Here is a 276943-nt window from a genome sequence, read left to right as displayed (position 1 = left end):
ATATTTTTGTATCTTTCTAGTGATACTTTTTTTTTTTTAAACTGCATTGTATTGTGAAAATACAGGAAGTGGTTTATTAACAATTAAAATGTTAGAATTAAAAAAAACCATTTCCCAAATCTGAAAACGTGTCTGAACCACTTGGCTGCTCAGCATCCCAGGGCCCTTCCCTCTGATAATCAACACTTAAACATTTGACCTCTGGCCCTGCTCCTCTTATGACCTGTCTAGAAGCTCTAGTGACAAAGTTGGAATTAACAGAGAGTTACTGTGTTCTTACCACCTGAAGGCCCAGATATCCATTTGTTAATGCCAGTGTCATATCACTGTAACACCAGTGAAACCAAACGTATTTTTATACGTAAACCATTAATTGCTGAGACAAGCATCTCCTATAATTAAAAACTGTTGTTGCAATGTGAGTTGGACCTTCTGACTCAAGCACCAACAAGATCCTTTCACTTAGATTTTCCTGGGTGGAAGACTGTATGAGTTTATGAAAAACACATCTTTCCTAGCTGTGTGTTCCATAGGCTTATTAAGTGCCTCCCAGTATTTTATTTGGATATTCTGGTCCATTTATTGTTGTAGCTCATGCAGTACCTTCTATTTCTCTTGTGGCTGGAGAAGGTAGTCTGCTATTTGTATTTAACATTTACTTCTGTCTTTAATAGTGTATCAACCTGTGTTAAGCTTTATTACTTTAGCAACCAGAAGAGCACTAACCAGAAACACGCTTCCTCCCCTGTGAAGTAATTATCCCACGTTAGGAGATCCTGCAGTCTGGGAAAGTTTTGACGATTGATCTCTCATGCACACAGCTAACCCCCTTTAGGCACATTTGGCTTTGCTCTCTCTTGTTTAGGAGAAAAGTTGTTTTAAATGTTGGAGCTCTAGAGAGTGTTGGGATTTCTGAAGAGTATACCTCTTTGGAAAAGAGAATCTGCCAAACTAATCTCTCAGAATGAAGATGCAGCAGCTCAGGTTGAAGCGTGCATTAACAATGAGAGAGTCCAGGACCTAGAGGAGGTATTTAATCACTGGCATCTACTAAATCCTATGTTGTTGTGTTACCCATGGTTCCTGGTGATGTTAGAGCAAGAATGTCAGCACATGGTTTAACCCAGATGAATTCTGGTGTGTTAATGTGTGCCATATAATTTATTTTTCATTTGCAATTGATTTATAAATAGAAGAATGTGTTCTCTATCCGCTGACAACTTAAATCTCAATCTGGGAATTTTAGAATCAAGTTATTTTGTGCATTATACTCATTAATAAAAATATTGTGGACTAATGTGTGTCTTCAGTGAGCCTTGTATAAATTAATGATCTTTGATCTTGTTGAGGCAGAACATGTTGCAAATGTTGTGGAATGCCACAGTTTTTAGTTCTATAACAATATTAACTCTGTTTTGGACAGAATATTGTGAATGTTTAGATACTATAGCACAAAGGCTTTGGTAAAACTGTGTCTGTGTTGAACTGTATTTTCAGTCTTCAAAAGTATTCAGAAGCTAGAGGAAAATGTCCTTATTTGCCCCCAAAAGATGCAAAGTCAGAAAAGTCAAAAGAAATGGACAAGCAAATTTTGCTTTGATTAAGGGAACAAAGAGTGGAAACAATCATAGAACATTAGGCAGTGATGAGCTCAGGACTGGTGGATAGACTGTAAATATAAGTCCTAGCTCAGCTTCTGCAAAATGAACAGGTGTTATGGCCTCCAGTCCATTGATTCCCAAAATAAGACATGTGGAAAATTGCTGATCCATGAAACTCCATTATGAGCTTGGCAGAACCCTTAAAGCATAAACAATTATGAATTTATTGGTTAACAGTTTGATGATGGTAAATGGTGATCGGAGAAATTTTAAGACTTGGTGATGGTCTATTGGTACAAATCCTTTTTGTTAAATGCTGATGTCATTTGTCAGGAAATTATGGTTTGTCTATGACTTGAGTAATTGGCTCTTCTTCCTTCTGAGTGTAGCTGAGAAAGAGTTGTATTTTTTTCCTAGCAATATATAAGTAGTGTCTCTTTTTTTTTTTGTATCTGTAAACATAATTTACATGTTTTAAATCATCCAGTTGTGTCTTGTTACAAACCATTGGCTATGAATCTAAGGAAAGGATGTGTACTGATCACTTAAAATTTTGTCTTCAACAGGATGGCTGGGGGTTTTTGTTGTTGTGGTTGGCTAGTTGGTTGGTTTTTGTTTTGTTTTTTTTCCTGTAACAGAACAAAGAAGATGATGTAATATGCCAATTAAGAAATTTAAGGTAAATGTTTCATTGAGAAACTTAATCTTGCTCCTTGCTTATACATGTGAAAATTAAAACCTCTTTCTTCATGAAACATTGCAGAGTAATGTGATTTTTTTTGTGTTTTTCAAGCGTACAATAATCCACACTCTGCCGAAAGCCTGATTAAATTTTTTAGCAAGTTCTACTTTCTTCAGCCCTTACAGTAGCTTCTGTGATGGTCTTCAAGACATTAAAATGAGACTGATATGAAAATGAATAATTTAATATATTGTATGGATATTGTTTTATATTTTATTTGAACTTAAAATTTTGCACTTCCTTGCTGCATTTTGGGCCCTGACTAGATGACTTCCATCTAAAAGGAAAATTTTTGTCAATTGGAAGTGGAACAATACAAGATTTGGGAAAGTTTTGGAAGGAATTTGGGTGGGAAAAGGAAGCATCTAAGATAAGCGTTGAAGAGCCAGAAATGAAAGAAGTAGTACTTTGATAATTGATGAAACAGTAATTTTGTGTTAGGGAAGAGATTTCTGTATATTTTTTTTCTTCAGTGGTAGAAGCATGAAGTATTGAAATTTGAACTTAGAATTTAAAATACAGTTAGGATAAAAAAAAATTGTTTAAAACGCATTTTTTGAGAATTGTGATTACATAGGCTATGAGTATACCAGTTGCATATTTGAATAAACTGACCAAATGTTTAGAATATCAGGTACCATCTCCATGAAAAGATGGTATTTTGGGGGTTGCTCTACTCATTGTAACTGGTATCTATATTATAACTTTTTTAGTTTGAAAGTAAAAGGATATTTCTTTTCATCTTACCTGTTACTATACAGCTGAAAAATTTCAGGCCAAATTAGGCACTTAGTATTGCCTGTTCAGGAGTTGTTGAGGGAATAATGTGAAGAAAGAATGATATAGGAATCATTAGGGTCTTCAGATTTTTATGGCAGTGAAATATCCCCATTAATTTTGCTGTAACTTATTCAGTTTCATATAATGTGATATAAATAATTATATGACTCATTAATGGCTATGTTTATTTGCTCTTTGTTCTATTGTGCTATTTCTTTGTTCAAGCCCTGGATAAAATCTCAGATTTTGTGCCATCCAGTGAAGCATTAAAATATAAATCCTGTCAGGCTCAAAGAACAGAAGGAGACTATAGAGGTGTTTATATAGCGATTTTTATGTTGATTCTCTTACTCCATGGATCCTTATTCATCATATGTCAATAGCTAACTTCCTAATTTTTTTTTTCTGTAGCCATATAAAATTTTGTAATTACATATTATTGCCACTTGAGGTCAGCAGCTGCCGAGAAAAAGAAGTAAATAAATGGTCACGCTTCGTTGCAATCCGTTTTCATTTGCTTTATTTAGAATACTTAAAAATCAATACATTCTTCAGATATGTATATACATTGTGAAAAACCAAAGAATTTCTTTTGAACGCACAGCAGCTTCAGCAAAAAGTCTTGTAAGTTACTATGAGAGTGAAAATCTAGAGTGGCTTTAGAGTGGTCGAGTAGCGTTGGATAATCACTGTGGCAGAGAATGTTATTCAGTACAACGTGATGGTGACAGGGTTTCAGCTTTATTCTTTTTATATACTAAATTAGTGGTAGTAAATCTGAACAGAATAAGGTATTATTGCTGCAGAGAATAATTTGGAATCCAGAAATAGCAAATATCCTTCCTTTCTGTTGCAGTAGTCATCAATGTTATGTCAAGATGTGGGGAAAATATTGCCTAAAAGTGACTTTCCCCCCACTCCTTTAATTTTTTCTAAAATAAATAAATAAAACCCCAAACAATAAAACCCCAAAACAAACAAAAAACACAACCAAAAAACCCAACCAAACAAAAAAAATACCACAAACAAGCAAACAAAAAAACCCCCACAACCAAACCATGAGCTTGGTGCCAGAGTCAGGGAACAGGATTTGGGAAACATGTTTAGCTCTTGGCTCTGTCATAGGCTTACTGTTGGCTAGTCATTCCCTTAGCTTGACTTTCAACAGCTTCCTGTATGTAAATCAAAGAAAGATATTCACTTATCTGGTGAAGTTTTAGAATAAATGTTTCCTGATGGAATTTTTTAATATATTATTTTAACATTGGGAGTGTCAACAGTAGAATCACACCTGAATCTTGGTGTCCCCTTTCCTGAAATTCATACTGTTTTTTCTTGTGAGTATTCCATTCTCTCTGTCCTAGAATGTTGTGTAACACTGCTAGTAATATATCCTGTGTTTCAGAAATGACCACTTTTTAATAGTTTATCAAGTTGTCCCCATGCATGATTGGCACCAACTGATATTCCTGTCAAACCTTTTATCCAAAAATCTCCCTGCATCAGGCAAATTTAACAAATTATACAGACAAGGATCGATTTACTGATCACTAAAATGCAGCAGGGGAGATGTAGGTTAAATATTAGGAAATACTTTTTAGCTATAATGTTGATTAAGTCAAAAGAACAAGCTGCCAAATGAAGCTGGGTAATTGCCATCACTAGAGATTTTCCAGACTATGAGTATGCATCCATTTAGCAGGGATGGCTTAAAAATAATGCAGTCAGTTTTGCCACAATTCAGAACTTGGACTGAACGACTCATTATATGCAGGTTTTATCCCAAATAATGTCTTAAATTTCTTCCCACTTTACCCTAGCTAGGGATAAAGCAGCAGGGATGTCAGCAATAAAGAGTGAAATTTTCTCTCAGCATGTGCCAAGCCTACATGAAGTAAGAAACAAGTTATAGTGAGAGAGAGTAAAACTCAGATTGATGTGACCTTTATTATTTTAACAGTGTCTTTCAGCACAATTACAGAGTTGCAGGATTGCAGAAAACATAGCTGGAGTATAAAATAACATAAATAAATAGAACAGGAGCCAAAGCAGCCAGCAGGAGGTGGTTAGAATTGGGCAGTGAAGGATGGGTGAAGGGTTTGCATTGGTCAAAGCCTTTATGATTCAGCCACCAGAGTTGCAAATTCTGGAGAAGGGAAAAATTTTTGAAAATATTAAGAAAGGAAAATGTAAAGAAAGAAGAAGCATATTACAATGATTACAGAGTCACTGGTGTAGCAGAAACATCACAATAACAAAGGAACGAAGAAATCCAAGTTAATTAAAGGGGAGGTATGACTTGGGAAATCTTACAGTGAAATGAAAAGATTTTTTGAGGGTAAGGAGGAAATGCTATACATGCCAGACTGTCAAGACTGTCCACTGCTACTCACCTGAAGAACTTTATCAGTTCCCTGGGTTTTTTTGGTGTTTTTTTTTTTTTTTCATCTCAATGGGATGAAGGCAAGAAGTGGAAATTTAATTTTGCAGAGAGATAAATTTCCTTTATATCAGAGTTTGGCAAAGTGTCTCATTAATGAGTCTTTCAGAATATTCATGTCCCTATGTTATAAATATATTACATTTACACTCAATTTTGTAATGGCAAATTGACTGAAAATGACAGATTACAAAACCAGACAGCTGATACAAACCTACGTAGCAATCTTGACCACATTTGTGATAATGAGAAAAATCCCTGTGATCTCAGAGGGCCAGGATTTTACCCTGTGGCTTTTATTAGTGTTACATCTATAATATTTACATAAATGTATCTATTTGTAGCTTGGGGTTATATAACGCCTTTCAGCAGAGTGACAAAGTTATCTCAATGAATAGCTGGCTGGCATACTGCACTCTGAATAATGTACTACCCAAGGAGGTTATAATTCCGAACTCCATCTAACCTTGGAACAGTTACACGTGAGAATACCTTGCAAAGTTGTGTGTGCCTCAGAGTGTTAAAAATGACGAATGGAGGGAATCCCAAGAAGGGCAACAAATATGATAAAGGGATTAGAGGGTATACCGAGAGAGGGGTTTGTGAGTTTAACATAATCAGCTGAGAAGAAAATGCCAAATAGGGAGGCAGTCATCTGTAAAGGCTCAAGAGAAAATTACTGAAGTTTGACATAATGAAAAATAATGTCTTACAACTAAAAAAAAGATAGGAGATTCTTTAAAGATCGTTCTAATGTTCAGTTGAAAAATGCTAAACTCTAAACAAGTGAGATCTTTACTGACTGGTGTGTGCAAACGGAGAGTACTTTTGATGACACATCCAAAAAACATGTTGCCAAATGCTGACAAACCAGACTGAGAAATAAAAGTGCCAGAGGGTTTAAATTGAATCCAAATTTATCCATCATTTTGAAAGATGCAAATCCAAATTAGGATTAGTGATGCAGATTACTTAACACAAAACGTGTATAAATCCTGTACATGGTGGGTACATAGATTGAAAATGTTGCAAACTGAATTTAGGAGATAACGTAAAGTACTTGTGATAGAAACCCAGACTATTCTGGGCAGAAAAGGAAAAAGGCTATGATTATTAAATCACTATGTGAATAAATCCTACAGAGAAAAACTGCAATGGATGAAACCTTACCAAAAGGGAAAACTAAATACACATATTCTGTTAGAACAAGTTGTCATACTTGCTACAGGTAAATTAAGTCTTTTTTTATAATCATTTGTCTCTATGGAATATATTTGGAAAAGGTTATTCAAACTTGCAGCCAAATAATTTCTATAGTATGTTATGATATTATCACTTAATGGTAATATATTTCACAGATACTTTCTGATAGCCAGCAAACCATAAAACACTCCTTCATGAATAACTACTATAAGCTTTCTACTATTTTTAAAGGATTTTCAATATACTTTAAATATTTCAAAGATATTCCAGATCAATAATCATGTAAACTAGTTCACTATTTGTTTTCAGATGAAGGTTATCCCAACCACTGGTGTTTTGTGGAGGCATTGTTATAAAGTGCATTCATATATGCAAAACTTCTGAGATAAGCCACTGTATATTGGTCCCTGTCTCTTGGTCATTCTTGTAAATGTTTATTTCCTCTGACTGGCCTGTTAATAAGGCAGTCCTTGAGACTGACTACATGCTCTTCTCCAGCTATAATTCTCCTTCCAAACAAAACTGAGTTATACCTTGCTTTGCACAAATAACAGTTTTGTAGTAAAAGGATTTAGACTATTGTGTCATATAAAACAAAGCTTTGTCTTAAAAAGGGAGGATTCTTTCACTGTGCTCAATATAGTTTAGTTGTATAGACCAGACTAATGTATACCCTGTATTATTTTACTGAAATGATGGATATCATTACAGAGAACATGTTGTAGGCTAGTGATTTCTATAATCAGATTGTGGTTTTTACATTACCTGTAAAAAATCAAATCTGTTTAGGAAACTTTGTAAATAATGGTTCACAGTGATTTATTTTAGAAGATACAAAAGCACAAAGAGAGGGAACAAAAGTAAAACTTCCAAAAGATTTTTTTTGTCATGACTTTTACCTATGGCAAGGTCATGACTTATCAGTTGTAATTTTGAACGCTTGATGTCTCATTTTTACAACATTCAAAGAAAATAATTTAAACATTTTAAAACATTTGCAGAAGTTGAGCAGTATCAAGAGAAAGATTTTGACTTACTAGGATAAAAATTTGGATTTGTTCTGTCTTCAGTGCATGATCTTTGAAAGTTCTCTGTGTACTTTCTCAAGTTTATTAATATCAAGAAACTGAAAGGCATGATGTACATTTCCAGAGCTGATGCACAAAATAGATTTAAAAAAAACATTCTGAGCAGAAATCTGAATTTTCTTTTGTCCTCTTATAAACGTTCTCCTGAAGTGGACAGAGCTGCTTCAGCATCACATCCCAATCCAATCTGGAAGCTAACATTTGCAGTTTTATTAGGTAGCCTGGCCTTGACCTGCAAGTTTTTTCAGATTTGTCATCTTCTGTTCACATCAGTGGAAGATGGAGGGGGCTTGACACCACACAGAAGATGATCACGTCTTGCATGAACAGGCTGCAAGTTTCCAACTGTTTGAAACTGTGGATCAGCCACAAACTACAAATCTTGATCTAACAAGAGGTAAGGTGGTGGAACTATTTCTGAGATGAACGGTCTTGCAGGAGTGATAAAAGGTTTAAAGCAGGAGACCTGAGAGAAAATTTATAATGTGAGACCTCTAACTGGAAGAAGGCTGATTAGGTTGGGATTAATGTTTGTGATGATATGTGTGAGAAAAACGGCTCTCTGGTGTTAAAAATCCATGAAGATCAGTTCTTACAACTGCAATGGGCTCCTGAGGGATGGCGTTCAAGGGCCATCTAGTGAATTAACATTAAGTCCTGTGAAAGGCTGCCCGTTTGTGATCTTTCAGTGAAAAGTGATACCTGATAACTTAGTTACAGGGAAACAAACAAATGGTTTGCAACAGAAATACAGCATTGCAATACTGAATATGAATGTGATATACATTCATGGCTCTAGAGTTCATTTACACAGGCAGTTATATTCTGGAATTAGATTTATGAACTAAAGGAAAAGCTGGAAAGTATCTGTCATCCTCATCCTTTGGCCACTGTCCCAATTGATAAATTTGCATGTATTTCAAGCCTTCCTGGTCTAACGATTTGCTGTCTGAATCAAATTTAAGAAGTGGAAAAGAAAATGATGATGTTGTATAGTAGGGATACGGCCAGAAGAAGCAGAAGAAAAAAGCCCTTCATTATCTTCTTGTTATTGCATATAAATTCAGAGTAATTCCAGTTCAAAGTTTAAGGAAGGGTAAAAGTTGCAGAAAAAAGAGATAAGGAGAAGAAGTGTTTCATATGCTTTCTTACAATGTACCTGCTTTTAGACATTGTTTCAAGTTAAAAAAAAAAAGTTACGGTCAATCTTAAATAAGTTAATGCTGTATCCTCTTGTATAAGGCATAATCATTCTGCAATATAGTTCTTTTATTCCAAATGATACTGCTTTAGTTTTGAAGCCTTCTGGGAATAACTGAGAATGTATCTGATGTGAGGCTGGCAGATCAGCTGTAAGCTTACTTACATGAATCAATTTTCTTCTGAAAATCTTACCCACTGATTTTAGTACTGCTGCCACTAATTTTAATGGCGATAAGGAGGACCAATATAATAAGCATATGGAATCTCAAATAATGACACACTCCTTGGGTTCAGTAGCACTGCTAAGGTTTAGCAGGAACTTCCTCTACACGCTTCACAATTGCTCTTCCGCAACTGTAATATAATAATGATGTGAGAAATTAAGACGCTCTGGGCTAGAAAGAGAATCATAGTCACTGATATGCCAACGTGCTATGGACAGGGAGTTTAGCGAATACATCACCTGACTAATATGTCAATGGGTGATTTTGTATGCCATTTTTTTAACATCTAAATGGGGAAACTATGTTAGTTAACCATATTTTGCTTTTTATTCATTTTTTAATTGCTTTTGATTTGGAGATGACATTTTTTACAAATCCCAGGTGTCAGGTAACACAGAGAGATGTGAGGCTTTTTAGATATTCCTTTATTTCACCCTATCATATGGCTTGTCAGTGTGGTGAAAGCTTAGCAACTGCCTGCTGTCTAGGTGATTTAGTACTCTGACCACAAACCTCGCTACTATCTCCTCCAATGAGGAAGCATTGAATTCAAAAATGCATCTCTTCATAACTGTGTCTCAGGGATACAGAAGAAAGAGGAAAAAGGATAAATTTGATATGTGGGCTAATATGATCCATCCAAAGAGACAACAGAAGACAGCAGTAGTTTTTAAAGCAATGCTGTGAGAGGAAAAGTTGTTCTTTTATTGTAGTACTCATATTTAGTAAAAGGGAGTGACAAACTTTCTCAGCTGTAAAGACCCACATAAACACTAGCAAAAGCTGGATAGACAGCTATTGTAGAAAAATTACGTAGCAGAATGACTGTACTTTGAATTTTTAGAGTGTTGCTTTGCTAAATCATGGATTACTTTCCTATGTACCAATTATCAAGCAGAAATACTGGTATTCAGCTTTTTTTCTTTGTATTTTCTAAGTTTTATAGTCAAGCCCGGGTCTTTGAACTGTCAGTGTCTCGATCCTCGCTTCACTGAAAGAAACGGAAAACTTAAACGAATTGGAGTAGAAGCCAAATTGTTTCTTAGTCCTGCGCTGTAGTGTGCCGTAACTACATCTCGCTTTCTGAAACTCTTGCCCCCTCTAGTGTCAAACCTCGGTTGCTGTTTCCCCTGAAGCCTGCAAGCAAGGTACGGCAATGTAGCAGGACTTCCCATTTCATTAAACCCAAATTGTGTCCTTCAGAAGGTCACAGCCCCCAGTGATTCCTAGATTTCCTCAGTTCTTGTATGTAAGAGTAACGTTTGATTGTTACTGTCAAAGTTTACTCCTCTAATCACATACCATCAGCGCCAATTTTACCATCACCATCCTTATCTCCAGCAGCCAGAAGAGCCTTCGTTTCTTTGTCTGATAGGTCTCTTCCATCTGGGGTAAAGCCTTTCAGTACAAACCTAAAGAGGACGCATGGGGGAAAAAAAAGAAAGAAAGTGGTGGGGTTTTTGGTGTGTGTGGTTTCTTGTTTGGGTGTTTGTTGGTTTGGTTTTTCCCACCCCCCCGCCCCGAACAGTTTCACTTTTTAGTTCTTTGTACCACTGATTTGATATACGAGTCGGAATCCCAGGTTGTATCTTCTGTTGACCTTCTTTAACACTCAGGAAGAGTGCTGTACTCTGAAACTTCATTTGACTGAAGAGCTATCTGTAAGGTATTGATGATTCATGTGTTTCAGGGTCCTAGAATGAAAGCTACAGCTAGCTATCTCCAGCACACTTTAGATCATGTAATCTGCAAACAACTGATCATTGAACACAAGTACTAGTCAAAGACTGAATTGTATGCTGTTATCTAGAATCTTGTAAAATAGAAAACAGGAAATTAGACTCTTACGACAAGGTTGTTTGAGAAGGACATATCTTTACTTACTTTAATTCTTCCTCTTCGATGAAGCCACTTCGATCTTTATCAAGAATGTGGAAAACCTTCTTCACATCTTCTGGGCTCTTCTTTTTCAGTCCTACCATCTCGAAAAACTTCTTGTAGTTAAAAGATTCGGCCGCTATAAGAGATGAAAAGCCAGCTTAGAAAAGTGATCGAAACATATACCAACACATACCTGTGGTTTTCTTCGTCACTGCTGTGTGTCCTGCCCTGGGAGGCACAGTCGAGCCCAGCTGTGGTAGGAGCTAGATGTATACACTGTAATTGTCCGTTCTTTGCAGCTGCTAATTGAATTAAACAAAGTGGGAGAAGGGTAGGGTATCTGTTTTACAGATGAAGAGCTGAGAGCTACAGAGGGATGGAGATTTGCCCAAGGTCACACAGGATAGAGTGATAGAGTTGGGAGCTGAAGTCTAACCTGCTCTGTCTCAGTGCCTTAATCCCTTTTTTTCTTTCTTTTCTTTTCTTTCTTTCTTTTTAACACTAAAACCAGTAATCTGAGAGCAGATTCGCTGTCAATTTTTGACATTTCCACCCCTGGAAAACAAACAAACAAGCGCTCTTGCTCAACCGCGGAGCCTAGCATTGATGAGAAGTGTTTCAGAGCACATGGCTGTTTCAGCTCTGTGTCGTTTTTCCTGAAGACTTCCTAGAAATCAGTGTTGCATTTCGACCACTAAATTTATGTGCAATCGTTGTCTGTAAGCTCAGGCGCTGCAAGGGAGTGCTGTACGGCACGCTGCCTGCGAGACCTTGTGAGGCACGATCGCCGGGGAGAAAAAAAAACAGAGCCCTTGAAATCGGAGCCGAGGTAAATGAGTTTACCTGCTCCACCTCTCCTGTCCTTTAACCGCACCCGCTTTTGTTCCACCCACGTAGCCCAACGACTACAGTGGGAATTAGAAATCCAATACAGTGACTTCCAAAACGTGCTGTGGAGTTTTTTTTTTTTCTTCCCCGTGCATCCTTATTCCCGTCGCAGCTTTTCCTATGACATAAAATTAAGGAGGCTCAGTCTTTTGGGATCTGCTTGACTGAGGTCTGCTATTAGTTGCTGCTAATTGCATCTGCTCTGGGACTTGGAGATGGCCCCAGAACAATGAAAGCTAATGAGGAAAACAGCTGCTGGATTGAGCAAAGCAGTTTGTTGGTCCCTTCGACTCCCCGGCTGCGGAGTTTATTAGGGCTCAGCGGGTTTTGCGCGGCTGTCTGTCTGGGAAGGTCATCGCACAGAGCAGGACAGACAGAGGCTGCTCTCCTGGGTGGTAGGTCAGCCAGGTAGTCTGGGGGGAGGGGGGAGATAACACGCACCCCGGAACACGGTTTCTGGCGTTTCTCTGAGAGCAACCTTAACTACATGCATCTTTGTAAGCACGAAGAGGGTTTGCTGTTAGTCTAGGGGTCGCGATGAATAAGAGGAGTAGGGACTATCTGAAACCCGGAGCAGTCTTAGAGGGAGGAGTGAACCGCTGCAGCCATTCGTCCTGCAGAAAGCTTCTGCAGTCGAGCAGTGCACCCGCTTGCTCTACTGTTGCCTTCTGCTCCATCCCGAAAAGCAAAACCCACCCAGGGATTCCGCATAGGAAGTAAGAAAAGAGCGGTGCCGAGAAACGGCAGTTCTGCAGTACCTGAAACTGGATTTTGGGGGTGAGTGGGAAGCTGCCGACATCCACGGCTGACTTCCCTGTCCCACATCAAGACATAATCCACCCTGGTTGGCCGAGGGTTTTATTCCTTTTGAAAGTATCCTGTCGGTAGAAGCAAAGTCCGTCCGCAGTTACTGCTTTTCTTGCTTTAAAAGAAATATTTCACCTCTGTAATGTGCAGGGTAACTTTGCTGAGGATGCAGCCCGGCACTTGGTAAACCCGTCATACTTTCACTGCACTTCTGAAAACACATCCTCATTTGATATTTTGTCTAGCCGGATCCTCTAATCTTCCGCGAGTTTAAATAAATGCGCTCTTATCCTAAGATGAAGAAACGAAAGAGAGGGAAGGAGAAAAAAAAAACCAAAACACTCACCTGAAAAGGCTCCCACAGCCTTCTTGATATCCTCAGCGCTGAGCACGTCAGTCATAGCCATCCTGCAACTGTTTGAACAGGAAAGCAAGTGCGAAAAGATTAAAAAGTGCTTTTCTCATCATTTCTGCTCATATGACCAAAGCTGCAGTGCTGTGTGGGGATGGCACACCGGGAAAGGCTGGACCCGTGCCAGCTCTATAGCTCTGCGTGGAGGAGTGCCATGAGCTGTCGCTCTCCAGTTTGCAGAGCACCAAGTAGTCCACGAACGCCAGGGTTAGGCTAAAGAGAGGGGACGGGAATGCCTTTGCGGGGAGCCGGATGGGGGAGGGCGCGAGTGGGGGTCGCTCCCTAGAGCTTAAGCCTTACTGGAGGAATGCCAGAGTCTGTCGTGATACCGGCTGGATAAAGAGTTGTGCCAAGGTCAAGTTCTCAGGTGCGGTGGAAGAGCTAGTCGTGCAGAGAACCTTTTCCTTTAGTTAGTCGGGACGAGTTTTATCGCTTATTTTCGTGATCAGTAAGGAACTGCAGCATATGCCAAGCTTCAGGCTGCTCTTGAGGTCGGGAAGCAAACGTAATGTAGCTTTTGAACATTTGCCTTATCGTTCAAACGCTTTAAACATCTCCCCCTTCCCCCTCCCCTTCACACACATATTCCTTTTAGACCTCGTTTCTTTCGGGCCAGTCCATATTAAGCATCATCCTCGCTGAATTAATTATCACATCCCTGAGAATCCTACAGATCCCGTTTGTAATGCACAATATGCTGCAGAATCTTCTGCGATATGATATGGTGAAACGAGATGCGAGGTGATAACATACTCATGTGGAGCTCCTGTGCAGTGGTGGGCATCTCAGGCGGGACCGGGCATTTCCCGACATCGCCAGAAAAAGATGTAGGAATTGCAATGTGTTTTCTAGGTTTTGTTTTCTTCAATAAACTGTGCCCATATGGCAAGTCGTCCAACTCGTTCTTGGAGTTTGGGCAGGAGCCATTGGGCTGAGATAGGCAAGGTTAGGGCCCAGTAGTAGGGCAGATCTCTGCAGGGGTATTGGCATCGCTGCTTCAGGAAAGACGGGGGAGCGCAGAGCGGCCGCAGCGAGATCCCCACGCTGCGATCGGCGGGTACAGCCCGATCCCGCTGGCGCGATCGCACCCTTGTCCTGAAAGGGACCGCGAGAGAGCGGCCTTGAAAAGGAGGCGGCTGCTGCAAAAACTGGGGTCGCTTTGTCAGTAATTCCTCGGCGCTTTTAAAAGTACGAGCCCCCAACATTTTCTCAGCGGCCTAAGTTCAGCTATAACGGGTGAGTCATTAGCATGCCACTGAGCGCAGAAGGACGGAGGAGGAGGTGACATTGGGGTCTCCTTTTTTTTTTTTCTTTTCTTTTTTTAAACAGGGACTCTGTTGTGGGAGGGACTGTCGTTTTTCTGTCGTTGAGACTTTTTTTTTTTTTTTTAAAAACCCATTTCCGTGTGTTTCTTGAGCTACAAGAGAGACTTAGTCTTCTCCAAGGACAAACAAGGAGACGGTTGGAGAGCCGAGTCCCTCTCCCTAGGGTGAAGGCATCTTTCCCTGATCCATAAGGGAAGTGGAGCTTTGCGCTCGGATGCTGAGCCGAGATAAAGTGCAGCCCCGCAGAAGGGCTCTGCGCGCCTTCCCGCAGGGGTAGTTCTCGCTCAGCTTTCCCCGTTGTTTTGGCGCTGGGAGATGAAAGGGTGCAATGCAGCTTGGAGAAAGGAGTTGAAAAAAAGCCTCGTGTAGCACAGGTTAAAACTCGATCGTTAGTGTGTTTGACGCTTAGGTTAAATGTAGACTCATCAATATACAGCTATTTACAAGATAAATCAATGTGCATGGTCTTCTGTAATTGGCGTCCCTTTGCTTGTCCTTAAATGGAGGAAGAGAGAAGAGTCTTTCCTTGTTTCCAGTGCAAACACCTCCGGCCTGATAGGACATGGCCATCAGCTTCCCTGCTTTGTAGCTTTCCTTCCCTTCAGTATCGGTGCAGTCTGCAAAGCAGCTGGGCCTCAGTTTCCAGTTTCTTTCTCACGAAGCCGTTGCTGAGGTTTCCTCGTTCTTGGGGCCACAGAGCCTCCTTTGAGGTCCCTACAAACGAGAACGCTCCTGCCCATCCACCAGTGAAGATGCTCTCGTTGCGGGTGGACTCGTGTTTCGCTGTCAGCCCCGCTCTGCTGACCGCGCAGAGCACATTTGGAGCGCTGCCCCCGGAGGCAACTGAAGCGGGAGCTGGCAACGGCGATGCGCGGCGCTGCCTGCTGTGCTGGCAGACGCTAATCAGGTTAACTAACCTCATGGCAAGCAAACCGGCCAGCGGCGCGTAGCTGCCTGCCGTCTAAAGCCCATTCCGTGTCCTGAGGATGGGAGCCCGGCAGCTCCCTCCGCGTCCCGAACGATGCGCGAACGGCCCCGCTTTCCCTCGTCATCGGATCCGTCAGGTCGCTGAGGCCTAATCATGCTGTGAAGGCGAAAAGTGAGAGGTGCAAGAAAAATGAGGCTTCAGATCAAGTGGAGCCGTTTGCATAGCGTAAATAATATTTCCCCAGCTTCCCGACCCCTGCTTGTCCATGGCGAGAAAAGTGAAAGCAGCTGCATAGAAGTTTACGAAGTGGACAGTTGGGAATCTAACATGCAGGAGTGGCAGAGGCCCGTCTCTAATCTCAGCAGCGCATCCGTTTTAAGGACAGCTAGCAAACTTCTAGAAGCTTTTAAACACCAAGTTGTAGTCAAAACTGTTATGTTATTCTAATATGAAAGGCGTTTCACGAATTGGCAGTTTCACACTCGACCCTTCACCTTTTTCTCATCACTCCTGCGAGATGACTGACACGTTTTTCTTTATTTCTGAGATTTTGCCAATTTTCTTGCCCGGACTATTTGCAAAATCCACACCGTGGATTTCCAAGTTGTCTTCACCGAAGCTTTCGTATAGATCAACTCCTCTTTCCACTAGCCCCAGAATGGTAATATTCTTAGTAGGTAAATCAAGTAGATTAAGTAGAAGTCAACCTCCCCTTGTCAAAAGCAAATAATTCACGGAGTGACAAGAAGCTCCCACGCCAAAAGCTGAAGGAAAAAGCCGTGAGTCCTGTGCAAAAAGAATGACACGTTTCCGTTATCTTCCTAATGGCCACACCAAGGAGAGCAACTTCATCCCATCGGTTATGATCGTCTATGCATAGAGATGTCATTTCTGCGATGTCTTTTTTTGGGGGGGGAGGTTGCTTTTGCTTCACGACTGAGCATTTCAGTAAATTCTGTTCACTGAGTCCTTACTCGCGTTCTCGTTCACTTTCTCCTGTTCCCTGCCGTTTTGTTATTTCCATTTTTCACTTTCTCCCCTCCTTTTCTCCTTATTCCCCCCTCAACGTTTCCACCTATTTCCTCCTTTTAATGGCCCTTTCTCCCCTTCGGCGTCTTCTCTGCGGGAAGCCATTCCTCTCTGTTAGGAAGATTTACACCTCTTTTGCCTCCGGGCTTTTGTTTGCGGGAAGGGGGATAGGGTGGGAGTGATGGTAGATATCCTTATTTGCTTTCCTTCCGGCGAAGGTTCTGGGTTCCTGCCGGCAGCGGGCGAATCCACCTTTGCTGTGTAAGTTTGAACATTTTATTGCTACTTACCTTTTGGATCTCTCCTAAGCACGCTTGAAAAGGGTGTTAGGTATGGAGATGGTCTAAACGGGGTGGAACTCGGGGTAGGAACCCCACTTATATAATGTCTCTTGCTCTTTCTATTTTTGGCAGGTGATACCCACTCCTCACTGGTATCAGATATTCAGGGATTTTGGTGGCGGTGTCACATTTATCTTTCCCTTAACTAATCAAGGAACACTATTAATAATCCTTGGCACTCACCCTCCCCTGGCTGTGAAAACCTATTACCTCGGCAATCTGACGGTCCGCTTGAAACTTTATTGTTAAGGGTAGAGACAGGCGGTATGAATCAGCTATATGGGTGCAAATAGGCGCTTCATGGTCCATCAAATGGAGGTGGCGTCAGGAATATCTGTGACGATGAATCAGGAGGGTCGGTTCTAGAGTTGGGACTCTGCTCAGAAGGAAGGGAATAAATAGGAAGGTGCAACCTCCTCATCAGAGTGAGGGAAAGTAAGGACACTCAGGAGTTTGTTGTTTTCTCTCTTTAGCCCTGACAGCTACTACTCGAAACTAAAGGGAACAGCCCTAAGCTTCCTCCCGCAACTAAAGCTGCAACATCGAGCTTTACCTCTTGGCCTTGAAGGAAGGCAGAAATAATTTTTCCTGCAGGCAACAGCAAGCTCAGTTGTGTAATTCTGGTTTCTCATACTTACAGGGACATCCAAAATCTCCATTCTGGGCCCCAATGGGCAAGGTGCTGTAGAAATAAAAAAAATTTACAACCCGAGATTTCTTAGTAGAGGCAGAAAGTTGTAAATGAAGAGATACTATATATACAGTCACAATACATTGACTGTAACCTTTTCAGCATATAAATTCTCTTTGTGCTGAGTTGCTTATTCCAGGGAAAGACACCTTTGAAGACACCTCTATTTTCAGTCTGTCAAGCAATAATAACAACAATAAAAATGCCTTTGAGACCTATTTGCCATTCTGTAATCCATTTGGGGACACTTTTCCTGATATTTAATGTTTTTCTGGCAAGGGGAATCATTTTATAAAGGACTATGAATCACACTTATCTGGAATATATTTGTGAGTAAAAAAATATGAAATAATTCTGTTTCAGGACTCAAACTCACCAGTTCTTAGGTTGAAAAGCAACTCAGTCTGTTGTGATACAACTGAAATTAACTTTCAGGAAAGGCAGGTGCTGCAAAAGTGAGATTTGATTTTACTAGCTTGATAATTGATCCTAGAAGAGAGAAAAGGTAATTGAGGTATGTATGGGATAAGAATATTTTAAAATATTTCTCTACTGCCAGTGTAATCTTGATGCTGAGTTCTGTGATGAATTGGAAATTCTCCAGCAGCTTTAGGTAATATCTAAAGAGGAAGCTTCATTGAATCAAACATGACAAAAGTTAATTCAATTAGTTTCATGCTCTTTCTTGTATTTATCTTTATTACACTTCCTGTAGTGGTTTATGAATTTTCGGTGTGCTACAGTAGTAGGAGAAGTAATACTACCTTTCAGGCAGCCTCCTTTAATTATGGTAAACACTGTGTCTGTTCCCTAGCTCTGACAAGGTGAGACTTTAATTACAATGCGAGATAGCTGACTCTTGTGGATCCAAATGTTTCAACAAACCGGTGTGTTGCCTTTGAAACAGTATGATTCATAGTATTTTGTTTGCGAAATTCCGTGCAGTGGGTTTTGCACTACACTTTCACATATATACCCTTGATGCAGCAACAAGATTAGATTCTGGTTTAGAGATACCAGTATCTTGTGGTTGTTGGCTGGATGCTCTATTTCCATTTGGTAGCTGGCAGAACAACTTTTCTCTCTCACCTTCTATTGGCAGCTTAGAAAGAATAAGGATTGTAGGGCTGTCTTTTTGGCTATTGGAGTGTGACTTACATTTCTGTCTGCTCTGCTGGCATGAGTGCATTTGTCCTCTGGTGAAAGGAGAGCAAGTGCAGGGCTAGTCATTGTGATTCCTGTGTGTAACTCAGCCTCGTGAAAGCAATCCTGATTAGTGGAAATCCTTTCTTATCCTTTTAGTTCGTTCCTACTAAGGCTTATTTACAAAGAGAGAAGCAGATTTATGACCTCATTGGGCATATAGTGAGGTCTTTGTTACATGTAAAGTATTTAATTAATTAAAAAGGGGGGGTTGTTGTTGGGATTTTTTTTTTTTTTTAATTAGGTAAGAAGAATACAATCAAAATCTGACACCTCTATGTTATTTGTACAAATCTGCCTAAAGCTGAAAGACAAGGAGAGCTGTGGCAACAGGATCACTGAGAGTTCACCTATGTGAAATTAATTTAGGGAGGAGGATTGTGTTACTGCACTAATCAGTTTCACTAATGTGGTTACATCTTTACTGTCATCTCAATCAGGTTCATTCAGGAAGAGGTGAGGACTGAGCTTCCCCTTTTGGGGAAGCTTTCTTTTCTTTTCCTCTTTCCCACTCCACATAAACAACTCTAATCTGAATAATAAGGTGCTCCAGGTCCATATGAGCCAACGTACCTGAAATTTTTGTTGTTATCATCAGAGTGCTAGCTTTGAAAAGGAAGCTTGTCCTGCTGCTATCCCAAATGTCTAGTACGTGTGTTGTGACAAACACCATCAGTCTTCAGGGGTAGCAGTCAGCCATCTTTCACTTGCCCTGCATTTCTTTTCCTATTTATTTGTCGAAGGAGCCATATGACTTCCTTTATTTGAAAGCATATTCTAAAATTTAGAGGTTTTTCTTTGATGAGAAATGCTTCTTGGTCACCAGTTAACATTTCTCTTATATATATTTACCTCATCTATACATCATATAAGTCTCTGGATCAGCCTTCTTTTTCACTGTCTTCTTGGTGCTTATGCGTTTAATTTGATTTTACAAACAGTTATTATATCCTTCAGTCCTTGGGTTAGCCAAGATATACAGAAGTATTTATTTTACATATTTTTTCATGAACCAGCCTCCCAAGACCCGTAATCATTTTTTTCTTAATTGTTTTTAGTATTCCTCCAGTTTTGTTGGCATCATTTTGGTATATACCCAGCATAATATGGAGTTACTTTGCTGTCTGGGCTTGTAGAGTATTCTGAAGTATGTTACCTTCTCCAACCTGTTATATAAGCCAAGAATGATAAATCAGGTTGAATTTATTGCAGTCCAAAACATACATACAATCTAGTACCCATCCACATTGCATTTAGATTTGGAAAAATAATTGACACAACAATTTTAAATATTTTAAAAAATATTTTGTATGCTTGCAGCATATTTTGGTTAAAAACATTTTGCAGCATTTTATAGCCGCCATTCATTATATAGGAACTCCTTCATTTTCCTCTAAGGCAAAGCTCAGTGCCAGTCTCACCTTTGTTTAGAGGAAAGATAGGAATCCTTACAATGGCAGTATTTTATCTGGAGTTTTCCCTGTAAGTTATGACGTAAGTGTATGTTTCTTCCTGCTGCTGCTTCTCACAAGGCCCTAGGTATTTTGTCCTCTTTCATCTTACTTCTAAAAAAAAGGAAGAAATAATATATCCTTCTTAGCTGAAATGGAATACCGTGGTGCTCCATATAACCATTGAAAGTTACCAGATTCATACATGACATATCCAGCTTGTGAAGTTCCTGAGCTAAAGTGGTTTGGATTTGGGAGACAATTAGGGGAAAGTGTCATGTGATCGCCCTGTGGTTATATTCCTCCAAAGGCTTTTGTCTGGGAACAGGATACTGGATTAGAGCACTAGAGGAAACTTATTTTGATCCACTATGGTAGTTCTTAACTTATTTTCCTCAGTGGAGCTCATAATACCACACACGTGAAAAGTGGGAGAATCAGATGGACAGAATTTATATGAAAAATAAATCAGTTAAAAGTACTCGTAGAAACAGTACTCACGGAAAAAAAATCCTCACTAATATGTAATAGGAAACTTCAGTCCATGTTTACTGTGACTGTTTATACGCTGCTCTTGGGTTCATATATGCCCTCTTTAGGCTGCATATGAGCATATTCGTTCAGGTATATGTATATTTTAAACTACTACCCTGTGACTGAAAATGTCAGGGTTTTGTATATACTAATTATAATTTCCTTCTGCCAGATGGAGTATATCAGATTGATTTGGGCTTTTTAGATTCTGTTACTTCTTCATAGCCCACGCAATGGACTTTTCTTTGTTTTGCCTGAGAGAATTCTGCATTCCTAGGATCAAAGCTTAGTGGTTCCATTTTTGCACACAACTAGTCTGATAATTGGCTCAAAAGCTGGAAATAGCAAATGGCTACAAGAGATACCCTGGAGGCTAGAAGTAGGTCACTAATAGTCCATGCTATCAGTGGGCTTTGGGGACTCTCCAGCTTGTACTGCAAATGGTGTGGAAAAGAAAGTGAAAGGTCTTGAACAGTATCACCCAAAGGAGATAATACAAATGAAAAACAGCAATAGGTGTTTCTGTGTAAATCCCTGATGAGGGTTAGGCTCAGATTACCTAACAAGAAAAAAATTTAATGCTGGAGGGTAGGTCTGTGTATCATAACACCTCCTAGCAACTCTCAAATGGATACTTAGAGCAGGAGAAAAAGCTGTTAATCCCAGTGGGAAACCCTGACCCCAAGGTTAAGAGAATGGAAACAGTTGCTTTTCTTCACAACAGACACTTCTGGGTATCAGACATTTGTCATAATTGACACTTCAGTGTTGTTCACACTGGGATGGATAAACCCATGTAATTATTACCACAGGGGTTATATTCCAGGAAAACTAGCACAGCAGAGAGATGGCTTCATTATTAATTCCCATTTATACTAGATGGCTGGTAGGAGAACAGTCAAAGCATTTAGATCAGGGTAAACAGCTTTTGTGGAAATCCAGTTTTAGCATTGAAATCCTGTGGTAACCTAAATTTTGATAGTTATTCTTCAATGAATCTCTGTTCTTTTGTATTTTGTTTTGTTTCCTTTTTGTGCTCTTATTTCTTTCAGAGCTGTTAGTGCACATGTTAAATGGATTTAGAAGTCAGAGGTTTGTAAAGGAGTCATATGCTTCTGGGTAAACAGCGAGTGGGAAGAATTTTATAGCAGTGATGCTCAAATGGCCAGTTGGGGCTTTTCCTGCCAGCATCCCAAGTAGAAAGTGCTGGCTAAGAAAGTCTATAACTAGCAGCAGAAAAAGAGCAGGGTTATGTCAGCTGTTTATTTATTGTCAATATTTCATTGACATTAGAAAATAATTCTTCTACCTATAGGATTGCTAAATGAGATATTTTCTCAGGTTTGGGTCATGATTTGAATGCAGCCAAGGAGAATCCCAGCAAATAAAAGTCATTATTCTGTAGTAGTGTTTCAGTCATCCTGATTAAATGAGTTGAACAGCCCCAGTCCAGTTGTTAAAAGACAAATACACACAAACCAAAGTTACTGGGACTAAAAGAATATCTCTATGTAATTCATGGCCTGAATCAGACCCAAACACTGAATTCTCCTGTACTTTCTCTTCTTTATCTCTTTGGATTGCAGTAAGGACTGCAGTAAGGAAATCTCTACTCTTGTTATCTATGCTAAACTTCTTAGGAGAATGGATGGACATTCAAATGTTAGCTTGTCCAGCAGCATTCACTTCTGCTGCATCTGCGATTCCCTCAGGTAAAGGTCAAATTTAAAATTTGAGTTTATCTTTTGTAACATTCTTATCCTCTGTCTTCTGGAGAGAATTTTATTATATAAGGACTCACTGGCATATCCTAAGAGAAGTATATCTTCCCTGCCGTTACCAGTGTACCACAACTTCTTTCTACAATTACCTTTTAGATATTCCTTCTGATAATCATTTTAACACCTTGTTCGTCATTTTATGGACGATGATTTCTTTTTTTCCCAGGCAATGTGAAAAAGTTGATTGCCATGATTTACAACATGATTTGCAAAAAAAAAAACAAACAAAAACCAGTTTTATTGGGGTAACCCATTTTATAGAAACTTACATTACTGTTTTTTTATTCTGCACATCTGAATTGATGCTCATTTTGGGCATTTTTTTTTTCTTGGATGCATTTATTGTTTCTCCTTCCTGAAAACGGTCACAGTGGTGATCTTGTAGATAAACCACCTTATTGCAGAGCCTTTTTGCACTCCTTTTAAACCTTTGTGAATATTCCTTGTGTAAGTAAAATAATAGAAGTGGAATATTGATGTAACATGTGGTACAGATCTGAATGATATACAGCAGCACTTTTAGCTCATGCTATGGTATTTTGACTGTTATTTGCAACTGGCAGTAGCCCTCAGGCTCTTTGAGATTTGGTCTCAGTGGGACACAGAAGCTGCTGTATTGAAGAAGAATGAGATATTTCAGTAAACTGACCATTAGTATCTTGCTTTTGGATGAAGCAGAAACTTGCAAGATGCAAGTGATTTGCTGACTGGCAGTATTTTGCCTCTTTGAAGTGTACCATCTCTGATATTCTTCTGCACTTGTGTTGACATTTCTGCCTTCTAATTAGTGAGAGAAAAAACAAGTAGCAGGGCATACTAAAAACCTTGTTGATCTCTGAACTAGTGTACCTCATGTTTTCCATTACTATTGTCTGCCTGTCTTGGTATTTATTTTTCCACCAACACTTCCTCCTGTTAGAGGGCAGACAACTGAAACACCCACAAATGAACTGTTTGCATGAGACCACACACTATAGTGGCACAAGAAAACCCATATTGTATCCTGTCCTGGCACAGTATCTTCAAAATTGGACCATTCTTTTCTTTTTTCTTGTTGCTCTAGATTTTGACTGTGAGGAGTACAGCCTGTGTTAGCAGTTTCACTTGAGTGGAGCAAGAGGATCCTCCTTTTCACAGAAAGGATCTGTTTGTTACTTGACCTCTTCTTTGCCACCAGGTTCACCCTGTGTATTGCACAGAATCTTGTCTCTTTTCAGTTGAACTTCTCTTTACCCTTTCTTAATAGAGCTAGATTTTTTCTGATTATTAATATTATACATAAGCATATTTATTCTAATAATGCTTACAGCTGTAGTCACAAGAGGCAGGGGAAGGACAGTGGTGCTTCCTTCTCCCAGGAGAGGGAAAGTTTGCTGATGCCCTGGGAGGGAATGGCAGATGATTTCTCTCTCAGGTTACACTCACTCTAAATCCTCTTCACCATTTCTTTCCAGCAATGAGGAGACAGATGCTATCGTAGCAGGACAGAACTTGTGTGAATCCCTTACAAGGACCTTTTATTACTGCTATGAGTAAAAACAAATGATTTTCTCAGCCTTTCATCCTATTTTTAGAGAGCTTTACATTTCTGAAGGGTGTATCTGATTCCCTTACATGGCTTTGGCTACTTTTCTGTTGTTGACATTTTTTTTCATTTTCTTTTAGGGTGACATGGGAGGATGAAGGTGGGAGAAAGTAAGCGTCTGTTTCTCTGAACTGTTGCGTTGGAATTTGTTAACCTGATATTTCGTGTGCTGTGATGTGGCCAATTCCCTTCCTAGCTGTTTCTAGTAGCCATGGGGATACAGACAGCAGAAATCACACTTCCTCTCCTGAAAAAAAAGCTGGTGAAAATGAAAGACGAATGATTTTGGAAACAAATCGTCGATGTGTCCTCAGAGTAAATACTATTAAGTCTTTGAAATGGAAGCTTTTTTTATTTCACCAGTTTACTGTAACCTGGTTTGCAATGATTGAATTTATATCCAGAGAGCTGTAGTCTTGACTCTGTTGTCTTTTTTAGGACCTGAGCCATCTTCCACAGTTGTCATGAGGACTCTTTCTGGTGTTTTTAATTGAGATTTCACCAGGCCCCTCTTCTAGAGCTTTTTACAGAAATTGGAAAGAGATAGGGATCAATTAGTACCACTGAGTAATTACTGTGTGGGGAGAAGGCCAATCTGTTAGTAATTTGATTGACACCATTGATCTATGTAGGTACTGATCTCTTGTTAGTGACTTCTGAAAACTACTGATGATTTAGATTGCAATTACTGTTCCACAGGTAAAAAAATCTCTATCTTAGCTATTTTCTCTTAAGCATCCGTATTTTTCCTCTATGCTTTTTTCTTTTTAAGAAAGAGTACATGCTGGACTGTATCTGTTTACGTTTGTTTTGTGTGGTGTTTTCTGTGTGTGTGTAAGGAGTTCACAGTTCTGGAATAGTAAGGGACTATCATATATTGTCATCAAAACTAACCAGCTGTTGATGTTGACATGCAAATTATTTAGGACACTATATATTTTACTACTTACTAAGAGCAGGAGGGATATATGTCCTGATAATTACTTATGAGTGTGAGTGAGAGAAGTAAACAAGGGAATGATTCTCTGTGTGAGGACAAAGACTGGGCAACAGATACACACACACACACATATATATATATTTGCGTGTATGTGATATACATATATATCTATATATACACATGTCTATATATATCTACATATCTACATTATCTATCTATCTATCTATCTATCTATCTATCTATCTATCTATCTATCACACACACACACATATATATGTAGATAAATACCTTTTCACTACATACGTGTCAGTTGGACCAAATGTCTCAGGAATGCATGCAGCCTTAACCTAAGCATGTGTGTACCTCCTCTGTATATAATGTACACACTTGTAGAGGAAAGTAGGTACCTGTCTGCAAACTCGTGCAGACATATGCATGCACACACCTAGTATGGAATTAAATGACAAGTTGTTTCAATAGTTGAGTTCCTGTTCTTATAAAATCAGGGAAATTGTAGTGAGCTTGAAAAATGTGTGGAAGCTTTGAAACACCGTTAGAGAAAAGCAGGGTTCTCCTACCTCTTGGTAAGTGGAATATTTGGAGCTTTCTGCTCCACCTCCTCTAGCAGAAGAGCATCTGATACACTGTACAGGGATTTAAAAGTTTAATTTAGCTTAACTCTTGGCTGCAATCAACTGCTGATAAATTTAGTTGGGGGATTAGGGAACCTTAAAGACTCCTTAAAAGGAGCCTGAACATGAGACAGCAAAACAAAAACATCTGCTAAAGTCTCCCTTAGAATGGTATCACACCATACAGTAATAGCTTAGAGAAATAAATAGATTGTTTTAGGGCGAGATGGGATTTTTGTAGATGTAGAGACTTTGAGAAAGAAAACCAAATGTGTGAATATTTAAGAGAGTTGTTGCCTCTACTAAGTGAAGGAAAGGTTATCCTGACTGGAACCAATAGTACATAGCAAACACTCTTCTGTAGTTCTAGATAGTTTGATAGCCCATAAAATAGCTATTGTTAACTTCTTTCTCCCATTACATCTTTTTTTAAACACTGTCATCTTTAGATAAAGTTTTTGCACTTCTGTGGTAGCATTAATTCAAATTTGAATTCTTAAGCATGGCTACCCCATCTTCTTAATGCTGTCTATGGAGAGTAAAGTGGATGTGTTGAGCAATTTTCACATGTGCAATGGAGACTCAAACCCAATCAATACAAGGAAACTCAGTCAGGTATTTATTTGGAGACAAGACTTACTAAAAATTACTAGAAGTTTATTTTCCTAGATGTTGCTTTCTCAGTTTTTTTTTTGTACTGCATCAATTTTTGTAGATCCAATTGTAACTAGGGCCTTTCATAAGTATTGTACTTATATGCCTCATAGCAAGAAACAATTCTTGTGCCAAAGACACTGTGATCTTGTGCAGCCTTCTGCTTTATGCTTAACTTTCAAACTATGAATAGTTCCTCTGAAGGCAGATTTGAAGCCTAAGTGAGAATACAGTAACTATTTAATGCCTTTTTCATTTCTTGCCTTCTTTACTCCTTCTTCTGCTATCCTACAGTTACATTTTTAGTTTTTCTATTGTCCAAGGGCCCAAGAAAGAACTTAGGTGAGAAAAGGTTAAAAAGAAAAAAGTATTTGAATAATTATTATTCAAATTAAGTTGGAGTAATCATTTGATAAAATGTAAATCTGCTTAAAAGGAATGTCCTTTCACACAGTGTTTAATTATCTTGTGGGTTTAGCAGCTGGATGGTTATTATTTCAGCAAAGAGTTTATTGAGATTTGAAGAAGGATTATATGTAAAAGTAGAGTATCTGCTGTCAGCTTAGCTAAATCTGGTAGACTTTGAAAGCATAAGACAATCATCAGAAGGAGTAAGAATAGGAACTAAATTGCCAAGGCAGGCAACTGCATTTTCTATTTGGTTTTATTTTTTCTGCAACATATTGAATAAAGCACTATTGGAAAGTATTCAGAGTGGGAATACAGATCTGCTCTGATGGATCAAAATATGTATTCAAGAGTGAGAGAAACTAACATTTTTTATAGTATAAAAATTTCTGATTTCATAAACTCTTTGTATAGTTACATCATGACAGAGATCGATGGGTAAGCATTGTGTATGGCATTCAAACATGTGAACAGCAACTTTTCTGTAACTGAGAGCAAAATTACACTGAATTTTCAGATTATATCATTCAGGACACCAATTGGATTTATGTAGTTAGGTGGTGAAAGTGTTCTCTTCTGTGATTCTTGTTCTCTGCAACCTTTCTGATTGGTTACTAGGTAATGGCCTTAAGACTCCAGTTTCAAGTTGTGTAAATTTTTCTTCATCCTTTTTTTCACTGTTTCAGACATATAGACAGGCATGCTAAGTTTCTGTAACCATTTTATTTCTTACAGTAAGACTCTTGGTGTCTAAAGGCCACAGCACAAACAACAATAAGGATACTAAGGGTAATGAGACCCAAGTTACTGAAGAACTATATTTACTGCTCACAAAATCAGTGCAGGTCTAGTGCTTGTGCAGTGCATACATTTAATCTCTCTATTCATTTTCATGGTGGGTGTATTCTGCACCTCCCCTCCTTTCAAATACTGAATACTTGATGTGTCAGGCAACATTTGAGGAAGGCTGCTCTAAGGTACTTCAGGCATCAGACTCTCTTGTTTATTTTGCAAGTATCAGTAATGCAGATCAGGCTTTCCCTGGGATTACCAGGTCAGTTTATGGGTTTCTTGGTCATTCCAAAGCTTCCACACACACTTGTTGACAAGAGAGATCTGACAAAGCAGGAGCAGGCCCAAAGCCAAATAATTAGCTGCTCTTTAGGGGACGTGCCTTGAAGAGTTCTTTTCCAACTTGGGATGAGAGATTTAGGAAGAGAAGAATAAAGAGTGAGACAGGGCTCAAAAAAACAGACAAAAAAGGTGGTGTGGAAAGGAAAGCAGGTTGAGGAAGAAGATGAGCTTGGAGAGGGATGAGTCCCACAAGGAGAAAATGGAGAGGAGGGAAATGTTAGTGTTCCAAGAGGAAAGAATTTGCAGATGCGTGAGGAAATCCAGTCCAAGAATATCCATCAACATGCTTTACTACGAAGTAATTAAAAGTAGCATTTTTTTAAGTCTTGTTTTTCAGGGAACTTGTGTTCCTCCCATTCCCTTTTTCTTTTTATACAGAAAGTTTCATTTTATAGCGCAGTACTATAAACTGTCTGAAATGCTCACAGTTGACAACTGCATGAGAGCTTTTAAGTTATGTCAAGCAGATTGTCCTGGATAACGTGACCAGTAACTCAGATAGAGACTTTGGTTAGCTGAAGATAGCATCTGGTATTTGAACAAAGCAAAAATAAGGTTAGAAGAAGCCACTGGATGTTGTCTACACAATGCCTTGCTCAAAGCTTGTCTAATATGAAAGTTAGATCAAGCTTGTGTAGTGAAAGTTTGCAAATCTCACTGGATGGAGACCCCATACTCTTTCTGGGCCCCTATTTCAGTGTCGTATTCAATAATTTTTTCTTATGTCCAATGAGATTTTTCCCTTGTTGCAACTTGTGATTCTTGTCTCCCATGCTTTCATTGTGCACCTAGGAGCATAGTCTAGATATATCTCCTCTTTAATCTCATTTTGTTTTATTTGATAAGCAATTAGATCTCCCTTCTAGTCTTCTCTAAGATAAACAAACCCACTTACTTCAGCCTTTCCTCATATATCATATACTCCAGCCTTATTTGTCCTCTGTTGGAGTCTATCCAAGTCGTCAACATTTCTCTTGTTTGGGGGGGCTCCAAAACTAGTGATAGTATTCCAGATACAGTCTTATATGCATTTAGTAGAAATGAAAAATAATTTCTCTTGACCTACTGTTTTGCTAATTCCAAAAAAAACCCCACAAAACATATGTAGAGAGAAATGAAGGAGATGAGATAAACAATTAAGATACGTGAAAAAAAAAAAAAGAAGAGGAAAAAACCAAGGATTTGAGCAAATCTCAGTCAACAAAATTGCAACTCTTGTGCATCTGAAAGTGTAGTTGTGCTAGGCAGCCATGCTGTCAGGCAGTGGAAAAAGGGTTCTGATCTATTAGCTTTTATAATACAGAGGTTTTGGCAAGGAGTATTGCCACTTCAGGACACCTGCAGATTTTTAGGTGCTCACAGAGTATATCCCAGGCAGTGCCCAGGAGGGCAAGGGCAAGATTCTTATGCGTCATTTTCCTCTTCCTCTCTCCTAATGTAAATCATCTTGGCTTATCTAAGAGATATAATTTATGGCCAGCCTGTTGGCCGGTCAGCTTCATGTCTCTCATAAATCAGATAGCCAGACATATGTGGGTCAAGTTTGGACATGCAATTCATGTCTTTAGAGGAGGGATGGATTTTTTCCAGTCCTTCTTTATATTTGATTGTTTCCACACATCCCTCTTTATTCCTTTTTTGTTCCTCTTTTTGTCAACTGTGTTTTGTCCCTGTTTTTCTTCTCATTCTGTTCTTTTTTCCCTGGTGAGCATGCTGATGGCTGTACCAGATTAGTATCTGAACTTATCTGACTTTTATGCCTAATTTTTCATTTATCCCACACCCCAGATACAGAATAAAGGCCTGTGTTCTTCCTCCCAGTCTTTCCTCCCTTGTTCTCACTACTTAGGCACTTATTTCATCATGAGAGGGACTGCGATGAAAGTTCTCCGGATGTCAAAGCTCATGATGTTCTGTTGCAGCTGAACAGCAGTAGAAGTCCCAGCTCTTCTCACATTCTCAATAAATATTTTATTTAGTCTCAGATAGGTCTCTGGGCTATAACAGCAATTGCTGTACATCAAGGCCGGAGATTTTTTTTTTTTTAATTTTTTTTTAGATGAAGTCTTTAGGTAGTACAGTTTATTTTGTTCTGGCATGAAGTGTATACAAGAGGAGAAGTTACTGATATAATTCTGTTATCAAAGTCCTTTTTTTCCTTTTTAACCTGTAGCTCCATCACTGTCTATTGGTTGATGTAGTCAAGAGAATGAAAAGTTGGAGTTGGGAGAAGTCAGTCATATGGGGTGTTCTCCTTCTTGTAATATCAGCAGCAGAGTATAAGGAAGTAGTATTGAAAATGGATCTAATTAAATACTTTCTCTACTGTGGAAGTGATTATTTCACTAAAAGGCTTCAGTAGAATTTGGTCCAGTTAGCTGGAAGCAAAAAGGGGTGTCTGGCACAAAGGCTTTTCTAGTCAGTTAAAGGGGATATATCCAGTTCAACCCCCCTTTGAGTATGATCAGGCCAGGTTTTGAAGGTTACTTGCCCATTTTCATTTTAGTGGAATATACTACAGTGCAGATTGTGAGATGCAGAAATGTTAATCATGGTGGGGTAAAAGATACACCAGTTTCTCTTTTAAGTCCTCTATTATTATCTTGCAGAAATCACTTCTTTTTCTGTCTCGTGGCGGTATTAAAAGAGCCTTGTGGCCAACAGCCTGATTTAGTATTAGACCAGCCAGGTAGAATCGAACATAGGGAAAAAAGGGAGAGAAGTGAGCACCTTAAGTTGACTGAATCTTTGTAATTACTAGCAAATCCACAGGACTGGTCTGTTGACTAACAAGACAGGGAGAGCCAGAGGTAGATCCCTGGTAGATAACAGAGCCAAAAATCAGCCCAACACCTTGGATAAGTTTGGAAGCTTGTTTGTCTGGCTCATTTCCTTCTCCCTGCCCCCATTTCTCTGCAGCAGCAGCAGTGTTGAAGGGTGTGTACTCTGCCTAGCAGGCTGTTGGAGGAGTCTCTGGCCTCAAATTACACAGTATGAGAAGTCTGTGCATAAAATTAGCAGCAGAGTTCTGTGTATTAGGCGCCAGGGAAAAATGTCACATTCAGCAGAACTCAGAGGCGAGAGGTGGAACAGAAAGAACTGGAACGGGACATCAATCCCCCTCCATCTCTTAGTGTTTTGCAGCAAACATCTGAGAGTGTCATAACCAGCTGGCTTGGAGCAAAGATTGAGTAGGAAATAGATTTTATTGAGTGTCTTAGTAACAGGGATATTTGATTTTTCTTCCTCCCCTATCCCGCTTCACTTGCTCTTTTTCGTTTATTTTGAAGATTTCTTACTTTTTGTCTTTTCACAAGGAAATCACTTCTCAATCATGAAGAAGTGCTGTTGACATACAGTTTTGTGTCCCCCTTATCACCTTCCTTTGGTCTCATTCCTGGTGAGAAACCTGTTGTAGTGGTACTACATTCGGATTGTGAACTGTTTATACAAGTTGTTTGTAGTGAAATCTGGAAAACTAAATAAAGTACTGGCAAACAGAGCAAAGGCACGAAAGCAGAGAGAAGCAGCTATTCAACAACGGGATTCTTTAGCTACTATCTCAGTAGCAGCTATCTCATTCAGAAAAACTATTACAGAAAAGGTCATGGTTTGAGGGTGTGTTTTGGCTCCTTCCTTACATCGTAAAAGCCGTAAAATCCTTGCTATGCCAGTGTTAGATTGCCCTGAAGCATATGCATGAAAGAGGCTGCATTAGGATCTGTATGTGGAGATGGATTGTCAAGAGACATTAATGTACACTTGCCTGAATTATTTGGGGATGTACATGTACACACGTACATTCACTGGGTTGTCAGAGTGCTTTTGTAAGACAAAGTTATCAGGCAGCAATGCTGGTTTAATGTATCCCTCCCCATTTGTTCTCCATATCGATGTCTGTGGTGTGAGCTGGGCTGGGAAATTGATCTGTGGCTTAAAAAAATGGTTTTACAGCTGGATTAGTTAGCTGATGTATTTTGCTGCACAGCCTCAGATGTGCCATCCTGTGGGGCAGGAAAAAGCAGGAATATGCAAGGGCAGGGAATTTCCCAAGCTGATACCATTGCCATATACTCATTTATTGAAATCACAAATTCTAAGTACCCTATTACCTTTGTTTGGCTCAGATTATTGAAGCAATCTGCAAGGAGGATGGTGTATTCCCAGATTAGATAGCGCTCTGGGGCAGAAAGCTGTTCTTCGTTTTCTTTCCTTGTTCTTTTCAGTAATAGAGCAGGTCCATTGACTACTTCTGTTTAACATATGTGATAGTTTAGCAACTACATTCTTTTCTAAGGGTTTGGGAATCAATTCTAAGACCTGGCATCAGAGCATCATGGTGCATTTTTAAAGAGCTATGTTTTTATATTGTTTTCAGTTGGCACTGTGAGTGATTTTGAGTGCAAGTGAGTTGCTAAGGATAATGGTTGTCGTTTCTCACTTTTCACCTGACTTTCCCAAATAATTATATCTCTAGTGAGCCTTTTTCCTCCTTGCTCTCCCCCCATGAGAAAAGTATTACTGTCAGCCCCATTTTACCAATGGCAAAGCTGAGACATAAGGAATCACTTAGCAAGCCCACAGCTGAACTGAATGCAGTTAATTGAGAGGTCTCTTCTTCAGACTCAGCTTCACATAGCAAGGCAGCCTTCTGCCTGTTGAGGTATGGGAGACACAAGCTCCAGCCATCCACACTTGAAATGGACAGACTGGCAGCTGTCTTGAGATCAGATGGCTTATTGGTATTGTAATAGGTGTGTTCATTCCACAAGTCTGTCTTTCAAGGAATGAAGACTGAAGTGATAAAAGGCCAGTAAGTGAGGCAGCAGGTGAGCCTGGCTAGAAGTGTATGCTGTGAGGAATACTGACGGAACTTCGAAAGTTACAGAATTTTGATATTTATTGTCTCTTTATTTGCTACTTGCCTGCCTATCCTGATCTCTAGCTCCGTTGTCCCCCAAATTTATTAGGGAATATTGTCCCAATTTATGAACCATTAGAAAATGAGCCATAAACTCTCTATAATGATGGATGTGTCTGCACCAGAAAATTGTGCTTCTTTGACTATATTGGTGTAGCTTAAGTAGTACAACTCCCCTTGGGTAAAGACAATTATACGAGTGTAAAAGTGCATATCCAAATATAGCTGAATCCCGAATGGGAAGGTACCTTTGTACTAGTAATAACTAGGTCCGCAGTAAGACACAGATTTATTTCCTTAAATTTAGGAACCTGAGGTGGCAAAATTGGGAATATAGTTACTTTATAATTCATATATATTCCAAGGAGATAGATAAAACCTTCAGAGGGGGAGTTGGTCCACTTGAAGTCTGATTTAGTGGCCAGTTGTGCCTGTCTCTCTTTCCTGTCTATTCAGAGAACTTCCACTTAACTAAAGTCATTTATCTAAAGTTTCTAAATTAAGTAAAAGGAATTTGGTCATAAGATTTCATAAAATACATGGGGAAATTAAACTATTAGGAACAGTTTAGGATAGTTTGAATGTAGCACTGCACAAATTTTAGCAAATCCCAACCCTGTTTTGAGATTTAGGAAAGTTCAGTGAAAAAATTGAGTAATTTTTACAGGCCTTTTGAACTTGTGAAACAGATGAAGCAGGGGTGTTTTTTTTTTTTTGGTTTTGAGCAGCGATGCTTTTTGACTTTCAAGATGATTATGGAAACTAAAACACAGAGACTGTCCTGCCACAAAGGGTCACCGCTGGTATGCACTTAAAAGGAGGTGTTAAGCTTCTGGAGGAATGGTTGTAGGCATAGTTCTCTCAGGAGTTCTGGATGCATCTGTCCTTCTTTGCAATGGCCAGTTGCCACATTTTGACATTGGTACTTGACTGGAGTGTATGGGTCCACCTCCAGCCCATGTCTGTCATACACAGTGGCAATGGCAAGCTCTGCCCTATTTCTTCCCCATTTGCTTCTTGTATTCTAGAAGTGATATGCTGTCTGAGTGAAGAAATATTCTGTTGCTGTTCCTGAGCTTCCATTTTTCTCACTTAGCCTGGTCTTAAGCATCAATATCCGTCTGAGCTCTGCAAGAGCAAAAAAGCCCTATTGCTCATCAAGGAGAAGTTACAACTGTTCTGGTAAGACTTCCTCTAACTCTTCCAATCTCAAGGGATCCTAACACATCAGAGAGAAATCCCGTATCTTTTTAGAAGATTTTTAAAGGAAGCAGTTTTATTGTAAAGGGAGAATTATTTTTCACAGAGAGGAAGACCATAATACTATTTGTGATACTACTCTGCATAAGAAAAGCTTGCAAGATCTAGCTATATCGTCATGAACTGACAAAACCCAGAATGATACTGTGGAATGCAGATTTCCAAAATAGCTGATGGCTGAAGAAAAACCTCACTTTTGGGGGGTATTTTTTTTCTGCAATACTTATTCCTTCATGAGTTGTTTTGCTCAGGCAGTTGAGGCACAAGAGCCGAGATTCAGTTATGGAATTTAATTTGGTGTTCCTAGAAAAATGTCATTTGAAAAAGAGGCTGCTGTTTGTTTATTATTCGGTTCTCTAAAGCCTATTCGTGTTGAGTAACAATTTATTCTGCAAATGACACCATCAAGTTCCTTATCAGGAATAGTGGTAGATACTGACCTTTATTTTTTTTTTAGCTCAAGATGGATTGCTTAGTTGTATTTCGATCAGGAGGGCATGATCACAGTCCTTCAGTCCTTTTCTGCAAATGCCTATTAGTTACTTTTCACCCTAAACAAGCAGTCATGCAAACTGTCTCTAGACTTAAATCAAAGCAAATTTCCAAAGTTCTATTTATCTACACTCTGTGTCTTTTTTCCTCCCAACACTGTGTGACAGAGAAGGTCTCCATGCACTCAGCCAATACGGATTCAGCCATTATCTAACGAAGAATATATAAAACCCATCAGTTCAACTTGACTCCTTTTTATTTTTTTTTTTTTGAGAAGTTTAGAAAGATAGGATTTTTTTTTTTTTGTGAGCTTGTTTTCAGCTGTCCTGAAAGCATATATTGATTAAAGAGGGTCTCATTACTTACCATTGGACCAGCTGCCTTCTAAGAATTTTATAGCACCATCTGCAAAAGAGCACTGAATATTACAAGACAGACAACAGTATCTTATGTAATTTTTGTCCAAAAATTTTGCAGAGCTGTAATTCATTATTCATGTACTATTATAATAATGATAAAGAGTTAAAACATTATTGTATTTGAAAATACATATTGTAAAAGTTTATTAAAGCATTCCATAAGGCTGATGGTAACCATAAAAGAAAAATCTGTACAAGTATGTAATGTGAACGGAAACTGGAAAATAGCCCCAAATCACTTTCCCCAAATCAGTGTTTTCAGTTGCAGCTCAGCCTCAAGCAACCACAGAAGAAAAGACACTCAACTGCTAATGATGTGTATGCTACAGAAACAAATATTCCTCATATCATTTGAAAATAACAGGTTGGATGAAAGTATCTTGCAAGTCAAGTCTGCGGTATGTGTTTCTATTTGATGTTCAGCTTCCTAGCAGTGATTGTTAAAGTGTTATTTCCTTTACGGATTAGTCTGTGATGAGACCAGACATTTTTAAGAATATTATGTTTGTTCACTTCATTTTGTCACCGAACAAGTTCATTCTATGGCTAGGGGTTGAACATAGCTATGCAGCACTTCTCTAACATCAGGTGCATTAGAGAGAAGCCATTATTCTGGAGCGTGCAGATATGCACAGCCAAAATAATACAGTAGCTGCTACCCTAGTAGACCCGGTATGTAGTGGTGTCATAAAAATTGATTCAGCTAAGTATTTTTGTTATGTTCCTTTGATTTACCTTTTATTAGTGGTTCATGTATCTTCAGTGATTTGGGACTACATTCCCATTTTCTGTTAAAATTCCATACTTGCTCTGACTGTTTGCGTGTAGCTGATGCTCTGAGATTTCCAAGGTGCTATTGATAGAGGGAACTAACAAACTAACATTTTAAGGGTTAACCACATAATGAGTGCCTAGTTTAGAGCTTTATGTAACCAATTATATTAAGAAAAACAAGGCCTCATTGAATGCAAAGATAAGAAGTCTTGCAGCACCCAGCTGTATCCTTGAGGAGACGAGATAACAAAGATTTTCAGCAAAAGGGGCGCACCAATCTGGTTTCAACTGACTTGGCAGTTTGGGTTCCAGCCAATTCAGCATACTAAGCCAAAGGTAAAAAGGTCACAGTGAGGAAGCTGAAGGAGCCTTTATCCAAAGACCCCCAAAGACCCCTTCTCAAGACCACCAGTTGGCACCGTGCAGGTGCAACAGGGAGGGGCCAAGGTCCTGGAACTCATTTTAATAAGAACCACCTTCTCAGGGAATGGTTATGAATATGAATATGTACAGGTGTTCCTGGGGTTATTGTGAATATGTAACACCTTGCTGTATTTAAACACACCTCCTATTGTTAGAGGGCACGCGCAAGATTAAAGGAGCAATCCTTCATGCACCCGACGTCGAATAAAAACATACCTGTTTTATAAACCTGTGAGTTGTAAAGCTTTATGGCTTTATAGGTTGCAAAGTTATTTCCATGCATCACTATATGTATCCTTTTACAAGTATTTTCTAACAACATGCGTGTTAGACAGAAGGCTGCAATTTCACAGCTCACAGGCATACATTGCTAAAATAATATAGTATGTGCTGAACTGCAAAAAGGTATGTAATTGTGCCAGCACATGGTCATAATTCAGTCATCTGAGGATTTTCTTAATATTCATTAGTATTTCTTGCAGCTGGATTCCTGCTTTCTCTTGCACATGGATAAGGGTCAGTGCATAGTGCCATAATGACCGTGCAACCCGTGGCGTATTGGTGGATTTTCTCAAAACTGAAAGCTGACCATGTCAGCTGATGAAATGGGATACTTTCCTAGTGCAGACATATCTCTTGGCATGGGTACTGTCACTAAGGTATCAGTTTTGTAATGGACATTTATTTCGTTCATCAAGAATAAAGTAATTATTTGAGCATTGAGATAATGGGGATTTGACTAGACTCAACCCATTTCCACAGGCCAAATAGTAGAAATTGCTGTTTCTACTATAGTAGCACAATAATAGAAACCTTGTAGTTGAGGCACAGATTTGGCACAGAAGAATGTGGCAAAGCAGTGTTTCAAATCTTAGTCTCTCATAGCCTAGGTGAGCTCTCTAGCCAGCCACCTATCCACTCTTCTGAGGTAGGAATCTGCCTTTTTCTCAGAAAAGATGATCTTGGGTTTGGTTTAGTTCAGAGCAAGAAAATACTGCAGAATCAGAAACTTTCTTAGCAGGTTTAGCGTTATTCTGTCAGATCATTAGTATTACTGGCTACAATCTCTAGTAGAGAGCAGTGAAATTCAGGAGCTGCTCTCAGTTTATTTTACTCAGATTGCAGCAAAGCCGTTGCATAGACAGTTTGTCTGTGGGGTTGTCTGTTGACCTGTTATTGAAAAGCAAGATAAACAATGAACAAGTATTTTTGCGTTGTGTCATATCTTCTGTCTCTTAAAAGTTGTATCTGGATTGTATCTGTATTATCTTCCAAGAGATTTGAAAAGATTAGAGTATCCGTTTTATGATTTTCTGGTCAAAATGATGGTATGCATCAAATATGAACAGTCACCTTAAAAACACCCCTCCAGGCTTTCTCTTTCACTTCTATTAAAGTTTGCCCAGTTCTTGTGCTTTCCACAATCTTTTTGCATGGGTCAGGAGGGCCCTTCTGAATTTTCATGAGTTCATATATATTGATCTTGTGATTAAGAATTCTGGTCAAGGTTATCTGTTCCTATTGCCTTCTGAATGTCAGGAGAAAGCAAGAGGATTGCAGTTAGAAAACTTGCTTATTTGTCTCTCTCACTCAAGGTAAAGGGAAGAGAATAATGAGCCTGACTTCAGGTTACATGAGGACTGCACATTTAGAAAGCCTAATCAAGAAAACAGAATACACAAACAGGGTGTGAAGGTCTGGGGAAATACTTACATCCAACATCATCACTTAAAACTATTCTGCTAAGTCTGTGTGGGTGGCACAGAGTAGCAGATTGCTCAGAAAATATAGTTCAGAATTTTGTAGCTTTCCTTGTCCCTTTTGATCAAGAGAAACTATACTTCCCCTCAAATTCTATAACGGTGCCTTCAATTATCCACAGGAAAGAGAAGGGTGAAGAATTTACTTCATTAAAATGCAATGAAATGCAGTTTACTCTCAAGGTTGATGATTACAGTTGTAAATAGAGTTTTATTTTGAAGGATGCTTGTTGACTTTTGCTCCATTCAGATAAGAAGTTCTGTGCTTGACAACAGGAGAAGGAGGAAACAAATATATAATGAACATGAAAATGGAAGGGAATCAAAGAGTGAAATGGGGAGGCAAAGATACTATGTGACAGCTTTTGACTGATGCAGATAAGCTATGCTGCAACTTATCCACAGTGTTAGGAAATGATGGTTTCCTCATAATTTTCTCCCTTCTGTTTTCTTCTTGAAAAATTGTTCACTGATGTTATACAAATTCTGTATCAGTACCTTGTGTGTACAAGGTGGGGCAGTCATGATTCTCTTTGGGTGAGCCATGATCATGGATTTGTAGGTGGCAAATGTGGATTGTTTTGAGCATATGGAGCTGAGAAGAGCTCTTTCAAGGACTCATGTCTTACTTGCATTGATCCATCCTTCAAAGCTCATTTCCTAATTTCTTGTGCCTGATTTCCTGATACCCATATGTTTGACAAGGTTAAATTTCCTGACCACACTTTCTGCTCTCACTTGAAAATTTATTCTTTGGCTCCACCTCCTGGCTTTTGGTCCATGGAAAGGAGGATTCTCTGGAATCACAGAGACTCAAGACAAGATCAGAAGTATTCATCCTTGTTTACAAATGTTAGTGTAGAGGTGTGTGTTGAGACATTTTGGCTGGAGCAAAACAGAATTTGTTGAGCCCACTCATACTTGGTTTCCACAGAGGCAGATGTTTTGGTGAAGAGGTGGACAACGGAGTGTGTGGCTCATAGTTTCTACTTTTTTTGGGGCTTTTGGTTTCTTGACGGTGGCAGTTTCAATACATGACAGACACCACAAACCAGCCTTTCTTTATGACTGTTTTTTCTCTAGTACTTCCTCAATCTCATGGGGGTGGGGAGGTACAGAAGAAGTCGTCTGACACTGCAGCATTAAAGAAAAAGATCTCTGAGGCCTTGCAAAGGAGTCTTGATTCATGCAGGGAGAATTACTTTGACTGTGTTTATCCTATTCAAGCAGGAGCTGCCCAAGAAGCTGAGGAATAGATTTTAGCAATCTGGATTTAAGAAGGTGAAATATGTCTCTTCCCCGACAGCTGCGAGAAAAGAGGTAATGTGTCTCTCCCTCGTCCCACTTCCCCACAAGCCTCCATGTAGCTACTGCAATTTTTTAATTTAATTTAGATGCAGGCTTCTTTGCTGATTCTAAAAGTGTTCTTGTTGTCATAGCTTCCAAACTATTAGGCTGCTCAGTGGAGCAGACCATTTATTAAGTTGGAATGGGCTTGCTTGCTTCTTTTCCTGGGGAATATTCACCACCTAGGACAATAGTGGCTCATTGTCCTCTTTAGAGCTGCAAATGGTTTCCCTTTTACTGTTGTTTGTGATATGACTAATTATGTCTCTTGATCTCCATAGCCACATCCCTCTTCACAGTAAGTGGTAGTATTTACGGTGCTGTGGGTGGTGCTGATTCATGTCATTCTCGTACAGCAAGCTATTGCAAGACTTTGCATCATTACTTTAGCATTTCAGATGGGCTACACATTGTAGAAGCCCCTGATTTGAATATTCTCCTAGCAGAATAAACTGAGCCAACTGCTATTTTTTTAGTATTATCAGAATATTTAACATTACTTCAGCTTGGCATATCTTAAATGTCCCTTTTTAAGGTTTCTCTTTCTCTCTACCTCATTTTTTGTCCTGTATTCCTCATTCTTGATCCTTTTTACTTAAGTGTTAATACCACTCTAACAACATTGAGTTGTAAGATTGAAGCAATGGTGAGTTTGTCTTCTGTTTGTCAAAGATGTTGTACCAAGGAGAAGGTCCCAGAGGAAAAAGCACCTGCCAATCCATGCTGTTTCATTGTGTGGACTATAAAGACAAGAAAACATGACAGCATGGTCACGTTTCTGGTCTTTAGGTGTTCCTCCAAGGATCCTTCCTTCTCTCTTGATTCTAACACAGAACTTTCTATAATAGGATCCACAAAGCTTATTCTAACTTGACCCATTCTCTTGTGTTCCTTCACACATTTTTGACATTTTCAAACATGTATGTTTGTGTTTGCTTCAGGTCGTCTGCTGTGGCTGGGAGGTCTCATAAGTATTTGCTAGGCTACTGCTTTTTTCAAAGCCTCTTAAAGAGTCAGCTTTACTGTGTTGTTTACAAGAAAACTTGACAATGTTTTGACAGCTGGTGCAGGCACCACTGGTTATGATATAGAACAATTCTATGTCTTTGTTTCTTTGCTTTTTTCCCCCTGTTTTTGCTTATCTTTCTGTTGTTTCTTATCTTATATGTATAAGGTACATTGTATACATCTTACACATAGAGTGCAAGTATTTCAGGAATTAGTTTTGTGCTGTCAGTTTCTACAGCACCTAGTACAACAAGCTCTTTTCTCAGAACTGTTTCCTATTCCCTACAGTAATACAGTAACAATAACAACATTAATGGTATATAACTATCTCCTTAGAATAAGGGATACTGCTGCGGAGTTATTGTTCTAAGTCTATTTTGATCCCATTTGTCAGGAAAAGTTTACCATCTTAAGTATTTCTTTCGTAGCCTTGCTGCTTTAGCAAGCCTAGAATTGACAGGGATGTTTTTTAGGACTGACAAATCTTCACAATGATCATTGGCTTAGGCTGAACATAAAAACTCGACATCTCAAGATCAGACCTCCAAATGAAGAGAATGACACCATGAATTTCTAACTTATTGGTTTTGACACTAGATAATGTGATGTTGCCTAACTATCTTTTGTTCTGTGTGGCATAGAGACCTCCAAAGACTAATACCAGTATGAGTAACCTAAATCTTTTATTCTTGCTTCACAGTGATTTTGACCAACTTCCTGATGATGTCCCTGTTTCAGCTAACATTGCAGATATTGAAGAGAAGAAAGGCTTTACTAATTATTATGTAAGAAAGGAGATTTATCCTGTTTTTATGTGCCCTCATCTGTGACTGGTTTGGTTATGAGACGCAAAATGCAGTTAATCAATAAGTCATGAAATACTGTAAGGGAAAGTAATAGTAGGGAAAAGCCCTGTGAGATTTTCTGAAGAAGGGTTTTGGAAAACATGAGCTTAGTCTGACTTCTGCAGGATATGCTGCTTTTGCTGGAGACATTGCTTGTAATGCCTTCCAGCTGCAGTGTGCAGCTTTTACTCTGGAATATAATGATATTTGGTTGCTCTGTCTTTATGTTTTCTGAAGGAGCTGGGCGCAACATGACTCAGAAGTCAGTGCATGGAAATCATGGGCTCTTTTACAGGAAAGCAATTTTGGCAAGAGATAAGAAATAAGATAGTGGTTGAAGGAGGGCATTAGAAGTAAGATGACTAAGTTATTTTTCTGGCCTTACCTTTGGCCAGACCGTAATTTCTGAAATTTTGTACTTTAAAGTCAGAAAGAAGTAGGAATACCTGCAACTCTGAAAATAATTTCATTTAGATGTCTGTCTATAGATTTAGATGTCCAAAGCATCTTACTGTAAAATATTTGTATTTACCTCCCTAATAGATTTTGATTGTCACGGAGGGAAGGTATGTAAGCATAAAGTAGCATGTAGTCATTTCAGGTTTTCCTTTAAGATTATGTAATAGAAAGCAGCCACATGGAAATGATCCATGGGAAAGCTGGACCCACACATACACCACAATGCCTGGTGCTAACTTGGTATTTTCTGGTACTTGAGTCTGAAGACATTTAACTTCAGTCTTACTTTCCATTCTGCCTCTAAGACAGTATTCCCACTGCTGGAGCACTGATCTTATGTTCCTATTGTATGCCTCACTGTGATTTTTTAAGTATTTATAATTATGAATATCAGCCTGGTTACCCCTTCTCTGTTTCAGCTGTTTGTCATTGAAGTAAAGCTTAAAGGTGGTGGCAGATACCTGATTTTCCGACGCTATCGTCAGTTCTATGCCCTGCACACCAAACTAGAGGAGAGATATGGGGCAGAGAGCAAGAACAGTCCTTTTACCTGCACACTCCCTGTATTGCCAGGTAAGCTACCAGTACCAAATCTGTGCGGGATTAGCAGCTCAGTCCTGGGTTGTCCTAAAGAGGAGTGCATTGTAGGGAGGTACACAGGATTGTTACTTGTGACAAGGAACTAGTTCCCATCTGTGGATGCTGGAGAAGTCAAGTTCCATTAGCAGTCCCTCCACTTGTGGTAGAGTTAGTTTAGAAATCTAAAATGCTGTAGAAAATATGTATTTTCTTGGACATCCTACTTTCTACTGATTGCTTCGTTTCTCTGACAGCCTCCATTTTTTTCTTCAATAACTGTCACAGGTTTCATATTTTCCAGGAAAAGTTTATGTTGGGTCCAAAAAGGAAATTGCTGAGAACAGGATTCCTATCCTAAATGTCTACATGAAGGTAAAAATTAATTTTGAAGTAGAGATCTCACTGAGCACGGGAGATACTTACCCCTTGAAACCATCTAAGAGAGACAATACTGGTTTAGCCCTAAGTATCTGCTTCTCTCTGTACTGTTTTCCCTGAAGACACAGTGTCTGCATTGTGGGACAACCTGCAGTCCTAATCCTGAGATTGTTCAGACTGTAGGATCTGCTGGAGAACACAGTTCACAAAGGTTCTCTCCTTGCCTTTGTATATAGATAGATATCCATACAAAAAAAAAAAAAAAACAAAAAAAACCCCACACTAAAAAATATCCCCCCCGCCAACAAACAAACAAACCAGACAATCAAAAAAACAAGATGTATGAGGAAATGGTGAATCTCCAGGTGTTGCGTGAACATGGAGTTGGTGTGCGCATCAAAGGGACCAGGAAAGTGAGGTGGGCTTCTAGTTGTACCTACTCTACAGGGAAGACACAGCCAGTAACACTGAGAAGAGAAATTCTTTTTGTACAGGTTAACTGGAGACCTGACTTTAAATCAGTAAAAGTCTGAGGCACTGGCGAGGACTTCCAGTACTTAAGATTGCCTTTTTTCCACAGTCATTCATGTTCTGAAGGGAAACACAAAGAGCAATTTACTCCTTCTGCAGTAAATCAGGCACAAAAAGAGTGAAGTAATACATTGGCCAACTTATGGAGTAAACAGGAGAAACTGTCAGCTGTTCAGCTGTGTCCTGCTGAGAGAGGAGGGAGAGTTCTGGCAGTAATGAATAACCTTCATGATCCTGTAGGTCCAAGAGGCACATTTGTTACATGTAGATAAATAGAGAATTGATCTCTCCCACTGTTATATTCTGCTTCCTACTTGCTCTTGGCACAGAACCTACTCTGCCTACCTGCTTGGGTGTTGATGGATGAAGAGGTACGGCTGTTCTTCTACCACTCAACCTTTGACTGTGAACAAGTGCCTCACAGATTGAGACGGCTTCGCCCACGGACACGCCGAGTGTAAGTGATTGACATGTTTTTTCAGCATTGCTTGCTGTAAGAGATGCTGTCCACTTCTTGGGGGACAGAGAAATGAGTATCACCACTGTGTTTCCAAGTGAATCCATGAGGTCCTAATATGAAGATCTTTATAGTAGAGCAGACACAAGATATGTCTTGTTTTGAGTAGTCTCAAATTTTTGAAGGGGATGTTGTACTTGCATTAAAGGAAAATTCCAAAATGACAGTATAGCTTGCTTTAAAAAAAAATGCTGCACAGGTCTATCTGTTGATAATTCTTTAATGGTAATATCTGTTATAATGTACAGAATATAGAGGCCAAACTGAAGAATGTAGTTTTGCACCACCAAAGTCAATGTGAGTTTTGGCACTGAATTCAGTGAGATCTGGTTCAGATACTAAATGGAACTGAATATGTAATTTGTTCATGTCTTTTGTCTAAACAGGGACCTGTCCCACATAGCAGTATTGACACCCTTTTGGAGAACTGCTAAGTAGACATTATACTTCATTACCCTTCAGACAAATTAATTCTCCTTTCAAAGATGCACCTGCTTCCTTTTAATTTACCTCAAACTGCATAAACTGCATGTGTGTACGCATTCTTGGATGTGTGTGTGATGGCAGAATTTGAACTGAATGCCATAAATGCTAGAAACAGCGATGCCCAGAAGGCAGAGTAAGGGAGGCTGAGCTGTGCTGTGGCAGAGAGGTCCAGGATACTGACTGTATTGAAAATTCTGTCTGTTCTCAGCTGCAGACATCTTCAAATCACTGCTGCTCTGCACTGAAACCAAGAGAAGTAGGGCAATGTTGTTGCATCCATATTTCTTTACTTCAGTGCTGCACACAGATTCTCGTGCAGTTTCTCCAGTGATCTATGGCTTGCCTACCTATTGAACAATGAAAATGCAGACACGGTACTGCTGGTTGCATAGTATTTTTGATGACTAGAAAGGCTGTTGTCTCTTTTCTTTGCAGTAAAAGCATTTCACCTCAAGTGCCTGTTTCTGACCGTGTGGCAACTCCACGGGCTGAGGTGAGTATTCTGCACAATCTGTCGAGGGATAGGAGATTAAACTCTGTTTTACTTTGGCATCTCATCGATCAAGTTGCCTTTTCCAATTAGAGTTTGGGGAAAGAGGAGAAAGTGAAATCGACACAGGAAAACAACTGATTTTTTAACAACAGGGAATGAAACAAAAGATGGAAATAAGTGTTCTGTTCCTCCTTACTTGAGTAAATAAGAAGATCCATTGTGAAGTCAGAATGACAGGAGGTTCAAAATTGAGACATGTACAGCTTACTGCCAAATGGTCTGCATTTACATAAGTGATACCCATAAATTAAATTTAAAACAAGTACAAACTTCAGTCTCATTGACTTTAGTATATGTTTAAAAGCTTCACAGGTGAGGCATCTTAGTATTTTCTGTAACATAATTGTTCTACTGAAAAACACCTGTACCCTTTTATTTTGCTGTATATTGTCTTGGTATTAAGCACATGGAACTGCTTTGTAACCAGCACTTACCTGAGTATCATCTTGTATCCTGGAACATGTGACTTTGCCATGTAAGTTTAAAAAACCATGCAGGTGCTTTGAGGTTTGTTTGGTTTGTTTTTCACACTGAGTATGGCAGATCTTGTATCAGTCATATCTCTTGGGTTTTATCTATTAATTTATTAATATTGAATGTACCTTCAAAAACTTTTCAATAGACCAAAAAAGACTTTTGAAAGAGCTATTAAGTAGACATATGAACTACTGGCACAACAGTAGCCATTGTCTTTTTTTTTTTAATTAGTAGAACTCTTGTCATTAACAAACCCAAAAGAATAATTTCAAAACGGAATAAAGAGTATTTTTAAATTTTTACATTTCTAAAAGCATTTAAATGACTACCGTGTTCTCTAAGGACAGTGGGGGGGATATGTATTTTTGATTAGTCAGCCCCTTTAATTATTCAAGAACAGCTCGTTAGGGTGGTAGCATGTGCTTACCTCTTCTACTTTTTTGGTTTTTTTCCCCCTGAAGGGGGCATCTGAGTTCCATTTTAACTACATGCCAGTTTCCCAGACTTCCCCAAATCTCTCATTTCAGCCATGAACAGGCCTGAAAGCTACATATAAAACCAACAGTTAGTTACCCCTAAATTAAGACACAACACTTCCGCAATTTTTTAAGACTCTCTGTGATACTTTGCAGCAAGTCTGAAAACTGCAAAACTGCAGCCAGAAATATTATATATTTTTTTGATAGTCAGGATTTCAAGTTGTCAGGTTTTCAAGTTGCCTGTTGTCTTCGGCTCTGCCGACTTACTTACTCTTAAGTGTTTTCAACTTTCTTTTCTGGTGCTCAATGTCCTGCCGCTTTAAGAATCCTAGCACGTAGCCCTCTCAGAGCCATGTTTATTTTAGTGCTTTCACTACTTTCTCAAAGCATTTTTGTGTGTGCTGAGTAGAAGGAATTGTCAAAACTTCAGACTACGGTCATATATATATATGACCTTACCCCAGAAATACAGCTGCGATTACAAAGTACATACTATTGTGCTGCTTTGTGGTCTCATCCCAAGAACAGAACATAAAGAAGGATTCACTTTTGTGATTCTGTGAATAAATACTTACAGTGTTAATGCTTTCCATAGGCTCTCTTTGATTTTTCTGGAACCAATAAACTGGAACTCAGCTTCAAGAAGGGGGCCTTGATCTATCTACTCAGCAAAGTAAACAAAGACTGGTTGGAGGTAAGACTGCAATACTAAATTATTGCATTATTAGCATACTTTGAAATATATGAGTAGAAAGGGCTCTCCTACTCCTTGTGACCTGCCTTCTTTCAGTGAGAAACTGCATCATAATCAGGTCTTACTGTCAAGAATAAATCCTTGACTCCAAATTTGAAATTGTTTCCTTCCTTGATGGTTTTTAGCTTACAAATTTTCTGCCCTCTAGACTACAGTTTGCATTTGCATTTGCTTCTGCTGGAATGTTTTTAAATTCTTTGGAAGTGATTAGAACATAAAAAGGCCACAGAAAGGAGATGGAAACTCCATTTCAGTGATTAATTGGTTTCTTGCCTCAGGGCAAGTTGCTATATACTTTATGCTTCATACCACAACACACGTCAGCTTGATTAGAGAGAATTTGGGCAATGCGGCAGTGTTCTGAAAAAGAACGAGGAGAACATACTGTGTGTTTGCTGATAGGATATCTCTGCTTGCTCAAACACCACAGCCTTCCTTGGCAACCATCTGACTTTCATTTTTTACACACTGTTTCACTCCCCTGCCTTTTATTTGACTAAGCAATTGTATAATCTTTTTGTAGAGATGCCATCAGGTCATTTCCATAGCCTTTCTTTTCTTGATTATAGTAGAAAAATTCTTACTGTTGTTTCCATGGAAATTAATTGAATTCCAGAACTTACTGTATGTGACCAAAATGGCATGTTTTTCTTTATTCTAACAACTCTTATCATTCCAGGGGACAGTTGATGATGCCACTGGAATATTCCCATGTGCTTTTGTGAAGATCATAAAAGATTTACCACAGCAGGAAAACACAATTAATAAAATTCGTTGTTATTACCATGATGAGACAGTGAGCACTATCAGGTAATAAGAAGCAGTTTACTGCTGAAGAGATGCTGACAAGTCTTTTTTGCATGATATGTAATGATTAGATTTGCTCTTGTTACAGGGATATCTCAGTGGAAGAGGATCTGAGCAGCATTCCATCATTCAAAGATCTCACGAAATTGATGAGGTACAGTGCAAACAGTTAGTTGTATGTTTAATATCATTTAAGCTTTTGTCAAGTTCCTTCCAGTCCTAGATTTTCTATATTCTATTTGGTTATCACCATGTTTTGGGTGTGAAGTACTTTTCAAGCGTCCTGAAGAAGTTGTGCTTTGCCTTGGACCAGGGCCATCTGAGCAGACACTAGTCTGCCTTGAGATAGCCAGTAAGCGTGGAATGCCATACACTTCTGACTCATTTAAGCTGGGCAGAAGTTTCCGTTTCTTGTTCTAAGACCAGAGCCGTACTCCCATGCAGGGATCTTTGGTCCAATATATTATACCTCTGCAGGATGCAGGACACTGCCTTCTAACACCTGTTAAACTAGTATTAAACTAGATTAATCTGCTGTTAAACATCAAAACATTAGAACATCAAATATTAGTAGTACCTGTGTTAATATTCTTCCATTCCTTAACCTGCCCTCCCCTCAAAAAAAGCAACCATAAGTAGGCAAAAGTGGGTAGTAACTATAGTCAACTGTTATGTATAGGGATTTTATCAAACTCACAGATTAATTTTGCCATGCAAGTTATGTTACTGGAAATAGGTCTTGGTTCTTACAGATTTCTCAGCTAAAATGCAACACAGCATGAATGTGGCTGTATGATTTCTAGTACTAGCTGTATCAAGAATGCCAAGACACCCAAGGCTTTGTGTGGCTTTTAGCAGAATTAAATAGATTGCCAGTATATCGTTCATCATGCAACACCTCCCAGGTATTCCTTTATTTCTGGGGATCAATCAATTTCTTTTCTACCAGGCAGGAGTTTGACCAAGATGACATTGTTTTGAATTACCGGGACCTTGATGGTGATCTGATCCGGTTGCTGTCTGATGAGGATGTTGAACTCATGGTGACTCAGAGCAGAAGGAGGCCATCTGAGAAGCATTTCTTCCCTTGGAAGCTGCACATCACTCAAAAAGATGACTTGGGTGTCTACAACACTAGTCCAGAAATAGGTCTACTCAAGCAGTAAGAGCAACATGAGTGCTATATAGAGACTTTCCAGTCGGTAGCTATACAGTCCTGCCATAATTCCTCTTTGCAGACAGTTTCCTTTAACAAGCCCTTGAAGTGATCTTGAAAAGAGCAATTTTTAGTAATGTATTACCTTTCAATGTAAAATCTGTACTTAGTTAACTTCTTCAGCTTTTTAGCACTCCTCTGTAATAGACACAACTACATAGAGACCAAATAAAGTGAGGAACAGAGAAATAAAATCACTGGCCGTATTTGCCAAGCAAGTCAGTGTTAGCTTGCAATAGAGGTTTAGTGTCCTGAGCCCTAAGAACTGCTCTAATCTCTGTTCTTGCTCCCAGAGATAGTTAATTTGTCCAGAATGTTTTCATAAGTTTTTTTCCTAGACCGCCATAATTTTCTCTTCACTTGCTGATATGAAGGTTTGTGTGTCAGTGCTTACGAACATGTAATTATTTCTGTCAGGTTGGAGTCTACTGGGCATTCAGAGTTTGTTCTGGAAACATCAAGAAAACCCTTTCATATATCAGTGAAGAAATTGCAGCCTACCTTTGCTTTCTTTTTTCCACTGACCAGTGTTCTGAATTCTGTGAATCAAACCTGGTACGCCTGGGGTGTTCCTTGGAGATGTTTTTGTAATTGTACAGGCTACTTATTTCCACGTTCTGTGAAAATTTGTGTGATGCCTATTCAAATAGCAATTTCTTCTTTGTCTGCCTTCTGCTTTCTCACACCTCATTGAAAAGCAGAGCTAACAAGAAATTACTGTGTCAGATTCTTCAACAAATAAAGTTACATATGAGTTTATTTTATCAGTTTCTGTACAAAAGGAGGTTTTTTTGGGATATGAAATAATTTTGCTCCTTTTTTTTCTTGAAAGTGAGATAATTTTGAAGAAGAGTCTGAATGTCACCTATTCAGCTTTCCTTAAGGAGGAGTTATATTATTGCAAAAGAATATATCTTGCAATAATTTCTTCAATGGTCATGCAATTACAATATTTTCTTCTTGAACAAACTTACTGTAAGAATTACAAGTTATGTATGTTTTGCATATATTGTTTGATACCTAAAACACTGCATTTTGAAAACACCATGCAGTCATTATGTTAAAGAGATACCAACAAGTATAAATATAATCAGTAAAAAATAAGAAGTTAAGAGAGTGTTCAAACACCATGCTTTGCATTCAACTGTTAGTTTCTGTGGTACTAAGCTACAATTCCTAACGGTACAATTCCGTGGTACTAAGGTGCAATACAAGAAGATTGTTCTTAACCTACTGCTAAAATTTGTACAGACAAAAGGGAAGATTAATAAGTATCTGCAGGTACTAAGAAACAGTTAACTATCAATGAATAAATAATTAACCTACCCCTCCCCAAACTGGCAAAATAATGTTTTCTCTTTTTCTTAGATGTTACCTGTAATGCTATCACATAACGAGATCTTCAACAACAACAGAAGTATTTAAGGCAACTTATACTTTAAACTTTTTTTCTTCCTGATGTATATAGATAAACTTATTTATATACATAAGCTTTAATATTGTATTATCTGTGGCCTTGCATTTATGTGTTTAAGTGTATTGGAAATAAAGGAAAAGGTTTATATTTAAAGTTTATATTTATATTTAAAGATAAGCATGTCATTTGCTAATTTGGATCCATAAATCATTTCTTACTTGACACTCTAGTAAGTGCACAGTTCCAGCACTATACCAGACCTCTACAGACTTGTCTAAGAAAATGCACTCTCCAAAGAGTTGTTAGATGTGCTACAAGCCATATCTGCTTTCCAGGTACAAAGGTTCCACCTGAAGGATCCACACATACTAAATTTCGGAGGTAGATGACATATATTCAGAAGAGATACAGATTGTATCTTCCTTTGTACTACTGATGAAAGGTTTTAGTTGACAGTATTTTACTAAAGTGTTACAAAATGTAACTTCCCACTTCAAAGGCGTTGTAGCAGTGTGGTTTAGGAAGGAGGTGAAGAAATGTACCATAAGGTTAGTAATCTTACATCTTGTGATACATAACAGAATGCATTGTAAATTAGAAGCCTAACTGGCACGCGTGGCCTGCAAAGCTGCTGGTGTTCAGGGTTACCTGTTACCTGTTCCTGGAGTTCAACAGAGCAAATGATGTCTGAAGATTTTTGCTGACAGCTAGATCCTGCCATGTTACCAGCAACTCAGCAAATCTGTTTGAAGATGAAGGAGCAGTTTGAGTGAGGAAAGAAAGGAGAATGTCTTCTGGGAAATAAGAAACCTTTTTGCTAAGCATGGGGGAAGAACATGCATGAACTTACTGGCCTCTGAAAATCGGAGTAGCAGAATTCCTTTCTGCCTTTATACTGTAATGCAAAGTCAATTCTGCCCATCCAGCAAAGTCACATATTCCTCCCCATATTCTTCCTCCCCCCCATATTCACCATATATATATTTTTTTTCCCCTTGTATTTTGATGTAGTTCTTGTGAGATCCTAACTGCACTAACTATGGTTTTGGTCAGTATATAGGGATCTACAGAAGGTGTAGCACCAGTGTAGGACAGACTGGCAGTTATATTCTGTATCTGGGGACTCATCTTAGTCCCTTGTAGTTTACCTTTGAAAGTGCAACCCTGTGTGTGTCTGTCCCTTATGGCTACCTAACTTTCCTATAAATCTTACTGTTGAAGGCTACCGGACTAAGTTTTGAAGCTGGATTTGAAACAGTGTGCCTGTCACGGATGTAGGATAACTTCAGATCAACTCTTCTCACCAGTTTTCTTTTGTTTCCTCTATGTACTAGAATACTTATAATTTGTCATTGATTGTTGTTGAAATAGGTCAAACTTTTAAAAATATTACTCAAAGGCTTACAGAGATAAAACTATACTTCACATCATGCGTTGACCAATTCAAACTCATACACTTGTGTTCCATATGTTGACCGATAAAAGTATAGAATTATCCCTGTCTTGAAGATTTACTCACCTAGAGTAAAGCAAGAAACAGTGCTGAAGTAAAAACCGGATAATTATTTCTTAGTCTTTCTCACATCTGCTGCAGTCAACCCTCTTCTTTTATTCTTTTCTGAAAATAGATTAGTCCCATGATCTGGTGATTGTTAACGTGAAGATTGGCAATGACAAATTTCCTTTCCCTCCCTTCCCAGTTAAGCAGTACCATCTAAGTGCGTGCTTTGGGGCCTGAAATAGGAAGTACAGACTTCCTTATTTTACAGGCAAGTACACAGACTTTCCTTGAAATGGCGTGGTCTGCTTCTTTGAAAGTGACTTTTGGAGTGCATATAGCAGTTATTTTGAAGACTTACTTGCCAAGAAAATCCTGTGGTCAATTGATTGCTGTGTCTCCAGTTCTAGGGAAGTGTGGTTTTGCTGGTTTCTGCATCAGAGGATTCTGATGCTGTGGGGGGAGGCTGGGCAGGGAGTCACCCATCAGGTTGAATCATCTTCCTCACAGACGGCTCTGGATCCAGGTAAGGGAACGGCTTCATCTGTGGGGAAAGCAAAATGGCAGAGAGTCTGCTCTCATACAAGGGCTTGTAAGTAATTCTGGGATTCCTTAGCTGTAGTGATTATTCAAGGGCTCAGCCAGCTCTTTCTGGCATTCAGGAATCTGAAAATCAATAGGAATTTAAAAGCACCTATTTTCATGCTCCTCTAAAGTAGAAGAGAGTCTCAGCTCTGTGACATACCTGAGTAGGTGAGTTTATTAAACTTTTGAGAGAGCAATGACAGATGACCAAAAGAACTTGAATTCCAGTATTAAGCAATGTGGTCCCTGGTCTTTGGATCACTCAATCTACTCTCAGTCTCAATAATAATGATAATGATAATGATAATATTAATAATAATAATTTAATTTGTTATTATCTCTGCAATTTGCAACTTGATTGAGGAGTTACTGGAAAAGTAGCATGTTGAAGAGAAATCTGAAGGTGAATGAATACAGAAATTCAAGCCCTGTAGCTCCCAGGAGCTATGTAGTTGGAGATCATATTTTTAAGGAAAGGTAGAAAAACAGAACACCATTGCAATTCATTAGGAGGGCTTTGAGCACGAAGAGCAGAAGGATGAATGAATTTGAAAGCTGAGTTCTCTTCAGATTAGGATTGTTTCTTGTTGCTACTCAACTGAAAGACTCTCTGCACGTCCTTGGAAATGTGCATTTACTTCTTAATTCTTTGCTCATATTGTAAGCTCAGACAATACGAAAACACGGATTTCATCCTACAATAAGCACTTGGTAGAAGTTCTTCCTGAACGTCACTCCAACACGAAACCTAAAGAAGTTCCCTAATTCAGTTTTACTTCTCTTTGTGTGAAATGGAAACAAGAAGCCTCACCATAAACAGAGCAAGAGAGTAGCCAGTGAGAAATGAAAACAATTGTCTTCTGAATTAGGATCAAACTTGTGCGCAAAGTACTGTATGAACATGAGAGAGATTTTCATCCTTCTGCTGAATCTGTATTTGGTCTTCGGTGTCCAAGATATTCGAGGTGAGTTTCAAATTTATGCTTTCTTTTATCTTTCCATTATTGCCTTTCCTTTTTTATCTATCTCCTTTCAGCTAATGCTCTTCCTCATTTTGTGCTTGCTTTTTCGCTTTTTTCTGACACCATCTTCTATACTGTAGGAGAACGGACATCTTGGTCAAAACCAGTGTGTAGCAGATGCATGTGCAGACAAATCACTTGTAGGCTGGTGGAATGGACAGGTGAAATACTGGAAAAATAGATGAGATGAACAAGTTAACTGGTCAATCAGTGAACAGGAAGGAGGAATAGAGCCTGAAAGTGAAAACACACGAAAACAAAGGGCTGAGTGTGTGATGCAGGTAGTGTACAGGAGCAGAGACAGTGTACAGGACAGACACAAGATGGGGAGGGGTGTGGGGGGGCTACCAACAGCCCCTTAGCCAAATCGATAGCAGTTCTTGTCAAGAAAAATTTAGAGAGCACACTCATGTTTGCATGCTGACACCTCTGTCATCTGAAGGTCATATCCCAATAGTGCACCACAGATATTACCTTCAGAGAAAATAAAGAAGGAGAAGAAAGCAACTTGCTTCATAGTGCATGTACCAGAGGAGGCATCTATTTCTCCACTTCACAGTTGTGAGGTTAGGAAAAAAAAGTTATCCCTGGTAAGAGGTGTGGCCATTTCTGGATCATAAATCTAGTTCCAACAAATTAGCCTGGGCATTCTTCTGAGTCATAGCAAGATTATTCTCAGAGTATCTCACTTTTAAATACACCTTTCTAGTGTCATAACCTCTGCTAGGGGGTTAGTGGCAAAGAAGTCCCATGCAGGAACACACAACGATTAAATGATTACCATATGCCTGCTGACCGTGGCATCTACTAATTCCTGGAAGCACTCAGTGATTGAAAAATTATACCTCGGATAGAATTAAGTACCTTGCAGGCACAGAGGTCTCACTTCATTGTTGTTACTTGTAGCTTGGGTTGGACACTTGCCTATTGTAGAGATGTGCAGAATGGCCACAATTCTGTACGTATTTTCACCAAGAATCATTTTCTGGTGCCATGAGGAGAGTACTGTTATCAGTGCCTTCCCCATTCTTCTGGCAGAATCTGTCACTATTTACATTTGCAATCACTGCAGGTTTTGTTTTTTTTTTTCCCTGAATTCCTTTCTCAGAGAGCATCCCTATGAAGAGCTTGAGCTGCTACAATGACTACAACTCACAGGTGACCTGCACATGGATGGAGCATTCTGAGGCTCATGCCCTCGTTGGTATGACTCTTTACCAAAGGGATAATATTATAATGTGAGTACCTGAAATGTGCTGTGCTGCATAAAAGTCCAAAGGGAAATTTGCCACAATCACAGGGACCTGCAGTCAGGTTTTCAGAAGGCATGGCCACCTCCTTCTGTCATCGGGTTAAAGTAAAGGTTGTGCCAGCCTCTGAGGCCTCTTCTAGGAAGAAAGGAATGAATAAGGTGCCCTAATGGAGTTATTTTTATCACCTTTACAATTGTTTTCCCATAATTTCATTGTGGGATCATAGATACGAAGCACGATGGGGCATATAGGTTACTATTAGTGGGGTGAAGAAGACGATATTAGTACAAGTGTGAACCTGAATATTGTTTATGAACCTAAAAGGGGGGAGAAATTACCCCCTTATTTCACGTGTTTAGGAGCATCACTGAGTGTGATTTTGATCACTTCTGAGGAACATGTATAAACTGTGTGTTTGTGAGATAGAGAAGGCTGTTAAGTTCATCTGTGCTATCAGTTTTCCTCCCAGAGATACTGGTCTGTTTCTGACAGTATCTCTCTGTTACACGTTTCCTTATGAAAAGGGAACTGAATCACCAAACTGGATCGATTGTGAGGATAAGAAAGGAATAGTCAGGGGAGAGAGGAAAACAAAGACAAAAAGCTGAGAAGAAAATGAATTAGAGTCTGGGGATACAGGAAGGAAAGGAAAGAGAAAGAACTCTTGATTTTATTCTAAATAAGAGAGAATTAATAGACCTAAAAGCAGGTGAAATCAGTGGAAGGTCTTTTGAACAGAAACTTGAAGCTAATGCTTCTGGGAAAAGAGGGTATAAAATTACTTGGACCTTTGGAAGATTCTCTGAAACATCTTTACATGATGGAGTGTGTGGATCACAGAGGAAACATGATAGAAGTGAACTAATCAGACAAGCAAGTATGAAGTGTGGACAGTCATGCAGATGAAATGAAAGTGGCCAATGGTTAAACTAGCTCATCTCATAGATGAAGAATAGTTGACTAAATCCCAATCTATAAGGTAATTCTAGTGAACAGACAGAAATATCTTCAGGACTTCACAACCCTTTGACTGACTCTTTTGTTTAAGGGTATGCACGTGTATCGTCAACGCCAGCCATCTTTAAGAATATCCCTGTTTTCCTTGCTAATACAAAACTTTAAAAAATAACAATAGTGCTGAATAATGCTTGCTGACATAAAGTTGGCCAGGAGACTCCATCCTATCCTGGAAGACAGTATTTGGCCTTAGATATTCGCAACTTAATATTCCTCATCTGAACTGGAACAATGTAATATACTGGGTATGAAACCATAAACACAAACAAAATTCCTGAGGGTACAAAAAGAAGCAACACATGTTTCCAGCAGATCAGGCTACTGCAGGCACACAAAGCTTATCCTCTCCTGTCTAATTTAAAATATTTTTTTAATTTTCATGATGGTCCTTGGCCTGGAGAAAGGCTATCATCTGAAAGGATGATTAACATTCTGAATAAAATCTTCAATGAATGCATAAGGTCCCTTGACAGAACAGAACTACTAAGTACATAGACGTACATTTTGGTAGGAGAATTATTTTTAAGTGTCTTTCTGTGACTGCAAAATTAATGTCTTCAAGAAGCTAAGGATCATCAGAAACTAGCTTTTACTTTGAGTAAAAGGTATATTTCCATGACATTATTTTTCATCATATCATTTCTCAAATTAAAAGTAAGAGATTACATAGAGTTAGGCTAAAAACTAATGAAAATAGGCTGGTAGCAAAATATACTGCTGCATAACTTTGAAATGGGAAGGCATTTGACAAAAATCCTGGTGTAAAAAACGTTTGTCCTATTAACTGAGGCAAAACAGGACTAATAGGTACGGGGAGGATATAAGTGCCTAAGGGAATTACAACAACAGAATGGGATGGAATTGGTTTCAGGCATATAATTTTGCATTAACTATAGGGCTCCAAATCAGACCTTTATAGATCACTTTCTGTATAACAGGGAGAACAAGGAGATGTTTTGCAAACGCCAGACAGAAAACGACTTACATGAGGCTCCAGACTCCTATGTGCACTGGATTTGTCTCAACACTACAGACAATTTTGGAATAGGAGTAGATGATATTTACAGCTTCAGACCTGATAAGATGCTTCAAGCAGAAATAAATGTTGACCTTTTCCAAAATGGTAAGGATTAAATACAAAATATCATTTTCCAATTAATATTAGGTATCTCTGAGAATGTATTTGCTGTTCAGTCAGGAAATGAATTCCACTTCTATTCTGAAAATTGCCAAAGAGTATGACATTGAGAGGATGGGGCAGGGAGGGGAGAGGCCAAGTTTCTGGGAGCAGCTGGACCTGTAAGAGGGAATCAAGCAGGAGCTACTTCGTGTGGCAGGGATAAACTAATCTGGAAATGGGGAAATTTACCTAGGCTTTTTCTCGTCCTTTTCATGTCCCTGTCCTCTCATTGGTTGTACCTTCACCTTCCAGTTCAGACCCTCCCACCTCAAAACCTCTCAGTCAGCTTGATGACATCAGGAGACTTCTTGCTGACCTGGAAAGCAGCTGATGGAAGCCAAGGGCTGGGCAATGCCCTGGAGCACGAAGTCACTTACAAGAGGGACTGGGAGTCCTGGGAGGTAAGAGCGGAGGAGCTGGGCTGCCCTGGTGTGGACTGCACCCTTGTGGCCGGCTGGGAGCTTGTGGAACAAGCTGAGCAAATGAATGACCTTCCCCTTCTTAGGCACTGTAAGGAGATGCAACACATGTTGTTTCAGGTCAGGAGGAAGGGGCTCTCTTTCTGCTTGCAAGTGACTTGCCCAGTGAAATACCATTTATCCTGAACTGAATGCAAAGATCTGTCCTTCACTGAAAAAAAAAAAAGCGCCCTGCACTTGATTTTGAGTTGGAATTGATTTTGCCCTGAATCCCTCCCAAATGGAATTAAAGCATGTTCAAACAGGAGCCTGTGTGTTCATGTGGGAAACCAGCAAAATACATTTGAAGCTGCCTCCCCTTCCAGGAGGATAGGTTATGGCTTTTTTTTTTTTTTTCCCAGTTTTTAGGACCCCATATCTTTTGCCCTGTTGTTTCCCTAGATCTGCCTGTTGTGTACCTGTCAGCTTGATCTTTAGTTTTTAAGAGAAGTATCTTGTCCAGATTCCCACAAAGTTCTGCACTGAACAGTGTTGTGAACTTGTATAGCTGGAGCTGAAGACAACCAGGGCTCTGCAAGCTGCAGGAGCCGGCCCAGCTGCTGGAGTATATTTTACCCAACAGTGCCTGTACCTCACCCTGCCTGCACTGTGTTGGCTCACTGAAGACCCTCTAGTATGTGAGCAAGGAACACTGCATGGCAGCGTGTACATGTACCGTCTCATGCATGGGACTGCTGGGAGATGCAGCCTGGCAGTCACCTCCTCTCACTTTTTCCCTGTCTTCTACCCCTCTTCTCTATTCCCCAACTACCCAATTTCCTCCCTCCTTTCCCCCAACAACAGAAAGCTGCCTCACTTTTGCTCTCCAACACCACACGTTGCCACCTCAGCTGCAAGGACCTTGTCCCAGGGAGCAGCTATGTCGCCCGTGTGCGAGCCAGACCGGGGCGATCCAGTGGCTTTTCTGGGCAGTTCAGTGAGTGGAGCACAGAGGTGTCATGGGAGACCCCTGAAGGTAGCGTGGGACAGAGCGGGGATGTGCAGGGGTGAAACTCTGGCTGGGACGCCAGACCTTTCCTGTGACTTAGCTCACTCTCATCTTCTCTGAAGGTGGTCTTCAGCCCAGGAACCTTCGCTGCCTCTTCAATGGTGCAGATCGTCTGACATGCAGCTGGGAAGTGAAGAAAGCGATCATCACCTCTGTCATCTTTGGCTTGTTCTTCAGGGCCACTCCAGCATCAGCGTGCGTTCTCTGTCCATGGCAGCATGCCTGTGACTCTCCCATGCTTGGTTTCATTCCCCCTGATCTCAGCTCAACCTCTTTTTCTTCTCTCAGGGAAGAGGAGTGTTCTCCTGTGCAGGAGAAGTCTTTGCCTCATGTCCCATATGTGGTCCAGAGCTGTGAGATCCCTGTCAGCAACTCCAGCAATCAGAACCAGTACCATGTGTCTGTCCAGGTCAAGACAGAAGAGAAGCTGATTGAAGCCTACAAGAACAGTGAGTTGCTGTGTTGTCTTGTTTCTCCTGGTTGTTTCCTGGAGAGACACCTGGCTGTGCAATTAGGGCTGAGGGCAGTGGTGCTGAGGAGAAGTGGACGGCAAGATGAAGTGAGCTGGACTGATGAAGAAAGGAACTGGACCTTGTCTCAGGTCAGAGGCCTGGGTTTGTAGGTGTGGAGATCCTCAGTGGCATTTGCTGCTCTGAGGAAGGTGGCAGCAGTGGACGCTGCTTTGCAGAAATTCTGGTTGTGACCCAGAGCTTCCTGGTGAGTGGTTGTCACCCTGATGACTTCTCTATGATTGACCTTCATGGGTACCACAGGTTTCAGGGAGCTGTGGTGACAGGGATTGTGGGGAGTGTGTCACTATATGATTTCTCAAGAAGCCAGTGACACATTGTGAGGTTGTGCAGTGACTGCTGGAGCACTGGATGGGTCAGGACTCATCTGCTGAGTGAGGTGTACCAGGTGGATCATATCTGCCTGCATGTATCTGGAGGTACAACTTGTCACAGACTAACACCGGGAGAGCTCCTGCAGTGATTGAAAATACCAGTACAGATGTTTCAAATATTACTTTCCTGCTTTTCTGTACACAGGGAGTGCTGTCAATATTAATGGGTATGGATTTTCTGTTATTTCATGTCTCTATTCCTTTATTGTTTTCGACAAGAAAATGAAGATGTGGGAATTTAATAATTGTTAAAAAGCTGAGACTTCTTCCATTGCATAAAACAACATTGTTCTCGGTCTCTGCAAACTATTAATAGTCACAGTGGTGAAAGGAAGTGCTGGACCAGTGTGTTGATGAACAGTCTGAGACATTCTTGTGTGTTCCAGTTAAGGTGATGCCACCTACCAATGTGTCCGTAACAGTGACAGAGAACCAAGAGTATGAACTGAGGTGGATAAAACACACTTTGGGATATGGCTTCATAAAACAGAGATATGAAGTCAAATACTGGAAAAACAACCAATATGAGAAGGTGAGCCTTAGAAAGTACAGGAGTCCTGGATTTCTCTTTGTTGGCCAAATGGGTAAGACAGTTCCTCTCATCTCTGTCATTTGTGCTTCTGTCTTCTCTCCAGACTCTCCAGACGTTAAATATCAGCAACGATGAACCTCCTTTCACCTTCACCCCACAGATGCTGGCATCATCTACAGAATATAGGGGGAAAATGCGTGCAAGAGTGAATACGCCTGTGGATTATGAGGGACCTTGGAGTGAATGGAGTGAGGAGTTCACCTGGAAGACTGAAAATGGTACTGCTCATGTAGGCTACTTCTGTAAGGTTTTGTGGACTGTTAATGGTTCAAGTGCCTCTATAGAAAAATACATTCTCTCAGCCATGAGCTAGTTGGGGTCACTTCACAATGTAGTTGTCCTGTCTGCATCCTTGCAGTACAGCAACAATGCTAATGAGGGAGCTGAGCAGAAATGACTTCAAACTTCTTCCCTCTGTCCCTTCACAAGGTGTGTGCAACCAACCATAAGGGTTTCCACATGAAGAATCAAGCAAAAATCCTGTCCCAAAGATCATCCTTGTTTCCTAATGCCAGTAGTGCATTGTGCTCTCGGTGACTGAAGAGCCCGAAACTGCAAGAAGACACAATATAATCCATCAGACTTTTAAATTTGCACAGTGACTATAGGGTGGTGTAAAACACACAGTAGAGTCTACTGGAGATCAAGCTTTTATGTGTGTTTGCTGTTTCTGGACTTAGGGGCAGAATGTCTGCTATCATGTGGTCTTCTGACCAAAGTAATGTGATCTTGCATGATTTGTCCTGAGGAAGCGTGTAGTGGTAAGACAGTGGCTTAGGCAATTCCGTTGAGTGTACTCAGGAAGAACTTGGAATCTTGTTGATGATCAGCTGTGGTCACCAGCAGATGAAGCTCTTTCTTAGAAAATCCCTGAAATCACCATCTCTTCAGAACTGTACAGACTAAGGCAGAGCTCAGATGCCTGAAGATGTGTGTTATTCATGGTGGAGTGAGGTACCTAACCATCTTTTTATTAGCATCATTTCTTTACTCTGTTGCCAGTAAAAAACCAACCAACCAAACAAACAAAAACAAACAAACAAACAAACAAAAACCAACCAACCAAACAAACAAAAAACCAAAAAGAATCAGTACAGGAAACAACTTGTTTGGTCAGGAAGCTGTTCAGGCCACTTTTAGTCTCTTACACCCCGGTGGGTGTCACAACAATTTGAAGGCCTCATAATCAATCCTGTCCCTTGACCACCTGCATTGCCCTCATCTGCTTGCATGTGACCAGAGTGAAAAACACATTGTGGGAAGCAGCCACTCTGCAGGTGGTTTCTTATTTCTCTTTCCTCTGTTTCAGTCCTGCCACCAGTGGTTCTCCCAGTGATGCTCCCAGTTCTCATCATCACTTTGCTAATCATTGCTTATTGCAGCTACAGGTATTTCCTCAGGTAGGTTTGCATTGTGAGCAGATTTAGGAGGGTTTTGGCCATTTGTGTGGCATAAAGTCCTAGGCACTTCTTGTCCCCATGAGAGGTTGGTCTTTGTGGAGATGAGCTGTAGTGTGTGACGGTCAGCCCTGTGCATGTCTGCGAGTCGGGTGGTGGTGTGCCAGGGCCTTGGTGGTGCCTCACACTGCAGAGCAGTGCAGCGTACGGGGTGCAGTCTTGTCTGGTTGCAGCCACATTGAGAAGTGAATCTTGAAAACTCTGTGTTGTTGTTTCAGGAAGAAGCAAATGTGGGAGGAAAAGATTCCAAACCCCAGCAAGAGTCTCCTGATCCAGAGCTACCTGGAGGTGAGAGGGCACTGTACCTTGAAGGGTTCATTATTTCTGTCTTTTTCAGGACTTGAAATAATCTTAAGAGCATTTCTTGACCTCTAGTCCACAATGAACAGATATCATCATTAGTCTATGCCTAATATTTCAGAAAAGTTCTGGTAATACCTAACATAACTGTGTTCTTATTTTGATACTAGTATACTTCTTCGTATTGTGCTTGTCAGCATTGCTGTGATTTAAAATCCAGCTAGAAAATATTCAGTACTTCAGAATTTTAAGACTGAAATAATCTAGTGCCATTTGCAACGTTCATCAGCTGGTGCTTTTGTTTGTCTCCATATAGTAATCAACACTAATTCATAGCTTTTTAGAATGTGATGGTAGCCCTAGTAGAGACACTTTTATTTTAAGGAACTGGATTTTCTGGAATAAAGGTTACCACATGCTTGTCTGTTAGCAGGACAATAATTCTGTATTGGAAATAGAGCAACACAGTTAGATAGCATTTGGTCAAAGTTATGTAAATAGAACATCCTTCCTTCCTCCCTTCCAGAAAAACCCAACATCTGGATATGTGGTATGTACATCTCTAGATTTTAGTGGTAAAAGTCTTATAGTCTTGCAAGAATAGCTAATTCAATAACACGCCCAGCCCAACATACACATACACACAGAAACATACTTTTGTATAACAGTTGATTCTATTCTGTGTTCACGAGGGATGGCTCACTATAAGTTTAGATTTGTGGCAATCCAATTAGTATAATTTACAACATGGCCTTTGTGTGAAGCGAATAAGCACTTACAGTAATTTTACCATGAACTGAGGTTAGACTAACAGGCTTGTAGTTTCCTGGGTGTTCCCTCACTCCCTTCTCCCAAGTTAGAATGACACTGGCAAGCTTCCAGTCTGCAGGGACCTTTGCACACTCCCAAGACTTTTGGTAGATGATTGAGAAGTGTCCTGCTGTAACGTCCACTAGCTACTTCAGTACTCTGGGGTGAATCCCATCAGTCCCCATGAACTTGTGAACACTCAGCTGATACAGCAGGTCCCTTGCAATTTCAGTGCCCACAAATGGAAAACCGTTGTTCCCACACTCACAGTCCTCTGATTCGGGGGACTGGGCAGTCCAACCTCTATTAGTATTATTAAAGACTGAGGCAAAAAATCATCAAATGCCTCTGCTTTTTCTTCATCCCTGTTAGTCTATTAGACTATGATCAACACGTATTGGTCCAGTGTTTTCTTTAGACTTCTTCTTGTTTAACGTACTTAAAAAAGCCCTTCTTGTTGTCTGGTACAATACTGGCAAGCCTCAACCTAATTGAGCTTTAGCCTTTCATGTCTTCTCCCTGCATATATGAACCACGGCTCTGTAATCTTCCTGTGAAGCCTCACCTTGCTTCCAGAGATAGTACAGTTTCCTTTTCATCTTGAGCTCCACAGGGAGTTCCCTATTCAACCAAGCTGGTCTTCTTTCCCGCTTGTTTGACTTATGCCACAATGGTACTGCCTGCTCCTGTGCTTATGAAAGGTAGTTCTGAAAAACTGACCAGCACTCATGGACTCCCAAACCCTCAAAAGCAGATTCCCAGGGGACACTACTGAGTAACACCCTGAATAACTTAAAGCTTGCTTTCTTGATATCCAATGTAGCAACTCTTTCACTCATTACTCTGAAAATTTAAAACTCAACCATTTTGTGATCACTGTGGCCAAGATAACCATCTACTATCACATATTCAATGAGTCCTCAATTCACGAAGGGGGCATCTTTCCTAGCCGGCTCACTGAGTACTTGTAGTTAGGTCAGTGGAGGGCAATAGGAGTTTGAAATAACCATCTTCCGGAGAATAGAACACACCTTCTAGTCATTTGTGAAGTTGTATCCCTGTTGCTAGTTGCTGTAGTCTCTCCTATTTTTTCTCTTTGTCCATGGGTAATTGTTGCAGTTAAACCCCAGCAAGCAACTAAGCATCACCCAGCTGCTTGCTCATTCCACCAGCGGTGGGATGGAGGATGGAATTGTAAGGGCAAAACAAAACAAGGGTTTCATTCACTACTTTGCAGTAGCAGACAGGTGTTCAGCCATCTGCAGGAAAGAAGGGCTCTGTCACATGTAGCGGTTACTTGGGAAGACAAACACCATCACTTTGAACATACCTTCCTTCCTTCTTCTTCTCACAGATTTATACACTGAGCATGATGTCATATGGTACAGAATATCCCTTTGGTCAGTTGGGGTCAGCTGGCCCAGCTGTGTCTCCTCCCAGCCTCTTGTGCACTCCCCACCATCTCACTGGCAGGCCAGCATGAAAAGTCAAAAAGTCCTTGACTGCTCAGCAACAACTAAAACATTGATGTGTTATCAACATTATTATCATACTAAATCCAAAGTACAGCACTATAGTAGCTACTAGGAAGAAAATTAACTCTACCCCAGCTGAAACTAGAACAGGAATGTATCGTTCTTGGTTCTACTGCCAGTGAGACACTGCTCTCTTCTCATATCTGCCTTTTCGTTTTCAGAAAGTACATTTAGGAAACTGTCCAACAAGCAACCAACTGGACTTCAACAAATATAACGTTTCAGAGAAGATGGAGCAGGCTAGCTTCCTTCAAGTTGTGGACAGGTGAGTGAACAGCACATTATAGTGACTCTGTGGATGACTGACTCAAAGAGCTCTGTAAGTCATGGCAGGATATAATCACATGTTCTGTCATAAAAATGCCTATACAAGTTGCTTTTGAGGAAGGGATACAATTTTTTTTTTTTGCTATCTAGGTTAGCCTGTTTCCCCAAGAAAGATTTTTTCTAACCCTATGTGTAGCTACGTGTGTTTTCAACTCAGCTTGTTATATATTTATTGTTTACCAAAATAATATCTCTCACGAGCAACTTTTAACTTTCTCCCATTCAGGCAAATGAAGAGTTTGGCAGAATACCCTGAAGGGCAGGCTAAAAAGACAGATGTTTCCCCTGTTGCACTGGACCTACAGAACTCATACCATGCTTTAAATGAGTCAGAGCATGCCCCAGTTATCTGCTCAAGTCAGATTGCTGGTCATTCCTTTTCTCTTTCAAGAAGAAACAGTACTGATGCAAGTATTGCTTCCCAGATGGCAATCCCTTGCTTTGCTTTCAATGGTCCATACTTGTACAGCTCAATGATGTCCTCCCAGCCTGATATGCATCAGACCCTGCAAGTGAACCTAGCAGGACTCCGTGAGAAATCACTTTCCCTTCAGTATGTGACCCTCCCAAAGGAGGACTGTCCCCACGCTCCACAGGGGCAAGAACAGCAAGGAGCAGGTCCTTCACAGCCCTTCCCAGATCAGAAAGAAACAATGCAGCACCTGAGTGATCAGAAAGAAGTCCCATTGGCCCCACCAGCTTGTGGGCAAGACACAAACATGAGAACAGAAGAGCAGAAATCTCCAAAAGCTCTTAGCTGTATCACATCTCCTCAGCACTGCCCCTTGGAGTACATCACCACAGAGAGCCTGTTACTGCCATCAGCCAGCAACTCAACCCATCTGCCACTTGTCACTGCAGGGGAGTCACCTGGTGTCTCACAGGAGCCCCAGCTCCCCAGTGACCACTCTTACCCTGGGTTTTCTCCTGGGAAAACTGGTAGGACACCAGTTTCAGGTCAAGAACCAACCTCTTCTCCTGAATTGCACCCGGATGTGTTCAAAGACTACCTTACTGTCCCTTTAGGTCTCCATGGACTTTCAGAACCACCACAAATTTCTTTTCCTGTCTTACAGGAGGGAAATGATCTTCCTAGAAAGCAGACATTGTCAGAGAGTAACTTGGTGGTGTTAAACCCTGACAGCACTGAGCCAGTTTTCCTTTGCCAGGTTGGTGACTATTGCTTCCACAGCCTCAAGTCCAGTGTGAAGATGGATATTACTCAGGAAGACCACCAAGTCAAGAAACCTTCTGAAGGCAAGACAATGCCTGGAAAGCCTGTATCTGATGACGAATCCATCACTGGCAAGGAAAAGGATGTATCAAAAATGCAGGCTATTCAGCTTTTCAAAAACCTGAAATCAGATGATTACTTTTCCTGGCAACAATCTTTAAGGATCACAGAAATCTGTTAAATGGGCGAATATTGATGAATACCAAAGCTACAGGTAACTGAAAGAGTTTGCAACTGTCTGATGAAAATGAACCTTCAAACCTAGGAAAAAATAAACACTTTCCAGCTTCCTACCCAACATGTTGAAAGACTTGAAGTAGCTCAATATCCTTCTCAATGATCTTCACAGATCTGGCATGAAAGACAATCCAAATGTCACCCTTTGGTGGTTTTTAAACTTTTTGGCTTATTCATAATGAAGAGTTCAGCCTCCTCATGATTCTGTGACAGATTACAGTCATCTTGCAATAATACCAGATTGACTGGGGCAAAACTCCTGGCAGGAAATACAGACTTGACACCACAAAATGCTACCAGAAGAAGACAGGCTTAGAAACTTGGGAAAGAAAACTTGTATTCTTAAGAGAAATTTTGTTGAACTTCAGTATAATAGATTTTAGAGTCACCAGGGTGCTTTTATATCTCTACCATTCCACTACTGGCACGAAATAGGTATTGTCTAAGTTGAAAACCCACAAATCTAGGTGTTCCTGCTCCATCAGGGAGATTGGATTAGATGATCTTTCGAGGTCCCTTCCAATCCCTAGCATTCTATGATTCTATGAAATATTAATAGAAGGGTAAACCATTCTCAAGTATATCACAGTGTATTCTAAGGGCAAGAAGTAAACATTACTGGGATACACAAGGCAGGCTGCAGAGAACCACGGGGAGAAGATACATTACAGAAAGAAAACTCAAGGACTTGTAAGGTGCAATGAGAGGAAGGGAGTGTGGATGGTAACAGAAAATGACAGGCAAGAAATGCTGTGAATGTGCACAAGCTCGCATCTGCTGAGGTTTTTCTAAGTGTTCAAGCACTATATATGTTCATTGGCTGTTTTCTGCATTGTAATTATTAATTTTTTTTTCTGAGCAATAAGCTTTTTTGAGAAAAAGGAGCCGTTTTTTCCCAGTTCTGTTGTAAAGAAAGAGCTTCAAAGTGAAAGTATCTGTTCAGAGCTGCCACTCTGTGATCAGGAAAAGGCATCAGTTTCAGATGGGAACGTGGGCTTGCATTCCAAAAAAACACATTTATTTTTTCAAATATAAGCCTTGTACTAATAAAAATATTATTTCTTCCTATAAATCTTTCTTTTCATATGGTAAGAGCATTATGGTTACAATAACATTACTATTAGCTCATCTGATCAGGCCTTGAAAAATTCTGTAGGTTCAGCTATGTCACCTGTGAGTTAGGATGTTTTCTCCTGACTTTGCTATATTATTTGACAGAGATAATGGGAAGCGGTTTTGTGTTTGTGCCAGCTGATTCCTCCTAATGGGTTAATGGGACAGTGCTGATTCAGAAACTACAGTGAAATGCATCATATTTTTTTCAGAATTTAAATCTTTATAAATACGATTGAAAATCTGAAAGGCGCACAAATTCAGTTTGGTGTTCTTGACAGCAAAAGGCAGGCAGTTGCAGCCTCTGATAGAGAATACTGAGGAACACTTTGAGGGATTTTCAATTTACTTCGTTCCTCCTGGATTTTTTTGTTAGCCTCTTCTTTAACCTTTTATGAGTAGCACACACAATTTCTTCCAGATTGTATGATTGTGCTCTATCTAGTCATTTGCTAAAAGTAGATGTTCAAATTCTTATGCAAATTTGGTATCTGGATTTCCATCTTAGATATATGCCACCTTGCTTGGCCTTGAATTGCTATGGGTTTAATTGCAAGAAAATAGTGAGTGGTAGAGCTTTTGCTCAGCTGAGTTGCTTTTGGGTGAAGCCCATTTGCATTGTCATCAGTACTCTAAGAGCTGTCTATTGCTCCTGTCCTTCTGCATTTGTTTGAGAATTTGCAAAGGCTGTTTTTGGAGATAGCATTTGTAGGTAGAAGAACACTGGATATGATCCCACAGAGCAGATATTATGACCTGAAGATCACTTCAGAAACCTGGAACTTGCAGAGTAACATGCAAGTGTCAGGCTAGGGGAGTTGACAGTGGTTTTCTTTTGCAACTCTAACAACTGTTTTAGGGCAGAGTGAGTTTCTGCTGCAGGGACTTCATCAATATCCACTTAAGCATCATTAAATAAAATATGTAATGAACAATGGAAGCAGAGGTCACAGCCTACAGCTCTGCTGTGCCAGAGGAATCCACTTCTTACTGGGTTACAGAATCAAACCTTCCATAAACTTTGGCTGTTGCTGATCCTATAAATCTTCCATTCCCTTCTACATGAGATCCAGCTGCAGTGGGGGGTGGTAAAAAGCATTTTACAACCCTGTAGCCTGTCGAGTCGAGACTTAGGAACTGTCGTGAGTTCCATGTCTTCAACTTCCTGATGATCAGCTTGAGCCACAAAGTTACTGTGCAAAAGGAGGTGGCTGCTACCTTATCCCTGTGCTACGTATTGATATGTAGGAGAGGCATCATCTTTCTGATGATTCAGGAGCTTATGACATGCTCTTCTCTGTGGGGCTTCCTACTAAGTAGTTTCAGCCCCTCAGCCTGTATATCTGAGTGATGATTCACCAATGTTTCCTAGGTAGTCAAAAAGGAGAGGTAGGCGACTCAATTAGTACTGGTAATTGTATTTTACAAATCTCTATTTACACTGAATATGTAGTTATGAGATCTCTGCAACCCTTTCCTTACTGTATGCTCAAAAATCAAAGATTCTGCCTGTGTTTTAACAGCAAGCAATTTTCATTGCTCCGAGGTAAATCAGTTTATTATTCCCTTATCATAATCTTCCTCAGCCAGAAATATATTACCTGAATTTGCATGAGATAAGGGTAGCAAGTATATTGTGATCTCAATAGTTCTAATAAAGATCCATGCTGAACTAGTTTGTTATTCTGTTTCTGCTAGCCTGGGGATGTCTTTTATGTAAGGAAGGAAAATGAGGCTGAATGGTTTGCCAGAAAAGGAAAACCCTCCAAGGTCTCAGGGAACAATAGCTGGAGAATTTCTTAGAATCCTGTATGCCTGCAGGATAAGGGAAAACAAACCCAACCCATCCTGCCAGTCCCCATGTAGTGTTTTGTTCATTCAGTTAAACACATTTGTACACACAATGTAATTCCCATACAACTCCCTCTGCTCTCACTACAGAGCTGGAATTTCCGTGAAAAGAAACCTCACATGGCATCTTCTGTACATGGGGAACAAGTTACACAAGGACTTCTTGCCTCTTTTGGCCCTTTTTATGTCCTTACAAGTGGCTGCCAGGATTCTGTATGCTTCAGCCTTGATCCTAATAATTCCTCATACTACCTGATGGATGTTTCACCATGGTGTTAGGTGGGTAGACCCAGACTGCAAACTTACTCAACATGAGCCAGCTTTAGGTCAAAAGATTTGTAGATTAATTGTGTGCTTTCCAGATTTTTGGTAGAGGAGCATATTGTCCTTGTTGTTGAAGGCTAACTTGTTTGTCCAGAAAAGGAAATGTAAAACAATTGGATGTTTTACATTTTACATTTACATTTTTCTATTGTCCTTTAAAAAATTTTCCAGCTCCTTGTTCACACTGTGCATATACATTGCACACTTTTGAGATGAGTATTTTTGCACCTCCTGGAGCCTTGTAGTGTACTTCTAATCTGTTAGTCCTTCTGCTGTATTCAGAAATACATGGGATGTTTACACACATTTTTAGTTTGTTTTATTCACTGCAGATTGATGGATTCAGGATGCTGTTTCAGCGCCTAAAGACACTATTTTCTCCCCTTCTACTTGCAGCAGAGACTGTAATACAGAAAGGTAAGACTAAAACACTGGCTATAAGCAGTCATTCATTCCATCTTGCCCACTATTGTGTCTCTGCCAATATTTACACTAGATAATGAAAGCCAGGCTGTAGTAAACATGGAGAAATACACAGTAGATAATTAAATCCTTAGGTAATCTATTTACATGGTATCTGTTCCAGAGCCTACATGAGTTGGAGGTGACATCTAAGCTGTTGCAGCTAACGTGTACTTAGCTCTAGCCTTTAGAAATTTAACTGATCCCTTTCTAAAACCACTTAACTTTTGACTTCCTTGTGTCTGATACTAAAGCATTAATAAATTTGTTTATAAATAAAAAAAAAAATTTAAAAAGCACCCATATTTTCCTGGACTCATTTTGTGCTAGTTGCATGGTAAGTTAATCCTTCATTCTTGTTCTAGAAGGATTGATAAACCATCATTCCTTATTCACTGTCTCCTGTTTGATGAGATGAGATGAGATGATACAAACTTCTGTCAAATCATGTCTCAGTTATTTCTTTTTCCAAGCTGAAGAATTCCATAGTAATTAGTCTCCCTTCCCACAGATCCCATATTTCTGATAACATTGCTGTACCTGTCCTGTTTTTACAGCGTATTCTACAGTATTCTTTCAGACATGAGATGACAAGAACCGAATGTGGTATTCAAGAAACATGGTTTTTAGCCAGTCTGGGATAACTGGACTCTCCCATTACTATTGTCTGCTCTGACAGGTTCTTTGATCTTGTTGTATAGTTAGAATTATTTTTTGTCATGTGAATTTCTATGTATTTATTAACACTGAATTGATTAATTGATTGAGAGCAGCCCTACAGAGAAGGACATTGGTATAGTGGAGGATGAAAAATTAGACATGAGCAAGCAATGTGAGCTTGCAGACCAGAAAGCTGATGGTATCCTGGGCTGCATCAAAAGGAGCATGGCCAGCAGGTCAAGGGAGGTGACTCTACCCCTCTGCTCTGGTGAGACCCCACTTGGAGTCCCGCATTCAGCTCTGGGGTCCCCAGTACAAGCAAATCATGGACCTGATGGAGAGGGTCCAGAGAAGGGCCATGAAAATTATCAGAGGGCTGGAGCACTTCTCCTGTGAAGAAAGGCTGAGAGACTTGGGGTTGTTCAGCCTGGAGAAGAAAACTCCAGGAAGACCTTATTGTGACCTATAAAGGGGGCTTATAAGAAAGATTGGGAAAGACTTCTTGCCAGGGCCTATAGTAGCAGGACAAGGGACAATGGTTTCAAACTGAAAGAGCATTTAGATTGAAAGGAATTTTTGACAATAAGGGTGACAAGACATGGAAACTTGCTGCCCAGGGAAGCTGTGGATGTCCCATCATTGAAAGTATACTAAGTCAGGTTGGAGGGGGCTTTGAGCAAGCTGATCTAGTGAAAGATGTCCCTACTCATTGCAGAGGAGTTGGAGCCTTCTAATGCAAACTATTCTATGGTTCTGTGATTCTAATTTCATACACCATTTATATCTAATAACTTAGTGTTTTCTCCACCATCATTAGATTGGAGCACCCTAGATAAAATTTTGTCTTTCTCAGTCACCCACATCTCTCCTCTGAGAGATTTCTCATCAGTCAGTCTTCCAGATCATTTAAAATGATTGCTTGTTGAAGATTATAAGTTCCTGGAACAACTCACTTAAAGTTTTCCTGCAACAGAAAAACTAACCATTAATTTCTCTCACTTGTTTTCTGTCTTAAACAGATTTTAACCTAAGCGACAATTTCCTTTTATCTCTTAGTTTGTTGGAACCACATTTTTGAGGGTCTTCATCAAGATTTTTAGACATCTAGGTATAATACACTAATTGGATAACCCTGTATCTGTTTGCTCCTGGAATTCTTCCAAGAACTCTACCAGTTTCACGAGGCATGACTACTCTCTACAAAAGCTGTGTTAACTCTTCCCCAGAACATTTCTGTCTGCTATTTCTATTTTTCCTTATCGTTTATATCACAGATCCTGTACAAAATCCAGCCTGATTGGTCACTGGATTCTTCTCTGAGTACCTGTCAAACACTTGCATTTGGTACTTCTTTTTCTCTCATGCTGAGACCTGTTAAAGCCTTGGATAATTTACTACAATTACTAGTTCAGCAATTGAATTTTTAAGTTCCCTTGCAGATTTTATTGCAAGAAAGCAATTGAGTAAGAATGTAGGTTATACAAGGTTTGTAAATAAAGTAATTATATTATATTATATTAAAATGAAATACTTAGTTGAAAAAGATCATTGGAAATTATAATTTTTCTCTATATGCCTTGCCTCATTTGTTTTTTTCAGAACATTAAGGCTACAATAACCCTACCTTTATAGTTTGGCTAGACTTGCAAAAGGCGTAAGTTCACTTTTGAGTTTTTAAAAGATACTTCGGACAGTCCCTTTGGCACTGCAAACATTCGACCCTTTTAACAACTTCTTGGGCTTATTTTTTGCCAGTCTTGTTATTTTTATGTATTCCCTTAAAACATTATTGTAGTAAACTTGTGTCTTTTGTTTTTTTCAACTTGTACTAAGTCTTGCATGTTATCCAGGACTAAATCAGTTTGTTTATTTTGCTGCAGGTGCTTTCACAAATAGCTCCAAGAAGCAATCATTTATAGTGACTAAAAAACCCAGAATCTGTCACTAGATCCATACTAGCAAATAAGTAGACCAAGGTCCATTTCTGGCTGTAAAAGCAATTTGATGTGGAGCAATCTAGGAAGATCCGTGTATCCAAGCTCTCTCCTCAACAGTAGAAAGTAGCCTATTTCACTCTGTGTATTGGAAACTGTCCCTGGCTTGCTCATTGACATTGATAAAAGGCGTGTCAAAGAGTTCACTAACTATTGATCACAGTCTATGATCTCATTCCAGAACTCAAACCTTTGCCTTGTCCTGGTTTAGCCTACTAGTGCAGACTCATCATGGTTCACAGTGATGTTTACCTGGTCTAGTGGCACTGGACTGTCCTATTTTTACTGCCTGTCTGCCCTTCAGGCTCCCTGATTGTCTCCAGCATTTCACTCCCCTCATTTTGGTCAGATGATTGATAAGACAGCACTAACAGCATCCTGTTCCTTCTAGCATGGAATGAAATTCTGCAGCCATGGAAATTCTGTGGTGCAACACAACTGTTGACACATACTCTCTTTGACACTTTACTTTCTTTAACGTGTAAATGCAAACTACACTCCTTGTACAAAACGTATTAGTGTTCCACTGAATATCTTCTTTTTTGTCAAACTTCCATAATGCCTTTAACTTTTTTTTTTTTTTTAAATGCTTTTGCCAATTGTTCTGCCATTTAAACCGTATTTTAAAACTGAAGTATTTGTATAGATATATTTGGACTATCCTCTTGATCTAGCTGCACGTTTCTATATGCTCTACTTACCTGTGATATTGTTTTTCTTTTTTATCTTTTTTTTTTTTCCCCTTACCTTCTATCTATTTTTCTAAGACATACGCTTTCTGTTTTTTCAGACTACACAGATATATCAATCTGAAAAATTTGCTTTCCACAGCTGGCAAGATTTCCTTGATTTTTATTTTAAAATTGCCTCATAGCATTTCTAATCTTGAATGTCAGCAGCACTGATTCTGTTTTGATTAGGTGGAACCTGTCTTATATAAATTTCATCTGCTTCAAAAATTTACCAGATACTAATAAATATAATCCCCTTTTACCTACACAGTTTAATCAATCATGCACTGAGCCTCTGTTATCTGACACAGTGCATAAAACCAGGACCAATGAAGAATGCTCCTATGTAGGACAGCATTTTTAGCCTCCTGGTTTAAACTTTGCTTTCAGGACCTCTTGCTTGCTGCTTGTTTGTTGGTGGTGTGCATATGGACCATAGCTATTGGGTCTTTTTTAGCACTCACTAAGAGTCTAGATTCCTTGTGGTATGTGCCATCTTTTTAACTGCACACATCTTTTCTAGTAAAATATTTGTCAATATTTTTATTTACTTGGTCACGATCTTGATTTTATTAGAAACGAAGGAGATATTTTCCTTTTTCTGCTCCTGAAGGGAACTCATCCTACTAAAGACACCTGTCAGCCTTTGTTGCACATGGTATCTGTTGAGTAACTCATGACACATCATTGGCTAGTGTTCATGTCATCCAGGACCACTTTTTGAGAGGTGACCTACTCCTGGAGGTGAAGACCAGATCCAGCAGATGAGGTCCACTCAGCTCAACCAGGGATACCTGGCTACTGTGATATCAGTCTGTGACATCACATGCCAGACTGAACTTCCACTGAGTGCAAGAGAGACTATGGATGGCCTATACAGATATGACAAGACCCAAACAGTGTCTAAAGGATGGTTTGGATTCATCCTCATGTCCTATGTTGGAGCTGAAAGGCTTGAAATGTCCATACACTCAGTCAAGTTATATCTCACTTTGGGTTAACTGACCAACAAATGACCTGTTGATGTCTTGTCAATTCATGTTTCTATGTTCTCTGAAAGGATTAATTAAAGTCTTTCTGGTCAAAGAGCCCATTCTAGTAGTCCTGAAAAGATTACCACTAAATTTATGACAATCTGCTCACTCCTTTTTATATATACCCTTGAAAGTTGCTTCCACTATGGCTCAGCAAACAAAGCAAGATAAATCCAGGGATTTAGAGTCATCCCTCCTACCTGATCTTCGTATCACAAGAGTTTTCTTGAACCTCTTCTCTAAGTTGCTGCTAGAGGTTTTTACTGGATTTCACTTTAGAAAGGGAATTAACATACCATTTAACTCCCTCTGTGAGGCCTTTAAAAAGAAAGGCATTGCTTCACAATCTGATTATATAGAGGAAGTTGTCTTTCAACTTTCTGAAGCCAAAACTCTTCAGGCCTTCGTAGCATATATATGTCTTGGCACAGTGACTTCTGTGCAAACTAACAAGGTGTCAGACCCTGTCATGAGACAAGCACAGTGAATTTACTGTCACCGATTCAGACACACTCCATGCAAGCTCAAGTGACTGTAGCAGCTTTGCTGGAGAGGCAATGCCTCCATTCCATCCAAGGGAACTTTAGTCTGACATTCACAAAGCATTGCTCTATTGCAGAAGCACTCCATCTCATAGGTAGATCCTTTGTATCTTGGGATGCCAATACCTAATTGGAGTAAATTAAACGAAAGGAGTAACACAATATTGCTTGGAATCACACACAGTGTGAGGGTGCTTAACAAGCATGAAAAGAAGAAAAAGCAATTACTTATGAATGACTGAAGTTTCAAGAGACATGATGCATGGGTATTCACTAACAATTCTCATTTTTTTTCCACTGTGGCCTCTGCATGTAAGTGGAATAATTCTTCTGCCTGTTAAGAAGAAGCTGAAGGGATAAGCTTACACGTCTAGTTGTTGTTGTTTTGTTTGTTTGTTTGTTTGTTTGTTTGTTCTATGAAAGAAGCATGAACAGAAGGAGAGTGCATGTGTGCCCTTTGGGGACTGTGAAGACAAAAAGTCTTCATTCTCAAGCTCATGTCCATGCACTGTGTGCAATCTTCACTTTCACAACATATCCTGAAAATTATTGCCAAGTATTTTTCATTAGATCTTCCTCTCTTTGGCTTACTCTGCTTTTCTTTTAGGTTTTAAAAATGTTTCCAATGTACTTCCAGAAGCCACTGATTCATGAGAAATTGTGTAGTAGTCTCTTCACAGAGACTGCAGTCTATGTTAGAGAAAGCAGTAAGAAACTTCCCCGCCTCTCACTTCTTTAGATGCCACCACTCCCCTTCCTTTGTTTCCTGAGATGAAAAATAAGATCTAAATATATGTTAAATTACACTGTCTCAATTTGAGTGTATTTTCCTCACTTTTACTGATGCAGAGTGATATTATGACTTAAAATATATAATCAGACCGTGGATTGAATTTTAATCCCTTAACAGTGTGGGTTGGGTTAAAGCTGAATCCACACTTCTAGTGCTACTATTTGGATGGAGACTGTTTTATACAGGTCAGGCTTAGCAACAACAATGTATCTTTAAGACAACATTCACAATGTAAATGAATGTTTTATTTGTTGACCATTTAACTTTATGGCAATTAACTTTCCTTTCAGAAAATATTGCACACAAGGACAATGATGATTGAAAAGACAGATTTTGAGTGCAGATCAACAGAAAAGAGAAAAAGCAGCGAAGTTCAGCCTCTGTTAAGAGATCACTGCATGTTATTTGAGAAGTTAGTCACATTTCTTGGAAATTGTTTAAGCAAAATGTAACAGTGAAAAATACTTCCCTTTTCCTCATAATTGTATGATATCTGGTTAGGAACCTAGTTGCTATAAAGAGGAAGGGCAGAGAGATCAAGTCAAACATGTCTCTGGTGCTGAAGACTTCAACTGCACAACTGAAAGGGAAATAAAGCACCAGCTCATTGGAAGGGGTGGGGCTGTGGGTGTCCCCAGTAGCTGCATTTTCATCGACCCTATGTGAGTGATAAATGAGAAACTCAACCACTTGCCGTGAAGCACTGGCCTCAAAGACTACTCAGCATTCAGGTAAGGTTGTTACTGTGGGGAAGGAATTGGCAAGGAGCCCTCCTCAAACAAACAAGGACTTAAAAGCCCCATGAAACAGGTTAGAAAGTGAAGAAATGGAAGGACTGGATCTCTCAGTTTGCCAGAAGTACATTTTTGTGAGTAGGAGTGGTAAGAGAGGCAAGGAGGTGTTTATTTTTGGACAGGTTCATGATTCAATGGAACAGCAGGATGTGCTTTGTTTGGATCGGATGGGTAAACTGACATGGATAATTAATTCCTTCTCATAACTTAGGGGTTATTACTTACTCTTGAGGTGAAGGAAGGAGGTGGAAAATCCTAACATTAGTTCCAAACAGCAAGCTTTGTCCTTGTCCCCTGGGGAAGAGGCAAAAAGCTTTCCCAATAAATAAATTATCTTAATATGAAGCTATTCTGAGAGATCATGTGAGTGTTGATGGAAGAGGTGGTTTGGGGCCAGCAGAAGGCCCAAGACTCTCCAAAATAACCACATGAGTTTTGCTTTCAGGTACAACTAGTGCCAAAGAAGGAAGGCCGGTGGCTGTTGTGCATGTTCCACATGCATTCGAAGAAAACCAGCCAGTGATGCAGGAACTTGTTGCCTGACATAAAGTGATGTTTGTGTGCGGATGTGGAAAGATGAGAGAGCTCATCAGTCTTCTTCTGGCTCCATGCTTGGTTTTGGGGGTTGGAACTACTCAAGGTGAATGTCTGACTCTTCACCTCTATGTTTTCCTCCTTTCTTTTCTACTATAGTTTCTTTTTATTTAGCCTGATATTTCTCCATCCTCCCGTTATTTTCTGCTTTCATCTTGGTGACAGAAATAGCAGGGGATTTGGTGAGTGTACACGTAGGTAGTTACCAGGGTTATGCAAAACACTCCAGATGTATGTCAATGGATACTTGCGAATGGTATTTTAGCAAGACCCCAAACTTCATGAGCTAGACAATGTTCAAGGTCTGTTAGTATTTTTACTTGAATTGACTAGCCATTAAGTTTCATATCTGAGTATGCCTGACTATTACCAGTATGAGCAGTGACTTCACCCGTCCCATTGTTAGATATTGCTTTGGTTTATAGCAAAACTTTTTTTTCCCCAACTTACCTTTTTTTCCTCAACAATAGCTGTCTCTTCATTATATCTATTGACATGTCCTGCCTTCAAGTTATAGCTCCCTTTTCTTTAGAGAGCTGGCTGCTTCCTAAGAGAGAGGGAGCTGAAAGCTGGTTGATAACACAGCTGGCAGAGCAGAGGCACAGCACCTGTGCAAGTGAGGAATTTAGTAATTACTTATGTGTTGGAGGCTCTGAGGTATTGAATAAAAGGTATTGAAGTAAAAGGTACTGAAAAATATACCCATTGCACACCTGTCTTTCCAGAGACAGACATGTGTCTGCTACTTGGGAAGATCATGCTCCCTTGCCTAATGTGATTCGCAGTACTGAATGTCATGAACTCCGTGATGTCTCAAGCATTAGCCCTATGATGACTAAAACAATCTTGTCTTTAAAGCATATTTCACTTTTTGGATGTGAAAGTGACTTGGCTTGGGCACTGTTGTTTCTTGCATGATTAGGCATCAGCTGCCCTAGGCCTGGTGGGAATGCAGAATCATTCCTCGTCATTTCTGATCTGCTGTTTCTGAAAAAAAAAGAGCTCTCAACCAAGCTGACCCTCGGTCTGTAGTTCCCGTCATAGAAGGGACAACTCCAGTGCCTGTTGTTGGAGTTTGAATTCTCAGGGAAAGGCACATTCATTTTCCGATGTTAACAGTGACCTTTCCTCAACACAGACACAGCTCTTCCTTGCACAGAGCTTTTCACAAAGAAAAAGGTTCTCTGTAAATCCACCTGTGAGGTATGCTCATTGCTGATAGAGTGACACAAATTTTTCAGCTGCTGGATTTTTAAACTATGTTTTTCTTACCAGGAAGCTTTCTTCTTTCTGTGACTTAAATGTCATTGGAGCTAATCAGAGCGGGTATCTCTCACTTTTGCATTTGACGTCTTAGAGGCATAACTCTTGCTAAGGCGAGTGGGCTTATTTGGTGGGCACATGAATGTATTCACCACCATGACAATAACCCACAAAGGCAAAACTGAATGTCCTGCTTAATGAGGCATCTGTGGGTTTTTTTTGTTTGTTTGTTTGTTTTGTTTTGTTTTGTTTTGTTTTGTTTTTTCCTTAAACAATAAATCACTCACTCATATCCTGCACTTACCACCTTTCTACTGAGATATCCCTGGACTGCTAGAAGAACAGCAGATTGGTTTTGTTTGGATTTTTGAAATCTATAAACATGTACTTAGAAGTTGTTTTTATAAGTGCGTCCCAGATTCCTTTTTTTGTTAAGGAGTACAAAGGTCAACACTACACTACTTTGGTCCTGGACATCCTCCCATTCAACTTGGACCCTTGTTTATTACAAAACTATGCAGAGGTTTACCAGGACTCAAAATCATGCTGATACTGAGACACTGATGTTGATGTGAGTGGTCAGCTAAATAAATCCCCATTCAGGATTGCCCAGTTGGTCTTGGTACTCTCATTTCCTCCTACTGGGAATGTCAAAACATCATTCATAAGAGAAAACAGGCTTCTTATCAGGGAGAGCTGTTCTTTTAGGCTGTGTTATATTCACACTTGCTTGACCAGCTTTCCATCTGCATTGGAATTTCATGGAGCATCAGGCCTCTGCAGTTTGGGAAGAGAAAAAGACATTCCATCTGAAGTCTTAGATCGTAGTTCATTGTATCAGAATGGCTGTGATTCCTGTCCAGGTGCAGGGAACGAAAAGGGGAAGATGTAGTTTGAGGTTTTAGCCAGCGTAATGAGGCCCTTTTTCTTCAAAGACATGAAGCCCAGTGAAGCTTAAAAACACTAAGCTTAACCCTTTGGACTTATCTTTTGAATTAGAATATTTCTTGAAAATTAATTTTACCTATTACAAAACAACTCCAGCTTTTCTTCACAGGTTGTAGACCAGAATCCTAATTTTCTTGCATGACCATTCTGATTTACAAACAGAGTAAAAAAGATGAGTATTTCTCTGTCCGAAGACTCACAGTAAAATTCTAATAAATGGCAACTTAATGACAGTCCAGCCTACTCTAAGAGCAGCAGCTGCTGTTGGAGACTTCTTACCTTCAGGCTTTCCCATGAAGGACCAAATTTTATTTGTGAAATCCACACAGTATGAGCTGAGCAACAGGGGATATTCCCAGGAGGTCTCATCACCCAGGTCCTCGCTTTGTTGTCTCTGCCTTCTCCAGCACAGTAGCAGACCTTGTGTTCATTTTACCATTTCTTACTACCTCCTTTAGCCCCATCTCTCTTCTTATTGTTTCCTTTTTTTCAGTGAGCATCCCAATGCATACCCTACAGTGTTATAATGACTATGTGTCTCTTACAACTTGCACTTGGATGGAGTGTTCGGAGGCTCATCAGCTCCTGAATGTGACTCTGAACCACGGCTGTGAAAAGTAAGTGCCTGACTGGTGTTCTGTGAAGGGTCTACAGGGGCTCGGCTACTGAACCTAAGAGGTGGAGCTGGGCAAAAGGACAGTGGACTGGGCTTGCAGTCAGAACAGTACCCAGCTTGCAGACACCAGTGTTATGTCCAGGCTTGGGAGAAAGCTGGATCTCTACAGGATGAAAAAGAACAGGAAGAAGAGAATATTAATACTAATCAGGTTTTTTCATTATGTTTTCATTCAGTCTCCCCTGCTTTTGCTGTGAGAGCACATGCACAAAATATGCCAAGCCATGTTAATTGTTGCGCCTGAGTGGAGTGGGATGTGTCGCACTAGATGCAGTGGTGATAATAACTTATCAGAATGGCAAAGAAGGCTTCTTCTTCCTTATGCCAGCAAGAGCAATGGCTATGTTGAAATAATCTCTGCAAAAGAAACTGGGAGAAAAACAGAAGTTGTACATGTTTGTTTGACTTACTTGGTTTCCTCTCAGAGATACTAGGCTATGTCTTGCATTATCTTTTTGCTCCTTCTGCTTCCTTTCAAGAAAAAATAGAGAACAGTCAAGCTTGAGAGTATGGGGGAGAAGAAGGAGCAAAAAAATAATGCAAGAGAAGACAGAAGAGAGGGGAAGGGGAAAAAGAATAATAGTAGAAGCAGGAAGTGGAGGAGTAAACAGCAGAGAGATTGGAATAGGAAGAAGTTATTTTGGTTTTTATTTTTGAGAAAGAGCTCTAGGATTCATTCACTATTTCACCTGACAGCTGTTGAAATCAATGGAAAAGGTGCTCTTTACAGTCTCTACAGTATTGCTGTGGACCGAAGTCTACAAAATACGAAAGTGTTTCTGTGGCACAAAGGACTCCACAGTCTGCATGGATTTTTTTGTTTGTTTGTTTGTTTTTGTTTTTTATAGGACTGCAGAACCCCAGTCCTCACAAAACTTCTGTCCCAACTGCTGGCTGCTTTTCTATGGCTTACCTTTTTTAACTTCTCTAGTGTCTAACCTAGCATAACATACATATGTACACATGTCAACTGCCAACCCTACTGTTACAGAAACAGCAAGTTTTGCTGGCTAAGGGAAGGTGAACTATGAGTAGGCAGTGACAGTGAGGCATTAACGTCATTGATACTGGCATAATCCCACAGTAACAAGAAAAGCAGAGCAGTGAGAATAGCTAGGATCAGCCATCAGTCCAGATCCCCAAAGGAGGTCCCTATCCAGCATCCAAGCTTCAGGTCAAGCTAGGAAGTCAATTCCTCTGGTCACAAGCAGCAATGTGTATCACCAGGCACAGACACGGCTGCCTCACAGCCCAGGTAAAGACCAAACACAAGGGCTTGAAATCAAAAGTAGATTCTGAGTGAAGGTGGGGAGGCACTCAGGCTAATTGCAGCTTAGACAGCCTTGAGCAGGGGAAGCCAAACCCTTTATTGGGAGGGCGGTGAAAGAGTTTGTGCTCAGGGCACAGACACCTACCAACCCGAAACAGTTATTGTGAATGCATCTCCCTTGGAAGAAAGGAGGAGACAATAAAGCAGATGTGCTTGCTATTAGAGAATTTATTTTTGTCACTTTATGAACTACAGCAGTCTGCCACCATAATTCAGTGATAGACATTGATATAGAAACAGAATAAAATAGAATGTGAGGAAGGTTTCAAACACCACAATTTGGGCCACTTAGTGGCATCCTATTCAGACAGTCATGCTTTTTTTTTTTTTCTTTCCTTTTTTTTCTCTCTGTATAACCAGGAACAAAGAAGTGACCTGCAGGTCCCACAAAGGTGAAAACCATGCTGACTGCCAGAACTTCACACTGCATTGGGTCTGTGACATCCATGCATGTGATGAAGAAAACTACAACTTTGAATTTGACCTGACATTGGAGGCAGAGCTAAATGTCTACTTGTTTCAGAATGGTAAAGATAAACCACTGAGTCTTGTCTCTATTCTTGAATATTTAAGAGTTTTTCAGAGTAACGTATTGAATATCTAATCCTAAAAAACCCCCTTAGGTCAGCCCTTAACCTGAAATGTAAGAAAAATTTTAGTTAAACGGCTACAAGGCCACATTACTACCTGCACATTTATTTGGGGTATGCAAAATAGTCAGTCTTCAGTGACTACAATGGAAAGAAATGGGGGCAGCTAACCAGTCCTGGCAGCTAACCAGTGTCTTAATTGGGACTGGCGGAAGATATCAAAAAAGCCTTCTGTTTCAGCACCATGCTCTACATGCACTGTGGTATATTATTTCATAAAGTTACTATAAAACAGCAAAATGGCACCACTCTCTCAACTTTCCTCTTCTGATAACGAATACATTTCCCAGGTCTTGTAGAGTTCGCACTTTACAGTGAACAACAATCATGGACTATTTGTAGCAATCCAAGAAAATTGTTAAATATCCAGATTCTGCCATTCAGAGAACATCCGCAAGGCATTTGCTTCCTCTCTTCACATCCCTGTCCTCACTACCTCCTCTCATTGGTTGTACCTTCACCTTCCAGTTCAGACCCTCCCACCTCAAAACCTCTCAGTCAGCTTGATGACATCAGGAGACTTCTTGCTGACCTGGAAAGCAGCTGATGGAAGCCAAGGGCTGGGCAACGCCCTGGAGCACGAAGTCACTTACAAGCGGGACTGGGAGTCCTGGGAGGTAAGAGCGGAGGAGCTGGGCTGCCCTGGTATGGGTTGCACCCTTGAGGCCGGCTGGGAGCTTGTGGAACAAGCTGAGCAAATGAATGACCTTCCCCTTCTCAGGCACTGTGAGGAGATGCAACACATATTGTTTCAGGTCAGGAGGAAGGGGCTCTATTTGCCCAGTGAAATACCATCTGTCCTGGTTTAAATGTAAAGATCCGTCCCTCACTAAAAAAAAAAAAAAGCGCCCTGCATTTGATTTTGAGTTGGAATTGATTTTGCCCTGAATCCCTCCCAAATGGAATTAAAGCATGTTCAAACAGGAGCCTGTGGGTTCATGTGGGAAAATGGCAAATTACATTTGAAGCTGCCTCCCCTTCCAGGAGGAGACACTATTTTTTTTTTTTTTTAGATTTTTTAAGTATGCATATCCCTAACTCCCCAAATGCCTCCCTTCTATTCTCCCTCCTTTACCCCAACAACAGAAAGCTGCCTCACTTTTGCTCTCCAACACCACACGTTGCCACCTCAGCTGCAAGGACCTTGTCCCAGGGAGCAGCTATGTCGCCCGTGTGCGAGCCAGACCGGGGCGATCCAGTGGCTTTTCTGGGCAGTTCAGTGAGTGGAGCACAGAGGTGTCATGGGAGACCCCTGAAGGTAGCGTGGGACAGAGCAGGGATGTGCAGGGGTAGAAACTCTGGCTGGGATGCCAGACCTTTCCTGTGACTTAGCTCACTCTCATCTTCTCTGAAGGTGGCCTTCAGCCCAGGAACTTTCACTGCCTCTTCAATGGTGCAGATCGTCTGACATGCAGGTGGGAAGTGAAGAAAGCGATCATCACCTCTGTCGTCTTTGGCTTGTTCTTCAGGGCCACTCCAGCATCAGCGTGCGTTCTCTGTCCATGGCAGCATGCCTGTGACTCTCCCATGGACTTTCTGCTCTGTTTCATTCCCCCTGATCTCTGCTCAACCTCTTTTTCTTCTCTCAGGGAAGAGGAGTGTTCTCCTGTGCAGGAGAAGTCTTTGCCCCATGTCCCATATGTGGTCCAGAGCTGTGAGATCCCTGTCAGCAACTCCAGCAGTCAGAGCCAGTACCATGTGTCTGTCCGGGCCAAGAAAGAAGTGAAGCTGATTGAAGCCTACAAGAACAGTGAGTTGCTGTGTTGTCTTGTTTCTCCTGGTTGTTTCCTGGAGACACCTGACTGCGCAAATGTGATAGAGGGCAGTGATGCTGAGGAAAAGTGGGTGGGAAGAGGAAGAGACTTGGATGTATGCAGAAAGTAACAGGACATTGTCTCAGGTCAGAGGTCTGGGAGAAGTGGTTTGTAGGTGTGGAGATCCTCAGTGGCATTTGCTACTCTGAGGAAGGTGGCAGCAGTGGATGCTGCTTTGTAGAAATTCTGGTTGTGACCCAGAGCTTCCTGGTGAGTGACTGTCACCCTGATGACTTCTCTATGATTGACCTTCATGGGTGCCACAGGTTTCAGGGAGCTGTGGTGACAGGGATTGTGGGGAGCGTGTCACTATATGATTTCTCAAGAAGCCAGTGACACATTGTGAGGTTGTGCAGTGGCTGCTGGAGCACTGGGTGGGTCAGGACTCATCTGCTGAGTGAGGTGTGCCAGGTGAATCATATCTGCCTGCATGTATCTGGAGGTACAACTTGTCACAGACTAACACCGGGAGAGCTCCTGCAGTGACTGAAAGTACCAGTACAGATATTTCAAATATTGCTTTCCTGCTTTTCTGTACACAGGGAGTGCTGTCAATATTAATGGGTATGGATTTTCTGTTATTTCATGTCTCTATTCCTTTATTGTTTTTGACAAGAAAATGAAGATGTGGGAATTTAATAAATGTTAAAAAGCTGAGACTTCTTCCATTGCATAAAACAACATTGTTCTCAATCTCTGCAAACTATTAATAGTCACAGTGGTGAAAGGAAGTGCTGGACCAGTGTGTTGATGAACAGTCTGAGACATTCTTGTGTGTTCCAGTTAAGGTGATGCCACCTACCAATGTGTCCGTAACAGTGACAGAGAACCAAGAGTATGAACTGAGGTGGATAAAACACACTTTGGGATATGGCTTCATAAAACAGAGATATGAAGTCAAATACTGGAAAAACAACCAATATGAGAAGGTGAGCCTTAGAAAGTGCAGGAGTCCTGGATTTCTCTTTGTTGGCCAAATGGGTAAGACAGTTCCTCTCATCTCTGTCATTTGTGCTTCTGTCTTCTCTCCAGACTCTCCAGACGTTAAATATCAGCAACGATGAACCTCCTTTCATCTTCAACACGAAGATGTTGGCATCATCTACAGAATATAGGGGGAAAATGCGTGCAAGGGTGAATACGCCTGTGGATTATGAGGGACCTTGGAGTGAATGGAGTGAGGAGTTCACCTGGAAGACTGAAAATGGTACTGCTCATGTAGGCTACTTCTATAAGGTTTTGTGGGCTGTTAATGGTTCAAGTGCCTCTATAGAAAAATACATTCTCTCAGCCATGAGCTAGTTGGGGTCACTTCACAATGTAGTTGTCCTGTCTGCATCCTTGCAGTACAGCAGCAATGCTAATGAGGGAGCTGAGCAGAAATGACTTCAAACTTCTTCCCTCTGTCCCTTCACAAGGTGTGTGCAACCAACCATAATGGCTTCCACATGAAGAATCAAGCAAAAATCCTGTCCCAAAGATCATCCTTGTTTCCTAATGCCGGTAGTGCATTGTGCTCTCGGTGACTGAAGAGCCTGAGACTGCAAGAAGACACAATATAATCCATCAGACTTTTAAATTTGCACAGTGACTATAGGGTGGTGTAAAACACACCGTAGAGTCTACTGGAGATCAAGCTTTTATGTGTGTTTGCTGTTTCTGGACTTAGGGGCAGAATGTCTGCTATCATGTGGTCTTCTGACCAAAGTAATGTGATCTTGCATGATTTGTCCTGAGGAAGCGTGTAGTGGTAAGACAGTGGCTTAGGCAATTCCGTTGAGTGTACTCAGGAAGAACTTGGAATCTTGTTGATGATCAGCTGTGGCCACCAGCAGATGAAGCTCTTTCTTAGAAAATCCCTGAAATCACCATCTCTTCAGAACTGTACAGACTAAGGCAGAGCTCAGATGCCTGAAGATGTGTGTTATTCATGGTGGAGTGAGGTACCTAACCATCTTTTTATTAGCATCATTTCTTTACTCTGTTGCCAGTAAAAAAACAACCAACCAACCAAACAAAAACAAACAAACAAACAAAAACCAACCAAACAACCAACCAAAAAACCAGAAAGAATCAGTACAGGAAACAACTTGTTTGGTCAGGAAGCTGTTCAGGCCACTTTTAGTCTCTTACACCCCGGTGGGTGTCACAACAATTTGAAGGCCTCATAATCCTGTCCCTTGACCACCTGCATTGCCCTCATCTGCTTGCATGTGACCAGAGTGAAAAACACATTGTGGGAAGCAGCCACTCTGCAGGTGGTTTCTTATTTCTCTTTCCTCTGTTTCAGTCCTGCCACCAGTGGTTCTCCCAGTGATGCTCCCAGTTCTCATCATCACTTTGCTAATCATTGCTTATTGCAGCTACAGGTATTTCCTCAGGTAGGTTTGCATTGTGAGCAGATTTAGGAGGGTTTTGGCCATTTGTGTGGCATAAAGTCCTAGGCACTTCTTGTCCCCATGAGAGGTTGGTCTTTGTGGAGATGAGCTGTAGTGTGTGATGGACAGCGCTATGCATGTTTGCGAGTCGGGTGGTGGTGTGCCAGGGCCTTGGTGGTGCCTCACACTGCAGAGCAGTGCAGCGTATGGGGTGCAGTCTTGTCTGGTTGCAGCCACATTGAGAAGTGAATCTTGAAAATTCTGTATTGTTGTTTCAGGAAGAAGCAAATGTGGGAGGAAAAGATTCCAAACCCCAGCAAGAGTCTCCTGATCCAGAGCTACCTGGGGGTAAGAGGACACGGTACCTTGCAGGGTGCTTCTGCAGAAATACAACATGGAGTTTTCCGGGTTGAATAGAGAGAAGGGAGGAGTGTATTGGGATGTCTGGTTGAGGGAGAGATGCCAGCTCATGGTCTGGACTACCACTGGACAAACTGCCGTTCTGTCTAGGAGGATTATGGATCCTGGCTGAGCCTCATGAAACCCTTCACTACAGACTTTGGTCTTCTGTCTGTTTTCCTACCTTAGTATACAGGACCTAAGAGTTGAAAAAGAGAACAAACTTTTGCCTGACACATCTGGTCAGGTTTGCCATCCCTTTCCTCTAGAATGCCTCCCAGACTCCTCATACATGAAACCCATTGCCCCTAGATGCTCTTGACCTTTCTCTGTTACTGGTCAGGATGTTGCCTGACTCTCTTTAGTGCTGATTTCTGTAGTCTTTGCATCTTTACCTCCCTGTATACTCTTCTGCAATTGCTGGAGGTTGACTTTATATTGTGAGATATATATTTCCTACTACATACTATAGTTCCCAGATATGGACATCTTCTTTTATGCAGGAGAGGAGAGGGCAAAGAAAAGGAAATTTGTAGTTTACACAGTCGTATCTTTAAAGGCATTTTAAAATGTAAGTGGCTTATTTTTTACTCCAGCCCTCTCCCTCACCCATTTCCTGATTTCATCTACAAGGGCCATGCAGATCTTGTGATCCAAACCAATTGTTACCCAGTAGGTGCATATCAACACGAGGCACTGCGTGGGCCATACTTGGAGTTTTATGAAAAGAGTGGCTAGGTTCCTTCCTGGAGCTGACTCTTTCATGTTTCGTTTTCTCACTATTGTAATTCCACAGCCTTATCTCTCTGCAATTCTCCCCTGGAACCATTTGATTTGTATTTGATCTCACATCTGTAACGTCTCTATCTCCTTAAGGCAATGCTGCTAATCTCCATTCTACAGACAGAGAGCTCATGCTATTTTTGCCACTATGTTTTATCTCCTACTTAAGCTAAATGACTTCCACCTCATCTCTGGCTCCCTGCAGTGCAAGCAAGTGATGCACAACTCCAGGGAAGAGTGGCCTTTACAAAGATTAACTTAGAAGTTACTTATCCAATTGCAACACTTTTAGCTTTTCACCCCTCTCTCCTTTGTCAGCTTCACCCTTTACCTTGAAAGTCCTTTTGCCCCAATTTATATTTTCACCTTAAGTGGAGTGCCTGATCTTAGCATTGTTCTTGAAGGTGCTGAGCATGGTGGGCTGTCATGGTCCTCAGCTAAATGTTCATTTGGCAACTGGTATTTCTCAGCCCCTCATTCATTCAGCAAGCAACATCTCTCAGGCATGCATCTAGTCAGTAGCTGATTCAGGGGAAGTGTGTTACACCAGGCTGCTCTACATGACATGTATCTGCATGTTTTGCAGGCTCTGATAAATCTCCCTTGCATATCATTCATTTGTTCTGATTCATTTGGCTGTCAACAGACATCATCAATTTATTTTTCTGTCCACACACAGTAATCAACACTATTACAAAGTTATCCACCACTTTAAAATGCATCACAGTAGTGTTGCTACCCAATATGCTCTACAGCTGCAATGTTGCCCAGAATGTCCTCATATGCTGCTGAATCAGAGCGGGCATTCCACAAAACAGCAACTTTGAAGTTTCTTGTGGTGGGAACTGCAGTAGCCCCTGACTCCTACGCTGCGTTAAGGTAGGTCAGGGATAGGCAATGTAGAAGAGAAAGGATAGTTTTCTGGAGGACAGGACATTACTTTGTAGCCACAGCCGTGGGATTGTTTCCACATTACCATCCATTGTGACTGGAAGACTGAAGAGAAATCAAGCTCAGCTTCTTCTGACTGGATAATGAAGGATGAAACATGACAAGATCTGCAGATTGGGGTGAGGATGAAGGAGGGGAAAGCTGATAGATGTTAGAAAAAATCAAAGTGGTATGAAGGTGCCAGGAATACACTCAGACTGGCAGTTTTTTAAACCTGCATCAATCTATTACAGATTGCCTGTAGCAATGTTACTGCTGTGTTTAGGAGAGGAAACAGCACAGCCCTAAAAATGAGAACATCAAGGTTGTTGGAACAAAAGTTATTTAGAAAAGATTACTTCTAAAACATAGGCTGATAAACTGGTAAATGTGAATGCCTGGAAGCTCGTTCTTGCACTATCACAAATGTGCTGCTAGCATTCTTGTGTCCATGGCTCCCAGCTCTTTCTGGCCTTAACATGACGTCCCTTTTCTTAGAAGTCTTACAATCTTCATTGTTTCTCTTCAGAAAGCTGTCAGCCAATGTCCAGCCAGCCAGGTTGGCTTACATAGACAGAACACTTCTGAGGAGCTGGAGCAGATTAACTGCCTTCAAGTGCTGGATGGGTATGTAAGCAGCTCATTCCTTCTTCCTTTCTTGAAAGGGTCCTTATTAACCATGGAGTAAGAGCAGGCTGTGCATGGATATCACCATTGCCATGGGGAGGACAAAGCATTTTCGCCTGTATATCTCCTAAGTCTGTGCACACCTTCCAATCATCTACAGAAACTGTAATTGCTGTGGCTGCAGACCTTGACTTTCTTGGCTGGAAGTCCAAGGATAAAAACTACCTCCTTTCTCCCTCTGTGTTTCCTTTGGAAGTAGGTTTGAATAACCACTTAACAGGGTGGAAATCTGGTTGGTTGAATTCCTCCCAGCCCACCTGACCACAAATTCCCTCCCATGAAAACACATGTATTCCCTTACCTCATCATCCTCTAGAACTGACATATTTTCTGCTCCTTGAAGGAAAGTCTGAACTTGAAAGTGGAATATGAACAAAGAAGGGCTGCAGTGGTCCTGGCCAGTGTGCAGCTATCCTGGGTTGCAGAGCAGTCAGGGAGGTTGACACAAATTAAACTGACTCTTGGGTTTCATTATAATTGTCTGCCTTCTAGGAGAGAGTGTCAGGTCTTTTTAATATATACTTTTGTAAGCCATGTGAAGGAAAAATGGATTATGTTTGTTACTTCTTTGAAATCTCTGTCTTATCCCCTTGTCCAGCTTCACATTCAGTGCTTGTAAGAGACAGACGCCCTTTATATTGAAGAAGTAACTGCAAAATATTACTGAAAGCTTGAGAGCTGCATAAATGCTGATGTTAGCAGTCATACTGCCTGAGTCTGAACTGCTAAATAAATCAGGGCCAAGATGTAGTATCAAGCACTGCCTTGTAACTGCTTGCCCTGCTTTGTTGTCAGCACTCTCCCTGCCATGGTTTGGCTTGTGCCAACTAGTGCTCTCCAAGATGACACCCTGGCACAGTCTGGGAGATAGCACAGGGTAGCAACCGTTTCCAGTGGGCAGCATGAACATGACTGTACCAGGTTAGGCTGTGTCCAGTGTTCTTCAACAGTATTCTAGCAGGGTGTGCACCCAGGCTGGGCAACACACATCCTGTTTCACACTACGAATACACCTGTAACACAGCGGTCACACTATGTCGTGCACTTTGAACCGAAAGAAACAGACACAAAACCTTAGCTGTGTTTTAGACTGCAGTGGCAGGAGGCCCAGAAGATGCCATGGCCATGCAGTGTGGACACAGCCAGTCTATGCCATTTTACCAGAGGGCCAAGGAATGGTCCCTGTCTCTGTTTTCCCAAAAGCTGATTTGTGCTTGGCACTGAGAAAAGTTGGCACTAGACAGTTGATCTCTTGCTGTGGCACAGAAAAGGATGAGGCTTGCATCTTCTAAGTAAGGTACAAGAGATGTGGCCAAAGGTTCCTTTTCATTTCCTGGAAGATAGTGTACCCACTTAGAGCACCTCTTGTTCATATGCAGTTACCACCTTAAAGAGTTGTCAATTAGAAAGCTGTCAATAGCAGCTAAAAATCCTGTGTTTTTTCACTTGAACAGGATGACTAAGAGCCCGGCAGAGTTCCATGGAGCTGAGGCAAAGACAGTGCAGACTTTCCATGATACACTGGCTCCACAAAACTCCTGTTGGAATTCTGGAGTGCCACATAAAACCTCATTTTCATCGTTCGCGCTCATCTGGCCATTGAATCAGACTGCTGGTCCATCCTGCCAGTTTGCCAGGCACAGGAGTGCTGCTCATGCAAGTATTGTTTCCCAGACTTGCTTTGCTTTCAATGGTCCATACTTGTACAGCTCAATGATGTCCTCCCAGCCTGATATGCATCAGACCCTGCAAGTGAACCTAGCAGGACTCCGTGAGAAATCACTTTCCCTTCAGTATGTGACCCTCCCAAAGGAGGACTGTCCCCACGCTCCACAGGGGCAAGAACAGCAAGGAGCAGGTCCTTCACAGCCCTTCCCAGATCAGAAAGAAACAATGCAGCACCTGAGTGATCAGAAAGAAGTCCCATTGGCCCCACCAGCTTGTGGGCAAGACACAAACATGAGAACAGAAGAGCAGAAATCTCCAAAAGCTCTTAGCTGTATCACATCTCCTCAGCACTGCCCCTTGGAGTACATCACCACAGAGAGCCTGTTACTGCCATCAGCCAGCGACTCAACCCATCTGCCACTTGTCACTGCAGGGGAGTCACCTGGTGTCTCACAGGAGCTCCAGCTCCCCAGTGACCACTCTTGCCCTGAGTTTTCACCTGGGAAAACTGGTGTCATGGTCCCAGTTTCAGGTCAAGAACCAACCTCTTCTCCTGAATTGCACCTGGATGTGTTCAAAGACTCTTCAGGTATCCATGGACCTTCAGAACCCACAAAAATGTCCTTACATATTCCTTGAAAAGGCAAGGTTCCCAAAGAGCCTGTGTTTGAGAACAACATAGATAAATTTAATCCTACCAGCACCATAAAAGTTTTCTTCCACTATGGGCAGTTGCTACTCTGTCCCTAACCTGAAACCCAGTAAGAAGGTGGAGACAAGTCAGAAAGATTCCCAAGTGTATTTGGTTTACAAGTAGAGTTTTTGACAGCAGGGAAGCTACAGGGGTGGCTCTCACATGATGTTAGAAGCTTCCCACATGTCCAACAAAGTTCCAGCCAGCTCCAAGATGGACCTGCCACTGCCTGAAGCTGAGCCCATCAGCGATGTTGGTAGCACCTCTGTGGTAACGTATTTAAGAAGGGGTAAAAACTGCTCTGCAACATTATTGCTATGTACCTGCTTTAGATAGGCTTGCTTCACATTCCTCTGGTAGGTGCAATTGGCAGGGGAAGCAGACATTTAGCCAGGGCTTCTTTCTAAAAGTAGGTAATCAATTTCTGCTCAAGCCTCTCAGGTTATAGGAAAACAAAATTATTTTGCTTGGGTATATAATAGGTCTGGATAATCAGTTTTGCAGCTCAGCATAAACACTGGTAGGCCTGTTTACTAAAATCAGCAGTACAGCCTGAGAGCTGCTTGGTAATGTGGCCCATTCCCCTGTTTTGCCCAGATCTGAGAGAGTCCATTGTCCATGAGGAGATGTTGCTTCTAGATCTCGCTTACTGTTGCCAAGTGCAGTGATCCCACCTCTGATACTGGGTCACTGCTCTTAGCAGCTTCAACCCATGAAGCCTTGGTTCTGTCCGCAGTCCCACGTTCCCCCCTCAACATTTCAGATCCTCAAAGGGGAGTCTGTGACAAACAAAACTCAAAGAGAACCCTGAGGAAACACCTTTTTTTAAAAACTATTATTATTATATTTCCTCTTTTTTTTTTCTCGCTTGCTCCATGGCTTCTTTGCTCTACCACTACCAAGGGGAACACCACAGGTAATTCCTAGCCCTCAAACCACCATTCTCTCTTGGTGGATGTTTTAAATACCTTTAAACTTAAGACACAATTGTATTTCAACCACAGTGCCAAAGAGTGGAATTCACTGAAGTCAGTTCAGTTGTTCCCTCTCTGCTGTCATCTCTAGCCACTTCAAGCAGCACTGGATTTCTCTTTTATCCCATTATGGGCAGGATCAGCAGTAACTACTCCATTCTTTTAGGAATACTGGGCTTACCTCCAGATAGATGTAGCTGCAAATTCTTTTTTTTTTTTTTTTCAATGCAAGCTTTATAGAATAAAGGATTGAATTTAAGAGCAGGCTGAAGACACTGGTAAGAGTTCTTGCAGTGATTGTCATCTCCTGTTCTTACAGCTGTTACAGTTTCTTTAATAAGCCTTTCAAAGTCATTTGCAGTGGAAATACCAAAGGTTGGAATCATTCAGCATAGCATGAGATAGGCAGAAGTCAGGGGAATAGATGAAAAGAGATTGGCTGGAGAAGAGGAAATATTAAAAGTGATACCCTGCAGAATGGTCTGTGCCTCAACTTCAGGGATTCATAAGCCTAAACTGGGAAATACCCTTTACTACAAGAAATAATAGAAGGTATGAGGAAAAAGCTGCAGAAGCTTAGATGTACTTGGTCTCTTCTACCTCAAATTGCTGTAGTATGATTATCTGTATTTCAAATGCATTGACTGTTCATAGATGACTGAAACAGTTCTTAAATAGCTGTATTGGTGAAGGTTTTTCTACACCAGATAACCCGTGTTTTTTTTCTCCAAGTTCTGCCCTGCCAGATAGAAAGATTGGCTCAGAGCTGCCACCCAATGATCAGACGTTGCAAAATCACTGAAGTACAGGCTGCCCATGTTTTCAAGTGCTGAGTTCAGTGAGAAAATATAGAGACCAACTAATTTCTCACTGCAGTGAAAGGCCATTTCCCTCTCCACTCCCTTTCCATTACTCTTCCTCAACATTTACATACCCCATCATTCTCATTGCCTCACCTGCAACAATGTCCTTTGCTTAGAAGATTTAATTTGTTAACTTGTTAACTTTGGTTTTTTTCTTCTGTATTAATTTTCTGCTGGTTTATCAAGTTCAATCAGTTCAGATTGTGGGCAGGTGTGCCAGCACCAGCACAAACAAGCAAGAAGGAATGAACTGCTGAGAGCAGAGGGATGGCTAGAAGGGAGATTTTGGGGATGTGAGCACTTATTTCAGCCCTGTTCTTGTCTAACTGCATCTGACATGCTACTTGGAGATCCAAAACTGGCGATAAATACATATGTTTGGATACTCAAAGCACTCCGGTCAACACAGAGTGCCATACGGGGTAATGATCCTTGCCAAGGTTCTGGCTAAATTAGTCTGCCCAGCACTCAGAGACTGCAGGTATTGATTGCTCCCAGTGGCTGCACTGCCTCATGAAAAGCCATCTCAGTTATCTGTGCAGTGTGTCACCCATCAGAAAGTGCTTGCCCTGACTGAGCTGTAACATTTGGTAAAACAAAGAAGATGAAGGGGGATTGCCACACATATGTTCATCTGGCACCAAACTCCTGTCCTGGAGTCTGCCTGCCCTAATGTCTCTTTAATTCTTATGTCTATGAGAAATACATCTGTAAGTCTATGTGCTGATTCAGCCCACATGTTACGTTTTGTGCATTAGCTAACTGTGCCCTGAACTGCCTGCTTCCAATACGCCAAACAGCATCAGTAGACTTCTGTTCAGCTCCGTGTTTTCTGGATTAGGGATTACTGCAGTCTCAGAGGACAGCATTTGTTATGTACCTGGAGTCACGCTGGTCATCGGTGCTGTATGCAACACAGAGAACAGGGTGTTCTACAGAGCTGCACTGTTCAGCTGGTGTATGCTCTGACAGGAGCCACGTGGTGCTGATGCACAAGGAAAACCCACAGGGAGGTTTCTACAAGCTGCCATTTGGCCTGTCTCCCTAATTTGAAAGACTTGGACATGTGCCTGGAAACATCTAAGTTCCAAATGGTTAATTATTGTTGATGGAAAATGATTATCATTTGATTATCATTAGTTACATTTTAACCTCCTTCACTACTTTCATGAAGTCAGCATATCGTTATCTAATACACCACTAGTGAAGGGAGAAGTAACAGTCCTAATTCTGCCCCAAAATGGTTCATATTAGGGAGCAAAGCATCAGCCTTTTAACATGGTGAAAGCTTGGGAACAGATGGGAAAGATCAGGGCATTGCTATTCCCAGACACGTACTTGGTGATTGCTGCATCAAACTGCTACGCTTGAAAGCTGGAAGGCAGGATCCTGGAAAAGGGGCCATTAAATACTGTGAGAAAAACAAATCAGGAAGCCCTGAAGACCCTGCATGTCCTGCATCATTCAAGCCTTTGGGTGGTCCTTGGTTATCGTCCAGATATACCCTCTGAACTTCAGATTATGTAGACTGTATGGTGAATGCACATGCTTCTCGCTGAGAGACGTTTATCTTTGAGTTAAGGAAAAAGCTGACAGGGATGACTATGGCTTATGAGAGCTTCTCTAAGTGTCCATTCACATAGTGGGGTGATTTGCAGGTTGGAAAAGTTCTGGGGGTTCTTGCAGATTTCATGTTTCCTTTAGGGGGGATAAACCTTTTGCATTGGCTTGGCCTGCAAATTGTGTGGGCTATAGTGAATACCCCAATGTCTCCTCAGGTGAGTTTCTGTTTTTGCATGCCAATGCTGCTCCCTGACAGGGTAAGAGTTTTCCCTGAAATCCTCCAAGTGGCAGATAATACAACAAAACCAGAGTGGTGGGCAGAGAGCCCTTCTTTCCTATCCCACATAGGCACCTGGTGCCAATCGTATGAAGTTGTGCCCAGGTTATTGAGTGGACACCCTTTGGTATGTTGCTGGCAGAGAGTCCAAATTCACCTCAGAAGCATCAACAGGGAGCTGAGTCTTTGCTTGGTGTGTCCAGCTGCCACGTACACACAGCTCTGAAGCTTCCCTGTGTGGCAGTTTTACAGCCTGCAGGGTGGGGAGAGGTAAGCAGCATTCAGGTCCTTGGGTGGCTCCAGTTCATTCCCAGTGCATCTTCTGTACTTCTCTCTGGATTGCTGGTCACCCCCACATCCCTCTGCAAAGGTGTGTGTTTCACACACTAATCAAGACCACCTAACCAGTGACCAACAAAGTGATTATTTTTTTGTATTAATATTCAGATTTATCTTTCATTCTTCTCCCCAAGTGCATCCTAATTAAGAGGGGAAGAGAGCACCAGCAACAAATATGTTGTTGACAACTAGCAAGTAATGAGCTTGTGCTTTATGTGAAGGTTTATTAGACGGCTGAGGAAAAAGATCACTCGCCGAATGTACTCCAAACCTCAGCCTTCATCTTCTAAGGCTTCTCTTTTTTCTTCCCATATTTGTCCTCCAGTGCTTTCTGTAGTTTAAGATTTAGGGCATTTTTCTGATGCCATTTCCCTGTAAAGAAGGCAAATCACAGTTCAGTCACAGCTTCCCTTCTAATGCTATTATCTCTCAAGGATTTTTCTTGCTGTAGAGCTCCTCTCTTGTGAAAATGCCAATTTCTAGCCCCCCTGCACATTTGCCCAAAACCATCCATTGTCACTGGCAGAAGCAGCACCCATCTCAGGAATCCAGCAATGCACTTTTCCTGGCAGAAGCCATACCTAGCTCATCGGTCCTCCTTCCATGCCAATTCTTAGGATCCCTGATTGCCTTCTGAATTATTTCAGGGGTGTAAGAATCTTTCATCAAGCTTCGGCTCTCCAGTGGGCCACCTGCAAGAAAGAGCAAATAAAGAACTGTACGCAGAAACCACCCTACTGTGGTCCTGGAATTGAAGCAGGGGAACAACATCAGCAGTTTCAGGGGCTAAAGGCATGTGTTGACTGCAGTACCTTTGGTCAGGTGTGTGGCTAGGTGCTGAATAACAGCTTCATCATCATCAGGAGGGAGCTCGTGTTTGCCAATTTATCTGCCTTTCATCCTCAAGTATGAGACACACACAGAGGGTGCCACAAGTTACCATCTTTATTTGTATCCAAGTGCCCTTTCTTCATTCAAATGCCCACTTGTCCCCATTCAATCCCCTCATTCATGTGAGTAACTTCCTACTCAGCAGCACAGTTCCACAGAAAGTACCATCTTACCACTTCAGACCTTCTTGAGCTCCTTTTTCTGCCATGATACTTACAAATAATTCTCAACTGTGACTTCTCTTTTTATCCCCTCTTGACTTTTAGCCATTTGAGGGGGCTTTATTTTAATCCCTCAACCTTTCCTCTTCACCCTTCTTTTTATTGTACCTTATCCTTGATAATAACTATTTTGGCTTCCCTGGGGAAAGATGTCCTTCCTTTCTGAGTGACTGCATAAACCCAGGACAATGCAGTCTTCAATACCCAGCAAGGTCTTGTCATGGAACATACTGTATAAGGAAAATGAATCTGTTTTATTCTGGTACATGAGAAACTAGAGTCAGAGAAAATTATTTCAGAGTTTCTTGGATATGGTGGTAACGATAATGGAATGGAAGTGTAGTTCCCAATGTTTGTTTAGATGGAAGGATCCCTGGGGACCATGGAAACAGAGGTTTGGGCAAAACATCTGAGAGCCCCACATCTCTAAAGGTGTTGAAGAGAAATAATGTTGGTATTGGAACCAGAGGTAAGTTGAGACTGGAGATGACAGGGAACATTGAATAGCAAATGATGTTGATTTGGACAGCTCTGAACATGGAGGACAGGGGTGAAGATACACCTGCGCTTTTCACATCTCGGGAAAAGAAGAGTGAAAGGAAAGAAAGCGATAGAATACATAGAAAGGGGGCTCTAGCTTTCATTTCCTCAAGCACCACAGCTTGGAAAAGCAGTGAATGTGGACAGAAGGAATAAGAGGGGAAAGTGAGGATCACCTACAGTCAGATCTCTACCCAAAGCAGTATGGCTGCCCGGAGCCCAGGCAAAGTGATGATGGAATCAGCTTGAAGGTCAGGCATAGGTATGTATGGTCCCTCACCTTGGAAGATATTTGACCTCAGGTTAAAACCCAGCTGGTTGTAATCAGCAAAAGGTGTACAGTTCAAGGGGTCTTTCAGCATTTCAGTACGGTCGCTGAGTCTTTTCTGTCCCATGATTAATGCTGCCACGCACAGAGCTCGCCGTTCCTGAAAACACAAATAACAAGGAACCACTGTCAGTCCATGTTCCCTAAATGCAGCAAACTCCTGGCATCTCCACCGCTGCATAGGTCTTTCAGCTATGACTTGTCCCTGGGACCTGGCTCTGTCCTCGAGCCTCTCTCAGCAGCTTCTGTAGGCATTGTAATTGCATGGGACAACTAGGACTGGTAAAAAGGCGGAGAATTAGAATGGGATGATGGTTTTGGGCCCCAGTCTGGGTCTTAGCACCGCACTGTTTTGCCTTGCTCAGATGGGACTGGCTACAGGAACCTTATAAATGAAAGATGGATGGAAAAACAAAATTTAAAAAGACATGGGAAAGGCTGTAGAATGTGTCACTGCTCCATAGTGTGAAGCCCAAATCCTTCTGCATGTCTTCTAGAAACTGCTAATATACTGCTGATATCCCACCCACTCAGCCCCCTGCTACACCATAAAAACAGCCTTCAACCTGCCACAAAGGATACATGATATGGCTTCCTCCAATACCTCTTCGTCGCTAGTAAGTTCATCTGCATTGGCAAATTTATCTTTGCTGTTTCTCTTCTCCAGAAGTTGCTTCCATTCTTCTTTCATATCTGACTCTGATGACTCTAAGGACTCTTTGGAACTTAATCTGATGCAGGTCCCCTTGGCTTTTTTGTAGCTGGCCTTGACAGTCTTCTGGGAAGATCCATGTCCTCTAGACCTCAGTGTTTGCTGCTGGCCTGCTACTATTTCTTCGGTATTTGAGGTGGATTTGATGTCTTCTGCCTCCGTCTGCTTGGATATTGCAGACAGATGAGAAGTGCTGCTGCTCGGTATTGGCTTCTGCACCACTACGGGGTCTTTGGTGGCAGAAGTATCTTCTCTTTCCTCTTCAAGGCTTCTTGAATGAAGACCCTGTGTGGGGGGAGTTTTAGCCTGGAAACTCTCTTTGCTCTCATTTTCAGTCTGAACACATTTTGCAGAAGGAGATGCCTGGGATTTAATAGAAGTGGAATTCTTTGCTCTTCCTTGAGCCACTGGGTCCTTGGGGATCTTCCAGGAGGCTCTGCTGGAGCTCTTTTGGGATGTTCTCTGTCTGCTGGGACGTAAGCCTTTTGGAAGAAGCTCCTTTTTCACTTCCTCGGGTTTCACTTAAAGACAAAAATAACAGCTCAATGAATTTGATACTGTTTTGATAATAGCTGGTACTGTAAATGGAGCTGGAAACAACTGGACATGTCATTGTGTCATTGTCAGACAACAGAGACATTAAAGGTCTCAGAGGGAAAGAAAAAACCAACAACCTTCTTGCTGAACTAGGTGAATGTTTCTGAGGAGTCTTAAATGCTCTCGTGAGATGAACATGCACAGAAGCATAGAAGTAAAAGCAAAGGTCTGTATTTTCTTATGTGTAGGGCCCCTTCCAACCCGTGATTCATTCTCATGAACAAGCAGTTATTGTTTCTGTGGCTCATTGAGTTTACTCAATGAGTTTACAGCATGTCAGTGCCTTATTGTGCTTGTGCAGGGAGGTAGTAAAACAAGTCCTCCACTGGACTTGGGGCGGGGAGATTTTAAGCACATGGGATCCCTCTCCAAGTAGTTTTCACTCACAGAGGTACCTGCATGAAGGGACAGAGGGAATGACACACAGCTTCACAAACTGCGCTGCAAAGCAAGATCTGAAGGAGGGACACCTTGTCTGCCATCTCGCTTACCTGAAGTACTGTTGGTCAGCACAGAATCACTTTTTGCCACGTCAGGTGCACGGGAAGGTGGAACTTCTAGCACCTCCTTGGAAGAGAAACAAAGGCTGCGTCAGGCTCAAACACAGGAAATAAAGGGATGGTGGCCCTGCTCATCTTTAGATTATATAGGTTATTCTCACACAAATGTATTATACACCTCCCCAGATAAAGATTGAGCTATCCCTGCCTGCCTGCTTGGTTGGTCCTACAACCCACGATGCTCTTTAAAAAGCATAGAAGTCCTACAGGATTTCACATTAACAGCTCACATGGGCCAGCCAGCCTACAACACGGTCAACCAGTGCCTCTAAGGAATACCAAGCTGCAAGAGTTTTCACAGGCAGTGGTGCAGACACAAGCCAAAATGGAAAAATACCTCAGTGAAAATGTAATTTTTTATTTTGAAGCACTTATGAGATGTCAGATCTGTCATGTGCTGTGCAATTACAACAGTTCCTTCCTTTGGTGCCAGAAAGGCCAGAAAAAATTGGGAGAGGAGTTGATAAACAGAAAATGCCTGTGCAATGCTGTCTAGGCAAAGGAAGAGAAACCAGCTGGAGACACAGTTTCTTCCCTGATTCTGGCACAGACTATCCTGTTTTGCTGTGCTAGTCCTGCTGATGTGATTGATCCAACACTCAGCCTGTGCAACCTGCCTCCTGCACTAGGAGGAAGCTCAAGTCTTTCCTGCAGAGGGAATGTCTATGTAATCCTCAGTTGTCTCCTGCTGATGGTCTGTGTTCCTCAGTCCAGCAGGACCTGTGACAGGTGACAACTGAAGCCATGGCCCACAGTGGTGAATATGGTAATTGTGAGCCTGCTGGCACCAGCAAAGGTACACATGGGATCTGGATCAGGTAGGGATATATGTTTGCATTCGTCAAATTAGCTCATGGCATGACATAAGATGCTTACCTTCTGCTCTGGAGGCTAATTCTTGGAAGTAAGACACGATTGCTCATGGGGCCGGAAGCCCACTGCTTTGAAGTTAACTCACCAGGGGTGACCTGAACCAGCAGTTTGTATTTTACATTGTACCACTTCACAGCAGCATGTCTGGTACAACGTTGGGATCTTGATGCTGAAGTTACTCTATTAATCAGACTCCAGGAGTCACTGCTGTGTGCTCTGCAAATGTGTTAAGAGACAGAACCTCTCCCACAAAAAGAACAGGGCCACAAGAGATGAAGAGAGGAAACTAGTTGTGGCTCACAAGGCGTGATCTGTGTCTTCTCTGCATGATTTTTCATTCTTTTTAAAGAAAAGCCGAACATGTACACATGACCAAAGTACAGGAATCTGTGTTGCTAAATAAACTGTGTTAATTGTCTCCTCCTACTTAAAACAAAAACATGTCCGTCTGTTATTATTACTACGTTCAGCAGAACGAACTTTCCAGCCTGCTGTTGTAGAAAATTCTCCTCTCACATTTCTTCCAAAAAAGCAGGATTTCTGTGTAATGAGGCAATGTGTTCATTTCCCAAATCCTGTTCACTGGTAACTTTCATTTCCTCAGTTCCTCCAGGACAAAAGTACACTGAATCCTGCAACTGTTTCTACTTTCTAGTTTGTAACTGTGTATAATGTTACTGTTACTGTTTATTGTTCATTTTACTTCTGAGCCTGAAGGTCCAAAGTCAAAACACCACTCTGAGACTCCTGCATATCAATGCCAAGAAGGACTTGAAGGCCATTTTACCATCCTTCTGGATAAAAGAAACCACACAACTATGTCTAGTTATTTCTTCGCTAAGGCAGTGTCAGAGACTGATAAGGGTAATGGCTCAAACATTGTGGCAAAACCAGCTCATCCAGCCACAGGAGATGGTACATTCAGTATAAGGTGAATTATGATTTACATATCAATGACAAGCTAAGGAGCCACAGACCAGGCCGGCTGGCTGATACACCTTCTGATATGTCCAGCATGGCACTTAGGGAAAAGCTGAGACCCTTCAAGATGGCCCGAGGTTTGTCAATCTTTCGCAATCACCCCCCTCCTGACTTTTCTATCTTATGCAATAACACCTCCACAAAAGACTAAAAATTACACAAGTGGGGGCAACCCAGAGGGCTATAAAGGCCCCACCTTGTGCAAGTACTGGTGGCACCCACCCACCGTCCTGAGAACCACTCTACCCGCCAGTCTCACTACATGAACTGAACAAGACACTGGAGGATGCTGCACATCACTGGATCCGAGACTGAAAACTCCATCACACATAAAGAGGAACCAAAAAGATGGTGAAATCTTTCTCCCTCTTTTCTTTCCCATATTTCTACTTTTTTTTCTTTCTTTTTTTTTTTTTTTTAAATAAGTAACATAGTAATGTAAAATTTACAGTCCCGCATTTGCCACAAACTTTTTATGTTTACCAGTTGAACCTACAATAACATAAATCCTTCTGCTACCAAACCATATACCATTTGGGCCGAGCTGTAAAATAAAAGCCTTTTGTTTGTGGACCTTAAGTACTGTGTGTACTGTTTTCCAACCCATGAACCTGAGTAGCTTCTCCCCCTCACTCATACCTCTGGGCAGGACAAGACTGGCAGTTCTGTGAGAGATGACACACCAGAAAAGACGTAACTTGATCAAAGAGCTAGAAATTATTAAACTGTGTATAATTTCTTTTGAAATGAAAAAAAAAAAAACACAAAAAACCTCAAAAATGTATGTTTAGCATAGCCTAGCACTCTGAGTTTCCTGACATGCAGCTATGGAGGAAAGAAGCAAGCTGTCCTTCCCAGGCAGAGAATTAACCTCCTCAGCCAGGTGTAGGAATTGGTATGCCTTTCTCACCAGCCACGAGAAAGGTCTCATGGGCCTTCCACATCTGGTTGAGCCTCCAAAATATGAGATTTCAGTGACTCCCCAGACCTGAGAAGCTGCATGGGTGTCAAAATGACACCAGATCTTTTATCTTTTAAATTTTTTTTTAAAACAAAAAGCTCCAGGGTTTAATAAGCGACAAAACCTCTTCCATAACTACCTCTGTCACTTGGTCCATGATCCCTGGTGTGGTGCCACAGTGATTCGTACAAGCAGGCAGGTCCTGCTGAAGTCCAGTCCAGGTATGGAGGTGGGATGAAGGCTGAACAGGAGAGATGGTTGCTAGGGAACAACCCTCCCTCTATTTGTGAGCTGTGGTCTCTACGGGAACTAGAAGAAACATGGTAGAGATGGGGGTCATCCTGGCTGATTGAAAAAAACAGGCATGGAAGAGTAAAAGGCTCATGTCTCATGAAACTCCTGTGCCCAGAAGCTCTCATCACATACACAGGATTTCTTGGAGACTTTTGTAACACAGTCGCAATAATCCAGCAGAACTGGATCTTCTAGCACCTCCAAATGCTTCCCATGAGCTCATTAACGCCCATCAGAGATAAATGGGAAGGTGCTCCAGTTTTCTACTTCAGAAAGGTGAGATGGGGAGCTGGCAAAATATCTGCCATTGAGCCAGTGACAGAACCACAGCTTGACCCTCCTGTGTCCAGCACCCAGTGTTGTATCTTAGTCCCAGACTTTTCATCCATTCTGCTTTCACCAGGCCACCAAAATCTCTGCAAGTCTACAGGGAAGAGTGCAACTCTCCATGTTGCAAAGCTGCTTTTCCCGTCCCGCATAAGTAGGTCACAGGTAACAAGGAAGAATTAGAAATATTCCAGATGCATCATCTTAGAAGTAGATTTTATTCACTATGAGAAACCGACAGATTGATAGAAATCTCATTATCGTTATTAGAAAAACTGACAAAATATAAATCAGCATGTTTTTTTCTGTACTTCCATCTCCTGCCTTTCCCTGTACCCTGGGCTGGAGACAACTGGTAGATCTCATTGTCCAAGAACAACTCTTCCTTCTCTAGCCCTTGTTGCGCTTCAACTCAGAGACCTTGTAGTGAGGTGGGGCACGGTGGAACCACTCTGACCAGGAACCATCATAAACAGCCACATCGCGCTTGCCACACAGGTAGGCTGCCAAGGCAATGTGACATGCTGTGACACCTTTGCGGCATGTGGCTGTCAGCGGCTTTGAGAGATCCACTTCATTCTCACGGAATATTTGTTGAATCTCCTCAATACTCTTCTCGTGGCCAGTTTCTGTTAGGAATGAGTGGAAGGGTATGTTCACAGAGCCAGGGATGTGACCAGATTCCAGCCCTGAAAGAGAGAACAAGAAAAGTAAACATGAGCAAGGAGACATTAACATAAGTGATGAAAGACACCTACAGAAGAAACATCAATGAGACATCACTGCAGATACTTCCACTCTCTCCAAGATATTAATACTAATTTATTTCAGATAATGATGAAGACGCAAAGCAGTATGGGGCTAAAAAGAGAAAGACAAAGATTGTTCAACTTTGCTGAAGTCAAAACATCCAGAATATTTAGCAAACTATTTCTCCCCTGAAAGCACTGAGAGGTAGGAATCTGAAGAAGCCCTAGATGTGACAAGAATCAAAGAATCACCACAGAAAAGATGCTAAAAAAGGCATTAAGGGGTTCTGTGTAAAGAGAAATGCAACAGTGCATTTTTGACCTTCCTCAAGTGTGCCAGCAGCGTGTAGTGACAGTTTTCAGAAGCAGGAAGTATGGCTTGTATGTATCATTTGTGACAGTAGCTTTTTGATCTGTGTTAATTCCTGTGTCACCTTAAAATTGTATTTTAGAAAAGTAATGCAACCTTAAAGTCAGCCACACTACTGCTGAGGCAGATAACCTGGGGTAATGGGGTCAGAGAAGCAGGAATTTAGATTTTGTACTACTTTTTATCCGCTCCATGGACGAAATCAGCAGGTATTCTGTTTTTCTACTGGTATAACTGACCACTCCAGGCAAGTTGAAAGTTGCATCTCAAGAACAAGGTCTTTTGAGAAATGCAGATATAAAAATATGGTGGATAAGATTTTCATCAAATTCAAACTGTCACTGTGGGCTTAATCAAAGTCCATTACATTTGTTGGAAACTTTTCCACTGACTTTGAGAGGCTTTGGATCAAGCCTCCTTGGAGCAGGAAACATTACATATTACATTGAAAATGCTTTTTAGGGAACGGTTCCTTGCTAGGTTTGAGTTTCTAAGAAGACAGCCCTGGGAAAGCCACATAAGTAGTATAATCTTTTTCACTGACAGCTTTGCATGCGCCTAAGTCATCAGGGCAACTGATCTCAGAGATTGGGGCAGGGAACCTTTGTCAGTCAAGTGATTGGAGTACAGCTAGTCAGAGATTGACATCACACATCATAACGATACTGTGGTTTCAGCGCTCATGTAAAGTGATGTCACAATGCCATGAGATATGTCACAAGGGGAAAACAGGGTTTTGGTTGGATATTGAGGAGGGGATTTTTGCTCTGCTGGACAAGGACTGAGAGCCTAAAGACAATCAAAGCTACCCTGAGTCAGTTCCATAAGATCTCTCCCTGTTCCAGATGGACCTTCTTTGTCTCTTAATTCACCCTCCTCGAGTGTCTTACAAATCTCACACTGTTGTCTACTAGTCACCTCAGGTACCCTTCAGTGTTTAGCATTACAGCGAGAAGTCACGAGAAAAACTGCTGACTTCTGGAGGGACTAACATTAAAAAAAACCAAAACCAATGTTTTGGACTGATGCTTTCATCACATTTTTTTCCAGTTCCAGAAAACAGCTCATCACTTCAGTACAGGGAACTGCAAAACCTACATTCATTAATATTGTGTCTGTATGACAGAGGGGAAATAAAAGTAATCCAAAAAATGAGTATCAAAAAAACCTTGTTTGTAGTTCTCAGACTGCAGATCTTCTTATTGGAGACTTACATGTCAGGGTTAGGCTACCACTTTCCCAGAGTGAATGGTCCTGACCCTGTCATTTGGCAAGGGATTTCTGCAAGGCTCTGCTGCAGTGCTGGTGATCACCCCGCAACGCAGACAAGTCTGTGAGCTGCAGAACACTCTCACACCATCCCAGGGCACTGGGAAGTGCACGGAGATCAAAAAGTCCTGGGGGCTGAACTAGAAGGGCCAGCTCTTGCTCACAGAAGCTTGTGGGGCCACCAATTCAGTTCTTAGGCATCCCAGGCCCCATGGTCATGATTGCTTTCCTAGACTGTTCAAACATCTTAAAATAGGTATGCTTGTGACCCTTCTCTTATTGGGAACTGCTGTGACAGACACTCACCACCCTTAAACAACTCTTCAGTTAGGAGCTAAGCAGATGTGAAAAGAACAGACTCATTTTAGAGTATTTTTGAGTTTGATCTACAGGGAAACTTTCCTTGCTGCAGAGATTCAAAAGTCTGTTGGAGCTGGAGACCAGTGCTTGCACTCTGCAAAAGCTGGGGAATTCTGTAGCAACTGCATTTGCTCATGTATGTGAGTGTTCAGCTGAAAGAAGGAGCTGACATTGCACAACCACAATCTCTTGGACTGCCTAGGAAGTGCTCTTGAGTGGTTGAGGAAGTTTTATCAGCTCTCTCTGCTAGGACAAGAGCAGAGAAACACAGGACTGGAAGACAAGGCTGGATGCAGCTGGGATCTGAATGGGGGAGATGACACATCTGCTCCTGCCTTATATGACACAGAGTAAACTCCCTGCCAGATTCATGCAGTAACCCTCAGAAACTCCAGGAAAGAACCCCAGGATTACAGACTCTGGCTCCCAGCTATTACAGGGATCACCTCATAGGCTCCTTGTCATAAAAGCATCCATCTCAGACCCAGTTTGGATTCATGCCATGAAACTTCCCACCTCGTTGCTCACGTGAGGAGGAATATGCATTTGCATTGTTAAGTTTGTCACAGTCAGCCCATACAGCATTTATCCTTGAGCTGACATTGCCCTGCAGCTGAAATAGTTTTTCTCCCTTCCTGCTATTGCTCCAACATACTGGTAGTGAGTGCTCAGCGTATCCAACAGCCTCAGATCCTCAGCCTAAACCCAGTAAAAACTCGTTAGACGCACTGTTCATTGCCTTGGACACCCTAGAAACAGCTCTAGGTGACCACCAGGCTTCTGGATAAGGCAGCGGCATTTCCTAGTATCTTGATTGGTAGAGAGGAGGATAATAATTGCTGTTGTCAAGGCCAACTCACATCTGAGGATCTTGCACCAAACTAATTCATCCAAGTCTTACCCTCTTCTACTGCTTCCAAATGTGGCTCTTTGGCTTGTAAGAGAAACACAAGTAATTAAGTGTTTTAGGCTACTAAGCATCCAGCCTTGCTCTCTGTAGCATTATACTTCTTGGTACTTCCATCACTGCAGGTGGTACCTCACATAACACTCCCCATGTGATCAAACCTTCCTTAGGCTGTGCCAGCAGCACATTTCAGTAGCAACTCCCTCTTGCCTCGATGATTCTGAAAAATACGAAATACAACACAGAGGCATAATCATGGGACGATGCTGGCAACTTCCAGCCCCTCAGATCTGCTTTTGGCACAAGCTATTCTTATCCTCCTCATCTCCCTTCCAGTCAGCTTTTTGGGAATCTAACAGTACGTGTGCTATTTGCCCTCTTCTCACATTGAACTAAAAACTGCCCCTCTAATATTATGTCCAAAGTATTAATGAAGTCTGAATGGAATAAGTCTACCTGATAGGTACTTCCAGTGGCTGGAAGATCAGACATAACTTCCAGGCATGCATGTTCCCATTTCTCTCATATGGCACATCAGTTCTGTTGGCAAGGAAATACAGCCCCTAGGTGCAATGCAAGCTTACCAAGGTATTTTATTCAATTTTGCATTAATTTCAAGTATTTTTTTTCTTGAATTGTTTTTGAAAGCCTTCCAGTCTATCCATGTTATGATAACAGATCAACAGCTGCCTAGGTTGTGTTGTATCTCCTACCTTAAATACAAATACAAACTTTGCTAGTGTTTCTGTCGTAGGCATGCTCTGATTAAATTTATTAAATTCTTGCCTCATGGGATTGCAATGTCACAACTGATTTCTGACACATATTTGGGATGGAGATTGTCTGCCTCACCAATGAATATTTTTTGTTTATACTCCCTCTGTAGACATTATCATTGCTCCCTTCTCTTTTTTTTTGTTAACCCTCTCCCTGCTGTGTAGACTTCTCTGCAGGAGAAAAAAAAAAAAAAGAAGAAAAATGGTAGCACAGCCTCAGTATAATTCTGAGGCAATACCAAATAATCTTTCATCTAGAAACCCAGTTAACTGCATAGCAACCCTATTTACTCTTTCTTTCCTTGTTGCCTTTTTATCCACTTTGGTCCAGCAGTTTTTGTTATGTTTTAATTTCTTTTGCCAAGCCTCACTCAGCTTGGCTTTTGGCAACCCTCCCTCACAATTTTTAACCTGTTACATGTTATCTCCTACAGTTTAACCCTCTTTTCCACATCTGTTAAGATTCTCTGCTTAAATATATAATTTTTGTTGGGTATTTATCTAGCTAAGATTACAGTGCCTTCTCTCTAGCTTTTCCCTTTGCGATGAAAGCTCCAGATGGAATTTCCAAATGTCAAAAAGATAAAAGATAAAAGATGTGCCTTGTCCACATTCAACTCCCCGTGGTCTTGGAACTGGCTGGCTGCTGATAGCTGCTCCTTTCCAAACACTTCCTCTGTTGCCTCCTTTTTTATCTTGCTCTTCCATTCAAATTGTACACCTCAGAAAGGACCATTAGTGATCTCACCTAACCTACCATGAAATCATTGGAAGGAACACTTTAAGCTTAATCCTGGCCAGCCCTTTGAGAATCCCTCGCAGTCGGATGAATAAGCCTTTGCCACCAATGTCAAAATACTGTGTGCGTATACAGCCAGAAGAGTCAACTTTAAGAACCAGCAGGGCCATGGTGGTAATCCTGGAAGCTGATGTTTGTCAACCTCAGCTTTGGATTGTAGGTTCCTGTGAGTTGAAACAGACTTGGATAAAGTCTCTCACTCTCCACATTGTGCTATGAGTATTACTTTATGATCAAAGTAGAGCCAGTTCCACTCCCAGCTGCAGATTCCACTTGCAGAAGAGAGGAGAAGAACCAGCAACATTTCATTCTCACACTCACTGCCACTGAACATTCAAGCGGAGCTTTATGTTTGGGGTAGGGAGGACTGAGAGCTGGGAAGATGGGCAAAACCTTAAGCTTTGCGCATGCCCAAGGGAGAAAAGGATGACTCAAGGGCTGAGAATAAGAAGAAAAATAATTTGAAGCTCATTAAATTACTTTGGATTTGCTTTTTTTTTGGATGACAGATTTTTTGTCTGGCAACTTTTCCCCTCGTCTCTCAGGTGTTTGCAAAAAAATTCAGAATTTCACAACTTTTCTGTATGCATTTGTTCAGCCAGAATTCTTGTTCCTCAGTTTTCAGAACCCAGTACTGCAAGAGAGTCAGCACCGGTAACCATTATGTATTTATTTTTATCACTTGCCTGTGGACTGCCTGGGATTGTCTCAGTTCAAGCTGGTTCCATAGCCCTGTACCCTACAGCGCCTGAGTATAGACACTGTGGCAGAACCTGGTTGAGCCATTGCTGATCACAGGTAGAAACACAGCACTGTGCAGGGACACCTTTAGTCACTCAGTGCATGGGTCAAGGTTGCACATCTGATGGGCTTACGCTTCACACCATCCATGAACATCCAAGCTTTTTCATCCAAATCAATAGCTGTATTTAAGACCTATGAGACCTGGTTAATAGAAATGACATCTATTTTTTTCCACCCTGGCAACCTTGGTAAATCTCCTCCAGCAACTAAAAATTAGCCATGTATTATGGCTTACCTTAAATGGTACAGCACTTAAAAATCCCAGCAAGGTAGCTGCTGCATAAAAATAAAACAGGGAGAATTAATTCATACCATAAAGAAATGAAAACCTAAAGAGGTACAAGAGTCAGCTGAAATTAGCCTCTTCTAGAGATGGAGTTCATGGAACTGGAGAGATTAATTGACTTAATTAGGAAATCAAGAGCTGAGGCAATAATTAAACTGAAATCACCTGAGAACACAGCAAGTTCCTTAACCTCAAGACCATTCTTCTTCTCTAAATTGCAACGTTTCTCCTCCCTGATTGGATGGCCCCTGTAATTAATCAGCATTGATTTCAAATTGCTCTTTTAGGTGTAAGTGCTTCGTTTTACCCACTGCTGACTGTAGTGCAGCTACTGACTGGCCTGGTTCAGAAGGCTGTCAGGCTCCTGTGGAACAAGCAGCTGCAGCTGGAGTGGTTATACTGCTGGATCTGCTGTGGGAAGCAAATACAGACCACCACAAATAAACTGTTCCATGCTGACTCATTTCAAAGGAAAAATCTGCTTTCAAGATTCTGTCAGGGGCTACGGTATTTGTCACCTGGTGACAGCTCCCACTTTGGGAAACAGATGTGAAGTCCACCAGCTCCCAGCAAGGAGCATTTTATTCACATCTTGAGGTTAAAATTCAACCTTCACTTTGATGGGCTGCAGTAGGAAAAGAACAGAATAAATTATAAGATTACCTACCCCTCTCCCCTTGCAAGTCTCCTCTGTCACACCCATTACCTTTCTCACCTTCCATGATATCTTGCACAGGTTGAGTGTGTTTGGGAGGACCTCACTGCGGACACTTATGAGAAACACATGTACAGAGCCATTTACAGCCAAACACCCTGGAGTCTGGACGTGGGAAACAGTGTCCTGTTCAATGGTTGCACAGCAGCGCACACACACAAGAGAACAGCCAGAAGAGAATGACAACCTGCCCATGCGACAGCAGCGCAGAACCATCTCAGGGCCACGGAGCCCTCCACATGCCAACTCCTGCAGCATGGAGCTGGACTCAGACCCAACAACTGTTGCTAAGCTTTTCTGTGCTTTGGTTTTGAAACTCTGCATTTCTTTTTAAACTGTTTCTGTGACTCCTCCTCAGAGAAGTTATTCTGGGATATACCAAGGCTTAAATTACACAGTAAGGGCCTCCTTTAACAACCCATTTGAATTTCATTCTAGGCACATTGCTGTACCAGCTGTCCGCACTGCACAGGACTTCTCCTACCCCTGCTGCTTGTGTGTTCAGTATTTGACCTTTGTTATAAAATCAGCTTTTGTTTCTTCTACTTTGGGTATCGAAAAGAGAGAGGTTGACAGACCAGAGGCTTGGGGTTTGGGTCTTTTCTTACTTGAGCTTGTTAGATTTAATGGCAGAGAGCAAAAGGACAAAGATCAGCTCAAGCAAGTTCTCTGTTTGCTGGGAACAAGATCAAGAAGGAAAGTGTCCCTTGGGTTACTGTATTGCCCAAAACCTGCGCTTTTGCTGGTGCATTCATTATGGTGAGAGACGCCTGTATGAATACTGATAGTTTGCGCGTGTCTGCTAGCGTTAGATAGGACCCTGAACAAACCCCTGGGAGCTCTTAGCTCCTGTGTTTGCATTCTGTCTGATTAACTTCTGCAGGCTGTGAGATGGAGGATGCTGGAGCCAAGTGACTGCAGACCTTCTCTGTTGCTTCCTCCTGCAGCTTTACAGTCAACTACAAGTAAAGCAACTTGTGAGGGCACTGGGCTCCGAATGCTCAACTCTGGATCCCTTAAGGTGAATCAGTGAGTTAGGCTGAGGCATGCCTGAGCATTAGGAAAATGTTTGCTGACTGGGAGGAGTCGCTAGGCCCAGACTAGTATGGACATTCATACTGCTTTGGCGCAGGGGGTAGCCGCCATTGGTGCCATTCCCACCTCCATTACCTTGGTCCAGCTCGGTCCCCCGGAACCGGCCCTCGGGGCGTGAATCCACCACCTGGAACCGCAGGGACCCCACGTTCTGTACCATCTCCTCGAAGGTCTTCACCAGGACCGTGTTCAGCCTGGCCTTAAAGACAGCCGGCTCGGGCTGGCTGACCTCAGCCGTGACGGGGTGTCCCTCCTTCACCCAGTTCTTGAAGCCACCGTTCAGCACAGACACCTCCTTGTGCCCGAACACCCGGAACATCCACCAGGCGCGGGGGGCGTAGAAGGTGCCCAGCTCGTCCCCGTCATACACCACTACATGAGTGTCACTGCCGACCCCTAAGCGCCCCACATAGTCAGCGAAGTGGGACGGGCTGGGCAGCATGAAGTCGTAGGGGGAGGACTTGTCGCGGCACTCCTCGATGTCGAAGAAGGAGGCCCCGGGTATGTGCCTCTCCTTGAACTCCTGCCGGGCGTTTCGCTCCTGCGGCGGGTACCAAGAAGCGTCTAGCACCCGCAGGTTCGGCCCCACCCGCCCGGCCCGCACGGCCTCCGAGAGCCACTTGGCGGTAACCAGCGCCCTGCCGAGCACCTGCGGCGCCATCTCGGGCGGCCGGGGCCGGGAAGCGACGGCGCCGCTGACAACACACACAAAATGGCGGCGGCCGGAGGAAGCGGGCCGGGAGGCGCGGCCCGGCGGGGCGGTGCGGGGCGGGCCGCACCGCCCGGGACCGGCCCGCTGGGAGGGTCTCGGCTCCCGCCCCCGGCGGCTGTCATGGCTGGCGGGGACTGAGGGCGGGTGCTGCTCGGCTGAGGCCCACCACGAAGGTACGGGGGGCCGAGGTGGACTGACCCCGCTCCCTCTCCTGCTGCGGCGCGGAGGCAGCCGCGGCCCCACCGGGGCTGGGGGTGTCCGGGGCGGGAGGCGGTGGCAGCCCAGACTACCTGGGGGGCTCCAGGCCCCCGTTAAGGCCTCGGCTGGAGATGGGCTCCGCGGCGGTGAGCGCGGTGGGGCAGAATCCGCACCTTGTGGGGCCGCGACTCAGCCTGGGGCAGCCGGTCCCCTCGCCCGGGGTCCGTGGGGCCGCCCCACTGCCCTGTGGCCGCTGTCAGCGCTGGCAGGTGGTCGCGGGAGGTGGCGGGGCCGGGGCAGGACTGTGCCATGGCTCACCCGCTCGGGACACCGTTTGGATTGAGCTCTGTGAAACCTTTTATTCCCAGGGTTGGAGCTGTCAAACCCCCCATGGTAGGCTTAGGCAGCACCTGCATGCAGACACAACTCTTTTGTCCCAAGGTGCATCTTTGTTCAGCCGCTTTCTGTGAGGCTGGTCACTAATTTGCAGTTTTCTTGTTTTTACAGTCAGGTAGATTCAGGCAGACCTCGGGAATCAGGTAATCTTGGCCAGGACTCGGGAGCGATGTCGCAACTCCTCTACCGTGCTCTAGTGTCTGCAAAATGGCTTTCAGAAGCCATCAAGTCCCAGCAGCCCAGCCTGGCCTTGAGAATCGTGGATGCATCCTGGTATTTGCCGAAGATGAAGCGGGACCCGAAGCGGGAATTTGAGGAGCGCCATATCCCTGGTGCAGTTTTCTTTGACATTGACCAGTGCAGCGACCGTACTTCACCTTACGATCACATGCTGCCCAGGGCTGATGACTTTGCTGAGTACGTGGGGAAGCTTGGTGTGGGAAATGATTCCCATGTTGTGGTGTATGATGGCAGCGACCAAGGTCTCTTCTCAGCACCCAGGGTATGGTGGATGTTCCGGGCCTTTGGACATGAAGCCGTATCCCTTCTGGATGGTGGCCTGAAGAACTGGCAGCAAGAAGGGAATGCATTGAGCTCTGGAAAGAGCCAGGTAGCTCCCACTGAGTTCCACGCCTCCTTGGACAAGTCCCTGGTGAAAACATACGAGGACGTCTTAGATAACTTGGATTCCCACCGCTTCCAGCTAGTGGATGCGCGTGCTGCAGGACGGTTCCAGGGAGTAGAGCCAGAGCCCCGAGATGGTAATGTGCCTTGTAAGACATTGGCGTAATAAAAAGGGGGTTCATTTAAGGTGCCCATCAGTTTGATTCCTCTAGAGGTAATGAAGGGAAATATAGTTGTCCTTTATGGGATGAGACTTGAGACAGTGTATCCACCGGTCATCTTCTCCTTTGCCTGGCAAGTACTGCTGTTTGAAAATTCAGGAGTGGGAAACTGTGTATCATTTTTTACTCATGAGGAGCTGGGGTGAGGAACATAGCTTTCATACACCCCAAAGATATTCGTTACTCTCTTCGTGTACCCTTCCCTTCAGAAGGGCCTGTGCAGGTGCTTCACTCAGTGCCTTGTCAGAGTGGGTTGCTCTGATGGAGGGGAAATGTGGAGGCAACTGAGAGGAGGAACAGAACTTGGCAGAATTGTGTCCATGTGGTAACCTGAAGGTTAGAGCAATTGTTCCTGGGTGATCGGTAATCTAGTAAAGCAAAGTTTAACAAAAATGTATGTATTTGTTTTAACAACATATACTATATAATAAATATCCCTCCCAGTGAAACAGAGAACAGGTTTTGCAGTGGATTTGTCCTAGACTGTAGAGGTTAATTCCTATCTGTATTGCTTTTCCTCCAGGAATTGAGCCTGGTCATGTCCCTGGGTCGACGAACATCCCCTTCACTGATTTCCTCACAGAGTCTGGCTTAGAGAAGACCCCTGAGCAGATCCGCAGCCTGTTCCAGGAGAAGAAGGTGGACCTCTTAAAGCCAGTGGTAGCCACATGTGGCTCTGGGGTCACTGCCTGCCACGTGGCTCTGGGAGCATTCCTCTGTGGCAAACCAGATGTTGCTGTGTACGATGGGGCCTGGGTGGAATGGTACATGCGGGCGCAGCCTGAAAATATTATTTCTGAGGGAAAGGGGAAGACGGTGTAATAAGTTACTTTGTCTCCCACCTGTGCAGAAAATTTGCCTTGAAACAGGATTTGGACAAGATGGATTTAGCATTCCTGGTTAAGTGTTGTGAGGTGAAGGTGTTGGATGACAACTAAGGGCACATGATACTTCAGCACTTTCTCCTTACTCCTCCTGCTGCTTAGGATCATAAAGATGACCTGGGCAGCCAGCTCTAGATGATCCTGCATGAGCAGGTGGAGTGAACCACATCATAGAATCATAGAATCATTTTGGTTGGAAGAGGCCCTCAAGATTGAGTTCAACCGTAATGTAAATCTAGCACTAAATCATGTCCCTAAGATTCTCATCTATACGTCTTTTAAACACCTCCAGGGATGGTGACTCTACTGCTTCCCTGGGCATCCTGTTCCACTGCTTCACCTTTTCCATGAAGAAATGTTTCCTAACATCCAATCTGAACCTTTTCTGGCACAACTTGAGGCCATTTCTTCTCATCCTACCACTTACTTCTTGGGAGAAGAGACCAACACCCTCCATGCTACAACCTCCTTTCAGATGACTTCCCGAGATCACTTCCAACCTTAGCCATTCTGTGATTCTGTGATCTTTTTACCATATCAGATGGAAGGGAGAGAGTGCTGGTGGCAGCACAGGGAAGTAATAGAGTCAAGCCAAGCTCATGACTTGGGACGTTCCACCATGTTCACTCACAGGATGGTCAGACTGGTATAACTGTGGCTCATGATCCAGCTCTCTGCCTCTCTCCTAGAAACTGTGCACTTTATGGCCATTTTAAGTGCAAAACTTTGAGGAAAGACGTAGTTCTTAAAGGAGAAAATATGGCTTCTTAGGTGGACACTTGGGTTAGAGACTTGGTTTGGATTTCTTCTTGCACTCGGACTCTAGCTGCCATGTGTACTTAACCTTTTTGGTACCCCATGGTTCAAAATTCCCCTTGGGGCATGGGGAAAAAAAAAGATTATGGGATTGAAAAAGGATAAATAAACATGTGTTTCAAGGACTTTCTACTAAATGGAACTTATGTGAGTGATTTCTTTTCAGGAACTCTTATTTTTTGCCTTGGTGATTCAAATGAGATGTTTCCTTCTCTCCATGACTAGAACTACTATTCTTAACCTTAACAAGCTCTTTGGCCCAGGAAGAACAATGGCACATCTCTCTCTTGGGACTTCTTGACATTTTCCTCCTTTCATTCCTTGTCCATTTGTTTTCTTGCCTAAAACTTAGGGGAATTGAGACCTACAGACAAATAGGCACAATTTTTTCCCAAGACCATTGCCTTATATTTGAGAGTGAAATCCCGCTGGGTATCCCTGACAATGCCTAAGAATTTGTTCTCTCCAGGTTTTTCCCCTCTGAAAAAAAACAAAACAAAACAAAACAAAACCTGCACCTATTCTGACCCACTGGTAATTTAGAAAGTTAATGAGATGGGTTTTGTTCTTGGTCTTGCAACAACAGGTACCTGTGGACATCTGAAAAAGATGGGGTCGTCCTCTCTAGGGGATGCCATGGGTGCTTAGGGTCACAGATTTGCAGGGCCCCTGTGTAGCCACTGAACATGAGGACTGTATCTTTTCCTATCAGAGAGTGTTTATTCATTGCATTTTTTTTTTCTGGCCTCTGTTGGCTGCAGTCCTGGCTTCTTCTGGGTTTGACTTGCATGCACAGAAGCCCCCTTTCTCCTCACCTCTTGCAGAGCTAAAGTTTAACAGTCCAGATGATTTATTCCTGTGTTTTCCGCCCACATGCATATAGCCTGACCTTTCTTTCCAGCCATTTCCAGTGACTGAAAACATTCAGTTTACCTGCTTCTAACCAAACAACCTGTCTCTTCAGGGACTTGGAACTGGCATTTCAGCAAGTCCTGAGCATACAGAGTGTGCAGGGATCTGAAATGAGTGACCCTTTAGTATGCAATGTAAGATGCAGATCTGGATAAAATAAGAAACCTTTATATTTGCCAACTTCCATTTAGTTATTTGGGCTTAGACTTCCAAAAGGGCTTCCTTTGCAGGTTACAGTGTGCCCTGAAAATTGTTAAGGCTTCCAATTCTGGATCTAATTTATGGTTTAAATAATTTTCTTCTCCTTCCTGCTAGGGAAAGGTTTTCTACCCCCATGCTTTAAGAATTTCCCCACCCAAGTAATCACTGTGCTTATAAAGGCTGGTAGCAACACGTTGCTGTATCCTAAGTGGGTAATTTTGTAGCAACTGTTTCCTGCAGGGGAAAGGGAAGAACCAGGCAGCAGGTCAAGCAGGACGTGATTGGAGCCTGTACCTGAGAGCACTTTAAAAAAAAAAAAAAAAGCACCAGAACTTTTAAAGCTGAATTATGGTGTTGACATGAAAATAAAAGGATAAGCACTGGCTGGGGTGGCTGTCTGGGAACAGCAAGTGATGTTAAACTCTTTGTGGAGGGGCCCCCCAGTCTGAGCAACAGGGGTGCTGCTGCTTTTTAAGATGTTTCAAATTAAAGATAAATTGTACAGACAGCATTATCTAGTGTGGGATCTTATAGCAGGATCTGGCTTGTGATGTCTTTTCAGGTTAGGGTTTCTAGCTTCTCCCACCATCAGCTAGCCTAAGAGCCTTTCCCTTGCTGGGTCATGAAGGCAGAACACCCTGGGTGTGGCTGGGAGGTGAGGCTGATGTTGTTGATATGTGCCCAGGCCCTTATGTACAAAGAGGCAGGAATGCTGTGCCTGCTCTGTTTCTCCAGGAAAATTTAGTTATTAGAGAAAATTGGCATATTCTTTCAGACTTTGGTAATAGTTTCCAGTGGATGCAGGGGGCTGGCTTTTGCTCTTGTCCTTGCAGAGCTTTTGGAAATACAGCTTAAGCACTGTGTTTCTTCCCACTGATCTCAGCATTTTCTGGGGTCAGTTGGGAATCTCGCTACTTCCTCTTGAGACTGAGCTGCTTTTCTCTGTCCTGTGTTTCATGAGCAGGTGTCTGGTGCAGCCCAGCCATCCACCTGGAGATCACCAGCTAAGAGAAATATTTTCCTTTCCCCTTGCTCTAGATTTTGACTGTGTGGCTTGATGACATCCAGCAGGGCCCTCCCCTCTCTCTGGTCTGTGTGCCAAGGTTGGCAGTACGCAACTGCCCTTCTCCCAGTTGGGGTTTGAACCACAAAGGCTCAGCAGTTCTTCAGTTTGTCAGCTTTTGGTAACTCTTTTACCAGATGCTTAGCTTTGCCATGATTTCCCCCACAGAGGAGCAATGGAGAACTTCCCATGACAAGATACTTTGTATTTCTGGGTTATACCCTGTTACATCATATATCAAAAAAATCTGTCCAAGAGTGTCTTCTGGTATTCTCCCTCCTTTTTGTTGAGATCTGTTCTCACGCTGCAGGCAAAGCGCTGGGAACATTGTGGAGACTGAGACAATGTTTTCAAAGCCTGGAGACTGCAAAAACCTATTTTGAGCCATAACAGATGCTACTGGACATATGGAACAGCTGAGGGGACTTGCATTGCAACTATAAATGTTCTGTACATCTTTATGTCCCTGACTCAGTGGGTGTTTTTTCTGTGGAAACTGGGAAGGGGAGAAAGGGATGTGAATGCAAATCACTAATGTTCATGACCCTCCTGTGGAAAATTTACCACAGGGAAAGGAGAATAGCATATCTTTAGTGGGATAGGTCTCATGGTGACCAAAAAGCAGCCTAAAAACCAGCCCTGATGTAGGAAAAGGGTCACATTGACCCGTGGCTAAGTTGAGACTGGAGCTTTTAAAGCTCTCTCCATAAATTTGAAGATCCCAGGCCAACATGTAAACTCTTTATTGGTGTATTTTATTGTCTGCAATACTTCTGTCCTGAAGCAGTTTTGGACTCTATGAAAAGTCTGGTCAATGGTTCTCCAACAGTAATCCCCCAGTCCCTTGTTCCTCACCTGTCGTCTTTGTCCCCTGCCTTCACCTTCCTTCCCTACTGCTGCCTGGCAATCAGATTGCACTCTTTCACACTTCATTTCCCTGTAAACCTTTTGTTCCCCTGCAAACTTTCCCAAATCCCAAAGCAGTCCTTTTGCCAGCACTGCTGTCGCTTCTCACTAATGAGCACTGGTAATTGCTGTTATCTGCAGGGGCTTTTCTTCTTCCTCCTGGTTTCAGCTCACAAGTGGGTGCTATGTGATTGCTTTCTCTCCTCCTTCCAGCACTCCTCCAGCAGAGTGATACACATACACACACAGACTTTACACACTATTTTGAATGCAGGTATGTTGCTCACAGACTGCATGAAACACAAGGAACTGGAGAAAGATCAGTGCACCTGCCCACTATGGGACCTTTCTCTTCCAGCTGCAATATGCCTGTCTCAGCTGGCAGTCAGGTTGGGCTCTGTTGGCTGCAAGTGAACCTCCTGGTCCAGTATAACAACTTTTCCCAGTTCACTGCTGGCTTAATGGCAAATATCAGAGCATTACTTTTCCTCCTCTCCAACTTCCTATAGAGAAGAGAGAGGAAATGTTTCATCTCTGGTGCCTCGTACCACAATGTGTCAATTGACTAAATGATCACACAGGTTTGATCCCAGATGTATGATCCCAGCCTGCCAGCATATTGACACTGTCTGTGCCCACACGGTGATCCCTGCTCCCAATGATGCTCCACAATGCAACAATCCCCTGAGAGCAGCTCCACAATGTCAAGGCTGCATCCTAAGCCATGTACCCAGCTGACTCGTCAGGCTGCAATGTATGTACAGAGTGCTGCAGCGTACGTAGCTTTCTGCAGGTTTGCACTGCAGGTCTGCTGCCTGCTCAGTCAAGAAGCTCAGTTTTGCCCCTGCTCTGTTTTCCTCAGCTCTTGCCATCACCTCTCTACCCCGTGGCTGTCCAGATTTTCCTGCCCTCAGTCTATCTGTGCAGTTGTTCCCATGTTTAACTGGGTGCTCAGTGAGGCTGTATGGTATTACACAATCACATTGCCCTGTGTAAGCCCTTGCTTGCTGCTGTCTCTGTTTCTGTGCATGTGTTTTATATATAGTTATCATCAAAGTAGGAGGAACAGCCATTGGATTATTTAAATTTCTTTCTCCTCTCTTCTATTGCTTAATTTTAATGGACCTTAACAAGGACATGCTGATGCATCTCAGAACTATGGTTGGTGATGGTGTGCAAATCAAGCCTATATTTAGCCCATACCACCGACTCATCAGCTGCATTTCAGCTGGCAACTCACCCAGGACTCACTTCTTCCTGAAGAACATTTCAATGTACTATGGGGAGTGCCCTGGCCTGGGGGTTTCCAGTAAAGTTTCTGCTAAATATTGCAGAAAATAAGGCTCTGGGGATGGGAGTGGTGAACCTTGACCTCTTAACTCACTTGTAGTATACGTCTTTGGATTTACTAACTAATGTGGTCCTGGGGTGAGCAAGACTTGAAGTGCTGGCCACAGATGGAGGATGATGATGGAAGAAGGTGTGCTCTAAATACAAACCATCCCTGACCTGTGAGCAGCATTTGCATGGGAGAGGCCGGGGAAGAAGGTGTTGAAAACAAGATTGGACCTAAAAAGGAGCAAGAGTCTGATGGCCTGTGAGAGGAAGAAAGTGAGACAGGGCGAACCCTTGGTGGAAGAAAGAAGAAAACAAAGGCAGGGCAGATTTATTGGAAGGGCAGATAAGGGGTTATACACTGCCACATCCAACTGCTGTGTTCATATCAAACAGCCACAGTCCTTGCCCTAATTCTCTGCTGGAGCTGTGGCCAGTACAGACAGGGTCCTGCACCCATTGCACACCAGAGTGCAGGGCAGAGCTCTCAGATTTGCCATGGTTTGACTCAGAGGCAGAAGTAGGAGGACAACAGTTCCAGCCCAGAGCTGTGCTGCACTGAGTGATGCTTCAGCTCAGGTCAGTGTTAGTCTGAGCATCATTGATGCACATACTGCTCCATGGAGACTCATCCAAGGGCTAGGCACTAATTTAGGCCAAAGTCTACTCCATACAGGTAGGCAAAAATAATTTTTCATCTTCTCCCTATTTTTGGTCACTCTCGTGCTAGCTGGTTCCTGACATAAATTCCAAGAGATGCAGAGTTATTTGAATTTACAGCCTGCAGCAGCTGAATTGTTTCTGTGCTTAAATTAGCTGGAGGTCAGCAATCTTGAAACTTTTACTGTGTTACCCTCTCTTCCCCTCCTCCCCTTTGCACTGCTCTGCAGAAGGAGCAAAGTACAATTACACTGTCTTTGTGTCTTTGTGTTTTGGGGGAAGGGTGGTCCTGCCTTTATGTCCTGTAATGAGAAAACTGAGTGATTTGTAGGTAAAAGAAAAGAAAAGGATGAAAATAAAAGGAATAAAAGGGTAAAAAAATATCCACCCTCTTCCTCCGATAAACCATCACCTCAAAAGACACAAAGATCTAAGTGCAAGAACAATACACGGTGTCTCTGCAGTGCTGCATTGCCCTGGCAAGGAAGACTCAGGAAGCTGCTTAGGGAGGAAGGCTTTGGGCCACGTTCAGGTGAAACATCAGCCTTTCTTTTCCGTTCCTAATATGCATAAGCTGCTGGCAAGCATGGCTGTGCTTAGATGGAAGTGGGAAAAAACAGAGCTGTTGGAGAGAGCTCATTCAGGTTGTGCCCATGCCAAGGAGCACGTTTGAACAGAGTCCCGTGGGGCAGGAGCCACTGAGCTCCAGGCTTAGCCTGGCAGAGGCAGGGTGAGATTTGTACATCAGGACTGGCACATTGGCCTTGGTGGGTGAGATGTGCCTAGGGCAGAGGTAAAACTCCATACAGAGCTAAATTAAAATCTGAGCTCGCTGTTGCCCAGACGCAAACAGGGATGACAGGATGCAGAGGGTCTCTGCCGTGGTTTGTGCCAGTAGGGCAGCACTGGAGGAAGAGTTTGCTGAGGCAGCGACTCCTCTTCTCTGGAAAAGGAATTATTCCTGCCCCCTGCCAGCACTTCATGCAGATCCAGGATACAGCTCCCAGTAGTGTCCCTACATACATTAGCAAGAAGGCAATGATCTGTACATTTTGCAGCAGGAACAGGGTGGCATCTCAGGCAGCACTGAGCTGCGAGCCTGGGGTGATGGATGTCCTGAAGGGAAAGCTGTGGAATGTGGTTCTGACCAGTTAATCTGCTGACTGCCGGGGAGCAGGTTGCTCTCCCTGACTCCGAGGAAGCTTGCAGGCAGGACCCAGGACTGGAAGGAGACAAACCACAAGCTGCAGGGCTGGGGTGATGTACTACAGCACAGCCCTTTTCTTTACAGCATCCTCATTGCAGGGATAGCAGACCGGGAAAACTACAGCTCCCAGCACTCTTTTATGCTTGTCCCTGGAAACTACAGCTCCCAGAACGTTTTAATGAGCCAGAGAGGATGTCTGTGGAAATCAATGCCGACGATTTTTGCATAACACCCGGCACCTCCAAAGTTCTGGCCAACCCTTGGCTAGTGGAAGTGGGAAAAGAGGAAAACTCAGGAAGCATCAGCGCCGTGGTGCTGTGGTTTTTCCCACTCTTAATAGGTGTAGCGATATCCCCCAGCACTGAGTACCCTTCCTTCCCTCCGGACCCTCTTAGCGGTTCCAGGGAGGATCCTCCTCCCCGGGAAACGCGGCTACTGCGGAGGGAGAGAGAGATAAACTACAAATCCCGGCATCCCTCGGCAGGTAGCACCTGCGGCAGTCCCTGCACGTCGAGAGCGGGGAGGGGGGGATGAGGATGAGGATGGAAGGCGGGGAGGAGATGCAGGGCGCCGTGGGGCTGCGCTCCACCTGGGACACCCCACTACCCGCTGGCACCGCGGCCAAGTGGGTGAGGCTCAATGTGGGGGGCACCATCTTCCTCACCACCAGGCAGACCCTTTGCCGGGAGCAGAAATCTTTCCTGTGTCGCTTGTGCCAGGGTGAGGAGCTGCAGTCGGATCGGGTAAGGCAGCTGGGTTGCCTCCCGTGCCATGCCCGGCCGAGTAGGGGGAGGGCTGGAGGGATGCAGGGATGGAGCTAAACCCCAGCAGCTGCAGGAGTAACCGAGCAAAAAATGCTTCCTCTTTGTCCTTCCTCTCCCGGGAAGGTTTTGCCCTTGCCAGATCCCACCTTGCTGTGTTGTAGCATGTCACCTGTCTTGTGGAGCTGAGGAAAAGAGAGGCCATGTCCCCTCCACCCATGCTCTCCTGCCTCTCTAGCACCCCACATCCCCTGGGTCTCAGTTGCATTTGCCTGACTCAGCCTTGTCCCTTAGAAGGGGACTCTGCTCCCTCATGTCAGGCCTGTATGCACAGCTGCAGAAGGAGACTGAGGCCTATTTTTTGGCTTTCTCTGCTGTGTTAGTAGTCCAAGCTGAGATAGGCATGCTGAGCATAACAATACAGGAGTTAAAATCCAAGGTGGGTGGACTTGGATAGAGGCTTTCCATTGTCCATTCCACGAGAAAATTGCAGAGTTTGGTGCCATTTGCCATGAGGGGTGAAGCCTGTAAAACGTCAGAGTTCAACCAAAACTTAAAAAAAATCTGTGGTTCTTTCCCCAAAACCCTGTGGTGCTTTGCAAAAAGGCCTGCTCTTCACCCTACCTATGGGTGCAGGTCAAGGTGTCCCCCTCCCTGGCTGTGCTCTTGCACATTGGGTGGCTCTTATTCTGTGTAACTCCTTGTGCATACACGTGCTTTGGGATCCTTATGCTTTGGTTCATCTCTTCCTTTGGATCATCTCACAAAGGAGTGGCAGTGGCATCTTCTTCCACTGGAGAACTTTGCTATGTGCACTGTCTAAGTCACAGGTGTCAAACTTGTTTTTACCGGAGGCCACATCAGCCTCATGGTTGCCTTCAAAGGGCCAAATGTAATTTAGGACTGTACGAATGTAGGAATAGTTACATTTATACAGTCCTAAAATTACATTTGGCCCTTTGGAGGCAACCACGAGGCTGATGTGGCCCCCAGTGAAAATGAGTTCAACACCCCTGGTCTGAGTGATGGTACCGGTACCATAGAGGAACTGAACCATGGGCAGGGCCCATAGTTTCCAAGGAATCTTGGAAACAGTGGTTATTTTTGCTTGGCTTTGTATTTTCTTGTAGTCTGAAGCATTTGAGGATTGGTTACAAGTTTCCCATGGGATTTTTCTCCTCATAGTCTATCTCCGTTGCTAGGATGAAACTGGTGCATATCTAATAGACCGGGACCCCACTTATTTCGGACCCATTCTGAATTTCCTCCGTCATGGGAAGCTGGTCCTGGATAAAGATATGGCTGAAGAGGGTAAGTCTTGGAGCTCAGAAACTTCCCATGTAATATCGCTATTGGAGTCAGAACACAGTAGGACTTTTTGTTGGCCCTGTTGTCTTTCTTTGTCCTTCTGGAGGTTGGTGTGGGGATTTGAGAGGGCTATCCCTGCAGGTCTTGGAATGGATACTGAGGGGATTCAGAATATGTGGGAAAAGTATCCTACAGATGCTGTGGCTTAACAACTGTTAGTTCAGCAGAGATGTCACCGACACAGAAGTAGGCAAGATCTTTCAGTCTCAATACACTGTTTTATTCCTTGTTCCTGATCCACTTTTAACCAGGCTTTGTGACTGAGTTTTCTGTTGATGACTGAGTGTTTCTAATTAGGAATGAAAACCCAGAAGACCAAACAAGACCAGGCTCATCTCTTCTACTGACTGTAATAAAGACCATAATTAATCAGTGATACACAACGTATGCTACTTTTGCTCTGATGGGCTGTGGACTACAGCAGTTCCAGTAGAACAAGCCAGCCAAACCAATCCTTCATATGAGGCTGACAGGAGGTCCAACAAGATAACTCAGTAATACCATCTTAGTGTTACCAGCCAGCAATCCCCAATGTTTTGTTATTTTTGGATGCTAGAGTCTAACAAGCATCCAATTCCAAAGACAGGCTGTGCTGTCTGGCCCTTGCCAAGCACAGTCTCTGCATGTTCATTAGTTTTCTTGCCCCCCTTATGTATTTTTATCTAATGGAACAAAGTTTTCTTCAGAATTGACTTATGAGTTATAATTCCAAAAATATATCTAAGCAATGGTACAGAATTGTAACAAGCACAATTCTGAAGTGTTTCCTACTTGCCGTTGCTGGTAATCCTGAGGTTGGATGGGATTCACCTGTAGGTTTTAACATCAAATCTGAGGTGTAAACTGGAGTCCCATTCACAATTTAACGCTGCCTTTCGTTTGTGCCCAAAGCCTCAGGCTGGCATGAAGCTAACCTGTTAGGCAATTCACAGCTGAGTGAGGGACTCTGGAGGAATCTGAGTATGTCAGGTAGAGAAGGATCAGTGCCCACCCCTGCAGTGTCTGTGTACTGCCCTGGGGACGTGTGAGTGTTTTGGCTCTGAGCCTCCTTCCCCTGACTGACTTTCTGGGAACCCACCTCCCTTTCCCTGAAGGCCTGTTAGCAAACAAGTGAGTCTCAGGAGAGGTGATGGATGCAGACACTACAGAGGAAAAAGACTGAATGCTTCTCTGTTTACCTACTTCGAGATGAAGCACTGGGAAGTGAGTGAAAGATTGTCTGAAGTCATACAGGGCTGCAAGATGGGTGCAACTCCAACTGGCCCAAGAGGAAAGCTGGGATTTTCTAGGGTCTTTTAGTGACAAGGTCAAAACAATTTGTGGTCAAGAAGGTGGCCTGAACAAGGTGATAACTACTGGTCGTTGAGAGAGGCTGGAGCCTACATTTATTCTCCTTGGCCAGTAATTTGGGAAATATATTAGCAGTCCTTAGCACAAACCTTCACTGGCTGTGCCTGTTTCTATAGGCATCATAAGGAAATGGGAGTGAGCATTAGAAATGCAGTGCAGAGTCAGGTTTCAATTTTCTGCAGTAAGAATTTCAAGCAACAGAAACCTGTTAAAAAGTGAGGCTAGTGTCATTTCTTTCTCTGCAACTCGGGAAACTCAGAGCTGAACCTTTTCAAGCCAAAAACAGGCTGTTAATTTTCTGTCTTTGTGGTCCTTCTGTCTTTCTTAGGGGTCCTAGAAGAAGCTGAGTTCTATAACATTGGTCCTTTAATCCGGATAATCAAAGATCGGCTGGAGGAGAAGGACTACCCAGTAACTCAGGTATGGGGATAAATAGCAAGGAAAGATAGAGTGGGGCTGGTGGAAAGGAAGAGGCAAGTCTAGAGGGGAAACAGAGTTGGGAGAAGCAGCAAGGAATGGAAAGAAGTAACTAATTAGAATTTATATGCTAATGTCTGCATAGAAAAATCTTGCTAGGGACAGGCTACCAGTATTTCAGTTACAATAAACAAGTGACAGGCTTCTTTCGCAACCTCAGAGGTAGTGCTGGATGTAGCCCCTGAAACCAGATAATTTCCTCTAGCAAGAAGCAGCAGCCAGCTGGTTGCTGTGGGGTATGGAAGGATGTTTGTGAGGAGAACAGAGGTGTCATGGGGAGGAGGGCTCTGGTGTGAGGAGTCCTAGAAGTGTAATCACAGTGGAGAGCATGGGGAGACCTGTAGAGAAACCTGGAGGGAGAAGGTGAAGGGATGTCTGTGAAAGAGTTAAATGCAGAAAATGAGGCACAAGGAAACAATCCTGTGGCACAATCACACTTTGTCCTGGCCAATAAACTTTAAAAATCTGTCTTCTTGGAATGATGACTGACATCTCACTCTTCATCAGGTCTGCCTTCAGGTTGTAAGCCTCCAGCAACAGTCATTTTGTGCTTGCAAAACCCCATCAGCATTTGTGGCATTTACATAAATGACTTTGTAATGACAAATGCAAACTCCCCGTTGAAAGAGCCAAGTATCTTCTGGGGACAATGCAGGAAGCTCTCAGCTCAGTCCCTCCTCTCCAGAAGAGATACCATTGTTCTTGCTCTCCATGACAACATAGTGGAAAGTTGGGTTGTGGTTTGCATTCCCATTTAACTTGGGACATGGGGAAGACGACATATCTGTCAAGGAAGGGTACTACCAATTCCTTCTGCAGGGTGCAACAGCCTTTAGCATCTGATTGTTGTCAGTATGCTCTCTAATTTTGCTGTCAGGTGCCTCCTAAGCATGTCTACCGTGTGCTACAGTGCCAGGAAGAGGAGCTCACTCAGATGGTTTCCACCATGTCAGATGGATGGCGCTTCGAGCAGGTATGGAGAAGGTAGAGGAGGCTGAGCAGGAGCTGTCTTTTGGGGGAAAAATCATGGGTACCATACAGTCCCCAGGCAAGGCATCTTCCCTTTCTGAGAATATTAGGTCAGTCATTGATGGTGCTGTCACACTGGCTTTATCTTGCCTCTTCTCTATGAGTTCAGAGGATGCTGTGTGAGGTTAAGCTCTTTTGCATCCTGACTGACTCCTCTTCTGGTTCTCTGTGCTGCCTCCTCAGCTTAGTTATGAGGCCTTTCAATTAGGGGTAGGGATTGTACTCCAGGCTGCATGGTGGGCTTTTTGTTTTACATGTGCTTGTGATTCTTGTTCTCATCTTCTCTAGCTTGTGAACATTGGCTCATCCTATAACTATGGCAATGAGGATCAGACAGAGTTCCTGTGTGTGGTCTCCAAAGAGCTGTACAACTCACCCAATGGCCTAAGCTCTGAGCCCAGCCACAAAGCCAAGGTGAGACCAACTTTGCTATGTCTCTGCTCCCATTGCCTATCAGACCCTTCACTCTTGTTTACTCCCTTATTCTTTCTTCTCTCCACTGTGAACGTGGGGCACCTCAGCGGCTTGTCCTGGTGTTCAGCAGCGTGGCATTACACCCATGGCCCAAAAAGAGGACCGCATGTGTTGAGAGTGGTGGTGTCTAGCTGTGTGTGGCAAATTGCTTTAGTGAGTGACCCTGGCACTTCTCATGCTACTCTAACATCCCCTTCATGCCTTCTCATGACCATGCTGTGTGTCACTCTGCTGCTGGGGTGTGATTTACCTGGGGGTCTGGCAATGTTCTCTTTCCTTGTGCTGAGTCCTGGCCTAAGGGGCAGGAGATCACTTGCTCCCCTTTTGAGGTAAGAACAGAAACGTGTGAGAGTGCATGACATCCTGTAGGCACCTAGGATACAGGAAGGAGCACTAGTGACTGATGGCAGTTGTTGGACAGTGGGAACACAGCGCTTGTGAGTGGGTTAGACAGCCCTGACCTCATGCTCCAGAGGAAGACAAGCCTCTTTGCTCCCTGATCCAGAGCCATCTTGGCCATGGGGAAAGGTCTCTTTTTATTCCAGTGTCATGACCATTGCTTTATTCCCTTGTGTGTCAGAAGGAACTGACATGGCTCATCTTGCAAGTATCTCCACTCTTTCTTCCCTTTGTCCTGCATGCTGGGCCACAGAGCACAGAGGAGGACCTGGAGGAGGAAGAGCAGGAGATGGAGGAGGAGGCAGAGGCAGAAGCAGAGGAGAAAGGTGCAGCAAATCCTTGAGGAAAATGATAAAAATAACCCCTCAAGCATAGATCCATCCACCTTTCTGGTGAGAACTCACAGCTAGCGGAAGGGAAGGACTAGGACAGGAGCGGGGTGTGGGGGCAGTCCTCTCCAGGAGCAGGAGTCTCTCTGGAGATAAAGCCCATAGGAGAGAACTGCTACCATGGCTGCTGTTTTGTATTTTAAACTGTTTGATTTATTTGTGGTTATATTTTTATTTGCACACTGTTCATCTATTCGGGATTCCACTATAATCTTTCTTCCTCCAGACTCTCCCTCCTGCTCTCCTCTATGCCATCCCAGCACTGTCACCTGCCTCCCACCCTGCCCCACTCCCCACCCTCTGGCATCCTTCCCTCTGTGCTCTTTGCCTCCCAGAGCTCAGTGTGCTCCCTGCCCGGGGCCCTGTCTCTCTCTGCTCCTCACTTTTCCTCCTCTGCAGGTATGTTACCTGTCCACACTCTCAGCTGCTGCCAGCCTGAGTTCTGCATGAGTGACTCACTCCCCTCTTGTGGGTATGACCCTGGTTTGTAGCGCTTGGGGAGGGAAAGCAGGTAGGGGATGTTGACTCATACCTGAGGTGGCTTTTCTGATTCTCATCCTATGTGTGTCTTCACCCACCAAGCAGGCCCTACGGCTGTGGACCACAGGCTCTGGCAGCAGAAAGGAGAGCACAGCTGGGAGAAATGAAGAGAGGTGGAAATGAATGTAAAGCAGGCAGGGGTGGCACGGGCGAGGGGGGAAAAACTGCCACGTGTCTGCCGGACACGCATGCCAGATCGCTTCTCCAGACTTCCGGCCGCAGCTCCTTTGCCTGCCAGCCCCAGAGCGGTTTGCAGAAGGTAGCCTGTGATTTTTCCCCTCCCTGTTCTCACTTCCCTGGGCTTTTCCCTTGCTGCCTCTGCCACCATGAGAGCACAGTGGGAGAGGGTGGTGAAGGCAGAGTGGAAGCAGCTGGTCCCTGCTCCAGATGTTCTCACAGCTGTATGTGAAATGAGCCTCTGTGCTCAGCCTCCTGCTCAGAAAGGCTGCCTGTCCTGCGTACATGAGGCTGGGTACAGAAAGCTTTACAAGGAGGGTTCCCCTCTCATACTGGAAATCTGTGGGGCTGTTGTTAACTTGGAGGTGCTCAGTGCTACTCTTTGTTCTGGTGGAGAGCCCCTGTTAGCTGTCTGATATCCTTCTCAGAGCCTCCTTGTCCATGGCTGTGGGACCTGTGTGTTATTCTCCTAAAAGTCAGTGTATGTTAATCACATGGACTTTTCCTTCCTTCTCTGTTCTCTCACCCTCACTCCTCACATCTTCTCTTTTTCTTCTGTTCTTATGCCCTCTGTCATTTCCCTTTTCCTGTTCTCCTCTTTCTCACTCTCCTCTCCATGCTGAATGACATCTTCTTTTCTGCCATTGATTTTGTTTCTCTCTTTCTCTTTTCTTCTCTAGCTGTTACAAGCCAGAGGTCTGAGGATGTGACCTTGACTCTCCGATCCAGCCTTTTATTTTCTGGTTTATATATTTATTTTTGTACTGCAGTGCACGTCAGCTCCTTGTCCCACAGTGACACTCCCCAGTCCCCTTCACTCTTCACAGACAGCCATTCTTTTTTACAAACTCATCTTGGAGGCCTGAGCCTCAGCCCTGGAGGACGGCAGATGCTCCAAGGAACCCCTGGGCTGCTGTAGGGGCTGGAGCCCATGGCCCCCCCACTGGCAGGCCGGCTTTTCTTAATGTCACAGTGGCCCCTGCTGGGGACATCAGTCATCAGGCACTGCGGACGGCGGTCTCTTCCTGAACACCCTGGATGCTACTGGGGCCCCGGAGTGGTGTCCACTGCAGAAGGACCAGTCCTCACCCTTTGACTGTTGCAGGCAGCTGATCTAGGATTGTGGGCAAATGCAGAGCCACTGCCCTTTTCAGGGACACTCACACTGTTCTTGGGGTGCCCCTATTCTGGGCATCATACTCCTTGGTGCCTCTCTCCCTGTCTCCCAAAGCAGCTCCATGTGGGCAGGATGAGGAGACAGGCATGATGCCCAGGTACCGAGAACACGCTAGCACCTGATGTGTCAGCCCCAGGAGATGCCTGCCTTAGGGAGTGGGGTGTTTTTCTCACTGCTGTATCTGAGGACACCAGGTTGTAACTCCTGAATAAAATTCACAGTCTGTTCCTCCTTGCTGCGTGTCATTTCAAGTGGCAGAAATTTGGTGCTGGTAGAAGGAGGTGGGAGCTGGAGAAGAGGAGCTTGAATTCATCATCTGGAGCCACTAAAAGCTGCTTCTGCTGTGCTTGTCTTCTGGGGGCTGGAGATTCTTCCCACTGCATCTGTGCTGCATCCCCACTGCAGGCAGCTGGGCTACAGAGCAGGTTTGCTAATTGGCATCAGCACCCCAAAATCCTAACAAACTAGCTAGCATAGTGACCTCACTGTGCCTGGGGGAAGCTAGGGGGTGGGGCCAAGGATATGGAAACTTTTGTCACTTGTCAGTGCCAGGACTGGGGTTTGATCAAAAAGATACAAACCCCAAGATAATTTTTAACAAAGGCAAACTAGAGGCAAAGAACTGTTGCAAATTAATTTTATTTCTAATTCCAGAGTGTGGCCTGTTGTATACATATATGCACACACATATATTTGTATGTATCTTTAGTAAAAAAACCTAAATCCATAGCAGTCACTGTTTAAGTACTATGTCCTTGAGCCACCTCCTTCACCTCCTGGATTTTCTGCTTTAGGAAATGGAAGCAGCTGAGACTCACTCTTGTTAAAGGTGATTAAAAGGGCTGAGGGAAGGGGATGGGAGGCTGCTCCAGAGCTTTTACTGGGGGGCCGGGGTCTTTCCCGGAGGAAAGCCCAGCCATGGAGGCTGCTTGCTGCTCCAGCAGGGAGGCAGGACATGTGCTTGGGGATGTGATGCTGGACTCGTGCCTGGGAGTCAGTGAAACGTGAAGCATTGCCTGGCGGAGCTGAGCAGCACACTGAGCAGCACACGCCAGCTGAGAAAAGCAGCAATTAGGGAGATGGAAGAGGAGGAGTGATGGGAGGGGAAGGGGGAAGAAGGATGAGCAGCAGGAAGGAAGAGGGAGACAGATTGATTTCACAGTTACTGGAATCTCTAACTACATCAGTCACATTTCCTTTCAGCAAATGTTCCAGCATAAGACTGTGGCTGAATCACATGGTTCATGGAAAGTTCAACTCCCCCTATTCTTTTTCTCATTAACCATCAACTTGGAGCTGTTGCTGTGTGTCATGCTCCCCCTCTTCCCCACATCCCCCAGCTGACTCTTTTGGATGGATGGCCTAAAAACACCTTGGGATGCTCCCTGGGAAGCACTGAGGAGGAGGAGGGTCTGCCTGCTTTACACTACAGTCCCCATGGCAGGCTTTTTTTTACCCTGCTCGAAAGAGCATCTTGGGTCTGACAACATCCTACACAGAAGCTCTCTTTCTCTGAGAGGCAAGTGAACAAGATCAGGAATGGGTGCCATATGAGTGTAGGTCTGGGGAGAAGGCAGAGATGCACTTTTCTCAGCTCATGGTTTGATTCAGCCAGCCCAGCACTTGAGTGATCCTGGTGTACACTCCATAGTGGTTTGGACGTGCGCATCCCATTCCCCAGCTGACCAAACCAGCCAGAAACCACCTGCCACTGGGTTCCTTGCAGGCTAGTGGACCTCCAGAATCACCCTAGAGAAAGAGAAAGAAAAATGGGGTGATGGTCATGCATCAGCTTCTCTTGCTGGATGGTTATGTTGGCTTTGAGTCCCTCTCTATGCAGATTCCTTTATCCACTCAACTCATGCCTGGGACATCTGCAACACCCCTTGTATTTCAGGCAGATGTCAAAACCAGTATCCAGTGCAAACATCCCACCCATTGTTGCATTCCTTCACCACGCAAATTCCTCCCCCTTACGCTGGTCCCAAGAAGCTGAGGAAGCTGGCTGAATTTAACTGAATACCCAGAGCGATGGGAGACAGAGGAATTCCTTGGGTTTGGTAGCAATGAAGGGACAGGTTATTGTGCATGACAGATGCTAATGGGGCTGAGGAGGTAAGAAATTGATGTAGACATGTGACTTAAAAGTGAGAGGTAAAGAGCATAGGCTGAAATGGAAAATGAGGCATTTAAGTATATTTGGATCCTGTCTAAGACAAAGGTACTGGGAAGAAATGGTCATGAGAGCTGTTGGCCACGTAGATCAGAAGCAGCGTTGGGGGAATCAGGCATTTTATGGCCTTTTCACCCTCATTTCAGGCTATGGAGTGCATTTGGGAGACTTGGGACACACCCGACCTCCAGTAGTCAGCCCTGATCCCACAATTTCTCTGTCACCTGGCAGGCATCTTTCTTGCCCTTGTGGTACCCAGCACATAGCATCCTGGGAGAAATCATGTAGTGATAGGCCTCGCTGCAGATGTCCTGCTGGATGAGCTGCACGTCCACCTTCTGCAGAACATTGCTGATGTGTCCTGCGGGGTAGAGCACCAAAAGTAGTGCAGGTGAGCAACGGTGGAGCTTTCTGCCATTTACCATGGTCCCCCAACCCATGCCCATCTCACTGCATGCTGAAAGCTGCCATCTGAATTATTGTTCTGCTCTTCACTGGCATTGTGGTCGCTGGCTTTCAGTAGAGTACTTGATCTGTACGGAAAGAGTAACATTCCCCTGCAGTACCATTCCCTACAGGGGTATGCCGTAGGCACATCAGCTTTTGGGACAAGGGGGATATTGGTCTGGTGAAACCTCTTGGATATCAGAGTTTTGGGTTTGCCTCTCATTGAAATGGATATTAAGGTCTTCTGCCTACATATGCAAACCAGGATTGTCCACCTTTGGATAGACCTCTGAGTGTTTCCATTTAGGAAGCAACTGGAGAAAGTGTGTGAGTGTGAGTGCAGGCACTAAGCTGACCTAGGTGAGCATTCCTGTATCAGGCACTACTAGAAAACAGTCTGGGCTTTTTTGTTTTCCCTATGGGGAAGGAATATGAAGGGGTCATGACCATACAGCTACACTCTTCCTCACAAAACAGAATGGACACATCCATACCACCCCATGGGAAGAGGTCTTGACCCATGCTGTCCCCCAGCAGCATGTGGGTTCTCTGTGGTCAAAATGGTCAAATAATACCAGGGCACATGTTAACAATTACGGCATGTGATTTTCAGGGGACTCTGCACTGCTCCCATTGAATTTGCTAGGCTAGGTTTTGCTGAGGGGACCCAGGTCCTAGAGTCTTTGACATGGGGAAAATGTTGCTGCAGAGGCCACAAAATGGTGTGCCCAACAGATACAGTCTTGATTTGATGAAGAGCAGGTTTTTTATCTCAACTGTCTCTGTTCAGGCACTGCCCCTGTGGAACAACAAACAGGATCCCACATGTCTTCGTAAGCATGGGGCTGGGCTTTGAGACTGGGGCTACTCCATGCTGTGACCATGACCGAATAGCCACTAGACAGATGCCTAATTTCTGAAGGGCTATTCTAGTCTTCAGATGAAGGAACACATGCTGTACCCAGACCCTCATGCCTGCCTCTCCGAATGAGGTTTCAAGGCACTCAGCAGGTAATTTGTTCAACCTGTGACCCAAAATCAAAGGGTGTGAAGAAGGCATAATGCTTCAGGGTGAAAAGAAGTGTATTCTGCCTACTCCACATCTGAATCTATGTTTCTGCCTTGGCTTTGCTGTGGTAGTCCACCAGCAAAGACCTTGCACCTACCGCCTTCTTTGAGGGCTCCCCAGCCAGTGATCCAGCAATGAAGGCCAGGCTCAAAGAGGTGAGAGGGAGCAGGCAAGCAGATGGGCTGGATTAAAGGTGAGATGATCACAGGATGGTCCAGTTGGAGCAGGGCCACATCGTAATCATGGCTGTCCTCTTCATAGTAAGGGTGGAGGAAGAGTCGGTTCACCTTGAAGGACACCTCTAGGTGGCTGGTGGTATTTTGCAAATATTTGCCCAAGTAAACGGTCCAGATGGAGGCGGAGGCCAGTCTGTAGGATGCAGCAGAGAAGATAACTCATCACATGAACAGAGAAGGCTGAGGAGAGCCTGGTTGCTTCTGCCACAGTCTTTTGAGGAGTGTCTGATCTGGATGATCATCTCCCTCAGAGGGGCCTCTTTTTTTATTTGGCTATTGATGTCAGGAAACTAGGTGGGACACCTCTTTGATGCCTTGACATGCCTGTACAGTGGGACCAACTTTGGGCAGACACTCATACACATACGAAACTTGCTTATATTTGTTTATTTTCCTCAGCAAAGCAGGCTAAAAGGTGTATGTAGGTTAGGCAAGCAAGTGGGCTGGTCATGTGCAAGTGACTATGATAGGGCAGAGAGCAAGAGCTGAGCTGATGAAGGAGCTGGTGAAGGATCTGCAAAGAGAAGGAGACATGGAGAAGGAGAGCAACCCCTGAGAAATTTCTAAGAGGGAATAAACTGAGGAAAGCAGCTCAGAGGTGAGGGGATTGAAAGGTATGACAGCCCTTTACAGAAACAGGGGTTACAACTGGGGACAGGCTGACAGGGTGACACCTCTGAGAACAGAACAGCTAAGAGCTAACAGCTAAGGGAAACCCTGTCTCCAGCAGGAGGTGAACAGCAGAGGGGAACTTACCCTGGACCAGAGCAGGAGGAAGCAGGAAGAAGGCCGGATCTAGACTCAGAGTCCTGTCCGCTTTTTGCCTTACTTGCTTTCTCCCACATTGCCCTGCTGGGTGTGAAAAACTCCCTGGTTTGGTTTGACTGTCTCTCTTGCTCCAAACCTCCCTTCAGAACTCATCTCCAGCCTATTGCTTGCACTGGCTGCTGCCTGTAGCACAGTCCACCCCTGGCTGCTGCTGTTCTGCTCCTCTTTGTTTCCCTTACTCTTTATCTCTCACACCATTTAAATTCTCTCCCTGACAGGCACACACGTATGCCTTCTAACAGGGCTGTGCTAGCTCCATCAATCCTGCATTGGGACACTCCAAAATAGCCAGGTCCAGCTCGCATGGGCCACTTGAAAGACCTGCTCCTAGTGCTGGTGGTCTTCCTTGCAGGGTTGTAGGACACAGGTTGGAGTGTAGGCATGGGAGGAGCAGGGTGAGGTGAGAAGTGCAACTGCAAAGCAGCACTAGTCCTCTCGAAGCTGGTGTCACCATACAGAGGATGACCAGCATCTCCTCCTCCTCGAGCTCACATAGTATCAGGAGGGAAAGGGGAGCTGGGGAAGTCCAGCAGCAGTAGTAGCTGGGGAGCTAGGGGATCCCCACTGTCTCACTGATAGAGGAAAATGGGAGTTTGGAGGAGGAGAAGACCGGGTCTGAGGGTGCACACTCCTTCCACCACCCAACCCTGTTGCCCAGCACAGCTGTGGGCCTTCATCTTCCTCACTTCTTTCCAGTTTGAAAGAATGAGTGAAGCCCCATGATCTGTATGTTACTGCTGCTGTTGCGGTACATACACTGGGTGGAAGGAACTGGGTGAGATACCATGCTTCCTCCTGAAAGAGCAGGGCCTGGAGGTGGACAGCATGGGACCCAAACAGCATCCTCGACAAATAATGCTATCCTGGCCCCATCCTAGCACAGGCTGACACCTCCATGGTTGTAACAGCATGGGGACAAGCCAGAGCCAAAGCAAAGGTGGAGCTGTGAAGTATCTTCTTCCAATACCATTGCCCTCCCAAAGCTGCTTTGTGAATCCCAGCACGGCCCCTTTTCCCCTCCACACATACCCACATACTAGTGCATGTATCAATGCCCCTTTCTCCAGCTCCAAGCCATGAAGAAGCATGGTATGGGTGCCAGACAAGGGGTGTGGCTTCCCCGTGACATTTTCACAAGCTGGATGATCCTCCCATCATGCATGACATGGAAAGCAATGAAAATCCTTCTCCTGTTCAGCAGTCTCCCCTCTCCATTTACCTCTCATCCTGGAAGCAGTGGGCAGCTGAGACCACCCAGCGGTCAGCAATGAGTGTTCCCCCACAAATGTGGTTTCCCCGAACTTGCAGGCTGGCCTGCCATGGCCATTCCCCTTCCACAGAATTTGCACCACCCACAATCCTGCTGAGAGGGGCTTGCAGTCCACAGTCTGAGGAGGAGAGACAGCAAGTACTTCAGGGAAGGAAGGGAACATGATACACTGTGTGCGCCCTTCCTTTCCCACTTAACTGACTGATGGGTTAGACCTCTGCTCCCTTGCCTTACTCAGTCAGCAGATGCTTTATGTACTGCCCAGGAAAGGTCTAGCGAGTGCTCCCTCTCAGCACATGCCCTGGCAGATGCCTGCACAGCCTTACTCCACCTCCAGCTGCAGCCTGGGGATGCTTTTGGGCCAGCATGCTCTCTGTGCCACATGCTGACCTGCTGGGGAACCCCTGTAGCCATTCCCTTTTGCTGCTCATGGAGGCTCCAGAAATAGCAAGGAGGGAAATCAAAACACGAGCTCTCTCCCTGCCAGTGACCATGCAGTCACGGGTAATTTTCCTTGCTGGAGCCTCGTTGCATGACTTCACATAAGCCAGCACAGTGGTCCAACAGGCAGCCTCCGGGCAGGACCCGGTCTGTGGGACACGTCTATCTGGCCTGATGCCTCTGCCTGAAGGAGATGGAGAGCAGCTGTCCAAAGACCAGACAATGCCTCCTGGCAACACAACACAGAGACCTGGCTCATCACTGCTGCCGCTCTCACTGCAGGATGGAGCAATGGCACTGCTGCCCTGGGGCCGGGATAGGGTGGTGGAACAAGGGAAGGAGGGCAGTGGGGAGAGGGGTTGGCCTGCAGCTACGTGGCATCCTGAACCTGCCTGGCTGATGTGCGACTGAGCATTTCCTCACCACAGCGCTTCTCGTCAGACAGGTCCTTGCAGTCTGCAATGGTGTCACACAGGGGGTTGGGTTTCTTCACACACGTCCCATCTTCACAGCGGTAGGTGAAAGGACCACAAGGAACCCCTGCAAAAAGGAAAGTGAGCCAGGGCTGAGAGAGGGCGGCAGGTTGCAAACACAGCCTGAAGGCCTTTGAGTGGAGAAAAAAAGGCAGCAGAGAGCTTGGGAGAACTCCATAAACGATGACAGGGAATTTCCTGAGCAAGCTTGGCCAGCTACAAACAGAGCAAACATTGTGAGCAGGCCGGGCACGTTAACTCCCAGCTGGTGCCCTCAGCTCACAAGATGGGAATACACTACTGACAGCCTTAGCTTGAGCATGGGGAAGGTATTTGTCAGCCCCATGCCATCCCCTCCCTACCTTCACTACACTGCTCCTCATCGCTCCCGTTGATGCAGTCCCGTTGCTGATTGCAGATCCTGCTGAACTCAATGCAAGTGCTGTCCTCGTGGCACTGGAACTTTGCAGGGCACACTGCATGGATGGGGAGAACCCAGGAATTAGACACACAAGACAAGGCATCAGGTGTGAGGTCAGGGTCCTAAGTGAACCAGTAGGATCTGCAGCCTATTTCCCCACCTCATAAGGTGTGCTTAAGCCCAGCTTTGATATAGTGCAGCTGTGTAGTCTTTGACTGATCTACGTTGTAGGTATGTCTGCACCCTCTCTCACACTTCGCTGATGCTGACACAATTGTCCTTGACTTTTTGGCTTTGTCTCAGACCTTCCTTATCATTATGGTCTTGTTTTGCCATCACTGCAACCGTGGTTGACCCCAGGTTACCATCACCAAACCTGGTCTGCTTGCGTTGTTCAGGTTCTGCAGAACTGCATACTGTCTGGTGAGGTCACTGTTACTCCTGCATTGCTGTGACCCTCAGCTCATGGGTCACCTTCCCCTACAGAGCAGCTGCTCCCCTTGCCCTCAGATAAGTAAGCCCTGAACAACAATACAGGATTCCTCGAAGTCCATAAGCTCTGATAGCTGCTGAGGATAGAGATGGGTCTAGGGTGCCTACATTTATATAGCAGGAACTTGTCCTCCGTTTGTGTGTATATATGTGCAACACCAAACATGATGGGCCAGTATCTCCAGGGCATTTTCTCACTGCAGTGATTATAATTTCTTCAGTAATTAACGTGAGGCTTACAGATGACTAAAGGCACCTTCATATGTTCCTTCATAGGTCTGAAGCAATGTGAACACTGATTTGAAAAACAGGGACTGTTCCATATAGACATGGAGTGAACAAGCAGACATGCAACAGTGGCAAGAGAATAAGAAAGGAGGGAAATAATATTTCTGTTTTCTTTTTCAAATATAAAGGGATGTTTGAGAACACTGAGAAATAATTTTTTCTTCCAGTCTTGGTCTGTATTAACCTGTGAACTGAATGACACAGGATATCCTGGGGTCCAAGAAGCTAACAGGATCCAAGAAAGCATTAGATATTCATAAGGATGCATATGTACCCATGTTTACATGAGTGAAGCAAGCAAGCCCTGATGTCAGGCAGATGGATGATGGAACAGAGTGCACCATCAGCAAGGCTGCAGGCAATGTAGAACCAAATCTCGGGGATCCTGTGAGACCTCTCACATTTCCAGCATTGAATTACAGCTTCCTTACAAAAGATATCGCCTTCCTTTTACTTTAGACTTTTCTATACCTTCCCCTGAATCTTTCAGAATTGACCACTCTCTCCAGTGGTTCAGGAATCTCTCTGTGAAAAAACAGGTGTAGGGATCAACTAATGAAAAATTGGTGGTGGTAGCAATGTGATGAACCCCTCAGCTCACACTGGGGATGGGAAAAGAGAGGAATTAGGTGTCAAGCCTGAGTGCGAATAGCTATTCCTATGAGAATGGGCCTTTTCAGGAGTCCTGGGGTGCTGGGGGTTGTGTCTGCATCAGCACTAACTGCTGTCAGCAGAAGAATTGACGGTTGATTGAGGACTTAGATGCTTCCAAGCTGGGGTGCAATATATGGGTGAGGATCTTTACAGATAAAGTGTCACAGATGACCTGGGGGGAAAGGGAGGGAGCAGGTCAGTGGATGGGCTTGGGGAGGTCTGGGCAAGGTGAGAGGGTTGGGAGGGGAATGTTGAGTGATATGACAGCAGAGGGGGCTGTAGGCCAGGGCTGAGGTTGATTGTTGGACCTGGGTATGGGGAAAGCAGGACAAGGTAGGGGACAGCATGGACAGGGGCCTTCTTTCAGGTTGCCTGGAGCTCTTGGTGCACAGGTATTAGGGGGTTCTCCCAGGACCACTGTGCTGTGCACAGGAGCAAGAAGTGTTGCTGTTCCTTAAGAAGGCTGAAGCCACAGAGCAGTGGGATGAGGCTTTTAATGCTACAGAGGTTTGAGCTTCTGAAGTAGGCCGTGCAAGGCTGTGCTAAAGCCAACTGAATCCTCCCCATCTCTCCCTATCTTTAGAGGAGCAAAGGGCTGTGTCCTGTTGAGACCAGAGTCCAGTGGGGGAGAAGAAATCACTCACCACAATTTCTCTCATCCAACCCGTTGGGGCAATCTTTGATTCCGTCACAGGCTGGAACACACAAGCCATTCACCGAACACAGGAACTCTCCGGGACAGGCTGTGAAACCGCCAGAGAGAGGTTAGTCCCCAGTGACTGGAAACCTCCTTGCAGCAGAGCATCATGACTTGAAAGTGGAGCATGGAGCCGCACACCTTCCTGACCACACATGTGCTGTGTGACACGCGGGCGGCCCTTGCTGCACTCCCCAGAATCTGCCACTTCATCTGCCCTGAACAAGGGCAAACAGAGACAGGGTATGCAACAGGGGAAGGAAGGCTCTTCCCCTGCTTCTCATTGTACCAAGAGGCAAGGCAACCACATGCCTGGCATGCTATACTTCTGTGCTGCTTCATGGCTCCTGAATGCTGCAGAAAAGCTGGAACAGGTTCTTTGGAGTTGTTATTAAAACTTGGTCGGGGCATTGAAGGGGTTAGTGTTAGACACGTGTTGCCAGGTGCATATATTCAGGAACCAGTATGCATTACAGGTACCCTTTAGGAGAAAGGCAGAGAAACCTTGAAAAGGCGTATAGTGGGCGTGCATTTGGATATGTGTGTATGCGTATTTGTGTGCGGTTTTGTTTTTCTCTCATTTACACGGATTCCAAGGTGAGCAGGAACCAGCTCTGAGAGCTCTTATAATTGAAATAAAAGTCACTTCAAGCTGGAAATGCTCTCTCATTGAATCCCCAAGGTTAGTCCATGATGTGGGCATGGGGCTGAGACTGAAGACAACTCTCTGACCTTGGGCTTTGGTGCATGGATGCTCTGGCAACATGAGACAGGGTCACATGTGCAGAAGCAGCTTCACACATAAATGCCTCTTCCTTTTGGGAGATCAGTGGTGTGTGCATAGCCAACTTGTGAGCATGTGCCCGAGGGACAGATGGCCTCTGGGGCTCATGGGATGTATCTTGTGTTTCTCCTAAGACAAGCCAGGTGCACAGGGGCTGCTGGTAGCCACCACCCCACTAAGGAACAGGAAGAAGCCAGAACTTACGATCAGATTGGTTGTAGAGGCTGTAAGCGGCCTGTACGCCCGGGCCGGTTAAGGAGATCTGTGAGGTGAAGGTGATGGTGATATCAACCGAGGATGTGACTGGGATCCGCTCAGCGTAGGCTTGCAGAGTCCGCAGGCCACACAACCTGAGGGGCAAACACAGGCAGGATGTCCCAGACGGGGAGGGAGGAGAAGACAACAAAATGGGGCAAGGGAGTTTGGTGGGGATGGGGTGTGAAGGGGGCTACACAGACTGGGGGTGTGTGGGAAGCCAGGAAGGCAAAATGCCTTCACTACATGATGAGATTATGAAGAAGCAATGGTTTCCCATTGTGTGATTTAAACCCATGCTGAAGAGCTGACACTGGATCTTGCTCTGCCTGGTCACATCTTGCTGAGTGAGCAAGGACAGAATGAAGAAGGACTAACCCTGCTGAAACAAGGGGTCCTTTCTGGATGCAAGGCAGTATAACTAACCTAGGTGTTCCCCCCTAAATGGCTGAAGAAGAGATGTGAGGAGGTCCCAGAGATAAACAGGAGTGAAAACACCATCAACACATTAGTGCTGTGGTGGGAACTGATGCAGAGAGAGAGGAAACACCTGGAATAACGGTGATATTCAGCATCGAATAACTGGGGGCAACAGGCCAAAATTAGGCCTGATGAACAGGACAAAACCAGTCTGTGGATATGGTGACCCAGTTCTGACCTCAGACCATGTGTGAGTTCAAAGTGATCCTATCATCTTTGGACATTTCCCACTTTCTAGGTAAGTACTGAATTCAGGCCACACAAAGCAATTCATTTCTTACATTTATCTTCCGAAAGAAGCCATGCTGTAGAAACTGTGGCACTGACAGTTTAAGAGAAAAGAACAGGGAGAGAAAAAGTGAAAATCCTAAGGCAGGGGAATGTAGCTTCTGGATCAAACCCCTGAGAAGAAAAGAAGTTACCTCCACAGGAGCAGTGGAGAGGAAGTTGATGGGCTGGGGGAGATTTTGGAGGGCAAGTGGCAATTTTGCAGTAAGTGGAAGGGAAAACAAAAGCCATTGAGCTCAGGCCTGCTTTGAGGAGATGGCAGCGCAGCAACTCTTGGTCCTTTGCACATGGGTGGTGGTGGGCAGCAGCCCTAGCTGCATATGGATGCTGATTTTTGGAAGTCCTGCAAGGGAAAATGGCTGAAGTCAAAGCAGGAGGATGTGGAGCTAGGTGGAAAATTTGTACAGAGGTGGATGAGAGGTAATAGCACACAGATAATATTGCAGAGGTGGTGACAAGCAGATTTGCAAACATGGGAGACGTGGGAGGACTCCAAGGTTACACACAGAGGAGAAAACTAGGAAGCCTGATGCAAACAGCAAGACAGAGAAGGCAGGCTAGTAGCTCAAAGCAAATCTGTAAGAAATGTTCTCACTGGAGAGCCTGCAAACAGGAGCAGCTGAAAAAGGAGTAGACAAGCAAGAGGCACCAGCACAAATAGAGGCTTCTGAGTGTGGTGCTGGGCTCTCTCTCCTTCCTCCGACCTGGTGGCTGAAGTGAGCAGGGAACCTGCAGAGGTGTAACCCCAGTTTAATCCCACGTGGGAAGTGAGGAACAGAAAGCAGAACCCCAGCACACACCTTCTATTCTGAATTATCCACTGGCCTTGGGTACAGGGCAGCTCATGCTTCTGTCTGCTGAGTGCGTAGGCATCGAACCACAGGCTGACCCCATAGTCGAGGGATGGGACCTGCAGGCAAGGGGGTCCAGAGCAGAGTGGAGATGGCTCCTGTGAGTGCTGCAGCCCACTCCAGATGACAAAAACGAGCAGGGTAGATGTGAAGGGGAGAGCTGCAAATTGACACATTGCAAGACAGAAGGAAGCACCATCTAAACTGGGGGCACGCCACAGCTTAGGGTGGCTCTGCTGCTAGTCTCAAAGTATGGTAATTCCTAGCAATTTCTAGTAATCTGGTTCTGCCTAAAGAACTCCTCTGAAGTCCAGATTTCAGATTACTCCTCAGGTATGGCATCTCTGTGCCAGCATGCAATAGTAGACTCCTCCCCCTTCAGAAACAGACATTATGTGGAGGCTAGGCAGGCTGTCACCCTCTGCTTGCTTCTCATGATGATCTGACTGATACTGCTATCTGTAAACCCCTAATGTGGGGAGTCCCATGTGAGTTTCAGGGAGGGAGTGGATGCTCTTTCTGGAGCTGGGTCTTACCGTCATGTGCCAGGTGCACTGGGTGTTGGGTGAGTAGTAACTGGGGTAGTGTGGCGTGCCGATCTTCCCCTGCAGCTCCAGGCCTTCCCGCAGAGTTATATTCACTTCACAGGCTGTAAATGCAGACGTCAAAGCCCTGATAACTATCAGCTAAACCACAGCCTGGGCATACCAGCTACCTATCCCATTGTAGGAGAGGAGAAAAGGGGCTGTAAGGCCTGATGCTGAAGGTGACTTGTATGTTTCACCATCCCTCCTCAAGAGGACACTTCTACCTGGCAAGACTGTCAGCCTCCTCCTCCTTTTCAGGGAAAGGTAACGGTAATATATATTGCTGCTTTCAACTCTTGCATTGCATTGACATTTATCTGCAAGCATATCTAGATGTGATGTCCAAGCCACATCTGGTCGGTCCATGCCTGAGAGCGTGGGCTTGCTCTTGAGGTATCACAATCACTCAGGCTCTGCTTGCCAGAGCCTGGCATGTAGAGACTCAAGCCAAATGCTTATGTGTTAGTCCAGGTGAAGATCCAAAATCTAACCTGCTTTTTACTGACCGTCTCTTCTTGCAATCTAGAGTGAATTCTGCCTCTAATGCAGATAGAGCACCTCTAGGAGTGGCAATTTTGTAGAATATAACCCGTAGCTATGGCCAACCTCCTCCAGCCTTTCTCACCTTTGAGGGGCACTGCCTGTGCTGAGAGGATGAAGGGGTCATAGTAGCTGTACATGGCTTTCTTCCACACAATGGACATGACAGGGCCTGATGAAAGGACTTCCACAACGGGCTCCTGCCGGCTGCAGCCATAGATCCTGAGGACGAAGAGATAAAAGGATGGGAGTGAAACAAGCAACAAACAGACCAAAAAGAAGAAGGAGAAAGAGAGACTTTGGAGGTCTGTGTTATCCACAGCAAATGCCTGCTGTGAGGCACTAGCTGAATCAAATAAAGGGCCAGCAGAGAGACAACTCATGCTGCTGCAATCTCAGACTGAACAGCTGCCTCTGTGATATCCCACATCAGTGACTTCGGCTGATCAGCGAGAGGCAGGTTCTGCATCAAAGAGAATTTCCTCTGATGTAGTCTAACACCTTCCCCTGCTGCGGTGTGTTGTGCCATCCTACCCGGCTTCCCCGCCATGCTCACCCTGCTCAGGAGCTACCTACGAGGTGATGAGGTGTCTCTCCAGGGGCCCAGCTGTGTCATACATAGCCAGGCGGTCTCTGCAGTCCGGGAGAGTCCACTCCAGGCGTAGCTTAATCATGTAGCCCTCAAGGCCGTGGAGGTGCCAAAGACAACTGGAGGCCAGGTAGTCAGGACCCTCCAGCCTTAGTACATCATCATCCTGGACATAGTTGTACCTGTAGCAACCTGAATCCAAGGGGAATATAGAGGGATTTAAACCTCAGGGTGATGTAAATGGAGACAAAGAGGGCTTAGGGATGGTTGTAAAGGAAATTAAGACATGGGACTGCCACTTGTGATACCAGTGTGAGCCCTATGTTGGGGTATGGCTGACTCCTCCCAGTGATCTCAATTTACTTCTACATTTGTTGCAGTAGCATTGGCTCCCTCATACCATTGCCCCAGTTTCTCTATAAGAACTGTCCCCTCTCCCTTAGTTAAGCTAATACTGCCTCAGGCTTTATTAAATATCAGCACGACACAGTTATCTTCCGCTGGCTTCACCTCTTTCTCTCTCACCCCCATATTCTTCCCAGTTTTACATTCCCCTTATCTGATTTCCAGGTTTCAGAAGGCTTCCAGACCAGGATTTCTGAATAAAAGTTGGCTTAAAGGTGAGTTTCTCATAGCATATCTAACACAAGCTGCCAGTCACAGCACTTTATGACACTGGCTGAAATTACTAAAAGCACCTTCAAATTTTGCTAAGACATCAGACTCCTAAATGGCTGACAGCACATCCAGTACAGAGCCAGACAGGGAAATCCCCACCCCACTCAGTAGGTTTACACAGGGCCTGGAATTTGCACTGTTGTACCAGTACACCAAGCTATTTGACAGGACTCATCAGGACAGGGGCAAAACTAAGGTGCCTGCACTGCCCCTGGGAGCTGGTATCTCTGCACTGAGGTGTGCTACTGGGGCAGAGGTGTTTGAGTGCTCTGAGTGGTCCAGCACATAGCTGCATCATGTAGTTTGAATCTGGCCAAGCAGCAGCACTGATGCTCCCTTGTTACTGTTCCCACCTCCCCCTTCCCCAGATTTACAGTTCCAGGAAGCCAACAAACTTTCTGTTCCCTGTAAAGAAATCCCTCCCACAAAGTCAAAAACTCAAAAAGAAAGCAAAAAATAGCCTACCTAGTGTGGATTTCAGCACTACTATATCTTTCACACTGGATTCTGTTAGAAAGAAAATATATAAAGGAAGATAAACAAAAAGATAAACCAGCAGTATCTGAATGGTAGATAATGACTCTCTCCCTTCCTATGTAAAGGGCTCCCTTAAAACCTTGGCTTTGGGCATGCTCCAGGAGCTTCTCTGTCTGCTCTCGGGGACCTGTTTCAGTCATGCCTTACCTATCCCATCTCTCTGTGAAATCTCTCTAGCCTCTGCCCTAGATACAACAGTCCCAATTCATGCTTTCCAGCACACCATGGGTTTCTCAGCCTTTTTTCCTTGCTCGTTTTTGTGTTCTTCCAGGACTTCTTTTCCCTCCCAGGAGGGCTGGGCATTGCCTCAGGCAGCCACCCCCTCTTCTGTCAGCCCCACCACAGGTTATAATCCCACTTCCCAGAGCCTTCACCGTCTGCTTACATGTCCCTCATTATCCCAGTTTCAACAACTCTCACTGAAATGCGTGGTGAAGAAGGAGGTCTCTTTTGAAGACCACTGGTTGATAAGCTACTCAACATCCTTACAGAGTCCACATCTGGGGAAGGGAGATGCAGAGAAAGCCACCAGCAAAGACTATAAATCTGAGCAAAACAGAGCCACAGGGTGGATAACACTTTTAGGACAGCTGGGCTTTGCTCCAGCCTCCCAGCTGAACTGGGAGCGGCCAGAGATCAGGTGCTACTGGGAATAATTGCCAAAACCAAAGGCACAGTGAGGTCAGTTGGGTGTGAGAATTGCTGTTGGGGCTTGCCTAGGTCAGGGCTCCAGTCTTTTGTAGCTCCCAAGCAGAGCTTGCAATTCTGTGGGGAGAGTTGAGCGATTTTGTCATGGTAAAAACAGATGTTGTGGAAAAGATGATCCTGGAGGCATAAGGCAGGCTCCTGGAGAAGCTCATGTGCTGTAGGGAAGGATGTATGTGGAGCTGATACTAAGTACTCTTTTATCTGAAGGTAATAAAAATGAGTTGCTTTAAGGAGACTGATGTCCTGAAACTCTTTAAGGGAAAGAGGAGGCTAGTGCCCTGGAGTAAGTGTAGCTGTTAGTAAAAATAAAGCACCAGAGAGGTTGGAGGGCTTCCTGCACTAGTCAATGGTTTGCAGCTCTGTGTCTTAAGGCAGCCAGTGGCAAGAGTTAAAGTCTAGAGCTAAGCAGATCAGCAGACAAATCTCTCAGAAAGCAATGAAGTGCTAATGACTTGCTATTAGCTATTGCTATTTTTTCAGTCCAATTTTACAGAGCAAATGAAGCCAGAGGCTAAGTCACTGGCTTGTGATCACCTTGGCCCAGCAGTAGAAGATGTTTCTGGCCTTTGCCTTAGTTGCCAGACTGTGCTTCTGACTGGAGAGGGAAGTGGAAAGGACTAGGGAAAACAGAAGGAGCTGGAGAAACTACGACTGGTGTGTTAATTTCAAAATAGAAAGAAGTTTCTTCTGCTAAAGAGAATAAAACAGTGAAGCAGATGCAAAGGGAATAAGAGGGAACTGGAAACAACTAGAAGAATGTACCGTCATTTTTATTTGTTTACGAATTACATTATGGAGTGAGAAAATGAAGGGAAAATACTAGATGGGTTGAACTGGAAGCATTTAACGTATTGTCTTGTGCCATCTTTCTTATGAAAATTTATTTAAATTGGCTGAGCATAAGGTCTAGTATGGGGGAAACAAATCATAAGTAGAACTAATCGACTAATGGTAACTGAGGGAGGAGAGCTGTTCATGAGACGCTAATGCAGCTTCAGAATAAGATCTTAACACAATAGTCTAAATGAGGGAATACAAATCATTTTGAGGAAATCAAATTTTCCTTGGGAACACCAAAAAAAATGACCCCCAAATCAAAACAATTGATTTGTGAAGGGAAAAGTTGAAGAAAATATGGGTGGGTTATATTAAAATAAGATCGGCCTTAGAAAAATGAAAGATAGCGTGTCTGGGGAAAAAAATAAATTGGAGCTGTAACATTTCATAGGAAAAGGAAACTTGGAAATCAGAGTCCCAAGGGGAGAGAATAAACACAATGTATTTTAAGACCTGTGAGGTTTGGGGCTCTGTAAAAGGGATGAGATCAGGCTGGGAAGTTAAGCCTCATTATGAAGACCAAATACAAATTCCATTAGACTTGGATGCATTTAGTATAGACATATCCCCTAGTCCTTTATCAGACACATATTTTAGAACAGTCCTGTAGAGGTGGCTTTTTGAACAGGCTGTGATTTTCACTTTGCACAATGATAAATAATCCTTAAAATCATACGTCAGGAATTGAAGTGGCAGCAACATTTTTTTTCTGAGAATAAGACTAGTGGTGACTCAGGTACATTGCCTTTGTTCTTCCCTCAGTCAAGTAGACTGGAATAATCTCCCGAAGGAAGTAGGAGACTTAATTGCTTGCTATTTTTGAGTTGAGCTCATCAAAACCATGACCTATGTAAGGTCTCACTCAACAGAAGCCAAAACTGATGGGAGAAGGAGGAAAAAAATTGTTTCTTGGCTGGTCATGGTCAGCTGTATTTCCAATAATCTTTAATCCTTCAAAGGAAAGATGTTGTTGTTGTTGTTGTTTTGTGTTTTTTTTTTGTTTTTTAAATCAAAATTCAGTTCTCCTTTATCAGGAAGAATCATGTAATTGTATCTCCTGACCCTCACTTCTTCCCAATCATCTTCTGTTTTCCCCTGTCCCCCTCAGTAGTGACTTCTGGCCTTTTCTCCTAACCACCCTTCAGCACCTTATAGACCTTGCAGCATTCTTGACTGCTCAGGCCACAGCTGAGCAGCTGGTACTTACCCAGCAGAACCAGTGAGTCTGGGTTGACCCTGTACTCCGTCTGGTAGGACAGGCTGCCCGAGCTGTTGGAGCTGGTGGAGAGCTCTTGGTGGAACATTGTCCTTACTCTCTCAGCAGTCATCTCCTTCTGCTGACTCTCAGGGATTTGGAGGGCAAACCAGAAGAAGAAGGTCAGAGCCCCCTCCCTAACAGAGAAATAGCATGTTAAATATCCTCCCTCTTCCTCTCCAGAATCACTGGAGAGGCAAACCCCGGAGATTAATGCCCTGCTGTTTTTCCACAAACTAGGCATGTCTGTGTGGACTTTCCAGCTCACTGCTGTGACCCAGAGGAACCACTCTGATTGGGGCAGGAGACTTGCTACAGTATGTCCATGGTGCTAGTTAATGCTCAGTCCTTTGGGGTAGGAAGCCATTTTATGCCATCTGGCTTCAGTGGTGGCTGAACACAGTCAAATTGATGTGATAATTAATCAAGACTGGTCTAATGAGCAGTCTCATTTCAGGTAGTAATGACCTTTGGTTACTGCTGACCAGGGAACACGTAAGACTTCATTGTCTCACCTCCCAGTGGTGACAAGTGGATGGTTTATGACTTAGTACCTCACCACAAGCCATTAATGCTGGGCAGGCTCATGCTGCAGGAGACTGTGACTGGGAAAGCTCTGTTCAACAAGCTGGCAGAGAAAATTGGCTGAAGGAGGGGCAAGAGATGTTGAAACAAACTTTTGTTCAGTAAAAGGCTAGAGGAAGAATTGAAAATGAAACTTTTTTTTTTTGCCCCAGTTGAAAATGGAGTTGCATCAAAACTGTGATTTTCCTTAGCTGAAGGACAAATTAGGGCTGTAGATTTCTGTGGGAAAAAAATCTGAAGTAAACGTATACATCAGAGTGGAAGTAACTCCTGCTTTCTTGATCTACTGTGATGACCTGCAAAGCTGTAGTCCCACATCTCTCCTGTTCCACTGTTAAGCTATTCCCTGGTAGACCATGTTTCTTGGCTGAAATACCTTTTTCATGGTGCATTCTGGCCTCTCTCTTCTGGTGCCTACAATCAGGCCATAAAATTACTTTCTTGAATTACAGACGTTCATTTCCAGCTGCTTAGTTTCTACTGAGAATACCAAGCCCAGATATTTTTTCAGTTCTTTCCAGTCAATTTTTTTACTCTCTTGCTTTTGCCTCTCTGAAAAATTTCTCGGTTTTGGCTTTTCATCATGACCTTGGATAAACATGAACATCAAAATATCCCTAGCTCTGTTGTGCTGGAACTGTTCTGGATCTGGACTGCCCAGCCTAACCTAGAGCTCATGTTGCAGACTGAAGCAGTTTATCATTGCCAAATTTCAGTGAAAATGGAGTACAATTGACTGAAAGCTTTCACACATCAGCAAGGAAAAATACTCTGGGTGCTACTCACCCAAAGGCATACACTGTGCTTGAGTTGTAATATCGACCCAGTTCTGTGGCACGAATCAGTTCCTTCAGCTGCAACGAGAACGTCATCTGATAACTACCACACAATGTTACAGTGGAAAAGGACCTCTGCCCAACCATATATTTCATCCCTCTTGCTGTACAGACCCACCAAGTCTGTCACTCGGATGGAGGCACCTGACCCCTTCCTCTTTCTACTCACTTATCTGCCTGAAGGCCAGCTCTGGTTATGGAATTACCCTCACCATCTTCTGGAGCTTAGATGACTCCAACCAGAAGGCTCTGGACTCCACCTGCCCAAGGTCTGGAGAGTACTGGCGATTGAGGACCTGGAGGCTGCCAGAGTAAAACTGCAGGACGGATGGTTCCAGGTGCCATGGTCTGTAGTCTGCCAACAGAAGACACTACTGGATTACCTTGATGATATATAGGAGAGAGGGATTTTCCCCTACGTATGAATCTGTAAAGATCACCCAGAGTCACTAATGCACTTTGGGCTGAGCATTGCTTTGACTACACCTCCTGCATAGGGACAAAAACATGTTGAATTTTTACCTAGGAAATACCAGGTTGCTGCAGCAGCTCCAGCCAGCAAAAGAAAGATTATCCCGAGGAGCACATAGCGGAGGGAGTACCGTGAATTAATCTCTGATTCATCCTTTGAGAGGGAGCTGGCATCTTCCTCCTGTTCCTCGGCCTCCATTGGGGGCACCTGGTGACACAGCACAGCACGGTCAGGCTGGGGTTTCTGTATCGCTTCACATCTGTCTCTGGAGATGCCCCTCTTCCAAGATCTGTAGCCCCAAAAGAACTGTATGCTAGCCGTCAAAGACTTGGCTCAGTGCAAATGTGAGTAAAATTCCTAGTTCAGCGGGAGACAGGCTTCCAGGACACTGTTCTGTCTATGCCTCCTGGGTAATCTCTCAGTATTCAAAGGCATTCCTTGGTTTTTGCTTCTGCCAAAACCGCAAATGAGTACAAAATGAATTTCTCCAGAGACAGAAGTGTTGTCCTCTCAGGCTGGAAATGTTTCTAAAACTGCTATTTTATTGACCTAGAAATCAATGCAAAAGAAAATCCATAACCTCCGATGGACACAGAAGTTGCAAACAGCAGCCCAGCCTGGGAGCCTGAAGTTGCACTTTGCCTGCTGTGTCATTTTGCTCTAGGTCCCTAAAAGTAAGCAAACCTTGCCATTCCCACCAGATCATGTGTCCCAGGGCTAAGCCCATGCTGGCACTGACTCACTAGTTGAACTAGTGATGAAAGAGCATCTGAACAACGTTCAGCCCTCCACCACCCTCTGCTTGTGCCAGGGAACACTTTCTGGCTTCCTTTGCCCCTCGTATACCCTAGGCTGTTTCTTCTGCTTTCTCCTGACCAGCACCCCTTCTAGAAGGGTTCCACAAGGATCATTGAGTCCAACTCCTGTCCCTGCATATGACAACCCCACGGTTCACACCATGTGTCTGAGGGTATTGTCCAGTCTCTTCTTGAATACTGCCAGGCTTGGGGCTGTGACACCTCCCTGGGGAGCCTGTTCCAGTGCTCCAGCACCCTCTGGGGGAAGAACCTTTTCCTCATGTCCAACCTAAACCTCCCCTGGCACATCTTCCTGCCATTCCCTCAAGCTCTGTCATTGGTCACTAAAGAGAAGAGTTCAGTGCCTGCCCTTCCTCCTCTCCTTGTGAGGAAGCTGTAGCCACTATGAGGTCTCCCCTCAGTCTCCTCTTCTCCAGGCTGAACAAACCAAGTGACTTTATCCGCTCCTCATACGGCTTCCTCTCCAAACTCTTCACCAACTTTGTAGCTCTCTTCTGGACACTGTCTAGTAGCTTACTAACTTTTTTACACTGTGGCGTTCAGAACTGCACACAGTGCTCCAGGTGAGGCCACACCAGTGCAGAGCAGAGTGGGACAATCACCTCCCTTGAGTGGCTGGCAATACTGTGCTTGATGCATCCCAGGACACAGCTGGCCATCTTGGCTGCCAGGGCACACTGTTGGCTCATGCTTGGCTCATGGTATCTGTGTGGGAGGACACAGAGTTCTCAGGGAATGCCTATGGCATGTCTGTGTCTGTGAGTTGTTTTTGTGCTCAGTGGTGTGTGTGACCATGCAGGTATGAATGCAGAGGAAGGACATGCTGCAGACGGTTGGCCTCACACCTGTTTTAGCCCACATGGATATCCTGGAGTGTTCACATGATAAAGGTGAGTGGTCTTCTCAGTCTCCTTGCTTTCCCCTTGTTACTGAGCCCTGAGTCCTCCAGGCTGCCTTTCAACACAAAAATATGCTCACACCAGATAACTCATTCTGAAACGTTAAACACAGCTTGGTGAACACCGACACTTGTAGAAGCAGCCGCACACCCTCTTGCTGTAGTGCACCCTTCCAGGGAGATACGTGCTACAAACAGGCCCAGCACAGATTGCCCTCCTTTGGTTCTCGTGGGCCACCTTTCTGTGTAACCTCTGGGGACGATCTCCTCCCCAGGAGCAAGGTTGGGTGGTCCAGGAGAACAAGGGCATTTCTCTACTATCACAGCATCCCTTCAGAAACAGCAGGAACAAGCAAAGAACCGCAGACAGAGGGGTGGGGGAAGGAGGGCAGGAAGCAGACATAGAAGAGCCTCTTTGTTAGAAGATTTGGTGGTAGGCACTGGGGTTTCCCCCAGAGCTGCAGACCTACCTTTGAAACCTGCTGCCGCCTGTGAGACCTTGCCCACACCCCCTACGCAAGCCAGCTCACGCACGCATGGAAGTGGAGGGAGAGGAGGACATCTATTTACCTGGGCTCAAGGTCTCCTCAATGATCAATAATCTGATGCCATGTCCCTTCAGCTTGGCCTTTGTCCTGCACCGTCCTGCTGCAATGGGTCAGCACACCCCATGCAATGTTTTTTTTCTTTTTCTGAAATGGAGGTTTTGGAGGCTTGCAGGGGGACAAGATCTGTAGGCAGAGCACAGGGATCCTAGAAAAAGTCAGGGTAGGAGCACCTTCAGCTGTGCAGAGAAGAACAATCCAGGAGGCTGGTGCAGATAGCTTACAATGTCTTCCTCGGGGGACAAGAAGTTGCTGAGCAACTGACGTATTTCTTAGATACCCTCCTTGGTCCCATTGGAGGGAGAGGCAAAACACAGAGTGTCTGCTCCCTGGCACAGAGGTGAAGCAGACGCTGGCTGGCAGGTGCAGATTGCTTGAAGGAGGGAAGATGGCACTAGGCAGTGGGTCTGGTTACCACAGTGGTCATGCAGACGAAAGCAAAGCACAGTGTCTCTCAGTCCTCACCTGCAAGGCTACCTCTGGTCTTCTTGTGCTTCTTGCTGCCCTGTCTCCTGACACTGGGCTCCCTGTACTCCGTGGCACCACAACTCACTCTTTCCTGCAGCATCTGCTTTTCTTCCAGCCCCAGGTCCTCCCCTACCTTGCCTGTACCACCTTCTTCTTACAGCCCTGCAGCTCTGTATGTGCCCCTTTGTTTATCATGAAAAGCAACCACGCCCCAGCTAGAGCAGAGTAAATACATTTAGCCTGTAAATACATGGGGGGCAGGGATGGGGACATGGACAACTACTGACCTGGGGCTGGGCTCCAACCAGTGTCATTGACCTGGGGCTGAGCTCATTCGGGACAGGGCTCATTTGGGCTTATTTTGACAGCTGGACAGGGATAGCTGTTTTCATCTCTGCTCTGGTTCCAGTTCAGTCTCGGACTGCATGAGGACCAAAAGCCATTGCTGTAGTTGTCTCAGGGTAGATTCTAGCAGATAAACATTACATGTGAGTTAAAAGCTTCAGTGTTTGACTGGGAATGGGTCAGTGTGGTTATCATGACTAACTCATTGCTGTATATATGGGAAACTGAGGCATGCAATGACAATAAATGCTTTCAGAATTGCTTGAGAGATTTAGGAGACCAGATTTCACTTTAAAAAGTTACTTTCAGCCAAAATTTCACAAGACAACTGGGGTCTAGCTGCATCTTTTGCATACATGTATGTGTATATGGCTTTCCCAAACTTACATTATGAGGGCTTGCCACAGTGGGTCAGAACCCAGCTGAGGGTATTTTGCAATGCCAGAGACCTCACTTTTTGTATCCATCTTTCCTGGAAAGAAACATCCTCCTTCTCTGCTGTTTTCAGCAGAAAAAACCCCATAGAATCTCAATCTGATCTATCTAAGCAAGACACCACATCTATCACTGCAGGCTTTTGAATCAACCAAGGAGCCAAAACCTTGATCAGATTTGACTTCAGAGGAATTCCTTTGCTGCAAGTACCTTTTACTTTTCACTTCTCCACAGGAAAAAAAAAAAAAAGAAAGGGGTGTGGGAGGAGGCTGAGGGTGATATTGCCTAATTGAAAACAAAGTATATTGGAAAGAGGGAGATGAGAGATGTGACAGCTATCTTTGCTGTCTCTGGGCTTAAGATAAAGAGAGGACTTGTGTCTGTGGTGGTTAGCTCAATATTTTCCACACAGTGCTGGTGTTCAGCTTTGGTTTGTCTCTGATACTAACGGACACCATTGCAGCATCTTTCTGTGGTTTTGTGAATCACACACTCTGCATTCACATCAGCTTGAAAGGGGACCGCTCCCCATGTGACATTTCCAAAAGAGGTCTTGGGGACCCAGCAGAGAAAGGTCCCCGTATCACTGAGAGTGTTATGCCTCCGGTATTCACGACCCAGGTTACTCACATAGCAGACCACATGACCTTATCTTCCTGGAAGAAAAGTCCGGTTATCACCAGATCTGATGCTGAGCACTTCCTGCCGTGGTGTGTCACACATTCACACCCAGCGTGCCTGTGAAGGCAGTGCTAACAGCTTGCCAGCTCGAAAGCTGTCAGCACTTTCACAAGGTGGGGAGAAGTACCCAGCCAGCAGGATGGTCCCTCGGGGCTTGCACCAGGATCACTTCCAACTCTGATTTCTGGTTTAGGTGGCTGAATCCCTTGGGGAAGGGAGAGGGAAGGAAGACTAAAGGTATATGGGTCTGAGCAAAGCTTTGTCTAGTCCCCTATTTAGGAAAGCTGTTAATTCCTTCCCCCAACCCCAAGGGACAGAAGAACACTATAGACTCCTTAATATTTATTTTATTCACAAAGAGGCAAAGTTTTTCTTTTCTAGTCATCTTAGCAGCAAGAATAATTGAGAAGCTTACGAAGGTCTACATTGGAACGGGATAACTATCAGTACAGCTAGAATCTTTGGCCCAGGTGACACAGCAAATTGCCCATCAAGGCCAAGGGATTCATTGTCTCTTTTTGAAGTCCATCTGGGAAGCTTCTCAAAGTACAGAAAACAGCTGAGCAAGCCTTGTACTTCCTTATCAGGGAAGCCATGAGGTCTTCTTCACCTGCTGTCTCCTGGACAGAACAGACAACAGAACAGTCCGTATCTTGATGCAGGTAGTGAAGAAGATGATGAGAGCAGAGGTATACCTCTCCCAGCCTCTCAGGTGCAGGCAGGCTCAACTCCTTGGAGTAGCTTTTCTGAGGTGAAATCCAAGCCAGTGGCTGAGCTGGGACTCATAATGACAATCATGCTGCACAATGCAAGGTCAGGCAACAGTATGGGACCAGGACAAAGGGGAAACTCCACAATTGTACAAGCAGAGGTAGGGAATAATTAGTTCTGGGTGATACAAGGGTGACGGAAGTACCAAGAAGTTTGAAATCCTTGACCTTTTTGATATAAAAATTCTGAGAATAAATATCTTTAGCACAGGGCTGGTATTTTCCTGCTGCTGAATAGTCCAGGAATATGGGAAGAAAGTGGACAGACAGTAGAGATGTTGAATGCAGGGATGGATATAACTAGAACAGTGTGTCTACCCTTGCCTTGCTACTTTTCTTCAGTGGTGTGCTGCTTTTTCTCAACGAAGATCAGCAAATGCAGAGGAAAAATTTAAAAAATCTGCCTTTGCTACTCTCATTCTTTGTGAGTGAATTGAGGTTTCTTTTCCAGCAAAGGTGCTGATTTGTGTGTTAGTTTTCTGGGCTCATTCACCACATCTTTGTTGCTAATTAGGTAACGGTTTCCCTTGAGCAATGGAAGGAATGGGCAGCACGGTTGCGATGTTTTCCACTAATACAGGATGTGGGATGAACTATTCTGCAATCAGCTTATCATAGTCAAATAACCGTGTTTTGCCAGCAGGGCAAGAGAGGCTTTCGATTTCATGAAAAATATTGCAGCAAGAATGGGAAAATGTGTATGTTCTTTTTACTGCCATCATCAGACCCGGGGTAAAGAAGGAGGGGGGAGGGGATTTCCCCAGTATTTTTAACCCAGTAATGGGGATTTCTTTTACACTGCCCTGCTTACACAGCTGACACAGTCGTGGCTCTGAGTTGACCTTAGAGATTTGTGTCTAAAACTGGACCGAGTAGCTCAGGAGGTAATCTGTGATTAAAACCTGAAGTGCAGACATCACATTAAAAATTAGACCTTTGGTCGGTCAGGAGATATCTTCACCCATTTCATCATCAGCCTCAGCACTGTGCTACTGTTCCTTGTATAAAATTTCATATCCACCTCTTCAGGTATTTCTCTCTCCCATTAGAGGGTCTTAGGCTGGGATGAGGTAAATGGACCATGTGCCTGCTCAGCCTCAAAACTAAGTGCTATTTTAGACCAAGATGCAGAGTGTGGATACGCTGGCACAGCCTTCTGCTGGGAGGTGGGAAGGAAGAAACAAGCTGGTGAAGTTTGGGATGGCACTTGAGCAGTGTGGGAAAGGGTTTTTATGCCATTATATCCAGTAATAGCTGAGAAACAGGTTCAGTTGTGAAAGTGAGTCCCTTGTTGGCCTGTATGCCTAAGAATCAGGCTTCTACATCTCCATGAGCTGTGTAGCCACCGAACAGCCTTAATGTGCCTTTATCATTCTCCATGTGTTGCTTCACTGTCCACTAGCCCAGTTCACCACAAAAAAAGTCCTCTAATTTCCAGTGGTCTATTTCACTAACACATTACCTTGAGAACTAATTCTACCTGTGTAGCCATCCATGAATTTATACCTTGTCCATCCTATCCCTTTACTTGTTTTGCAGCCCTGGAGTAACTTTGTTATCCAGATTAATTGAAGAACAGTCCCAACAGGTTTGATGCTGAAGTTACATTAATTTCTTGAATAGAAAAACTGTCCATCTAGCCTTCTGTGAAGAGAAGGCCTTTTCCACCTGTGGGTTTCCTCCAGGCAGATCCTAGACAGAGCAATGGCTGTACTGGCTTTGGAGGTCCCTCAGAGAAAGGTAGGCACCAGTGTTTGGGTCCTGGCTGGAGAAGGCTGTTCTGCACAAATCCTCATTCTGGGTTTGCCTTAGAGGGGGAGGCTGAGAGAAAGAGGAGGTAGCACGTGCTGCTGGTGTACAGAGGTTATTTGAAGGGCCTGCCTTTCCACTCCGCTCCATTATATCAATAGTATTGCTGTCATGAAGGTCTGGTGGGTCAGGAAAGTCAGTGTCCAGCTGGCATGGGGCCTCAGCAGGTTGTAAAGCTGCTTTGTCCATCACCTTCTCATCCTGTTTCAGAACCGGTGTTGATGAGGTGCTTTCCCTTGACTGGAGAGCCCCAGAAATAACCATGGCCCCTTGGGCTTCACCTTCTGTCTCTCCCATGAAGGAGCTGTTTTGGAAGCCTTGGGTCGCCTTGATACAGTGAAGGAAGTTGTGGGACAACACGGGCATGTCCTCTGCCAGTGTGCAGAGGTCTGGGGAGGGGAGAGCACGGTAAGACTCGCTGTCCTCACTGCTACTGCCCTCCTGGGTGAAAGGCTCATATGTGAAGTAGACCTGACAGGACTCGATCTCAAAGGAGCTGGGAAGGTGGAAGAAGAAGTAGCCTTGGTTGGTGAAGCAGCTGGATACTGAGTGCCCACTGGTTTCTAAGGGAGGATCAGGAGTCAGTGTTCCCTTGGAAAGTAGGAACTGGGATTCCTGGTCATTCTTCTGCATCACCTCCAGCATGGAGATCTCCGGGGTTGTGCTGTTCACACAGTAGGAAGATGTGGAGAATGGAGAGGAAAGCCATTTCTGATAGGGAAGAAACACAGGAGAGCGACTGTTACACCCAAAGTATAATACTCAGTGAAGAACCAAAGTTTTCCTCTCCCGAGTACCCACAGCAATCAAGTAACATTTTCTCTGTCCAAGCAAGAGCTGCCGGAGGTGGTGGGGAGGGAAATTCACATTCATGATGTCTCATCTGCAGGATTTTCAGAGACAGTTTATCTGTCACTTCAAAATCAAGACCAGATCTTGCAAGTCTATGTTTTGAGATTTCTGAAGGGGGGGATGAAGAATGAAAGATTAAAGTGATAGGAAGGAAAAAGATTGCAAGACCATAAGATGAAGTGAAGGTGGAAGAAAAAAAAGCAGAACTAGGACATGTCTCATGTGATCTATTCGTAGGTGCTCAACCAGTTCCTGACACATCTACATGGCTCTATGCAGATTTCTTATCTAAAGTGCTCTTCCAAGACCCTTGTGCCTAGTTTTCCACACTCACCACGAGTGACATCCTGTGGTGCATCATTATCCTTAAAAATAAACTGTTTTTGATAGCATCCAACTTCATTGCCTTCATGGCCTGTAAAGCCAATTCTTCTAGTTCTTTCTGCACGGAGGAAGTGTGGGTGCCAGCTGAACACCCCTGCCCCCTCCCTCCCCAGCCCTGTACTCTTCCCCTCTAGTTTAAGCTTGCTAGGGCTTTTTGCACTTAGGTTTTCCCAAAGCTTTGCTGTCCTCTGGAACCTCTGCTTTTTGTTTCCACCCTTCTTAAAGTGAGATGCCTCTTGGGATCACCTGCCAAAATGTCTCACATCTGACACATCCTTTAATACTGCACAGAATGGTAGTTGCCTACTTGCAGCTGCCCATACTCACAGAGAGATTATGGGAAAGGAGAAAGTGGTGGTGGAGAAAGAAGAGAAAAAAAAAAGACAACAGGAATGCAGAAAACAGCGAAGTGCCATCCAGTGTGAGGCCAGTTCATAGCAGGAGCCAAGGAAAGGCTCACAGCCAGGAGTTGGGGATCACAGCAGGAAAACTGGGGAAGAGCTGGGCAGCCTGGCGCAGTCAGGGAAGGATTGAAATGGTGTGCAACGGGATCTGAGAGGCCAAGCTCCCTCCTGCAGGTCTCTTGTTGTCTCTTAGGCTCCCTGTTAGGGGAGCAGGGTGATGAACTTTGCGTGATTTGCTGTTTCTCAGTTCTGTAGAGACACTTCAGTTGAGTGTCAGGTTTTAGAAGGTCAGAAAACAAACCTCAAGGGGAGAACCCAGAAGCTGGTGCTACAGGCACACTTGTTGTGTGTGCACATGTAGATCCGACAACAGAGTGTCTGTCTCGGGCATGTGCAGCTGGACCCTCCTTTCTGTCACTTCTCCCTCAGAATCCCTTGGCTCCATCCCAAGTCCCATACCTGAATGTCACCTCCGTGAACTGAAACGAGTGGGGGAAAGAACTTCTCAGGGTCTGGGATGTGAATCTTCAGGATCTTCTTAAACCTTGAGAAAAGAAAATGAGAAGGAAGAATGAAGCAGGGCCTGATTCTGACCAATCTGGTATTGCGGTGGTAGTAGGAGAGAGCAGCACAGCTCATGGCTACTACACTGATGTGAGAGATACGTGAAGTAAGAATAAGTCTGAGAGCTTGCCTTGCTTTTGAGCGGCCTAAAACACGGTAGCTGAAGGATGAGAGATATGGAGACCAGGCAGTTAAACCTGGCATTGGAAAATACATTCCCCTCAGCCTTTTCCCTGGGGAAGCACAACCAACCAACAGTACACTGTTTTCTTCCCTGCCTTGGCTGGTCACCTTGACCTCTCCACCTGCTCCCCTCCCCTCCTGCCCTGATGACAAGATAGGAAGGTCTCCCTTGTTTCCAAGTTCCAGCTGCTGTGAGTTGCCCCCTTTTTGCTTTGCTGTCACCAAAATGACTCAGAGGACCACATGGCCTGAATGGGACCATCGTTAGCAAAGCTGTGCCACAACTGTCCGTTCTGTTAGTAGAACACTGCATGGTATAGCTATTACAGGACACACTGCCTGTGCAATCCATCTGAGCATGCCTTGTGTTCACCCAGTGGCCTCTATTTTACTGGATCCAATGTGTTGTCATCCTGAGGCAGCATGAATTGATCTAATATGCTCCTCAGTCTCTCAGAGATGTCGGCTCTTTGCTGAAGCTTTGCTGTGAGATGCTCTAAGGAAAGACCTTCCTGACCTCTGGAGGCAATCCGTGTGCTCTCTGAAGCATCATTTGCTAGTTCTTGCATACAAACTACCTTACATCACTGCAGAAGATATTTTTATTCATGCATGTCTAATCCTGGCTTGGATCTTACCTCAGCATTATCCTCTATCCAGTTCTCCCAGGTTAATTATACTCTGTGGAGGAAGGAGGCACTTTTATTTCTCTCTGTGCCATACAGCTAACATTTCCTCACCTTTGTGGTATGACTCAAGGTAAAACACAGTGACTAGTGGCTTTCTCAGTATCCAGCTTCCCTCAACATGCTTCTCCTTCTGTTCTTATAGAGAAGCCGTCCCCACCTCTGCTGCCTCAACCCTGAGAACATTTCTCCCTGCTCTCTGCCATGAACATCAGCACCCTACTTCTCTGTCCCTGTCCTGAGGTGAGAAAACCTGAGGCCATTTCTAACCTCACCATGTTGACAGGTCACCCTCCGTATTATTCCATGGGGTAACCTTGTAATATACTTTCAGTCCCGAATAAAAGCAATGTCTTGCTAGAAACAAGGGTAAAAAGGTCTTTAAAGCATCATGTAGATGTTTACCAACATACTCCAGGACTGGACAGACCAGGGAGAGGAAGACTTGTACTCCTCGCTTGGGAGTTTTGTCTACAGACCAGAAGTCCCTATGTCTCGTCCAAGCTCTTGCTGGAGTGTTTGAGTATGTGAGAAGGTAGCAGTACCTAGGCTTGCTTGGTCCTCTCCACTGCAGAAGTGCTCAGCCCACTGACCTGATTTTTAAGAGGCAATTTTGTGCGTCCCTGCCAGGGAACAGCACTTTAACCCATGGGCAACAGAAGCGCTGAAGCATGTTTTTAATTTAGCCAGGGCACAGCACCAGATCACAGGAGTGTGGCACAATACAATGATGGTGCTGAAACCACATCATCTTGAGTGGTGATGTATCTCCCCAGACAAATGTCAGCCTCAAAAGGTTGGGATGTAAACCATATTTTAAAGTCACTCCCTATCCTGAGTAATGCCAAGTAAAAAATAATCCTGGTTTTGAGAAGACACAAGATACAGAAGAGGAACAGAGAGGAAAACTTGGTTCTCATTTACCATTTCAGGGTCCGTAGGTTAATAAGGAAAGCAGTCCCAATGATCACGAAGATGCAAGTGCTCACTATAAGAGCTGGCAAGACCGGCCGGGATGTTTCTACAAGATGAGAGAGAACAAGAGAGTTGCTGTAAATATTTAGCCAGAATTCTGGAGGTAGGACCTGCATCCATTCTATGCCTGTTCAAGCTCATCAAAGTGGTCCTTTTTTATAATAATGTGTAATATAAAATCTCATATAAAATTATAATATACAAGTCAGATAAATGAGTTCTGCTGTGTTGTGTAGGATGCCTTTGAGCTGGGATGGGTTTCAGAGTCTACTCAGCATGGCTTAGAAAATATGTGCTGAGCAGTTTGAAATCCCTGTTCATAACAGCACCACAGCTGGGGATTTCCACAGACAAGGTGCCACAGTATACTGGTTGAAGTGTCCATCAACCTGTCTGTTTTGTTGCAAAGGAATGCTGGGAGTCCTAAAATCAACATGGTACTTGAAACACCATTATCAGTCAGTGGTGGAAATAGAGTAATGGGGTTCATGGGTCTTTGAGAAGGCAGGAGGACCAAGCATGGAGAAGGTTAGAGGTCAGGGAGCTGACTTATTTATTTGAAGACATGTAGGAAAGCTTTAGGAGGCTAGGAATGTTGCAGCTTTCCACTACATAATGATTTTGGTACTTGGACTGTAGGGTTAGGAGAAAGAGACTGAGTTCCCACATTGCCAGAGCTGCCAGCACTCCTTAGGCTTGCCTGGCATTATCTTATACTTTTCTTTTCACACACATCTCCCCAATGAACTTTTGCTTGGTTTTACTATTCTGGTGCCTGTCTCCTCTAACTGCCACTCACATTTCCCTCCATCCCTACTACCCCTTGGTTGGGGCCTGCAGAGCTCCTCTGGGGTAGTTGTGAGGGAGCAGAGAAAAATAAAATAAGGAGGAGACGTTTTTAGGACATTCTTTTCTTTGCCTGTCCTTGACATGCTACTCAGATCACTTTGTCTCCTCTGCCTCTGGTACCCTGGTTATCTTTGGGTCTTGGTTGCTATGACAACTGGTTGCGGCTGTATCCTATTCATTGACATCACACACTGTCAAAATTTGATCGCCACAGCAACACAGCGCCCTTTCTAAACATAGCTTCTCTGTTTATACCAGCACCAGGCACAACACGAGGGGGTGGGGGCTGAGCAGGGGCAGAGTGGGGGCGCGATTAGAAGGAATAACCTCTATCTGCTTATTTTTCAGAAAAGAAATGACAGAGACCACAGCCAGTGACTCACCAAAGAGACTTGCTTAGGGCACTGTCTTTCAAGGCTGGAGGTGTCCTCCATGCTGTCATTCATGGAAATGACTGATGCAAGTCTCAGCAGATGTTTTTGGAAGGGACTTACATGCAGTAAGTCTCTTTCATTCTCTGTGAGATTTTGCTTCCTAGGCTCAGGTCTCCTTTTCTTCAAGAGCTGAGTGCTCTCTTTCACTGCATTTCAGTGATCAATGGCTCCAATGAAGTGGGTCATTTTAGAAAGCTGGATTTATGTTCATAGGTCACAGAAGCACCAGGGAAAATGCCAGTCCTGGCCACTGCTTCTGCAGGTCAGACATCTGGCCTTACTGCTCTGGGCAAGCAGTCCCTGATTTATGTCTTGTGGATTTTGACTGTCTTCTGGAAGTCAGAGGGGCTCTATTGGGGTCAGGGGGTCTTTGCCCTTAAGCCCTGTTGAGCCAGTCTGACCTAACAGATTAGGAGAGACAGATAGTTTCTGACCTTTCTATTGCTCTTTGATTAACACAATCCTCCCTATCCATCTTCATCCAGCTTCTCAGTCAGTTTGGCCCTTCTACTTTGTTTCCCCTGCATCCCCTTTTTCCCCTCCAAGCCAGACTGCCTGACTCTGATCCTTACGGTCAGCATGTGTCCTCCACAGTATCGTCTCGCTCCAGTCGCTCCACACGCCTTTGGAGGTACTTGAGGCACCTGGCCTTGCACGGACAGCTGCCTCATATTTCAGGTCAGGGGAGAGGCTCTCAAACACCACCCACATCTGGTCCTGCACAATGGTGAAGTTCCTGGCATCCTGCGAGTATGGTAAAATTAGAGCATCATCAACACCCTGGTTTACAGCCTCATGTACTCATGCTGCCATCCAGCGGGACCTGGACAGGCTGGAGATTTGGGTGGGGAATAACCTGATGAAATTTTACTAGGGAAAGTGTAGAGCCCTGCATCTGGGCAGGAACAACCCCAGGTTCCAGTATAGGTTGGGAAATTACATATTAGAGAGCAGTGCAGGGGAAAGGGACCTGGGGGTCCTGGTGGACAACAGGATGACCATGAGCCAGCACTGTGCCCTTGTGGCCAGGAAGGCCAATGGCATCCTGGGGTGTATTACAAGTGGGGTGGTCAGTAGATCGAGAGAGGTCCTCCTTCCCCTCTACTCCGCCCTGGTGAGACCCCATCTGGAATATTGTGTCCAGTTCTGGGCCCCTCAGTTCAAGAAGGACAGGGAACTGCTGGAGAGGGTCCAGCGTAGGGCAACAAAGATGATTACAGGAGTGGAGCACCTCCCTTATGAAGAAAGGCTGAGGGAGCTGGGTCTCTTTAGTTTGGAGAAGAGGAGACTGAGGGGTGACCTTATTAACGTTTATAAATATGTAAAGGGTGAGTGCCATGAGGATGGAGCCAGGCTCTTCTCAGTGGCAAACAATGATAGGGCAAGCAGTAATGGGACCAAGCTGGAGCACAAGAGGTTCCACTTAAATTTGAGAAAAAACTTCTTCTCAGTGAGGGTGACAAAGTACTGGAACAGACTGCTCAGGGAGGTTGTGGAGTCTCCTTCCCTGGAGACATTCAGAGCCTGCCTGGACATGTTCCTGTGCGACCTCACCTAGGCATTCCTGCTCCAGCAGGGGGATTGGACTAGATGATCTTTCGAGGTCCCTTCCAATCCCAAACATACTGTGATACTGTGATACTGTGATCTTTTCCAAGGCCCTCAGAGAGGACCTGTCTCAGATCCCTGCACCTTGTGCACTGCTTGTTCACTCTGGAGAACAAGTCTTCTTCGCTTTGCTTTTTTCATCTGTTTCAGGTCTGTCCTGGACCTATCTGTATGTCTGAGACAGCACTAAGTAAAACAGGATTCCTGTCTGCCTCCATGTCATCACCAAACACTGGCAACAGGTGACACAGATAAGAGGGCAGGAGGTGTCATCTGCTCTCCAGCTTCACCAAAACTGGCTTTGGCCTGAGGGGAGGCCCAGGAACAAGCACTGGGTGATGTAAAGAAAACAAAGATTCATATGGTAACAGGTCCAAGTGCCCCACTCCATACTCACCTCCCAGGACTGACTCGTGGTTCGGTACCGCACTTGATATTCCCGCTCCCCATCCAAATAGTGGGAGGAAATATTCAGGCTCCATGTTAAGTTGTAGGTGTTCTCAGTTTTTCTAACCAGCTGAAGATTTCCTGGAGGCCTCAGCTTTACTGGAAAGAGAGAAGGAGCAGGGCTGATGCCGCTGCATTCTCTGTCCGCGACAGGGCTCCACTGCAAACCCCATTGCAGCAGGGCTGGTGTCTCAACTGTGCTCGCAGACTCCAGCCAGCCACAGCCACGTGAGATGGTTAGTGAGTTCTCCTCTCTCTGTTCCTTCTTCTTCCCCACTGTCGCTACAGGCAAAAGGCCTGTTGTCTCTGGACTAGGTTAAAGGCAGCTCCTCCTGTGAGGCTATGAGAGTGGCCCTTGCAGTCAGTGCAATCAATCCCACATGGCCACGCATTCTGTCTCATAGGAGTGACCCACAGAGCAGTTGTGCAGACAGGAATGGAGCGTGGTTGGGGTGACAGCTGCTTTCCAGCTGCAGCCACAGAGGATGGAGTTACACAGACTGTCTGGGCTGACCCTTCCCAAACCCTGACTCCAGCCATGCCTTCCTATGCCTCACCTTCCAGCAGCCCTGTTGGACCTCTCCTTGAGCAAGGCACACTCAGCCATCCAGCAAAAAAAAAATAAAATTACTGAAGCAGATGTTTTTCTTCTGGTTTAGTGAATTGAATCCTTTCAGCAAAGACTGATGCATGGCAAAGCTGGCTTAAAGGAGGGTAGTAGCACATAACTGGTAAGAAGACCAAGGGAAGAGCAGTAAGACTTTCCTTCCTTGTTGCAGCATGCATTTTTCAGGAGGTCACCTGAGATGTCATTGCCAGTTTGAAGCCAGAACTCCTAGTGCAAAGCGCTCTCATTCAACAGTATCCCAGACACAGGACAGGGCACAAAGTGGCTGGCATGACATTGCACATTGGAGGTGCAAGTGGTTCATCTGTGCTGGGTATAGCAGGCAACAAGGAAAAGAGACAAGTCTAAAATCAGCTATGGGTGTTGCATAGAGGTGGATGGGGAAGAGAAATTAGCTATTGTGGGGAAACTTCAGAGACTAAAAGACAGATGAGTACTCACTATTTGCAAGTGGACTGAAATCTTCTATTTGCACAGGTATAGATGTATTTTCTCCAATCTGGCAATGGACAGACATGGCAAGACGGTCTGCAGTGGTGAAGCATTGAGTCTGAAAGGAAAATTTACCATTCGTAACACTGAAGCCTCATTAATGAGCATTTGTATTTCTAAGCATTGCCTATGTATAAGAGGTTTAGGAATACTTGACAATAAGTATGGATTATATCTGTGGCTGAAAGGCATAAGCCTCAGTGGTCAGTGCATAACCAAAGATTTATACTTGATGTAGCTGGATTTTTTCTGTTCATTGGTGAGAAGGGCACAAAATATTGCGACATGCTAGCTTGCTAGGCTTGCTGTATGTGCTAAGTAGGAAGAAAAATTACTTTCTGTGAGTGACATTTATTGGGAAAAAAATTTTTTACTAAAAAATTCTGTGTTCATTGGTAAGATTGAGCCAAGATTAGTATTAAATATTACTCTTGAAATGCAATGATACTAAAGGGCCACATGCATCATGTAGTATTAAATGAACAAATGGAAATTAACTTGATTAGAAAGAGAAGATTTTTGAACTAGCAACTAGCACATAATGTACAAATGTAGAACAGTTTGTCATTAGAACTGGTTGTGACTATCAATATCAGAATTAGCTCATATTTGGGTAATTTTTTTTCTGAAAACACAAGGGTACAGTAATCCTGGATATCACTGAAGGAAGTACATATGAGTCTAAAAAAGACTGGTTTAAATAAAGAATAACAGCCAGAAGATTTGCGTCACCATTAGCTCTAGTGATGTACTGCTGTTGCACCTTGTATTTGACACATCTAATCAGACTTTACTGTAGTTAATGATCTGTAAGATGGTACTGACCTCTTCAAGAAAAATGCGGTCAAGAGGTGACCTCAGAGCTGGTGGTGATGTCCATCCCTCCTCAGAGGGATTAGGGCCAAACCCAGGTAACTGAGACATGAGAAACTGTACGTGATCTGTCTGTCTCGCGTCTCTTCTGCATGTATCAGGACAGCATGGCCCAGCTCACAATGAAGCCAGTCCTTCCTGCAGCCAAACCCATAGGGACTGTGCATATCAGCAACACACAACAGCAAGCCAAGCACCAGAACTGGAGTCAGGGATTAGGTTTGGGTTTTTTATACCACTTCTGTGTGTGACACTGTTTATACACCCAAAATCCACATAGAAATCCTTTCCACCTTGTCATTTGCCAGGACATCCAGATGAATTACTCACATTACTGTTTTTGCTGAAGGTCTTGATGCACCTCCTCAGTCCTGTCATGTGTTCTGCCTTGGGTAATTCACAGTGCTCCTTGAATTTTTCAGGTAAGGGAAATGACCTGGGGTTTAAGCAGGAGAACTCAAGTGAGCCAAGCAGGCTGTTTTGTATTTATGTAATGCTAAAGGCCTTTCAAGCATTTTGCATCCTACCATATTTGCTGAACAGGTTACAGGAAGGATGTAATTCTACTTTCTCTCCCCACTGCATCACTCATCCAAATTTTATGTGCTGGCACATGGAGAGTCAATGCATCCCAATTATTTCAAGCCAAAGACAACAGCAGGTTTCCAGTTTCCAAGTCTTCACAGAAACCTCTGGCTACCTGCTCTGCTTCCTGTTGATACCAGAGGGCACGCGGAACCCAAACACACCTGCTGCCCACAACTGCACCAGCGTGGCCCTGGAAGACAGGTATCTGTTTCAGCCTCTCTAGAGTTCACAGGTCTCCTTCAAGTCACTGGCAGTCCTGTCGGATCTCAGATACCAACTGAGATACCAATTTGTCTGAACCAGGTCACACCCCAGTCAGCCAGGTCTGTACGTCACACTTGGCAGTGCTATGCCATGACCTCTTTTCTGCTCTGACAAGCGTGGCTGGGTGGCCTGAGCTGAGCTATGGCATAGGGATTGACAGGGCAGAGAATATCCGGTGGGTTGCAGCTGAGGGGTTATCAGACTGAGATGCCTGCTCCATCTGTAAGGTCAGATCAAGCCCAGGAGTTGCTGACTGTGAGGAGAGGTGATGTCCTACGGCTGTGGTCAAGCAATGGTACATTCCAAATCGAGCTCAAATTCCATCCCCCTTCTCTGTGATTCACACTCATGGAGCAACATAAATGTTTTGGCTTTCTAGGTCCATTCACCAGACCCCAGAATATATTTTCCCTTGTCCCCTCATTGGAACTGTCTCTATGACAGTCACAAACAATGCACCCACTTCAAGAATCACACTGAGCTCTCCTTATGATGAGAACCCAGGGAAGCCATGGGGTAAGCTGGTAAGTCTCTTGAGTGGAGATGTTATACTTGGAGATCACAGAGACTCAGTCAGCCGCCACTGCGGTACTGGCCACACACCAACCCCTCTGCTGGGAGATGTGTGGGAGAGTAAGCCATCATGAACTGGGAGAAATGAAAGAGCCAAGGGAGGTAAGGGGAGCAATATTTTCATTTATTGTTACTCAGGGTTCAACATCCCAGTTCATACTGACAATGGCAAATGGCCCCTGCACAACTTTAATTCAAACCTCCTCTGCCACCATCTCTATATATCCTCATTTTCCATTGAAAATGCATTTCTCTCTAGAGAGTGGCTACCAAGGAAGAGGAATTTTTTCTAAAATGAAGCACAGAAAGAACCATGGAGCTGAAAGATGGGCTATGCTAAACAGTTTGGGATTGTGAGATGACAAACACTGAGCCATGCCCACCACCGCAGCCAACACAGGGTTAGAGACTGAGTTCAAGACAAAGCACCTCAGCTATGTGACTCCACTACACTTGGCCTGGGGAGGCGGAACTTACATTTTTGTTAAGTACTAAACTTTCCAGGACACTTTTCATTCTAAACATTGGCTTTACTCAGCCTCTCCAGTCACTCACCTGTCACAAAAAGCTAACTTGGATAGAATCTCCAGCTGGCATGGTGCTTCAACCAGGTCCCTGCCTGGGTTCCAGTCACAGAAGAGAGCTGCCCGTGAGTCATACCAACAGGTTAGGCTGGAGGCACCTGCTGGCAGAGAAGTGATCGACGGCAATGTGGCTGAATTAGCAATGATGTTTGGCATTAACCATCACCCCAGATAGTTCTGCCTCATCCCAAAATACAGACTGTCTCCTCTGCTGGATAACTGTCTCCAGGTAACAAAGGCAGAGCCACTCACTTTGCAATGTCCTTGAAGGTTATGTTCTCATAAGAAACTTGTAACTATTGCAACACACTCTGGCTGTATGTTACAAAACAAGCATTGCGTAGCAACACACCATGGCGAACAAGCTCCTCTGGTTGATCCGTCTCCCTGTTTGCCTATCTGCCACGGGTTAAGGGAATCACTTCCTACCTTGTGCCGAGTCTGATGCCCATGAGAGACGCGTGAGCTTCAACAGCCAGAGATGACACAGAAGCAGCAAAGAGGGCTTCATCTGTACTGGTGACACACTGAAAGAGAGAAGACGCCCCCCCAATATAGCTCAGCAATGCAAATTAGGAAGATGTCATCTCACAGGAGGCATCCACTGTCCCAAGGCAGAACTCGAAGCCAGTGCCAATCTTCCAGGCTCAAACTCATACCCTTTCCACTCCAGATTCTGTGCTCTTCCCTCAGCACCTCATCGTTTTCCTGCCTTGGGTGCTTTTGCTCAGCACTGAAACTTCTTGTAGTGCAACACAGGTGGGCTGTTTGCAGGAGTAAAGCCTTCTGGGAACGTGTGTGTCTGTGCAACCGTCCACTTGTATTGTTTCAGGCTGCTTGCTGACTCAGGTAGAGAGTACTGCCTTGGTTGCGCACGGCTTGTGTCTTGAAGAGCTTCTTTTTTTGGTAAGCCCAAGGGCTGAAATAACTAGGTGCTTGCTGAGTAAGAGGGGTCCCTGGCTGCAAATGACAAAAGTTAGTTGCAGAACTTGTGGCTTAAGAGGTAGATTTTGAATAGCTTGTTTGGGACAGGGACGGAAATCAGGCAGAAGAAGGACTTTACCAAGTTCTGGAAAGTCAAGGTTTTATCGTATCAGAAAATATTACGTAGTCATGCATAAACCATGCACCATCCTCACCATGTAGACCCTGCACTTCCTTGGAAGGAGCAGCGCTTTTAGGAGTAGCAGAAAATTTGGGCTTTGTAATTAGGAAACTTTGCAGCACTGCTCATCTACTTGTGGCACCCAAGGAGACTCCTTGTCTTACAAATCCACGTTCCATATTAGACAGACTGGGCTTACGGGCTTCTCATCCAAGCGTCCCACTCTCCCCATACACCTGGAAATCCAGAGCTCAAGATCTGCCTCTACCCACAGAAGAAGTGATCACCCTCAGCTCTCAGCAAGCCTGGAGCCCAGGCAGAGCTGGGCAAAACAAGACATAGTCCCGCTGTAGCCTGCTGGGACTGCCAGGGCAGCGGGAAGAGAGGGTTTATAAAGGGCTGGCATGAGGCATAACATCGATTCCCGTTGCGATAAAAGATTAGGTTCAGAGGAAGAAAAACATGACGACAATGATTAACAGACAAAGGAGAGAGAAAGAGAGAGAAAGCAAGCAGGCGGTGTGGTTGTGAGATGTGGAGTATGATTTGAGAGGACTGTGGAGAGACAGAGAGATAAATAAGTGCTCAACCCTCCCCAACATCGAGATTCAGTTTGTCAGACCGAAACTCCTTCCAAGACGCTTTTCAGATCAGCCACCCCTGTGTGGGAGAGAACTGGCATCACCCCCTTTACCTTCCAGCTCCAGGAACCCGGCAGTCCAGACGCGGGGAGTCCCCAGAGACCGGGTTGCAGGGCTGGATGGATGCAGGTGCTGGACGTCAAACTGTGAAGGGAACGGGTAGGGAGGAAAGGGAGAGGGATGGAGGGGGATATCCTAGCTCAGTGCATGTCCAGATGTCAGCCAGCACTGCTGGAATGAGAGGAGAGGTGCCTCCAGCCCAGAAGTTCTGCTGCAGGACTGTTCTTCTCATACGTGCACAGTCTCTCCGTCTTCTCGTCTCACCTTTTCACAGGAAGCTGCTGCTTGCTTGCCTTGTCAGACTGAGACAAGGCCCTGAAGTATCGAAAAGGATAGTGAGGCCGAGAATAAAAAGCCCCAAACCACGTCCTACTTCCTGCTGGTAAAGCAATAGGTGCAGAAACAAGGGTGGAGGGATCAGGTGTTAGCTTGCTGTGCTCAGATATACTGGGACCAGTTTATAACTATTGCTGGGAAGCAAAAGAGACAGAGAGAGAAGGACCTGTCCTCTTGGGACACTGGCAAGAGATCCATCATTTCCTCTTTCAGACACCCAAACACATCACTCATATCGCTCTCAGGGTCTGCGCACGTGCACCGATCACTTTGAAACCGGGGATAGGAGTCAATCGGCAGTAGAAATGCCGTGGACTACTTTGTGAAAAATTACTTGAGTCACCGATCTAAGCAACACCAGAACAAAACCAGCCTCTCCACCAGTGCCCCAGTTTCAGAGGACCCATCCTGGGTCAGAGTGGGAGTGGAACGAGGGCAGTCCTGAATGTGAGCAAGCTTGAGGCACAGCCCTCACGCTTGCAGATGGTGTGACACCATAGGAACACCCATCCCACGGCCTCCCTACCCAGCTTAGCACCCCACTCACTCCACAGAAGGAAGAATCATCCCCTCTGACCTGAGCCTTGCAGCTGGTCCAGACAGATAACACTGCCCCGCAGTACCTGCAATAACTGCTTGGCATGGCTTGTCCATTCGATAGGCCAGACAGGGATCTGAAAACTATGTCCACCTTCTTCCAAAGCTTCATGTGCCCTTACCTTCACAGACAGATAAGGCCTCAGGGGCCCTGCAGGGCATGTTTAGTTTTAGAAGATCCTTTTGCCACAGGCAGATAACTTCCCCAGCACACTTTGTCTTCACATCCCAAGCCAAGACAGACACAACTGCAAATCCGCAGTGTGATGGCATACACATGCACATGTCTCACCACACACCTCTCTTTTTCCATACACAAATATAATTCTCTGAAGTGCAGCATATCATATTTCCTGTCTGGTCGGGGCTGCACAAAGATGGCCACTAATGTGGGGCCAGATGATGAGAATCTGCTTTTATACACACGCACCGATCACCACGCTCTGCACTTCTTACCTTTCTCTCCTGGAGCAGCTCAAGGCCAAGCTCAGGTCCGGCAAGCACATTTTTCTGACAAAAAGTTTCCAGAGGCTAATCCCAAGTCTCCAGGCAGTTCCTTTTTGAAGACTATACAAACCTGGAGGATTAAGCCTTCTTTAGCAAAAGGCATCTTGGTTTCAGGTAGTGGAAAACATGTGTAGGAGGAGGATGAGTTTTTAGTCACAGGCAGCAGAGCCTGGAGACTGGATCTCAGAAGATATTAGACTTCAAAGAGAAAGAGTGTTGGACTGTTGGACCAAAACAGTGATTTGGTGGCATGGGTAGAGCCATTCTGAAGCAGTTTGTAACAGTGGATTCCCATGGCCATTTCTGAGAGAACATTGCAGTTCAAACTCCACTCAGGCATCAAGCGCTCAGCCAGCAGTCTGGCAGTACCTTCTTCTTTACCATGCATGACACGGATCAAGAGTGTGAGAGGTGCCATTTGGATGTTCTTGCCAGTCATCTGAAGGCTCCTGTTATGCCCACCGTTTGTGAGGGCAACTGGGGAACCTAGCCAGCCAGCCTCTGTTGAAGAGCAGCAGGGGAGAGGATGGGCTGCATGCTTTCCTGTTCTGCAGCCACTGACTGTGGTAGCTGCAGCTTGGAGGCTCCCACCAGGGTGGACCTGCAATGGCATGTACCTTCAAGGCACAGCCCACCTTTCTCAGGAGCTCCTAAAATGAATGCAGCATACTCAGGCACAGAAGTCCTCAGCTGAAGCAATGAAGTGCTCTGTGAGTAACTTCTTGGTATTATCAGCTCCGTGGCTGCAAGGCAGTTTTTATGTTAACCATAATTTTTCATGTTCGTCCTTCAAACTGAGAAATATGCACCTTCCTTCAGACCAAAGATCACTTTGGGAAAGAAAGAACACAAAGCATCCATTTATTGTTCAGCTTATCACAGGGGAAAGAAAATGCACCAACTCCTTTTTTTCCTTTCTTTCTTTCTTTCTTTCTTTTTTTTTTTTTTTTTTTTTTAATGTAGTAAGAATGAGATGAGTTGCACACTGTGGTACCCGAAATAGTGGAAGAGGAAAAATTAACATGTAGTTAGTCCCCGGAGAAGATGAGCAGCTGCTACAGTTGAAAACAAGGACTTATCTGGTCAGCCAGTTCACTGGATACATCATTTTCTAGAACTGGGTCTCTGTGATAGATTTTCATATAGATTTTTTTGATACCTGGTAAGGACTGGTGTCATATTGAAGACTTTCCCAATGAAGGTCCTAGCAGAGAGACAGCTCTCAGAGAGACACCCACCTTTGCTTAACTTTAGCAAGGGACATACATCTTTGTCAAGTGTGACTGGAATTGACTTACTTTTCAAAAATTGTGGAGGGAGAGGTAACGGTCTGACAGATCAGCCAACAGATGGTCAAATACCGATGCATGGAGACACAGACTGCCTCGGCATGTTTAATTTCCATTGGAAACACAGTTCAAATGTGCTAAAACCAGCAACTGCATGGCATTAGTAAGAAAGTGTTTCCTATGTAGACACAATGCCATGATTGTGTTCAGACTCCATCTGATACAGGTAAATACACTTTCTGTCAGCACAGTGTACTGACTCAATTGCCCAGGATGTTGTGCTACTGACAAATTGGCACTTTCAACCTCCTTTATACCAAAATTGTTGGGAATGGTGCCATTTGTAATGTGAGAAGCCAAACAAAACCACATTGTCAGCAACACATGTGAGGTGTTCTTGTGATTACCTTCCTGTCCCCATAATGGTGACTGAGATGGGTGAACTCAGTCGTTAGCAATGTTGTTCAGTGTTAAAGCAGCAGGTAAAAGTGTGATGTTGGAGTGGTGCTGGTTAAAGGTGTTGTTTTGGTCAGACTGGTGTTTTAGAAGTAATGTAAGTTTTAAAAATCCTCTCATTTCGGGCAGGTGCTTATGTCCAGGCTCATCTTTCCCCCCTCCCCGCACTCTGTTTCCAGCAGAGAAGAGCAGTGCTGCCAAAACTTCTCATTTTCAATTGCATGTCCTCTGAGAGTCTCCGCAGAACAGCAGAGGTGAACAGGAGAACAGAGAATGTGAAGAACTGTGAAGGGCAAAAGTCTTGTGTGGTGTCAAATTATCCCATGATTCATCAACTCATTAGCTGTCGTTAGGCTGGACACATCCCTTCCCTTTCCTGGACTGGAGTCCCAGGCTAACTGGGATGCCTTGCCTGCGGTTTACAAACGTCCCAGCTCACCAGGGGTGAACCCAGTGGAGGGCTCAGTAGATCCATCTCCGTGTCTTGTCCTCATGGGACTCTGAGTCCAGCAACATGAAGGCTGCAGAGCCAGCAGGAGGTGAGGGGATGAGTGCAGAGATGCCCTGATGGCCACCCAAGTTCGCTTCCTGACAGGATACACTCTGAAGATCTCTAGACGCTCTGTAGGTTATTTTTGGTACTTTCCAAATAATGTTATTTCAGCTATAACCTTTACATTGAATTTCCTGCCATTCGTATACGCGCACTTCTCAAAACTAAGTCGTTGTTCTACATCTGTTGTTATTTTCCACTTAAATTGTAGTTCTGCTCCGAAAAAAAGCCTGTAAAAATGGCCCTGCAGGGGAACCACTGTTTAGTGTGTCCGTGATCTCTTTATTGAATTTGTTCACTTTACCACTTTAACAGAGGTTTTGCTTTGTATGAAAATGGCAACCTTGGGCCAATGTTAAAGAGTTTTTTTTTTTTTCCCTCCTGCTCCATCATCCCTGGGGATATTCCTGCTGTAGGATAAATGCTGCCCTCAGGCTGATCTCCATCACCATGTTTAAGTGGAGAGACATTTAAACAATGGAGTGTGAGTTCTGGGATCAGGTACTGCAATGGGGTAACCATTCCAGGTAGCAACTGTTAAGCCCACCTACACAGTAGATGATGTTCCTTGCATTTCTTCCCTTCCAGCTTCTGTCCCACAGAGAGTGTCCTGCTAGATCTGCCTGATAAAAGTAGAAAACATCAAATATACACATGAATATACAAAATTTTCAAAAGTAGGGATTCCCTAGCCCTGCAAGCTATGGAAGAACATGGATAAAAGTGGTAGGAAGCTGAGGGATTTATTTGCAGGCACTCTCACCTCGCGGCAAGTCTGGGGCCACAGGTGGGAGGAGATGGAGGAGGTGTTCACTTTCACTCCCTGATGGTGATGGTCACAGGCCCAGAGTAGCGAGGAAACAAGGGTGGGAGGGGGAAGCGTGCCACTTTTGAGTAGTTTCACTCTTAGCCTGCCTGGCTGTGAACACGCAGCTATGAACTCATGAGCACAGGACAATCATGAGATGTCCCTACTCAGCACCTGAACCCCGTTCCTCGGTATGTTTGGATAGAACTAGACAGTGTCAGGACTCCAGTTCGAAGCCCACACAGCAGACTCAAGGCTTCAGAAAGCTCCCAAGTGAGATTGCGTACCTCCTTGATGGGTGCTTGTGGTGTCACAAGTGTGCCCAGACCCAGAGTCCCTCCCTAGAAGCACTCATTAAAGACGGGCTGTCACCCTGGGCTTGGCACTCTGTGTCCCTTGGGCTCAGCAAGATGAAGGAAGGCCAATACGTATGCCTTGTCTGAGTGTGTGGACATTGGGTGTGAGGCACAGCAGGCATTTGAGCCACCACAGTGTGGCAAGTGACCTCTGTCAGCTGAATTGTGGTGTCTGTGTATGCAGGTGGCTTTAGCCTGGCACAGCTGCAATGGAAAACTCACCAGTGTGAACTGGAAGGTGGTGTACCCGTGGGACTGTCGATGTATTTGTACGGCTCTCACATCCTCTCTGTGTCTCAGTTTCCACAGCAGAAAAGAAAAAAAAAAAACAAAACGTATAAAGGACATCTTCCCATCTTTAAGAACTGAGATTTGCAGACCAGGCACCTGATCCTGCATCACAGATGGGTGTCTGCTGCCCAGGTCTGTGGGAACATTATTGACTTCTAGTATTAAAATGTGCCTACACATATCCTTGAGGGTTTCCCTTGCATTGAATGCTGCAGAGGGATGGCCAGTGTGCCTCATGAACTCGGTCACAGATCTGTATTGAAGAGGGGGTACCTATGCAAGTTATATGATTTACAGGAGGGCAGCACCAGATTCGGAGACCAACCTTATACCAAATCTCTGCCCAAGCAAGTTAATAACCTGAACACTGGCCAATTTGCTATTCAGCACCAGTGACTGCTCTTGTCCTTGAAGGAGATTATTACCTTGTTACCCTGGGCAGTCTTGGAAAGATAAAGCCCTGCTCTGTTTTGCAGCCTGCCAATGTGTTACATCTCTCTCTATTTAAAGTTAGAGGGGCTTGTATGAAAATGCTTGACAAGCCTAATATGAAGCAATGATGGCTTCCGGACCTAATAAATTGGGAATAATTTTGAGATTTATTGTACATTCAGAAGTGCTTGAAGGCAAGACATGATACTAGAAGCAGATTCTTGGGAATAAACCCTCAGGTGCTCTGATTAGCAAAGCCTGCTCCCAATTTAATCACATTTACCTTCCTTCTCTAGAGGAAAAAATCATTACAACAACCGCCCCCGCTTTGCTCAGAGCTCTCCTTGCTCCTCCATTTTCTTCATTTCTATGCCTGAGCAGTTTCTAGAAGGGAGTTAATTAGATCGTTGATTTTGTTTTAAAATATGCTTGATGATGTCATGCTTATCCAAAGGCCAGTCCCCTGCTCTCCCTTAAGCTCTTCTGGGTGCTACTTATTTGCGACTATGGCAATTATTATTTTTCATGTCATTAAAATAGCTGAACAGAAATGACTTGTTTGGAGGCAGATCCCTCTCTCCCTACAGACTGATGTTCAGGAATTGCAGTCCTGTCTCTCCTCTGGGCTCAATCAGGAGAGAATTTTTTTTCCCCTGCTCTGTAGTTTCTCAGGTTCAGCCCTCCCCATTTGCCCCTTTAACCTCACAGCTCATAAGCACTTTACTCTTTCTTCCCCGCCCTTAGAAGGCAGCAGATATGATGAGAAAGGCAATGGCCCCAATCAGTGTGCCTGGATGGAAGGAATGGCAGGGAAAGGTGAAGTCCAGGTCCACAACCTGACCCAAGGACTTGAGAGCACTTCAATCCCTCAAGTGATGTACTGCCTTGTGAAATAGGTCAACCCAAAGGGTTCCTCATCCCTCTTGAGAGCCCACCTCTGTCAGAGTTTCAGCTGTGGGTTCCCTCCCCTGAGTGCTTTTCTTCCTAGGGAGCCCTACAGGTGAACTGCCTGCAGCAGAGTGGCTCTGTGGCTTGATGAAGCTTTTGGGTATGGCTGTATGCAATTGAAGAGCCCATTTTCTGACTACGGCAACTAGAGTAGGAAAGGCTGCTTGTTACTGGAGACTACTCATCAGATCCTGATGAACACTGCAAGACCACCACTTGGAGGAAAAACAAAGAGTGTGGAAATTACTGTTTGCCCCACTATGGTCTCTGAGGAGCCTGAAGATGCTCCTTGAGAGATGTGACACAAAGCCCTTTACATATGATACATTTCAGGTTCGTTGCTATAACACAAAGCTGGAGCTCACCACATCTGTCCCATTGACTGCGCCTATATTTGGGAAATGGAATGTGGAGGTCTTGGGGGAAATGGAATTTGGTTCCCTGAGAGTAAGACAATACCAGTGTGTAACGTTCCTCCTCATCTGTTCCTGAGAGCAGCATGCACGGACAGGAGGAGAATGCCCTTTTGAATATCTCCATTTCCTGTTGCTCCCTCAGCAGAAAAGGGCACAGAGCACTGAAGCATTTCATAATTTCATGATCCTTGTCCCTGCAGCTCAAAAGAATGATTGCAGCGGGGCAGGGAGGGCTATTTTAGGAGGGTGCTGTGCCACACAGTTGGGAGCAGGCTGTAGAGAAGGTCGGGGGGGGAATGCCCACTGTCTGCACCTGTGCACACATTGGCACACACGAACACACACGCACGCACAGCTGCAGCCCAGTGGGGAAACACAGAGGGGATCAAGCACTTGGCTCCACTTGAATGCTTACCTTGGGAGCAGGCCAAGGACATGTGTCCGCAGGCACCAGGGTCCAATCCCTTAGCCACGATCTACCCAGGTGAGACCTTACTTCTAAGGGGAAATGAGCACAGTTGCTTTTATGTTTCAAGGACAAGGGTGTCAGTATAGTTCTCCAGTGCTGACATTCCCTGCACCCCAAGAGGAAGGATCCCCCCTTTCTTCCTGGTCCCCCAACTCCTTTTCAGCTAGCAGGTTCCTTCATCAGAGATACTCAGTGCCCAAAGGGAAGGTGGCTGTTGAAAAGGACTGCTTATTTGTTTTTGTTTTTGTTTTTGTTTTTTTTCCCCTTAGGTCTTGGAGATGTTGCTGGCAGCCTGATGCAGTATCTCTCCCTCCTTCCCCCCTCCCCTGCCTCAGCCCCCGTGAGTGGGGAGGAAAGAGTGTGGGTGGTGGAAGGAGTTGTGGTCCTCAGATGTGTGAATTGTTGCCGAATAGAAATAGCGCACTGCGGATGGACAAAGAGCAGAGCAGCTCAGCTGAGAGCCATCGCTTTGGGCTTGCGTCACTGACCTTTTCCTCTCGCCCTTCTCGGTCCTCACCTGACCCTCCCACTGCTTCCCCTGCACTTTGCACTCAGAGAGTTCTCTGCACAGCCCTTTGCAATGCTGAGCAGGGTTGTCACGGGAGTTTAAAGGGGTGGGGGCAGGGGGAGTGGAAAAAAGAAGAAAAAGCACTGCAGCAAAGACAAGGCAATGCAGTGATCTCATGTCCATTTCCCCAGATCTCAGGCTGCCATCCTGCTGGACAAGAGAACCACGGGCTGAGCCATCGCACCTCAGTCCCTGCATGGTCTAGCATTGCAATGAAGCCATAGCTGTCCTGCCTCTACAGCTGGCAGGGCTGGCATTGGGGCAGGAGAAGTGAGCCTGTTCTAGGGTCAGTGGAGTGCTCCAGACTGACTATCACAAATAAATGGAATTAAAAAAAAAACAAAAAGCAACAAACCCGAAACATTTCAAAGCCTTGTGGGACCAAGCTTCAAAGATGGTACAATTGTAAAAACCTGCATAAGTCATCTAGAGAGTCAAACAATGCCACCTGCATATCACATGGAGAGAAGTGGCAGCCGGGCAAAGCAAGGGTTTGTGAGGTGTTCTGAACTGAGGCAATAGTAATTCTGTGGGCCCTTGGCCCAAAAGATCTGCTGAATTCCTGCCTGTGGCTGCAGGGGACAGGACTTGGTTGCCTGGAATGTTCTTTCTAGTACTCTGGTCCATTCCACTACTTCAGTACATGTGATGGGGAAAAACGTGTGTGTTGGGGTAAATGAGAGAATTCCAGGAGCCCATAAAAGCATGTGTGGGGCAAGCAGGAAAACGCAGTGAGCCTCAGATACCCCGTGGAAGATGTTTGCGCAAGTCTCGCATTAGGACATTTTTATGTCAGACACCTTGAGAGTGGTGAGGACTTTAGAGCAAGGGACCAGAGCAGTGAAAATGAAGTCTACAGGCTCAGTGTCTGTTAGACAGGAGACCTGCTGTCCTCTTTAGCTTGTCCAACCCAAGAGTTCTCCATTCTGCTCCTTCCCGTTTTAGTCATTGCACACTGACTGGGAGAGGTGTGAGATTTCGCAATAATTCCCCAGTCATTTGTGAGTTAAGTGACACAAAATCAAGAGATGGGACTGGTCTGTGGGTTGAGAAACTGTCAGAAGCCTTTGATTTAAATCTTCTGCCCTGGCACTCACTGTGGTATAATTGTGGGGAGGGAGATCACAGAGGACTTGTTGGAGAAGGGGAGAGGTACGTCATGACATGAGGGAGCTGTGCTTGTACTGAAGAGGCCTGGAGCCTCAGCCCCCCTCTACCTACCTCCTGATAGCATCTTCAGAGCAAGCCAGGCTTGCAAAGGGCAACAGTTTCCGTTGGCAGGAAGGTGAGAGATGTCCATATGGGGCTGGTATGTTTGTGTGTACATGTGTGGGTGTCATAGCAAGAGCGCAGCACCAAGCCGACCTCTGAAGCCCGGCATGGCTTAGCAAACGCCTGTTTTCCCACTGTGGTCAGAGGAGGGCCATGTCACACGAGGTGGTGGAACGATGGCCCTCAGTGATGCAGCTGTGTCCCATCACCCATGCAGACATGGGCAGGGTCTGCATCCAGCCCTTTGGGCCCAATGGCAGATCCCAGCCAGCAATGGGAAAGCAAAGGTGAGCAACAGAAGATGTGGGATAGGTTCAGCCCATTGATGGCATCCAGTTGTGATGCACAGGATGGAACAAGGTGGGGGCTCTGCTGGCATCTGCCAGGCCCACCCTTGATAAAGGGTCAAAGGAGATGCAGTGCCAGGTCCTGCCATGCTGCACCACTTGCACTCCCTGCAGCTTTGGGTGCAGGCTTGTGCACCTGTGTCCAAGTGCCCACAGCAGGGTCAAAAGTCTCTTTTTATACCCCTTTTCTTGCCCTGCTTCTCTCCGTTTCCACTGCTGTCACAGGGAAGGGAACTATTTCAAGGCCTTCAGCTTCTCCTGAGCTGGTCCCAACACATGCTTCTTTCCCCAGAGACAGCACCATATCCTGCCCTTTACCTCCTCTCCAGCTCCCCCATTTTCATACCTGCAAGACCACAAACTCGCAGGAAGCCAGTTTAAAGGGCCAACCCCTTGGCACATACGTTGAACAAGCTTGAGATGCAGCTGCAGAGCCTTTTGCAGCAGAGCTTGAACCTGTCTTTTAGGGGAAGAGAGGCACAGCCCTCAGGGTAGTTGCTGCATCTGCCCACTCCAGGGCATGCTTCTTGCTTTGCCCAAGAGAGAGGTTCTGGCTTGTCACCTCCCCAGGCTCACATAACACAGGGCAGCGCCTCTGCATGGAAAAGGACCCAGCCCTGGGTGAATGAGATGACTTGAGATCTTGTGGCTGTCAGAGCACGGCTGCACCCACTAGCTGGGCAGCAGGGCTGGTCTGAGCCAGTCTAGCCCTCATTTCTTCAACAGCATTGCGGGCTCCACCTTGCCTGAGATGAGCCTCACCTGTGGCAACTCCCCAGCTGAGCATCCACGGTGTGATGGGAGGCACTGGCTACACACTCCATTTGTCACACATGCATCTTAGCCCCAAGAAATTTGGCTAAAGACACTCTTCAGGTGGCACTTTATCCTCCAAGCAGGCAGGCTGAAGGATTGTATCACAGAAAACTTTTCTAGAAGATCCGGGCTACACATTTCCGCTCCTCCCTTGCTCCTCACCTTTTGTACGTGTGACAAAAGTACCTCCAATCTACCAGCATCTCACCTCAATGGGCCAAGAACATGCACAAGCGTAACCCCTGCACTTCCTGAGGACACGTTTCTACCTGGTTCCTCAGTAGTAAATAAAAAACCCAAAGAAGGCTGTGGTTCGACCTGTCAGAGTATCACATTTACTAGGGTATGTATATATAGCCCTAACTCTGGACCTAACACAAAGTGGCCTGTAAGGATGTGTATGATTATGTTTTCCACTTCTTGTCAAATGTAGCACCTGGTACATATCAAAACACAGGGGAAGCTATGTGAAGATGAATTAAATTCAAAACAGAAGGTCCTATATGGGCATCTCCTCTTGTTTTACACCTCTGACCTGACCCTCAAACCTTTCCCATCACACACAGGTCTTCCAAATATTTGTGGCCAGCTTAACTCTGGAACTGTCACCCATCTCCTTGTTAGCAAACAAAAGTTTCTAGTCAACAGTTTGATGTCCCTATACATCTGTACTTCCTGGCTTTTACCCCTTGGCAGAGAAAATAGAAACACCACAGGGAAAACACTCATGCTTACTAACTACATGATATAAGGGTGTACTCAAAACTTCACAAGATAAAGGGTCTTATCCCTCTTAAAAGAAGTCCAGCATTAGCCTAGCCTTCTCGATAGATTTAGCGAAGTATCTGAAAACTAATTCTACAAGGTACTGTTTTGCCCTCTTTTGTTTTGATAATTTCCGAAGAATCCTTCCTTGAATTTATGTAAAATTTTCCCTGCAGGGAGAAGAGGGTTGTCATAATTAGATGTGTCGAAGTAGTACATAGATCTAAGGTTATGGCTCTCATGAAGGAAACAGACAGAAGATTGCCAGGGATTGCCATGGGAAGTTTCAGAGCTGAGTTAGGCTTGGTACCTGTCTCTTTCAGGTCATTGTCTTCTCCATGACACTACTTGATTATAATCAGAGCAAGAAGGAATAGGTTAGGAAGTAAAAGCAGACTTAAGTGCAAAACAATGAGGGAAAAAAGTTTAATACCACTGGAAAAAAAAAAATATATATACATACACAAAAGTTTTTGGAGTTTGGTTTTGTAACATAAAGCACCATTAATTCCACAGTACATTACAACTCAGCCTACTACACCTTTCAGAAAGCATCCAATACTCCTGAAATCCGATTTAGCACCAAGGGATTGACATCTTGTTTAGCACCAAGAAGCCTGTTAAACATACCCTTTGGTCTCCCTACCCTCCCCTCTCACACGCATCAGGCACCATCTGGCTGCTCATGGGTTGCACATGAGAACTATCATTGGCATTCAAACACCAAATAGAAAAAGAGGAAGAAGGGAGCTTGTTTCTGGAGATATTCAGTGTAAAGAGAGGCTTGCTTCTCATCAGGGAGACACAGGGGTGCTACACACTGTAAAGAGACAATATCTGGGTTTGCAACCTGTTGAGAAAAGGAGAAAAAGATTCTGTCCTGAGCATCACCTCTACTGCCTGAAATCCTCTCTGAGCAACTCCACACACTTGATCTGCTAACGGAGGGGATAAAACTCAAGTCTCCTTTAGTTCCCATGATCCCATTGTCATGTTTCCCAGGAAAAAAAATCCAGCTTTGCCTCAGTGAAACCTTGTTTTTATACTCATTGCCTCAGTGACCGTGGTGGGGAGGATCCAGGGCAGAAAGTGTCTGAAACTCATTCCAGTCTGTACAGTTTCCTTAGCAAAGCAGGGAAAGTAAGTAAACAGGGCAAGAGAGAAAACGTCCTGCAATTCTCTCAAGCTCATATTTAATATCTAGCCTGGATCCCTGTGCCTTCATCATCCTGGGCTGAGTGTATCAGACCTAGTCTCGTATAATAATCTGATGTGCATCTCCTATGGGAGAGCTCTAGTAGTCCCAGGTGCTATAGACAGAGACCATGGCTAATCATGAGACCGCGGAAGCTAGGTAATGCAGAAGACTTCATCATCAGTGATGGGCAGAGGAGAAACACAGTTTCCCCCGCTTGTCCTGCCCTGAGACTCAAAAAAGGGACAACTCTTGGCACTGCTGTTTACAGGAGTATCACAACATGTGGAAGTAGGTTTCCCAAAGTACTGAGTCAGCCCCATCTGCTCCCCCCAGGACTGCAGCAACCCCAGAGGGATGTGAGTGAGCGCAGTGTGAGGCCAGTACAAATCCTACCCCTGGCATTCCTTTCTCACTGCGACATCTCCAACCTGACAAGAAGAGCAAGCCACATGCTTTTCTCAGTTGCTCTGATGAGATTGCCAGAAAAGGGCACGGAGCATGTGGCAGGGAAGCTTTTTACCCTGTGCCACGGTGCTGTAATCTCACCTCTCTATCTTTTCCGTCACAGAGGTAGGAAGAAGCCAACCTGCCCAGGTTTGGATCTGATTTAACTGCAACTGCCCTTGCAGCCTCTGGCTCAGGTCTTGCAACAGCAGTCCCTCAATACCAGCGTGGGAGAACCACCTTCAGGAGGACCAGTGCAATGGCACATGGGAGCCAGGGCCCAGCCCTGGCTCTCCCCTCACATCAGTGAGTGTTAGGGATGGCTGCTGACACCAACGGACGGATGCACCCCTGCCAAAGAGAGCAGATTTGGGTTCACTGTATGGACTAGCTTCCCACAGCCAGGGAACCACGACCAAGTAGCACCGCATGTAAGGTCTGGGAGGGAGGTTTTGTAGGGTTGTTGCTCTCTCTCTCTCTCATTCTGTACTTATGGTCTGTAGTGGGAATAGAGTGGTGGGCTCTACTGATTCAATGACAGATGCCTCTGAAGGGTCTGGCTGAGTGTCTGGCTCTTATTCTTTTTGAAGAACTAGAGCTGGCACAGCAGACAACCCCATCAGGCCCAGATTTTATAGCCAAACAGAGGGGTGTCTAAGGAAAGTCAATGAACACACTTCAGAAGGCCAACTGTCCGCTTTTTAGAAAGACAGTATCATCTCTCACTGCTCCTACAGCTTACTTGTGCTACAGGAGGCCATCAGACCCCAGTCTGCTCTCCAGACTACAGGTGTGAGAGGTGACACCAGGGCCATGTTGTGGGCTGCAAAAATGGCATGTTTAGTTGGAACAGAGAGGAGCCAGGATGCACCTGGGTGGCAGGGACTTTCTAACCCTTTCTCCAGGAGGCCCTTGTGTATGAAACCCCAAGAAGAGATGCATCCCCAGGAACAGCATTATAGCTTTCCTCCTGCTCTAGGACCCTAAATGCCAGGCACAGTTTTTTGGCAGGTTTAGAAGAAGCCAATAACCTAAGTTGGGGTCATGAGGTGATGGGGTGAGAGATGGTAGTGTCACACTGTAAGTGGACAGATATAGGCCTGGCTACAAAAGAGCATGAGGTGAGAGCCAGTGCAGCAAGTTTCACACTCAGTGCCTGAGACTTAACAGGCCCATTTCTAAGTGATTTGCAGTGGTTATGGGCAGTAAAGAGAGAGAGAGGAAGAAGGAAAAGGCCAAAGAAGCCCCAGGGAGGAGGAGAGGCAGTTAGTCAAGGCTGGGCTTGACCAGGTACCCGTTGAAGGTGATGTACACATCAACATCATCGCTGTAAATGGCATTCTCCCGCTCCCGCTTGTAAAGCCTCACCCAGATCTCATCATTTTCCTGGAGCTCCAGCATGAGGCTCTGGCTCTGCATAATGCTGCGGTCACTGGGTTGGGCATACAAGATGACTGCCTCTTCTTCATTGTGCATGATGTGCATGTAGGTCTCCTTGAAGTTCCAGGTGTGGACATTGAGGCTGAAATAGTAAAGTCCACCTACATAGCAGTAGAATTTGCCGTTGAACATGTCAAAGTGGCTGTAGAGGTTGACAAACACAGTATCGAAGATCAAGACCTGGTAGCCCTCACTGCTATGCAGTGCTTTCTTGCGACCAACGGAGAACGCAGCATACTGGTGCTTGCAAGGGTCTCCTGCTGTGCCCATCTGTCCTTTACTGCCTTTCGGGCCCTGGGCACCCCTCTCGCCTCGTGGTCCTTCTTTGCCCCATTTTCCTGGCATCCCAGGCTCTCCTCGATCTCCTTTCTCTCCTAAAAGAAGCAGCATAGGACAGAACCCCTGTGTGATACCAGAGAGACGGAAGTGGCTGTGAGAAAGGCCAATGAGGAGGCAGAGGATTGCTCAAGGATGGAGCAATGCCAGAAGAAGGAACATTCCTGAGGGTCACAATATCATTGTGTTTCACGGGACAGGAGCTAGCACAGCTCTGCATGCGACTGGGGGTCTCTTATAAGTACCCTGCTCACCACCTGATATGGCCTTGGTGGATGCACTAGGACCTGTTCCTAGGAGACTTCACCCCGAGGTGGAGCTCAGCAATGTAAAGTACCACTGGGGCTCTTGACCTCTTCTTCCACCACACTCCTTTACCTCCACCACAGTCCCCGCCTTCCTACATACCTCTCCCATGACCCAAATATCCACACAGTATGAACCATGTTCTTTCTGTAGGCTGGAGAAGGACAAGAACTGCTAATGCCCATGGGAGAATATGACTAGAGAGGGACAGTGATGTGGTTCAGAGGGGAAATATCCAATCTGGTCTTGGCAGATGGTGCAGTCCAAGTTAGAGGGCTGGTATTTTGACAACACCGGCACCATTTTGGCAGAGTGAGCACCAGAATGTACTTTGTGTATAGAAAGAAAATGGGGGTCAGAGCAGCCTCCAGCACAAGTGAGAACATCCCATATTTGGGCCTTGTTCATTTACTCCTGTCCTTTCCCTGTGTGGTTTTGAAAAATTACTGGTACACAGGTCTGCACTATCTGCAACTATTTGCAACTCCCTGCTTCTGTCTGCCCTGGACACCTTCTGAGCTTTTATGGATTGCAGATATTTTCAGGCTGGGCATGGAAAGGGCAACATCTGCCCAGCTAGCCCAGAGGAACCAAAGTGCAACAATAAGTGAGTGGGAGAAGGATCCAGCTGGAAACAGGTTTTTGCCTGCATCAAAAGCTAAAAGGGGAGCCCTGGAGGGAGGAGCTGGTCTAAAATAAGGAATCTTTTCCCATAAGCCAAGCCAGCCACAGCAGGGTGGAACAAGCTGGTGGTCACGGTCAGTTAGCCTGGAGGTGCTTGCAAATAGATGCTGCTTCCCCTTGTCCTCCTCTGAAATACATGTGACTCATGGAACTGGAGAAGGTTCCCTGAGTGCCAACGCCTACCATCCAAACCTGCTTATTTTGCAGCTGGGTAGAGACTGCTCCTTCCCTCACACACTACAGGACTCTGGAAGTTTGAGGCATGGAAGGTGTCCTCCTAGCTTGGTGAGAGGCTGACACTGCCACTCCTGTGCTAGCAGGGAGGAAGAGCTGGTAGCAGGCAAAATCCTGAGACACAGAGGTCACAGCATGGGTATGCACTGAGCTCCCTCTTCCCCAGGCTACTCTTTATCACAGCACAAAACTTCTAGACCCTAGTCACAGTGTGTGTGGGCACACACTCTTCAGGATGGCATCTAGCAGTCTGTTAGCTTAACCAGCATGTCAGTGGTCCAGCTGTCACCTCCACCGCACTGCCACCTGTCCCCAAGCAGACTTTTGCATCCCAGGACCAAGATGGGCACTTACCCTTCAGTATGGTGATGTTGATATATGGACGGACCTCTGGCATTGGGTAGGGCAAGTGGTGGTGGCTGGGAGGGAGTGGTGGATCATCGGTGGAAGAGTCCAGTGGGTCACAACACCGCTTGCAAGCACCAGGGGCTGGTTCTCTGAGGTTGGGTTCATCAGTGGGTGCCCCGAGCACAACAAGAGGGAGAAGAAGGAAGGCCATGGGTGTGCGCAGGTAGATTATGTCCATGGTGACCTGGGAAGAAATGAGGAAGCATCAGAGTGAGGTATAAGAAGGGGAACACACAGAGCATGGAGCAGAGATCACCACAAAATATCTTTCTGTGGCTGGAGCCAAGGGTGGGACAAAATGGCATTGTCCTGTCTAGGGAGTTTACATGTTTGCAGTCCCTGGAGGTTCAAGGCTGCAATCTGAGTAGCAACCGCGTGGCCCAAGAGGATGCCTCACGCCCTTCTGCCCAGACCAATGGAGACTAGTGGTAACCCTGGAAGAAGATTTGACTGTCAAACCCTGTCACTAGGCAAACCACTGGAGCCACTAGAAGATTCAGTCCCCAGGCTTGGACAGAGGAAGGAGACATGGCAAACCACACAGCCCCTTTAGCAAAAGCATGCTCTGGTAGGCTGCTGAATCTGACGGGAGGGCTGAAGAAGCTTCTCCAGTCACTCGGTATCCACTCTTTACGGGAGCCTAACCAAACAACTCCCCTGTCCCAGCCAGAGTCTGACCCACATCTCTCTGCAGAGGCCCCTTCTCCTGCAGGCTGGGAACTTCAGCCCCCTCCTTCCCCCCACCAAACCCCATCCCTCCCTGTGCCTCAGGTCCCTCCCACCAGCGCTCAGTTGTGCTCTCAGCCAAACCCCAGCACCTTCCCGAAAGGATGGCTGGCTCCTCTGAGAGCAGCAGCAGTGCCAGGCCCTTGCAGACAGACTGGAGTGGAGCTGCTCCACTGCACAGGGTGCAGGAAGCAAAGCTCAGAGCAGGCAGCCTGCAGAGAAGCATGCTTACGAAAGACAGACACGCAAGCGAGCTAAAAAAGCCCCTTTTCCAGCCTCTGCTCCCCTTCCCTCCGCCTGCACCCCAGCACTGCGTGGCAGCTCACCCTGGAGGATGAGGGCTCCCCTCTGCGCTTCCCAGCCCTTGCTCGAGGGCTCCCCTCCGCCTGCAAAGCCGGCCCCCGGGCCCATGGCTTTAAGAAAGCTGGTTCTTGGCACAGGCACTGCTGCTGCTGGCTGGGAGGCAAGCTGGGCTTGGACCTGCTCCCTCCGCACTCCTCTCCCTCCCTTTCCCTCCCTGGCCTTGGGCGCTCTCTATTGCAAACCAGCTTGGGCTTCGGCGCCTTTAACTCTTTCCTAGGTAGTGCGTTTTCCTTATTTTTTTTTTCCTCTGCCTTTTCACTTCCAAACAGCCTAACCCTGGTCAGTAAAATGCAGTCAGCTCAGATTGCTGTACCCTGTGCAAAAGGTGGGTAGGTAGCAGGCCAGTGTCCCACCCTGAGCATCTCAGGGTGGGTAAGGTGGGGTGCAATCATACAAGAGACAGGCTTTCCTTCAGGTGGGATGGTGCAGCATTCTGCCCTCACTCCCTGGCATTAGTCCCTTCTCCCATGCATTAGCCTTTAACCCATTTGGCACTTCTCTCTCTTCAGCTGTGCCGGTCCCACTCTTAGTCCCCAAAGTTCTTCATCTTCCATTCTTTCCTGCATAGTTTCTTCTGCACGTCACTGCAGCCTGTCACTCCAGGCACGATATTTCTAGCAGTCTCATCTGCCAGCTGGGAGAGGCATCATTTTTTTTCCCTCTCTGGTCATCCCCTCTCCCTGGGCAGAGCCCCAAACCTTGCACTGCGTGCATGTCATCCTCTGGTCATGTCCCTGGTCAGGTCCCCGGCCGAGCAGTTCACATGTGAGGCGTGTGCCTGGCCTGAAGCACAGCCTCACTGCGGGGAGCTGCCTGCCAGCAAAGCTGAAGATCAGGAGCAAACCCTGGCCCTGATCTTTGCCCTCAGCCTGGCACCAAGCAGACACACTTGTGCTGTTGGTATGAGCACTAAGTGGCTGCACCAGAACCTGGGAATGAGGGTGTTTGGTGGGGAGGAGGAATGTGAGGACACACAGAGGAGACTTTCCTTATGCTGCAGAAGGAGAGGGGATGGGAGAGGATTTTGGGGGTCTTACCCTGCAGCAAACCCGATTTGTGAACTTGTACCTGGTGGGGCTGCACAGAGAGGCCGAAGGAAGGATGGGCAACGACTTCCTCCTTTGGGGTCCAAAGTGCCAAGTCAGCACTATGCCTCCTGCAGTTTCTGAGAGAAGCTGAAGGCTCCACGGTTTCTAAAGGGGAATGGGTTTTATGTGTGTCTACGTGTGCTTGGACTTGGTTTTTTTTTTGTTTTCTTTCTCCCATTTGTTTGGTTTGGGAATGGGAGGCCCTGCTTCCCAGAGAGTGGCTGGCGTTTGGCAGGACCCCAGAACCACTGGAGAAGCAAGCGGAAAACTCTGGGAAAATATGTGCTGCAAGCTGGGGGGAAGGGAAGAAGGGGGGCTGGGAGGCCTGGAGATATTCTCAGGCTGTCTGTCAGCCTGGAGCTCAATGAACATGGAGTGAACATGCCTCCCAGTCGGAGCGTGAAGAGGACCAAGAAATTTGTTGCTGTGCCCATGAGTTCCTAGATGGGCTCCAGCACTGACATGCAATGAGACTCATTGCAAGTCTCCTGTGTCTGGCCTGCGCCTCAGTTTCTCCTTTTGGAAAATGAGGGGTGAAAATTTAGGGCAACACTTCTTGCTAATTGAGCGTTGTCAGCTGACAGAAGTGGCTTTTTGTGATCAGTTGCATTGTCTATTCCTGCCTGCTGCTGGTGGGCATTTTGGCAGCTGATAGTAGTATTGAAAGCAAATAAATTTTCTGGGGTGCATGAAAATTCAGAGGCTGACATTGAAGACAAAGTTCCTCACTGTCACATCAACACTATTACAGTGCCTCACTCCCTCAGGTTTTCCTGCCTGGCTTATTTCCAAGCATGACATTACCCCCTTTTGCAGCTCTCGCCCTTATGTCTGGCCTCCTCTACCTTTCCAAGGGGAACAGGTATCAGGGAGGCTGTTGTCCTAATTTCCATCTCACATTTCCATCTGCACTCCTGAGTTGCTTACAACCAAGCAAGCATTCTTCATGGAGGATCTCACCAGCTGGGGCCTTTGCCTTTGTCTCATCCGACTGCAAGAACAGCTCACAGTGGACAGTGAGCAGGACTTCATATTTAATGTCTTGCCTGAGCTGAACAGGGACCGACAGGGAGCCAGCAGACAAAGACTGGTGGCATTGCCCAGCTGGGCAGCAGTTTATGCCAGAAAAGACACTTTTTCCAGTTCCCTGAATGGAACTGGCTGTACCAGCAACATTTTGCCAGGGCATCCACAATTGCAAGAGGTTTTGGCTTGTATGGCCGAGTGCTCAATTACTGCAGTTTTGAGAATGCTATCCAATAACCCTGTGCCAGTCATGCTTTTAAGTGTAACCCAATCCTGTAGGCACCTTGTGCACTCAACAGTCTTCCCTCTCCCTCATTGCACACTCTGCCCTGGAGGGAGCCCAGGGAAGCTCTGGCCAGATTGGACTGCAACAATCCCTGCTCAAAAGCAGCTGCTTTATCCTCCTTCTACACTTCCAACCCTTCTCCTGCAAACACCTCCACAGGGCAAAATAGGGGGATAAAGCCTGGCTGTCCTCCAGTGACTGCCTCCATCTTATTAACCCTCTCTACCACGGGTACAGAAGGAAGGAAATGACTTTGATATTTCCTCCCCTTTCCAGCCCTGTGTACAGCTCAGCTCCTCTGCTGCACATGTGGACCCCCTGCCCCGCTACACATCCACATGTACTCACCTCACCCACAAACACCCACACACTCACCTGCCAGGGATCCTCCCTCACCAAAACCTCCAAAGCAAAGGTATTCTCCACTACAAAAGGCAGAGAAACAGCCACTTCTCTTCCCCTTCCTGACTGCTTCTCCTCCACCGCAGCTGCCTTCTCTTTCCCCTCTTTCCCACCCTTCTGCCCCACTTTTCAAGAGCATGGCAAGCCAGGAGGGGAAGCGGAGGACCTCTTACCTCCGCTCCCCTCCAGAGGGTCCCACGCTGGGTTGTCCGTATCCTCAGCTGCTCCTGGGTAGCAGCGTGGGGAGGGAGGGCCGGCAGGGTCCAGCTAACTCCAGCCAGATGTTCGCCAAGTGCTCTTATGTAATTACTGTCTTTTCCATCCTGCCTCCAAGGCCTTTGTGAGTGCCTCCCCCTGCTGCTCTGGCCCGTGTCAGGCTTGGCTCTCCCTCCCTCCTTCCATCCGCCCCACACAGCATCACGATTTGCTCAGCTAAACAGCTGATTCCTTCTGGAAGCAAAGTTCAGGCTTTTGGCTGCTGCCTTTGCTACCCTTGGAAAGAGAGCTCACATGTTTCAAGAGCTGGGAAGTGATGGGCGACACTGGTCCCCGCTTACTTCATCTCCATCACTGCCCAGCTGCAGCCAGATTCCTTCAGCTTGCTCTTCCATAGTACCTGCAAGTGGGAAGGGGGACACCTGAGACATGGAAAGGTGGCAGTGAGCTTTTATGCTTCAGGTGCCCCCAAGTCACCTTGTAATAGCAGTGGATCCTCAGCCATATTTGGATCACTGATCATCTCTGACCAGGCTGCAGAATGGGTTGGGAAGACAAATCTTTTCCAGCCTATGGGCTCCATGGCTGTGCATGAGGCTTATGTAACAGCCAGCCCTTGTTACCCAAGAGCACCAACACAGTATAAAATTGCTGGCTTAGAATATCTTGTACGTCTCTGAGGACAGGCAGGCCTGTTGGACATCAGCTGCGTGGCAACATTTCTCTCATAACTTGTGCCCATGTGGGGCCAGGATCAACCAGGAACAACACATTCCCTGGCTTTATGCAGGCTGTTGCTGAGTTTGAGGGCACTTTTGCCAGCAGGGATTTCTGCTGTGGGCTGCTCAGCAGCCTGGACTGTCTCACACGGAGATCAAGGCCTGGCAAAGCCATTACATTTTTTTGCTTTGCATTGCTGAAATGCCACGTGGCTGAGGAGCAGCTGAAAGAGCTGTTCACCTGTACTCGTTGCTGGAGCAAAGCTGTTGCGAGACCTGGCAGTTTCCAGCACTGAGAATGAAAGTGTGAACTTGTCCTACTTCCCATTGCCCCCACAGCTAGTCGGAGACACCACACGTCTGCCAGACACAGCTGAACGGTCTATCAGAGACTGACTGACAAGCTGTGTCAGTTGGAGATACCTTGCAGCTAAGGGCGCATCACCCAGGCTGCCCCTCTCCCCAGAGGCTGCTTTGCCAACTTGAGTGTCCCATCTCCTACCCCGCCTTGTGAGCCTGTCTACAAGACCACTGAGACAAGAAGCTGCCCCAGTATTCACCCCAAACTCTGCCAACTGACTACGAGCGCTAATCCTACTACAACCAGCAAGACTTCACTGCCTTGTGAGCATCTCGGCCCAACAGCTTGGCTGGGTGGGAGATAACAGGTGACATTGCAGCCTGTTTGAAACAGTTCTTAAAAATAAACTTCGGCTGAGCCTTTTGCTTCTCTGCATCTGAATGCCTCCTTGTCCCATCCACTTCTATGGAGAGACTCAGGAGTTTTTACCCCTGTGCTGCCATCTCCTCCACATACTCCTAGCCCTGTCCTGAGCCACAGTAGGTCACTACTGGGGACATCTCAACTCTCACAAGTAATGCTGAGAAAGGTGGACAGTGGTAAGGGAAAGGAAATTCTCTTCAGAGGTGTCCATGATCTTTCTCACCAAAGAAACAAGCACTTCATGGCAAGAAGGAGGGGAAGCTGGTGTTTAAGAGCTCACAGAAACTCTTGGATCTGTGACAGGTACTTCCCAGTGAGGGAACCACCCTGACACCAAGGCAGTTTGAAGCAGAGAGGTTCCAGTGTCACTTGGTTGCACTGTCCTGAGTCTGGTCCTAAAACCAGCCAACAGGGCAAGAGTCTTGCCATGTTCTGTGGCCATTTGATCCAGTACAATCATGTTCATCACTCCATCTTCAAGGCATGGGGCACAGTCTTTGTTCCGTATCTGTGCAGTAAAGCTCGATGCTTTCCACAGCAACAGATCTCTGCTGAAACTGTATGATGCCTTTTTGTTATGCCTGAGGGTCCAACGGAGGGCTCTGCATGGATCTCCACATCCATGCACCTCCATGGTGAATATGTGAGATTTCCAAGAAGATAGTGGTGTTGGAGAGAGGGGTCCCGATGAAAGTCCCGACAATATCCCTTGTTCCTGCAGTCAGCACACCGTGAGGTGTGCAGAGGTGGCTGGGACCATTGGTGCAACATCCCCGCCGGGCAGGGCGCTGCCTCGAACCCGAGACACTTCCAACCGGGAAAAGGGCAGGTGTGTGACAAGCGGACACGTCCCTGCCGCAGCCCGTCCGGCTGCCCACCCCCCCGGGTCCCCGCCCGCCCGGTTTTCCCCGCCGGATGCCGCCCCCCGCCGCCAGCTCCCCGCCCACCTCCCCGCACCCCCCCGCCCGCCGGCCCGGCGGCTGCCGACTGCCCCCTGCAGGACCTGCCGCGCAGCGCCCCGCTCCGCCTGCTCCCGGCCCCGGCGCTGCTCGGCTGCCTGCAAAGGACGGGCGGCCTGCTTGTCCTGCGCTTGTGACCGAGAGCGGTTTGCTGGCTTGGGTGGGCTCACGTTCCTCTGTCCTCTCTGCAAACCCCCGCTCACAGCTTAGAAGCTGCTCTGGTTAAAGACCGTCGAAGGAAAAGGTGATAGGGCACCGTCTGTGCATTGGCAGTTCATGGGATCATAGAATAGTTTGGGTTGGAAGGGACCTTCGAAGGTCATCTAGTCCAACCCCATTGCAATGAGCAGGGACATCTTCAACTAGATCAGGTTTCTCAGAGCCCTGTCCAGTCTGGCTGTAAATGTTTCCAGGGATTTAGCATCTACCACCTCTCTGCGCAATCTGAGACATGCCATCAGTCAAAGCATATGTATTTCCTTCCCATACGGTCCTGTTCGTCATATATAGAAGGACATGCTGCAGCCCAGGCTCTTTAGCTGGCTGCATTGATGTGCCGGGTGTGTGTGAATGTGTGTGTTTGTGCATGATGTGGTAAGAGTGAGAGCTGAGTGAGCCGGCTGCATTGTGTGTGGTGTTTGCATATTTTATGCTTGGGAAGGCAAAGAACACCAAGTTTTCATGAGCAAATATTTGCATATTTTCCACTTGTTCGAGCAGATAAAGCATTTCAATTCTCTGTTGCATCCTCAGGAGAGCCAGGAACATCATCTTCTCAGCAGTGTTTCCCTTTCTTGTCTCTCTCTGCCTCTTTTTCCTAACAGCTCCACAATTTCAACAACTGATTCAGTGCTTCCTGCCCCCTCCCCACATGCCCTTGTTCCATCGTTCTGTAGCAGCTGAAGCAGAATGTGTCCTGGACAGTTTTGCTGTTGCCTGAGCTGAGTTGCAGTGTTCCCCTGCTGATGACAAATACAGCAGCTCCCTAACAACAGCTTCAAATGACATCAAGTGTGGGCTGTGTTAGTAACAGCCAGAATCGTATCCTCGCCTCTGCACCCAGGAACCCCTCCCCAGTTGCCACTCACTGCCCTTCCAGTTTCTCTCCTGAGGATCCATCACAGAGCAGAAGAGTCACACTGAGTGGGTCCAAAGCTCCCCCTGGCCACTGTTAGGCTGGCAGGAACGTGCTTGGGTTTGCGTGTATGGTGGGTCCGTGTGTGGGCAGGGTCATTTGCAAGGTCAGTTTGTCATCTCCCAGTTTTAGCTTACATGTGGGCTGTGTGTGTTGTGCTCCTGTGTTCGTGTTTAGGCCAAGAGGTACAGGCATGTCTAGGTGTGCATGAATCTGTGTGGGTGGCCACATACGGTCCCATGCACACATAGATATACTCGAATCAAAGCACCCACAGACATGAATATGTATATATATTTATAAACATTCACACGGTCACGTGTACCCACACATACACAGATGCAATCACATAAATACTCATTTGTATGCATGCATACAGATCACATACATACGCCTCTCTACATCTGCTGTTGTGCACTCTGACATGTGCATACAAACTATCTGAGCAGCTGGCAGAATGGGCTCTCAGTGCCTCTAACATTCCGTCTGTGATCAAACATTTGCTGGAAAGAGGCATTGCACAATGCTGCTGAAACCATTGCGGCCTTTTCTAGTCCTGCAGCTCTCATCTCTACGTGATGAGAATAAAACCTTTTATGCAGTACAGGGCTTGATGGAGCCCTTATCTCTGTGTTTCTGCACTCAGAATAGAAAAATCCATTTCCACATATGACTGGAACAAATCCCGCTGAACATCAGCCAGAATTTCACTTAGCCGCTGTGCACAATCCCAGTGGCCTCCAAGTTGCCCAAAGTCATCCACACCATCAACAGGAGAGGGATCCCAAGGGCAGTCAGAGTAACGCTATTACCACAGAGAAAGCTGGGGATGCACCAGAAAGGAGACGGAGCTGAGGAGAGCAGCAGGGGTCAGAGGCCTGTGATTCCAAACATCTGTTCCTATGAAAAACAGCCTTTTAATCAATGATGATACTTTGCAGAATTTTGTAGCGCTTATTTTCTCCTCATGAATTTCAGACAAAAAAAACCACAACCAAACAACAAACTTTTTCTTTTCTCTCCTCCGGTCTTATTCAACTCCATTTTTTCCACCAATTTATTACTGAAGAATAAGGTGCAGCATAGGGCAGGAGAAAAAAACACAAGACAGAAAAATACTATACTTGTGATGCTTTTGTTTTAAACTCCTGTTTAAATGAAAGATCTTCAGTTTCTGCAGGTCTTCCTGGAAAACATTTTGGTTTTTCCCAGCAGAGCCGCCTTGCTAGTGGGCTCAAACTCCATGTATCACACTGATGTCTCCTTGGCATATTTGCTCAGCGCTGGCATTGCAGTGCTTGGGCTCTTCAGAGATGTAGGTATTTTAAGAAGCCAACCAGTTGGTGGAGTTTCTTGAGTGGTGACATGCAGCAGATGGAGCTGCAAAGGCATGCGAAGTGAAGCCTCAGCTCAATTCAGTGGTGAAGGAGAACGTTTCTGATGAGTGTGTTGGCAGCCAGGGAACTACCCCACCTCCTCAAGGCTGCTGGGTAGTCCCTCTGGAGAACAGAACCCTTTTGATATCTGCCCCCCACCCATCTGATCTGCCTCCTGCAAGGTCCTCATTCACTGTCACGTACCTTCTTCAGCACCTGGTTATCAGCCATGACCAGTGTTACATGCTCCCCAGCTAGTACAGTTTCTCCTCTGTCCTGCAGTGATTGCCCTGCCAGTGATGCTCAGCATTCACCTTGCCCTGTTCCTCACTGCAAGAGGAGCAAAACAGACCTCCATGTAAATTACTGTCTTGTCCATCTAGCTGATCACTCAGTAACCAGACCTATTATCTTCCTAGTGTTTGTTGCCCCATATAGAGGCAGGAACTTTGGCAGTTCATCTTCATTCTTCTGGGATTTCTTGACTGTTTTTTGTCCAGTGGATGTGGTAGCTCCCCAAGTGAAGTGGGGAAAAAAATAAAAAAAAAAAAGAAAAAAAAAGGTACTTCTTTAGTCCAACAGATTGTGTATCCCACACCCGTGAATAATTCGGCTGTTTTTCTCACTGAGGCCCACAGTGTGGGCAGCTGGTGTAGGGATGGAAGAAGGAGATGTGAAGAGGTAGCAGAGGATAGAAACTGGCTACCAAGTGCTTTCTTTTGCCCATGAGTTGAGCCAGCACACCTGGGTGTCTGCTCACACTCAGAGGAGCAAGCACACTCTGCAAGAGGAGCAAAGCAGTAGCTGTGTGGTATTGCTGGTAGCTCAGGTTCTAAGTCTACAGGCAAGGATGGCTTGGCACCAGCATCCCAGGCTCAAAGACCAACCAAGAGGATGGAGAATTCATAGGGACAATCGTGACCTCTGTCAGGGAGGTGACGGCTGTACCAGTGGCTGAAAGCACAGCTGAATGTCTTTTGCTTGGTCATGTTTGTAGTCCCTCCCCACACCTCCTCTGCTCTCTGGCCTGGCTAGAACATGTCTCCTCACCTGATGCTCTGCTACAGTTTTTTTCCAAACTCCAGTGTCCTGCTCTCCAGTTCCTGATGGCTACCAGGCGTTCACTTCTCACATCACCTTTGGGTTACCTTGCTTCCTGATATAGTGATTTTGTCCCTATCATCCTCAGCTGTTGCAGCTTGTTCTGCTTCCCAGTCCAGGGCTTTTTTCTTCTGTCCCAGAACACCTGGCCCCTTGCTATCCCTTCCTATCTTATACCTTCTCTCAAGTTACCTGTGAGACACCTTTCCATCACCCAGCCAGCTCTTGTCACTGACCCTCCATGGACTGCCTCCTCCAGCACCTCCTGACCTCAAGGAGGCATGGATTCTCGTGGTGGATCCTGCCTTCCCATTTGTCAAAACTATTTGTGGAGAAAAGTGCTCAGATATAGCCAAGGGCTCTGATATGAGAGTCTTCCTGGTGTCTGTATCTTAGCAACAGCATTTATGGAGAAGTTCGCCGTGTGGGGACAGTCATACAGTAGAGCCTGCAGGAATGAAGCCAAAGTACAAATATATGTGACTGCTCCTCTAGCCTGCACACTCAGACAGGCCCACCTACAACTTCCCTCCAACAACTGATGCACAGAAGCAACAGTCATCCACCATTCACAGCAACACACATCCTTACCTACGCGCTCACACATGCGCACACATTCTCATATGTACTTGTGTGCTGCCACAACCATATCTACGCTTAGATGTCCCACAATTACATAAACACACTTCCTCATGTGTTCATATATGCTTATACACACACATACCCCCTTGTCTACATTTGTACACATTTATGAACATCCCACAGCCACACACAGATTGGCATCAGCGTCCAACCCACACACAACTCCCACCAGCACTGGCTCCTTCACATCTGACCATGTTCAGCCATTCATACAGTCTAGTGATCAACCTTTGCATACAGCCACCTTTGTACACATGCAGACACATAATTTCTTCTCCATCCTGAGCCAAGTACCGGATTATTTCCCATAAGACAAATTAATTCACACACTGGACATCCCACAACCTCCCTCTGCTCTCTGCCCCGATCCTTAATCTCCTGTACCAAGTAAACATTACTCCATCCAAAGACCAACTCATCTCAAAGATATTGTGTCTTCTCAGGAGAGCCAAATCTATAGCACCCTCCCTTCCCTAAACACACAGAATGGTTCCACCCAGCTGGCCTTTTAAGTGCAAAGGCTCTTTGTTTATTCACAGTAAGGCTTAGGGAGAGGAAAAGGTGAAGGGCATTTCAACTTGTAAGAAACCCTGCCTCCAACCCATGCCTCATTGTCTTCTTCTCTACCCTTGTTACACCTTCCACCAGGGTGCAGAGGCACCAGGAAAACCCTGAAGAGTGTGAGGTTCAGGAAAGAATTGTCCCATTTGTTCTCCTGGGCAAGTCTCATCAGCCTGCCCAGAGTCCATGAAAGCCCTGGAAAGAAAGAGGAGTCTTTGAGCAGTCAGAGTGGTCTCCAACCAGGACCAGCATGGATAGGGAAATTGTCCCCCAGACTTATTGGAGAGAAGCTGGCATATCTTAGCTCCAGACATTTTTCTTCCTGTTCTTCCTTTAGGGTAAACTGCTTCTCATGTTTCTAAGGAAGATAACCAAAGCACTGGGATGTCTATTAGAGATCTTCAGTGGCACGTGTTGTATATGCCATTTTAAGGACTTCTTTGAGGTGCCACAGTCAGATAGCAGCTGATGCCCTCTGCAGCTGGATGATTTAAGGATGAATCCTGCAGTCTAGGGCTGACCTTGCTTTCTTCATACTGTCAGTGTCCATTATATCTTCAGCTCTCCCTGGATCCAGTCCTTCCTTTACCTGGTACCACACAAACTGCAGGTGTCCCTTCCAAAGCCAAGAACAGTGCCTTGCTTATTTCCCAAGCTCATGGAGCCCTACTGATCTTTAAGCAGAGTCTTGGCCTTGAATATTCTCTTGTATCAACCTCTCCCATCACCTTTGAGGTGGTAAATCACAGAGAGTGAAGGGAATCCCAATATCTCTTTCCCCTGCACCATCCTTTTCATCATAAATAACTGACATGCAAGTTGTTGCTCTTTTCACATCCCACAGGCTCCTCGGGGAGTGTTTTTTGCTCATTGCTTTCTCCTTCCCTACTGCTTAGAGGGTGTTCCTGCCTGTCATTACCATTCTGGGTGATCTTGCTGATCTCACCCTCTTCCCTTTCATCATCAGTCTTCTCTGGGGGACATGCTGGTACCTCCTGGCTCTGGACTCGGCGGGACGGCCTGAGGATGGCCCTGCGGAAGCCCTGCTTGAAGCGGTAGGAGAGGAAGCCATAGATGATAGGATTGGCACAGCTGTTGGCGTATGGCAGCACCACCACGAGGAAGTAGACACCAAAGAGGGATGGCTCCTCTGGCAGTGGGCAGACGACATTGATTATGTTGAGGACATAGAAGGGGAGCCAGCAAAGGACGAAGACAGCCACAACAGCCACCACCATGCGAGTCACCCTGCGCTCTGAAAGCTTGTGCTTGGAGGACAGAGCCCTCACCCGCCTGCCAGAGGAACGTACCTTCACAACAATAAGAAGGTAGCAGAGACAAATCACCAGCAGTGGCCCAAAGAACCCCAGGGTGGCAGTGTAGACAATGAAGCCAGCTCTCCACACTGAGGCAGGCTCTGGCCACTGAATGTGGCATGTGCTCATCCCTAAGGGGACATTTGAGAAGACCACCACCGGCAGTACCACCACAGAAGAGAGCACCCACACAGTTGCACTCACAGCCTTGGCCACCCGTGCAGTCCGCCATTTGGAGGACTTCCCTGGGTGGACCACAGCAAGGTAGCGATCAACACTCATCACTGTCAGGCAGAAGATGCTGGTGAACTGGTTGATGGCATCCACAGCCATCACCAAGCGGCACATGAAAGACCCAAAAGGCCAGTAGGACAGGGCATTTTGTGCAGCCAGAAAGGGCAGGCCCAGCATGAAAAGCTCATCAGCTAGGGCCAGATTCAAGATGTAGACATTGGTCACCGACTCGCTCACAGAGTGACGCAGGACCACATAAATGACCAGAGAATTCCCAACCAGCCCCACCACGCAGACAATGAGGTAGACCAGGGGGATGAGGACACCACTGAAAACCACACCAGGGCTGGCGGTGGTGGAGCCATTGGGAGTGCTGAAGCCTGCCCAGCTGCCAGAGACATTCTTCTCCTCGGAGACTGACGGTGTGGGGAGGCTGAAAGCAGAAGCGTCCATAGCAAAGGCAGGGAAGACAGTGGGAGATAGAGTCCTTGCAGGATCAGTTACCAATCTGGAGGTGAGAAGAAGAGACAAAAAAACCCATTGATACTGGGGACATGTCAACTGGACAAGTCACAAGTAAAATCTCCACATTAATTGTGTGTAGGTATGGACAGGCATGGGAAGTCAAGGTGAATTTGAGGATGCTGGCAGCCACTGAAAGATGTAGGACAATATTGACTGCATCTAGACCTGGGAGGCACAGTGAGCATGGTTGTGGCTCAACGTGGGCCAGTGGATCCTCTCCCCTAGTGAAAGATCCTCTGGATAAAGAATCACAGACTATGATAGGGACAGGAAACTTTCATTTTCTGCTAATGGCTCCAATACTGAGGACACAGTCACCAGGGGACTGATTCTTATTTATGAATGGCAGGTGCCTTACAAACAAAAGAGGGGAGAGCATCCAGTGACAAAATGCCATTTCAACTCTGGCTCCCCCATTCACTGAGTATCTTCCTGACTGCTGAAGCTCTTTTTGGACTGGGCAGGTTATGGAGTTGTTAGCCCTACCAGCAGAAACGAAAACATCTCCACTCTCAATTCAAACCCAGAGGCTGAGCTCAACACCTGAGCTGAAAGGTAGCTGGTTTGTGTTATGTCAGTTTGAGAGTAAAGGAAGAGCCAGATTATTCTGGGTACGTAAAAAGAGATCAGTCCAGATCTCTCTCTTGTCTCTTTCTCTTGTTTTCTCTCTCCTTCTGCACCTTGCAACACACTGCTAATGTAAAAGGCTCTGCCTGCCCCAGCTGTTTGCAACACCAAAACAGTGTCCCAGCCCTCCTAATCTGAGGTGTCCAATTGCCCATCACGTCAGGGTTTGGCATGGAAACAGTGCTCAGATCACTCAGAGAAAGCCTTGAACAAACAAGGTTTCCACTCTCCAACAGCTCACTGCTGACACTGGGTGAGAAGCTGCAGGGAGAGAAGAGACAGAAAAGGGAAGGATGTGCCTTTTTTTTATTGTCAGGGCTCCAGATATGTGGGTGACAGAGTCCAGCATATACTGCAGACCAGAGACATTCTGGCAAAGATTATGCAGGGGAGATTTGTGATGCTTTCAGGATCAGCTGGGCTATGGCAAAATTTTCTGGAATTATGGACTGGCAGGGTCACTCTTTTGATGAGCTAGCTCCTTGGAAGTGAGGATGACTTGGTGAAAGAGGACAGGGACCCTGAGGCTCTCAGGGCTCTGAATCTTCTGTGTTATTGAAATAAAACCTGAGGATCTCAAAGGAAAGGACTCCCAATATTAACTACTTTTGGGAGGCCAGAAACACTCCAGAGACTTTTCTCCCAGGTGCAATTTTCTGTAGCACCACAACTTTGTTCACACATCTTGATATTACAGCATTTATTCTTTTTGTAGATGTCACTCCAGTTTCTGAAAACCTTAGGGGAGATCTGAACTTTGGATGGATTCCTTGGACATCAGATAGGCAGATCCAACAGATTCCACAGGTGTATCAAATCTTATGCTGAAAGAACCTCATCTGATAGACCCCGAAAACCACAGTTGGACAACTATGTCTTCAGACCATTTCTACAGTCTATTGCATAAATGTTTCCTGTTATAGTTAAATATACTTTGAAGGACTGGAATTGTTTAGACTCTTTATTTTCAGATGCCTTAGGCTGTGACATACTGTCCTGATAGAAGTCCACCTCTTGCGGCTGTCCCACACATCATGAGTGGCTGCAGTGAATGGTCAGAGTAGGAAGTTATTCAAAACTCTACTTCTAAACTCAAGGATCTTTTCTCTGATGTATTTTTCCACTGTTGTTCCAGTGACACAAGTCACTTGTTGGAGGAAAGGGAAGGGTGGTGGCTGCTCTGGGGACAAAGATGGCTGCAAAGGGTGGCAGAGACCAGAACAGTATGTTCATAAAGCGATGATCCTCTATAAGGTGAGGACATAGTTAGGAATCACTTTGCATGTTCCTCCTGCATGCAAACAAATTTCCAAAAAAAGAAGCATTTGGACACATAGACCCACAAAAATCAAATTTGGATGGGGACATTCATGCTGGGGTTGGAGAGCATCTGGGGAAGTATCTGGGGTCTAGAACTCAAAGATGATTGCTCAGGCTGTGGCTTAGCAATACAGTAAACCCAGCTTCAGGGTCCCAAAACCCCTATAAAAATGCCAAGTACTGTTTCGCTATAAACTCATTCTCCTGCTCAGAGAGCTGCAATGAAGAAACTTCATTTTTAAGCAGGCATGGTCTGCCTGTCCCATTTTAACTTTGCCAAGTACCATATACCAACTCAAGCACCATATCACATATTTTGGCTAGTTTGACAGAACGACCACTGGAAACCAGTGCTTCATCTGGATTGGATCCACTCTGATGGCCGCTTCGGCAGCGCATGCATGGACAAGAATTGGTTTGCCTCAGACTTTTATAATGTGTTGGAATCTGCATGGGGTCTGTCACCATTGATGAGGAGAACACCTGTTGCAAGATGCTTGAGATTCCCTAACAGGTGCTGCCAGAATATACCTGGTCCCTATATGTGGAGGGCAGAGGGAAGAAGGTAAATTGGTGCCTCTGTTTTCTTTAGGGGAGAGAAAAAAAAAAAAAAGTATATATTTCTGCATTGAATGAAAGGAGGAGGTGGATGCTAAGAGCTGAATATAGACCTGCTTACAAAGCAGGAATAAAAGCTGCAAGGGACCAGAGAGTCCAGTAACCTGCAACCTTCTTGCCACCCTCCCCTCCTGTCCACCTTGTTTCCCATGGCCCTATCCTAGCTCAGGACTGCCCCTGCAGATTTCCTTCTCTGGGACTGCAGAGTCAACTTCTGCATGGACTCATGCGCGCGGGAGACATCTGGGAAGAGCAGGCAGAGCCGCCTGGTACTTACGTGTCGTTGGGATGTACATTTTCCTCTGATTCACCAGGAGAATCCGTGTCATATTTTTCCCCTTCCCCTTTCTTTAAAAGCAATTGAGCAAAGCAGTCCCAGGAGGGAGCTGGTCCCGCCACGCACTACCGGGGACGCAAGTCCTTCTTCCTTGACCTGCCCATAGCCCCCTTCTCCGTGACTGGTGTGGGACTGGGGCCCACTCCCGTGTCCCGCAGGTGGCCGGCGGCTGGGCTGGCGTCCGCCCGGGACTGCGCGGTCCCTCACCCTCGGTCCGGCGGGTCCCCGCCCCGCGGTCCCCTCGCCATCTGAGGGAGAGGGGGCGCGTCCGCCGGGCCGGGGCGGCCGGAGCAAAGCGGCGGCTACCGGGGGGGACGAATACCGGTAGCCAATCGCCGCCACGCACGGAAACACCGGCAGGAGAAGCAGAAGCGGGGGATGGACGATAGGGCAGGAAAAGGGAGAGGAGCGGGGGGAGTGACGGGATGGAGAATAAAAGAGGTAGCGGGGGAGTGCAGGAGAGGGGCAATGGAAGACGGGGAGCTTAGAGGAACGGAGGATGGAGGGATGGGGAGTGGGGTAAAAGAGGCTGTGGACAGTGGAGAGGGAGAGAGGGATGCAGAGAGCAGCCGTGCGATGGGAGAGCGGCGTGGCGGGGCGGGGGGTGGTGCTCCGCTCGGCTCACCGGCTCTGTGTTTCGAGGATCCTGCGTGCAGGACCGGTGCTGCTCGGAGCTGCAGGAACACGGCAAAGCCTTCTGGCTGTCAAGATGCTCAGAAACCGGGATTGATACTGAGCACACAAACCCTTCTCCCTTCTGCTCTTCCCCATGAGCACCTCCACATGGATGGAGCAGAGGGTAGATGGGCTATTATGGGGTCTGTCCGACTCAACTCCCTCTCCTGGCTCCACACACGATCTCATGTCTTTTGCACCATCTTTAGGAAAAACGCTCCAGTTCAACAGCCCCAAGCTCTCCTACCAAATTTATTGTCTGATGCAAGGAGCGGACCCAGAAGAAACGGGCAGGGCAAGAAATGAAGGTCCTTTGTGTGAGTAGTTTTCCCGGGAAGGAAATTAGGATTTTCCCATGCCATTCCCTGCACAAATGGCTTTCCTGTGGTCCTCATCCCCTTTCCTGTCCTGCAGCCAGCATCAGTGACTCCTTGTGCTATGCAGTCACCCAGATCTTGACATTTGGCACTGCTGCTATGAGCATTTGAGCTCCTAGGACCAATTCCAGACTTAAAAGAAGTAGGGAGTATCTCTGTGAGCAGAACATAGCCAGGATCTAAAACCTGGCCTTCCAAACCTGTCAGGAATTTTATGTCCAGCCAGTGCTGCCGAAAGGTGAACAGGTGAAGGCACTATGGGGCTTCAAAGCTGTCAGAAAACCTTAGCCTAGATCTCAGCCACAGCAATGTCTGAAGATATGCAGGAGAGATGAGGCGTCAGTGGAGAAGGAATGGCATGGGCAGCACCCAGTGGCTATCTTTGTCACGGCAGGACAGGTATCTGCAGCAGCATACAAGGAGTCCCTGAGCTCATATCTTAGAAGTAACAGAGCCATGCAACAGCAGAGCTCTATCTGGGCCATTTGCACCTTGCAGGACTTGTTGGTGTAAGCTCAGTTATAGGGCCACAACTGCAGCTCACTTCCTCAGTGCTCAGAGTCCAGCTCTATTCTCTGCTTCAGCTCCAACAGGGTTGCACAACCTGTTTGAGTTGTGTTGGAAGGAAAGCTCAGCCTGTGCACCTTCACAGGTAGCAGATATATGAATTTTCTTCTATGCAAGTGGTGAGCTTCTCTCTGCATTGCTGTATGTGACAAAGGACACGGCATACTGAGAAGGAAAAAGCCAAGGCTTGAAAACTGGAAAGGAAGTAATAATGCACTGGAAATTCATTGGTTTGAGTAATGTTTTGTATTTTAAGGGAGGCTAGATCCCAGTCTTAAGGGCTTTGTGTCCCTTGCCCTTCCACAGGTATATGCTCACATATGCTCTTCTGGACTTAGGTTGGCACAATTTACATTATATTTGGATGTGGTTTGGGCAATTCATCCAGCAGCAGTGCAGACATTCGTGGAGCTCACTACCACAGAATGTCCTCCAGGGTAGCTCTGGATGTTATCAGTGGGTAATGTGTCATGTCACTGAATTAACTGCCTTACTCAGATCCTGCTGTGAACTGAATTTTCAGAAATTTCCCTGGCAGCAGGCTATGAGAGGGGCTTCACTGTTGTGGGTTGTTGCTGATGCTAGCCATGCACTTCCTCAGTGTAGGAAGCAGCCTTTGAAACTCAGAAGCGGTGCTGCATCGGGGAGTGGCAAGCTGGCTCAACTTCACAGTTTCTTTATGCCCTCCTAGGACTGCAGGATTTTTCGGTGCCAATCATTACACCCTGAGCCCTCCTCCCACCCACAAGCTGTGTCAGTAGCAGCCACCCTGTAACACTTCTTCCTCTCAAGTCCCTGCAATGCATCAGGAAGGCAGGTGCTCACAGCTGCCAGATCCATAGTACCACTGGGACCACTCTCTTCTGCTTAATTTTAGTGACTTAGAGGCAATTTGTCTGGACTGGTGACTCATTCCTTGCTCTTTTATTTTTTTCCCCACCCTCCCCCTTCCTATTCTCGCTCTGCCTGTGCCTGGCAGCGTGAGTGCTGGTACTGCTATGACTGACTGTGACGTGAGCTTAGGAGCGTTAATGCAGAAATGTTTTGGTGAAAAGGTATCCCCAGCAATCTGCAGGGGCAGTCCCCACAGAGAGAAGTCTGGGCCCGTGTGTCCCCTCCCAAAGCCTGCATCTCATCCTCTGTGTGTCCTCCAGGGGAGACAACTTCTCCTTCTAACATATGGAGGCTGAGAGGAAGAAGTGCAAAAGTTGAAGTGTCTTTGTCTGGCACATGATATTTGCACCTTTCTGAGGACTGCAGGGGACTCAGCTGAGAACACAGCAACTCAGTGCATGAATCAGGCCTCATCTCTTCATCTTATAGTGGTTGGGGCTTCCTGATACCAAACTCTGCCTGGGTTGTCACAGCTGGCAGGTGCCTCCAACCCAGCTGTCCTGTTGCTCACTGTTGAGGGCTGTGTCTCTCCAGGGTGCAACACATCACAGACATGGCAAGAACATATGGTATGTTTATTTGGTCTTATTCACTATGTTGTAACCTGGGGGGTTGGTGGGGAAGGGAAGGGGCATCTGGGGTGGGGAGAGTGTGGGGAAGTTGTGCAAACAGATAAACCAGTGCTACAGACTCACAAGAGTCTTTCAAGCCAGCAGAAGTAAAAAGCGCAGTGACTGCCACAAAGTACTGAGCTCCGGGATGCTGGAGCAATCGCTCTCCTGTGTGCTGGGCAGAGCCTGGCATCGGGATGGGGCCGGAATCTGTAGCCAAAAACATCACAGAGCTCATGAAAACATCTCGGCTACTTTCTTGGTCGCTCATGAAAACATCTCGGCTACTTTCTTGGTCTCCCTCCCTCTGTCCTGGCGGTAGTGAGAGAATGAAGGGGCAGGGTCCCAGCTAGAAAGCTCTCACTCTCTCATCAGGCTCTGGCTAGCTTTGCCTCTCATCCTGAAGCCTCTCTCCTGAAGCATCTCTCCTCCCTCTCCTGCCTTGAGTTGAAGGGGAAGGGCAGGTGGGTACAATAGGAGGAGTAAAGGAAACCTGGGGGAGAAGCTGCTGCCTGCCAATGAACAGCAATATAAAACCCTCCTGGAGGTGAGCAGGGCCTGGTAAGAGGAAGGGCCATTAGGCAACTACTATGAATAAGGAACAGCTTTTTTTTTTGCCCCTCCCCCCCCTTTTTTTTTTCTTTTTCCTTAGACAAGGGCTGTGGATTCACGGCTCTCATAGCAGGTCATCCCCAGGGCAGCTTGGACACAGTTCCCTCTGTGGCAGAAGGTGACAGACAGTTCTCTGTGAGGGCAGAGGTGGAAAATCCTGGGTGACCATGCACCAGGAGGTGAGGGGAAAACCTGCCTGCCCAGGAGGGGGACATGGTTCAGGGATCCACATACTCCACCATACCATGTCCTGTCCTTTCCCCAGGCAGGACTGCTGCCTCTCCCTCTCTGAGGCTGACCCATCCCACCAGACACAGAAGGTCATAGGAACCAGTGGCTGTGAAGTTTTGGGAGCAGGAAAGGGCCACTGGTGTCACTCCCCAGGATCCTTTCAGACTTACTTGCTTAGAGGAGGCTGCACACTCGTTTCTTTGTCCGGGTGGGCTGTGGACAGAGGACTGCTCGGATGGCCTCGTCAAACACTGTCTTGAGGCCACGCTGCGTCAAAGCTGAGCATTCGAGGTATTTCACAGAGTCTGTTGGGAGGAAAGCAGGTGCTGTAATGGGGAGGAAGGGAACTAGGGTAGGCAGTGGGGGTACCCATGAGTCTGCTGCAGAGGGTCCTCGGAAGAGAAACACACAGGAGGAATACTACAGATCACATCAAGCAGGAAGAGATGCATGTGCCTGTACCACTGGTAGGTTTCTGGTTCACATCATCTTACAGCCACAACACCCTCCTTCCCGAGTGCCTGTTTTACAGTGTCCTAAAACATATACACACCATCTAAACACTCCCTCAGTCTCATCTTGAGATGAAGTCTCAAGTCTCCTCAGGGTTTGAGTGTCAAGCACATTTGGTGGCATCTCAAATCATGTGGCACCTCCCTTTTGGGACTCTGCACCTCTAAATTCTCAGAAGCCTTGTGCTGAAGAGCAAGGCACTTGGATCTTGTCTGAATTGAACAAACATGGCTCAGGTGTTGAGCATTGTCAGGACACACTTCACTCCTCCAGGCAGCCTTGACTTCCGGGCAAAGCTTGCCAGCTGTATGAGACCAGGCTTTACCTGTTCTCCACCCTTGTAGCCAGAGTGGAGCCATTGTGTGAGGTTGGCTTTGTTCCCTGGTCAGGCATCCTCTCCTCTGAATTCCTGATGGAAAATTTTTCCCTCAAGCTGTGTTTCCCCTCCCCTCTGCTGCCTCTGCATGCTACATCTGAGAAGACAGATTACCTGGAACAGGCACTTGTGCTTGTTCCACAATACAGGAGGGAGCTGATGCCCCTGAGGTGAATAGTGGGGTGAGACATGAGTACCTGGGGTTGTGTGTACAAGCCCCAGCAGTCAGAGGCAGGGACGGGAAGCTGCAGTTGCAATTCTTCCTGAGAGATGTTAGAAAACTCAGTCTTCCGCCTCTTTCCGGATGTGGAGGAGAGGCCTCTGCCCGCAGAGCAGCTGCGGCTTTCACAGAAGACTATTGGCCCAGATAGAAATAGCAGAGTAAAAGGGAAGGGGAATATACAAAGGTATATTTGTGTGTGTGTATGTGGTGGATGGTGGCCGAAGAGGGGCAGAAAACAGAGGCTTGAGGGGTTGAGGCTTCCTCAAAGAGCAGGTCTCCTTCCTGACCCTCCTCAAGCGCACTTTGTTCCATGAATCTTGAAGTGTCTCCCTGTGTCCCTCACTGTGAGATACCTCTAAGAAACCCTCATTAGGTTGAAGACCACATCTTATGCTTCTTGCCTTTCACTAGGTCCAAGATGTTTTCCCAAGCACATACCGATTTCCTTGGCCAGTGCAAGGCCCTGAGGATATGTAATGGGGGATAGCTTCTTCTCCTTCAGCTTCTCAATGGTGTCCTTGTCATCACGAAGATCCAGCTTTGTGCCCACAAGGATGATGGGCGTGCTAGGGCAGTGGTGCCGCACCTCGGGGAACCACTAGCAAGGGAGCAAAACGGCAAAGATGTGAGGAAAGGTCACACATATGGGCACGCATGAGAGAAACAAAGAGGCATCCCTGAAACAATGTCAGCAAGATAGCTAAGGCCATCAATCTCATCCTCCTCAGCCTCTAAGGTCCAGGATACTTCTGCCTCACCTTAGCACGGACGTTTTCATAAGATGCCGGGCTGACAAGGGAGAAGCAGATCAAGAAGACGTCCTGTAGGCATACAACCATGGTGCAGAGTTAGGATGAGGGCGTGGGATTGCATGACAGGAGGCAGGGAAGGGAGAGAATAGCTGCCTGAGCAGCATCTTCCCTCTGCAGCAGAGGGTCATGCTGGGGAAAGCTGTCTGTCACAGTGTAACACAGTCCTGACTGCTGCTAATTGCCTCTAGAGGAAAGAAGGATGTTTGCTCCCCTGACTCATGGTAACCATAGACACCATTATCAGAAGAGCCAAATGTTTAACTATGGGGATGGGGTTTTTGTGGTAGGCACACTCATCCTCATGGGAAATGGCCTGACAGCATCCTGCTCATTTCTCACAGAACACCAGGGAGCTATCAGGCCAGAGTAATTTTGCCTGGTGTTGAGACAGAGCTTGGCTCAGCCCAAAAAGCGCACATACAGGATGCAAATGCGGTGGAGTTTTGGTTATCCACGTAAGCAATTCCCCTGGGTGTGGTAGAATTTAGACTTCCATTAAAAACCAAACCAGCTGTTTGGCGTTACATTTATTTCATCTGACTTCACCTAGCTAAAACAAGGGTGTCAGGCCCAAGTTATTCATTTCTATACTTCTACAACTATCAGAGGCAAGTACCTTAGAGTACATCCAGGTACCTTGGAAACAGTTCCCCCACCTATCCTCGGTATGTGTCCCAAAGTGGGTGCAAGCATGTTGCTGAGAAATGTGACTGCTTGTTACAAACTGCAGAAGGAGATTAGGCAAGCACCCTGTGCCAAGTATCTGACCCTTAGGTGGCTGAACCTAGCTGAAACAAGTAGTGCCCTCAGTTCCCAGCCCTTTTGTTTGCAATGGCAACCTTCAGATCAACACCTGAGGCAGCAGTCTTTCTGAGCTTGCCAAGAGCCTGCTTGAAACAGCATCCATTAGGAAAGGTGATTTTGAAACCCTGAAATCACTTTGTTAACATGTTGAAAACATGGTAAATATAGTATCTGAGGAGAGGTATCCACTTGTTCTGCTAGAGGTGTGGGCTTAGTTGAGGCATCAGTAGATCAAATGTGTTCCACACATCAGATCTCTTTTAAAGGCAGAAGCCAGAATAGTGGAGTTCACAGAAATGTGGGGAGCTCCTACCTTGGGTCCTAAATTCTGTGAACCACTTTAGCTTCGCAAGAGTGGTTTTTTTGTTTGGTTGGTTTTTTTGTTTGGTTGGGTTTTTTTGTTGTTGTTGTTTTTTTTTTTTTTTTAGTTGGTTGGTTGCTTTTTTGTTTGATTGGTTTTTTCGTTTGGTTGGTTGTTGTTGGGGGTTGTGTGTGTTTGGGGTTTTGGTTGTTTGTTTTTTGGTGTGTGGGTTGGTTTTTTTGTTTGGTTGGTTGGTTTCTGGTTTTTGGTTTGTTTTAGTTTTTGTTTTTGCCAGGGCTAGGTAATGCATCTGTCCCACACTGAAATCAGTGTCAGCTGGGCTCATAAGTATCTTCGAAGATCTCAATTTTCTTGCTAAGTTATCCCCATAATAAAGTTTAGATAGAGGTCAAAAATACTCTTAGATGTCTTTTACTTTTCAAGTTTCAACACACTGGTATACCAACAAAGGTATTCTCAATAAACTAAAGAGAAAGGAGGGAACAGTCCTGTCACTGTGTTATGGCAAATGTTGATTTTGCAGTGGGGGAAGAAGGCATGTCTGAGGGAGGAACAGTGACCCACCGTCTGCGGGTAAGAGAGCGGCCTCAGCCTGTCGTAGTCCTCTTGTCCAGCAGTATCCCACAGCCCCAGGTTCACAGGCTTACTGTCAACCATCACGTTGGCAGAATAGTTATCAAACCTGAAATGCAGAGACAAGCCATGGCTCAAAATGGAGAAGAGGGAGCCTTTCCAGTAGTGTAGGGGGCATTCACTAGGTACATTCCAGAGCAAAGTGATTCCTTTTCTCAGCTCACCTGGGTGATGCTGTTTTCCTGTGAACCTCCACCTGACAGAGTTCCCACTCCACATCAACCTCCTCCCCATCACCCAGCTGTCCCGGACAGGTACCTGGCTGCAGCTCCACTTTTGCCACCTTGTGTGCAGATCCATAAATCCTTCAGTTTCCCACTTCTTTCCACAGTATCCTTCCCACAACTGTGTCTGCTCTAGCCCAACCCCTCTTTCTTTCGTGCTCTAAACACCAGCTTTCTTCTTAAAAGAAACTATGTTTCTGCATCTCCCTCAGAGCCTTGCAACACCTCCCCTCAACACCCGTCCTGAAATGGAGGCCCATATGCCAAGGTGCATCCCCTTACTCTTTCGCAATCAGCATGAAATATTTGAGAACAGCTGTCAGGATCACATGCTTGGGAGCAAAGACTTAAAGGAAAATAAGGATATTAAATCAATAGAGATGTTCCTCCTCTCATCCTAGAAAATTCCTTTTCCTGTTCCTTTTGTATTTTTTTTTCAGGCTAAGGTGAGGGAAAACAGTGATAGGAAGGAACCAATGCAAAGACCTTGTGCATGTGCTCATGGCATACACTGCCATTGTAAGATACACTATGCAGACCAGGGCCGTAAAATGGCCTTCCTTTCACAGTCCGGACACAGGCCTCAAACAGGAGAAATGGTGTGTGACACACAAAATGGGTGGCCATTTTACTGCTACATGCTAGGAAGGGATGGCGCCTTTCCACAAACCAGCTTCTGAGAAGAAGTGCGTTACTGCTGCTGAAGCCATCTTTTTTGCAACATACATTGCAAATGGGTTTGGAGAAAAAAGTGAGGCTCTGAGGTTTTCCTGTACATGTCCTTCCCAGGGAATCTGAGCCTGAGCTGGCAGTCTGACACACTGTGTCTAGCTCCTTTTCCCACCTTAGGTAGCACGTAGTTGTATTCCACAGCACAGTGATGTAGTATGAGTTCATGTGGTGTGGATACCCAAACATATCCCCATGCACTGCAGCAGACAAGTGCATCTGACCACTCAAACTAAAGCAGCTCTAAGCTTGCTTCTTATTCTGACAGTTTGCAGGTCTGTCCCAGCCTCACCCATACATGTTCTGGATTCCGTAGTGCTTCTACTGTGGCACTGAACTGAATCTCACACTCTTACCATCAGGGTTATTGGTACGAACTCCAGTGATAGTGGGTGCCTTGGACAAGGAAGGAAGTGGGAATCCCTGTCCAGGCAATGGCCTTCTCTAGGGTCTGGCCCAATTTTTGTAGCCTGGTGCTGGGTTGTTTTGCCTAACATGACCCCATCTACTGTTTGCAAACTTTGCCAGCAGATAGACCCTTGGCTTGTTTTTTGTCTCCCAAATATCCCATTTTAACCAGGGTTTTATAAAGCCACTTGTGCTTCTGATGAAAGATGACAGATCCAAAGTGTAGAGGCACCTTTGATGGTTTGGCAGCCCTTCCTCTGCTGGCATGGAGATTGAGACCCTGCCTTCAGAGTGCGCAACAAGGGGTTTCTGCACACCTTCGCATGCCGCTTTCCATGCCTCCCACCCACCCCAGGACCTGTTTATGTATCACTCACACAGTGGGGATGTATTCTCCTGGGAAGGCATTGGTGGTGTAGCTGATAAGGAGACAGGTTTTCCCCACAGCTCTGGAAGAGAAATAAAAAACCGCAGGAAGTCATGGTAGTGCAGGTAGGCTTGCTAGGGTGAGATGGGGATGGGGCAATTCTTCCACACCTCTAACCTAGCCCTGTCAAGAGACCCCTGGAAGCAGAAACACATTCGCAGGACCAAACAGCACATAGCCATAAGTTAGACAACTGGCAGGAAGAAAGACAGGATGTCACCCAGAAGTGTTTGTTGTCGTCGAGTACAAAGGCTTGTTTTTACGATCTGGTACAGAGATCACTCAGCTAAAACACATCCACTCTGAGATGGAGGTGAGGACCCATTTTCCGGTGTGTGCATGGTGCTGTAGGCTCACAGCCGGGGTAGGTGTATTGATTTGGGTGCCATGACAAAGCAACCCAGCCAGATACAGCCCCTGAACACCAGCACTCCTGTGGCCAGGGGCTGATAGAACCTTTTCTGGACTTAGCCACAGCACCTTCCAGTCTTGCTTGTCTGTGGTGAGCTGCAGCAGCATCGGCAGAGAGAGCCATATGCAACCAGCAAGATGTCTCTCCCCGTGGCTGACAGAGGCTGCTGGTGGGGTTTCTGAGCTAGAAGCTGGTGTTTCCTTTCTCCTCAGCCTTCCCCACACCCATACTGCAGCCAGGGTGAGCAAAAACAAGCCAGGGTAGCAGCACAGTCCAGACGGCAGGGGGAGTATTGGTGTGAGGGAGGTGGGAAAGGGGGTAGTCAGGCTATCAAGGGGAGAAGGTGTCATGGGCAAGGCAAAGGCTGTGATAAGGGAAAGAAGAAGAAGAGAGAAACTGGAAGAAGACGAAGCAGCCAGGACAGGTGTGGAAAGCAGAATCCTTCTCCTGCTGGGCTGCTGTTTCTCAGGTCTATGTGGCCTGGGAGGGTCTGGCCATGCTTCTGTTACAGTGTGTGTGTAATGGAGGTGGTGAGAGCAACCTGCTGCCTCAGCCTAAAGCACAGCGGTAGGGTGAAGGAGACACCTTTCCTGGGGGGAAGGCTGGAGTCCTGCTGCTGGGGACACTCTGACCATCTCAGCCGTCTTCACCCTGGTCACAAGGCACCTGCCTCAGTCACTGCACTGTGGAGCAGCTAAGGAGGAAACTGAGCTCTTCAGTGTACTCTGACACTTGTTTCTTCCTTCTGCCACCTCTCTGTCTTAGATCTTCCTTCCTCAGTCCCTTCTCTTTCCCCAGCTCACTTGCTTCCCTCTTATCATAGAGATGTTGAAGGATGGCCGTGGAGGCTCCCTGAAGTTCTACGGGAGATCTTATAGGGCTTCAGGGTAGCTGGTTGTGGAAGTAGGGATGGTTCTGAATAAGTGTGGCTAATACAGAGGAGCATTAAGGGTCAGTGAAGGAGTGAAGGTTATGGGAAAGCTATTGAAAGATGTGGTGAGGTTAGTGACACCAGAGTTTCCTGGGACTGAACTCAGAGAGTGTTAAGAAGTCAGCAATGCGTGGTGAGAAGGGCTATGGGACCAGAAGGGGGCTATGGGGGAACATGAGGAACTTAGCAGAGCAATAGCAGAAGGTCCTGTAGTCAGTAAGGTCAAGCAGAGGGAGGGTGACTTGTCTGGTATGGTTGGGAGGGTTGTGAAGGGGGGTAAACCAAGAGCTCGAAGCGATAGGGGAATGACTGGACCACTGTTGTGTGGCAAGATGGTGAGAAGGGAGGCTCAGTGTACAGAGAAGCAAAATGACAGGACAGATGACATTTAACAGGAGTTGCAGTCAGAGGGGTTGAGAGCAGGATGTGTTGTGGGGTAAGCCACGATACGAGGGTAATGCTGCCTTAAAGGGGGGGTTACAGAGTTGGTGCAATGTGTGAGGGGAAAACTGGGGGAGTTAACAAGGCAACAGATAGACCCAGTGAAGTTGTCCATCCATCTCTAGCCCGCATCCTCCAGGGGACTTTTCTTAGAGGTAACAGTGGTTTTTTGGGGCTCTGTCCTTCCTTGTCCCTTTCCCTGTCCCTGAGAATATGTCTGACATGTACTGTTGTGCTTGCAGACATCTTCCCCAGGCGAGTTTTGAAGGAGGAAGTGACTGTGGGGAGCGGGGCTGCTGCAACTGTCTTTTCATCTGCTACCTGATAGCTGCCCCAGATAATATTCTGGCCAGATCCCAGCTGGGAAGCGAATTAACCTACTGCATGCCAAATGTGGACTCTCCTTCCCTCACTTCCCTACATCTACTCATCCCACAGGACAAGAGGCCTTGTCTACCCCATCCCTCCTACCCCCAGCAGCACTGTCTGCTTCATTGTTGATGGTTTAGATCAGGCCATTTCCAGGGATCATGGGACAGGGGCAGTGATGCCATCATATTGTGAAAACAAGGTTGTGTTACAACCTGCTCCCGAAGTGGCATATACTTGTGCCTATGTCGGTGGAAAGAGCTCCTCCGCCTTGTGCACAGGGAAACCCCTTGCCAAACAGTGTTGCCCACACTCCAGTACAGAGAAAATGTGCCGAGAAAAGCTGAACACAGAGATACTGGAGGACACCTCATCAGGATCACAGAGCTGTGCCCTCTCTCAGTCAGCTCTAGTGAGCAGATGGCTTTCACCTGCAGGAGAGTGCTCGCACCATTTGTGTTTTAAATCTAACTCCTGCCTACAGGTTGCATTGTTGAATCTGGCAGCAACACCACCACCTTCTGTGCGTGGGACAGATCTGGTCCACTTTCCATGCCTCTTTTGCAGACGCCCTTCAAAATGCCCTCTTTCACACCCTCCCCAGTGGAAGGTCCCTTCCCGGGGGAGGGAACAGCAAGGGAGGAAAGGAACGCAGTCTGCAGAAGGTTAGAAGCAAAGCTGGGGAAGTTCCACGAAGCAGTCACCTTCTTTCTCACCTCTTGTCACCACACATCCCTCCCCACGTCCACAGCAAAGCAGCGGGGTACCTACCCATCTCCCACCACGACACACTTGATGGCTTGCATGTCTCTGGACCCGTGGTGGAGGACAGCGCCTGGGGCAAAGGAAAGTCAGGCCAAGGCAAACAGCGGGGAGAGACGGGCCAATTGGGGTATCAGTCCTCGTGCTGCCGTGAGCAGCAGGTTACAGGAAGGGAGGAAGTGGAAGAGGGAACTTCAGTCACACAACCACCCTCCGGTCCCTCCTCCCCTCCCACCGCAGCAGCAGCTCTGCGGCCAGGCCGTTAGCTGAAGGCGGGGCGTGTGTGACTTCACAGTTGGGATAATGACTGCTGTAATTATATTTTTTTTTCTCTCTACATGTGTTTCACCCACTCCCTTCCCATCCAATCCCAGTCAATGGTTGGGGGCACCCAACTGCATTTACAAGGAGCTGAATAAGGGTTAGAAGAGGGGAGTGAGGAACTGGAGTGGTAGGTTATCCCCTCCCCTCTTAATTATCCAAACTTTGGAGGAGGTGTAAACAGACAGGGGTATCTGAAGTGGCATGAGGCGGGGGATGAAGGACAATGAAGATTTTTCAAGTCTCCCCAGTGTCCCTGAGCATCAATGACAAAATGTCACAAGGAACAATGTGGAGGCTGAACAAGGAAGTTAAGCAGCCTCTGGGAAGCAGCAGCCACCCCGTGGCCCATTCTGTCCCTCCTCTCCTGTGGTGATAATGTCCTGCCACACTTCCCCACCTGCTCAGATTACCAGTATTATACAAAGAAGCATTGTGGGAATCTGTGTGTTCACCATCGAGGGATGCAATGAACAGTTTTCTCTACACTATGAGAGCCAAGGCTGGTGGATGGGAGGAGCCCCTGCAAACCAGCTTCTCCTTGTCCACTCTCTCCCTTACCTCTGTGCAAAAGTAGCCAGTGAGAGCTGCTGCCAGACCTCTTCCATCTTGTCTTCAGAAGATAAGAATTTTAGAGTTAAGTAGCAAGGAGAAGGAAGCAATGACCCTAAGAAAGAAGAATCAAGGAGCAGAAAGATCCCAGGAGGCTCTACTCTTTCCTTTCCCTACTCAAAATGAGGGTCTGTCTCCTCTTCCTTCTCCTCCCGTGCAATGCTAAGCCTGTAAAAGTGCATATGCATGTGCACATCTGTGTGCTCCAGCCTGAACTGATAAGTAGATGGGCCAGAGATGCATTTTATAGAAAGGGTGTAGTGACACAGAATTAACTGGAATTTCCAGGCTTTGTCAGGAAGCCAGTTAGATGAAGAACAGTGGTTTTTCAGCTGAGATGTTCCTGAAGGAAGGAACTCTGAGGGAAAGTGTTTCTCCAAAGGTTGGTGACCTTTGTACTGATGCAGCCATAGGAGGCTGTTGCAGCTGACCTGCTCAGGAGGCTGCTTTCCCATCCATCACTCAGCACTGGCTGCAAGCCAGAAACCTTCAGCTGTGGAATGTTTCCAAGTCTTGCAGCTACTTCAGAAGCACAAAGGGACCAGCTGTACTAGGTGTTCCCTCTGTGTGTGGTAGGGAAGGGGGAGGAGGGAAACCCACTGGCTCCTCTGCAAGCAAGGGTAGGAACGGGCCATAGAAATACAGGTCAGAGAAGGACAGAAGGGAGAGTGACTACAGCTGCTACCAGAAGAGCAGCAGCAGCAGCTGGAAAGGGCAGACAGGTGCAAAATATAGTGGACCAGAGGTAGTGACTCACTCAAAGAGAAGACAGGTTTATCTGGCTCTAGAGAATGCTACTGTTGGATGGAGAAGAAATGTTACAGCTCCCTGGGCAACCAGACACATTGAGAGCCCTCTGTGGTAGACATGGTGGCGATGAGTTGAGGGCCCAGGGTGGTGGAGCTGGGTCCTGAGGGATTCAGGGAGCTCTAGGTTGGACAGCCAGCCTGGCACAGGCAAGCAGGAAACTAACCCCTTTCTGGGCATTGGTAAAACTGCATTTGGAATCAGCTTCTCCAAAGGAACATTTCTGTTTTTACCAGATCTTTTCTCTGAAGGTTTCCAATAACCCTCATGTGCCTGGGGAGATGCAGGGCAGGAAGAACCAGAGAGTGAACACCCAGGGTGGGAAGGATGAGGATCATAAGAAAAGATCTGGAGAGAGCTGGAGAATACATTGAGTCTTACCTGGGACAAAGTAACAGTCATGTGAGGATACTGGGGCTGGGATTCAGACTAAGGGAGACTGGTTGGAAAGCTGGCCGGTGGCTTGGTAGGAAATGGTGGCAGAGACGAACAAGAACCACTGACCTGCTGAATGCCATTGTGTACTTTTGTCCTTGTAGTCTGTCATATGGTCTTGTTGGACTGGCAGCATGGAAGGGTGTATGGAAGAAGACAAGTTAAAATCAGTCAGGGAGGAGTTACTGTTGTTGGGACCACCCGTCCAGGTGAGCCCCACGTCAAAGCCGTCAAAGCCGTTGTAGTTCTGTATGGCCAACAATGAGCTGTGAAATTCCTGGCAAGGAGGCATATGTCTCCATCTCCCTTCTGGGCAAGTTACTTTTGAAAGGTAATTGCCTGTTACTGCTATGGATAGTTAATTCTTGTCCAAGTCAATGGGCTGTGCTGTGAATCCATAAACATTCCTTCTCTGCCAGTACTTCTGTAGAGGGAAGATAGGAATCTATAGAAAGGCCTTTAGGGGTTTTCTTTCCATCATATTTATATTATTAAAAATGGGATATTACATTCTAGTAACACATACTGTAATCGCTTTAAGAACAACTGGCACCTGCTACATTAAAACCTCTTGGTTGTGCATGCTGCAGGAAAAGGAAAGAAACGGCAGGAAATAGGCCCATAAGCCTTAACTGAGCACATACTAAAGTGTGGCTGCTTTGATGTCCTCTCACACCACCAAGAGGTGCTCTTGACATGAGTTTCCTTCTGCATGTACAGTGGCACTGGAGGAAGGCAGGCACCCATCTGGGTGGCGTTTCTTGTTCCCTTTGCTGAATTTAAGGAAGATACTAATGGGAAAGAATTGCTCAGTGAGACAGTTTTGCTTTGAGAGACTTCCAGGGCCCTGGGCTGGGTCACCTCCAAGTGACCCATCTGTGCTGGGTTTGCACAGCACTCGTGTGGGAGAGTGGGCAATGGTGGAAACGTGATACCATTTCCCCCCCCACAAGAATCCAAAGCAGTGAAGAATGTGGATAATTCCATCTCTCCCCCTCTTTCTGTGGCGTTCTGCTCCCTTAGGAAGGGTGGGACAAGTGTGAGGGGGCTCTTTGAGAAATGATATTTGCACTTCACAGCCCTGCACAGGGGGGCAGGAGCTGAGCAGGAGGCTTGTCCTTCAGCACAATCAGGTAGCAGGGGGAATCCTTTCCTGGAGGGAACATGAGATTCATTTCTTTGCACACTCAGTGCATGGCCACAGCAGGTATTCTCATTACCCTGGGCCCTGCCAGGATTTATTATATGTGAGCTATTGCTCAGGCAATCCTGAGTGGCCATGAGAACTTCTCTGTGTGTGCTGGGCCCCCCACCAGGGAAGAGAGTCATTTGCTTCAGCCTGGCCGGGCTGCAAACTGTCCCTGTTTGTTATATTCCCCTTTTGTTTCTTTCCACTTCCCCATTCACACAGCTTTGTCCCATCTGCCCTCTGCTTTTAGTTCTTACTTTGCTGCTTCTCTTCTCCAAAACTCCCACCCCTCCCTGTTACTGTCCCCCTCACCCCTCACTGCTGTTGTTTCTTGCTGTCTGACACCCTTGGCTGAAGATCTCACCCTGAATTCAGACCTCAGATCACAACTGAAGTGGGGCAACGTACCTCAAGCCATGATGTTCTGCAGTCCCTGTTAGAGACATTGTGGAGTTGCTTCATACAGGGTCTTTTTTCTCACATGGCCATACCTAGGGCTTCTCTAGCCTAAATTTACTCTGTCAAGCAAAAGCCGGGAAAAAAATGAAGTTTCCAAACCAGCCTCACTGAACAGAAACTACCTACGTTTACAACATGACTCAAAAGCAACTCAAATTGCTTTTACTCAGCTCAACTCAAATAGTGTTTACTTAGTCTTGGACTTGCCTGGCTCATGAGCTTACCTAGAGATCAGGGCTGTTGCAATCAGGGGCAAGTGGTCCATTCCTAATACATTGCATCCTGGAGGCTCATCTATTTTGAGGCTGTAATTGCTCTGAGTCTTTCCAGTTTGGAGCAAAATAACAGGTCCACTGTCATCCTCCTATCTGGAGCACTGAAAGAGGTTTACCTCTTGTACCTCTTTTCCACTATGCACCCAGGTAAGCAGAAGACCATGGCAAAAGCCTTTGGGCATCAAGTTCTTTGTGATGGCTGATTCACACTTGCACTTCCCTCAGATGAGAAGTTACTCACAGGCTCTAAATCATACTGGGTTTTTATGGCTTGGTCTTATCTTCTTCTCTGTACTTCTGCAAGTCCCCAGTGATTCTGATATCGGTTTCCATTCTTACAGACATTTTGTTCTCAGTCAGTGACAATCCCCATCTTGCAGATACCAGGCTGTTACTTAATGGTGATAAATACAGATCAATATCTGGTTGTGCATTCTTTCCTGCTAGGTTCTCAGATGGTTCAACAACATTTTTCACCTACCTATTGTAGAACGGAGGTAACAGGGACTAGAGATTACATGTGCAAATTCTAGATTGAGTATCAACTGCTTGACTCGGCACTCATACATGCCAGCAGGTTTTCCTCCTACAGCCTCCTACAGCCTCCTCCTCCTACAGCCAGTCAGGTTTTAATACATTGAAAACATTTTAGACAACGAATATATGAAAACTGTAATTTTTGTTCCACTCTGTAATCTGAATTTGTCTTGGAGACATGTCAGCAATATTTCTCTGTGTATGTTTATATGATGTTATAAATCAAAATCCTGTTTTGGGTTTGTTCATACATTATCAGATGTTAGATATACTAAGTGTTGTAAAAGCAGATCTAATACATATCTTTGCCTGGTAAACCGTGGTATCTTCTAGGAAGGCTGCAGGAGGGAAGTGAAAAGAGCTGTTTAGAGTACTGAGGAAATAAACTATAGTTACTTTGTTTTACAAGCCTGATATTTCCTGAACTACCAAAGTAAAATATTTTGTGACATTGTGTTGTGGTTTTGTTTGTTTGTTTCTTTGTTTGTTTGTTTTTCCCAAAAGCATAAAGTCTCAATCTTGCTGCGCTTCTGAGTCCAACAAAAAAATCCCTCTGGCTCTTCATTCAAGTTTATCAGACACTAAGTGGCTCTTCTGTAATCTTTATAGCAGCAGGGTTTCTTGTTTGTTTATTTTGTTGTTGGTTGTGGCCTTTTATAATCACCATATTTCTATGTTTAAAATAAAATCCAGTTCCTTGAATTAGTAAAAGCAGCTGAAAATAGCCTATTCCAGGTACTCTGCACTAGTAGCATTACTTACTGCCTGCATGTTTGCACACTGAGCTATTGCTTTGGCTGTCACAGTCTGTATTTCTACTCACACTGGACAAGGATTATTTTATTTTAATTGCTACATGAAAAATTCTGTTATTGTAGTTGTTCTACTGCTGTTCTACCTTGCATCAAAATACTGCCTGTGCAGCTCATAATCCCCACATTATTGTGCAAGAAGTGTTACGCTCTCTCTGGACATACTGCAATCCCTAAACCAACACGAATGGCAGCCGAAACCTCCTGAAGGAGCTATTGAATTTGTACAATACTTAACTTTGTCTCTCTGCGGATAGTTATAGGAACACAGTTGACATGATCAGCACTGAGAAATATTTGGCATTGGCTTTGTCCCTTTGAAAGTAGTAGGAAAGACTTATACTTCCTTTGTATTTACACAATCATTTTAAGCCTATATGACGTAGCAGAAAAGTGTACCCATGCTGTTGTTTTGATGTTTTCCTTTGTGAACAGCAGAATCGCAGATATTTTCAGGTCCAATTTAAATCTCTGTGTACAGACAGGGAGCATCCTTGGAGAAAATAAAAAAAACGGGTTCATGGCAGAGGAGTCACAGAGAGCAGCCTGGAGTACTGATCTGCAGCAATCTGCCCAATCTGGCCGTGCTTGATGAGATGAGGACTGGTGGTCCAGCCTGGGTGCCCACATTACACACACTCCTGCCTGTTGCCCAGTCTGAGCTACTCACAGCTGGGAAGGATGTGCAGTGGCGGTAGCGATTACAGGATCTAACTCCAGTCCTGTATCAGAAATGCTGATTTCCAGGGATCTGGTTCTTCCTGTCCCAACAATTCCGGAGATACAGGAGAACTGCTGTACCTGTGGGGTGGTGGATATGAAGAGGAGTGCTGTGGTGGACAAAAAGAGCCAAATCCCACCCCAATCCAGCATAAGACATATATGACCTGTCACAGCCTGCTTCACTTACCCTCATATTATGTAGACCGCTCAACACCCTCTCCCACCCAGTCATCTTGTTTCCTTGCTGACAACTCTTCTTGCACAGATCAGAGAACTTTGTTTGCACCTCTGAGCCAGGAATGTCTTGGAGCAAGGATTGGCCATTCTCATCTTTACTCTTTGGTTTGTTGAAATAACCTCTATCACCTAGAAAGTGTTCTTCCTCCAGTCTCCTGCTTTTCCAAGGAGTGCATTGCTTGATGAGACATGGCCTTGATCTAACCTGGGTTGTTCTTTCTGAGATGTCACTGCAGTAATCATAGTGGGTTTTTTAATATATAGACCACAGATTTCTCTAGAAGAAGGAAGATGCCAGAACCAGTGCCTAATACAAGAGTCAGTCCCCTGAACATGGGTATCTTCCAGCATAAGTTGACTTTTGCTGCATGTAAAATTCTTTTTACTTAGTCTGTATTTGACCTAAAATGTATCCATGCTGGTCTTGTTGACAACAATTTTCATGGCCTGACCACAGAACATGTGTTACTTACCTTAAGGGCATATCCAGAGGCATTGCTGGCTGGGATAGTGTTGATATCCACCTGGGTTCATGACAACTCTATATTGTCTGTCTGGGATGCTCACGCAAACTCGTGTCTCATAATGGTGTAGGTTTCTTCAAGGGAGGAACTGGTTGTTTTGCTCCAGGGTAAGCCTAGAACCAAACTAGTTTGTGTGCCATGTGGATGAATGAGGGACTGGGGACTTAGAGAGGGAGATATACTTACCCTACACTTTGGAAAGCATGGGAGATGCTTTAGGCTTAGTTTAGTCATTGATCCTGTCTCACTTCTTGTGTACCCTCATGAAAAAATATCTCACAGGTGTTTCATTTTTACATGAAATAGACACGCAGTTTTTTAATGCTGCATTTCCCATATAGACTCCTCTGGTTGAAATAACTGAAAGTAAAGTCCATCAAGGCCAACCACTGTTAAAACTAAGGCTACCAAAACTAGGAGAATGCAACTAGAGGAGTTATTAGTTAAACTGAATTAGTAGGTAAGGTCCCAAAACAGGACAGTCAGGGATTCCAAAAGAAAGGCTGTGGGAAGAAGGAAGCATCAAGAAGTAAAGAGATCAAGCAAGTATGGATTAGAGACACAGGTACAGGTTTTGCATTGCTGCTTGTTGGGGTGGCTGAGAGTACTTCTGCAGTGCACAGAAACATCCATTTTGGTGTCTTCAGGGTGCTTGTGGTTTGACCTGCCCACAGATACATGTATAAGGAGAGTCCTGATCAAGCTGCCTATATATGTCTCCTACCCTTCAGGCAGGCAAGATCAGGTCTTTCAAGGATGTGTTTTAGGTTGACGTGTCTGCTTAATGTCAGCTGCAATACTGCTGAAACAACCTCTTTTTTTTTTTCTTTTTGCGGGAAGCAATGGTGGAAAGACTGGAGGTGATGGGCTGTACACAGTCCCAGTGTGGGAACTGGGAGACTGGGCTGGCCTGGGGCTGTGAACTCTCCTCTGGTGTGGCCCAGAAACTGAAGACAGAAATTGAGTTTACAAAGGGTATGTTCTTGGGAAGTTGTGACCCAAAGGCAGGCGTCCGATAAATTTTACGAATGGACGTTGGGTGTGCTGAAGGTCAGGGCAGACGTGGGTGTGATGGTTTGGAATCAGTTTGCATTAATCAATCTTGCTGTCTTCTCCTTTCTTTTATCCCTCCCAAATAAGCTCCTAGCTGCTTCTTTGACAATGTTGACCCTGACCACAGAAAGAGACGGCTGAATCTTTGCCACTGACTCTTCCTAAAGATCACAGGTGATTTGTGACCCTGCCCACAGCTTTCTGTGTACATTCTTTCTGGATTTCTGCCACACCTTGACACAATGCCTTTAAGGTTGGGATATCTCCCACTCTTCATTGGAGGTTCATTGGAGTGCTTGTTGCCTCCAAAACCAGCAATGAACCTATAGCATAATCACAGGTAAGAGCAAGTGCAAGAGACTGAGAGGAAGCAAGAACAATCTGTGTCTGTGTCTTTCTATCTGAGGCTGAATGGCCCTAGATCAATGGACCTTAGCCAGAGTATTCAGGCACATCCTACCTTACATGTCAAGCCTTTAAAGGGCCAGTTGTTCATAGAATCATAGCATACCAGGTTGGAAGGGACCACAAGAATCACCTGGTCCAACCTTTCTTGGCAAAAACATGGTCTAGACAAGATGTCCCAGCACCCTGTCCAGCTGAATCTTAAAAGTGTCCAATGTCGGAGAACCCACACTTCCCTTGGGAGATTATTCTAATGACTGATTGCTCTCATAATGAAAAATTTCCCTCTTATGTCCAACAGGAATATTCCAGGAGTAACTTGTACCCATTACCCCTTGTCTTTACCATGTGCCTCCTTGTAAAAAGTGAGTCTCTAACTTCTTTGTAGCCACCCTTTAAAGACTGGAACCTGGTGATGAAGTCTCCCCTAAGCCTTCTGTTCTCAAGGCTGAACAAGCCCAGTTATCTTGACCTTTTCTCATATGGCAGCTTCTCAGTCCTTGGATCATCTTTGTGGCCCTTCTCTGGACCCTCTCCAGCCTATCCACAACTTTTTTGTACAGCCAGTATCAAAACTGAACACAGTATTGAGTAGAGTAGAATAATGGCTTCTTTGTCTTTGCTGGTGATGCCCTTGTTGATGCAGCCCAGCATCCTGTTGACTGCCTTTGCCACAGCAGCAGCACACTGTTCGCTCATATTGAGCTTCTTGTCCACCAGCATCCCCAGGTCCCTTTCCTCAGAGCTGCTCCACAGCAGGGTAGATCCAAGCCTGTGCTGCTCTCCTGGATGATGTTTCCCCAGGTGCAAGACCTTATACTTGTCCTTGTTGAACTTCATAAGATTCTTGTTAGCCTACTCTTCCAATCTATCCAGGTAGGTTACTCTCTCCAGAGGATCTCAGACCAGACTGAGTTAATGGGAATGTGGGAAGGTAATAGCTCTTCCTTTCCTAGTGAGTCAAGGACCTTCAGCCACACAGGAGCCTGTTCTAAACAGTGCTAAGTGTACATAGATGCTAGCTATGACCTGTTACACAGATGCTAGCTCTGACTGTGTAACAAGTCAGAGGGTCATTTATTTTTCTACACATGCAATGTCCTTGCAAACTCTAGCATGCTCTCATGAAAAGATGGTAGATAGAAGTCTGGATCTGCTTTGCTTTCCTGTTCAAGGCCTGCTGTGAATACAGCAACAGGTGGGGGAGCTAAGCATGTAGAGGTAGGTGTTCATGCACAGAGAGGAGCCATCCCCCTATAGCTTCAGTCCTGCTAGAGGAGGCAAGAACCCTGTTTGGGCATCACACCTGGTTTGAATTTTACCTTGAACTATTTATTCACCATCAACAGTTCTTCTGTCTCTGACTTGGTGCTCTCCTACACACTCACTTTTTCCCCACATTGGCTACATCAGGGATCTACCACATAAATCACAAGGCGACCAAGTTCAACTAATCCAAGGAGAAGTGTACAGCCTTCTGGGGCTGTGTGGAGCAGATGGAGGAAAAAGAACACCCTTCTGCCTCACAAATGAACAAAGCAGCACACGTTCCTTCAAATCTGTCCTGCTAATGCCAGCTCTCCCACTGGCAGGAGTTTTGCTAAGCCTCAAGAGAGCACTTTTTTTCTCCTCAGATTTAGGAGGTTTCCCAAGAAAAACAGTTTGTTAGTGGGGAAAAAAGGAGTACTTAGAGTACAAGTCAGTTAGTGATCAGTGGGGGAGGGAAAAGATGAAAAAGGCTGTCTTCTCATCTCCATTAACCACCTTCCAGTTTTGGAGTGTTCATCCCCCCCACCACTTAAAGGAAGAATCTTTCCTTTAAAATGAAACCACTTCCCGAATCGGATGGGTTTTCTGAATCAAGAAGTTCCTCGCCCCCTCCCATCTCCCCCGGCTCTCAGAGTATCTCAGGCAAAAGCCCGAGGTACAATCAGCCTCTCACTACACATTTCAGTCCCCTCGGACACGTGTGTGTTCAAAAGCTGCTGGCATGGGAACGCATTTGTGGATTTGCGTTACAGGAGCAGCCAAGGAGCCCGCATTAGCTGACAGCAGTATGCACACACGGTTTCCTTCACTGATGCAAGCTGATGAGATGTGGTCGGAGGGACGAGGAGAGGAAGGGCGGAGTCACAGGGCAACCCGCCCCCTAGTGCGGCTGCGATCTTGGTCACCGGCTCCAAGTTGTTCCAGTTCTGTGAAGCATCTGAGCAAGCAGAAGGCAAGGAGGAGCACCACTTCTGTTGAAAATACATCGCGCTCTTCAGGATGGATTTTTGTGCTGCTGGTAAGCCTTGAACTTCTTGTGCCTTGTTTTCTGCGAGGGCTGTGTGCTCAGTTTGACAGGGCAGAGCACACCACAAAATCCCAGCAGCAAGAGTGGACGCTGCAGCTGGTGGCTGGAAGAATGAGATGGTGGAAGAACCCTGGTGGTGCAGTTAATTCTTGTCAGCTTTGAGCATTAGGCATGGTTTCCTTTTTACTTACTCTCTCGTAAGCAAACTCCTTTCACATCAGGAGAAATTTCCCCACTGGTTTGAATGGCCTTTGTGCTGAGAGTTTCTATTGCTGGTGATCCTGAGCTGAGCTGGAAGCTGACTCAGGGGTATCAAGGGTATATGTGACACTTGGATTGAGCACCTATAAGCTTTGGCTTCTCTCCGTGCAGCTCTGACATGGTTTGCAAGCTTCTCAGTGGTATTTCCCTATAGCACCCAGGAGCTGTTTTGCCTTTGTTGGCCTCTCATGCAGTTGGGTATCTCAGTGCAACATGCTTGCAAGGCTTTTGGTACTGGGGGCTCCTTTGCTTATGTCCATGTTAAAGGTAAAATACTGTATTAGGGTTCTATCAACTACAAGTGACCTGCAGGTGGGCCTGCCTGGTTCTGAAATAATCTCAAAAGGCAGATGGGGGTGGGGGGAGATAAGCCACATCTGAGGAACTGAAAGACATCTCAGGTTTTATTTCCTACTTTGTCAGGTGGTGGATAAAGAGGTTGGGATTCAGCAGGGAAAGGCATACTGCCAGACCAAATATTTCTAGCCTCTAGCTGAGGAAGCTCTGAGCGTGTGTCTGATCAAAGGTGGTAAACAGAGAGATCTGAACAGGAATCGGCTGAACAAGGGCCAGGAAGAAAAGGGATCATCTAGCAATTGCCCTGCTGTGTCTGACTCTGTTGTCGGAGGCTTTTGCGTAGAGGATGTAGAGCACGGAGTGAAGGGAAAAATCAGTGCCCAGTTTCAGCAACTGTTCCGCACTTTTTAGCTCCTTAGGTGGGTAGACAAGGTAAGGTCACACTCAAACTGCACACCAGCCTTGCTAGTCAGTGAAACTGATGGAAACTGTGGGAGCTGAGCTCTCACCACCATCTAGCTATGCATGTTGGTGAAGGCAGATGTCTCCAAATCACCTAGCCCTCATCACCTGAAAACAACTGTGAATAGAGCGTCTGCAGGACAAGCTGGGCTGGAGAAGGGGGTACCTCATGTTTTGCTGCTTATTTTGGGGTGACCATTCCACAGAAACTGAGGCTTTCAGAACTGAAGGTCTGATGCAGTCATTCACTCAAGTTACATGTTACTGAGTTAATTATATCTTAAAAGTTACACACTGCAGTAGCATGATGAGATCCTGCTCAAGGACAATGTGGGTTTGCTCAGCTCTGCCTAGAGGCAAAGTCTGAAGACAGGCAATGCCTAAAGAAATACACTGGTTCTGGCCAATGTCTTTGTTGAGTCCCAACCTGTCACTTCACACCTGGGTGGGAAAGTGGGCTTATTTGATGCTGCTTTAGCATGGGAGCCAAGGCTGCCCTCAGAACACAAAATCACAGAATGGTTGAGGTTGGAAGTGATCTCTGGAGATCATAAAATCATTTTGGTTGGAAGAGACCCTCAAGATCATCTACTCCAATCCAATGCAGCTTTACAGTGAGCTTTGGAGCCCTGGATGTGTTTCAAGTCTTGCAGCTGTGGCATGATTTTCCTGAAGGTCAAAGGTGTATTTGCACCTTTTCCTGGAGCTGCTGGTTCCTGGAGACACAATGGTCCTGTTCGATACCTGTCTGACACAACAGTGTCTACGGGGCGGCTGCTCTCCCTGCAGTAGATATTCTTTTCCAGCTTCCTTCAGAATCCTCTAGCAACTGTCTGGGTAATGCCACAGAGCCAGTACACCAAATCTGTGAGCTGGGTATGTGAGACATGGGAGAGCAGACTGGTTCTGTGGTGTCACGTGCTAGAACATGTGGGGTGAGACCTACAGGCAAAAGTGGCTGCAAGCTATCCTGATTGCTGTAAGTTGTCATGTGGGATAAGAGCACCAGGACACAACGTAAATTCTTCTTCACACCTTTCCCTCCATAGCTGGAATGCGCAAATTAAACCTGTGTGAGATCCATGTTGAATTTCTTCTGACACAAGATGGAAGAGAACTGTGGAGTGGCTGGAGGAAGGAGAAAGATTGGGCTGGAGGGAACTCAGGAGCTGGAAGGTTTCCTGTATTCTGCCTGGTACCAGCCTGGCACCTGCCTGGGAAGGTGATGTTCTGTGCTGGAAATTACACAGAAGCCATATAAAAAAAAAAAAAAAAAAAAAAAAAAATTCAGGTGAATTCTTCCATCAGAGCACCTCATCCAGGCAGAAGGAGAAGGTGCCTATGAGGCTGCTCGGCTTGTGTGTTGTCATGGGTGGAGCTGGCCAAACCCTTTAGCAGCCACACTCGGAGCCCTACGTTGCCTTGCAAATGGGTCAGCTGAATCTCTGCTGTTATTCTGTGGGTGAGTAGCATGTGGATGGTCCGTGACAGTGCTACAGAAGCAGTCATTCTTCGTAACCTCCCCACGCTGTTTCAGCAGGCCACCCCTGCAGCTCTACCCCTTTGCTGGCCACGTGAGTACCCAGACTTTCGGGTAACTCCAACCTGCCCTCCAGATGGGCAGGCTGAGGGTGTAAGTCACCACAACTGCAAACGAACTCTGTGTTCTGTTTTGAGTGACAGCACTATAAATACAAGCCTCATTAAGAACCGGCAGGTCTTTCCATCTGGGTCTGCCTGAGTGTGTGGAAACAACCTCAAAAGCAGGTGTGAGCCCCAAAAATGTGATGCTGATGTGCTTTCCTTTCAATTTATGGTCTCTGAAAATAAATTCCAGCAACAACGTAATGTCAGTTACTGGAACAAGCTGCCCAGGGAAGTGGTGGGGTCACCATCCCTGGAGGGGTTTAAAGGCATATAGACACAGTTCTTAGGGACATGGTTTAGTGCTAGAGTTAGGTTATGTTTGAACTTGATGATCCTGAGGGTCTCTTCCAGCCAAAATGATTCTATGACTCTATAATTCTGTGTTCTCTTTGGAAAAGATGCTAGCCATTTTTTATGTCGTGTGTGTGAACTGGAAGACTTCAGTGCTGGCTTGGCTGACAGCATCGCCCTGAAACCTACTGGTGTTTTCATCAGTGTGAAATTTTCCCCTGTGCAGAGAACCCTGACCAGGGCTATGCTTCATCTGTGTCCTGACCTCGCCCTAGAAGGAAGTGGAACTTGGTGGTACTGAGGACTTTGGCAAGGCTGAAGCCGTTCCTCAGTCGCCTGCTGCAGGGTTGAATTCACTTGGCCATTGGAAGCGTCTGGAGCGAGCCAGGCTGTGTGTCACTTGGAGTTTCCTTCTCCTGCTGGCAGGGCTCATTCTCATCATGGAGAGGGATGGAAAGGCAGAGCAGCCACCTCTCGCTATCTCATTCACTGCTTGCTCAGCTGCCTCTGCTGCCTTCTCTGCCTTTCTGTGGATGGTTCCTCAAACAAACCTTTTGTGTTCACTGCCCCTAACTGCAGAGCCCAATGTATGCAATAACATTGGTGAACAGCTTCCAAAGATCCTTGAGCAGAGCATTAGGCCTTCTGGTAAGGAAGCAGAGTAACGTGCAGGCACTGACCTCAGAATTATTTTCCAAGGCAATCAGGGACTTAATCTGTTTAGGGAACCTCGGAAACCTTACAAGGACCTTCTCTGCAGCTCAAACTAAATTGCTCTGAAAGTTTAATCTATCCATTTTTCCTCCCAATTCCACCCTTTCTTTGTTTTTTATCCCTTGATTCCCTCCCCTTCTCCATGACTTGCATGATTCTTCTCCCCCACCCTCCCCACACAGTCCTTCCCACACTTTTCTCGTTCTGACAAACTGCAGAGGTACATCACTTGGGAGTTGAGGTTTCAGATATTCAGGAGGAAGGCATACTGAGTTATTTACAGATTTATTTGGGGTCATGTGGGTGAGAGGGTGTCCTCTGGGAGCCTCATGTCTCTTTGAGATGCTTTAGGCTCCTTCAATAGACAAAGAACAACTGAAGCAAAGCAACCAGCCACACCACAGACTTTGCTAATGGAGGGGGAAAAAGGGCGGTTCCTCAAGTATGTCCTGCTCCAGTGCTTTTGTGGAAAGAAATACAGGACAAAAGGTCTTAGTGATAATTTGTTGAGAAATCATGCTGGTGATTCCACAACTACCAGCTCCCATAGGGATGAGGGAGATAAAGCTGGGGAGCCCAAGAGGCTGGCCTCATCTCTTGCAGATGCCAAAACCACAGGAGAGATGAAATAAGCTACAGGACTCAGGCAGCACTCTCAGATGCAGGGCTGACATTCAAGGGGAAGTCAGCAACCTACCTAACAAGCCACAAAGCAGCTACATGGGTTTATTGTTGTTTCTGTTTGTTTGTTTGCTCGCTTGTTTCTTTGTGTGTTTTGGCCTCACATACAGATTTGGCTGTTGTGAATTGCTGGATGCCACAGGTTTTCCTCCTTTCTTGACTGGCTTCAGCTGTCAGACAGTTTCTTTCAGCTCTTCACAAGGGCTGCTTGCAGAGCTGGGAGGTGATGGATACAGGTCCTTCCCAGCCCAGGTTTCATGTTGGCTCTTTGCCTAGTGCTTTCTCCCAGAGGCTCAGCAGCCTCTCCCCAGGGAATGCAAGACTTGAGAACAGCAGGAGGAGTGATGGGGAGAGGCTGCAGGCTGAGAATCACAGAATCATAGAACAGTTTGGGTTGTAAGGGACCTTCAAAGGTCATCTAGTCCAAACCCCCTGCAATGAGCAGGGACATCTTCAACTAGATCAGGCTGCTCGGAGCAGTAATAGGACAGACTTAGCACATTGAAACCCAACCAGCTGGGAGGATGGGGGAAAAATTAGGACTGGGGAAGGTAGATCTCTCTGAGTTGTTGTGGTCATAACAGGAAAGAAGCACATGGACTCTTAGATGACTGTCCTTGTCTCCTTTTCCTTCTGTCTGTCTTAGCTGGTTCCTTCCCCTTTTTTCCCCATTCATATTTATAGCAGTTGTTTTGCATGTGAGATCCACACTAAGAGAATTTCCAAGGCAGCTGGTGCCACTTCCCCTTTTCCAGGAAGACGGGACACCCAGGGAATTTTGGCTTATGAAACAGTGGAGCAGGACATCCAGCGACCTGACCTGGCTTTCCAGAGAAGCTTTGTCTCATAGTATTTAGGTGCAGCAAGTATCCTGACTGCAAGCTCTGCAGTGACCTCCCAGGAGCTCCAGTCCTCTCTGCTCACAATGCCCCCTGATGTTTTTCCTGGAGCTTAACATCTACTTTTTCTCCCCAGGGCTGCAGCCTCCTCCTTTTCCTTGCTGAAGAGGCTGTGCCTCACCTGGATTATATTTAGCAGCAGTGCTGTCACCCTAATTCTTCTAGGTCTTTTATGAATCATTTTGTGGTCACTTTGGCTTTGCTGGTATCTGTTTGAGTTCCTGTACATTACAAGGAAGCCTACTCATATTTCTGCATTGTCTGTAATCCACATAACAACAGTCACCCACAGATGCTCCTTCTTCAGCAAGGCTTTCATCCCCCTGATCTTGCCTTCAGACTTGAAAAACCTCGATTCTCTCTCTTAATCCACTTCTGACTCCAGCTGCAGTGAATCAATCCATGAAGCCAATGGGTCTTCATGGAAGCTTTAAATGTAGATGAAGTATTTATGTCACAGCTTTGCAGAGGTAAAGGTATTGTCCATAAAGGTGCCTGACATTGAAACTGTCACAGAGCATTTGGTAAGATCTCTTAATTGTTCTCGTAGCGAGCAAAATTGGTTGAGTAGGCAGGGTGGGATGCTGTAGGGTTAGATCAGAGACTACCAGCACAGCATCTGGCTGCTAAGAGGGGTATCTGAGTCTGTGCTGCTCACTCTGGACTGAGATCCATTTGCAGGGCAAGACTGGGATGCAGTGGTTGCAACAGCAGGGAACGTAGATGCTGGAACACAGAAATCAGAGTTGCTGTGGCATGACCCTAGGAGAGTGTCTGAGACAGATTTTCCTGTGGTGTGTTGGCCCCAGTACTATTCTCACAGGCATCTCTTCATTCTTCCAGGGTCATCTGACTTGAGTGAGGCTGAAGAGGCTGAAATGGAGACAATCAGGCGGCACAGACAGGAGCTTTTGGAGGACATTAAGGTAAGGACCATATTGTTTCTTCTGTCTGCTTAGCCTTCTCAAAAATGTTTTCATCAAGGAGTGTCTTCACTTAGCAGTCCAGGCCATGTAGAAATGCTCCTGCACAGGAGACACTTGTTCTGGCATGGTCCAACGTGAATTCTGGCCTTCAGGCTGCCCTGGCACATTTGCCACCAGTGTGCATCCAGCCTGTGGTACTCTCTGCTGCAGGAGTCATCAGCTACCGTAATGGGATGTTTGTGAAAGACTGGTCAGCTCATTAGCAGGGATGAGCTGGGACTGCACGTTTAGGATTAAGGAAATTAGTATGAGTAACCCGTACTGGCAGGGATCTGGCTTAGCATTTATGATTATTTTTAATTACTGATTACTTGCTAATGACATATCAATCCTAGTTACCTGCTGCATCCTCCTGTGTTTTTCAATATTTTGTTTGGTTTGTGGATGTCCAACAACTCCTCCATGAAGGATCCTGTCTCTTTAGAGAGGTTTCATGGCAGGACTTTCCACATGCATTTCCATGATTGAACTTGCTTTTCTTCTTCCCTTTTAGCAAGCTCAAACATTTCTCCACTGACTCCTAAAATGTCTGAAAGTGGCAGACTCAAAATCAGTCAGTAATACCACATCACAGTCATGTGTGGTGCTGTACACTTTCTCTTCTGTTCTGCCTTCACCACCATGGAATGGGGGTTCCCACTTGAGGGAGGTTATTGCACTGAATCATTGAACCTGCACTGATTTTACCACAATATGAAGATGTCTGGATGTCTGGGGAATAGGCGCAGTATTTCCATGTTTAAAGATTTAAGCCAAATTACCTATCACTTCTCAGGCTTCCAGATACCCCATTTCTGCTACAAAATCAGAATGGTACCTTGTCCTTCCTTGCGAAAAAGGTGCATGCAATGTGTATGTGCATGAGAAGCTGTGGATGCCCCCTCCCTGGAGGTGTTCAAGGCCAAGCTGGATGGGGCTTTGAGCAGCCTGGTCTAGTGGAAGGTGTCCCTCCTCATGGCAGAGGGATTGCAAATAGATGATGTTTAATGTCCTTTCCAGCCCAAACCATTCCATGATTCTCTGTGGTCTGCTTGTGTGTGATTCTTATTTCTTCAGTTTTTGGAACAGGCAATGGGCACTGTAGAAGGCAGAATATTTGAATGGGAATACTGCATTTTTTTACCCACAATGGGCCAAGAAAAGCTGCTAGACTACACAGACCCATTCTCTAAATCTCAAAGCCATTAGCCTGTGGGATATGCATTGTCCAGCAGAGCAGAATGAGTTTAGGTGAAAGAGTACCTATAACTAAAGATGTTCTCCCAGGTGGATTTCATCAGAAAATATCTAGCAATATCCTTTAACACAAAGACTTGGGGGGATGTCTGGTGGGGAGAGAGGGAGGATGGGTCTAGACTTGCCTGTTATACTGTCTGAAGACAGCAGTGAATAAAATAATAAAACTGATGAACATTTGAAATCCAGGGTTAAGATCATGGCTTTGTTACATTTGTGCAATACCTAAAACTTAGTAATGAACACTCCCAGCTTTGGCAGACTGATGAAGCACAACAGAATGAAGGCCAGAAAAAAGGTGAAATCCAAAAGCTGTATTAGATCATGGGATATTGACAAACTTCACGGTTTCGCTATCTGAGTGCATACTGTGGCCACACCCTCACTCCTTGTTGAGGCAATATCTGTCATAAAACAACCCATCGTCCCCTGTCTGTTCTGGTTTGCATGCGGAAAAATTTGGGTGTTTCCTGGAAGAAAGCAGTGATGCAATCTGGCTCTGAGGGGGCCATAACTGCAGGATGGAAACAAGGAGATACAGGCATCTTGATTTCCTTGATAACACAGAATATCCAGCCAAGAAGGCCATGGCTTGTCATGGGCCTAAAGGAAACTGAATTCTACCATAACTCTGATTTTATTTTTGTTTTTAATTTGACAATGATTACTCCTCTTTTATTCCTCCTCTCTTCTTCACCTAAAGACAAGTATCTGCTCACTGGTATTTGAATGATAGATATGTTAAAAACTCTTGTGTTTCACACCATAGCCACTTCAGGTTCATGTTGACCTCACAGTTACTGGTTGCACTTCCCTTTTCCTGGATGTGTGGCAGGGCTATGCAAAGTAAAAGCTGGAAGGAAATGGGCACAATGGAAGAAGCCTCACATCTGGCATTGTTTGAGGAACTGAAATCAACACTGGGGTAGAGTTATCTGACTCTCCACACTGGCTAAGCTTGATTGACAACAGACATGACAATATCCTTCTGCCCCTATCTCCCGTTGTTTTCATCTGGAATCCATCAGGGTCACCCCAGAGCAGTTCCCATTTCACAGACATCCTTGATTGGTTGTGACCATCTGACCTGTCCTCTTCCTCTGATTGAAGGAAAAAGTAAGACACACTCTGTATGCGTCTGCTGTTTTTCCCTCCATCGCCTTCATCCTTCTGCTATTTCTTTTGCAGAGGCTGAAGGAAGAGATTGCTGAAGTGTTTGCAGAGATTGAGTGCTTCCAAAATGCAGAGGAGAGGCAACAGGCAGACAATAATCCTGGGGAGCAGACCAGGCAAGTGGGATGAGATGGGTATTTCTTTGTTTACGAAGTCTCTGTCTTGATCTTGAGAAAACAAAAGCACTGATGGGATTTGGATCACAACAAGGACATGGAAAATAGGCCAGGAATACCCTCGTCTCCTCTGGGATTTCTCTTTATTCCTGGATAGGAATTCCTGTTCTGGAAGACATCTGTCCTTGAGATACCTGAGTTACCTTGTGAGGTAACTGAAACATGGCCCTTTATTCTAAGCTTGACTTTCCTTCTTCTTGTTTGCAGCAAACTATCACAGAGGGATAAGCTTCTGTGCCTGGGCCGGAAGAAATTCAACATGGACCCTGCAAAGGTAGGGTTTGCTCATTCCGCCTATGAGGAGAAATCTGGAAGAACTTCTGTTGGCTACTGGTCCACTTGCAGCTACCCATGCCAAAGAAACTATGGCGTGGGACTGTGGGGCTGGTTTCCTATCCCACTAAGGCTCCAGTTAGTAGTACCGTCCTTCCTGTCCCTGAATAAAGTCTTCTGATATGATCAAGCTGTGCTGCCTCCCACCATCACATGCCTATAGGCCATCCCATAAGACACAACCCAAAACTAAGAGGAAAAAAAGGGAGGATGCTTTAATACTGCCAATGCGTCGAGAGAGCCAAATCTCCTTCAGCCCAGCTCTTTTTGCCTGTGGGAGGCTAAGAATTTGCCATAGTGTGACAGAAGAAAATGAAGTAAAAAGAAGTTGAGATGTTTGAGAGTGTGTCAGGTTCTTTGGCTCATTTAGAACTGAAGACAAGCTGCCTCTGTCATTTGGGATATAGTTTTTGTTTTGGTAGTACTGGTTGGATTTTTGAGTGAATCCAGGTTTTCCACTTTCTGGGACTCTGACCAGCAAGGTCCAGCCTTCATAGCTTTCAGCTCTCTGCAAAAAACTCTAAAATTGTCATGATTAAGTAGAGAAGATGTGAGAAAGACAGTTCCCTCTTCCTTCCTCTTCACTGGTGGGCCATTTTTTGAGCTCTGTAAGGAAAACCACAAGCTGCGATCGAACGATTGCTCATCGTCAGCTAACCACCACAGCTAGCATCTGAGGTGGCTACTGGTCTGAGTGACAACTTTTCATGCCTCCTCCTCTGCCCCACCGAGACCCTCAAGAAGCCTTTTCCCCAGTGACCACACCACAGCTGGAGCGCTTGCCAGCCCCCTGGATGTCCCTCTGACACCGGGAGCTATCTCAGAGCAGTGATATCAGCACCTCCAGCCTGCGTGAGAGCAGCTTTCATTCTGTCTTTCCGTCTGACCTCAAAGGCCTCAAAGGCATCTGGCTGTGGCATTGAGCCATGCCGTGCAGAAATACCTGAACTAGTTCTGACCTCAAACTAGTTTAGCTTTGTTAGATTAATGCTGATCAGCCTGGTCGAAATGTCATCCTATGTGCCTATATTATTGTTACTTTAGAATAAGCATATGCAGATCTCTGTTTATTGCTTCCCTTTTGCTACATGCTGCATAGGCTGACAGGTGCTGCAATGCAAGAAACTTTCTTTGCCCCTCCTTGCTAAGGTTACACTTCATCTATGCAATGCTGAGACTTTAAATGAGTTCCTATCTTCAAGATCTCAGAGCAAGTTCCTGAGGCTAGAGGAGGGAAGCATTAGGAATCTGGCTGAACAGAACCTTTTGGGAGAAACATTTTCTTCTGGAAAATGGAGCCACATCATCGCTGCGATGCTTTACAAAATTAAATTGATCTTACTGAAATTCCGTCTGGGGAAAAAGAAAGGAAAATAGTGTGGAAAAATCTCACAAACATTTCAATTTCTTCTTTTGAAACTGCTTTTTCTTTGGGGCATTTTAGAAATAGTTTCTTATATATTACAAGGCAAAGTGAATTGATTCTGTTGAAGTAGAACATTTTGATGGATCTAAACCAATTTTCAATCCTGTATTGTACTTTGTGAGGAGAATTGCAATGTGGTCTGTAGAGTCACAGTGGTTTTAGATATTGCTAAGAGTCAGAACAAAAGCTGTGACTTTAAAATTCATGAAATTCCCTCTAAAATAGAATATCGACTCTTTTTACAGCCCAGCTCAAACCCTCTGTATTCCATAAAAACATACTCTATCCTTACTGGCTGGGGAGGATAGAGCTGAAAAGATTGCAGACTTCTCTGTTCTGTGGCATAGATGAAAATTTAGGAAAAATAATTTTGAATTATCTTAAGCCCATAGTTTTGGCTGAGTACATTTTTATTGTCATTTTTTTCAAACATTTGGGGTTTTTTGTTACGTTAATTGAGAAAAAAGAAAAGACATTTAGGGAGAGAACACTGAGATATTTTGATCGAAAATGTTAAAATGAACTATTTTGACTTTGCCTTAAATCTACCTGCCTGTTGGACTTTTAACCTACATTGTCCTTTTCTGTTTGCTTGAGTTTCCATCCCAGTGAAACATTTATCTGAATCTAGGGATGAAATGGAAGTGGAACTGATGCACTATGGTAGATTAAAAGGGTGGGAAGATGGCTGTGGTATCCCATTAAGGTGCTGGGGAGTAACAGAGGAGGCAGCATCATCAAAGCCAAGGAAGGCTGACATAAGGATGTTAGGGTCCTACTTTCTTATCAACCCACAGGGATGTCTCACTTCCCTGTCTTGCTTCTCCTTCCCCAGGGGATCCAGTACCTGATTGAGCATGAAGTGTTGTCTCCAGACTTACAGGAGATCGCCAAATTCCTCCACAAGGGTGAAGGCCTGAACAAGACCGCCATTGGGGATTACCTGGGTGGTAGGTGAGCAACCCAGCCAGAATGAGGAGGCCCTTTGAAGTCCTGGTCCTGCCTAAACCACTTTCAACTACGATTTTAGATGACCCCTGGCAGACCTCAGTCAGGTGCCAAGACTGAACATACCTCAAATTGCAGTGGACTGGGTGGGCAGGACATTCTGTCATGGGTGGGGCTTTGGAGTGTGACTAAGGCTGGCTGTATGGGATACCTGTCCCCCTGCTTGTAGTGGGGTCAGTATTCCCAGATAAGAGTATGCATCATGATGTCGTGTTGGTCAGAGGGAAGTGAAGGCTTAGATGGAGCCAGATGTACATCATCACACCAAGGGGCATTCAAACTGAGCAGGGTCAGAGCTCTCTTCTGACCTTTTCTCTGTATCCTCCCCCAGGGACCCCACAAACATTCAGATCCTCCAAGCCTTTGTGGCGTGTCACCAGTTTGCCAACCTCAACCTGGTGCAGGCGCTGAGGTGAGTGAGCATGCAGGATGCAGGAGATGGAACAGGAGCCTGCTCAGCCACTGAGTCTTACCACCCAGGAAGGTTGTGAAGCTCTGCTGGGTGGAAATGGGTCTTCCCAAGGCCCTGCTGTGTGTGTTGGCTCCAAGACTCTTGCTCTGTGAGGTCTTAACAGCTTTTCCTGGGGAAACTCTTTCATGGCCCCTTGACTGGACTTGCCATAGAGAAGCAAGTCCAGAGAAATTGGGAAAGCAAGGTGGATCATAATGAGGGGACAGGGCAAGTTATTTTTTGCACCAGGAAACGTTTCTGTCCACAGAGCCCATCATGTCAGTGACAAAACGACTCTGGGTTAGGGCATCTGGTTTTTTTATACACCAGCCTCCTGGCAGGACCCTTTCACTTGAGGACTCTGCTGCCTTGAAGAGCACTCATTAGGAAAGAGTAGCCGTGATTTCCAGGATGCTTAGTTCTGCTTCCTCCTTCAAGTGTGTTTGAGGCTGATAAGCCCAGGCAATTTCTAGCGAGAGGAAACCTCCTGCTTCATGCACTGTGTTCTCTCCAGCATGATGGGATGACTTCTTTCATTTTCATGGTGCCCCATGGGTTGAGGGAAGGGATAAAATTCCCTTGCACACAATCTGACTGTCTGTCATGCTCCTTCTGATAGACAGTTCCTATGGAGCTTCCGGCTGCCTGGGGAAGCACAGAAGATTGACCGGATGATGGAGGCCTTTGCCAACTGGTACTGCAAGTGCAACCCAGGAGTGTTCCAGTCAACAGGTAGTTATGGGCCCAAGAAGCCCTGTAAAGCCGAACGCCACTCTTTGCTAGAGAGAGGAACTTCCCTTTTCCATTCACAAAGCACAGAGGGCATCACTTGGAAGTGTGGATGTTTCCCTTTAAGCTGAATGAGACAGCCCAGTTTCTGCAAAGCTTTTCAATAGACTGATGGCCTCTAGTCCTCCTTTTGCTACTATGCTCCAACCCATCTCCATTGGCAATAGACTTGAGAAGTTCTCCCAGCCCCACATGAGGTATACCTCATCACAGCAAGGATAGCACTGACAAACATTGGTCTTTAGAAACTTTCCTGCTGGCAAAGCCATTATCAGGCCAGATCTACCCAACTTGCCCCATTACCTTGGGAGGTACGCCACCATAGGAGATCAGCTCTCCTGTGGACCTGTCTGTCCCTCTTACTCCTAGCAGAGCGGACATCTCCCTTTTCCTCCTACAGTGGAGGGGATGAGGCTGTTCTCCAGTGACTGCAAACCAAGCCACCTGTTAGAGTCCAGATTGATCTGCCCTCTAAAATAAGTACCACCCATCCTGGTTTTCTTTCTCATTGTCAGATACCTGTTATATACTCTCCTTCTCTATCATCATGCTAAACACCAGCCTGCACAACCCCAATGTGAAAGACAAACCTCCCTTTGAAAGGTTTGTATCCATCAACAGAGGCATTGACAATGGAGGGGACCTGCCAGAAGAGCTCTTAAAGGTAAGAAGACCTCACATTTTCTCTTAAGTCCCTCTTTTCACTCTGGCTTGGGGTCCACTGAGAAGTAAAGGTCCTCAGGTCTCAGTGTAATACAGGCCTACTGACCTTCTGCCGTACAAGGGGAAGAGCTGCGTGAGGAAAGAGAGCAGTATGTACAAAAGCAGAGCTGAAAAGAGTGGAAACTGCTTGGGAGAGGGGCTGCACATGTGCTTGTTGGTGAGGACATGAAGCAAGAGAAAGAGGCTGGAGGCATTCAGGGAATAGCAGTATTGGTTAAATAAAGTTTGTGCTTTTAAATGTGTCTGTGTGAGAGAGGAACAATACTGTGAATATGTGAGACAAGCAGACATGAGCTGCAGGTGCCTGTGTGTTGTGTAAGTATGAGGCTGTGTGAAAGGGGCACGCACCTCTGTGGGAGCTAGCTGGGCACCTGAATCTTTTGGCCATCTTTGGGAGTCCTAGCCCCTTAGGGGTCTGTGTGTTTCTTATGTGTCTGTGAGACAATGTCACTGTGGCCCAGATTACAAATCCTTTTCCCTTGCTCATGCCTTAATGTCTCAGCTGGCTGTAGTGTTCACGTCAGTCAGGACACGAGTGCCTGACCTCTCTTACACCAGGGTATATTTTTGAGTGAGTAGAACCAACAAGCCTCAATTGAGTACCAGGGTCTCTTCCAGCATCTCTAAAGCTCTCAGCCAGTCCATGGTGTTTCTGATCTCAGAAGATGAAGATGCAGAATTGGGGAGATGGCAACAGGGGAGGCATCCGTTAGCAAAGCTGGAGCTACCATTTTCCCAAAGGCTCATTGGGCATGGGACCTGCCCTGTGAGGCAAGGTAGACATGGGCAGCCTGCCTACATGTGTCTAGCTTCACCCAGCCATCCTGGGGAGAATTACTGGTGTCTTGTGTCAAAGAGACTGCCTACATCCCACACTTGGGTTTTCTGAGCAGCATCCCCTCAGGGTACAGGCTTTAGATTTTTCTCCAGGGTGTGATTTCTCTCAAGCAATTTCAAGGATGTTGCATGAGACTGTAGTTTCTTCTTCTTTTTTTTTTTTTTTTTTCTCTTGGCTTGGGACTTGTATAATAAATGTTCGCAAATTCAATGACATGAGTGACATTTTTGTGTTCCTTGAAAGCTAGTAACCGGCCTCCCTGTCACTCTGCTGTTACGAATGTCACCCTTTATGCCCCTCAGTGCAAAAGCCTTGGTTCTACGAAATGTGCCTCCTTGTGGTCATGTAGATGTGTGCATTGCTCTCTACATATCAAGTTCTCAGTGGAGCATTTGGTACCACCAATCCAGGGCCTAAATGGGGCTGTGGTCTCTGCTGTGTTGTGACCCCCCCAGTGCCTTACTACCCACAGCAGCATTTTGTGACATGCTGGCTATGGTCACTGCAGCCCCTGTTGATATGGGTGCACATTTTTGTGTCTGTGGCTTTCCAAATTGGGTCTCTTTTTTTGACACAGGATGCACAGAAGAGCTGGTGATCCCCCATGAGACCCTGTGAGGTGTAGACTGAGGGTTGTTGTACCCCCTGCTGCTCACTGCCTGTCCCCCTGCCTATTCAGCCTCCCGCCCCTCTGGAAACAGAGTGATGAACCAGATGGACCTGTGAGAGTTGTGTACAAGCTTTGTCACAAACCTGTCTTTCTTTCTCTCTTTCCATCACCAATGCTCTGGGGCAGAATCTGTTTGAGAGCATCAAGAATGAGCCATTCTCCATACCAGAGGATGATGGGAATGATCTCACACATACTTTCTTTAACCCTAACCGTGAGGGCTGGCTCCTGAAACTAGGTAAGGTGGAGGATTCCCCTAGTTCCTCTGAATTCTGTGCCCACCTGCCTCCCACCACAAATATCCCCCAAAGAACCCACCAGCTTCTCCGCTGTCCTTCCCTCCTGTTTGCTGCGGTGGGGTGAGGCTGACACCTGCTGTTGAAACCAGCTGCCTGCTCTCTCCTCCCAGCCCACTCCTGCAGGCTCTGACTGCTCAAAAAGGGACCCAGAAAGATAATCCCTCACCCCTCCCTGTTCCCAGCCCCATCAGAGCAAAACTGGCTGCCTGCGTGTGTGTGTCCATCATACAACATCACATCAGTGGTGAGCACCACGGATGCTTCCTTGGGGCTGATCTCCAGGGAGAGATGGGAGGGTTTGCCTGTGTGTGCACATCTGGAGCTTGTGGGGGGAAGGGAAGGATGACAGAGAATGTGACTAGTGGCTTTTGAACCTCTCTGCCTTTAGGAGGACGTGTGAAAACCTGGAAACGCCGTTGGTTCATTCTGACCGATAACTGCCTGTACTACTTTGAATATACCACGGTAAAGGCTTAAGTCCCATTTGAGAAACTGTGTCCTGGGTGGTTATGAACCTCTGAGGGCCCAGGGAGGAACAGAGGGTAGGGGGCAACTTTTCCTTTCAATCCTGTGCTCCCAGACTGAAGTCAGACCTCCCTTCTCTCCCGTGGTGTTTCCTTGCCTCCAGTCTTGAGAAGAAGAGAGGCCGGACACTGCAGATATTGCTGTGATCTCCTGTTAACTTAGCTCTCCGTTGTGTAAATGGAGATGGTCTCCCCAGGCATGCACTGCTCTTGTCAGCCCCCCAAAGGTTCACATCAGAGAGGCTGCAAGTAGTGACATAGATTGGGGGAGCGTGCTGGGTGTTAATTCACATTTCCTTGTCTTCAGGACAAAGAGCCTCTGGGCATTATCCCCCTGGAGAACCTATCAGTCCGGAAGGTGGATGATCCCAAAAAGCCAGTAAGTCTCCATTGCTTGGTCCTCTGCCAACACAGGCAGTTGGAGGGTAGACAGGGTGCACGCATGCTACTTTTGCCATACTTCTCAGAGGGAAGGTACCGTTTCAAACTGTCTTGTCACCCATCTAAACTTGATGGTATCTAAACATAACTGTATTTTACCAGGGAAGATCTGGTGAAGGGAAAGCTACCCTTTGGCTGGCTCGTTGTATGTGTGCAAATGTGTGTGTGTATAGTGGGGCAGAGATGAATGCACACAGCTGACTCACCACTCATTTTGCACCAGGAGAGGTGAGTTCAATTTCTCTCACCAGGACTCTCCATAACGAGTTACAGCACATGTACAGCAGAGAATGCTGTGGTGTTAGGAAACTTGCCCAGGAAGTGACACTCTCTGTCTGTATATCTTCTATGGACACCCACTCTTGATGTGGCAGAAGTGCCTTCTGTCTGAGTGGTGACAGGCAGAAGAGAGAATGTTGCATCTACTTAAGAGGAGAAGAGATTTTCATGAGTGGAGGAGAGTGACAGATCCCAGAAGGTGTTTTCTGGTGTTTTCTGATGCTCCACTGGAGAGAGTCCAGCGCAGAGCAATGAAAATGATTAAGGGAGTGGAGCATCTCTCATGAAGAAAGGCTGAGGGAGCTGGGGCTCTTTAGCTTGGAGGAGAGGAGACAGAGAGGTGACCTCATTAATGTTTACAAGTATATAAAGGGTGAGTGTCATGAGGATGGAGCCAGGCTCTTCTCAGTGACAACCAATGATAGGACAAGGGGTAATGGGTTCAAACTGGAACACAAGAGATTCCACTTAAATTTGAGAAGAATTTTCTTCTCAGTAAGGGTATCAGAACACTGGAACAGGCTGCCCAGGGAGGTTGTGGAGTCTCCTTCTCTGGAGACATTCAAAACCCGCCTGGACCCTTTCCTGTGTAACCTCATCTAGGTGTTCCTGCTCCGGCAGGGGGACTGGACTAGATGATCTTTTGAGGTCCCTTCCAATCCCTTACATTCTGTGATTCTGTGTGACTCTGTGATTCCATCTCTCCATAGAGCTTGTTTTAGTGTCTAGACCTTCACAGAGAGAGTGTGTTTACATGATAGGTATGGCCTGGAGATCTAATTCATCGGGAATATCTTGGGGTGGGGAAGGAAAGGCTCTGTTGCATTTCAGAGACAGAAATTTCCCTTCCCCTTTGGAAACCCGTCACCCATGGTTGAAGGCAGCATGGTTTCCTTGGTCCACCCTGTCCTCCCCTTCTGCTCCATTTTATTCCATTTCTGACAGAACTGCTTTGAGCTCTTCAATCCCAACTGCAAAGGGCAGAAGATCAAAGCCTGCAAAACAGATGGGGATGGGAAAGTGGTTGAAGGCAAGCATCAGTCCTACAAGATCTCAGCAGCCACACCAGCAGAACGTGATGGGTGGATTGAGGCAATACGGTGAGGAGAGCAGAACCGGACGCCTGAGCTTGCCTTTATTCAGCCTCAGGGACTGAGGTCATGCAGTGCATGTGGCTACCAGAACATGAAAAAGGGGGTGGAAATAAATGTCTCCAGTCCAGTAACAGCGGTACCTCTTGACTTCAAAGAGTTTCAAGGTCCCTTCTGGAGAGTCTCCAGCCACAGCTAAATCTTCTTCTGCGGGCCTGCAGACCTCCAGTCCTGCCTTTTGTTGAATGGTTTCTCTGTACAAGTTCAGTTAGGCTGCCTGTGCTGCTGTCCAGTATTTACTTACTTTTGCTCCCATTTCCTCTTATTTCCAGGACCAGCATCACACAGGATCCTTTCTATGACCTGGTGTCAGCACGTAAGAAAAAGATTGCCAGCAAAAACTGAGCCCTGACGTGGTCACTGACAGCAGGGGGATGTAATTGTTGGACAACTTCCCTCCCATGCTGGGCTCTTCCAGTCAAGAAATTTGGGAGAATTTATTCCCTCTGCCTCCCACTTAGCAGGAATGTGACTGACAAGACAACTTGATTCTTCCTTTTCCAAACTGAAGGTAGAGGCGCAGGGTGCAATCCACTGAGGACTGTCGGAAATATGAGCATGTCATTTCCCACGTCTGACTGCAAAGGCTCAACAACAACTGGTCTTTGGGTTCTCCCATATAGCCCCAGGCATGTAGGACAGAATCTGAGCAGAGAAAAGAATGTCTCCAGAATGTCTCCAGCCTCTCTTGCTATCAAACCAGGCCTGGGTATTTTTCAGTGAGGAACCATATAGATGCTCTCAGAGCAGCTGAGCATGGTCCAGTCAGCTGCAGAACAGAAAAGCCCCAGTGGTTTATCTTCCACAAACAGATGTGTAGTGGTTGTGGAGAAGGGGCCACTGACCTTCAACACCTCACTGTGAAACCAGAGGCCAAGAGAAGGCAAGAAGCCCTCTGCTCAGAAGAGAACCCTCACTACCTCTTCCTACAGCTGTCAGGGCTGTAATCCTGGGAAGTCCCTGCTCTGTAACTGAGTCATAGGTTTTAGAAAGTTAAAGATGCTGGATAGGGAAATAAGGGGTAACTGAGTGTAGAGAGGCCGTGGGACCAGGGAAGCAGCTCTGAATTTTTTGTGTCTCTGTTTTTAGACTCAGGGACCACCACAGGTCTCCCTAGGGAAGAAACCCAAACACTAGCTCTCCTCCTGGCTGATGGCCTCCCAAAAAAAGATGCTTCCTTGTACCATCCCAGAGGTCTGGGCTTTGTATCTGAAAGGCCTGCAGCCAGAAGGCATGAAAAATTGGAGGTGCATACACACCACATGGACAAGCACACACACACAGAGGCATTCCCATCTTCAGACATTGGTTTCATCTGGAGTCTTTTTTTTTTTTTTTTGTCTCTTATATCAAGAAAGAAATAAAAGTGCTTGAAACAAGCCCCAGATTCAAGGTAACATGATTGTTTTAGTGATAAAGGCAGAGGATGCAAGATAGAAGAGTTGTTTTCCTGTGGCTGGCGCAGCAGCCTGAGCACCACTGCAGCTCTGCACTGCACCTAGAATGCAGGCAGCTGAGCACCGGGCATGCAGGCAGCATGGGAGGGAGCAGAAGTTAACGGGATAAGATGAAAGGCACAGGGAGCTGTGACCCTGCGAGCTGGCAACAGCACAGAGGCAAATACCAGGGACTCGCTAGAGACAATTAGACCTGCAGGGTCAGAGGACATGATAAGGTATTGCTATTTCATCTGTTACCTTTCAGGTCTCTTCTAGTTAACACTGATGCTGTCTCAGTCTCCTGCCTTTTTCCTTCCTGCAGAGGGCTCTACCTACCAGGCAATCTGCAACAAAGCCAGCACAGCCCAATTATTCATTCTAGTTATTTTTGCCCAAGCCACAGGAATGTTGAATTAATTTCAAGAGGCAGGGAGTGTATCTCGGAGTTGAAGCACGCGCTCACCCCGAAGAAGGAACGTGAAGGTTTTCTTCTGCTCGCGCCTGCAAATGTCTCCTGTGTTCAATCTCTTTGTCACTGATGTGATATGGAGCGAATTTGCTGCCCACTGCTCTAGAGCACGTGTGCTCACACACACATTCATTCTTGCTTGGGGCTCAATGCAGGGAGGCAGTGCTGTGTCCAGGGTGGGAAGATAAATCAGAATATGGTCCCTTATCTTGGCAACATCTCCAACATACGTAAGAGAAATATAAATATGCACTTGGTTGGTGAAGGATGCCCCAGAGCCTAGGATTTGGGTGAGAAATTTCTGTCCTGGTGCCTCTCAGGCTTGTGTTCTGTGTGACAAAAGCCATCAAAATGTAGCCTGGATTCTCTCTTCTATCCGCAATCTGGTCTTGCGTGAGGAAATCCAGGCTAAGCCCTCCCCAGGGTTTACCTCTATCATTCCTATGACGGCAGGGTCTATTCAAGCTTTTCCTAGTCCCTCATCACCCAAAATCCTTGCAATTCTCTTCAGGTTGTCTATGTACTTTCTCCTCTCTTCTGCTCCCAAATACCCATGCACTGCAGAGCAGAATTATTCCTAGTGGGGACAGAGTGGGAAGGACAACTTGTGAGAGGCAAAACAATGCAGAGAGACAGGAAATCGTGTAATTTCCAGCCTTCCAACCAACCACAAGAGTCAGTAGGAGATGGACCAGGTTTTTTTTCTCCTAGAGACTGAGGTAAGTTTGAATTTCCATTGCCTTTCCTCAGCTCCAGCACAGAAAATTCATTTCCAAACTCCTTGTTACGCCATGTCCCAGTCTCCTCAGTACCGTGAACACAATGGTACTTGATGTTGCCCACCAGCAATGCAACATACGGACTCTCCAAGTGGTATCCCTGACCTCATGCCTGCTGAATACCAGAGTGTCTCAGGACAGGTCTGTAAAACTTGACCATCCACCCATATCTGTGTGCTTTGACAGCCATGTTTGGAGCCCTTGCAGATTTATGATGGGAACAACTCATGCAACTACAGTTGCACCACCAGGGCATGTGTTGCTGGCCACTCTCACACAGTTCCTTTGTTGAGGGCAACTGCAGTACCACACACATGAATGCAGACACACAGACACACACAAAGCCCTTCAGGTACTAAATCTGACAGACTGCGATCTGGTAGATGTGTTTCTCTTTCTCATAATAGGCAGCGTATGTGGCTCACACAGAATACAGGCAGAAGATTGACACTAATTCCCTGCCCACCTAAGGACTCCTGCACACACCCAGTAATTAATTTTCATAATAAATGTCCATCTATTTTAATAAATGTGCTGGGAGTAAGATACTGCAGATGAGTGGAATAAACCACATCACTGCATCCTGCCTCCTCCCCCCTTCTTCCCTTCCTCCTGTCCCATGTTTATCAGTGCCTTTTTGGAAGGCTAATACATTTTAAAAAGGCTTTCTAGAAATTGTTTGCAGTGACAGAGACAGAGCAGCTGTGAGGAGAGCCAGCAGGCTCATTCCGTGCAGCTTAGGTATCCAGCAAAGGGTAGAGAAAAACTCTGGGAGGTGGAGGGGAAGGGCAGTGTGCGAATGGAGACAGACTGGACTGAATTGTAGATTCAGAGCCGATCAAAGGGCTGGAGTTGAACCTGTCTTTTTCCAAGGGGTGAATGACCTTGGTCACGGGAGCTCATGAGCAAATGAAGGCCTGTGGGAAGGCAGGACTCTGCAAGTACATTAGCCAGCAGTGCTGCTCAGTGGTGAAGTGAGAGCACCCGTTTGTGATACAGTCCATTCCTGGCAGGCCTGAAGCTGCTCAACTGTGTCCCTTCAGCACAAAGGGAAAATCAAGCACCTCTTTTCTGCTAGCGAAACAGGGTTACCTGAAATGGGACTGCCAGCCTTTCAGCTCCCTTTGTGATATGCCATGTCAGCTCCCACACCTCACCCCTCCACACCAGTGCAGGGATTGCCACCAAGAGAGGTCAACAGGTGTGCCAGCTTACCCCATAAACCTGGAGGAAGAGAAGGCTGTTACAAGGGTCTCAGAGACATAGTTGTCATATCCTCTGGGATGAGTCACTGGTATGGAAAGGAGCACAGCCCTGTTGTATTAGAGTTGGTTGGAATGGTGCAGTCAGATTTGTGGGGCCAACACTGGCAGTTCTTCCTGTCTCCCATCCCTTATGTATGGTGGCTGGAAAGCAACTTGTTACCTGAGGGTGGGTGCCCCTTGCTGCACTTCCTCCCTCTTAAAACTTTGAAAATGTGTTTCACACAGAAAGTCCAGAGCGCAAAGCTGAAGGGCAGGATGGCTCTCAAAGGCACCGTGACCTCTCTGCTGTACCTTGTTCTGGCTCACTTCCGGTTTCCAGCCTGATGAAGGACCAGCCTGGGGGGCTGGAGGAAGCCCAGGCAGACCAGGGCTGAGACCTGATCAGGGTTCCAAGGAGCATCATTGCTGTCACATCTGCAGTGGCTCTGCTCTAAGTGCCCGTGACAGAGGCACGCAGCAGTCTCATCTCACCATGCCATTTCCAATCCTGCTGCAGCCCTGTGACAAAGATGAATGTGTCCTGTCCCAGGTTATCACATTTCTGTGTGTGTGAGCCGATGTACAGACATCAGTTTGCTCCTGGAGGCTGGTGCTATTGGGCTAACTACAAGGAGGCTGTGCGCGGTCGGACAGAGGGAACTACAACGAAAGAGTCAGGAAGGATGGAGGAGTCTGGGTTTTGTGTGGGTAGCTGACGAAGAAGGGCTTGCAGTGATAAGAACATGGCTTTCGCTTCAGGTCCAGAGCAGGGGTGGTGCAAATGTCAGGAACAAGGTTTGACATCCCTTGAGCAGCCTTCAACCTTTATCGCAATCACTATGTCAAACCACCAAGGGGCGCTTCATATCTCAACAGCTCTCCTCTTTCCATTGGGTTGAAGAGTAATGTCGCTTAGACCTGCCAGTCCAACACTTCGGGGAAACAGTGGAGATGGTGCAAGGTGGCCACCAAATCTGGGCCCCCAAGGGCACAGCATGTGTAAGGAGAGGGCCATATGCCCTGCTAGAACAGCGTGTCTTTGCTCCTCTACCTCGCTGAATAAGTGGGGTTACATGTCCCTTTCTGCATGTGAGTACTAGCACAGGTGCAGATGTGCATATGAGCATGCTATGTCCTGCCCACTCATGGTCACGCATACTCAAGCACATCTGTGCATACACAGGTACACACACATCCCAGTCCAATGCCTCTTCTTGCAGAAGTGCTCTAGTAAAAGCAGCTTGTAAGGGAAGAAAAGAGATCACAGGGGAAAAGGGAAGGGCAGTCCTTGTGAGGATGGACAGCAACCAGTATATGTGGACAGGGAGGCAGGACAGACTGCATTGAGGTCTACAGAGACCATAGGACTCCTGCCTCATGGGGGCTACACTAATGGAAACACAGCCCTTCCCCTGAGACAGAATCTAGGGGAGGACTGTGGTGGCTATGTTAAGTGACACTGCAAGGTGAGGCATTTAACAGTCCCCTCTTCCTTCTGAGGTACTAGGCTGACCTTAAGGCACCTACTGAAAAGACATTTTCTGCTGCCTCATTAACTATGGTGGGTGGCAACAAGACTCCTGGGGCTGGCTGAAGAGGTGGTGATTTGTGCAATTAATGTCTAATCAATTCTATGAATATTTATTGCTAGTCAGCAAGCTCCTGAGTGACAGTGAAGCCCTATCTGAGTGGCATCACATCCATGGTTAAACCAGAGCCTCCTTTTGGGTTCACAGGCCTCCCACTGGGGCAAAAAGTCCAAAAGGTACAAGCATCCCTGAAATAGTCTGATATATTAAAAAACTTAACCCATGACTGAGTTTGAGCTTGTTCTTTTTTTTTCTTTTTCATTTGTGCTCTCTCATGTATCTTTTGTTGCAACATGGGAGAGAAAATAAAAGAGAGAGAAATACAAACTCCTGCAACTGTTTGAAGAATCATGTAATAGGAATTTCTTGGAGCTTGTAATTGATCTGTCCTCCAATATGGCATAAAGCATACGGAAAGCTATTATTTTGTTTCCTCAACAAATACTATTTAGACTTTCCATCATCATCAGAATTGTGACGCTTCTCAACTTTGCCCATATTTATGCCCTTTTCCAGAATCTCCCACTCTCCACCTTTACTTCCCCCCTGCTCTAATCCCTTCACCTCACCTCTGTCCCTGACCTCTCTTTCCCACGGTGCTTCTGCCCTCTGTGCTTCACAGAATCACAGCATGGTTGGTGTCGAAATGGACCTCTGGAGACCATCTAGTCCAACCCACCTGCTAAAGCAGATTCACCCAGAGCAGATTGCACAGGAATGTGTCCAGGTGGGTTTTGAATGTCTCCAGAGAAGGAGACTCCAACAACCTCTCTTGGCCACCTGTTCCAGTGCTCTGGCACCCTCCAAAGTAAAGAAGTTTCTCCTCATATTCAGATGGAACCTCCTGTGCTTCAGTTTGTGCCCATTGCTCCTCATCTTATTGCTGGCACCACTGAGAAAAGTCTGGTCCCTTGGTCTCTTGACACCCACCCTTGAGATATTTATAAGCATAAATAAGATCCCCTCTCATCCTTCTCTTCTCCAGGCTGAACAGACCCAGCTCTCTCAGTCTTTCCTCATAAGAAAGATGCTCCAGACTCCTCATCATCTTTATACCTCTCCGCTGGACTCCTTCCAGTAATTCCTCATCCTTCTTAAACTGGGAAGCCCAGAACTGGACACAATACTCCAGATACAGTCTCACCGGGGCAGAGTAGAGGGGAAGGAGAACCTCCCTCCACCTCCTGTTCACACTTTTTCTGGTGCACCCCAGGGTATCATTGGCCTTTACTCATCCCTTTCTATAAACACATCCCTGTCCTACAATCTTAAAAAAATCTCCCTCTTCCCTTCTCCTGACAAGCAATGCCATCTCTCTCACTCCTCAGACGGTCTCTGTTCTGGGAGCTCAGTCTGCCTTGGCAAAGCTCTGGGAAAACCCCCTATTCTCAGTGGAAAGTGAGTTGCTAAATCTGAGCCAAACTCCTTAGCTCCTGCTGCTCACCTGCAGCTTGGGTTTGTGCTGGAGGCACTGCCAAAAGACTGTTATTACCTAAATGAAAAAGATTCACAGCCCTCCCTGAGAAGGAAAAGACACAGATAACAGTGATTTGCCCATTGCCTGCTGCCTTCTGACTGGGAAAAACACCACAGATTCCAGCAGGGCTTCCAGGACCAGACCTCCGTGGAGAGAAAAGGACAGAGACAGCTTCACACAACGAAGGCAATGTTTTCACTTTCTGCACAGACAGGATCTGTGGCTTTTGCTGGCAGAGTGACAGAAGATCCTCTAAATTTTCACCACAGATATCCCCTTCCTCTTGCATGAGTATACTTGGCCTTGAGCTAACACAGGACCAGGAAAATACAAAAATGGGAACCAATAATCAACCCTGAATAAACAACAAGGTATCAGGGGAAGGGAGAAAAGGGAGGGTTGGCAAGCCTGAAATCATTATATAGTATATAAGGGCTCTGTTCTGCAGAGCTGTTTTCCTTGCTGCAGCCCTTGACTTGCCTCAACAGCTGCACTGCTGTTCTCTGAAGCTGTGACTTCAATATCCAGGAGCTAATGGGTTGCTTGGCCTCCTCTCCAGAGGTCATTTGGCAGGAGAAAGTGTCCTTCACACACAAAGAGGCTAGAGGGACTTCAGGGAGGCAGTGGGAAAGGGCAGGGGGAGCAAAGCAGCTCAGAGACACATGCTGCAGGGAAGAAACGCACCCAAACATCCCTGGAAATTTCAGCTGACCCTAAACCCCAGATGTGCACAGCTTCACCTTGCACGACTTGATGCTCATACAGTGATGCCTTTGCTGTGATACAGTTAGAATTTGTGTAATGGCAGACAACACACTAGTGTGTATAGACTACCCTTAATGAGAGGTGTCCCTGTCCTTATTGTACCCTTTCAATACTTAAAGGGGTTGCCAGGATTTGTAGTGACAGGACAAGGGGCAAGATTTAGCAGATATAGGGAAGAAATTTTTTATTATGAGAGTCGTGGGACACTGCAACTGGTTGCCCAGAGAAGCTGTGGATGCCCCACAAGGAAGTGTTCAAGGACAAGTTGGACGGAACTTTGAGCAACCTGGTCTAGTGGAAGATGTCTCTGCCCATAGCACAGGGCTGAACTAGATGATCTTTGAAAGTGCCTTCCAACCCAAACCATTCTATGATTCTATGAATACCTGCATATACACACATATCTCATTTCCCCTATAGGACCTTCTTATACCCATTTATTATTTGTCCACATCTCATCTTTGCCAAACTAGGTCAAAATATCACAACTTTCTCAAGCATAAAACTGGACTTCAAAAAAATAACAAGATTGTATTTCAGTGTCCAAGGGACACTTGCCTAGCTATATTTTGATGATATTTTGTCCCTCTGGAGAAGAGAAAGAAATGTGCTTCCCTCCTTCCTTTTTTATATTTGGTATGAAAATTAAAATTGTCATTTGATTCCACTGACTCCAGGTACTGGGTTTTTAAGGAAAATAGTAAATATAATCATGCTTAGGACAAAATGGTGAGAGTTTGCATTGTTTCTGTGGACTCCATCAGACACCTGTACTCCTGCTGCAAGGCATGCTCTTACACTCAGATCTTCTCCTAGCTGCTTGCCCTCCTGTGTGTGTTCCTCAGCACCTGATGAAAACCTCTATGCAGCTATGGAACTCTGCTTAGTCCTTTGCAATCATTCACAGAAATACTTTTTTTTTTTTTTTTACAGAAAGGCCAATGTTTTTCTTGCCACAGGAACAAGATACAGAGTCTCTTCCCAGCTTTCCCACAGACAACTCCATGATTCCCAGCTTTGCAATAGACTCCTCTGTGATACCTCCTCATGCCTGTTTCCTAAATTTACCAAGGAAGCAACTATAGCATGTACTCTGAGGACACACAGGAACTCAGAAAGTGCTAGAAAACATTCAGTGTGCTGCTAAAAGATCACACGTCATTCAGTCTTCTTAGAAGAAAGCAAGGCTACCATTTTCATGTCAAATCCCTACACTTGCACAGCCCACAGCTCAACCCACTTCTGAAAAACATCCAGCCCTTTAGCTGCAGGACACTGCCCAGCTACACTGTGGTGCTCTGGGCAACTCTCCCACCTCCAGAAGCTGGATTGTTGGCCTGAGCAGCCAACACCCAGAGCTGCAGGTGAAACCATGGAGCTCTGGTAACTCTTAGCAAAACCATGGGGTCTTTGCTGTAGGGGAGGAAGGAGAAAACAAAAGCCCCTGTCTTTTAGGCGGGTTTGGGAGCTGCTGCATATTTCCCCTCTCCTCCCTTGAGCAGGTAGGCTGCTCCTGTGAGCTGGGAATTGCTGAGAGATTGAAAACCTGTTGCTGTGAATTTCAGAGATGCCTGACAGGGGCAGCTGGAGCGACGAAGGGTTCAGTGCATTAAACTCAGCATAGTAAAGCCATAATGGGATTTTGCATGCTTCTGCGACCAGAATACCCAAACCAGCTCAGCATCTCACTTCATCAGGCACGCTTTCAATACCTCATTCTTGCTGCAGTCCCTCTCCTCCAACCTGCAACGTGTGTCCCAACCCTAAGGCTTCAGGAGGATGTCAATTTGTACAGGAGGAAGGGGGGCTTTACCCCTTGGGTCCACCTAAGTCCCCAGGCTTGTTGGCTTCTTCCTCTGCTCATTTTAGGAATGTGATAAGCATCACTGATAGGTGGGAATATGTCAGTGATGAAGGGGACAGGGCAGAACTGCTTCCTAGGAAGAAGGAGCAAGAAAGTAAGTTTCTGGGGAGGTTGGCCAGGTGTATGTGGAAAGGAGACTTGGGAAGAGACAGGTCAAATGACAAATGGGACATGAAGGAAGGGCATAGAGCAAAACTATGAGGAGGGAAACAGATGGGAATGGCCTGGGGGGGGGAGGATGCTTTCAGAATAAGGAGGGTGTGAACAGAGGTCTGGGAGGAAGGGTACCCACAGGATGGGGCTGTGAAAGGGTCAGGCACTGGGTCTGAACACAGGTTTGCAGTCTGTGGTAAGGGGAGCATGGGGTGGGGTTGCATTTAGAGGGGATATCTGCACTATTTCCCATAGGGTAAATTTGTCTTAGAGAAAGCCAGTTTGTAAACAGGAAGATGGGATTTGCTCTACTGCATCTGCCTCTCCTCTGCAAACCATTTAAGGGAGTTCATCTTGTTAAATCATTTTCACTGGGGAAGGTGAGAAGGTTAAATGCTTTCTGGGGGATAGACACTTAGCAAAGCTGTTTCCCTACTGTTGCAGAGACCCTACACCACCACCATACCCTGCCACCCTCCATCCAGTTCAGGCTGCAATACATGAAAAGAAGAAAACAAGATGAGAAATAAGGGTGGATGCGAGATTGAACCCTTCTTCTGTCTTGCATGGGATTCCAAGGCTGCGTGCTATCACCTGAAGCTGATGGCGCTACCTGCCCAGCCATGCAGCTGTCCAGAAGGGGTGAGGGCAGGGAAGGTGTGGGGGTCCCTCAAACCCCATGGCCTGGTTAACTCATAAACACCCAAATCTGTTAGTGAGGTCCAGACTTTGAAGTAGGAGGAATAAAGGGCAAGTGCCTGAGGTGCCAGTGCATCAGGGAGATGAGAAGTGGTGGTAGGGCTTGCACAACTGAGAAGACTGGCTAGTACATCTGTTCCTGCCTGACTCTCTCAGTGTGTTTTGGAGCAGGAGTTCTTCACCTCAGGCACTCGAGTGGTCTCTGTCCCACAGAGCTGACTCTGGGGTGCAGCTCAAGGGTTGGGAAACCTGCTTAGGCCTGGAGTATGGGTCTGTTGGAAGCCTGGGATGGAAAGCAGGAGTATGGACAAGATTAGGACTGAAAGAGAAGATTAGCAAGGAAGAACAGATGAAGGAAAAAGCGAGAAGAAAGCAGATTCACAGAGGGAGGCACCATGGCAGCCTGTGTTTACATTTATTTAGCGATGTTGCTGAGGACTCCCCCTTTGCCTGGTTGTTTTAGTCCAAACATGTATGGCCACTCATCAGAGTACAGAATATGAGGCAGGAGAAAACCACCTCATCATCCCGAGAGGTTTTGACTGACAGTAGGAACTAAGAGCTAACAGTCCCTTCAGAAACTCTCTTAAAATCAAGAAGGCTTTTTTACTGCCTTACCTCTTGAGCACCTGAGGGCCAAGACTTCACCTTGAATTAGAAGGTGATTCATTCACCTGTGGAGAGCTGAAGCTCAGACCTCCCAGTGTTGCTGGGGGTTAGCTATTTTATCTTTACTTTTTCCTTATGTTGCCTCTATAAAATGGGATGTTATACTGGAGTAAACCTTTTGCTTCTCCAGGGGTTGCCTCATCTACCAAGCTGCAAGTTCTTTGGGGTAATGTAGTTGCTACAGCTGCACAGTGCCTGCATGCAATGACACTGTTATTCTTGTTGGGGCTACTGGAAATATCCCTAACACACACAACTGAGAGGATGGACTACAGACTCGCAGATGTCTTCTTTATCATAAGCACAATCACAATTTGAATCACTTTCTGGAGAACTTGACCCCTACCTATGCGTATTTTCCTTCCTATTTCTACCTTGTTTTTCAACTCTTGTAAGGTTTTGCCCACTCCCTCTTTCCATGATTACTCCTTACCTCTCTCCTGAGCTCCTCAGTGGGATTGTGCTTGGCTGTTTCTTGGCCAATATGTATTCTCCTTCACTGCAATGAGGAGGTAGGCAGGGAGAATAGGAGGGAACTGTCTTGCTACCTGTGGGAAACCTTCATGCCACACGGAGTTATCTGCCATCAAGATGTATGCCCCAAAGCCCATCTGACACTAGGGCTTGGCCATCATGACAGAGTTGGAGCTAGTCTCCCTCCCTCTCCAGCCCTGTCAACTCAAAATATAAGCATGAGTGGGAGTGAAAGAGATGTGAGTTAAAGTAATGGAAGATTTGTCAGCACCAATAATTAAGCAATTTGGAGTATTTGGGATGGCTACCGCTGACACAGCAGCCACTAGCACAAGGAAGGTGTGCAATATTTCTGTGCACACTGCTCCTTTCCAGCCCAGAGGAAGCCAGGAAGGTACCTGAAGGTTTGCTCTTCAGCTTGCAAGGAAAACCGCATTGCTTAGGTCACTGACAACTAGACTGGCCAGAGCCCCAGGGGTCATGCTCCCCAGCTGGCTGGGTAACAAGAGCATCCATCTCCAGTGCTGGCAGCGTGGCAGTCAGCCACTTGGCGAAAATATGGATCAAATCATAACACAGCCAAGGAAAACCTGGGAGGGAGATGGAGTCCAACTCTGGGAGGCCAGGCTGTGTCTGCTTAGCAGCAGAAGGACAAAACTCAGTTGTGTCTTTCCTCTGGCACCCTGGAGGGTGAGGTCTAGGTGTGGATAGATAGGGGTGAATCCTAGTGTCACTGTGAGCAGGAGAGGGCTGGGGCATCGTACTTATGCCTCATTAGCCTTCTCTCCCAGCCCACAAATCAGACAGCAATCATCACCTCTGTTTTGCCAAAAAAAGTGCAATACAAATACAAGGAGAAGGCAGAGCAGATTGAGGGGAGTGGGTGGAACTAGCAAAGGGTACATCTCTCTACCTTTCCCTAAATGTTTCCCATTTTCCTTTTGACATCCCACAGGCAGGGGTCTCCCATCTGCCCAGTGAGGAAAGGCAGGTGAATCCCTTCCTTTCACCACCTTTCCACAGAGGCTTTCAAAGGGCTGGGGAATGGAAATATCTCATTTACCAGTGCTCTGCCACAGAGCAGAGAGGCAAGTCATACCTGACTGAGAATGGTACTACCACCAGAACAGGCTGGAAAGACTCAACTCACAGGGCTCCAGCCAGCAGACAGCCACTTCTGCCATGTCTCCAGCTCACTCCACTCTGTGGGGCAGGGGAAGATGGTTCCATACTCAAGATTTCTCCTTCTCTTTGAGGGATGGACGTGTCTCCCTTTATTCTTCTCAAAGACAAGGTATCCTTGGGCACAGAGGAAGAGAGCAGATTTGTGTATGTGTTGGAGAATGGCTTCCCACCTAGAAACAGGCATGGTGTTAGCCAGCAGCACTGCACAAGATTGTCATCATGAGATGCGAAATCACTGGAGTAAGCTCCCTGACAAGAGGAAAAGGCAACCCCGTACTCAGCACGTACAGTCTGCTGGCCCTAATTCCTCCTCTGCTCTGGGCTCTGTGTGCCAGGATGAGATGCATCAGGAGAGGTACCATTTTGCTAAATCTTGAAGCTGACACTTTTAATATCCATTAGTGTTGCTACTCTGCCAGAGAGCATTATCTGAGATACATGGACTGTTTCCTCCCTGATCTCTAGTCCCAGCCCCTACTATGCATTTTTTGTCTCTCCAACCCAGCCTAATGGCTGTTCCCAGTACAGACAACATCAGTTATCTCAAGCTCCACTCCTCTCTTCAACAAATCTGTTATTGCCATCTTTCACTCCACTCCTTTTCAAGGATTTTCATATCTTGAGGAAAGTGACTCTCTACACAATTGCACGTGGACTCACACCCAGACACATACCTAGCAAAGGATGGAAGATGAGACTTTCTTCTGCCTTCAAGAAACAAATATGAAGTTACCAAGTGCAGCAAAGGAAGGAGAAAGTTTGAAATACAGATTCTGGCATTCCTGCTTGGCTGCATTGCAGGGGTCAGCAGAATACCCTGCCAGAATTTGTTTTTGACACACTGTTCAAATGAGTTGTCAAAACCATCCCTGCCATCCCTTCACTAGTTTGGACTACCTAGCATTCAAAAAGAGAATGGTTGGTGCTCCTCTGAAGAGAAAAGTGAGTAGGATTTGTGCTGGATGTCTGTGACCTGGTTAAAAGACAGAGCAGGCCCTCTGTGCACTGGTAAAGCTACCATAGACTCAATGTGCTACTTGCCAAATCCAAGTGACCTGAAACAGCTTATATTCAGGTAGTTAAACTCTACCTTCCTCTACCCAAACAGGAGGCCATATAATGACCCTTGGCATTGGCCCTCCCTCAAACTAGACATGAACGTCATACAGCAGACTGCTGATTTCTGCAAGCCACAATCACACTCAGGAGTGGGCCAACAACTGCAGTGTGGACAGCCTGAGAACTATGCTCAGACCACCCTGAATAGGTTCAGTGTAGATGTAACCCCAAAGAGCTGTGTCCATTTACCTTCAAAGTCTTCCAGGTATTAAAGAGCCTTTCAGAAAATGGAAGAAGAGAACAAATAAGAGGAGGGCTTTCTTAGAGAGATGGTTTTAAGTGGTTCAGTTAAAGAAAGGGAGCATTTTGGCCTGATCTTAAATAGACCTCTGCAGCCATTGGTAGAGAACGTGTGGGTGGAATCCCCATGTGAGATTGGTCAGGGCAGTTAAGGCTCATTAGTGCACTCAGGACCCTGACACTAATTAATACCACTGAGTGCTTTACTTTGAATATGCTGGTTACTGCAGTTGTGATTAAGGAGGAGGGGGAGTGCTGGCAGTGGTTACGCAGTTATATCATAGTGTGTGTCTATGATGAAGTTTGTGTATCCATAATCTATCAGCATGCTGATAGGAAGCTGTAGGGCTGCTGAATCCAAAGGGGAAAAAAAAGTAGCTGATAAAGCTGCTTCCATCTATTCACCCAGTGGCTGGTCTGGTCTAAAAGTATGGGTGAGTTACTTTCTATCTTTGTTATTGCTTGCAGTTTAGATCAATTAGTGATGGGAAAAACTTTTCAGAAAGACAAACCTTAGTCCAAAGTTTAATTTCTTGGTCTCTGGACTGTTGTATTTGACTGAGTTTGAATCAAAGTGCCTGTGAATTGCTGTACCTGGAGAAGTAATAGAATGCACAAATGTGCTTGAGTGATTTCTGTCTACAAAAATGCTGGGTAGTTTGTTAAAGAGTTTGTAACTACACTAGAAAATGGGGAAAAAACAAAACCAAATTAACCAAAACACAGATTGGGTTTTCTTGAAGGTGGGGAGATACTTTCTGGGATCTGCCTTAGTAGGATATACTATGACAACTCTCATAGTGAGAAAAAGGAAATAAAAGTTTCTTCCCTGCAGGCAGATGATGTTGTCACATTGTCCCTATGCAGAGTAAAGGAAAGAAGGGCAGGGAAAGAAAACTAATCAACAGGTGCTAAGGTACAGTGGCATGAGCAGAAGTCTGAAAGGACCACAGACACAGAAGAAGAATTGATTAGAAGCTCAAATAAAGGAGACAAACATTAATCAAAACACCTAGAAAGACAAAGTTTTTAAAAGGTGTTACTATGTAAAAACACTTCTGTAGCAAAGCATAGGTATGAAAAGTCATTATCTCATATAGAGATCTCTTGGCAGAGCATACCATGCTTTTCTATCTCAGCCCCAACACAGTGGCAGCTCTGAGCTCTCTCTTTTAATGAACCCTGACACCGCTTTCTAGTACAGGCTGGGACTCAGACCCCACCTCTGGCCCACACCACAAACCTCTCAGCTTGGGTCTCTTGGCAGAGTGCATTTTGGTTCGGCTTTCCTGTTTTAGACCTCCTCCAACTATACTTCTAGTCCTTATCTTTTATCCTTTTTACAGGATGTAGTGGATTCTCATAGACTGGACTCTAAGCCATGGTGTTTGCAATACTAAGTTCATCTTCAATCCTCAGATAGTTTTCTTAGAACATCTGAAATTGTAATATGGTGATTTCATTTTACTCTTTTGTTTTTCTAGGAAGAATCCAGCTATTTGTCTTAGGAGAATGAACTGGTATTTGCAATGTCTCCTATCAACATAGTGTTCAGGCACCAAGCAGAAAAATACCTGGGAATGAAAAAAGGCTGGGACTGCTTCTTCTGAAGATGGGTATGCTCAAGTCCTCTGGGACAGACCAGAAATTTTCCTCCACTGAGCCATGGCCTGCTCAAGAGCAACATGTAAGATCAGACCTAGAAGACAGATAAGGGTGGAGGGTAGAGTGAGGACTGTTTCTGTCTGGCTCCTTTGTCCTCTTGTTTTGTCCTCAGTACTGAGATTGTTGTGAAACCATCTGTTTTTCTCTGATTGTTCCCTTCCATCACTCTATCCCTTATAACAGCACTCTTCTGACAGCTTTTAATGATGTGATTTGGAGGAAGGATGGCCAGGTCTGGATTGCTGGAGGTTATTTGAGACTGGCAGGACTTCATTCCCTATTGTCTACAAGCCAAGATCAGTGTGGAGGTACAAGGTGAGGTTGATGGGTGAGAGGGGTCTGGAGGATGAGGACTGGGTTAGGGAACATTTAAATAGTCTGGACATCCATAAATCCATGGGTCCAGATGGGATGCATCCGCGGGTGCTGAGGGAGCTGGCTGAAGTCATTGCTGGACCGCTCTCCATCATTTTTGCCAGGTCTGGGGAAACGGGAGAGGTGCCCGAGGATTGGAGGAAAGCAAATGTCACTCCAGTCTTCAAAAAGGGCAAGAAGGAGGACCTGGGTAACTATAGATCGGTCAGCCTCACCTCCATCCCTGGGAAACTGATGGAACAGCTTATCCTTGGTGCCATCTCAAGGCATATCAGGGATAAGAGGGTCATTAGGGGCAGTCAGCATGGCTTTACCAAGGGTAAGTCATACTTGACCAACCTCATAGCCTTTTATGAGAATGTAACAAGGTGGATGGATGATGGCAGAGCGGTGGATGTGGTCTACCTTGACTTCAGTAAAGCCTTTGACACAGTCCCTCACAGCATCCTCACAGCTAAATTGAGGAGGTGTGGTCTAGACAATAGAGTAGTGAGGTGGGTTGCAAACTGGCTTAAAGAGAGAAGCCAGAGAGTGGTGGTCAATGGTGCGGCGTCCAGTTGGAGGCCAGTATCTAGTGGAGTGCCTCAGGGGTCAGTACTGGGGCCAATATTATTCAATATATTCATTAACAATTTAGACGAGGGAATTGAGTGTACTATCAGCAAGTTTGCTGATGACACTAAGCTGGGAGGAGTGGCTGACACGCCAGAAGGCTGTGCTGCCATCCAGCGCGACCTGGACAGGCTGGAGAGTTGGGCGGGGGATAACCTGATGGAATGTAACAAGGGAAAGTGTAGAGTCCTGCATCTGGGCAGGAACAGCCCCAAGTTCCAGTATAGGTTGGGGAATGACCTATTAGAGAGCAGTGTAGGGGAAAGGGACCTGGGGGTCCTGGTGGACAACAGGATGACCATGAGCCAGCACTGTGCCCTTGTGGCCAGGAAGGCCAATGGCATCCTGGGGTGTATTACAAGGGGGGTGGTCAGTAGATCGAGAGAGGTCCTCCTTCCCCTCTACTCCACCCTGGTGAGACCCCATCTGGAATATTGTGTCCAGTTCTGGGCCCCTCAGTTCAAGAAGGACAGGGAACTGCTGGAGAGGGTCCAGCGTAGGGCAACAAAGATGATTAAGGGAGTGGAGCACCTCTCTTATGAAGAAAATCTGAGGGAGCTGGGGCTCTTTAGTTTGGAGAAGAGGAGACTGAGGGGTGACCTTATTAATGTTTATAAATATATAAAGGGTGAGTGCCATGAGGATGGAGTCAGGCTCTTCTCAGTGGCAAACAATGATAGGACAAGGGGCAATGGGATCAAGCTGGAACACAAGAGGTTCCACTTAGATTTGAGAAAGAACTTCTTCTCAGTGAGGGTAACAGAGCACTGGAACAGGCTGCCCAGGGAGGTTGTGGAGTCTCCTTCCCTGGAGACATTCAAAGCCCGCCTGGACACATTCCTGTGCGACCTCACCTAGGCGTTCCTGCTCCAGCAGGGGGATTGGACTAGATGATCTTTTGAGGTCCCTTCCAATCCCAAACATACTGTGATACTGTGATACAGGAACACAAAGAGTGCTGTATCAGAAAGATTTGTGGAGCCCTCTCAGACCCCTGTGATGATACTAGGTCAGGAGTTCACAACAGAGCCAGGAGAAAATGGGCAGGAAGTGATTTAGGCCTTTTTCTGAGAAAACCAAAGAACATCAAATACACCAGCCTGCAAGGCCTTTTCAGTGGGCACGGCAGGCAGATCCTGGGACAAGGAAGAGTTCCAGAACCAGGCACACCACCAGGTGTGTAATTCCTATATAGATATCTAAATTCCTCTTGATTGGATGGGAACTGCAAGTGTGAATACAAGTCCTTTGTCATTCCCTCACTGTGGTTTGTAAGGGCCAGATTAACACAGAGACAGACATAATGAATGAATGAAGCAGCTCTGAATTAATCTCCAGTTTAGCAACATGTTCCTTTTGTCCTCAGGAATTATTAGATAGACAGCACCTCAGTGCTGACCTCTAAGCTCTACCTGCTGCCACTCCAGGCAGCCCAAGGTTGATTTGCCTCAGATCTGAAGCAATTACTGTCAATAATACAAACTTTAAGAGGTAACAAGCCTCCTCATGAGATCTAATTTTTTTTTTCCCCAGCCACCCTGTCTGCTCCTGCAGCTTTAAACCCAATGAAGGAATGAGTAATTTTTTTCTAATGATTGAAAGAAGGCAGATAAGAGGTAGGTCTTCAAATTAAGAATCCAAGACTTGATTGCAGCTCTTATCATATTTTTCCATTTTTCCCTCTTCTTCCCAACAGAAAATAAATTGCTTCAATAAATTACATCTTTAATCTGCATAGGGGACCAGCAGGTTGGTCTCTTCTTTCAGTATGTTCTATTGCAAGATAATCAGCCCCTTCCTCTCACTGCATGGCGCAAACTAATAGATTTCAAACAAATCTGTTATTTGATTATTTCTACCATTATTAATACAAATTGCCTCCACTCACTTTCAATTAAAGCATTTTTATTCTCTAATAAATCCCAATCAGGTTCTCTCAAACACCGCCTAAACCTGAGGAGATTACCACACTTTCCATTTAAACAAAGAATCCATCACACTCACATGCCTCACCTCCCTCTGTTCCTCATGGCTTTCCTTCCTCTAAAGTCCTCTTCCATTTTCTCCTCCTCTCTCTGTCAGGAGAACCCCCTTATTTTCTTCCCCTTCTGCTTTCTCATAAATCTAATTCTATGTTCCCATCTCTGGTAGTGAAGTCAGCAAGGCCACCTATTAACATCATCGATTTGTGCTTTTCCTTATTATTCTGCCTGCATTCCCAAGAGTGACATAGCTCACAACTGGTATGGATCTCCTCCCCAGGGACTCCTTTCTCTGTCCTGACACATGAAAATAAGAAACTCCGCTAGCCTTCAAGTGAGGATTGCGCCTGTCCCAGTGGCAGCTCTGCTTGCAACACCAGCTGCAGTTCCATGCCCAGATGTTTGTGATGCAGCTGTGCAAAAGTACCTCCACTCTGAAAGCAGAACTTCTGTGATCACTGAAGTGGAGAGAATACCTAGTCTTGGGGCAGCTGTAGAAAGGGCTGCAGGAGATTCTGTGGTTGCTGTTACCATTACTGTGTTGATTGTACCCAACTGCCTGCTGTCCTGCATGGACTCTTGGCCAGATACTGGGTTTTTGTTCACCTTTTTGAGTCACTAACCACTGAGGTTAGCCCAGCCTTGAACACTGATGTGGTGTCACTAGGTGCTACGCTTATTTCTTTGTCTCCAGAAGCACCAAGAGACCTCTTCTTTACTTAGTGCTGTCATAGCACAGTTTAGCTTTCAGAAAGAGGCACCACTGAATCCAGCCCAGCAGCTGGACAAGACTGAGTGTGGGTGAGGAGCACCATGCATGCCCACTACACTTGCAGATCTCTCTCAGTAGGACACCTGGGTGCTTTGAGGTGACCACCCCAAGCTTCAGAAGGTTACCAAAGGAGTTCCAGCTGCTGCTCCTTGGAGACAAGGACAGAAAGGGGCCATAGGTTTCTTCCTACAACCCATCTTTTTTACTGCTGCTGCCTGTCCTTCTGAGAGATATGTTGTCAGCTGCTATGGAAACCCTGCCTTGTCTGGCAAGGAGTGAGGAAGGATGAGAGTTGAGGGCAGGGATGGGAAAGGGTGTGAGGATAGATCATCTCCATGGCCTGGTTCAAGGTAATCAATATGCAGAGGTCATTAGCCTTCACCATCATTGCAGTATGATTTAGCCTTGTCCTGATTTCAGCTGGGATGGAGTTAATTTTCTTCCTAGTAGCTGTTATAGTGGTGTGGTTTGGATTTAAAACGAGAATAATGTTGATAATACACTGATGTTTTGGTTGTTTCTAAGTAGTCAAAGACTTTTCAGCTTCTCACACCATGTCAGATCCACAGAGCTGCGAGGGGACACAGCCAGGACAGCTGACCCAAACTGGCCAAAGGGATATTTGATATCATGTGATGTCATGCTCAGTATAAAAACTGGGAGAAGAAGGAAGAGGAAGGTGATTGAAATTATTGCATTTGTCTTTCCAAGTAACCATTACATGTGATGGAGCCCTGCTTTCCTGAGGATGGCTGAACACCTGCCTGCCGATGGGAAGCAGTGAATTAATTCGTTGTTTTGTTCTGCTTGTGTATGCACAGCTTTTGTTTTACCTATGCAACTGTCTTTATCTCATCCCATTAATTTTCTCACTTTTACTCTTCTGCTTCTCTCCCCCACCCAGCTGGGGGTGTGTTGAGTGAGTGGCTGTGTGGTGCTTAGCTGCCAGTTGGGGTTAAACCACAACAGGGCTGCAGGGGTAGCATGGCTGAAGATCAGGAGAAGGAGACTGCTGTAGGATGGACAGGCATAAGGATGGGAAAGCTGCATTCCTGCACACTGATGGGCTGAACATAAACTCCCCATGTATGGCCTTCAGCAGCCACAGCGTGTTACACACAGTGCTCCTCTCCCACCAGCTTTCACCTCCACCTCACCTCCCTCAGCCTGGTGGGTGGCACACTGCTGCTGCCCACCTGCATATGGTCTCCACAAAAGTTATTTCACTCTTCCTCCTTGCCGTGCATGAACATCTTTGTCCTCAACTGCAGCCAGGTTTGCAATGCACCGACCAGCCCTGCCACACACAGTTCTGCAGCTGTGGAGCTGTGGTCCCTTATCCTGATGTAAACCTCACTCTGTACGTGTGATCCTAGACACATGCACACAAAACAGCACAGCCCCCCATCCACACCCTCCCAGGCTTGGCCTCTGCCACATATGTTTACATACACTGCCACAGCCAACTTTCCTCCTCCCCTCCCAGGCAAATTTGCTAAAAGCGATAGAGTTCCCCGGCATACATACATTCTCCCCTCCACCCCAACACTCCCTCCTGCCATGCCAGCCAGCGCCAACCACCCACGCAAAAACACATACATGCAGATTGAGAGCGACGGCGGAGCCCTCAGCGAGCTGCTGGAGCAGAACAGATGGTTTAGCAACCAAAAAAGCAGTCATTGGCTCCACAAGTTTCTTCCTCAATGTTCTGTTTGTTTTCAGAACACGTTCACCACCAGAATAAAATCCAGGCAAGATGGGATGATACAAACACCCCAGCCTTGATCCCATGAGGTGTGAAGTCCCACCTGCTTTTTGCACCCTTTTTTTTCACAGATCCACACTAACTCTTCCTGAGGCATCTCCCCCTACACTTTCCCATTTGCAACACCCCCCTCCTTGGCATACAGATTAACTTCATCTTCCCTGGGAGACGATACCCCCACAACTTGTCTCCTTCTTGTCCTCAGCTGGCAGGCATCCTTCGTACTTCACAATGCTCTTTTTTTTTCCTGTTTCAGGTGTGTACCTGACATAAAAGAGCACTTTGTCTCTTATCGTGTGCTGGAGTCACCTCCCTGAAAAGCATTTGCTAACAGTTCGAGGAAACTGCATGGTGGATGGGGAAACTGCCAGATTTCTGGCAGCAGAGACAGTACCCATCAGGTAGCATGTGCTGCTAAAAGGAAAGGTTGAGGGTATGGTGCAGCTTCTTTGCTCCTACTGTGAATTCCTGACTGGGATTCAGGATAGCAGATAAGGAGGTGGATGCATATGAGTGAGGAAACTCTGTCTCTCACAGGCAGGAAGGAAGCTGTCATAATCTTCTGAATGCCCCACATCACAGCCAAGTGGGAGCTATATCTATTTCCAAATACACAGGTCAATTACCTGGGCAGGTGTCACCCAGGACCTATGGCAAGGGAAAGGAGAGTCTTTAACCCTGCCCTTTCACATGTCTCTGCCTACTGCGGGTGCTGGGGGCTCCCTATACCTGCCACACATCAGCAGTTGAGCCCTCCTGTCCATCACCAGAGGCTTCTGGGTCACGCTGAGCAGCAGCAGAAGGCAGGTCTTTGACTCCCTCTAGTGATGTATCTGGAATAGGGCCTCACAGACCCACTCCCCCCACAACTTCACCAGAAGTCAGTGCTGGGCGCTCAAGATGCAGGATCCAAAGTGCCCTCTCAGGTCAAACCAGGCTGTTTATACAAGCAAGCCAATTAGTGGCTCTTATATTAATTCCCACATTGAAACTTAATGAAGATGCCTCCTGGGAGAGTTCACCAGATGCGTGGCATGGGAGGGGGGAAGCCCCGGGAAGGCAAACAGCTGGCTCCAGCACGGTAGGAGGGCAGGGAAGCTGGGTTTGGTTGGGGCCACTCTGTGCATTCTAGACAAATTGTCTCAAACCTTCCATCCTCCCCTTAAATGGGAATCTCTGCCCTTGCAATGTTCTCCACTGTGAGGGAACTGCACATCTCTATTTCATCGCTGAGGATGGGCCCCGAAGTCCCAGAGTGCAACCAATTAGGAGCTGTGCCCGTGCACAAGCTGCCTTTGTATTTCTAGCAGCAGCTGAGGTAGTGCCCTCCCCACATGCCAGCTCTCCCTGCTCCACTCCCTGGGAAGAAAACATAAAATGCTTCTGCAAGATGAAAAAGAATTTTTGAAAAGAAAAGCTAGATGAAGAGGTAAATGACAAACACAGCTAGCATGAGGAGAGGCCAGGGAGAAGGGTGGGGAGTTGATGGATATTGAAAGGCAAAGGGTTGCGTCAATATTTCATGAGAAGGAAGTGCTCCTGTGCTCTGGAGACTGGCATCCTCAGCCAGTGATGAAGGGCTATCCAGGCCAGGGCAGCGGGGATGGGAGGGTGTCAGAGCATAGATTGCTTCATGTCAAAAACGTGGTCCAGGCAGGCAGCCGGTGGGACGAGATGGGGACCCTGGCAAGGGAAGGAGGGAAAGGTTGAAAAGAGAAACTGTTCCTTTCTGGGAGATGAATGGGGGCTAAGGAGTGCAAAGGACACAGGGCAGGGTCTCAACCCTAAAGAGAATTTGTGTTCCTGCATAATAATGCTAGGTCATGCTTAGCTCTGACTAAGCCACATTTGTTGTACTTAAGGAATCACACTTACAGTCCCACTTGCATTAAATGAAGTAATCCATGCTGTGTCCAGCTTATAGGACAGAAAGTTTTAATATGAAGGCAGGGACAGGGACTCTCCTGCCTCCCAACGTGCTGTGTGTATCTGTGCATCACCAGCCATTGCTGAAGGTTTGAGGTGTCCTCTGTGAGACCTCAGATGTGCTCCTGCAAAGGCAACTGGGCTGCAAGGGCAGGCTGCAGCATACCTCAGTTTTCTCACCCTACGTTGACGAAGCCAGGGAGAATGTAGCATGTCACAGCTCCCTGCCCACATGCAACCCTGCCCTGCCACATCAGGCAAGCACAGGTGACGTGGTCTCACTGTACACGGCCTGAACACAGGACAGGGGTATATTGCAGAGCAGTGAGCATAGCTGAGAAGTGTCCTGGAGTGCTGAAGCTCAAATGTAACCTAAAAGAGCTTTTTGCTTGTTGCCAAGGGCCCTTCCAGGGGAGGAGGACATGAGCGTCAGCACTGCCACCACCATGAAATTGTGAGCGGTTGTGCTATGCAGCACAGCAACAACTGTGAAATCCTGAGGGCAGTCACAGATTCGTTATACTGTAATGTATCTGGGTCAAAACAGCGCAAGGCAAGGGGAAGTGACAGGAGAAGGAGGGCCGAAATCCTTCCTCCCAGACTGTCTCCCCGGTGAACAAGTACAAGCACCCACAATACCATGTAGACTGCTGTCAGAACCTGCTGCTGGAGCTGTCTGTGGCATTTGATGACGATGGGGAGAGGTGTTGGCCTTGCCCCAGCACTTGCCAAGTAGGCAGGGTGTCCCAGGTCTGCCCCTGCACCAGGCACCGTGATCGCTCTGCCTGTCTCCTCCTTCGGGCTGCAGCAGTCTTGGGAGGTCTGCAGCTGGAACCAGGGCAGGGAGGGCCGGCCACAGCCCAGGGAGCCCCGTGTGGGTCACTGCTGGCTCTGCTGTGCAAGGTCAGGGCAGGGCATCCAGAGATCATGGAATTACACAGCAATAGATAGTCTTGATCCAGGTGCCAGAAGAACCAGAGAAGGGGGAAAGAAAGCCTTATTTCATGTGCAGGGCATTTCTTCCCTCCCTTTGACTCACACACTTTTAGCTGACAGGCTTTGAAACCTCTCTGCCTCCTTCCTCTCCAGTTCCTGCATCGCTTCTCATAGTTCGAGGAGGTGACTGTCTCCTTCGTCTGTTTTTCTCAGTCTCTTCTTTCTCCTAAAACACTGATTAGGGGCTATTCCTCCATACTGGATAACCCTTTTCCCAAAAAATTGTTCTGGCCATGTGTTATTGCATCTACTGTCCCCAGACACTAACCATAATGTCATCCAGTTGCCGAGTATCCTCACCAGCTGCCAGGTTGAAAGACCAGGGAGAAGTAGGAGTTCCCTTACAAAGACACCAGGAAAGACTCCTGATCCTTTCATGTCTGGTCCCATGCACAATCCTCCATATGTCCCTCTCATCTAGTGATGACCGAAATTTCCCTTGCCTCCCACTTACACTGGTTTTCCCCCCACCTCCCAGGCTGCATTTCCTGGCAAATTCAGTAAAGGTTTAGCACAGCAGATCAACCCTTGCGCCTTCTGTGTGTTTCACCCACTCATACTTTTAAGCTCTTTCCCCTAACAGGCTTCCCTACAGACGTCACCCAATGTGGTATACAGCTGGTATTTCTACCACCGCAGGGCCACCTTCATTTTTGTTGCCTTTTCCTCCTTGATGCCCCCATAACGAAAAATTTCTTACCACAGAGGGCCGTTATGGATAAATTATCTCCTGACAGCTCTGACTACTGGGGTTGGGGAGGAAGCAGGAGCCTGTGTGTGTGGAGGCGGGGGAGGCTGGAGCTGTGCTCCAGCTGACAGCGGTATTCATCCACAGAACCATGCAGGACCTAATTAATGCGCAGTGATGCTGCCCGTGGCAGGTAGTGCCACGGCAGGACATCAGCAGGGAGGCAAACAGACAGGGAAGGAAAAGAGGAGAGGGTAGAGAGACAAGTGGAAGAAAAGGGAGGGCAGGAGAGAAGGGGAGAGGGGAAGGAAGGCAGAGAGATAAGGGCATCCCACCGCTTCTCCATCACCCTAGAGGTGCTGCCTCCCGCTGGCTTCCCTAACAAATTCCTAATTGCAGCGACTTCTTGTTTTTCACCTGGCTGCTGTGAAGTGACAGCCCTTTTTGTAATGTTAATAATGTCTTTAAAGCTCAGAGCAGCAGCCGGGCCCCATGAGGTGTGGTGAGAAATGCAGGGGCATGTGGCAGGGAGGTAAGTGGAGTACGCAAGGATTCTTTACTCTTTCAGATGAAACCAGGAATTGGGCATTTAGTTGATAGAGAACAAGCCTGCTCCAGGTCTCGGGAGCCAGGCCTTGGCATCCATGGCACACATCTGGCTGAAGACAAGAGAATGGGAGACAGGGAGCACGGAAGGGTAATGAAACCATGTGCATGGGCACACAGACGTGGCAGGAAGTTTTTTGTGTGAGAAAGCCAAATCAGCCAGCTTCATATAGTTGAATGAGTGGGTCATAAAAACCATGATGTGGCAGGGGGAGATGCAATGTCACACAACAGAAAACAAGCTGTACTTACACTGACTGGGTGAGAGGGTTGAGAAAGACACTTTGTGATGAGCCAATACATCTTTGTCCATTGTGCACACACAGCTTTGTGCCCATGTACCTCTATACATACAAACCTCTCTTTGCCCATGTGCTCAGGGTGTGTGCATGTGTGTGTGTATGGCCACTTACCCTGTGCGCCCAGTTCCTCAGTGTGAGCCTGTGAAAGTTTAAGTGGCAGCCTGGATTTGTGCCTGTGAGGTGCAAGCCTTGCACAGTTGTACAGCTAAGTGTGTGTGCATGTGTGCGCACGCGTGTGCGCAACTATGTGCTGCTTCCCTTCTGTACCAGCTGAGTGCCCAAGGAGCCGCAGGGCACCCAATGTCCGGACAGCAGCTCTGTGCTCGTGGATGCTGTGAATGATACAGGCTAGCTGTGGCAGTTCTCAGCAGCTCAGGAGAAGGCTCTTAACTCACACAGACAGCCGGTGCTGGGGGCAGCTGGCAAGGGGCTGGAAGGCGATCTGTTGTGACAGCTGCTCTGCCAGGGGTGGTTGGGGGCTTCTCTCTTCCTGTTTTCACCACAAACTGGTTACCCAGTGCGAGGCTAACAGGGCCGCTGCTAAATCTGACAGAAATGGGATCTAAGAGGACAAGCACAGAGTGCATTAAGCAGAAGAGCATCAGGAAAGCAAAGCACTCGAGAGCTGCATGCTTCTTGGTTCATGCGCTACTGATACACACTCCTCACATGCTTGCTTTTTTTCTCAGGGCCTGTCTTTCCTTCTATCTTCCATTGCTCTTCCTCCCCACCTCCACCACATCCTTCTTGCCTTTTCCTAAGCACTTTCCCCACATGGCCCCACTGAGCACCCAGTCAGGATACTGTGAAAGCTGACACATCCAGCGTGGCTGAAACTGGCTCTTTGGATATCTTTTGGCAAAGAAATCTGAGATGGAACTACATTCATCCCCGACTGTTGCGACACTTTCTTCAGCATCCCTGGCCTTATTCTCTGAGCCCCAGTGCCAGGCAGGTTGCCAGATACCACAGAAAACTGCTTGGTTTCTCCTTCCCAATAGGCTCTTGACAGTGCTGGTGAGCCACATGCTTTGAATAAGGGAGAAAACAGTAATAGTTATGAGCCTACTGAGGAGATCCAAAAGGTGATGCCTCAGCATAAAATTCATCCTTGCAGATAGGTACAGGTAACAGGTAAGAGGGCTTGAGAGCAAGAACAGAACACCTAATACTCTAGATTACTCTTGAAAACCATCCTGAGACTGCTCTGAGTCTTTCTACATCCCTCATGCCCCATGCTGACCTCTTGTCTGCAGGGGTCTTTTCTACTTTTCTACGTCTTCAGGCATACTTCTTTTCCTTCAGTCCAGTGCAGGAATGCTGGTCCTTTCTCCAGTCTCACAAACCAGTTGTAGGAACCAGTGAGGACCCAGTTTTGTAGCTCCACAGATATTGGGAAAGAAAGAAAAAGAGCACGATGCGTGACTTGGCAGAGGAAGCAGCTTTGTCGCACATCACTCCATAAATCTCACACCTGACAGACTTTCTAATGCTGGAGTCACTTAAAACCACGACATTGTATTGGGTTAAATTGATGAATGGCATCAAGAGAGGGGACAGTATAAAGTGCTGAACGGGGACTCTGCTGATGGCAGGCTCCCACTCTCACATTCTGCTCCTTCTCTGCACTAATGGAGCCTCATCTCTTTAATCAGAAGGTAAGTGCTCTCCAGGTTACTGCCTGAAATGTTCAGACATGCTCTTTAGGGAGACCTAGAAGCAGCAATGCTTGGCTTGGAGCCTCTTCAATTGGAAGAGGACAAAAGAAGGGAAAAGACAAGGAGGTTCAGAGGGTTCATATGTGAATGGTTGTGCCTCCGCAGTTGTCAGTGGTGCCAACAACAGCCTATCAAGTTGTTGGAGAAGCTCAATGCCAAGCTGGAGTTGACCAGAAGAGTAATGAGTATAGCAGTTCTCAGAAAAGGCCACCATTAAAATAAAAGAGAAAATCCAGGGTGATAACCTTCTCTCCTCCAGGAGAGAGGAGGGGACTCCTGCATCAGAGTGCAGATGGCAAGAGATAATTCCAAAGCAGGACTCCGACCTCGCTGCAGCCAGTGTTGGAAGTCGCAGTGCTGAGATCAGGTGAGCCCTTTCTCAGAGCTTTTCTGTGACTCCCTGGTTTCATCCCTTCTCAGCCTAGTTTGCTGATGTAAAGGAGAAAGGGTTTCTAAATATATCTGCCTGGTTTGGTGTTCTTTCCTATCCTGTGGTGATCTAAGTGCTAAACAACAGCAGAATACCCGGGAACCCTTTGAAAATCCATTTTTTACTTCCATTCTGGGATCAGACCTTTTGGCATTGAGACTCTACCCTGTTACCTGTGTCTGCGTAGCACCAAGCATGAAAACTCTGAGTTATTTCACCCTCACTGTTACTCTGACCCTCTCTCTTCCATTCCTCCTATTTGGCCCATCCTCCTTTCCTTGCAATCCCACAACCCCATCCCCTACTCTGCCACTGCTCCTCAATGGTGGCCTTCTGCCTTTACCTTCCATTCCCAGCCTCCTCAGGTTCCCCTGCCAGGCACAATATTCTCTCCAGTTTGCTCCCACTGCATTTTTCCTCTTGATGTTCCCCAGGGAAATCCTCTTCTGTTCTTCACATCATTTTTTCCTGCAGGCACAGGGCTCAGTAAGTGCCAAGTTTACTCACAAAGTGTCAAGTTTTCTTCCTCATCTCTTATGGGCATGTGCTGGTTGGGCACAGAAGCTCCTTGGGGGCACCACAGCAATGGGGTGAGTATCTCAGTCCAGGCAACCAGGAAGATCAAGCTTTAATTGAGGACTGAGCCAAAGTGAACCCACCCAAGAACTGCTAGAAAAGCAGCATACCTAGTTTAGACAGCTATGACCTGTGTGGTTGAACATGCCTTTGGCTTTGCTGTTCTTCTGCAGTGGGTGGGCACAAGTTCCCTTGTACAACAGTAGCCTTGGAGCATGGGAGCACAGGGAATCTAGAGGTTCAGGAACTCTGTCTGATAGGTGCATGCCTTTTGAGCTAATGGTGGTTCACTATGTTTTGGTGTTTGCAGATGGGATCTCTCATCCCCCCTTCAGCCTCCAGTGCCCAATGTATGCGACCAGTCACCTCTCTCCAATTTGCATCACAAGAACACCCTCTGCATCTTTGGCATTTTTCTTGGTTACCCTTCTCTCAAGTATCAGGGAGCTGGGATAAGAATGCAGGATGACAGGTGAACTCTGCATGTGGAACAGCAGGAATTTTGTGTTACTACCACATAAAATCTTCGGAAACAAAGTGATCATGGAGAGGTCTGTAAATCCCCCTGTCCGTTTCAGAGTTACAGAGATGTTTTGGCTGAGGCTTTCAAAACAAAGCCCACTGTGATTTAGGTATTCAGCTCCCAAGATGACCACTAGTCCTCTCTCCTTCAACTTCCAGCCTCTGACTCAGCCTGGTCCTGTGCAACAGAAGCTCTGGGTGGCCATTCCTGCTCCCTCTTCTGCTCTCTCCGTACAACACAGAGGCAGAGTTCACCACCTCTGCCACATAGCTCCCAGAATCACTGCCCTCCACCGCCCCTGGGATGCAAACAGGAGGGTGATAGGGAGACTCCTAATGTGTTGTTGAGGGAGAAGCACTGGAATATAACTTTCATTGCAGGTGCTTCAAGGGAGGTCTGTGAAATAAAGGCCTCTAGTATACTGCTGTGTGTGGGAACTCTGTGTCCTTCCAAGTCGGTGCCTCTCCATCCCCTTTGGCCATGTGTATCAGTGCTGCGCTCAGATGGCACAGATTCACTCCTCTTCATCTCAAGGCTCTGCCTGCCTGTACCATTCACTGCTCTGATCCTGCTGAAGAGAGAGGGAGGGCAGGAAGACCCCACCCCTTCTCGAAACCAAGATAAATTTCCCTACCAACAGTGAGAACATTTGGCTTCCACCTCCCTTCCCCTTTCTCTCCTCCTGTCTTTTTCTGTGTGCTACATTTTCTCTTCTAATGAGAGGAACACCTGCTTCCCAGCCTTGTTTAAATCCCTGAGCATCCTTCCCCAGTAAGTGAAACAGGACCTCTGTGAAAGGACAGAAGAGCAGGGAGCCACCACTGGAGGATGGCTTGCCCATCCAAACGTTGGGTGCAGAATGTGAACCACTGCAACAGCTCTCTTGGCAATAGGAGCAAGGCTGGCTTGTGCAGGGGACTTGCAGAACTCTGGCCCCCAGTCTCTGGGTGTTAGGAATCTAGTTCTAATCCTCCAGGGGTTATTTTGTAGCCTGTGCACTTAAAAAGCCCACACTTCAAGTCTGCCCAGCCTATTTAATCTGGGGGAACACAGATTTAGTACACATGCCACATCTACACTCTCTATGGGATCCTCTGCTCCTCTGATTACGCAGCCAGTCCAAGCAAGGGATGCCCAACGCGTCGGCTTCTCACTGCCTAGGAGAGCTGGGGGGAGCTGTGAACAGGGAGGTGGGGAGTCACTCTACCTGTTGGTGATCCCTGGGAACCTGGGTCATGACTTGTTCACTGTGAGGCAAGACCAAAGGCTGAGCATTTGCGAGAGCAGCCCAAGGTACCAGAGAGCCTGTACGCAGCTTTGCTCTGAAGCAGAAGGCTCCATCTTTTCACTGTGCAGACTTGGATGTGCCAGCTGCCTGACTAAAACTGACGACTGTGCTAATTGGGAGCACAGGGAGAGGGGCCGAGATGTGTCAGGGAAAGATGGAGTGACTGAGAGCGCAGACAAGAGTGGCAGCATGGGGGGGACAGTGAGAGGGAGAGCATAGCATGGAGGTGGGTGAGGAATGGCAAAGAGGCTGAGGAGAAGGAGGGGCTGAGGGAAGTAGAGCATTTGGGAGAGCAGGCAAGCATGCGTCAGAGCTGCAGGGACTCAGGGACAGTGTCGCAGGCAAGGTTGAAATACAAATGGAAATTCTCACTGAGGCAGATCAATACCATATTGGTGAATGAAAAAGGGAGGCTGGAGGAGCAAAGGAAAGTGACATGGCCAGGGCAGCCCATCCAGCACCTGCTCAGGCACCCTCAGTAGCAGGACTCCACCAGTGGAGGCTGCCAAGCAGAGGGCAAGACAGCAAACTGGAGGGGGGGACTGGGCTACTAGTCATTAATAAATCAATAAGGAGAATGAACAATGGCACACAGACTTTTTTTTTTGTTTCTTTCTTGCCTTTTTCCCCATCCCACTCCCTTCCTTCCTCCCTGATCCCTGCCTGGACAGCTCTGGTACCTGTGCAATCAGCTAGCCCTCCTTTCCACCCCTGTCCCCCCAGCCTCTGCCTCCTACAGGATCTGTTTTGTGCTCTGGTATTTCTCATTAGGGCTCCAGGGATCCATCAAACATGGGGCTTTTACAGCCGCAGGTGTTAACACACACGTGTATTCCTTAACAATGTAGTTATTCCTGCCCTTAGTCTGATCCTAGAGGGGTTGGAGAGGTTTGGCCCGACTAAGTGTGCTGCTCTTGGAAGAGTTGGGCAGCACCTGTTCAGCAGCTATAGGCAGCCTGGTTAAGGTGAGAGGGAGGTAGGGGAGCCAAGAGCATGATCTCTTCAGCCAAGGGGACTGTGGTCTCCCTTACAGGATGAGCTGGTCTCTAACCTCTCTAGCTTTTGCTCCCATTGCTTCCTCATGGCCATGTTTCATTTAATTCTGTGTTTTGCTTGGCCACGGCACCCTGTACCTACCAGCCCAAGTCCTACAGTCACCTACAGTCCCCATCAGATGTTATGTGATTTTGTATAGTAATATAGAACTTGCTTAGCAGAATTTGCTCAGCATTAGTAGCTAAATTTGCTGGAGCCTTGGGTTGCAAGCTGTGAACTGTCACCTAGATATGTTGAACTTTTACCTAGTTAAGTGGAAGAAGGTCTCAAAGCTGGTTCAAGCCAGAGGGAAGATGCATTCATCAACAGAAGCTGCAGCCTTAGAGTTAAGAAAAGAAAGGGGCTACCTAGAGACAAGGAAAGGACCCAGTGAAGAATGGGAAGACTCCAAATCCAAATATCACTTCTGGTCTGAACTGTCGCATGAGGGGTGGAGGATTTAGATTGTAAGGCTATAATTGCCCAGGGACTTATTTGTTCGAGGTCCCTCTTTGGAGGCACCCAGCTGCAGCTGTGGCACTATTAATAAAAAGGACTTTATAGAAGAATCTCTTTTTGGCTTATTGATTCAGCAGAAACCTAGAGTTGAACCCTGTTATGGTGGTGGGCATGCATAATTTCTCTAACAGATCTGCCTTCATCTACCTCATTTAGCCATGCTGCCCTCCCTTCTCAAATTCTTTCTCTTTATCTAACACTTTTCTTCTTCTCCCATCTCTCTGTACATTGAATTTCATGGCATTGGAGAGAAGCCTTAGAAAACAGTGCAAATTAGCCTCAAGGTCTGCCCTTTCCTACCATCTGTCTGTCCCCACTGCTCATTCCCCTGTGCCCCAGGAAGAAAGATTTCCAGAGCACAGGGGAACGTCTTCTCAGACAGAAATATAAGTGCTGAGTGTATGAGCATTGCCATGCCATTGGGGCCTGCGAGTTGGAGACTGCAAGGACTGAGCTGCCGAGAACAAAAAGACAGAGTGGATCAGTGTCCCCTTTCAATGTGTATCTGCTGTGGTCTCCTAATGTCACAGGCCTTACCCTTCCTGTTCACCAAGAGAAAGACGGTGAACCTCTGTGTTTGAAAGCCTCAGAGCCTAAAAGCAAAAGAGATGCCACTGGGAGAAACAAGAGCACTTTACTGCAGTGAATTTATTCACATTGAGAACTTTCTGGTGACTCCACATAGGCTACATGTATAGGGAACAAAACAGAAGTATTTCCATTTGATGTTGCTGAGTCACTGTGCACTATACCACCAAACCTAGATCATCTGTCTGACACTGATGCCTGACAGAAGTTCTCCCTGGGGAGCAGGGGGCATCAGAGAGTCCCTGTGTCATCGCCATGACTCTGCTTTTACGAGCACCACGGTGCCAGGAGACACAGAGAGTTCCCCCTTTGTGTAAACAGCACTGACTCAGCTCCTGCAAGGTAGAAGGAAGGTTTGTACAGCCATTTCCTTAGAAAGCACAAACACAAGCTCTGTGGAAGGGTAACCCTGCCAAAGTCAATCCTATGAACACTAACCAGACTCGCTTACAGTCCACATCAGAACCACTCATGCAGTTGCTAACAGGTTGCCGGCGCTCTGTGAAAGGGATGTCACCTGCATGGGACACTTAGCAGGCCCGTGGTCACACAGTTTGGATGGAGCAGGGCCTGTCCAAATGCTTGCTTCAACATGGTGGACCAGCAACACCAAAATTGGCCTCTGTCTAAGCGCATGGTGGGTATATTAAATCAGGCTAGGGCCAGCAATATGGGCAAACATGGACTGTTGCACACTTTGCAATGCAGTCAAACCTCTATATGGTTCTACTAGTATAACATCTTTCTCCCTCAACCTGAAGGTCATGCTCCAGAACTCCAGTTTTCCCTGGGAGGCCAGAGCTCAGGAAATGCATCCACTTTGCTCACTTGTATCAAAACTGCTTGAGGAAGAGATTTCCCATTTGCCCCAAATCTGTTCGGCACCTTTGACACTCCCTCTCCACTCTCCCATGCAAAGGAATGAAACAAGAACATCTCCCTACCCAGCACAGCACCCTCTCACCACTCACCCTGCCTGCTATTGGTCCTCATGAGCATCACAGCCAGCTTCTGTGCCGCTGGAGCTGTTTGTTTCTCTCTTGATTTTTCACAAGTGATTATCGAAGTCAGAATTCATCACCCACAGAATGAAAGGGAAATGAACCTTCAATCACAGATGCAGATCTACATGCTGAGAAAAGAGGTGGGTGGGGGGTGTGCGGAGAGAGGGGGCAAGAGAAAGGAAAAGCAAGGAGAAGAAGAGCATGTGAAACGGAAGAAACCAGGAACAAAGTGAGCATGACTGGAGACAGGAACACAGAAACAGGTCAGGGACAGGGGGGAAGGTGAAGAGGCTGAAATGGAGAGGCTAAGTGAGGTAGAACAACTAAACAAAAAAGGGTAAAAGGTAACATCTAGAGATGGAGCAGTGAGATTTCCCTATTCTGCATTCCATCCCATCTCGCACCTGATCCAAACCCACCACCCTTATCTCTCTTTGGTGCTGCAAGGTGACTCTGCCTGCCCTTGAGCCTGTGCAGGGGCAAGGTAACCACTGGGTCTGGCTCTTCAGCAATGCCTTGTCCCCATCACTGCCGTAAAGCATGTTCACACAGACACGCACAGTTATGTATGCCTCTCAGATGGAAAGATGGTTATCAAGCATCCTCTTAGTCATCACTTAGCAAAGCTAAACACATTTATTGCTTCATCTTCCCTCATCAGTCAGGCCTTCCTTTGCCCCTCTATCTGCTGTTGTGCCCTGAATCTTCTCCATTTTCTCTCTATTTCAGTTAATAAAGCGCCCAGCCAAGCATAGCCCCCACAGAGAGGGGCCAGCAGCTCCCTTTTCCATGACTTGATGCTTCTTTAATGACAACCATTTTCCTCTCTACCCCCCTCCCTACACCACTCCATCTCCTCCAAATAGCAGCTATGGATATTGTTTTGCAATCTCCTCTACCCTTTCCTTCTCTAGCATCCTTGCTAAGCTTAGCAATTTGCTTCCAGGTCTCTCAATGACTATTCTCCTTTAAAGAATCAATTACAGGTGTCAGATGAAGACGGAACAATTCTGAGTTCACGAGAATTATGCTTACAAGTATATGTGTGTTGTGGTCTGACCTGGCAGGCAGATAAACACCACACACAGCCATTCGCTCACCTCCACCCCCAGTGGGATGTGGGGGAGAATCTGAAAAAAAAAAAAGTTAAACCTTGTGGGTTAAGATAAAGACAGTTTAATAGTTTAGTGCTGCAGTTAGGTTAGGTTACTGTTGGACTTAATGATCCTGAGGGTCTCTTTCAACTGAAATGATTCTATGATTCTATAATAGGTCAGAGAGGGGGAAAAGAAAAATTTCAGATATATATATATATATGAACAAGTGATGCACAATACACCCGACAACTGATACTCATCCATTTCCTGAGGAGCGGTCGCGGTCCCCCAGCTAGCTTTTCTCTAGTTTATATACTGAACATGATGTCTTATAGTGTGGAATATTCCTTTGACCAGTTTGGATCAGCTGTCCTGGCTGTGCCACACCCCAGCTTTTTGTGCATCTCCAGCCTCCTGGCTGAAAAAGTCCTTGACTTGGCATAAATATTGTTTAACAACAACCAAAACATCAGTGTATTATCGACATTCTTCTAAAACTAAATTCAAAACACAGCACTATGCCAGCCAGTAGGAAGAAAATTAACTCTACCCAATTGAAGCCAGGACAATGTGTTTCTCTAAAATAAAAAGTTGTGGCTGATGAAAGTTTGACAATAAGAAGCCCATATACAAACAAAGCTCAAAGGCAAAAACCACCAAGTATTCCAATCATCATTTCAAATTCATTATGCTAACCATATCTCAGTTGAATGAACCCAAAGACCTTCCATTATACCGTGTATTTGTGATGTTACATGCTTCACAAGATGTTTATCCATCTGTGCCTTCCAGTAGCTTCTAGAAAAATGGAGTTTTTATAGAGCAGTGCTACCAAAACCCTCCAGCAGTCCAGATTGCAGCCCTGAAACACCCACAGCAGCCCAGCAGTACCCAAAACATAGTCAGATTTGGCCTTTTTGCAGCCTGTATGTGCCCAGAGTGACCTGACAGATGTGGCAACAGGGTGAGGCAGCCCATTGTACCTCGCCTCAAAAGCTGTAAAGGGACCAGGATTTGTCATTTATCCCAGAGAAATTGGAGTGAGAGCCGTGGAAAGATAATACTTATTCATTGTGCTGCATTAGCAACATAACGATCACTTC

At 45.5% G+C, this 276943-nt stretch overlaps 14 protein-coding genes across 33 annotated transcripts; 6 read left to right on the top strand and 8 right to left on the bottom strand.

Annotated features, from left to right (window-relative positions):
- Positions 1–5051: 5051 nt before the first annotated feature.
- Positions 5052–13787, bottom strand: PVALB (parvalbumin). 4 transcript variants are annotated; one of them, XM_065830531.2, is made up of 5 exons: positions 13570–13787; positions 13204–13271; positions 11166–11298; positions 10584–10693; positions 5052–5269 (listed from the first exon to the last, which is right to left on the bottom strand). In XM_065830531.2, exons 2-5 carry the CDS (start codon positions 13262–13264, stop codon positions 5241–5243), a joined length of 333 nt encoding a protein of 110 aa, XP_065686603.1. In that variant the 5' UTR covers positions 13265–13271; positions 13570–13787; the 3' UTR covers positions 5052–5240. The 4 variants fall into 4 exon arrangements, with proteins under 4 accessions (XP_065686603.1, XP_071658260.1, XP_065686611.1 ...); XM_071802159.1 differs by lacking the exon at positions 13570–13787 and adding an exon at positions 13373–13481; XM_065830539.2 differs by lacking the exon at positions 13570–13787 and having other exon boundaries at positions 13204–13487.
- Positions 13788–39077: 25290 nt separating this feature from the next.
- NCF4 (neutrophil cytosolic factor 4) lies at positions 39078–49157 on the top strand. 2 transcript variants are annotated; one of them, XM_065830501.2, is made up of 10 exons: positions 39078–39274; positions 41010–41094; positions 42033–42186; positions 42494–42564; positions 43431–43558; positions 44540–44597; positions 46209–46307; positions 47047–47177; positions 47263–47328; positions 48124–49157. In XM_065830501.2, exons 1-10 carry the CDS (start codon positions 39243–39245, stop codon positions 48338–48340), a joined length of 1041 nt encoding a protein of 346 aa, XP_065686573.1. In that variant the 5' UTR covers positions 39078–39242; the 3' UTR covers positions 48341–49157. The 2 variants fall into 2 exon arrangements, with proteins under 2 accessions (XP_065686573.1, XP_065686581.1); XM_065830509.2 differs by having other exon boundaries at positions 48128–48278.
- A 2432-nt stretch (positions 49158–51589) lies between these two features.
- LOC136112638 (cytokine receptor common subunit beta-like) lies at positions 51590–69274 on the top strand. Of its 4 annotated transcripts, XM_065857455.2 has the most exons (14): positions 51590–51831; positions 52556–52855; positions 54021–54150; positions 56121–56305; positions 56615–56763; positions 57625–57796; positions 57892–58024; positions 58118–58278; positions 59120–59265; positions 59369–59543; positions 60635–60725; positions 61001–61070; positions 63589–63692; positions 63981–69274. In XM_065857455.2, exons 2-14 carry the CDS (start codon positions 52786–52788, stop codon positions 65167–65169), a joined length of 2775 nt encoding a protein of 924 aa, XP_065713527.1. In that variant the 5' UTR covers positions 51590–51831; positions 52556–52785; the 3' UTR covers positions 65170–69274. The 4 variants fall into 4 exon arrangements, with proteins under 4 accessions (XP_065713527.1, XP_065713524.1, XP_065713515.1 ...); XM_065857452.2 differs by having other exon boundaries at positions 52693–52855; positions 57892–58278; XM_065857443.2 differs by having other exon boundaries at positions 52561–52855; positions 57892–58278.
- Positions 69275–76075: 6801 nt separating this feature from the next.
- On the top strand, positions 76076–90296 carry LOC136110746 (cytokine receptor common subunit beta-like). The gene is made up of 12 exons (XM_065854364.2): positions 76076–76163; positions 78822–78945; positions 80695–80861; positions 81453–81601; positions 82071–82242; positions 82339–82734; positions 83582–83727; positions 83831–84005; positions 85089–85179; positions 85455–85524; positions 87818–87915; positions 89430–90296. The coding sequence occupies exons 1-12, from the start codon at positions 76076–76078 to the stop codon at positions 90280–90282; spliced, it is 2529 nt and encodes an 842-aa protein (XP_065710436.1). The 3' UTR covers positions 90283–90296.
- A 3991-nt stretch (positions 90297–94287) lies between these two features.
- CIMIP4 (ciliary microtubule inner protein 4) lies at positions 94288–101710 on the bottom strand. Its single transcript, XM_065829394.2, has 6 exons — positions 101157–101710; positions 98134–98209; positions 96938–97566; positions 96286–96433; positions 94935–95045; positions 94288–94725 (listed from the first exon to the last, which is right to left on the bottom strand). The coding sequence occupies exons 1-6, from the start codon at positions 101172–101174 to the stop codon at positions 94640–94642; spliced, it is 1068 nt and encodes a 355-aa protein (XP_065685466.1). The 5' UTR covers positions 101175–101710; the 3' UTR covers positions 94288–94639.
- Positions 101711–101837: 127 nt separating this feature from the next.
- On the bottom strand, positions 101838–110498 carry LOC136099105 (thiosulfate sulfurtransferase). Its single transcript, XM_065833073.2, has 2 exons — positions 109844–110498; positions 101838–102327 (listed from the first exon to the last, which is right to left on the bottom strand). The coding sequence occupies exons 1-2, from the start codon at positions 110427–110429 to the stop codon at positions 102029–102031; spliced, it is 885 nt and encodes a 294-aa protein (XP_065689145.1). The 5' UTR covers positions 110430–110498; the 3' UTR covers positions 101838–102028.
- MPST (mercaptopyruvate sulfurtransferase) lies at positions 110499–113756 on the top strand. Its single transcript, XM_065833087.2, has 3 exons — positions 110499–110653; positions 111186–111835; positions 112443–113756. The coding sequence occupies exons 2-3, from the start codon at positions 111244–111246 to the stop codon at positions 112739–112741; spliced, it is 891 nt and encodes a 296-aa protein (XP_065689159.1). The 5' UTR covers positions 110499–110653; positions 111186–111243; the 3' UTR covers positions 112742–113756.
- Positions 113757–120433: 6677 nt separating this feature from the next.
- On the top strand, positions 120434–128275 carry KCTD17 (potassium channel tetramerization domain containing 17). 6 transcript variants are annotated; one of them, XR_010651038.2, is made up of 7 exons: positions 120434–120646; positions 121867–121975; positions 123711–123802; positions 124737–124832; positions 125177–125302; positions 126550–126661; positions 127548–128275. XR_010651038.2 is itself a non-coding variant. In XM_065833110.2 (7 exons), the coding sequence occupies exons 1-6, from the start codon at positions 120434–120436 to the stop codon at positions 126598–126600; spliced, it is 687 nt and encodes a 228-aa protein (XP_065689182.1). In that variant the 3' UTR covers positions 126601–126622; positions 127548–128275. The 6 variants fall into 6 exon arrangements, 5 of the variants coding, with proteins under 5 accessions (XP_065689182.1, XP_065689168.1, XP_065689190.1 ...); XM_065833110.2 differs by having other exon boundaries at positions 126550–126622; XM_065833096.2 differs by lacking the exon at positions 126550–126661 and adding an exon at positions 126015–126153.
- A 389-nt stretch (positions 128276–128664) lies between these two features.
- On the bottom strand, positions 128665–150785 carry TMPRSS6 (transmembrane serine protease 6). 5 transcript variants are annotated; one of them, XM_065829363.2, is made up of 19 exons: positions 150602–150785; positions 150102–150284; positions 147866–148022; positions 147556–147698; positions 147294–147361; positions 145875–146059; positions 143051–143092; positions 141895–142099; positions 141404–141540; positions 140728–140840; positions 140141–140250; positions 138522–138667; positions 137481–137579; positions 135344–135457; positions 134932–135048; positions 134017–134185; positions 131831–132102; positions 130442–130578; positions 128665–129793 (listed from the first exon to the last, which is right to left on the bottom strand). In XM_065829363.2, exons 3-19 carry the CDS (start codon positions 148011–148013, stop codon positions 129635–129637), a joined length of 2364 nt encoding a protein of 787 aa, XP_065685435.1. In that variant the 5' UTR covers positions 148014–148022; positions 150102–150284; positions 150602–150785; the 3' UTR covers positions 128665–129634. The 5 variants fall into 5 exon arrangements, with proteins under 5 accessions (XP_065685435.1, XP_065685436.1, XP_065685434.1 ...); XM_065829364.2 differs by having other exon boundaries at positions 150102–150262; XM_065829362.2 differs by having other exon boundaries at positions 150102–150785.
- A 1657-nt stretch (positions 150786–152442) lies between these two features.
- IL2RB (interleukin 2 receptor subunit beta) lies at positions 152443–168981 on the bottom strand. Its single transcript, XM_065847916.2, has 10 exons — positions 167832–168981; positions 166462–166559; positions 166004–166130; positions 164354–164459; positions 163100–163208; positions 161981–162129; positions 160548–160719; positions 158642–158738; positions 156744–156828; positions 152443–155355 (listed from the first exon to the last, which is right to left on the bottom strand). Exons 2-10 carry the CDS (start codon positions 166541–166543, stop codon positions 154528–154530), a joined length of 1755 nt encoding a protein of 584 aa, XP_065703988.1. The 5' UTR covers positions 166544–166559; positions 167832–168981; the 3' UTR covers positions 152443–154527.
- A 10485-nt stretch (positions 168982–179466) lies between these two features.
- On the bottom strand, positions 179467–188292 carry C1QTNF6 (C1q and TNF related 6). 3 transcript variants are annotated; one of them, XM_065858302.2, is made up of 3 exons: positions 188179–188292; positions 184061–184298; positions 179467–182520 (listed from the first exon to the last, which is right to left on the bottom strand). In XM_065858302.2, the coding sequence occupies exons 2-3, from the start codon at positions 184290–184292 to the stop codon at positions 181973–181975; spliced, it is 780 nt and encodes a 259-aa protein (XP_065714374.1). In that variant the 5' UTR covers positions 184293–184298; positions 188179–188292; the 3' UTR covers positions 179467–181972. The 3 variants fall into 3 exon arrangements, with proteins under 3 accessions (XP_065714374.1, XP_065714366.1, XP_065714384.1); XM_065858294.2 differs by lacking the exon at positions 188179–188292 and adding an exon at positions 185167–185316; XM_065858312.2 differs by lacking the exon at positions 188179–188292 and adding an exon at positions 184933–185058.
- Positions 188293–192765: 4473 nt separating this feature from the next.
- SSTR3 (somatostatin receptor 3) lies at positions 192766–201074 on the bottom strand. Its single transcript, XM_065847447.2, has 2 exons — positions 200356–201074; positions 192766–197496 (listed from the first exon to the last, which is right to left on the bottom strand). The coding sequence occupies exon 2, from the start codon at positions 197439–197441 to the stop codon at positions 196236–196238; it is 1206 nt and encodes a 401-aa protein (XP_065703519.1). The 5' UTR covers positions 197442–197496; positions 200356–201074; the 3' UTR covers positions 192766–196235.
- Positions 201075–203484: 2410 nt separating this feature from the next.
- Positions 203485–212983, bottom strand: RAC2 (Rac family small GTPase 2). Of its 2 annotated transcripts, XM_065838801.2 has the most exons (7): positions 212778–212976; positions 209804–209875; positions 207997–208114; positions 206253–206315; positions 205933–206092; positions 204553–204687; positions 203485–203749 (listed from the first exon to the last, which is right to left on the bottom strand). In XM_065838801.2, the coding sequence occupies exons 1-6, from the start codon at positions 212810–212812 to the stop codon at positions 204557–204559; spliced, it is 579 nt and encodes a 192-aa protein (XP_065694873.1). In that variant the 5' UTR covers positions 212813–212976; the 3' UTR covers positions 203485–203749; positions 204553–204556. The 2 variants fall into 2 exon arrangements, with proteins under 2 accessions (XP_065694873.1, XP_065694881.1); XM_065838809.2 differs by lacking the exon at positions 203485–203749 and having other exon boundaries at positions 204558–204687; positions 205929–206092; positions 212778–212983.
- Positions 212984–223331: 10348 nt separating this feature from the next.
- CYTH4 (cytohesin 4) lies at positions 223332–242571 on the top strand. Its single transcript, XM_065842807.2, has 13 exons — positions 223332–223444; positions 229549–229631; positions 232116–232216; positions 232484–232550; positions 234871–234989; positions 235375–235455; positions 236114–236226; positions 236799–236947; positions 238641–238752; positions 239202–239278; positions 239645–239716; positions 241003–241157; positions 241481–242571. Exons 1-13 carry the CDS (start codon positions 223426–223428, stop codon positions 241551–241553), a joined length of 1221 nt encoding a protein of 406 aa, XP_065698879.1. The 5' UTR covers positions 223332–223425; the 3' UTR covers positions 241554–242571.
- The last annotated feature ends 34372 nt before the right edge of the window (positions 242572–276943 follow it).

This window comes from Patagioenas fasciata, chromosome 1 (genome assembly GCF_037038585.1).
Source record: "Patagioenas fasciata isolate bPatFas1 chromosome 1, bPatFas1.hap1, whole genome shotgun sequence".
Lineage (NCBI taxonomy): Eukaryota > Metazoa > Chordata > Aves > Columbiformes > Columbidae > Patagioenas > Patagioenas fasciata.
Note: the sequence above shows the minus strand (reverse complement) of the source record. Positions and strands in the feature narration are given on the sequence as shown.

Bases quoted from the DNA above. Each gene is read 5' to 3' on its own strand.
- CYTH4 (XM_065842807.2), top strand. The intron at 229,632-232,115 runs GTAAGGACCATA...TTTCTTTTGCAG, and splicing joins AGCTTTTGGAGGACATTAAG to AGGCTGAAGGAAGAGATTGC. The intron at 236,948-238,640 runs GTAAGAAGACCT...GCTCTGGGGCAG, and splicing joins TGCCAGAAGAGCTCTTAAAG to AATCTGTTTGAGAGCATCAA.
- KCTD17 (XM_071802184.1), top strand. From the start codon at position 120,434: ATGAGGATGAGGATGGAAGGCGGGGAGGAGATGCAGGGCGCCGTGGGG. The intron at 120,647-121,866 runs GTAAGGCAGCTG...CTCCGTTGCTAG, and splicing joins AGGAGCTGCAGTCGGATCGG to GATGAAACTGGTGCATATCT. The intron at 123,803-124,736 runs GTATGGGGATAA...TTTTGCTGTCAG, and splicing joins AGGACTACCCAGTAACTCAG to GTGCCTCCTAAGCATGTCTA.
- MPST (XM_065833087.2), top strand. From the start codon at position 111,244: ATGTCGCAACTCCTCTACCGTGCTCTAGTGTCTGCAAAATGGCTTTCA. The intron at 111,836-112,442 runs GTAATGTGCCTT...CTTTTCCTCCAG, and splicing joins AGAGCCAGAGCCCCGAGATG to GAATTGAGCCTGGTCATGTC.
- RAC2 (XM_065838801.2), bottom strand. From the start codon at position 212,812: ATGCAAGCCATCAAGTGTGTCGTGGTGGGAGATGG. The intron at 209,876-212,777 runs GTAGGTACCCCG...TTTCTCTTCCAG, and splicing joins TGTGTCGTGGTGGGAGATGG to AGCTGTGGGGAAAACCTGTC. The intron at 206,093-206,252 runs GTGAGGCAGAAG...CTCCCTTGCTAG, and splicing joins ATGAAAACGTCCGTGCTAAG to TGGTTCCCCGAGGTGCGGCA.
- C1QTNF6 (XM_065858302.2), bottom strand. From the start codon at position 184,292: ATGGACATAATCTACCTGCGCACACCCATGGCCTTCCTTCTTCTCCCT. The intron at 182,521-184,060 runs GTAAGTGCCCAT...TGCTTCTTTTAG, and splicing joins CAACATCACCATACTGAAGG to GAGAGAAAGGAGATCGAGGA.
- LOC136112638 (XM_065857452.2), top strand. From the start codon at position 52,786: ATGAACATGAGAGAGATTTTCATCCTTCTGCTGAATCTGTATTTGGTC. The intron at 52,856-54,020 runs GTGAGTTTCAAA...TTCCTTTCTCAG, and splicing joins CGGTGTCCAAGATATTCGAG to AGAGCATCCCTATGAAGAGC. The intron at 61,071-63,588 runs GTGAGAGGGCAC...TTTCGTTTTCAG, and splicing joins TGATCCAGAGCTACCTGGAG to AAAGTACATTTAGGAAACTG.
- SSTR3 (XM_065847447.2), bottom strand. From the start codon at position 197,441: ATGGACGCTTCTGCTTTCAGCCTCCCCACACCGTCAGTCTCCGAGGAG.
- NCF4 (XM_065830501.2), top strand. From the start codon at position 39,243: ATGTCTCTTCCCCGACAGCTGCGAGAAAAGAG. The intron at 42,565-43,430 runs GTAAAAATTAAT...CTCTTGGCACAG, and splicing joins TCCTAAATGTCTACATGAAG to AACCTACTCTGCCTACCTGC. The intron at 43,559-44,539 runs GTAAGTGATTGA...TTTTCTTTGCAG, and splicing joins CGCCCACGGACACGCCGAGT to TAAAAGCATTTCACCTCAAG.
- LOC136099105 (XM_065833073.2), bottom strand. From the start codon at position 110,429: ATGGCGCCGCAGGTGCTCGGCAGGGCGCTGGTTACCGCCAAGTGGCTC. The intron at 102,328-109,843 runs GTAATGGAGGTG...TCTCTCTTTCAG, and splicing joins GGGGACCGAGCTGGACCAAG to GGCTGGAATCTGGTCACATC.
- IL2RB (XM_065847916.2), bottom strand. From the start codon at position 166,543: ATGAAGCCCTCTTTGCTGCTTCTGTGTCATCTCTGGCTGTTGAAGCTC. The intron at 164,460-166,003 runs GTGAGTGACTGG...CTTAAACCCCAG, and splicing joins AAGTTAGCTTTTTGTGACAG to GTCATTTCCCTTACCTGAAA. The intron at 163,209-164,353 runs GTGAGTAATTCA...TTTTCCTTTCAG, and splicing joins CCTTCAGCAAAAACAGTAAT to ACTCAATGCTTCACCACTGC.
- LOC136110746 (XM_065854364.2), top strand. From the start codon at position 76,076: ATGTTTGTGTGCGGATGTGGAAAGATGAGAGAGCTCATCAGTCTTCTT. The intron at 78,946-80,694 runs GTAAGTGCCTGA...CTGTATAACCAG, and splicing joins CTGAACCACGGCTGTGAAAA to GAACAAAGAAGTGACCTGCA. The intron at 80,862-81,452 runs GTAAAGATAAAC...TTCACCTTCCAG, and splicing joins TGTCTACTTGTTTCAGAATG to TTCAGACCCTCCCACCTCAA.
- PVALB (XM_065830531.2), bottom strand. From the start codon at position 13,264: ATGGCTATGACTGACGTGCTCAGCGCTGAGGATATCAAGAAGGCTGTG. The intron at 11,299-13,203 runs GTGAGTGTTTTG...CATCTCTTATAG, and splicing joins GGCTGTGGGAGCCTTTTCAG to CGGCCGAATCTTTTAACTAC. The intron at 10,694-11,165 runs GTAAGTAAAGAT...CGTCCTCTTTAG, and splicing joins ATCGAAGAGGAAGAATTAAA to GTTTGTACTGAAAGGCTTTA.
- CIMIP4 (XM_065829394.2), bottom strand. The intron at 97,567-98,133 runs GTAAGCGAGATG...TTTGTCTTTAAG, and splicing joins GCTGACCAACAGTACTTCAG to TGAAACCCGAGGAAGTGAAA. The intron at 94,726-94,934 runs GTATGGCTTCTG...CCTTCTTTACAG, and splicing joins AAGGAGGACCGATGAGCTAG to GGAAATGGCATCAGAAAAAT.
- TMPRSS6 (XM_065829362.2), bottom strand. From the start codon at position 148,013: ATGGAGGCCGAGGAACAGGAGGAAGATGCCAGCTCCCTCTCAAAGGAT. The intron at 140,251-140,727 runs GTAAGACCCAGC...CCTTGCCTGCAG, and splicing joins AGTGCACCTGGCACATGACG to GTCCCATCCCTCGACTATGG. The intron at 135,458-137,480 runs GTGAGTGATTTC...CCATCCATGCAG, and splicing joins GTTGGATGAGAGAAATTGTG to TGTGCCCTGCAAAGTTCCAG.